Here is a 288,358-nt window from a genome sequence, read left to right on the forward strand (position 1 = left end):
CTGATAATTTGGGGAGGAAATGGCAGTTTCTGAGGGCTTCCAGTGAAGATTATCCCTGCAGCCCCACAGCATTTGGGGGGATGTATGCACGTGGCTGGAAATGTAAGAAAGTCCGTGCTGGGGTAGCTGAGAGATGCTGCCTGCCATCGGCAGAAAGTAGCACTCTAGCAAGGGGTACCCACTCAGCAGTGGCAGCATGGGTTTGTGGGTGAGCTGGGAAGACACAGGGCCTCAGAAACAGTCCAGTCTCAGCCCTAACTAGACTGGAGATATCAGCCTGTACTTTAGTTTTTTTTTTTAAATAGTTTGTTTATTTTGGGCTTTCTGTTAATTTTTGTTTTGTTTGTTTGCTTAGGGAGACAGGGTCTCCTGTAGTTCAGGCTGGCCTTAAACTGACGATGTAGCTAAGGATGGCCTTAAACACTGAGTCCTCCTACTTCCACCTCTCAAGAGCTATGAATGCAGGCTTGCACTGTCATGGCTAGCTTCAACATACATCTTCAAAGACAACTGAATCCAGGGGCATCATTATGGTCCTGAGAGACACAAGAAACCAAACCTGGGATTCTCGTGGTGTGCTGGGCTGCGGTTACTGAACATTCCAGAGTATACTGCTGTAGCTAAATGGAACCTGGAGGCAGGCTCATACAGTGTTGGCAGAGTTCTCAACAGTGCTCCCCAACCCTCCAACACAGCAGCTAGATGGGCCAAGGAAAAAAATCTTCTCTATTCTGGTCCATAAAGGAGACTCACACCTGTTTGTCTACCCATCCTACTACCATCCCACAAGCATGTACATCCTGCTTCTCCCAAGAAGAGCCATGACCAAGCAATTAATCATGCAGGTTCTAAAGTCCAGGTGCCTGGGCTGAATCCCAGTTCTACCAACAGTGTGCCCCAAACAAGAAGCGTAACTCAGACACCTCCCTATGGCCGAGCAACAGAAGCAGGGGATCCATTCATAGAACAGAGGGAGGTACCTGGTAAGGGATGGGTACAGCTCACTTGAGTTAATCAGTTGTCTCTAAGAGGCACAGATTAGGTGATTCCAGATCAAAGACTTGGCCAGCTCCCAGCATCATACCTGGGCATGTGTTATAGTTCTTGGTGTGTTTTGAGGTAGGTACTATTATCATCCACACTTGAGAGGTAAGAGAATATAATAGCATCTTGGAGAAGTGGAGTCCCTGGCCTGCTAGCTCCTTCGGGCCAGCACACAGCAGAGGGGTAGCTGATGGTCGGACCCCACGCCTGTGCTCCAGTGTTGTTTACTAAAATTTTTATGTGGATGTAGATGTATATGTGAATGATGCTGCAGGTTTACACGGCACTGTGGACATCGAGTGACAATCTCAGGTGCCCATCCCAGCCTTCTGCCTTATTTGAGCCATCTTGTTCGATGCCGTGTGTACCAGACTAGCTGGCCTATGATGAGCCTTTGGGCTCCTCCTGTCTGCTTCCTATCTCACAATAGGAATGCTGGTCAGAGAGATGTATTCCTGTGTCCAGATGCATGGGGTTCTGGGGACCTGAACTCAGGTCTTCACGCTTGTCTGGTAACACTGAGCTACCTCCCTCAATGCCCAATTTTACATGGATATTAAGGAGCTAAACTCAAGTGCTCATGCCTTGCAAGGTAAGCTCTTTTTCAATTGAGCCATCTCTATGTGGTGGTTACTATGTGCATGCATGTTCCTATGTGTGAGTATTGTTTTGCACAATTTTACATGGATATTAAGGAGCTAAACTCAACAGCTCGTGCCTTGCAAGATAAGCTGTCTTTCAATTGAGCCATCTCTATGTAGTGGTTACTATGTGCATGCATGTTCCTCTGTGTGTGTGTGTTGTTTTTTTGTTTATTTGTTTGGGACAGAGTCTCACTCTGCACCCACACTGGCTACAACTACTTATCCCAGACTGGCTTTAAACTTGTGGCAATCTTCCTGCCTTATCTTTCCCAGTATTGGGATTACAGGCATGAGTCACCATGCCCATATCATTCTGATTTTCTTTGCTTCCTGACTGCCATGCAGTGAAGAGGCCTCAGTGCCACATGCTCCCAAACAAACAAGACTGTAGATGAAAGTTTCTATCCCGTCCAGTCCCACAGCCATTCAATCCCAAAATAAACACACAGAGGCTTAAATTATTTATAAACTGGTTGGCCTATTGCTCAGGCTTATTATTAACTAGCTCTTACAACTTAAATTAGCCCATAATTCTGTTTATGTGTAGCCACATGACTTGGTACCTTTCTCAGTGCAGCATTCTCATCTTGCTTCCTCTGTGTCTGGCTGGTGACTGAATCTCTGCCTTTCTTCTTCCCAGAATTCTCCTAGTCTGCTCGTCCTGCCTATAATTCCTGCCTGACTACTGGCCAATCAGTGTTTTATTAAACCAATTTGAGTGACAAATCTTTTATTGTTGTTGTTAACTTTTTTAGATTATTTTATTGACTGCTCCCCCCACCTCCCGTCTATCCCCTCACCTTCAACCCTCTCCCATGGTCCCCACACTCCCAATTTATTAAGTGACAAATCTTTACAGTGTACAAGAGCATTCTCCCACAGCACAAGACCAAGCAGGTCACACTGAAACCATGAGCCCTAATGAACCTCTCCCTCTTGTAAGTTTATTTTCTCACAGTCACAGAACACTGTCACACAGCTCATCCAAGCTCCACAGTCAAACCTCCTGGGAGGAGTCACAGTATAGCGTTCACCCTAGTTACCAGAACCAGGTGCACTTTGCTTAAATAGTAAACGGCATGCGGTAGGGGATCATAAATGTTTGCTGGAGGGATAAACGAGGAAACAACTTTTTCCCATGGCCTCCATGGCTTGTGGCCCACACACTGCCATAAAAAAGCTGGTTTTCTCAAAGGTAAATAAAATAATGAAAATCAGTAAGAGGACTGAGGATATAGCTCAGTGGTAGTGTTTGTCTGGAATGCGAAAAGCCCCAGAACCAGAAGGAAGTGAGGTGTTTGTAGCCCCACATGCCGATTCCCTGTGGCCTGGACTCTACCCCTAGCTCTGACCTGTGCTATCTCTCAGAGTAAGCGCGTGCTTCTGACATCTCAAAAAGTCATGTCACCCTGACACCCTCCTCTGCGATCCAGTCTACATTCTGTTCTCCGCACACACCAGCATCCCAGATAAACCTATGGTGAATTTCATAATGGATAAATATTTTTAAATGGCAGTAAGTTCTATCCTGACTGCTTCCTTCCTAGTCTTTCTCCTGATGCAGCTCAGATGGAAACGGGCTCCCTGGGCAGTGCAGACCCTGGGGGGTTCAGGAGGGGCTGTCCCCTCTTTATTAGATCAGTATGACCAACGGGAGGTGTCCATTACAAGCCTTTCCTCACAGAGCTGGGTCTTCAACTAGAAAAGCCCAAGCCTCTGCCAGGCTGCAGCTCATTGGCAGAGTGACTGAGTCCCCTGGTTGTGCACCACAGAGAGAGACAGAGACAGGGAGCAAGGAACAGTAATTGCTTTGTTCTCTTTTCTGTGACAAAAAAAAAAATCTTCAAAAGCAGCTTAAGGAAGAAACACTTTATTTGGGGTCATGGCTTAAGAAGGGGTACAAACCATCACAGTATGGAAGGCATGGGAGCAGGAGTGGGGGTGCACAGGTGGTCACATTGCATTCACAGTCTGGAGGCAGAGAGTAAGCAGGAAGTAGGGCCCCCAGTGACCACCAGCAAGACTTCACCTTCTAAAGGCTCCACAACCTTTCACAACAGCACCACCAGCTGGGGACCCAGTGTGCAAATACGTGAGCCTATGGGAGACATAAGTATTCAAAGCATAACAATAGGTTATGCTCCCAAATGGACACAAGCACGTGTACATGCATGCGCGTGCGCGCGCGCACACACACACACACACACACACACACACGTGGAGAAGGAGGAATGACAGGTTGGCTGGTCCTGGGGCAGGAGCACATTGGGTCCACCGGTTGGGAAAAAGCTTCCCATGACTGACTTCCCCTGCACGGCAGTTCCTTCCTTGAGACAGAATGAGACAAAAAGACATTCTCTTCAGGTCTATCACTCAGCATCCTCCTCAACCAACACTGGAAGGAAATCAAAGAAGCAATGGAGTAAGGACTGCTTCAGGTGCATGCCCAAGGAATCCCGGAACAAAGCAGAAGGCACTGGCTGTATCAGTCTCCTAAGAGCATGAGAGGCCGTGTTGCTATTTCTCCAAGGACTTGAGGCAGAGGTGGGGTTGGGAGTGCTGTCTTGGGACAAGGCTGTCGAGGTAGGTCCTTTGGATCAAGGCAAGTTCCTGCCACAGGGGTTCTCTCTTCCAGACAGATAGGAATGGGGTCTGGAAGCCAAACAGTGGGAACCAGGAGTTGGCTTGGCGCAGACCCTAGGGTCCAGCCTGGAGCTCACTGGCCTTCATTCCTACCAGATGTATAAGTCCCTGCCCAGTGTCACCCTCCCCCACAGCCCTCCTTCCTACCCAGTGACACTGCCATTCCCTCTCAGACTGTGCTGCAGCTCAACACCTGGAGCTCCCCTATCACCCTGTTTATACTCTCCCACAGTCTGCACAGACCCAGTCACAGCCCAGTGTGTTTCCTCAACACCTGTCACGCCTCCTTCAGCAAGGAGCCAACCTTTCTGTTTCCTCCTTTTGTTAAATTTGAACTTATAATAATTACTAAAATCAAAGTTGTCCCTAATAAAAGGGACCAATGATAAAAGATAAAATTTAACATGTAGAAACACTGTGTGTGTGTGTGTGTGTGTGTGTGTGTGTGTGTGTTGTCTTTAATTCTAGCACATAGGAAGTGGAGGCAGGCAGATCTCTCTGTGTTTGAGCCAAGCCTAGTCTATACTGTGAGTCTCTGGCTACCTAAAGCTACATAGTGAGACCCTATTTCAAAAATCAAACCAACAAACAACAACAATGACAAAAACATTTGTAGATGATGAGTTGGGGATATAGGTCAGTGGGTAGAGTGCTTGCATAGCATGCATGAAGCCCTGGGTTCAATTCCCAGCACCGCATAAACCAGGCCTAATGATGCATGCATATAATCCACAACTTGGAAGTTCAGAAGTTCAAAGTCATCCCTAGCTGCACAGTTAAGTTTAAGGCCAGCCTGGGCTACATGAGACCTTATCTCATAGGAAAAGCAAAAAGTAGATGTATTCATCACCCAGCTCTTTGGACCATAATACCTTAGTTGCTATATTTTGGATCTATAGTGTTCTCCTCAGGGGTTTTCCTGTTAAAGGCGCTGTTAGGAGGTGACAGGACCTTTAAGAGTAGAACCAGTGAGAAGTCTCAGGTCAATGGAAGCATACCCTTGATGAGATAGTGGGAATCCAGCGCCTCTCTCTCTCTCTCTCTCTCTCTCTCTCTCTCTTTCTCTCTCTCTCTCTTTCTTCTGACTTATGTGAGTTAAACAGCTTTCTCCACCACATATGACAACCTCAAAGTGCTCCCCAAACCACATGATCAAAATCAACAGGACCAAGTAACCACAGATTAAATCTCCCAAAACTGTGAACCAAATTAAATGTCAGTTACAATAACGAAGTTGACCAATGCATCAGTAGATAGGAATCCATTCACATTATCAATACAGATGTCTGTGAAATGTGGCTATGGAGACAGTGTTAGAAAGTGTTAGAAAACCAAGTCTGGGTTTTGTCGTTAAATCAGCTGAGCTGGAATCTTAAATCCAGTTGTGTGATCTAGTCACATAGAACAGATGTGGCATCTGTGTAATGGCATGGACATCAGTGAAGCATGTAAATCCACCAAGCATGGTAAAATATACATTTTTAAAAATCCACCCCCATTTCAAAGTACAGAACTCAGGAGCATGTCATAAATCCACAAAGTTTTGCAGCCTTATAAACTCTTATCTAGTTCCAGAACATTTTTATCAGCCCAGGAGGATACTCCACCCTGCGGAGCCGACGCTCCCCTGCGCCCTTCCTCCCAGTCACTAGCATCTGGCAGTCTGCTTCGAAGGTCTACAGAAAACCACTACCTTTTATCCCCATCCTTTCTTGTCATCTTTGTGTTTCTTAGTAGCGTTAATCATATTTCTCTCATCAAGCAAACAAAACCAAGCTTTAAAAAACAAACAAACAAAGCAGGAAAATAATAAGAAACTTTAAATTAAACATGCAGAAATTATTTCACATATCCCCTTCTGAGACCACGCTGCTTCTCTCATTCAACTTTTTTGTTTTCTGACAGGTCTCATGTAGCCCAGGGTAACCCTGAAGTTGCTATACAGCCAAGGGTAGCCTTGAGCTCCTGGTACTCCTTCCTCTACTGAATACTCAGATCATAGGGGTGCATCACCACATCTGGCCCGAGCATCTTCCGTATTTCTGCATTCTCCCATCTTACTTACTGGAAATCTGACAGCCTAGCTCTCGCCGGAGTGAGAGCCCCTTCCTAGTAGCTAAATCCCTGTTCTCGTTCTAGCTCCTGTCCCCTTCATTTCTTTGCACTATAGGCAGACAGTACCTGCCACCCTCCACCCTCTCCCTTGTCCACACAGGCTCCTGCCTTTCCTAATCTCCTCCTTCATCTCTACTCCAGGGACCACGCCCAAGGCCCCTGCTTCCTCAGATGTCTGGATGCGGGTAACTTCTAATTCTTGCCTAGTTCTCTGGACTGCACATCGCCCCCACTAATCTTCAAGACACCTAGGTATTTTAAATGTCTTCCCAAACTGGTGTGTGGAAATCGTTTGGAGGTGGAACTGTTGAAGATGACTCAATTATGACTGGGCTGATGTCACTGTCACAGAAGTGAGTTTGTTGCCTCAAGGCTGGGATGTCACATAAGTTCAGCCCCTTCTGCTGGCTCTGACCCTTCCAACCTTCTGCTTCCGGATAAAGGCAAGAAGGTCCTTGCCCAGTGCTGCCTCCTTGATCTGGAAATTCTCAGCCTCCAGAGATTTGAGAATAAATGTCTTATCTTTATTGAGAACCCAGCTTGGGATATCCTGTTATAGCAATACAGATACACTGAGACAAGATTTCAAAGTTGACATATCCAAATCTGATTGCCTGGTACTTGCTTGACTACAAACTCAGATTTTCAGTCATCTGTGTACCCTCTCTTCTAACTTTTTTTTTCTATTAGGATGACCAACCCTATGAACTATAATTCACAAAACACTCCTTCCTGCTTGTAAACCTGGGTTTCCATGGTCTCAGTGCCCCAGAATCTCTTTCTTGAAGTCTCCTGTTCTTTTTATTCTCAATGTCCTTCCTGTAACAAGAATTACATCTTTTTAGTATTTTTATGTGTCCAGATATTTTGCCAGCAGCACAAGTGTGCAGTGCCTGAAGAGGCCAGAAGAGGGCGTGAATCCTCTATCACTGGAGTTACAAACACTTCTGAGCAGCCATGTGGGTGCTGAGAATCGAACCTGGCTTCTCTGCAAGAGCATCCAGTGCTCCTAGCTGCTGTGCCATCTCTCCAGCCCCAAGAATTACATCTTCAGAGCTGCGAAGATGGCTCAGTGGGTGAAGGCTCTTGCCCGCTGATCGGAGTTAGAACCCAGGACCAATATGGTAAAAGGAGAAAACCTGTTCCTAAAAGTTGTGCTCTGACCTCCACACACGTCCTGGGGCAAGCAACTCACCTCCTCATAAACACAACAACAAATAAATAATTGTAATTTAAAATTTTTAAGGAATTCTATCTTAAAATGCAAAAGTGATTGGGTGTGGTGGCACACCTCCTTAATCTCGGCAGTAAGGGGCAAGAGGGTCGTGAGTTCAGGGCCTACCAGTGCTGTAGTAAATTGGAGGCCAGACTGACTTACATGAGACCCTCTCTTTATAAAAAGAAAAGGTAGGGACTGGAGAGATGGCTCAGAAGTTAAGAGCACTGGCTGCTCTTCCAGGGGACCTGGGTTCAATTTCCAGCAACCACATGGCAGCTCAACAGCTGTCTGCAACTCCAGTTCCAGATCTGACACCTTTACACACACGCAGGCAATGCACACTTCTTTTATGTGCAACTCCAGTGCACATGAAATAAAAAGAAAAGAACAAACATAGAGCTGGTGGTGGTTGCATTTGACTGGGTCTACGCCCTGGAAAACAGTCATGGTCCAGGAACAAGCCAGTCAGCCATTTCCCCTCAGCCCAGAAACTGGTACAGACCAAGTCAGAGCCCATGATGTTGTTCTGGACTTCCTTCTGAGTTCCAGGGACTCATACCTCTTTGCACTGCTTAAGAAGGGTGACATCAAGGCAAGCTATGGATTTTTGCAGGCACAGTAAACCAGGGCTGCAGCCACCTAGAAAATGAGGAAGCCTCCCTTCACCCTCACAGGTCCCTTAACAGTCTGTTTTTAATGTATATGGGAGGTTTTCCTCAATATATATGTCTACCATATGCATGCAGTGCCTACATAAGCCAGAAGAGGACGCTGGATTCCCCAGAAGTGTAGTTGCACATAGTTGTGAGCTGCTGTGTGGGTGCTGGGAATTGAACCTGGGTCCTCTGGAAGAGCAGTCAGTGCTATTAACCATTGAGCCATCCCTCCGGAGCCTCTCAAGATCCTTCCATTCAGAGCTGTATACCCCTCCTCTATTATTTAAAAATGATTTGATATATAGCACTCTTTCCCTGATTTCTTTCATACCTAAAATAATCTAAATTGGGCTGTATGATCCCTTTGAGTGGATGAGACAGTGTGTCGCTAAGTAGTCCAGGCTGGCCTCAGACTTGTAGTGATCCTCCTGCCTCAGGCTTCCAGGTGCTAGGATTATAGATATACTTTAACCAGGCTTGGCTGGCTTTGGGCCACTTGCAAACCAAACTTGCTAATTATTATCAGCATTGAAACCCATGTTTCCCCCAATTTTACTGAGCATTTGTGTCACCTGAGGAATTAAAATACCCAAATGTCAATTCGCCCATAACTTCTGGGAATGGGCCAAGCATCAGCATATTAAATAATAATAATTTTTGAGACAGGATCTCATGTGACTCAGGTTAGCTTTGAACTCACTATGTAGTCAAGGGTAACACTGGACTCCAGATTGTCCCTCCGAAGTCCTGGGATTCCAAGAATGGCCACTATAGGAGATTCTAGTGCACAGCAGATTTGGGAAACTCTGCTATAAGCCAAGGAAATTGCTTTCTCTGGGCTTTTCACTCCCCATCCTTTTCGGCCTCCACTACGGCTCCAGTGTCGTGAAAACAGATGCATGGCGGTCCCCACTTTGCCTACGATGGAACCAGAAATAATGTGAGCTGATAAGCAAACATGTAAGAGACGGGGCAGCATCATATTCTTGAACAATTTTCTTTACACAGTACTTTGTCCTGGGTCCCAGGTGTAAGACAAGCAAAAAAAAAAAAATTGTCAAAGAACAAGAGAAGAGCAACCTCTGCGGCCAGACTCCATATCCAGGGCAAATAGTCAACTTCCTGGTACCTCCCTTCCCTCCTCTGTGACATAGAAGTGGCAGTGGGGTTAGCAAGAGCTCATACATCAATCCCTGTCAAATTCATCAAACGCGCGGTGATGTCAACATCTCTGTTCAGTCATTGCTAGAGATGAGGCTGTCGCCCCTGCGCTCCCTGAGTTAGCTGAGAGGTGACCAGGAAGTGAGCCGGGATGGAGCATGATGATTCTGTAGACCCTTCCTTGGCGGAAGGAGACATGGAAGGAAAGAAAGAGAACAAGGGGTGTGGGGGTTTGCTGTCTTAGGTTTTAGGCCATCTTGCACAAGTGTGGTCAGATGGAGAAAGAGCTGGCCCAGGAAGAAGCTGAACTGAGGAGAGCAGGAGAGCCAACAGAGACTGCCCACAGAGGGGAATGAGGGAGAGGAGACAGGAGGAGCCTTGGATCCGGGAGGCTGGATCTCCCTGGGTGATGGAGGAACAGGCAATGAAGAATCAACAGCCATGCGTTCACCTCAGAGCACCCCTGGGGGCCTGTTTGCTTTGGGCCCAGTTTATTAATTGAAGTAAGTTGTGGTTGGTGACTGGCGTTGACTCAGGGAAGCAGAGCAAAGACTTGTTAAGTCCCGGGCTTCTGCAGGCCTTGCCCCTCCCACAATGCCAACAGGGCGGGGCAGGTACTTTGAGCCACCTGAGCAGAGCCTGGCAGCTGGCGCGCAGCCAGCTGCGGGCTTATTGTGCTGTATTATTCATCAGAGAGAACTTGTTTTTATTTTATGTGAGGCCTTTTTGCCCCAGGAGAAAGAAAGCATTTCTTTATAAATAATGCTACCTTTTTTTTTTTTTTTTTTTTTTTTTCCAGACAGGATCTTACTTCGTAGCCCAGGCCAGGAATACAAAGCAATACAAAGCAATCCCTCTGAGTGCTGGGATGGCAGGCATGCAATGCCACCATCTTATGACAGGACTCACCCACTGCAACAGGCCCACACCTGTAAAGTCCTTTCATTAAAAGCACACGTATGCACAGACACTTGTCAGCAGGCTGGGTAGCCAGCCTCGGGGCCCTTTATCTTCCTAGATGGGGAGGCGCTGAGCGAGCACGTAACTGGCGCTGAGGCTGTTCTGGAGAAATCCCTCCTCTCTGGCTCTGTTCTCTGCTGCCTCTTTCCTCCCTCCCGCCTGGCCACTGGCCACCAACATGTATTTACTGAGCTCCTCCAGCAGACAGACAGGGAGGCCTGTGGGTGCTGCGAAGAGATAAACACAGCCTGATTAAAGCAAACCCAACAGAGATGAACCGAGCCTAACCAAGCCTTGCCCCGCTCTCTGTGAATGCAGCTTTGCAGAAAAACACAAACATCCCTCAGTTCCACAGCCAGGAACCCCTGGGGTACCCAGATCTGTGGATGCTCAAATGTCTTATGTACAAAGATGGGGATATGTTTGCCTATTATAACCTATGCACATCCTCTTGCTACATTTATTTTATTTATCGTGGCTTTTTGAGGCAGGGTCTCATGTAAAGCCAGGCTGATCTCAAATGCATTGTGAAACTGAAGATGACATTGAACTCCTTCCTGATTCTCTTTCCTCTACCTCGGAACCCAGCCACATGCGTGCATACGTGCTTGCGTGCATATGTGTTCAAGGCCGGATGTCACCTGTGGGTGTCTTCCTCGGAGGCCCTCCACCTTCTGAAATAGGGGCTCTCCCCTGGCCCAGGTTTCTCAGAGGGGCTGACTAGAGAGCCCCAGGAATTCTCCTATCTTCATCCCCCTTCCAGGGCTGGGATGGCAGGTGTATGGTACCACTTTACTGTGTGGTTTCTGGGGACCTTCACTGCACATACCTAATCAGCTGAACCATCCCCCAAGCTCTCAGCCCACTTTGGCTTTTGTTGTTTGGAGATAATTTGATACAAGCGCTTCCTCTGTCATCTAAGCTGGCTTGGAACTCATGGTAGTCCTCCTGCCTCACCCTCTTGGGTGCTCGATCACACGATGCCTGGCTAGGTTATTTAAATACTGCAAAGCAAACAACCTATAATCACTGCTCTACTGAGATATTTGGGAAATAATGATGGTGGAGGGGGACTATATGTATTCAGAACAAAAAAAAAGTTAACATTTACTTTATTTTAAATCAAGTGTATATGTATATGCACACGTGCACCTGTGTGGGTGCTGGGAACAGAACTTGGGTCCCCTGCAAAAGCAACAAGTACTCTTAACTGCTAAGACATCATGCCAGCTCCCTCAGAACAACAGCCATCCAGAATATAAACTGTGTATGCTATATATGTATATATTCCATACCCAAATGGTTGGATCTGTCATGTGGAAGCCACAGATTCAGACTGACTGTGCACCCCAAAGTGATATCTTGTTAGAGAAGGCCGCTTGTTGGTTCCCGGCTGCCAGGCTAGCTTAGACCCAAAATAATCACACAGAAACTGTATTAATTAAATCACTGCTTGGCCCATTAGCTCTAGCTTCTTATTAGCTAATATCAATTTAATCCATTTCTATTAATCTGTATCTTGCTTTGTGGCTGTGGCTTACCAGGTAAAGTTCCAGCGTTTGTATCTGGCGGGGCTCCGTGGCTTCTCTCTAACTCTGCCTTCCTCCTCCCACGCTATAGGCCAAGCCAGTTTCTTTATTCATTAACCAATAAAAGCAACACAAAGACAGAAGGCCCTCCCACACCCGTATCTTGGCTGCAGGTTGTGTCATTTGTCTTTTTTTTTCTTTTAGGAGCTGAAGACCGAACCCAGGACCTTGCACCTGCTAGGCAAATGCTCTAAACACCCAACCACTGCAGGTTGTGTTCTGATTGCCTCTCACAAATCACCAGGCTTCCTGCCTTCCGGCGTTTGCCAGATGTTCCCTCTGATGCACAGGTCAAGCTGCAAGCTGCCCTCCAGCCCCACAGTATACCACACCCTCCCGCATTCTGGACTTTGACTCCTCACTGCACCCTCTGATCCTTTGCAAACTCCTATGCACCCTTCAAGGCCCAATTCCATGCTTGCCCAGTTCCCACGCACTAGGCAGAAGGAAAGCTTCTGCCTTAGGGCTTTGCAATAAACCTCAGTTTAGCAAGAATCGTAGTGTGGCTATTTTCCTGTTTCTTTCTTTGGGGAAGGACAGACCTTACAGATAGGGACAGACAAATGACTGTGAGGTGGTTGACATCATACATGAGGCAGCCTTTGCCCTCCAGCCCACAACCAGCTTTTCAGGGAAGAGAAGAGGCCAAGGACATGGAGATAGTTTTTCTAATATTTCTAACATAAGGCAATAAGGTGACCACAGCTTGCATGCCGCCATACAGCTTCGCAGCTCTGACCATTTGTGACGTTCACTGCGGATACCTTTCTTCCTTCTAAAGACATAAGCATCCCTGAAACGGTGGCACATGCCTGTTATTCCGGTGTCCAAGAGGTTGAGGCAAGAGCATCAGGAGTTAAGAACAAACCTAGGCTATGTAAAACGCTGTCTCAAAAACCCAAAATTAAATTGAATCAAATCAATAGACACAAAGGTGGCAGTCTGATGTGGGAGGGGCTTCTGTTTTGTGTTGATTTCATTGGCTAATAAAGAAACTGCCTTGGCCATTTGATAGGCCAGTCCTTAGGTGGGTGGAGTAGACAGAACAGAATGCTGGGAGGAAGAGGGAAGTGAGACAATCGCCATGCTTCTCCTCTCTGAGACAGACGCGATGGAGCCAGCCGCCAGGTCAGACATGCTGATTCTTTCCCAGTAAGCCGCCACCTCATGGTGCTACACAGATTATTAGAAATGGGTTAATCAAGATGTGAGAGTTAGTCAAGAAGAGGCTGAAACTAATGGGCCAGGCAGTGTTTAAATGAATACAATTTGTGTGTTGTTATTTCGGGGCATAAGTTAGCCAGGCGGCTGGGAGCTGGGTGGCAGGAACGCAGCCTGTGGCTCCTTCTACAGCAGTCAGTATGTACTCTGAGCCCCAGACACATCCATGCCTTTCCTTGGCCAGCTGGGTATTTGTCATGTTGGTACAGGGTTACTATCTGTCCTCAGAAGTATTCATTCTAAACAGTTTCATTGTGTTCTCCTGGCTTTTAGACTTCATATACTCACGGAGTGCACAGAACTACATCCTGTGTTGCCTCCCACTACACTCCAGATGGCCATGGGCTTACTTTTGAGCTTTGTTCTGACCTACTCTCTAAGATCCATTCGTGTCTAAACCTCTAACATGGTGGGGAGGGGGTCTTGGGAGCAGGTCTTGATGGCTGCCAGGGTAAGCCTCTTCTTGTCCATCAAAATCACTTAAGCTATTCCCTATTCTGGGCCTTCAGCACAGAGACAGGGGAGAGGGTCCCCACTTTACAAGTGAGAACAAAGACTTAGGGCACTGAAGCCACTCATTCTGTCAGGGTCACACAACTTATCTCCCATAGGATTGTGACCTACGATCTGCAGGCCTGTTACTGTGAGATCTAGCCTGTTGCTGCTTGTAATGAAGGAGGGGAAAGGAGGGAGGGAGGGTGAGAGAAGAGAAAGAGGGGCAGGAGAGGCAGTGCTAGGAAGAAAGGGGACAGAGGCCATTGACAGACTAGGACAAGATGGGAGGAACAGAGAATTGGAAGCCCCAGGCCTGTCACAGAAACGGAGACTCCCTTTCTTTCCCAGGGTCTACAGTCTGGCCTTGAGGTCACAAATTCCAGTATTCTTGTCTGCCCAGGATAATTGTATGTCCAGAGGAGGAGGGTGTGAGAAGGAAGGAAGAGGAAGAAGAGGAGGAGGAAGAGAAAGGGGAAGAAGAGGAGGGAGAAAAAGGGGGTAGGAAGAGGAGGAGGAGTAGGAAGATGAGAGGTGGGAAGAAGAGGGGGAAGAGGAAGGGAAAGAGGAGGGGAAAAAGGAGGAGACAACCACAGATACTTTCAGCTTAGGATCCTCCCTAAAGGCAGAGTTCTTTGAAGCCTGGTGGGTGGGTATGGAGGAGAACCCTGAGACCAATGACCTTGAGGGTCTGGGACCTTAATAATGGGAACAGAAAAGACACAACAGCCCCTTGATTCCCTGCAGCCTGGCAGAGGGAGGGAAGGCTCGAGGCAAAGAGTAGGGCTTGGTAAACAAGGATGAATACACAGTCTCTCCCAGGATCCCTTCAGGCGGCACGTGGGGTGATTTGCTCTGCTTATGTGCTCTCTTGCATGCCTGTGCTAGGGTGGACACAATGCCTGCCACCTTGATGAATTTGCAGCGCTGTTCAAAGGTCATGTTTGTTCAGTGGATGGATGAGACAGGAAGGGTAGAGCTGGGTGTGGGGAGGACCCTGCAGGGAGGGTCCCTCATTCCTGAGCTTGGAGGTTCAGGTGAGGCGTTTGCTACAGAACACACATTACTGGGGCGTTATCTCAGTCAGGAAGGAAGCCTCCGGCCCTGTGACTTCACTTCCCTCCCTTCCATCTCAGCTCCCAGATGCCATCCTCTCTGAGGCGTTCCAAGAAGCCAGCTCTCCCCCAGGCTCTGTTATATACCAGCCTAATTAAAATGTACTCATTCGCTCTTCCATAGCAAACAGAGCAGACAGGATGTTGGTGCCAAGCAAGCCAAAACCAAGGCGGTATGGGAGGTAACTGACAGTTTCCTGTCAGGACTCCGCAGCTGAAGGCCAGCCAGCACAGGACTACCAGGCCTCTGGCTCTCAGCAGAGTTAGCACACTGCCTTCAGGACCTGGCAGGTCTCTTGGCAGGAGCTCTGCCAGGAAGAGGCTCTGACATTTGCCAAGCATATTTGTCCCCAGGTGGGCAGGGACATCTTACTTCTGAGAAGACTTCCTGTTTGAAACAGGAAGGGGTTTTGGATTCAGGAACCAGGTCTGGCCTGAATAAGAGCAAATGATAAAGGAACTTAACGAGACCCTCAGGTCCCGGGCAAATGGGATCAAGGACTCCATTCCTTGCAGGGAAAACCATGTGTGGTGGTCTGAGTAAGATTGGCCCCCATAGCCTCATGTATTTGGATGCTCAGTCACCAGAGAGTGACACTCTCTGAAAGAATTAGGATTGGAAGATGTGGCCTTGTTGGAGGAAGTGCATCATTGGGGGTGAATGTTGAGGTTTCAGAAGCCCACACCAACCTCCCCCCATCTCTGTCACTCTCACTGTCTCTCCCCCAAACTGCGGATCAGCATTTGGCTCTCACCCACTGCTCCAGTGCCATGATGATAATGGACTAAGCCTCCGAAACTGTAAGCCAGCCCCCAACTAAATGCCTTCTTTTATAAAGGTTGCCTTCGTCAGGTGTCTCTTCACAGCAATGGAACAGTGACTAAGACACTATGAGAAGCCTGGACGCCAGACTGGGGTTTAGGAAGGCTGGAGGGGAGAATGAAGGTGCTGACCCTAGGGAATCTTTCTGGAACACTGGGCACAACTATTGATCTTCCCACTGTCCTGATGGGGCTACTACCGCTGAGACTGACCTATGTCACTTGTACATGAGCCTGGGAAAAGCTAAACAGAATAGGTAGAAACCTTCTAGCCTGTGTAGATGGGCTTGGCCGGGGCTGGCAGACTGACAACCTCCAGCCTCCTCACTAGACAAGGATCTGGTGCGAATCTTAACAGAACCTGTTGATAGTCTGATTTTTCCCATTACGGTTTTGGTAGAGGGCTTGATTGATAGGATTATATCTGTTTGCTTCTGAAGCCAAAGATCTGCATTTTCTCCCATCCACACCAAAGAGGCCTTAAAAGTCGGGGGGTGAGAGGGTAGGAGCCGTCCAAGCAAAGAGTGGTAAAAGGTCAAGTTCACACTTACCAGGTGGCCAACTCTGGCACTCTGCCCTTGGGAGGCAGTACTCATCATGGTACCTGCAGAACTTTATACCCCAATCAATGGCACCGATGCCATGGCCTATAAGCCTAATCAGAGACTAACCCAAGGTGAGTCTAGACGCTATCACCCTGACAATGGAGCTACACCCCCAACTTGTATTTAAGCATTCATTGTAGCAGACACTATCTCATCGCTGCAAATTATCAGACAGAAGCAAATTAAGGAAGGAGGGGCTCCCAGTTGGAAGGTATACAGTCCATCACGGTGGGGAAAGAGTAGTAGGTGGCCCATGGTAACAAGAGTGTAACTGCTGCCTGGTACAGGGATCAGAGTCCAGGCCAGAGTAGAGAGGCTAACTTATAACCCTCAGGGCTGCCTGCCCAGAGGTCACCTGCCTCCCTCCGGTTCCTACCTCCCAGATCAATACCACCAAGGGGAGGGCCAAGTGTTTGAACATGTGATTCTGTAAGGGACACTTCACATTCAGACTGCAGTTAGGATAAAGTATCAGCAGTGGAGGCTTTACCTGGAACAGGAGTAGACTTCTCCGAAACACAGGCCTCTGAGGGGCCACCACTTATGAACCCTCGTGCTTCTACTGGCTGAGGCTTTCGCAGGTGGCTGGCAGGTAAACGGGGGGTGTCTGGCCTGGGGTGGCCTCTGTGAAGACACCTCTGCTTTGTGTAGTCTCATCCTCGGTGGGCTAACCTAGAACTGGTCTTATGGCAGTAGTAGGAATGTGGGGTTTGGGGGAGGAGGAGGAAGAGGTGGGGAACACGAAGCTTCCAAAGGCCTACTAGGAGTTAATCCCATCACTTCCACTAAACCCTGTTGGAAGGAAATCCCCAGGTCACCGGGTGGTCAATGGAGCCCATCTCTTAACAGAGGTACCCGAGGTCACATGGCAGAGGGTGTGGCTACTGTGGAGAGGGAGAACCCAGGGTAGTCTGCCTTCCATTCATCACGTAGTTCCTGGGGCTGCTGAAACACTGGCAGCAGCTTGAGAGGCATGAATGGTCCTTCTGTGTTGACCAACGTGTCTGGACAATACCATGACGAGAATAATCAATGCCTTTCACTATTTTAGCAACAATTCTTGTGCAGAGGAAGTAAAAGAACCATGAGAAGGAGTTTTGGGTGGCCAGGACTCTAGATCTGTGGTCTTCAAACAGTACCCGTGAAGCCCAGGGGCAGTGTGGGGAATGGGTGCTTTGTAGAAGGTCAAAGAAAAGTAGATCCCCACCCTGTCCAGTGTAGACCTATTTTCTCTCCCTTTCTTGGAGTTTCCTTTGGAGAAGTGCTGTACGGATTTGAAAAAATAAATGGTTTTGAAGTCTAGCAGACCAGACCAACATCTCAAAGAACAAAACAACACCCCCCAAGAAAACCCCAAAGCAACCTCAGATATGTCCACTATAAGGGACCTAGTAGGTGAATGTCCTGGCAAGCATTATAACCCAAAGTTTCACTTTATCCAAGGCCAATTCTGACATTCTCTCTCCTCCATCACTGGATTCAATACAATGGAATCGCAGCAGCCTGGGATATAGGGGAAACTGAGGCAATCATAAAGAATTTTCTTAAAATATCATTGCTTTGACTTTTCACTTCTCCAGGATATTAGCTATCAGAAAGAATGAGGAAGTATTCTTGTGATCAAATGCCTGGCAAGAATGCTGAGCCCCCAATGGGGCTTCTGTCTCAATCGCCCCACTTCCGCACCCATGCCTAAGGCTCAGAGAACATCATAGAAGAGGGGCTGGAGGAGAGGGCGGAGTTCTGTGACATGTTGCCACCTGGACATGGCTATCACCCTTCCAAACTCACAGCAGCTGTGACCCGCACACTAGCAAGCCAGCTAGAATTGGCCAGGCCCCAGCCCTTACTGAAGGGCTACTAGCAGTTGATAGTTGCCAATCAAGGACTGTGGGGGATCCAGAAATGGCTTTGAGAGCTAACTGAAGGTTGCTGTCTGATCTCCACAGTAAGCACTACATACAAAGCAGCTGCCCCGTGAGCCCTCTGCATTTTCCCGTGGCAGTGGTCTACATTCCCTTAAACTGCAAGACAAAATAAACCCCTTTCTCCTTAAACTGTTTCTGTGAGGTGTTTTGTCACAGTGGTATGAATCAGCCTTCCTTGAAGGGGTGACCACTGGTAGGTTTCCCAGGCTCTTGTGGGTGGAGTCACACCTGTGTAATATAACTAAGTAAGTGGGCTCGAACAAAAGACACAAAGTTGAGAGAGGAACCTGTTGAAAAGGATATGGGATGCCAATTGAGATCTGCTTCCTCACAGGCCATGGTCCCTAAAGGCTCCCCAATCTCCCAAAGCAGTGCCACCTGCTGGGTACCAGGTGCTCAAACACATGAGCCTGTGAAGAACATCCTACATACAATCCATAATGTCCCTGAGTAAGACCCTGCACACTCTCTGACTCTCAATCCCTCATGCACATCATCATAGACTCTATGAAGCTGGATTACCAGAACCACAGGCGATCCAGGACATCTTACTGGCAGCAAGCGGTGCTGGGGGGTCAACTCAGAGAGCAGAGCTGAGCACACTTGATGCTGCTGGTCCTCCTAGGGCTGATGGCTGCCTGGGAGGAAAACTCACTTCCCGATGAGGTCTGGATTTGCTCGGAAGCTGTATCTCCTCCTCCTCCAGTGTGTTAATTCCATTTCTACCCAAGTGAGTGTTTTTAGGACGTGAGCTAATTATAGCCTCTTCTAAGTCTTTTGCAGTCTGTTTCCTGTTCAAGTTCTACATTAGTCACCAGAAAGAGTCTCCAGCCATCTCCTGTCCCTGCCTGGTCTTAGCCCACTGAGAATGGGGATGCTGGCCAGACTAGGGGCAGATCCCCGTGGGGAGATAGGAAGAGGAGGTTAGAGGCTAACCGGGGGACACTGAGTGTCTCTTGTCCCCATCCTCTGTGGACTGCAGTTCTTCATCCTGGAGTTTGCTCAGCCTCTGGAGCCACAGAGGCTGCAGAGACACATTCATTCAGCCGCATATTTTTGCCATTACTTGATGACCTATTTGCATCTTTGCCGAGAATTTCCTCTCCAGCCATATACGGTGATTTCACTGCCGCACAAACTGAGGCTGCCAGCTGCAGCCATGCTCAAGGATCCTCCCCATATGACTCCATCCTTGTGTTTACTTTGCTTTGTGCAAAAACACCCTTCATACTCAATCCTTCCCATGCATGGCTGGTCCCAGGCACTAAGCAGTTGCATCTGATGGGAACTCCCCAAGAAGCTAAATTCTTGTGCCCACAGGTACAGGAGCAGCTCCTGCACCCAGGGAGGAAGAGGGAACTCTGGCCAGGGACTGGCAAAGCTCCATCCAAAGCCCTTTTGCTTCCTGTGTCCTTGTTCCTGCTGTCTCTGTCCTGGAACAAATGCCCGGGGCCATGTGTCAAGGTACCCATGGGCACAACTCTCCATCAGACCACGGGGTTGGTTAGTTTTCTTACCGTGACAAAGCCCTGACAAAGACAACTTGAGAGAAGGGCTTATTTATTTTTATTTTGGCTCCCTCCATCATAGGAGGGTGTACCAGCTGGCCCAGCACATGGCCTCTGCAGTAGGGAAGCAGAGAGAGAGAGAGAGGGAGAGAGAGAGAGAGAGAGAGAGAGAGAGAGAGAGAGAGAAAGAGAGAGAGAGATATGAATGCTAGCTTCCCCATTTTTGTACAGTATGGGACCCAGGCCATGGGATGGCGCCATCTGCAATTAGAGTGGCTCTTCTCATCTTCATTAACTTAATCTAGAAAAACAAATCCCTTACACACCCAGGGACTTGTCTCTTCAGACAAGTATCCTGCAGAGCTGACAATCAGTGTTACCCATCACAACCACCACCATCTGGCCACTGTGACTGTTTTATGCACCCTCATTGGTCTCTGGTGGAGGGGTGGAGGGCAGGGCTTCGGACCCTGAGCTCTCCAGGGACAAAGGACGAAAAGGAAGGAGGTTCTCTTTTAAAAGCTCATCTTCAGGTGGTCATCCTCCCAGAGACTAAAATCCTTTTGGCCTTTACCACTCCCTAGTCCTCAAACTAGGGGACTCTGTCCCTCCAATAAAGCTTCTGGGAGCATTGGGGATGACTCATTCCAAGTCGTCTCCTTGGGAACGCTGTCATCGGAAGCCAACCTCGGGCGGGCCAGGTGGTCAGGGAGCACCTGCTCTGGACCAGGTGGCTTTCTCGCTACTGTGGAGATAAATACTGACAAAGAGCCTAGAAGAAGATGGCCGCGCCCACACCACCTTCGCCCAGCTCCCATTCGGAGCCAGCATGCAAATGGGCACCCTGAGGTGGAAGAAATGGGGTACAGCCTTGTTCATCAAGCACTTGCTTGGGCCCTGACGTCCCAGAGCTACTTCTAAGGCGTGATGCATGCCAGCAATCTGGCCCAACTATTTTTATAATCATTTGGTTTCCATCCTAGGAAATTTGTTACAGACTGTCTGCCCACAGAGCATACACGATTACATCCTGGGAAGCACAAGCGCCCAGAAGACGCCAACAGGGATGGCTGAGTCAGGCTTAGCAGGGCTGAAGACCTGGAGACGGAGTCCCTGGGGGAGGAGGCTGGGGATATGGGGGAGTAGAAGTGGGCTTAGCAGGAAAAGGGGTGTGAGCACCTAGCACAAACTCTCTCTCCTTAGGGCTATAATGATGGATTTTGAAACAAAGAGCATCTGAGCCACCCTTAACCAAGCTCTTCCTCCTTCTCCCTCCTCCTCCCCTCCTAAAAGAAAAACACCAAACCCTCTCCCTTAGCCCCCTTCCCACAGGGACCCACCAGGCATCAGGGCTGACAGTTTCTTCTAGAGATTTGTTCTTCAGCAGCAGACATAGAACAAAAGAGGCTGGCAGAGACCTTTCTGCAGGTTGTTCCTCCTGAAAGAGGGGGCCCTGTGAGGTATCCCCAGGCCTGCTAACCCATCCTCTCAGGTGAAGCTCCAGGCAGTCCCCAGCCCCCAACCCCTCTGCAGCTGGGGAAAGGATCACAGAGGCTCCTGGCAGCAGAGGACTGTTCACCAGGGAGACTGCCCCACAGGAAGGCTTTCCTCTTGATTACATAGACTATCTCATTGCTCTGTTTTCCCAACAGTGATTCAGCCCAGAGTCATCAGAGTGGCTGATGGGGACCATGCCTGTGCTCCTGCCCTAGCTTTGATCTGGGTTACATAACTGCATGTGGATCTGCGCTCAGAGGCCGCCTCTCACTCTGCTATTCATCCCTAAATCGCAAAGCAGAAAACTACAGGCCTGAGGGAGCCATCTGATGCCTAGGGAAAGGCATCCTAGCTTTTCTCTTAAACATACAGACTGGGCAAGGTAGTGGCGGAGAAAGCCTGGAGTACCAGCCCTCAGGAGACAGGCTAGAGGGTTGCTGCGAGTTCAAGGCCCCCCTGTTCTAACCTGTGGGTTCCCGGTCAGCCAGGGTCACAGAAAGGACTGTCGTGCTTACCTTTCTGTTGCGTTGCTAAAACACCTGAACAAGGCGTAGAAGGAAGGGTTTATTTGGACTTCTGGTTCCAGAGGGAGAAGAGTCCTCATGGTGAGCAGCTGTGGCAGCAAGCAGCAGACAGAATGGCCAGGAAGTTTATGTCCTCAACCGTAGGCACAAAGGAGTGAGAACAAACTGGAAGCCAAGAAGGGTTTAAACTCTCACAGTGACATGACCTCCAGCAAGGTCATGGCTCCAAAACCTCCCAAATAACATCACCACCTGGAGACCAAAAGGTTCAGACACCCAAGCCTATGGGACATTTCTCATTCAAACTACCACAGAGACCTTGTCTCAAAATAAAAAATAAAATAAAATAAAATAAAATAAAATAAAACAAAATAGAAGGCACTCAGTTTTGCCTACCCACAAACACGCTTCTGATACTGGACCTTGAAGAAAAGTGCAAAGCTCTCCAAGATTCTCATTCAACCCCTCTCCCGAGGCTTGCACATTCGTCCTGCCTTTACCAAGTAGTCACCAGTCCCTGTTCCAGACCATCGGCTTTTCTGTATAAGGTCCTAAAACACGGCCATGCTTCATGAGGCTGGGGAAAGAAAGGGGTGCTCGGACCTGAGGAAGAGCGTGATGAATGGGAATTTCAGAGAACAAATGCAAGAGGCTTCTGATGTCGCAGTCCCGAGTGAGCCTTGGCCAGTGCAAGCCTGGGGTAGAGAGTCGGGGCAAGGCCAGACGAGGCTGCACAGGGAGAGACCTCATTTTCCAACCCTGCAAAAACCACAGAAGGCTTTGCTACGGGAGTGGAATCACTGAGGGGCCCAGCGTAAAATGACAGGTCATCTGGGAGAACTTGGGGCGTGCTCATGAAGAACTGTTGACGGAAAGCCAACTGTGTAGTATGGTATGGTGTGCAGAAGATGGTGGGGCAAGAGGGGCAGAGGGAAGAAGCAGTCGCTGGGAGTTAGGTAAAGGTCACCGAGCCATGACCTGAAATTAGTATACCACGAGGAAGCCAAGTTTTGGCTTTCCCCTCCCTGACCTCAATGGCCAAACCCAGAGATGTAAGAAGGTAAGTCAGAAGCCCCAGAGATGTAAGAAGGTAAGTCAGAAGCCCCAGAGATGTAAGAAGGAAAAGCTAGAATCTAGGCTGCTCTGGCAACACAAACAGGCATCCTACTGAGACTTGTCTGTCTGGCCCCGCCCCCAGTTAACAGACTCCCAAGGGCCCATCTGTCACCTGGGAAATGAGTTTCTAACAAAGCAGGTGTTAGCGGCCACAATCCTACTCCCTGCCCTCTTCCCTGCCTCCCTCAGCCTAGCTGCAGGCTTGTACTGTGAAATTTCCCGCACTAGGCCCGAGAAGAGACCCTCGTGTCTGCTCCGTGGGCTCCAGTTTCTTTCTTCAGAGACCCCACCATGCTATCTGTTTCTGGTGCTCTCCTTAAGTCCCTGCCATGTCGATGCTCCTCTGTCTGTCTGTCGTCTATCTGTCGGTCTGTCTATGGCATTAGTAACTCCTCAGTACCCTCTTGAACCCCCACCTGAAACCTTCAGTGGGGAGGCTTGGAGGCTGGCTATGGTCTGCGTTGCCAGTGGTATAGTAGAGACAAGACAGAACAATGTCCCAGATAAGAGGGCTGTGGTCATATGGATGGTTCAGTGATCCAACCATCTTCTGGGGAGATGAGGAGGAAGAGAAAGAATCTAAAATAGGAAAGAGGGCACTACCTGAGACAGGGGTGGGCGGGATGGCAAATGGTGACACCATCAACCAGGACAATGATGAAAAGAAGGGGCTGCTACTAGGCAAACAGAAATAAATCTTTCCAGGGTAGCGAGGGTTCCAATGGGGGACAGGCAGCTTCTCCCTGTATCTCTGCCCTGGCAGAAATGCCATATGTCTGGGTTTCCTCCTCCTGTCTCTTTTGTACCATTTAACAGCCCCAAATGCTTGCATCCCTGGGAGTGGGTCCTCAGAGCATCAGCCCCATCAGTTAAAAAGACAATTGTTAATGGTTTTTGTGGTTTGTTTTTTGAGACAGGGTCTCACGTGGTTCAAGCTGGGCTCCAATTTATCCCGTAACTAAGGATGACCTTAAACTTCTGATCCCCCTGTCCCCACCTTCTGAGTGCTGGGATTACAGGTGTGTGCAAGCATACTCAGTTTATGCAGTGCTGGGGATCGAACCCAAGGCTAGACAAGCACTCTACCAACTCAGCTACATCCCCAGCAGTCCCTAAAAGTCATAATTAGAAGCGACTGTTGACTTTCTGTGGAGAAAACCGCCAATCTTCAGAAGATCCTATTGTAATAAGAGCGGCAGGCTATGTTCCTGGCACCCGGCCGCCTGCACTGCTAGCTTTACCCAAAATAATTACACGGAAACTGTATTCTTTTAAACACTGCCTGGCCCATTAGTTCCAGCCTCTTATTGGCTAGCTCTTACATATTGATCTAACCCATTTCTAATAATTTTTGTGGCCCACGAGGTGGCTTACCAGGGAAGATCTTAACCTGTGTCTGTGTAGGGTGGGAGAATCATGGCGACTCCTGACTCGGCTTCTTTCTCCCAGCATTCTGTTCTGTTTACTCCACCTACCTAAGGGTTGGCCTATCAAATGGGCCTAGGCAGTTTCTTTATTAATTAACGAATGAAAGCAACAGATTAGAAAGAAATCATTCCCACATCAAGATCTGTACCTTTTAGAGGCACTCTGAACCTCCACTTCATCCTGTTCCCCCATCTCCTCAAGATAACTCAGACAAGGGGGCTGGAGAGATGGCTCAGTGGTTAAGAGCATTGCCTGCTCTTCCAAAGGTCCTGAGTTCAATTCCCGGCAACCACATGGTGGCTCACAACCATCTGTAATGAGGTCTGGTACCCTCTTCTGGCCTGCAGGGATACACACAGATAGAATATTGTATACATAATAAATAAATAAATAAATATTAAAAAAAAAAGATAACTCAGACAAGGAATTCGGTGCCTGTTCTAACTCTGGCCATCCCTCTTTGGCATCAAAACCAAACAATAATAATAATATAAAATGGCAATCCCACTAAGTGTTAAGAGTGGAACTGTTCCCTACCCCAGGAACTTCCATCATTCCACCACAGCTGCCTTAGAAGGCAGTTAGGCCCCCAGGGCATCTGGCAGCATAAGGAAAAAGGTCATGGGAGAAGGGAGGCATTGCTGCTGTCCTGTGGTTGCCCTGGTGATGATGGTTTGTGTGTGCAAGGAGTGGTACTGGGTGATTCCATGTTAAGCTTTCGTATTAGCTGGCTTGGCTTTTTCATGGTGCTGAATTCTCTTACACCATGTCATGGGCCGTCAAAACTTCTCAGAGGAACAGCATTAGCTCCTTGACGGACTGCATGCCTCATCCAAAGAGATAAGTCATAACTGTCCTCAATAATCTGCCGTAAATTGGAGGTAGATGTGCCCAGTATCCTTTGTGAGTTCCACAACTGAAATTGCTCTCCAGCCTCACCACAAAGCTAACACTGTACTCCATATAAACCCAGTGTACCATGTTCATTCACTCACTCATCCATGCACCCACACATCCATCCAGCAGTTCACTCGCCCATCCATCCTCCTACCCATTTATCCATCTATCCATCTACTCATCCATCCATCCATCCATCCTCCTACCCATTTATCCAACTACTCATACATACATACATACATCGTCCTACCCATTTATCCATCTACCCATCCATCCATACATACATACATACATACATACATACATCGTCCTACCCATTCACCCATCCATCCACCTACCCATTCATTCATACATACATACATACATACATACATCGTCCTACCCATTTATCCATCTATCCATCTACTCATCCATTCACCCACACATCCATCCATCCATCCACCTACCCATTCACCCATCCATTTTTCTACACATCCATACATATATTCATTTGTTCATATGTCCATCCATCTATCCATCCATCCATCCACATATTCATTCACCACATACCCATACCTTCACCTACCATCTGTCTCTCCACCTATCTATCTACCCATTTGAAGATTTTAGGGTCCATTGCAGCTTCTCTTTATGTTAAAATCATATGCATACTAAAGAATTATTGGGTTTAGGTTTTTTGTTTTGTTTTAGATTTTGAGATAGAGTCTCTCAAGTTGCCCAGGCTGGACAGCAACTTGTTATGCAGTCAAGAATGAACTCAAGGGGCTGGAGAGATGGCTCAGCGGTTAAGAGCATTGCCTGCTCTTCCAAAGGTCCTGAGTTCAATTCCCAGCAACCACATGGTGGCTCACAACCATCTGTAATGAGGTCTGGTGCCCTCTTCTGGCCTGCAGGCATACACACAGACAGAACATTGTATACATAATAACTAAATAAATAAATATTAAAAAAAAGAATGAACTCAAATATTTGATTCTTAGGTATCCACCTCCCAAGTGCCAGACCACAGGCATATGTGCCACTCCACATAGTTTATGTGATTCTGAGTTTGTGTATACGGGGAACACAGTCCATCAACTGAGCCGTATCCCGGCCCCCAAAGACTTCTTTTTAAATAAATTTCATCATGATTTGTTGTCAGTAAACGTTTGCTTTGCACCTCTGTTTGATAATACTATACACCTGGGGTCATGTAAAAGTTTCTTAGATGTCAGGAGCTGAGAATGGGAAAACTTCAGAAGCAATGAATAGACAACCAAGTGCTTGGTAAGAACAATGGTGAGGCCTCCTGCGGTTGCCAGCAGAGAAGAGAGTCTTGTTCCTGGTACTAGTGTATAGAGCACTGACGAATAGGATGCTGGCTTGGCTCTGATGCTCCAGGCACCTGGTAAGGCAGAGGTGTGAGGTGCCCTAGGCAGAACCCCCTTTCCACCCAATCCATATATACATTCTCATCTGCGTCTAGATGTATACAGGGATTGGGTGGAAAGAGAGTCCTGTCCAGGGCAGCTCACACCTCTGCCTTGCCAGGAACCCCTAAAGGAGGCAGGGTACTCCCATTACAACCTTGGTTTGCACCAAGCATGCAGTGGGACTCTTTAGACATAGTTCATTTAAAACAGTAGCTCCATGTGGCAGCAGGCATTAACCCCGATTCATAAACGGGGAGTTGAGTTTTAGTGGGATGGTCGGCACAGAGAGTGCACAGCCACTGGGCATTCTCAGCAGAGCTGGGATAAGAGCCCAAACTGCCCTGTGCCCAGACACCTGCTGAGAGCCCAGTCTCTGGGCTGCATGAGCTGCTACAGTTAGATGCCTCCTCCTGATTGGACGCTGACTGAAATAGACCAATCACGGAGGTGCTGTGGCCCTCAGGGCCATGGCTACAGCTATAATTGTTACCCAGTGATTCCACTGGCCTTGGCTGTGAACAAGTCTGACATCTCCAGAAGCTGGGAAGCCAGGGTACAGTGCGTGCACACCAGGACAGCAGGGGACAAAGTGCTCTGTTTTCACCGGGCCTCTGGTCCTCAAGTTACACCTGACATATACTTTCTGGAACAGCACCAGGGTCCCCAGGACACCCTGAACCTCTCATTGTTTATACAGCAGCAGCTGCCATAGCCCCTCAAGTTAGTCCTTGTGCAACCATCCTCGGAAAAGTGGAGAAACCAGGGCACCAAGAAGTTGGCACCCAAACTAGGACTTATAACTTGGGGAGAATTGGGAAACCTGTACTTTTGGGTCCCCAGGTGTGTCCATGAAGTGTCTGATGCTTGACTGTAGGATACAATTATTGTTTGTTTGTAAAACAAGTCTTGAAAGGTTTCCCTCAAATGTGAGACCCTCTTGCCTTAGTCTCCAAGTCTTGGCATTATAGGTATGTGTCAACCAGACCCAGCTGGGACTCACTTTACAGCAGGAATAAAGGCCTCCAAATACAAAGTTTGCCGTTGTCTCTGTGAGGAGCCCATGAGCAAAGTGGATGACCATGGCCATACACACACATACACCTCTCCTATAGTCCTGGATCCCAGAAGTGGGAGGCAACGGGAAACACTAGGATGGGTAACCGGAAAACTGCTCAGTACGAGCACAGGGTGGGCTTCTCTCGCTCTTAGCACGGCCAGCACAGGCTGCACGGATACCCAAATAACCAGTCTTTTTAAGGTGGTTTGTTTTGTTTTCTTCTGGTGTGCAGTGTGCAGTTGAAAGTCACCTTTACCTTCCAAGTGTCTCTTGACAGCTACCTGAATCCCAACCACCCAGTCAGGAATGTAAAAGGTTGCTGTTATTATTACTATCATTATTGTCGTATCTCTGTATGTGGACATGCATGTCGTGATGTATTTTGAAGGTCAGAAGACAGCCTGTGGAGTCGGTTTTCTCCATCCACCTTTGTTTGAGGTCTGAATTCAGGTCCCCAGGCTTGCACAGCATGTATGGAAATGGTATGACCTACTTAGAGATGTGGCTGGCTCTCTTTTAAGAAAATTCTTTTCAAGACATGGTCTCATGAAGAACGCACTAGCCTGAAACGTGCTATGTGGCCAAGGATAACCTTAAACTCCTGATCCTCCTGCCTCTGCCTCCAAGTGTTGGGCCAATAGGAACGCTGTGTCCCCAGGCCTCCTATCTCTGATTTTTTTTTTTTACTAAAACATTGCTCCAAATCTCTCCTGCCTCCAAGCTCTCCATCACCAATAATTATTTTTACAAGTATTGATCGGCAAGTCTTAGGCCAGCCTGGGTTATGTATTAAGTCTCAAGCCAACCTGCTACACATAAGAAGAACCTGACTCAAAAACAAATAAATAAATGGGTGGGGAAAGTGTTTCTCCTCAATTAATTTACTGACTTTTCTAGCTAAAAGTTTGTTCATAAAATTGACCTAAACATTTGCCACAGTGGGGGAAGGGCACTATGTCAAAATCCACAAACTGCCAAGGCTCACTGAGGTCTCTGCGACGTCACTTAGTAGGGAACAGTGACTCACTAGCACCCTTCTGAGGACAGTGACAAGGATGGTTATGACACACGAGACAGCTCAAAGACATGGGACACTTGTCCTGGACAGCACATGGCATCGCTTTCAAGTCCTTGGGGAATTCCAGGGACAAGAGGGGTGAGCTTGTACACAGAAAGGCCCCACAGTGAGGAGGAGATCATAGCAGCTGACCCCCCAGCGGAGCCAGCAGCCAGGCCGTCTGGACCTAGTGTGGGCTGGCCCAGATGACTCCTCGCCCTAGCCCAGATGTATGCAAATATGCTCCTCCACGAAGTCAACGTATGAAGTTGAACATCAGTACTCTGAGGCTGCCAGTGAATTTAGGAGACTTGACAAGTACAGAGGTCAAATTGTCAGTTTGCTGAGTAAACAGATGTTTGGATATTTCCAGAAGCAGAGAGTTCAGGACCTTACAGGCTACCCTTCACTCTATCTGGATGCAAAACAGCATGCAGGTACAGTTCCCTTTCTTGGGAAGCTTGTGTTCTGGTAGAGAAGAGGAAGGGAGGGGACAGACAAACAGGCACATATGTGACACACATGTGCACACACACACACACATGGAAAATGAGATAAGTCGCTAAAGGCTTTAAGGAAAATCTATGAAGTATATGGTTGAAAGGATCTACTCCTTGCAGTGTTTGGATGGGGCCAGCACCCCCCAATACAGTGAGCTGGGGGCTCCCCTTCTCTGCACCTGCCTCCTCTCCCCACACATGCTGTACCTCCCAGGCCAGTTGCGTAACCACCTGGCCTGTGTTCAGAGCCCAGCTCAGCACAGTGCTTGTAAAATCTTCCCTCACTCCATGAAATGCCAGTGACTTCACAGCCAGGGAGTCCTGCTCTCATCAGTCCCCACACCAGCAGCCTCGCATCTAAAAGTGGCCTGGAGATTGAGATGTTGATGTCAGACCCGCTCTGGAGCCAAGAACCAAGCAGCCTCCACTTGCACACAATGTCAGCCTTTCTGGAGGGAAGGGCATGGTTGCCTGTCTCCTCTCCAGGCTCTGCTAGCACAGGAATCCCCCACCACCACCATCAGAACTCTCTGAACAGGGACTTGGAGTGGTGACCCCATTCTGGGAGCCAAGAAACTGGACCATATTTGTCTTTCTTTTCTTTTCCCATTAATATGTGGTCTGATGTGTGCTTTCTTATGTATTGTGCATACATGTTTGTATGTATGTAGGCACATGTGTGTGCGTGGTGAGTGTGCATGTGTGCGCTCACACGAATGAAGCCTTGAGGCTGATGTTAGGAATTAATTAGCCTTGATTACTCTTCCACTTTACTGAGTGAGGGGAAAGCCTCTCAGGTGACCCATAGCCGTCTGCTACGGCTAGGCCAGCCAGCCAGTCGGGTCTGGGGATTCCCTAGTCTTACATCCAAGCCCTGGATTACGGGTAGGCTGCCACACCCACTTGACCTTTATGTGAATTCTGGGGATCTGAACTCTAGTTAGTCCTGAAGTTTGTCTTTGCAAGCTCTCTAACTACTGGGCCCTCCCACCATCCCTGGACCACATCTGTGTTCAACACTGTGGGAGGAGACACACTGGTAAGCAATTGACAATCCGTTTGTGAAAATTTCTACTTACGGTGACTCTTACTCTGGCTCCTGATAGAGTGACCTACAGAGGTTCTAGGAGATGGGAGAGACAGTCTGCTGTTCTCACCCATGGGGTCCCGACACAGTAGACTCTAGAATCTAAAAAGGGAACCTTGTGTCCTGCAGAGATTCTACAGGGCAAGATTTACCATTTATTCCATGAGAAGAACTCAAAAGGATGGACAGAGAGAGCTACTCTGGAGCCTCGAGTGGGGAAGTCACTTGAGCCACGTGTTTGAGCCCAGCGTGTACAACACAGTAAGATCTCATGGCAAACATACACTCACAGAGAGAGAGAGAGAGAGAGAGAGAGAGAGAGAGAGAGAGAGAGAGAGGAGAGGCAGAGTGGGAGAATCTTGCAAATCATATAAATGCTAAGTGATTTATCTCTAGAAGGAAGAACGCTCACACAAGTGAAACAAATACCTGGTATTTTAAAACAAGTAAAAGATCTAAATAGATATTTCTCCAAAGAAATGCAAATGACTTTCAACATTACTAGTCCCTGGAAACTGTCAGTTCAAGTCACACAGAGATGTTGACACCAACTTTACTAGGATATCTACTGTCAGAGTTGGGCCTGTTGCTGCAGGCCTGGGATTCAAGTTACTAGACAGGCTGAGACAGAAAGATCGCACATTCAAGACCTGCCCTAGCTATACAGTTAGGTCAAAGCCAACCTAGGCAGCTCAGGGTTGGGAATAGAGATTAGTGATAAAGCACTTGTCTAACATGTGTGAGGACCTAGATTTACACACACATCCTATGCCCACAATCAGTCAAGTAGTCACTGACAGGTGTGGTGGCACATGTCAGACAGTCCCAGCGCTCAAGGGGCTGAGGTGGGACAATCACAAGTTCAAGGCTAGTCTGAGCTATACGGTGAGCCCCTGTAGAAAGATGGTAGATAAATAGATAGGTAGGTAGATAGATAGATAGATAGATAGATAATTTGTTAATATGAAAAAAGCAAACTTCTAGTGACAGAAAGTAGATTTATAGTTACCCAGAGCTAAGGAAGAGGTAAAATTGACTATAAATGATCATAAGAAAACATTTTTGGTTGATAAAAATATTCTTAAACTATAAAAATATTCTAAAACCACATTTTTGAAATGGCTGCATCGCTTTTAAGATATTATTATCATCATCATCATCATTATTTTAAATTGTATGTGTAGTGGGGTGTGTGTGTGCATGCAGTGCTGATGAAGGCCAGAAGGGGGCAATAGAGCCTTGGAGCTGGAGTTACAGGCTGTTGTGAGGCTCTGATGATGTAGGTGCTGGGAACCAAATTCCAGTCCTCTGCAAGAGCTGTGCTTGTTCGTACTGGGCCATCTCTCCAACCCGTGAACAATTTTAACAATCATTGAATTCTGTACTTAAAAAGGGTAGATTTTATGTCATGTAAGTTATGTTTCAATAAACTATGATGAAGTTATATTTCTTACCTTGTGAACCAAGTAATTCATGTTAAGGGCATCATAAAAAATATACACAAAAATCTTAAATCTTTAAATTCATAACAATATTTTTTTTAAGTTAATGAAAAGCTAGAAACACTCTAAATGCTTAGAAGCAATGCATTATTTAGAATGTATAAACCAGGTGGTTGTGGTGTGGTGCCTTTAATCTCAGCTTTCAGAGGGGAGAGGCGGGGATATCCCTGTGATTTCTGTGAGTTTGAGGCCAGCCTGGTCTATACAGTGAGTTCCATAATAGCCAGGGATGTTATACAAAGAAACCCTATCCCAAAAAAAAAATTAGGTAAGCCTTCTGAAAGAGCAGCAAACAGTCACTGAAGTTGGTATTTGCAAGGAATTTCTGAGGACCAGGGTCACTGCTTAGGACAGAACACCAAGATGGCCAAATTTCACCAAGAGCCAATGAATTTATATATAAATGTTTGTGTGTGTGCACACATGTGTGTTCATGTGTTCATGTGTGTGTGCACATACACATTCTATACATGTGGACGAAAGCCAGGGGTCAGCACTGAATTTCTTCCTGAGTTTCTCTCCACACTATTTTTTGAGGCAGAATCTCTCATTGGGGCTCGAGTTCACAGAGTTGACTAGACGGTCTGCCAGGAAGGCCCAGGCTTCTTCCTGTCTCTGCTTCCTGGGCTCCAGCATTGCAGGCATGCACCACCACATCTGACTATTACGTGGACGCTGAGAATCAAACTGAAGTCCTCATGCTTCCTTGACGAGCACTTTGTCTTCTTGACGCTGCAGCCTCATCTTCTGAGAGTTGAGCCCGTACTATGTGTGCACACGTCTGTATATAGTATAACCAGACGCTTGCTTGCTCATGGCTGTTTCCATCCGGGTATCTTTAAATAGCATTCTGCGGCTGCTGCGAGCTTTCCCTTACAGAAGCAGGTGGGGAGAGTCTGTAGACTCTTCTGAGATTTCACCTGTTCCCGCCTACACATAAGTGCAATTCTGTCCCAGTTGCATGTGGCCTAGGAGTTTAGGGAATGCTCAAGTATAGTCTGTATAAAGTGTAGGGTATATCGTTAGTAAAGATTAACACTCCATCTAGGCGGCTACGGGGAAACTGTCAGCTAAGCAGGGGAAGAGCGTCCAGTGTGGCTGCTTTGGGGCCACTCACACTCCTGTCCGGAACACCTCACTTCTGCCCAGTGAACTCTGGTTCCTCAGAGTGAGCTGTGGTGATCCGGTCTTCACTTTATTGTTGGAGTCTCAGGACAAAGGGGAAAGATGTGATTTGCATCTCCCTGGGGGAAGACTTCTCACAACACCCAGGGAAGCTCAGAATTTTCCGTTCCTCCTGCCTCTACCTTCCAAGTGCTGGGATTACAGGCCTACACCGTATATATACATATATTATCTTCATTTGTTGATTCTATCTCAATAAAGCTGGAGAGGCCCAGCCAGTGATTTGAGACTACTTTTATGTTTGAAGCATATTTTGTTTCTGAACTATTAACATCACTATGACGACAAAAGATATTGTCAAGTCTCAAACTGAGCTACACCTACCTTTCAGGTATACAGCTTTAGACTGCTTCTAGGAGCAAGTGCATGAGAGCAGAGAACAACCCAGGGTTCAGCCACTGCGTCACCTAAGCGACTCTGGGTGGCTTCCAGATGTCATCAAGCACAGACCCATAGCCAGCACCACCCCCTAAAAACTCCAAGAATGAAGCCATGTCTGATTTTTAGCACTGGTCTCGTTCTGTAGCCCAGACTGGCTTGGGATTCACTTTGCAGCCTAGGCTGAGAAGTAACTGTGGGAGACAGAGGATATGGGATGGGTAAGGCCAGCCACCCAGGTCTGCTCTCCTTCTCTCCCTCCCTTCCTCCCTCCTCTATATACTGCTTCCCCATAGGGGACTCTGAGGGCGGAGACAGCTTGTCCACAGTGAACAGTCATAGTTGCGCAGGGCTAGGTTCAGCTTCAGGGAAGGGCAGGCTGACCCTGGAAGCATGCTGTCAATCACAGAGAAGGTGGACATAGATGGTGGCTGCCTGGCTCAAACGTATATTCCGTGAGGCATGCTACGGCCAACGGTGCATGCATTCTGTCTGAGCCCCCTCCTCACCCCAGTAGTCCTCTGAGGCAAACAAACAGCATCACAGTCTCAGAGGCTCCAAGGCTCAATGATATTTGGCCCCCTTAGTCTAAGGGTAATGTCTCCCTTCTGCCAGAGCAAAAGCCCTGCTCCTGGTGTCAGCCTCCACCTGACCTCTGACCCCCCCTCATGCATGTAAAACAGGGACATACATGTGCCTCAGTTTGTGCACATCCCTGAGTATCATGGTGAAGTTAGGTCAAGGGGAGCTACGCCAAGCGTGTCACTACACATTAAAACATCCACTGTGTAAACAGTTCTCCCCAGATACAGCATCCTTGAGCAATGTCCCACCTGGGTTCCTGGACATTGGCCTCAAGCATCATCCTTCCAAGTAACACCCGAGGGACCAGGAAACAGGTTAATTACCCCAGCCAAGCCACAAGCCCCACCTACTTATGGGCCCCCTGCTGGGTTAAGCTCTTCTGCACCTCTCTGCCCCGCTCAGGCCTTGCTCAGCTGTCTGCTCCAGGATGGAGCAGAGATCTGTGTGGTGACGTGAACAGGGAGATTGACTGGACTGCTCCGCTCAGGCCTTGCTCAGCTGTCTGCTCCAGGATGGAGCAGAGATCTGTGTGGTGACGTGAACAGGGAGATTGACTGGAGTCAGGCCTTGGCCGGCTCCTGAGATCCCTGGCCTCAGACCTGCCAATTAAAGGCAAGAGAGATGAAAGAGGAAGGCTTCGGTAAGCAGCCCGCAGCCTGGAAAGATGAAAGCCAAGCCCAAGTGGTATTTTACGGCTTCCAAATGGGAGGAATAGAGGTGTTCTTTATTATAGCGATGAGAGCTTGTAATCACAGAGACCTAGGAGACACTGGGACGGCCTGCCAGCTCTGCCCTTCTCTGCTCACAGGCTTGGACAAATCACAGTTCTTCATTGACCCACCCAGGGACCTGGGGACCGGCTAATACTCTAGACCCTGGTCACAGGCCCCACCAGTGCCCTCCTGGTCCTCTCTAGCCCAGGACAGCCAGGGAGCTCTGAATGCTGCCGGCAGCAAGAGCAGGGGTGTGAACCTGGGGTGGATGAGTGGGAGGGAGAGACTGATGGCCTGTCTGACCCTTGCCCCCAGCTGCAATCCTTGTGTCCAGCTTACCCCGCCTTCTAGATCCTCATTGCTTGTCTCTCCATAAAAGGATGGGACGCTCCATGCCGAGAGTTTGTGTTCGTTTCCCTTGGTTGCTATAACTCCCCAAAGTGAGAGGCTTAAAGTCATGTGAATTTCTAGACTCTGGAAGGTCCAGTCCCATCAAGCTGACATGAAGGGCAGCCTGTCCCTCCCCATCTCCTTGCCTTTCTTGATTCCATGGCTTCCACACTCAGACCTTTCTTTGCCTCCTCTGCCATTGGGTCTTCCACCAGCACCGTGACTGGCCTGCAGTTCTAGCCTCCTTATAATGGCTTTGGGATGAGATAGGCAGCCCCTGGTAATCCCAGGCTAGCCACCCTTCCCTCTGCAACCTTAATTCTCAGTCACCTGACCCGGATGCTCACCAAATCCGGGGATCAGACGTGAGCATGGCTGGTCTGAGAACTGTCACGGGCTGAGTGTAAAATGCCCCCAGCAGGCCCACGCTTTTGAACACTTTGCCCCAGGAGTTGGAACTGCTTTAGGAAGTTGTGGTATCTTTGGGACCAGAAGCATGACTGGCAGGGGTGAAGCCCTGTTGGGGGGCAGTTGTGGCTACATGGCCTGGCCCTGCCTCAGATCCCATACATGGCTTCCTGGTCTAACCACCGCATGTGAAACAACTGCCCCACGTCCCTGCAGACACAGAGAGAGCCACCCCTGTTGCCCTGCCTTCTCTACCAGGATGGACGTCACCCTTTGAAACTGTGAACTGAGGCTGCTCCTATCAGGGGACTCGCCAACTTGACTGTCGCACTCCGTGCCCCTGGGCTCTTCTTGCTCCCTGGAGCATTCCCAGTACTCAACATACTGCAAACTCTCCTCAAAGACACTGTGAACAAGGAAGTGGAAGGGTACCATGATGAGACAAGTGAGCATAATATTTAACATGGCAAACAGCTGAGATTACTCCACACAGGCACCAGGAGGGTGGTTTTGTGTGTGAGAGCTCATTTAATCACCTACAGGTTTTAATTTTCTTTTCAGGGATAGGGTCTCATGTAGCACAAGCTGGCCTTGAACTATGTGGCAGAGGGTGACCTTAAACTCCTGCCTCCGCCTCTCTTGAGCTAGTTTCACACACGTGGACCACTGCACCCATGGTGCATATGGTGCTAAGGATGGAGCCCAGGCTATCTCGCACATTAGACAAGTGCTCTACCAGCTGGCCCGTCTCTCTGGCCCTCCCCAGCAGTTCTGTGGGGCACATTGGTTATTATTTGTCGTGTACAGATGAGGACAATGAGGCACAGCCTGCCAAGTGGCACAGCATTGTTGAGCCCTCATTGTGCCCAGCTCCCAGCCAGGTACTGTGCACCTCTGATCTCAGTTCATCCCGCGGGGGGAGGAGGAGTGATGAAGGGATATGGTATCTTCTCTGTGAGAAATACACAGAACAAGGTCTCTGGCTCAACTGGGGGCTGTTCTGGGAGATTTAGTGGTTCAGTGGAGGTTTCTGTGGCTCTCTGGGCCTCCTTTGTAAGTGAGATCAGGACCCTGCGCCCTAGATGACCCCAGATGTTCCCACTATGACATGGGGCTCCCGCTGTTAACTTTGCTTCCCAGTTCCACCCCACCTTTACAGAAGTGCCTAGTCTCCTGCCAGCCTGTGACAGGCCATGACTTCCCCCTGAGGCTGGATATGGCCACCCTGTCTCTTAGAAACCTGTCCCTTGAGAGACAGGAATGAACTCCAGATCTCCTTTAGGGCTCATTGGTCATTTTCCTAAGAACTGGGCTCTTTCCACCTTCAGCACATCCAATGGCTGCTCTTGGTTTGGGGACCTGCCCGGCCCCTCCCCCTTCGCCAGCTTCTTCTCTGCTGCCCACTCCATCATCACTGGTTACCTCTTTTCCTGTTCCTCATGACCATGCACACAGGGGCTATGAGAAGCCCACACTGTCCCTTGGTCCTCAGCTGTTCCCCTCTTTGGGGCAAGAGCGTGCTTCCGGCCGGGAGAAAGCCCCACCCACTCCTTGCCTCTTAACCTTTGCAGCCACCGCCAAGAGCAGAGACACTTGTGCCTGCCAGCACAGTGGGGCATCACATTTTCTGTTTCTGCCAGCACATTTTTCTAGGTCAATGTCAGATCAGGGAAATCCAATACTGCATGTCCCAATGTTTTATTTGAAAACAGAGCCGTTGCTTTCCAAAATAAATAGTGTTTACAGGCAGGATCTGGAGAAGCGGCCACTAGAAATGGACAAGAATTTTCCTGGCTTGACTGCTGCCAGCCCGGGGTCAGCCCCAGCTCTGGGGCCTTGGAGGTGCTGGCCAGAGAGAAAACACACAGAGGAGAGGTCACCTCTGCTGCACAATCCCCCTCCCCAGGGTTCCTCCTTCTGCAACCATCAGAATTGGTCCCCAAGCTTTGTCTTTTCCAGTACCAGTCCCCCACCCCACCCCAACCATCTGCAGAAGCATGGCCTAGGTTCTCATACTCCATCCCCTTAGTTTCTCCCCTCCCCACTGGACCACTCTGCACTGTCTCAGCTCAGGCCTTCCCTCTCAACCTCCGAATCTTTCTCCATCCTTCCATTGCCCAACATCGCACCATGAGGTTGCTTTCCGCCATTATCTCTGTTGGTCCAAACCCCATGCAGGCATGCTCACATGCATCTCCTAAGCATGGTCCTCCTCCTGGGGTCCCGTGCTACAGGACCCCATCCGACCCTAGACGGGATCGCGGAGAATGGTCTTAGGCTGGTCACGTCATGTCTCTTACCTTCCACCTAGATGGCCATCTTCTTCTGGACAAGAATCAAGCCTTGTGCTCCCCATGATCCCCATGATCCAGGCACAAGTCTCCATGGTGACAAGCTAGCACGAGAGTGCTTCGGCTACAGAGCTGAGCTGGGGACTCACCTGTTACTATTTAATAACTGTGGCAGCTGGACAATATTTTCTCCTCTCCGTAGATGAGAACACAGCTGGAGTGAAGCTAAGTGGCTTGGCCGAATCTTCAGTCACAGGAAGCAGCAGCTTCAAGGATTTGGACCGGGACTGCCTGCTCCCACCTGTCAGACCACATCCGTGGAAGGCAATGTGTGGTGATACTTTGTTTCTGTTGTAACAAATAAAGCCTGCCTGAGGATCAGAGTGAGGAGCGAGCCACTAAAGAGCCCTAGAGGCCAGGCAGTGGTGGCACACACCTTTAATCCCAGCACTAGGAAGGTGGAGACAGGAAAGAATACGGCTGGGTGGAGAGAGGAATATAAGTCAGGAGGAGACAGGAGCTCAGGGCATTCTGTCTGAGGATTCATAGAGATAGGATCTTGCCCTCTTGGATCTGAGGATTTGGTAGAGGTAAGAGCTAGTGGCTGGCTGCTCTGCTTCTCTGATCTTTCAGCTTTCACCCCCTAATATCAGACTTGGGGTTTTATTATTAAGACCAATTAGAATTCACGCCACAGTAGTGTGTAGAGGGTCAGGTATACAATGACATGCCCACACAACCCTGTCGCTGGGAAATGAAGTAGGCTTCAGATTCATGTGCCCAATGGAACTTCCAAGGGTTAACATACTCATCTCTATGCTGGCCCAGGGCAGACCACCAGCCACATGTGTCTGAATGCGGCTAACGGAACTAAGACACTGGATTTTCCACTTCAGTACTATTGCTGTTGATGAGGATATTGCTATGCATCCCAGGTTGGCTTCAAACTCATAGTAATCCTCCTGCCTCAGTCTCCTGAATGCTGGGATTACAGGCATGGGCCAACAGACCTGGCAGGAACTGTATTTTAAATTTTGTTTCATCTTAGGTCTGGAGATGTAGCTCCTTTGGTAGAATCCTACTTAGATTGTACTCTGGGATCCATGCCCAGCACCGCCTACATCAGATGTGGCAGCACACACTTGTAATGCAGGCACTTGGGAGGTGGAGGTGGAGGCAGGAGATGAGAAGTTTAAGGTCATTCTCCAATACCTTGCAAGTTCAAGGACAGCCTGAAATAAGTCAACCCCTATACCAAAGGATTTTTAATTTTATTAATTAATTTAGACAGTCATATACACCTAGCACCTACTACCATATTGGGTGCACCTCCCAGCCATGTTTATGTTAATATGGGAATAGCCACGGCAGAATAAGCCTGCTGGTTGCCAGCACCTGTCCAGGGAGTAGCCTCGCCCTGAGCCCACCTGGCGTCCCAGGCACGTCAGTCTTCAATGAGAGCCAGCTTTCCCATCTGCACCAGGGTTAGAACACCAAACTTGTCCCTTCAGAGCCAGAGTAGGGGGTGCAGAGAAGTTTGTCTGCTCTTGTATTGCAGACACCCCAAAACGAGTGCCTGGGCTGAGGGAGACCTAGAGCCCAGTCCTCACTGAGCACTGGACAGTAGTAAATGAGCCAAGCTTTGTTGGCCTTCACTGTGGGTGACCAGAAGGCAGCATTGTCTTTAATACCAGCCTTCACGTACACAGGGGCCACTATCTGAGACGCCCACAGGTTGTTGTGGGCAGCAGTTTGGCGCCACCTACTGGGAATTCTGCGGAGTGCAAGTGGCGGCAAACCCGAACTGGAGGTGCCTACCTCTCCTGCATAGGGCAGAGCTAGCAGAGGAAGTGGAGTAGGGGGTGGGGGGTGGCGGTGGGGTGAGAGAGACACACTGTAGCTCTATCACTGTATGAGTCTAGAATGGAAACATTCCAGAACCCAGGCTGTTGGACTCCTAATTTCTCCCGTTACGTAAACTTCCAGGCTATATTTATATGAAGAAGCCAGACATGTTTCTGAACCTGCAGGGGTTGTGGGAGCAGGTGAAAAGTGTGCTTCTCGTGTGGTCCTGAGAGTTACCAGTGAGACCACTGTGGCACGTGCTGGAGCGTCCTCCTTGAGGATGAACCCTGGGTGTGGGCAGGGAGGAGCAATGCCCTTGCGGTGGCCAGAAAGTGGAGACCATGTGGAGAGGTGTCCGCTAAGTCCCCACCTGTTCAGCCACCCTAAAGGTGATTATTAATAAAGAATAAGTTGTTATCTATTAATGAACAAAATAAATCTGGCTGATTTTATCCAGCCAGCAGGTGCCACAGGCCACAATGCAGGAGGGGGGGAAGCCTAAGAGGAACCAGGAGAATAGATGACAATGATGTATGCTCTTGGTGTGTGCATACGTGTGCCATGGTGTGCGTGTGCAAGGCAGAGGACAACTTTCCCCTCCTGCTGTGAGTTCCGGGGATCGGGTCCTCATGCTTGCACGGCTTCTTATTTTCCCTCTGAGGTATCTTACTCAGATGAGAATCTTTGCTTCATGAACTAGTAACATTCCTTCCCTCAGTAGGCCTCAGTTTCCCGATTAGAAAAGTGTAGTTGCTGTGTGGTGGTGGTGCACACCTTTAATCCTAGCACTTGGGAGGCAGAGGCAGGCAGATCTCTGTGAGTTCGAGGCCAGCCTGGTTTATAGAGCAAGTTTCAGGACAGGAACCAAAAACTACAGAGAAACCCTGTCTCGAAAATCAAAAAACAAAACAAAACAAAAAAACAAAACCGCTGCTTGGCCTATTAGCTCTAACTTCTTATTGGCTAGCTCTTACATTTTAATTTAACCCATCTCCATTAATCTGAGTATTGCCATGTGGCAATGGCTTACCGGCAAAGTTTCGGCATGTCCGACTCTGGTGGCTCCATGGCGGCTCCCTGACTCCGCCCTTCTTTTTCCCAGCATTCAACCTAACTTTCCCTGCCTACCTAAGTTCTGCCTTGCTATAGCTCCAAAGCAGTTTCTTTATTCATTAATGGTAATCACAGCACACAGAGGGGACTCCCACATCAACAACCAAAAGCTACAGAGAAACTCTGCCTCAAAAAATAAAATAAAATAAAATAAATATGAAAAAACAAAAAGTGTAGAATTGTAGTCTCTATCAACTCTGGCTTAATCATTCTGGACCCTAAGGAACTAAAGATGGCTAAAGAAATGGCTCATGGGTAGAAGTGCTTACTGTCAAGCCTGACAACTTGGCTTCTCAACCCAGCACCCATGTGATAAGGAGAGAACCAATGCCTACAAGTTGACCTCTGACCTCCACATATAAGTTGTGGCCTGTTTCCCCCACTCAGAATAAATACATAAAATGAAATTGGAAAAAGACCTGGGAGACTGGGACATGGGCTTGCTTGTGGTTTGGGGAACGTCTGTCACCAGGGGTGTGCAGATGAGAGACTGTCTCCAACACGCACTCGCTAACTGGGCACCTCCACCCAGGTGAGAGACTGCCTCTGACACGCACTCGCTAACTGGACACCTCCACCTGTGGTTCTGAGAGTCTCAGAAGAGACTGGCAGTTATAGGGCCCCAGTGGAGGGTTTTCTGTGGGGCTGAACCCTAGAGGGGGGGGTCACTGGACCGGATGTCAGCCCCGAACATTTTTCGGCAGCACCCGGAGGAGGTGCCCAGAGAGGTGTTTTGTTGTTGATGTTTTTTAATCCTTTAAAGACCCCGGGGGAGAGGCTCAGTCAGTGAACTGCCGGCTTGAGTGCATGAGGGCCTGACTGGAAGCCCCAGAACCCCTGTTTTTAACAAAAATCATTTTTTTTTCAAGATAGGGTTTCTCTGTAGCTTTGGGGCCTGTCCTGGAACTAGTTCAACAAGAATAATTTTGAGAAAGCCAGATGTGGTGGTGTGTGTTTGGAATCCCAACACCACAACAGAGACAAGCAGATCCCCGGGCTCGAGGGCCAGCCGGCTACTCGGTGAGTTCCAGGCCAATAAGAGACCCTCTCTCAATACACAAGGTAGGTGTGGGGCTGAGAGATGGCTCAGTGGTTAAGAGAACTGGCTGCTCTTCCAGAGGATCCAGGTTTAATTCCCAGCACCCACATGACAGCTCACAACTGTCTGTAGCTCCAGTTCCAGGGGATCTGATACCCGCACAGACACACATGCAGTCAAAATACCAATGCACATAACATTAAAAATAAATAATTTTTTTAAAAAAGGTGGGCAATGACTGAGGATAGACATCTGAAGTTGTTCTCTGGCCTCCATATCTGTGTGTACATGGGCACACACATACACACATGCTCGCGCACACACACGTGCACACACACGTGCACACACATACACACACACATACACACATGCTCGCGCACACACACGTGCGCACACACACATACACACACATACACACATGCTTGCGCACACACACACACATACACACACATACATACACACATACACACACACATGCTCGCGCACACACACGTGCACACACACATCACACACACACATACACACACACACATACACACATGCTCGTGCACACACACGTGCACACAAACACACACATGCTCGCGCACGCACACACACACATACACATGTGCTCGCACACACACACGTGCACACACACACATACACACATGCTCGCGCACACACACATGCACACACACACACATACACACATGCTCGCACACACACACGTGCACACACACACACATACACACATGCTCGCGCACACACATGTGCACACACACATCACTAGTAGTGCCACAAAGGGCACAACATTCTTTGGTAGAAGAGATCGACTTGAACTGGCAAAGTCACGGGAGACTTCCTGGAGGTGAGGGCATGCATGCTGGGCCATGGTGGCTGTGTGAGATTTGGAAAAGAAAGTGATGAGGGGAAGTTGGAGGGGAGAGGGACCAGCTGTTCATACACACCCCAGTAGAATGGGAATGGATAAGCTATCTTCCTCAGGCCAAACACTGCTGCCTCAACACACAGCCACCAGGGCCCAGTGTCTTAGTCTTTCTATTGTTGTGGTCAGACACCATGGTCATAGCAACTCTCATAAAGAAAAACACTTCATTGGAGCTGGCTTACAGTTCAGAGGTTCAGTCCATTATCATCATGGCAGGACATGGCAGCATGCAGGCAGACGAGGTGCTGGAGAAGGAGCTGAGAGGTCTGCATCTTGATCCACAGGCAGCAGAAGCAACTGTGTGCCACACTGGGTGTGGCTTGAGCATAGGAGACCTCAGAGCCTGCCCCCATAATGACACACTTCCTCCAGCAAGGCCACCTCCAACAAAGCCACGTCTTCTGAAAGTGCCACTCCTTATAGGGGCCATTGTGTTTCAAACCACCACACCAGCATGAGTTTCCCTCTCCTCCAGGAAGTCTCCCATGACTTTGCCAGTTCAGGTTTGTCTCTTCTACCAAGGAAGGCTGTGCCCTTTGTGGCACTAACTACTAGTGGTGTGTGTGTGTGTGTGTGTGTGTCTACTGAGCATTCACATGTGTCCAAGCTGAAGTGTATTGTGTGTGTAAAATACATGCCTAATCCCACAGTCTTAGAATGGGGTGGGGTGGATTTAAATATTTCATTACTCTATTGTTTACTTTTTAAGATGGTCTCTCTGTTTTAAACCAGGCTACCCTCCAATCACAATCCTCTTGCCTCAGTCTCTCAAGCGCTGCAATTGCAGGTGTGAACCACAATGCTTGGCTCGAAATTCAATTTTAATAACATGTTAAGATGACAAGACATTGGATCTGTTGGATAAAATAAAATTTACTAACCAAATTAACTCTATCTGCTTCTTTTATTTATTTCGATGTAGCTGTTAGGAAAAGTACCCATTACTTAAGTGTCCCCTGCCTTGGCGAATGTCACCTTTGGATCAGACAGAGCTGTGTAGTGTTTGTGGATTCCCACAGAGAAGGAGAGGAAGGGGACAGACCCAAGGGTTTCTGGGGACTTCCAAATTCTAGGAAACTGACATCTTAATTCACCTTCCTGGTACCCTGTGTAGGGAGGTGGGTGGCAGCAATGGGTGAGGCTGAGTGACCGCCCAAGACAGGGCTAAGGTGAGAAGTGGTCACCTACATGACTTCCTGCTGCAGATGGCCTGGTTCCCAGGCTCTTGGTTTGAGCCTGGTCATATCTCTTGTGAAATCATCTAGTCCTCTTCCTTCCAGATCTAAATGGGGTCCCATGGATGCCAGTCACATGCCCTTCTTACCTCTTCCAACAAGCACACAGCTGGCCCCAGTAGTCTTTCTGGTCCTCAAGAGTACGGCAGCTTTCAGAGAAGACGCTCGAGTCAGGCCGCTTGGCCTTCTGGAGATAGGTTCTAGTCTGGATGCTTCCAGGCCCCTTCCTAATCCCGGAATCAGAGTCCAATGTCCAAGATTGCAGCCCCAGCCTGGTGGGAGCTGGCACTGCACCCATCTCACTCTCAAAAGTAATGATAAGACCACTAGGTGGCGCTGTTCCCACGGCTCTGCACCCCTGTCCCCGCCCTCGCCATTACCTGCACCCAACAAAACAGTACAGCTTCCGGAGAAGGCTCTAGGGTTGTTGGTGTTTTTTTTTTCCCCCAGCTTTCAGCTGCCAAAGCTTGTTCAGATTTCAGAATTCTGCTATGAAAAATAGTTTTCTGAGTTCACACTTAGATGTTAAGCAGGTTATAGACCCAGGACCAAACACTGCTCCAAAAAAACCCCAGAGGCCCGCTTAAAGCTCCCGAGAAGAGCACCCACATAGCACAACAGCCTGTGGGTGCTCACGAGTATAACCACGAAGAGTGAGGATGGATGATGGCCCCTGTAGTTTATTCAATGCCGTGTTTTCCTTACTGAAGGGTACTGGTTGTTGGTTAGTTGGTTTGAGATAAGATTTAACACGAAGTCCAGGCTGGCCTTGAACTCACAGTCTCTGCGTCCCAAATGCCTAGATTATAGGCATACACCCCACATGCCACTTAGCTATAGGATTTTTATTTTAAAATATTTTAATCTTACATCAAAGTCAAATACGCAGAAACAGAAGGTGAGATTTAAAGAAAGAAAACAACAAACCTTAACCACGACTTTTGTTTACAGAGGGGGCTAAAAGGACCTCTCCCCACTGCAGCCACTTCAGGGACACGGCTTGAGAATTACAGTCCAGGAGAATTACAGCCTTACAGGACAGTAAGGTGAGACCAGAGTAAGGAGCCGGCTTCTTTACAACTGTTCACTACTCCACAGCGGCTTCCTTTTCAAGTCGAAGTTTGCAAAAGCAAGTATTTCAAATTCAAGTTCTTTACTTTCCTCTGACTGTGTCCAAAGTGTCCTTAGACTATTGTGCCCAGGGCAGAATGGCAGTGACAGCTGATGCTCCTACTGTGCCCTTATGCTCCAGGACCCTGAGAGCATGGCAGGGAAGGGAGAGCCCAGTACAGAGACAGAAGACACTCACTTTAGAGTACACAGTATGTCTATAAAAATAATTTTTAATACAAGTACAGCGGCTGGCACTGATATTCCCAGCACTCAGAAGGTTGAGGCCAGAGGACCGGGAGTTCCAGACCAGGGCTATGCAGTATGACTCTGTCTCAAAAAAAAAAAAAGTTAAATAAAACAGTAGTAATAACAACATGCATTGAGCCGTGGCAATGAATGGCTCAGTTGGTAAAGTGTGGGGGGACCTGCGTTAGGATCCCCAGAGCCTATAGGAAAAGTGGGGCCTTGTGATCTGTAACCCAGCACTGGGAAGAGGAAGCAGAAGCAGGTGGGTTCCAAAGCTTACTCACCAGCCAGTTGCCACTCAGTGAGCTCCATGTTTATCACAAAACCCTGTCTCAAAATGAGGCAGCCAACCTCCCCATGTTTGCACAAGCATAGATAACCCCCACATACCTGCACAGTCAGAGACAACCACAGACATGTATACCATAAGATACACACACACACACACACACACACACACAAACACTAGCATGTGGGACTCCTATAGCAATCCCATGCAATGATGTAGAGTTGTATTTAAGCTATACTTCATGGAACACACTATAAATCATTTAGAAGGCGCTGGGGACACAGCTCGGTGGTGGCACACACCTGTGATCCCAGCACTCAGGACCTGGAGACAGGAGTATTAGAATGTCAAGGTTACATAGTGAATCAGAAGATAGTCTGGGCTACATGAGACCCAGTCTCAAAACAATAAATAAGGTGACAGTTGAAGGTGGCCCTGGGAAAGATGTCACTTTACTCAGTGATATAGCCAGAAAATTTTGCTCCAGCAAATGACCACCGCCCATGCTCATTCAGGAATGCCTGCTTAAACTCAGTGGTAATGCACGCACCAAAAGAAGAGACTTGTAAAAAAGGGGTTCCAGCAGGACAGGGGTGGGGCAGAAAGAGTAATAGGGTGATATAAGTGAGAAGGAATAAAATTAATCATAAACATGCATGACACTGTCAAAGGATAAAAAAAAAAAACAGGGGCCAGCAAAATGGCTCAGCAGGTAAAGGCACCTGCCACCAAGGCTGATGACTCGAGTTTGACCCCTGGAACCCACCTGGTGGAAGGAGAATAGTGACTACTGAAAGTCTTCCTCTCACCTCAACACGTGTGCTAATAGCCAGCACACACACATGTATGGGCATTAAAGAAATGAAGGTTAGAGCAAATAAATTTAAAATATAACAATTAAAAAGTAAAAAATAAATAAGTAGACAATTTCAAATGATGCTGGCACACAATAATAAAAAAGGTATGAAATAAGAGTCTCCCCTCACCGATACCAGGACCTCCACCTTCTTGGTTTTTATGTCTCCAGATCAAAGTATAATGACATCTCTGTTGTGTTCCACAGTCACCTGGTGACTAAACAATGTGACATAGACCCATAAAGACTGTTGGTCCTTGCGATACATAATTAAAATTCTGCCTAAGTCACTGCCATTTCCACGGCCTACACAGACAAGTGCTTTCCCTGAAGCCTGGAGGAGCGGAGTCTTCCATACCCTGGAATCTATGGGTGAAAGCAGGCTCTGAAAAGTGCTGTTTCTGCAGCATGACTACAGCTTAGCTCTTTCGTTCTGTGTCTTCCCACACGCCCAGGGTGACTAAGCCTGAGTCCTGAAAACTACATAGCAGATGGTTCAGATATGGCGTACCATCATGTGGTATTTCAACATCAAAACTTTGTGGTGGTTGAATGAGAAATGTCCCCCACAGGCTCAGGCATATGGAGACTTGGTCTCTGTGGTGATGCTGCTTTGGGAGGTTTAGGAAGTGCAGCCTTGCTGGGGAAAGTATCACTGGGGTGGGCTTTGAGAGTTTGGGGTCTCTTCCCATGTCTAGTTCACTCTGCCTGTGCTGGGCTTGTGGCTGAGATGTGATACCCTACCTTCCCACCCCTGCCTTGTGTCTGCCACCTGAGGCCATGTCTCCCTGTGTAATGGACTCTTAAGTGCCCTGGAAATGTAAGCCACAATAAACTCTTCCATAATTGACCCTGGCCATGGTGTTTTATCACAGCTGCAGAAAATTAACTAATACAGTGAAGATGTTTAGGAGTTAGAGAAACAATGCAGGGGTTGAGAGTGTCTGCTGCTCTTATAGAAGACCCAAGTTCATTTCCCAGCACACTGTGTGGTGGCTGGTAACCACCTGGAACTTAAATTTCAGGGGACTTGACACCCTTTTCTGGTATCCACAGGCACCGGCATACATGTACACAAACACACACATATAACTTAATCAGTCAATTTTAAAAATATGAAAATTGTTAGCTCAGTGCAGGGAGAGAATATGTCTCAAATCTATACACTAAAGGCTAAGCCAAGAAAATTGTGAGTTTGGGGCTACATGGATACTATTTCAACTTAAGTGGGCATGGAGGGGGGGTTCACAATTCAATGTTTTGACTATATATATGCTAGACCCTGTCACATCCCAGAACAAGAGCTGGTGGATGTCACCTGTGGCTTGGGGACAATTCAGGTGTCTTTCTCAACAGTTTTTGTGCTAAAGCCTGAGCCCCAGTGTGGAAACATCCACTGGTGAATGCCTTAAGAGGTAGGGCTGAGGTCATGGGTCGGGGGGACCTTGGAAGGGAATGATTTGAGTTTCGTGGGTGAGGAAAATCTCAGGGGTGTGGCTCTTAATAAACTGGAGTGCTCTAATGTAGCTGGTCCCTTTTGCTGGGATTGTGTCCATTTCTCCCACATGTGACACACAGCCAATGAAGCCTTGCCAACACATCTGTATCATGCTATTTGAACCCTCCTAATCACTCCTAAAGCCAACCAACCAAACCTCTAGTTTATAATGTGTCCAGCTGTAGCTAGAGCAACATAAAATATACCAGAACAGAAGAGAGGCAAGGGTGACTAAGACAAGACAGTCGAGTTGACAGATGTGTGATGAGACTGTCATATGAACAGTTACAGTTCAAGGGAGTTTACAATGAAATAGTACAGGTTGAAGCATTCATTAACAGTTTGGGGTGTTCCCCACATGGTTAGATAATCCAGAGCATTGACTGGAGACATAGCACATCTTCCTTGCCTACACAAACATAACTGTGTCACACATGTTTCCCACAGATCCTCTGAGTTAAAACTGTACAAACAGCTTTGTTCATTCTGAAGACCCTTCATGTCATTCATCCTGGGTCTGTCCCCTGTAGTGAGGAATAAAACATGTCCCTGCTCCCTGCTCCTAGGTATAGTGATATCTTTACAAGAAAAAAGCAGGGGAAAATTTGCCTTCATGGTGCCTACTTATAATAATCCTCCGTCTGCCAAAGTTATCAATGGAAGAGTCTTCCACAGGAAATGTTAAATAGCCCTACCTTGTGCCAATATTTTGTAAGTCACCTATTGGAAATGATACATAAGCAAATTTCTCAGTCTACAATTTACCATTACATGCCTGGCATTTTGCTGTCTGATTCAAATGTAGATACTTTAGAAAGAATGAAGAAGAAAATTTTGCTTTGTTGGGGATTACAAATTGCTCTAAAAAAAAGTACAAAGAGGATATTCTATTAATTATTTAGGTTATAAAATAGGTTTACAAAAAATTAGACCCCAAAAGGTACAAATTAGAAAAGATTGATTGCTCCAAAGATTGCTAGGAGACATTTCCCATCTATAGCTCACTATTGGGATTAAACCTCATGAACTGATTAATTTAAACAAAACCTTAGATGGTGACAAGGAGTTAAATAGTCCCAGAAAATTATCATCTGAAGTTGAGAGAGAATTGGCTTTAATTGAAGAGAAATTATGGAAGGCACATGTGCATGTGTGGATCCAAATCTTAACTACATTCTGGTCATATTACCCTCCAAACATTCCCTTATAGGAATTGTAATGCAGAGAGAAGATATTATCTTAGAATGGATATTTTTATCACATAAACCAAGTAAAATATCTGAAACGTATGTGGAAAAAGTCTTAGTTAACTCTAAAAGGAAAATTGAGACTTCACCAATGAGCTGGAATAGACCCAGCAAACATTGTAGTACCATTCACTAATGATGAAACTGACAAATCACGGGCAGAAAGTGAACCCTGGCAAAGATCTTATAGTAATTCTTTTGGAAAAATTAACAAATATCCCAAAAGTAAGAGAATTCAACTTATAGAGAACTGATTCCTTCCTCACATTATACAGGAAACACCAATATCTGGAGCTCCTACATTCTGTACTGATGCAAATAAATCAGATAAAATGGGTTACAAGTCAGAAAATTCAAGTAAAGTGGATCTAAGCCTTATGATTCTATCCAAAAGTCAGAATTATATGCTATCGTCATGGTACTAAAGGCTTTTAAAGAACCTCCCAACATAGTTATTGATTTGCAAAATGCAGAAAGAGTTGTTCTGCAAATTGCAGAAACTGCTGAATTTATACCAGATGATGATACAGGATTGACTTTATTATTTATTCAGTTACAAAGTATAATCAGGGATAGGAATCATCCCATATACATAACACACATCTAATCCCATACAGGTCTGCCAGGTCCTGTAGCATAAGGTAATGCAGTAATCAATTATTGATTGTAAATATGTTGGAGGCCTCAGAATTTCAAAGAAAACATCACATCAATAACAACGGTTTAAAAAAAGACTTTTCCATCACATGGCAACGAGCCAAGGAAATTATAAGGAAATGTCCTACCTGTTTTTTATACAGCCAAACACCACCGCCTGCAGGAAATAACTCGAAGGAATGAAATCTCGCAGGTGGCTGTGTTCCATTTTGTAGAATTTGAAAAATTGAAGTATGTACACCACACCATTAATGCCTGTTTAGGTTTTCAATGGTCAACAGCTTTGAGTTCAGAAGAGGTAACTTCAGTAGTCACACATTTGCTAGAAGTTATGGCCATCATGGGTATTCTGTACAAATAAAGAGAGACAATACTCCAGCATATGTCACTAAGAAAATGAAACTGTTTTTTGCTTATTATAATATAAAGCACATTACAAGTATACCAAACAATCCTACAGGTCAGGCAGTTATAGAAAGATCAAATTGAACTCTATAGGATTGATGTGGGAGTGTCACGTATCAATCTGTTGATTTCATTGGTTAAGTAATAAAGAAACTGCTTGGCTGGCCCTCATAGGTTAAAACATAGGTGGGAGGAGTAAACAGAACAGAATGCTGGGAGGAAGAGGAAGTGAGCTCAGACTCGACAGCTCTCCTCTCAGGGGCAGACGCCTCAGAGAGACACCATGCTCCCCGCTCCCGGGAAGATGCACGTGATGAAGCTCTGACCCAGGATGGACGTAGGCTAGAATATTACTGGTAAGCGCACCTAGCGGTGCTATGAAGATGATTAGAAATGGGCTAGTCCAGGTGCGAGAGTTAGCCTAGAAGAGGCTAGATAGAAATGGGCCAAGCAGTATTTAAATGAATACAGTTTGTGTTTTGTTATTTCGGGCATAAGCTAGCATGTGGGTGGCCGAGGTGCTGGGGATGCAGCCCCGCTGCTCCCAAATTACTACATAGGATATGTTAAATAAATAGAAAGGGATGAAAAATATCCCCAGATATAGATTTCATAATGATTCATTAACTTTGAATTTTCTAAATGCTAATGAGAAAAGAACAGCAGCTGCTGAGAGACATTGGATAGTAGGAAAAAACTACAGAATTAAATCTGCTGGTATACTTTAAAGATGCAATGACCGCAGAATGGAAACCAGGAAAGGGGTTTTTCTTTCTTTCTTTTTTTTTTTTTGTTTCTACAGAAGAAAAACTATGATTGAAAAATGTTCGATTTGAACAAGAGATACTTCTTAATTAGAAGAGATGATAGTTCGTCATTGCCATTTAATCTAAACATACCTATATAACTAACAAATGCTTTTCATTTGATCAGATATAACTTGCCAAAAGAGAGTCTCCACAAAATTTGGATTGGGGAAGGGTTTTGTTTCTGTCTTTTCAGGAAAAGGCATCCAGCTAAGGAATCTGAAGATTCCCGGACAAATGAAACATCTGAAGAAAAAGAATAACTTATCCAGAAAAAAGTGTCTCAAGAAAAAGAGTAAATTGGCCTATTGGTATATTACATTTCCAATAGGAGCCGGGCGGTAGTGGTGCACGCCTTTAATCCCAGCACTTGGGAGGCAGAGGCAGGCAGATCTCTGTGAGTTCGAGACCAGCTTGGTCCTTTTGTAGTTCCTTTACAGTTTTTTTTTTTTTTTTTGGTTTTTCGAGACAGGGTTTCTCTGTGGTTTTGGAGCCTGTCCTGGAACTAGCTCTTGTAGACCAGGCTGGTCTCGAACTCACAGAGATCCGCCTGCCTCTGCCTCCCGAGTGCTGGGATTAAAGGCGTGCGCCACCACCGCCCGGCCAGTTCCTTTACAGTTAAAGGTTAAAGCTGGAGTTGGAGTGTGGCTCTCTTCTCTAAACCCAAGCTAAAAATCTCAGTCTCATGTCAGAAGAGCCACCTGATATGTGACACAAGAAAGACAAATATTTAAATGTTATTTTAATGTCACTAATATTATAATCCTTTGATTTTATTTTGACTCTTAAGCAGCTTTTCTTAGGTATAACTATTATCTCAAAATTTGTATGATTAATACATACATATTTATTTTAAACTTTTTGTCATGATATTAATTTTCATATAGAGTACCAACTAATTCTAGAAAAGGGTTTCTTCTGCCTTCCTGTACATGATTTCATGTTTCAGTCTCTATCAGTTTTCTGCAGTGAACCATGAGCACGCCTACCAGTGACCTTTGAAGTCTCCAAAAGGAGGATTGGGCCCAAAAACAATGATTCATCCAGGACTACAATAACACCACTAAGCTGAAAAACACCACCTAAAGATCGGCTTTGGACTACAAACTGCTCAGAACAGTTTTTGAGTGGCTAGCTGAGATGATCTAGCCTCACAGACTGCTCTAGCCAGGACTTGAGACAAGCCCTGCACTTGTTCATTTCAGAGACTGGACTAGAAATGATACAGCTACCTCTCCCAGGACTTGACAATTAACCCAAATTTTTCTTTTCAGGATCCCCTAAAGATGCTGTCACCCTCAGACATCAAGAAGCACCCACATTCTCAAGAGGTGGGATAGGTGGTTTTTGGTTGTTCAATGAGTTATGGATATTTGTCATTGTTTAGCAGGGTTGGTTACATGTTGTTATTGGTTACAGTCAGTAGGAAATTTGAACAAAGAAGATTAGATTCAGAGTTCTTGTTCTGAAAAGAAAAAAGGAGGTTACAGATATGATAGGATAAAAGGGGAGATTACTGAATCTACTCTGAAAAGGAAAAGGGGAGGATATATATAAATATATATATATATGTATATTATTGAATCTACTTTTAAAAAGCAACTACCAATTTTAAATATTTATATTGGATTGAATTTTTGTATATTGTATACAAATTTTGTATATTGATACAAATTTGAGATTAATTTTGTTAAAACATACTATACATATGTTTCTAATTTTCCTCAAGCTGTTGTTCCTATACAATTCATTTAACACTGTCATGCAAATTTCTAGATCTTGAAAGCTATTATTACCAGCTGTTTAAGATAATAAGGAAATGCAGGTTTGTAATTAGCCACCTATTACAATCAAACTTGTAGTCATATTGGGTATGTTTTCAATGTCAAACAGAAATATATTTTAGATAGGCAGGTCATCTTCAAACACTTCAGAGATCTACTGAATAAGACATTTAAGATATTTTAATAACATAGGTTCTTTTTATTTATGACAATGCTACATGTCTGCTCCTAGCAGCACCAATCTACTTCAGAGAAGATGATGGGCATTAAAGAAATACCACATAGAGTTTATTCTTTGTTGTAAAAGTAAGCCACTGAGCAAGTAAATGCCCTTGCCTCACCTGCTGGCAGTATGCTGTCCTAACTGGACAAGCAGGACATAGAAGAGAGTGTCTGCCTAATCTTGTCAAGACAAGGTGAGACAGCCCTTCAAAAATCCTGCTTCAGCCGGGCCGTGGTGGCGCACGCCTTTAATCCCAGCACTCGGGAGGCAGAGGCAGGCGGATCTCTGTGAGTTCGAGACCAGCCTGGTCTACAAGAGCTAGTTCCAGGACAGGCTCCAAAACCACAGAGAAATCCTGTCTCGAAAAACAAAAACAAAAACAAAAAAAAAAATCCTGCTTCATAAAAAAGTCTGTCAAATATTCTAGGTCTTTAGGCTGAAGATGGATGCCCCAGCATTACAGGGGAACTTTGGGTGACTGTCTAGACAACCAGCTGTTTCTGTCATTTCCCACAATTTTTGGAAGTTGCTTGTTTGCACTTCCTGCTTACTCAGCTAATATTATTTCCTTCTTGGGTCTCTGAAGGAGTTGAAGACTACATAGTTATAGTTTTCCTTGTTTATGAGACTCAGAAAAGAAACTCACTAAAGAAGTGTAAAGTGAATAAGGTTGAGAGGTATCAAAGGATAGTAATGCAAGTTATGATAGAAAGTAAATTAGGTACAAGACTTTAGACTCACCAAGATAGGAGAGATAATGAAGTATTTTCTCTGAATTTGTCAAATGCAAAAGGATTAGACATTATTATTACACTTATTATGCATATGTATTTTATATAGTTATTATACTTATCGCATATAGTTTTTCCTATATTAGTTACAAGCTTTTTTATTTTAGACAAAAGGAAATATAGTGATATTTTATTTGTGTTTAATAAATAAAGCTTGCCCGAAGATCAGAGCGCAAAGCTAACCACACTAGTCAGCCATACAGGCCTGGCAGAGATGGCACACACCTTTAATCCCAGCACTAAAGAAGAATATAAGACAGGAGGAGACAGGAGTTCAAGGTCTCAGTCTGCAGTCACATTGAGGACTTGATTGCCCAGGCTTAATAGAAGTAAGAACTTTCTAGTAGTTAACTGCTTTGCTTGTCTGATCTTCAGCTTGAACCCCAAAATCTACACTTAAGTGACACAATATCAGTGCACCACAAGAGGTCACTTTCTTCTACCATGCTTCTTGGTTGGAACTCTTTAAATTGGTGGAGATAGTGAAGGTCTTATTTTTAAACAGTTTCTTTTTAAAGATGTATTTATTTATTATGTATATAGTGTTCTGGCCGCACGTATTCCTGCAAGCCATAAAAGAGCATCAGATCACATTATAGACAGTTGTGAACCACCACGTGGTTGCTGGGAATTGAACTCAGGACCTTTGGATGAACAGCCAGAGCTTTTAACCTCTGAGCCATCTCTCCAGCCCAGTGGTGGTCATATTTATTGAGACTCTGCTATAAGCCAATGACAATGAGAATATTTTTTTTCTGATATGCAAGACAGGATTTCTCTGTGTAACAACCCTAGCTGTCCTGGAACCTGCTTTGTAAAATAGGCTAGACTTGAACTCACAGAGGTCTGCCTGCCTCTGCCTCTTGAGTTCCAGGATTAAAACACAAGCATGCCCAGCTAATGAGAAGAATTTTATGTGGATTATTTTATTGGATCTTTGTAAACAGCCCACAGTTTCAGGACCCTTATTATTACTTCAGGTCTATTATTAATAAGGAACTATGGGATAAAGGGTGAATAATCTGCTCAAGGTTATGGTCAAGGTCGTGGTAGAGCCAGGACTCAAACTCAAGTAGTATGGCTTCAGGGCCCTGATACTTCTGCAACAGTAGTAGCATCAAAGCTACAATGACCATTCCTGTCTTTTAAAATTTAGTATGTGCACGCCGGGCAGTGGTGGCTCACACCTTTAATCTCAGCACTCGGGAGGCAGAGGCAGGTGGATCTCTGCGAGTTTGAGGCCAGCTTGGTCTACAAGAGCAAGTTCCAGGACAGTCTCCAAAGCTACAGAGAAACCCTGTCTCAACCCCCCCAAAAAATTAATGTGTGTGTGTTTGTGTGTGTGTGTGTGTGTGCGCGCGCGCACGCGCGTGTGTGTGCAGGCACCTTAGAAAGCCGGAAAATGGCTTTGGATCCCCTGGAACTGGAGTTACAGATTATTGTAAATGCCCAACATGAATTCTGGAAACTAAACTCGAGTCTTCTGCAACAGCAGTGAGAGTAGTTGAAACAGTAAGCTCTGACTTCAGTGAGAGGCCATGTCTCAAAAAATAAGATGAAGAGGGACAAAGGCAAACACCTAAGGTCAACATCTGGCCTCCAACCTGTAGGTGATTTTTTTTTCCTTTGGGCTATCATCTCACAAAAAATGACACTGAAACCTATTATTAATTATGAAAGTTCAACCTTAGCTTAGGCTTTTTCCTAACTAGCTCTTTTTTTTAAAGATGTATTTATTTATTTATTATGTACACAGTGTTCAGCCTCCATGTATGCCTGCAGGCCAGAAGAGGGCACCAGATCTCATTACAGATGGCTGTGAGCCACCATGTGGGTTGCTGGGAATTGAACTCAGGACCTCTGGAAGAGCAGCCAGTGCTCTTAACCTCTGAGCCATCTCTCCAGCCCCCTAACTAGCTCTTATAACTTAAATTAACCCATTTTTACCAATGCTGTCTCATGGCCCATAGCTTTTACCTCTACTCTTGCATGTCCTGCTTCCTGGAATATTTGGCCACACCGATCTGTGTATGCACATTGCACATGAATGGATGTGCAGTATACACACACAGGCATGCATGCATGCACACACACATACAACATAGGAAAAAGTGAGTTTCTGCTGCCTCCACACTTCTAGAGTGAAGCCTGGAGAGCCTAAATGGCCTTGTATTTCTCTTTCTTGAAAACAAAACCAACAAAGCCTGGCCCCCATATTCTTTTCTGGGAATTAGCGTGTCTAATGTTTGTTTCTGACCTAGAAGATGATTAAAAATCCACAGTGCCTAGTTTGCCTACTTTAAGACATGAGCCAGGGAGAGGTTAATGTCATTGTCTTCTCTTACACTTCATCATTCCAACAGTTTGTTGATCAGCTGCTCCAGCATGTGATTCACAGTCCTGTAGACTCTGGAATCCACTGTGCTACACTTTGCTGGACTGCATCTATCTGGACCTTCCTTCAGTGGGGATCGGGAGGGGGGGGCTTCCTCTGCCTAGGCCTTAGTGTGTCCATCAAGAGACAGACAAGGCACGAGCTACCGGGAGACTCCAACCACACCCTGTTCTGTGGTCTTTGAGCGGGGCTTTGGACAAGAGGATAAGAAGGAATCTAGAACCCCAGCAAGTTCAAAGAGACATTGGGGAGTCATGGAGACAGCTCAGTTGGTAAGTGCTGTGGTACACATGTGTGTGACCCTGTGTATGTGAAAACATGGGACTTGCATGTGGATCCCAAGCACCCATTAAGATGCTGAGCAAGAAGGGCTGGTGGTTAAGAGCACTGGCTGCTCTTGCAGAGGACTTTAATTCCACTGCCAAGGTCTACGCAGTGGCTTACAGCTGTCTGTAACTCTAGTTCCCTGGCCTCCTCAGGAACCAGGCACACAAGTGGTAAACATACATACATACAAGTAGGCAAAACGTTCATACACATAAAATTAAAAAGTAAATGTTAAAAAGGGGCGGGGGAACAAGGCAGGGGCAGGGTAAGTCTTTAACTCAGTCTGGAGATGCGGGAGTGTGTGTATGTGTGGTTGTGGGGGGGACTGGAGGGGGTTGTATCCAGAGCTCACCGGCCAGCCAGTCTAGTCAATCAGGGAGCTCCAGATTCAGTGGGAGCAACTCTTTCAAGGAAATAAGGTGGAGGGCTGTCAAAAAAGACACCTGAAGTTGGCCTCTGACCTCTGTCTTACACACACTTTTACCCACAGTGACTCACTTCCTCCAGAAAGGTGCCACCTCCTAAACATTCAACAACCTTTCAAAACAGCGCCACCAGCTGGGGACATAGTGCTCGAGCCTAGGGGGTTGGGGGGGGGCGGGGGGAGGGGTGCTTCACATTCAAACCATAACTCTGGACTGCATAGTGAGCCCTTGTCCCAACCAACCAGCCAATAGACCAGACAAGTTAACAAGAAACGTCCAGGGACAAGGAAGGATTCTGGCCAAAGCCATCTACCACAGTTGCTGCTCAACTTAGATCTTGGGCTCAGACATCACCTGGTTTGGGGAAGGGTGGAGAATATCTCACTTTCACTGCCTCCACCCAAGTCACTCCTTGGCAGAGTGTCTAAGGCTCCCTTGCTCTGTAACTGCAGAGACGAGAACAGTGTGGGCAGGAAGGATTCGTGACTGAGACCGGGTTGTTTTCCTGAGCTCTGACATGCAATGATGGAGCCCAGAACCACATTTATTCATTTATTCCATCGTTCCTGGGCAGTGCTGAGTGCCAGTTCCTGCTAAATGTCAGCACCCAGAAGACTAACCAGACGATGCTCTCGGGATGTCTGCAAACACCCAGACCAAGATAGGGCTAGGAAATAGCTGGGGGACTTAGGTGCTGAGTGAGTGCACCCAGGGCTCCCAAACCAGAATGAGAGGGAGGCCAGCAAGAGCCAAAGAAGGAACCAGGAAAAGAGAAATTAAGCTTCTGGGGAGCTCTGTAATCCTGCCGTGGAAAGATGCAAGCCTCTGTGTCCTGCCCACTCTTCATTTTCAAATTGCTTGCTTCTGTTGTCTTTTGTTTGGTTTCATTTCAGCTTGGTTTGGTTTTTTGTTCGCTTGATTTGAAACAATGTCTCTTTGTGTAGCAAGCCCAGGCTGCCCTCCAATTAGAAATCAATGGAATCCCACCTCCACCACCGGAAGGCATCCCTTTGCCCATCCCAACTCCCAGAGCGCTTGCTTATCATTGTTTAAGAATATGCAGCCTTGACTGACTGCCTAGTGATGGCCCACGCCTCTAATCTGCAGAACTCCAGGAGAGTTCCAGGACAGCCAAGGCTACACCAGAGAAACCCTGTCTGGAAAAAACTAACTAACTAACTCAATAAATGAAGGGAGGGAGGGAGGGAGGGAGGGAGGGAAGGAGGGAGGGAGGGAGGGGGAGAAGGAGAGGGAAAGGGGGAGAGGGAGAGAGAGAGGAAGGAAGGAAGGAAGGAAGGATATGTAAGAGGCTGTTTGCTGGGTGTGGTGGTGCGTGATTAGAGTCCTAGCACTTGTAAAGCAGAGGCAGATGGATCTCTGTGGGTTCAAGACCAGCCTGGTCTACCTAGCTAGTTCCAGGTGGGCTACACAGTGAGACCTTGCCTCAAAAATAAATAAAGAAAGAAAGAATAAAATAAAATAAAAGAGGCCTGGGGGTGGGGGGAGACAAACTCTTGCCTGCCTGTGTTTCTTGCTGGTGAGAGTGTCTATCCTGTTTTGGTTGCTGCTACCGCCACCTTGCCATCAAACTACAGCTTCTCTGGCCTCCCAACATGGACTGAAGACCTATGGTTCCTGAAGAATCTTCCAGGCCTTCAGCACTGGAATGGTCTGCTCTGTCCCTTTAAGAGACAAGCCACACCCACTCCCTCTCCCTGCCATGTGGTCTTGTGGTGTGCCCATCTGTCTGTCTCTCCTCCTGGGACTGGCTGCCCCATCAAGGTCTCTCAGCGCCTTGTCCTCTCACCACGCGGCTCCCTGCCTGAGACTCGTGGTGGACTCGTGGCCCGATGCAGCCACTTGGGGAACTGTGCCGTCCCTGCCTGGGACTGGCTGCTCTCGGGACCCACAGCCCACTGCCTACTGCCACTTCAGGGGACCTGTGGTGTTGTCTCATGGCCCGCTGCCCGCTGCAGCCACTCGGGAACCTGCAGCATTTTACTTTTACCACTATATTGGTGCCGTGACTTGGCCAGGCCCTCCACATTGCCTCCTGCCTGTGGGTCGGCCAGTTGAGGATGTGTGGAACTCTGGGCTCAGGAACCAGGCTTCTTTACAACAGCTCTCTCCATTCCATCTGCCTGAGAGATGTAATGGTTTAAATAAAATGCTGCGGTTCCCCCGAGGGGTCATAAGACCACGCCATAAGTCCCTGAGTGGCGGCAGGCGGAGTGTCCCGAGACCATGGCAGGCCACGAAGGCAGCCAGGTCCCAGGCAGGGAGCCATGTGGCAGGTGAAAGACAGAGACAGATAGGCACGTCATGCAGAGTGAAGTTGGATATGTATTTGTGGGTTATGGAGGGGAAGAGGAAGAGGAGAAGGGGGAAGAGCAGAGAGAGAAGCAGAGAGAGAGAGAAAGACACAGAGAGAGATAAACAGAGAGGGGGGAAGGGGAGAAACAGGGAGAAGGAAGAAACAGAAGCTGCCTCTTGGAGAGAGAGACTGAAGGGAAGGGACTCGGGCTGCAAGCAGAAAGGAAGATCTGCCTGCCTCAGCAGATGGATGGGAGAGGGAGTGGGCAGGGCTTGTCTCTTAAAGGGACAGGACAGACCATTACAGGCACCAACTTGGACTACTGGAGCATCCAGCTGGTGGACTGAGCAACTATCTGGCTGTGTTCTCATCATCTCCAACATGACCATGGCCATTGTTGGATGCTCCAGTCTGTATAAACCAGACTTGTGACTCCCATTTCACAGGTAGCTGTTCTCAACCTGTGGGTCATGACCCCCACAGGGGTTGCATACTAGATACTTACACTATGGTCCATAACAGAAACAAAATTACAGTCATGAGGTAGCAATGAAGTAATTTTATGGTTGGGGGTCACCACAACCTGAGGAGCTACAGAACTAGGAAGGTTGAGAAGCACTGGTCCAGGGCACCCTGCCCATGAGCACGAACATGGATACTTGGCTTTGGACATCTGGCTTATTTCAATCACTGGGATAATCTCTAGCATGGTGCTTTTTCCTGAAAATAGGTGATTTCTTTGTTATTTACGCCTAATTGCTCTCCGTGTTTTATGTACTACATTTTCTTTGCTTTTAAATAGATTGATGGGCAGAAGCTGGGTATCGTGAGTGCTGCTACAATAAACGTGGTATGTGGTTATTTCTAGTTAACTGCTCTTAGTCCTTTGAGTAGATACTCAGGAGTGGCATAGGCAAAGCACACAAAGCTCCCCTTATTCATTTGTTTTCTTTAAGATGAGGTCTCATTATGTAGTTTTAGCTGGCTTTGAACTTGCTAAGTAGACCAGACTGGCCTCAAACTTGCAGCTATCTACCTGCCTCTTCCTGTTGAAATACGGAGCGGCGGGCTGTGTCCCGCCACCCGGCTAGCTTTACCCGAAATAATTACACGGAAACTGTATTCTTTTAAACACTGCCTGACCCATTAGTTTCAGTTTCTTATTGGCTAGCTTTTACATATTGATCTAACCCATTTCTATTAATCTGTGTAGCCCACAAGCTGGCTTACCAGGAATGATCTTAACCTGCGTCTGTCTGGAGTGGGAGAATCATGGCGACTCCCTGACTCAGCTTCTTTCTCCCAGCATTCCGTTTTGTTTACTCCGCCTACCTAAGGGTTGGCCTATCAAATGGGTCTAGGCAGTTTCTTTATTAATAAGAAATCACTCCCACATCATTTCCCCTTTTTCTGTTTAAACAAAAAAGAAAGGCTTTAACTTTAACATAGTAAAATTACATATAGCAAAACAGTTATCAAGTAAGAATTACAGTTACAATATTTATATCTATTTTATCTTTTATCATAACTAAGGAAAACTATAACTATCTATTTATTCTTCAACTCCATCAAAGACTCCAGAAGGATATAATACTACCTAAGTAAACAAGAAATAAGAAAACTCTAGAAATGACAGAGACATCTTGCTGCCTGGACAGTCACCCAAAGTTCTTTTGTACTGTTGGGGCATCCATCTTCAGCCTTCAGGCCCATAGTATCCAGCAGACATTTCCATGAAGCAGGAAATTTCAAAGACAGTTCAGTCACTATCTGCTGTGTCCTGCAGAATGTCTCGTAGACTCTTTCATGAGTCATGAACCCCAAAAGACCGTCTCACCTTTAGGCAAGTTCAGCAGTCCTCTCTCTGCGGGTTCTCTGTGTCCATTTTATGCAACAGTCCAGGCAAGAGCAGTTTCTTGCCCAAATGGCTATCCAACTCCATAAGGATCCTCTTCGATGCCCATCTTCCTCTCGAAGTAGATTGGTGCTGCCAGGAGCAGATATGTCTCATTGTCATGAAAAGTCCTAAGTTATTAAAACATTAAATGCCATATTCTGCAGTCTTTGAAAGATATGAAGAATGTCTATCTAACTGAAATGTATCTCTATATATCTAGAAAATCTAACTAACATAACTACAAGCTTGACTATTATTGATGATTATCCATTAACCTATATTTCTTAATTATACATTACATTTTTAAATGAACTACACAATCACAATACCTTAAGATCAGAAATACATATAAATATAACAAAATTGACTTTAAAATCCACACCAATGCAAATTACTCATACCTATATCATTTCCCCCTTTAAATGTAAAAGAACATTTACAAACAATATTTTGGGAACATGGGCGCAGTTTTTTCTCTCCAAACTGCTTCCTGCTGAATGGGGGCGTTGTTAATTAGGTCTTTCATGGTATAACCTGTGTGCTAGTTTCATCTCAGTTGGCAGTTGAGCGAAGCAATTTTCTGAAGATGTTCACAACAACCTTTCAGGAGGGCGTGGTCTATCATACCAAATTGTAATAGAAGAAATCCATAGGGTCTGGTCCTCTGTGAAAACAAAAGAAGACCCTCTCCAAAGCATCATATCCTTAGACCCAAATTTTGAAATCGTAATACCCTTATATCCATTCTGGTTTAGCTTGGCAGCCCATGTAATGAAATGTCTCTCTGTACTTAGCTCCTTCACAGTCAAAAAATTTAAAGAAAACACAATGTACATAATCCAGACTCTCTGTGAATTTTCCATTTTTACGTGGCTTATTTTTCTTTATTTCTTTTAATCTCTTAACTATCTGTACTCTGTCTCTTTAAAGACTTTACCTTTTTTTTTTAAACCATTAACTTTATTTTCTATATTCTTTTTCTTTTCTCTCTCAAGTCTATGTGCATTCATCCAATAGTGTGGTCTTTTATGTCTGAATCTGTTTTATTGTGAATCTGTAACATTTTTTTTTTACTATCCAGGAACATTTCTTAAAATGTTAAGCAGTTCTTAAAAACGTAAGTTGCGCCATGTACAGGTAATACGGTACCACCTGTGTCCTGCCCAGTTGAAACCTTAAATGCGCTGTTTTTATGGTAATTACGGTAGTTCCTGCCTGAGACCAGCACAGTTCAGCATGGCAGAGCTGAGCCAAGCCGCTCCTGCCTCAGAGCCATTTGGTGCCCCTGAGCCACACACAGTTCCAGGCACACAGCAGTCCACATTGCCATCAAGCAAGCCGTAGAGCTTTACTCCAAATGCTCCATTCAAAAGCTCTGTCTCCCACAGGAGCCAGACAGAGATCGCAATGGCGGCACAGCCCAGAAAGCCAGCATTTTAAAACAAACAGTTTTTTCTGCTGCTGAGTCAGGACAATTTCTTTGCGGCATGCAACCCACAAACAGCAAAAAGCTGTCTTAAATTCTCTTTCTCTCCTTTTTAAGCCCTCTCAGGTTTTACGTGGAGTTCATTAGCATGTTGGGTGCCACTCTGTTGAAATACGGAGCGGCGGGCTGTGTCCCGCCACCCGGCTAGCTTTACCCGAAATAATTACACGGAAACTGTATTCTTTTAAACACTGCCTGACCCATTAGTTTCAGTTTCTTATTGGCTAGCTTTTACATATTGATCTAACCCATTTCTATTAATCTGTGTAGCCCACAAGCTGGCTTACCAGGAATGATCTTAACCTGCGTCTGTCTGGAGTGGGAGAATCATGGCGACTCCCTGACTCAGCTTCTTTCTCCCAGCATTCCGTTTTGTTTACTCCGCCTACCTAAGGGTTGGCCTATCAAATGGGTCTAGGCAGTTTCTTTATTAATAAGAAATCACTCCCATATCATCTTCCTCTGCCTCCTACATACTGGGATTAAAGGCATGTGGCCACTGTGCCCAGGATTAAAAGCATGTGGCCACTCTGCCAGGATCATTTTTAATTTTTTGACTACTTCTAGGAGCCTTCTTGAGATGGCTGGTTGAAGATGTTTTTCCTTCTCACTTCTCTGGGCCTGGATGCAGAAAGACTGCTTGCCACCAAAGTGACTCCTAGGGGATCATGGCTCTGGTTTCTGGGTCAGTGCTGGGCTGAGGGATGCCATCCCAGACTCAGTGTGGCCCCACTTCCCAGGGAGGTACCAGCCCACCAATCTCAGACTGTGGGTTTCCTTACTGAGCTTGCAGCAGCATTAGTCCAGGTATCCAAGGGCACTCTAAGCTCCCGGTGGCACCACAGGCTGGGAAGCCTCAAGCACATCCATGGCTGTTTTGTGCATGTGTGTCTATGTGTGGCATATGCACATGTATGCAAATGGGTGGTGTCAGGTGATCTCCACTATCATGCTCCACTCATTACTATTCCCTTATTCCCTGAGACAGGACCTGGGACTAGGCTGACAGCCAGAAAGCCCCAGTGAGCAGCCTCCTGTCTCCATCCCCAATAGTGCTAGGGTCACAGGCCTGAGACCAAACCGACTTTTTTATGCGTGTGTTAGGATTCGAACTCAGGCCCTATGCTTGTGCAGACAGCAATCTTATCCGCGGATCCATACATGCCCCCCAGAGCAGCATGTGCATTTTAAAGCATCATTTATGATCCAAACCATGGCAGTAGGTGGTCCCACCGAGGTTCCGGGAAGGTGGTACACCCAGAGAGAGCGGAGAAGTTCCACGTACTCATCATGGCTTTGATGCGATACATCCCTTCAAGGACTTGTGCACTGAGCAACTGGTCCCCAGCTGCTGGCACTGCTTTGGGAGGTTCTAGAAACTTTGGGGAAGAAGGCTGACTAGAAGAAATAGAAGATGGGGGGGGGGGGTTGGCTTTGAACGTCGTACCTGGCCTCTCTACTTCTTGTTCACCATGAGGTGAGTGGTCTCTGCCATATGCTGCCACCACTGGAGAGAGGGAGATACAAGATACTCAATGACTATGAACCCAAACCTCTGAAACTGTGGACCAAAAAAACCCTCTTTTCCTGTAAGTTGTATGTGTGGGGTATTTTGTCCCCAGCAGCTACCCCCATGCCTTGCCTTGCCATGACCTACATCTTGCTTTGGGGGCTGAATTTTACCCTACATAATGAACTGATGATAGCAGGAAGTAAGACACTCTTCCGTACTAAATACAACAAACAGGTGATAAGGGAAGTGTCTCTCTGGGAAATGTTCTGGCAAATTCTCAGAATGGGTTGCTAGAACCTCTAATTACAGGTAGTCAGAAGCCCAGGTGACAACCTGAGACTTTCATCTGTCACCCTGCGTAGAGCTGGTCTCAGGGACCGACCTGATTGGGGGTGGGATGTGGGCTGTGTTGCACCAGCCCGGTTACCCCTGAAGTGTAGACCACCTAGGATCTGAAGAGTTAGAGACAGGGCTGTTGTCACGGAAACCTCGCATAGGTTGTGATTAGAACCTGGTTGCTCACCTTTCCCTGAGTCTCGGGTACCTTCACAGACATCATCTTATCAGCGGGCTTGGCAGCCTGGAGAGCAGGCCCAGTTACTAACCACAAATCACAGATACGCTACCAGACGCCAAGAAAAGTGAAGAGACCCAGGTCACTTAGCTAGGCAGGTTGCTAAGGGGAGAACTGGGGTTTTAGCCCAGCTGTGACTCTGCATTCAGTACTGATTTTTGTTATTTGTGTGAGTGGTGGGGGTAGGGTTAGGCAAAAAGCAGCCCTGGATGTCTTTCTTCACGAACGTTGCCATTATTTTGGTCCAGAGTGTCACTGTGTAGTTATATTGGCCTGGAACATGAGGCTAGACCAGGCTAACCTCAAACTCACAGAGATCCCCCTGCCTCTGCCTCCTGAGTGCTGAGAATAAGGCACATGCTACCATGCCCAGCCCCATAAACCTTATTTTTGACACAGGATCTCTCTTTGACCTGAAGCTTACCCATTTGGCTAGACTGTCTGACCAGTGCGCCGTAGGGACCCTCCTGTCTCTGTCTTCTCAAGGATGAAATTAAAACACATGCCACCTTGCCCAGCATTTTAACACTGGTTCTGGGAACGAAACTCGGGTCTTTGTGCCTCCTTCTCTTTCTGTGTTCATCTCCCAGTTGTAGAGATCACATCGTGTACCACAATGCCCAGTGTAACAGGTAAGTTTTAAGAGCTAGTCGGTCCTACAGGATCCCATTAACCTTAGGGTTCACCAAGCCAGCAGCTCATGACGGCAGCCTGCTCTCCCCCACCTCACAGGCCTTTTGCATACTTGGGCCTCAATTGCTCATTCCAAGCTGAACAGAGCCACCTTCTAACCCCCTTCAAATCTCTTCCCTGCTGCTGCCCTCACCATGCCTCGGGTGTGACGCTTGCATTGTTTGTCCAGCTCTGCTTTCTGGTACCAGTTGTGCTCTGGAGACACTAGTCTCTGTCTACCAGTTTCCAGGTTTTCTCCACCCTGGTACTTCCTGGTCCGTTCTGCACCCCTTCCTCTCTTGGTCCTGTCATTTGACCCCAATCCCTTCCCTCCTCTCAACCCGGTGAAGCTTGTAATGATCCCAAGAGTTAAAACAACTTGGGAGGTTGGCGCTGCCTGGTCCAGGGCTGTATTGAAAGCCTGTGCTACCTCTCCAGGTGGTCCTGATGCATACTGAGGTCTGGGAACCACCAGCCTAGAGGATGCCAGATGCTGGCATATTTTCCTGGCAGCACTGGCAAGTTCAAGGCCAATGGCGAAACTCCAAAGCTACCCCACCAAACAGGCAGGGGGCTGCAGTGTTTCAGAGATGGAAGCACACAGGCCCACTGGAACCAGCAGAGCAGGGTCACGACAGAGGACTCAGAATGTGACGGCAGGAGCTGAGCCATATCTAGCCAAATCATCCTAGCCATAGAAGTCTTTTCCTCATTCTCGGTGGGGCTTTGGGCAAATCTCTTCATTTAAATTCTACTCATTTTTTGTCAGAGAGCTGGCTGGGCATCCTGCTGCAAGAAAGGATGCTGAGGTCTTAATATGCTAAGAAAAAAATAGAAGCTTAATTACAAAAAAAAATTGAGACAGTCTCATGAAGTCCACGCCATCCTTGAACATGAAGATCAACTTCGAACTCCTGGTCCTCTTGCGTTCATTTGCTGAGTGCTGACGTCACAGGCTAGAGTCCCCTGGTCAGATTTTATGTTGGAGTTTAAGGCTCAGGAACGTTAGGCGGGCACTCTACTTACAAAGCCACATCCCCGGCCAGATGTGTTGGGTTTTGGAGACAGAAACTCACGGAGCTCAAGATGACCTTGAACTCACAACGTACCGGTGATGGCCTTGAGCTTTTGATCCCTCTCCAACTTCTACGTACTGGGACTCCAGTCCTGTATCACCACGCCTCACTCAAGAACAGCAGCCTTAAACCGTGAGAGCCCCAGCAACAGCACCCAGGACTGGATGGGAGCGTATTCTGGATGCAAAAGTTGTTTATTGCGTGAACTCCTGACCCGGCTATCCTGGCAGCTCTGGGCTGGGAGGCAGATAAAAGGTTTGCCTGCATAAACAGAAAGGGCTGTCAGAGGGACCCTTTGTGATCCTGGCACATTTGCTGTGGACACTCCCAGGCTGGCCTTCCCTAGAGCTTGGCTGGGCCCACACAAAGGGGCTCTGTTCCTGCCCACGTCCATTTGAGATAAAAGGCTTAAAGGCCTGCCAACCAGGCCTGGTAATGATGTTGCTGATGGTTGTACAATCATAGCCAGTGCTCCCCAGGGCTTCCCGAGAGGCAAGCACTTTGCTAGGTGCTTTGAGGAACTACTTCTTACAACAGACCCAGGAGGGAGATTGAGTTCCTGGCCTCCTTTTATAGAGGAGGCCAACAGAGCTCAGAGAAGCGGGAAGAACTGCCAGGTCACCTGGGGAGAAAAGGAAGCCTCCTTACCTTGGGCTATGCTTCTCTAATTTAGTTGCAATGTTAGGGACTGGGGAAATGGCCCAGTGGAGGACCTGAGGGTGATCCCTGGCATCCATGTTTAAAAAAAAAAAAAAAAAGCAAGCATGGTAGCACACACCTGTGAACCAGGACTCTATCCTTGGTCAGTTTGAGTCTAACCATGAAGCTTTTGTTAATCTTCGTATCAGAGGAGAAACCATATTTTTTTAAAGTAAGAACATTTTAGGATTATACTGGCTTATCCATGATTATGATTCTAGAAAGGTTTTCACAATACCACCTGAGGCCTAGCTACCAAGCCCTTTTTTCATAAGGGTTCCTGGGGAGCTGAATGCTGTTTGCCCTTTTATTATCTGTGGCACTGTATGTGTCTGAAAGTCATCCGGGTAAAATAAAAAACCATTTGGTGCGAGCTCTCTCTGTCACACACACACACACACACACACACACACACACACACACACACACACTTTGCCTTAGCTTTGTTTCCTGTCTGTGACAAAATACCCCGACAAAAGCAAATTACAGGATAAAGGGTTTATTTGACTGACAATTCCAGGTTACACACAGTTCACCATCACAGGAGCTCAAAGCGGCTAGAACCTGAATAGCTAGTCACTTTACATCCTTGGTTTAGAGCACAGAGTAATGAATTCACTTGTGCGTGCTAGCGTTCAGGTCGCTCTCTCTGTTTCATTCGGTCCAGGACCCCTGCCTAAGGAAAGGTGCTACCCGCAGTAGGCAGGTGTCCTGGGCTTGATTAATGAGAGATCAAGACCGCCCTGCCCTTTCATGGTCTGAGACCTGCCTCCCAGATAATTCTAGGTTGTGCCAGTTCGACAATTAAAGCTAGCCACCACAAACCCACATCCATAAAACCAATGTCCAATGCCATGACTGTCAGTATGTCGGTTCCAAAGTCACACGCCTACCACCAAGACCGAGGCACAGCACATTCCAGCGTGTTCCAGTTTCATCTTCAAGTCCTCCTCACTCAGCCTCTGAAAATGGGGGTCTGTGTGCAGGCCCAATAATTGGACTTTTCTAGAACATTCAAATGGAACCTGCTTCTTCAAATATAGCTATTTTTCTCTTAGTATAATGTACCTGAGATGTGTCCATGTTGTCATGTGGACAGTGTAAGGGTTCGTTCCTTCTAACTGCTGCCTGTCAAGGATCTTATGGTCACAAACCCCACAGGAGCCATGCCCACTTTTCTGGAAACATCTACCAGGTGAGCAGTGGCTGGTGGGTCCTGCCTCAATAGCTTCGGGAAGGCCCTGCCATCCTGGTGATGGTGGCAGTGCTTGAACAGAAGACAAGATTGATTCTTAGCTGCACAAGCTTTTCCCGGAGGCTTCCCTGGTGATGGGAGTGATACCTGGGAGGGCTAGGAGCCTGGCTGTTGGGTACCTATCTGCCCATCTGCCAGAGATCCCCTGGAAGCATCCAGTCCTTGAAGAATCTGAAGCTAGTACCGTTAGACTCTCAGTTCATCCCTCTTCCCACTTCCCCAGCAGTTTGCAAGCACATCAGGAGGAAGGGTAGCTCTGCTGATGTGGACAAGAAGCTGAATGGAGGGCGGGAGAGCTTGGGGTGAGGCCAGGATAATAGGATGCCTTGCAGGGATGTGTCCCTGTGGTCTGCAGGGCCAGATTGGACCACAACATGGAGGGATCCCATGGGATCTGCAGGGCCAGATTGGACCACAGCATGAAGGGAACCCCATGTCACACCTACTGAATCTGCACATTTACACACAGCAACTGGGAACCTGGATTCTTCTCAAATATCTATATAAGTGATATGATTCCTATTCATTGTTCAAATTAAATGTTTAAGCTTATCCAGCATTTAAACAAACAGACAGACAGACAAACTGTCCTAGAGCAGAAATAAAGACATCATTCAGACCCCAAACAGTGGAGTGGAGGGGACTAGGTAAACACACTATTAACCTATCAGCTTGAGGATAACCTTGAACTCCCCATTCTCTTGCCTCCACCTCCTAAGTGCTGGGATGGTAGGGGCTTCGAATATCCCTCCCTCGGGAGATCTGAACAATGTCTGTCCTCTCCTTGTAAGGCCCTAATGACAAACTAAAGCAGGGTTCCACCAAAATTCACCCTGGGGGACCAGTGTGGTCCCTGGGTGTCTTCACAGAGCAGGGGGAGGGGTTACTTGCAGCCGTGTGGGGATCTCTAAGTAGCCACACCCAGCATGGACAACAGCTTCCCTGTAGTCTGTGAAAAATCTTCTTCCTCCATAGTCTGTGAACTGGCACGTCACCTCTGAGATCCTGAGCAATTAGGGTAGACTTGCGTACTACTGTCTGGGAAGGGCAGGAGGGGGTAGCTGGAATCACAAAGGAGAATCCATTGCCTCTCCCAAACTCCTACTTCTCTAATGGGACTCAATAGGCCGGCTCCTTATGGTCAAAGCAGGCTGCTTGGCTTGAAAACTGTATCTTATAATAGTCCAAGTATTTGCCACCCCACTCCACCACATTTCTTTTTGTGAACTAGTTCTACCAAAAGACTCCTCCTGCCTGTTAGTCAGCCTCCATTTCAGACACACGCAAGAATACACAGAGCACACTGATCCACCTGCTAGCCAAAGGCACAAGGCAAGCAGCCTCCAGGCCCTCCCTGCTGTGCTGTGCTACAAGGGTGGTGGCCAGGAATACGGTCCTCTGGGTCTCCTTTGTACCCGCCCACGGAAATTTGGCAAAAGAAACATATATTTTGGATATTCGGTGGCTGTTGCTCATGGAAACCCTGAGTCCATGTGGACACTCTTTCCAAGGGCAGATGGAGTTTCCATTCAGAAAAATCTTGGCACAAGTTTCTTCTGAACAATTGTATGTTACAGGCAGGTTCTGGGAAGGCTCTGGGAAACTGTGTGGCTGGCATTGCCAAGCAGAGGCTGACTATAAAGGGGAAGCGAATCACTCCTGATGGCTTGTCCCTGTTTGGCTCGAGAAATCTCGAGGGGGGCCCGTCAATGCCTGTGAAGTTAGACTACCTTGAAGAGAATCTTTTCACTAAAATGGAAGAAAGCAAGCCCGGCAGAGTGGCTCACACTTGTAAACCAGGCACTTGGGAGGTGGAGCTAGGAGGATGAAGGACTTCAGGTCCCCTTTTGACACTTAGTGAATTGGAAGCCTTGGTTACATGAGACCAAGTCTCAAGTAAGTAAATAAATGAAAGGGGAGGAAGAAAGGAGAATAAAGTATATGCCAAATTGGAGAGGTTATATGCAAATACAACACTTTTTTTTTAATGGGCTGAGTATCTGTGGGGATCCTGGAACAATCTCCCCAAGGACTTGAAGAATATATAAGAGCAGAATCTTCCCGTACTCCAGGAAGATTCATCAGAAACCAGAGCCAACGGTTAGGGTAGTGTCTCCTTCTCCTCTCTCTCTCTCTCTTCTCCCTCAGGCTTGTGAGCTTCACTTGAGTTCCCCTCTTCCTTACTTGGGTGGTTTCTTCAGCCTCAAGTTCAAGAGAGGAAGAGATGGGTCCAGCTTGGCTGAGCTGTCCTTCATTGGTTTAGTCAAATGAGGTCACCAGGGTCATCACAACCTGATGCCCACCCGTAACGCTGTGAGGTGAAGCAGGATGGTGGTCCTTCAAGTACTTGATGGAGGCTTAGCTTTGACCACTCAGAGGCCAGCATCTCCTTGTCCTCAACCCTTGCTTATCTATTTACCTGTTCTTCATTGCGCTGTGGCTTCCTAGGCTTCTGTGTATTTGGCATGTCCCGGTGGCCACTCTGGGATGGATTGAAGGTGGCTGCAGGGACAGGTGTTACGTGTAATCTCACTTGGCTTTCATTTGAGCTATGAAAACAGCCACCAAATACATTTTCTCTACCTGAACCTCTACCCATTTTGTTCCAACTTATATTTACTTGGAATGGAGAGAGAGCCAAGTGTGGTGGTGCACACCTACAATCCTTTTGTTTGGAGGGCAAAAGCAGGAGAATTGGGAATTAAAGCACCTTTGTCACATAGTGAGACTATATTAGACACATTTTTTTACAAAAAGCAAAAACCCTGTTGTGTGCTTTCCCCGCCTCCCACTCAGAAGCAGGCCGTGCGTGCCTGCATTATACCCATATTTGTTACTATATTCGAGGGTCCATAAATAACATCTGCTATTATTCTGTGTTTTAGAAATCTGCACACCCAGTAGTCTACAAATTTCATTCTGCAAACTACCTCTTCCACTCTGCATAATGTTTTTGAGCCTTAGTAATACTGCTACCTATAAATGTTACTTCTTATTTTTCCTGCCACACAGCATTGTGCTTTGTATAAAAACCCCATTTTAACCACTCTCTTCCTGAAAAGGGCCAGCAAGTGGTCTTTGTCTGCTCACCAGCACAGATAGAGCTGTGGTGAGCTGCATCCTACAGACACCCCCTTGGGCACGTGTTTCCAGTGGGTGGATGGCGAGATACAAAGCCGCAGTGCTGCAGCATCTAACTCTCTAGGAAGTTTCTAGAGAGTGACAACCACGCTGGGGCCACTTCTTCATTCGTGAAATGAGAACGGTTGGTTCTCAGGGAGAAAGTATGAGAACTTAAGAGTGTTATTTAATTATCCCAGGAAGTGCTCCCAACACTCTGAAAGAAGACAGACAAACTAAACAACCACCCCTGTGGTGGTTTGAATGAGAGATGCCCCCCCCCATAGGCTTGGGTATTTGAACACTTGATCCCCAGTTGATGATACTGTGATTTAGATGATGCCGACTTGTTGGAGGAAGTAGGTCACTGGAGACTGGCTTTGAGATGATATATTTATACCCACCTACTTCCAGTTCGCTCTCCCCGCTTCATGCTTGCAATTAAAGCTATGAATTCTCAGCTTCCTATTCCTGCTGCTTCTACTCTGCCATCATGGGCCCCATCCCCCCGTTCCACCCCCTTTCTTAAGCTGCCTTTGGCCGTAGTATTCAGCAGCTGACAAGTAACTAACCCTTACTGCCCCCTGATGTCCTAGTGGATATAGATCTTGTGGAGTTGTAGACAGTTCCTTCCTCCAGACATAACAGGTGTGTGCAGATCTGTCCCCTCTCCGCTCCAGCCCCTAGGCCCCTCATCTCGCAAAAGTCATCTAGATAGGGACTCTTCTACCAGTCTCCAGAGCCACTGGATTTCTTTGCCTTCGTCCAAGCTTTTCATGTCTGGACGGGGTGGTGCCCATCACTACAGCTTGCTTAGTGCCTCTGCTGCCACCCTGGAGCTGTTCCTAGACTGGCTCAGAGCTGGCAGGTTGAGAACTTATAATTAAGTCATGCGTAGTTTCTTTTCTTTTTGTGATAGTTTTGTTAGTAACAAAACTATTTATCTACAAAACAGTTCTATAAAGAATGGTGGTCACAGAAGTGAGATTTCCCCTTATGAGAAAGCAGTGTTTAACAACCAAAAGCAGCAGCACCAACCTCCAAAGGCTGCGGAGTATTCAGTGAGTTAATGCCTGCATTCGGAACGGAATGCTTGCTCAGTGACCACACCGCTGTACCCGTGTGCCAGCAGCTCTTGATATAACCCCTTCATTTTCCAGGGATCAAACGGATAGGCCTGAGGCTCTGCAGATACAAAGGAGCTCCTGGTTCCTGGTGGGTAGAAGGGAGAGGGACTGGCAAAAAGATTCCAGCCAGCCAGTGGCCTGGGAGCACAGGGGGCCAGCCACCCCAGAAGAGAAACGGGGAGTGTTCTCCTTTGGCTTTCTATTGCTGTAATAGAGATCATGACTGAAAGCAACTTTAGGAGGAAAGGGTTTGTACTCCATCATCACAGGAAGCCCGGGTAGGAAGGGCCTGAATCTGGAGTCAGGAACCAAAGCAGAGAGGCTGGAGGAAGGTGGTTTACTGGCTTTTTCTCCTCTGGCTTGCTCAGCTGCTTTGCTTATACAGTCCAGGCCCACCTGCCTAGGGTTGGCATCACCCACAATGGCTGGGACCTCCTACATCAACTAGCAGTTAAAAAATGCCCCATTGATATATCCACAGGCCAATCCAATAGAAAGAGATTTCCTTTTCCTGCGTGGCTCTAGTTTGTGTCAAATTGAAAAAACAAAAACAAAAACTAGCCAGCACAGGGAAGAAAGGGGAAAGGTCAGGAGATGCCTCGAGGGGAGGTGTCAGGGACACCATGGGGCGATAGAATCAGGCCTAGAAAAGCAAAGAAGTGGGAGAAAAGTTTTTGAAAAAACTTTTTTCCCCTAGGCACTGAGAAGATAGCTGCCAATAGTCAAGGCTGAAATCTCATTAAGAGAGTGGCACAGCCTACTTCTGCACCCGGATCCCTCTTCATGCTTCGTGCATATTAAGTAGGACGTGCACATACAACTATAGCCTATACACTGTACTTTAGTTTGCTGGGCCTTGGGCCGGTGGTGTAGGTCCTAGCCACTCTGCTATGTCGCCCTCTAGGGACTTGCTGACATTCTGTTGACCCATTCTCTGGGCCAAAAGTGAAATTTCCCGGCTGGAGATGTCTAGACCAGTCTGTGATGGCTGAGGGGCTGGGATTCCGTCCTTTAGAACCGCATCCAAGGCACAGGTGGGCTTAAAGCCAGCAAGGTGCAACTCAAGGCTGTCAGAGATGGCAGAAGCCTGGGCTTTCGCCAAGGAGAGGCTGAATCCCCGCAGAGCCGGTCTCCCAGGACTTCGAAAGGCAGAGAGCGCAATTGGCTGTGCGACCGCCCCAGGGGCGTGGAGGGTTGTGTGTGTCGGGGGAGGGGGGCGGGGGTGAGTAGGTTGCAGGCTCACTGGGTACCAGCGCTGCTGCATCCGCGCCTTGCGGGGTACTGATTCTTCTCCAGCTGCTCTGTGGCACCCCAGAGGTGTGACCAACCTACGGCTCAGTTTTGTCTATTCGAGGTGGGCGCTCGATGGTCACCGTCGTGGGGATAGCCCAGCTAGGTCTCACCTAAGTAGATAGAGGTGGGGACTTCATGTATTTGGATCGCGTGGAGAGAAGGCTGACTTGGGCGCTGCCGAGCTCTGTTTGGGGCTAGGAGGGGCTGGGAGAGGCTGGGTCGGGGACCAAAGAGTCTCAACAGTAGAGTTGCACTGTGAACTAGGGGCGGGACTCGAACCTGTAGCCCAGCTAGGGTCACCCTGGTCTGGGAAAAGAGGGTCCTTGGTTCGGGAGCTGGATTTCCATCAGCGTGGCAAGTAGAGCTTCCCCTAGGTACTAGAGTTGGGGGTGTAGAAGGCATCCAGGCTGGAGCGGGTTGCGGGGCCCCACAGCCCCTAGGGGCTGTGGCTGAGAGGGGGCTGGGTCTCGCTTCGTATGGGGGCGGGCAGAGCTGCGGGGCGGGGCGGGCCAGAGGGGTGGTCCTGCAGTCTCTGATAGCGTTCCGGGACACACAGGCTGAGGCCAGCGCCGAACAAACATGCAGCGACTCAGGGGCGTTTTGCTGTGTCTGCTGCTGGCTGCGGCTGTCCCCACCGCCCCGGCTCCTGCCCCGACGGCGACGGGGACTCCAGTGGAGCCGGGTCCGGCTCTCAGCTACCCGCAGGAGGAAGCTACGCTCAATGAGATGTTCCGAGAGGTGGAGGAGCTGATGGAAGACACGCAGCACAAACTGCGCAGCGCGGTGGAGGAGGTGGGTGCACCCCGAGGACTCCCGGCTTGTAAAGTAGGAGGATAAGTAGGGAGTGGGCCTGGGGAGGCAATGTTTCCAGCGATGGTCGCAGCACTGGCCAAAGACCTGACTTTGTGTAGAGCTGGAAAGGGCCTGCCAGCAGACGTGCAGCGCTGGGTGATCTTTACTCTCAGCTGGTTCTACCTGCCTGCCCAAAGGTCTGGATCCAACTCTGTTCACCAAGGGAGTCTTAGCTGAATCCTTCCTGGGGAGCTGGAGCCACCGTGTTGCAGATGGCTTTGGATATGCAGCTGGCTTTCTTCCCCAGTTGGAGCTGAGTTGAAGTTGAACCCACTCTGGTGTCCCAGCGCAGTGGCTTTGCAGACGCTGGGGCAGCTGCAGGGAGCTCCAAGTTCTAACATGTCCCTTGGGCGTCGAGCCTGTAATATCGTCCCCAAAATCCAGTCAGGATGCCAGTCGGGAGGGTAAAAAGGGTAAAAGTCTGTTGAGGGGTGGGAAAGGAAGACTCGAGTAAGGCCTAAGTCCACGCCGCAGGAATGGTCAGAAGGTAGGGGACGAGGATGTGAGAGGCAACCCCATTTCACCTACAAGCAGTGTGTTTTGGAGTTCAAGTTTCAGATTCTCTGCTCCTCAACAATAGGTGGATTTGGTCAATCATTTAGCATCCTGAACCTCAGTTCCCGGTGAGAGTTAGATACAATTCCCCTCACCTGGCAGATGAGAGGCAGATTTCGGTTTCTCATCCTCTTCCAGGTGCCAGCACTTTGGATGGCACCTCACTCTGACCCCTAAGATGGCCTCCAACCGTGTTGAAAGCTTCCTAAGCCTTCTTGGTCAGTGTTTGGCTAGCTGTCTTTGGCACCTGAGGGCAGGCTGGAATGGAGTGGAACCAGCGATTTCAGTGAACCAGACAAGTGGGTTGGGCTCTCCACTGTCCTTTTCATAGTAACCCCCTCCGGCAGTCTTAAATGCTGGCCCTTGTCTGCTAAAATAGGTTGCTGTCGTCTCTTGAATCTTGTGTAGTTTGGATATATTTTTCCTCCCATTCCCCTGGCCAACCTGATGGGCTTTGTAGGGAACACTGGGTTGGGAGGCAGTAACATAAGCAGCCATATATGAATATCTACCAGACAGGCCTGGGTCCCAAGATTTGTGGGTTTCCTGAGCTAATGGAACAGTTGGTACAAAAAGTGACTGAAGGCAGAGGGCGGCCAGCTGGAGTCCACTGTCCCCTAACTCTGTAACTGCAGATTGCGGGGAGTCTTTGACCACTCTGCTGTTCTTACCTGGGCTGTAGGACTTTCCCTCCCACACCCTGATTCCCAGGAACACAGACCGGTCACCTCCATGTTCACTCACTGGGAAATGCCCACCATAGTTCAGAGGGTTCGGAACAGGCTTTTTTGGTCTCAGCTCTCGATGAGACCTGCTAAGTTAGCCTCTGTAGTCATCAGTGCGGTTTGTGACCCCATCAGACACGTGGGAAATATCCACAGTAGATTCTTATCATGGCTCCACTCTCCCCCTCCTGACATATCTCTCTGCTTGAGTTGTGCAGATTGGCTGTGAAACCCCAAAGACACTGATCATTGCATCAGCCAGAGTCAGTGATCTTCCTAGAGAGACCTGTGGGCTGTGGAGACAGGATGGGGGGTGGGGGGTGGAGGGGTGGGGGTGCGCACTCTCATGGCAAAATCATAGATTGTGGAGACCAGCTTTCTCTTCTTCAGTTCCCAGCACTGCCATTGATTAGCAATGGGACTCAGGGTCTGAAGTGGAGAAAATGCCCACCTTTAGGTCAGAGAGAAGATTCTAGAAAGCAAATTACCTAGTCAAATATTGGTGTAAGGAAAGCAGATAGATATAAACCAGTATCTTCCTCATGGGGTCATTGTAAGGATTATGGGGGGATTGTTAAGGCTCAGAAAATAATGGCTATCTTTTTTTGGCGTGGTAATACTGGTAATGTGGCCAGGCTTTGTGGTACATACTAGTAGTCAGGTCCTTGGGAGGCTGATGCAGGAGGATCATGGGTTTGAGGCCAGCTTAGGTTATATAGTGAGACCAAAGCCAGCCTGGGCTACTCAGTGAGACCCTCTGCTACAAAACCAAAAAAAAAAAAAAAAAAAAAAAAAAAAGAAAAGAAAAAAAGAACAAGAGAACAAACAGTAGTAGCGTGAATAGCAGCTAACAGCGAAGCTTACCAACACCTGATAGACTCTCAGTGGATCCCATCCTTAAAATGTCATGGCCTGGCGGGAGGCAGAGGCAGAGGCAGGCGGATCTCTGTGAAGTTCGAGACCAGCCTGGTCTACAGAGCTAGTTCCAGGACAGGCTCCAAAGCCACAGAGAAACCCTGTCTCGAAAAACCAAAAAAAATAAAAAAAAAAAAAAATGTCGTGGCCTGGGACTGTAGCTCAGCAGTAGAGTCTCACGTGCTTGAGGCTCTGAATTTGATCCCCAGCACTGGAGTTCGGTGGGAAGAAAGAGAGAAGGGTAAAGTATTCAAATCAGTCTTAAAACAGTGTATTCTTTTAATAGATTGTAACTATTGGCTTTTTAAAAATAACTTTTATTATTATTTATTAATATTTTATATATGCATGATTGTGTGTGTGTGCATGTATGTACAGATACCTATGTGCCACAGTGCATGTGTGGTTGTGTGGGTTCCAGAGATTGAATTTAGGAACTTAGGTTACAAGCACCTTTACCCTCTCTGAGCCATCTCACTAGCCCGGCTTTTTTTTTTTTTTTTTAAAGGAAGTTCCAGAAAGCCCCTTAGATGTCATAAACACAGGGCAGTGGCTGTTCAGCTGCTATTCCGGGGCGGGGTAGCAATGGAGAACCCAGTCACAGGCTGTCGAAGTTTACATAGTTGCAACGTGAATCTGCTTTCAAGTAACTTCCTGGCACTTTATTTTTTCCAGCTGCCTCAAGCTGCTGATGTATCTTAAGGGACAAAGTAGCTGATTTTCTAGGATTATCTTTAGAAAAAGCAAGTCCTCCCGTGGCCTCAATCTAAGATGTTCCTCTTCTTTTTTGATTCCACGTGGTTAAGAAGTGGATGTTAAAAATAAAGTCACTTCATTCCCCTGCCGGAGTTGCCACATCTGTGACTGCTATATTTGAAATGCTTTCTTATATGTATTCATTTGTTGTTGTTGTTGTTGTTGTTTTGGTGTGTGTGTGTGTGTGTGTGTGTGTGTGTGTGTAAATGCCTGTGCCCCGCAGACATGTGGAGGTCAGAGAACAATTTAGGGAACTGGCTTTGTTTTCCCACCATGTGGGTCCTGGGGATTGAACTCTGATCGTCAGGTTCGGTGCCAAGTGCCTTTGCCCATGTGCCAACTCCCCAGCCTGGAACCGGTGTATTTTAGAGGGATCTTATCATCTCACCGAGTCCTAGGAAGAGTCCCAATACCAAGCCTGAATTTATCTGTTCAATTTTCCTACTGTGTTCTTTTAGTAGACGTGCATTTGATGGGCTGTGAATGCCATTTTTAACCGCGTTCACATTCTTCAGCTGTGAAGCAACTATTGCTTCAGGCTTTAGTTTCTCTTGCTGGTGGCAGAAACTGCTGTGGCTGAAGCTTCCATGGTAAACTGTACTTTTCATTTATGGTTTTCATTAAATAGTCCTTAGCTCATTGCATTGATACAGCCACTGGCAGAAAGGGAACAGGGTTTGAGAGAGACTGCTCAGAAAACAGTAGCCTGGCGATTTGGTGACTTGCCAGCTATCTGAAAGCCAAACTGTACAATTCCAATTCCAGTGGCATTTAGAAAACATTAAGACAGTCTTTTTCAGGACACACCCTCTCCAGTACCTTGCTTTTCTTGTTTCCAGCTAAACCTTACTCTTTGCTAAACAAGCCAGGTCCCGTTCTCTAAAAGTATGTTATTTCCTGCCCATCCATCCTGTCTCTAGTCCTGGTTTCTTTTCTTTCTTCTCCACTTTGTTATAAAGGGAGCTTTTCAGATGCTCACTGTTGGCTGCCTGCCCCTCCCACTTCTCTCAAGCTGGCTTTTTCACCAACTGCTTCCTTACAGGATGCTGCTAGGGGAGCAACTTAGGTCGCCATTAACCCCGCAACAGGTGCCATATCTGCATTCAGATGGGGAGTTCCTTAATTCTCATACCTTCTGAACAAGCACGTATCCAATCTGTGGTTTAGAGGGGCCTGGAGTCTTGCCCAACAGTATGTGGTTATTTGGGGGGAGGGGTAAAGCTGGGGCTTGAGCTCACCTTGTCTGCCCCGCCCCCATGCTACCCTGTGATGATGCTGTGGGCAGCTGGTTGTCTAACTCGATGCTCATCTTGGTCCTTCTAGACTTAACAGGAAGCCTTTGGCTTTGCCTTCTTCCAAACTTGATTCCGGTCTCTTCCTACCCTAGTCTCTAAATTATTTCCCAACTGGTATAGAACCTATGTAGCTCCCAGTTGCCTGGTGCAGGAGTTCTTAACTGAGGGCAGGTGAATGAGAAGGGAATCTTCCTAGTTATCCAAAAAACTCACTGATGTGTAGGGTCCTGCCTTTAGAAACGATAATTTGGTACATCTAGGAAGGGATCTAGGTATATATTTATTTAAGCTTTTGAATGACCTCAATGTCTCTGGTTGAAAAGCAGGTCAGCATCTGCGTTAGAGATGCTCTTTAGATGTGTTTTCTCCTGTGCCCAGCAGGGTCCCTCTGCTCCGGCTCACAGCATGGCTTGCTGGCTTATTCAGGATGCTACAGATTTCCTTCTGAACTCTGTCGCATTCTCAACTTCTCTATCCAAATCCTCTCATCCTTTGGGACCCACTCAACCCTGCCTTCTTTTCCTGAAACCTCCTTCCTTTCTTCTTTAGATTCTTGAGTTGCTGGTAGGCACCATCACATGAGAAAGGCCACAGTCGTCTTTAAACTGGTTTGTGTGAGACTCTTCCCATAAACATGTAGTCCCTGGGGAAAGGGACTCTTGGACTGCTTAGGAAAGGCATGCTACTTGAAATCAGAAAGACCTAAATTTTAATCGGAGCATTCCCATCTGCCGATTGATACGATGTCCTCTGCCAGGCTTGTTGGCTTTGCCTCTGACAGGATCATGAACAACTCCTTCCCTATGGGGGTTGCTGTGAATGTGCCAGATGTGTGGCCATACACACCAGTAAGGCTAAAATATTGCAAGGAGGCAGTGACGGTTCCATGATGCAGCAGTGTTCCCCCTTTGGAGTGTCAGCGCGACAATGTGACTTGGCTGGCACCCGAGACTGTTACAGCAGATCTCTTCTAGTTCAGCGTGCTTGGTCCTCAGCAGCTTGGCCTTCTGGCCAGGGGAAGTGGGCAAAGGGTGTTGCAGTATTATAGGGAATGAGAGCAGGGTGCCTTGGCTCATGGAAGCACTCAGCAGGTAGAGACAAGGGTGTTAAAAGCTAGCCTTAGGTGCATGGTAGGTTTGTGGCCAGTCTACATGAGACCTTGTCAAAAAGAGGGGAAAGAGATGGAGGGAGGGAGGAAGGGAAGGAAGGAAGGAAGGAAGGAAGGAAGGAAGGAAGGAAGGAGTGGGGATAGACAAAGTGGTTGTCTTTGTCAGGAAAACACTTGTTGAGGATTTGTTTTCCAGAATCGAAGCAGCCCAAATAGGAGTATTGGGAATCTTTCAACCCCTCAGCCAAGACCCCCACTGGGTCTTGCATCTGAAGTTTCTAGACACATTGTCTGATAGGCTCTGTAGTCCTTGGCCTGGCCTGCCTTTGTGGCTGTGCAGCTGAGGATGGTCACCTGCCCACTCACCAGGGCTGGAGATTGACAAACCTGGAAGGAAAAGCTGGGTGTAAATATGTAAACATGTGCTATTTGTGACACAGGTGTCACTGAGGCTCACAAGACAGAAGATTTGAGGGCGTGACCTCAGAAGCCCGACATCAAAGAAGGACCGATAAATGTTTCCAGAGAATTAGGACGGGTGTAGGTCCAGGAAACCGTCTACTGATCCCATAGAAGGTCCACCGAGGGCTACCAAGAGATGGGATGGGGAAGGGAACTCCTATCTCAAGGATTCAGTTTGTCTGAGTTCCAGTTTCAGCACATACACCAGACCCTGCAACAGGATTGACAGCAAATTAAAAACAAAGAGGGAAGGATAAAAACAGTGAAGGTCCTTGAAAAGGACCCTGCCTTGGCCACTTGGGATTTAATCCTGCTGCAGCCCACAAGCAGACTTGTCTTACAAGACAGAGAGTTGGGGTACTTCTTCCCCAGCCTGTCACTCCCTCAATGGAGACATTAACACTTAAGGCTTCCAAAGGCTGAGCACATTTTTGTAGCCAGAAAGAGACCGAGGTGCTGGCTCACTGTATAGGAATTTAATGCAAGTGACCCCTAGGTTAGGGTACAGGATCTGGCTGGTCAAGGTAATATGCTCAAATTTCAACTCCAGCCTACACTGGCATCTTGGGAATTCTTCTCGACTCTGTGAGACTCAGTTTCCCTATTTGAAAAATGGGGATATTAGCATGCATCTCTTAGGAGGTTGTGATATTAAAAGAAAAAAAGGGTTGACTTGGATGATGCAAAGCCACAAATGTAAATAAGATCAGTAGAATGCAGATTAAAAACCAGAAGGGGAAAGGGCACCACCTGAGGAAAGAGCATGCATGTATGCGTGTGTGTGTGTGTGTGTGTGTGTGTGTGTGTGTGTGCACGCGCACGCGCGCGCCATGGAAAATGTGCAGTGGATCAGAGAACACATTTAAAGAAATCAGTTCTCTCCTTCCACCTTGCTGCTGCTTTGTGGGCTCCAGGCTGATTCTCCTGCCTCTGCCTCCCATACTTTTTTTTTTTTTTTAGATTTTTCGAGACAGGGTTTCTCTGTAGCTTTGGAACCTGACCTGGCACTAGCTCTTGTAGACCAGGCTGGCCTAGAACTCACAGAGATCTGCCTGCCTCTGCCTCCCAAGTGCTGGGATTAAAGGTATGCGCCACCACCGCCTGGCCCATACTCTTGTAGGAGTCCTGGGATTGCAGTTTGGAGTCACCACATCCAACATGGGTTCTAGGGATCAAACTCAGTCTTTAGGCTTGCTCAGCAAGCTCTTTTACCTTCCAAGGTCGTGAGACTTGAAGGCCATGTAAAACGTTTGGAATTCTTGTCTAAAGGCCACTCAGTGGCCTGTCACTGTTACCAATCTCTGAACCTATAGAAGAGAAAAGGAGAAGGTGCCCCTTTATTTCCCCCTCAGTTACAACGGGAAGAAACCATTTTACTTATTCAATTTGTAGATGGAGGCAGAAGAAGCAGCTGCAAGAACATCCTCTGAGGTGAACCTGTCAAGTTTACCTGCCAACTATCACAACGAGACCAACACAGACACCAGGGTCGGCAATAACACCATCCATATGCACCGAGAAATTCACAAGGTGAGGGCGGCAATGCAGCCATGTCTCCTTCCTACGGGGCCATCCCATTGGAGGGAAAGGGGCTTGTCGACAGCTGTGATATAAACACACATGTAATTGAGAGCTGTAGAAGGAGATTAGAACCCAGCAGAAGGGAGGATGCTGCTCAAGGGAGAGGTGCACTTCAGGCTCTGAGCTGCTTCTGCTCTTCCCAGGCAGTGTATGAAGCTGAGGCTTCTTCACGGCTGGGAAGGCAGAACTCACCTCTTAGGTTTCCGTTCATTCATGTGTGCCTCTGTCAGGGGTGAAGAAGAGACCTTATGGTAAATGGGTCTTCACTAATCCAGTGGGAGTCACTCATTAGTGACACACCTAAGGAGGGGACCCTTCTGCTGGGCATGGTGGAGTACCTCTTTAATCCCAGCCCTTGAGAGGTGGAGGCAGTTACAGGATAGCCAAGAACAACAGAGAGAGACCCCATCCTAGAAAAAAAAAAAAAACAAAGCTAGGTCCTCACTATGCAGACCTTGAACTCATAGACATCCACCTGCTTTGCCTTCTCCAAGGGCTGGGATTATAGGCATGTGCCACTGTGATCTGCAGGTACTGACAAAGGGGAAAGTTGCTAGCAGCCCAGGCTCTCAAGGAGTCCTGTGTAGCGCTTCAGGAGGGAGGTGCACAGTGACAGTGAAATACATTCAGAAAATAGTGCATATATCCTAGAGATGAAGAAATGCATGGTGGGATAATAAAAGTCCCAAGAGGACCTGCAACAGAGCTACAGAAGTTTTTTTAATGACACTTGTACAAAAAACTATCAAGAAGAAGAAGACATGAAGACATCATTCCTTTTCACAGGGAGGAAATCTTTAGGTAAAAATTAGCAGGTATACACCAGGCATGGTAACTCATGTCTGTATTCCTAGCAATTGAGAAGTGGAGGTGGATGCGGGTATAAGGCCAGCCTTGGCTATATAGTGACTTTGAGATCTGTCTGGATGACTTGAGGGCCTGGGGGGAGGAAAATAGAGCAAAGTAGAGCAGGATGATGGAGCCCGGCCCCGGCTGCCTGGGAAGTAAGAGCTGATCCGTGTCTGCATCCTGGGCCGCAATCGCTTGGTTCTGGCTGTAGACTTGAGATAGTACAGCTGGCACCAACTTTAAAGACGATGCCAAAATGAGAAGACAGAATCAGGAAGAGAAATGACCAGATGGTTGCTGGCAGCTGAACCAGGACTCCAAGAACACAGTTCTTCTGGTCCTAGGCCAGACCCATCTGTAGTCCCAGCCTTGGAGGAGGCTGGAGAGGCTGTTTCCTTGCTGGGTGCGGTTTGAGGAACCTGCCCTCAGGACAGAATCAGGGCAGCCCAGAAACTGGCAAAGGGAGCCGGTTTCTTCTGTGCTTCAGGCCATCTCATGGCTGCATAGTCGGACAGAAGGAGCTGGGGGCGTGGCCAGGACTTTCACCTTCTCGCCTCTTATGGAGACATTTATTTGGCTAGATGCACGGACTGGATTTTATGTTTTTGTCTTGAGACAGTCTCATGCCACCCAGTCTGGTTCCCAACTTACCACCTAGCTAAGGCTGACCTTGAATTCCCGACCCTTCTGTCTCCACAGCCCAAGTGCTTTGATCAGAGGCCTCTGCCATCACGCTGGTCAGACTGGGAAATTCTTGACACTGAGTGCCAAGTGATGAGCCCCAAGAGTGATAAAAATAGCAGGTGTTGAGTACTTGCTAGGTGGCAGGCACCCCCACCCCCACCCCGCTTGTGCTGTCCGTGATCACTTTATTCCCTCTGCACAGGATTGTGGGTACCTCCAGGAGCTCTGCCCACTGGCGGTACAGTGATTAGAACTCAGAATGGGGAGTGGGCTTCCTGTTGACTCCCACCCCAGAAAGTGAACGCAAACAAGGCTTTATGTTGTTCCCAGAATTCCTTGTTTCACTTTTCCTGCACCTGTGCTTGTCTGTAGGTAACCAACAACCAGACCGGACAGATGGACTTTTCTGAGACAGTCATTACATCGGTGGGGGATGAAGAAGGCAAGAGGAGCCATGTAAGTTGCTGTCTCTCTCTTATATGCCCCCAGAGTGATACATATCTGCAACTGCAGGCCCTGGGGGATGGGAGCAGACTCCCCCACTCCTCTTCAGCCTTGACACTGCTGGGCCCCATTCCTTCATCTCTGCCAAGGCCATGCAGTCTGAGAAAATGCTACACCTTCAGATAGCTGGGTCAGAAACAAGGGCCATTGAATCCAGTTATAATTTGTGCCTCGAATTTAAAAGGGGAACAAGCGTGAGGTATATATAAGATCCTTTGGTGACGGACCTTGTGTCCCAGCTGGTGAAATGCCCAGAGCCCATGGAATGGCCCAGGCCTTAATGACTCCAGCTCCAGCCACACCTGGAGCCAGTAGACTAAAGGCTAAGAAGGCTGCCTGTCGTCCCTAGTGTCAGTCTCTGGTCCCTGTAACTGTTGTCGCAGTTTGCTGTGGTTTAGCCCAAAGGTGTACTGAATTTTGTAGGATTATGAAGTCCTAAAGTTGGCAGGGACATGATGTGCACTCAAGTCAGGGAAACCCCAACAGGAACCACTGATCAGACCTCGGGGCCAGAGAATTCCTTGCGTGTGGATGTGGTCACTGGGGACAATGCACTTCCTTGAGGGGACAGCAGGTCCATCTCTTCGCCCAGATGCCTCCCACACCCCTGGCAAAGGCATCCAGGATTTGTGCTCACTCTTGACCTCACCGTTGAACTGGTGCACTAGCAGGAAGGTGGTGGTGTTTTGGTTGGCAGTCAGAACTTTCTTTTTGTTTCTTTTCCGCTTGTTTTGGCATGGTGCTCAAATGTGGGGAGTTGGTAGACATTTACCATAGGCTGGCGGGGTGGAAGGCTGGTTGGCTGTGTGACAGTGGCTACCACCTTCCAAGGGAGACTGGTGGAATATGGAATGGGTTCTGCCGTGAGCTGGAGGGGGCCTGGCTATGGAGCCAAAAGCATGGCTTATCGCCACTCTATGAACCAGGGCAACTCAGCTTCCTACCTATCAGCCCATGCTTCGTACCTTCTCTTGGTTCTGGAAGGATGGGGAGATGGACCTGTGAGACAAAGGTGGGGCTAACAAAGCCCGGAAGGGAGGGAGGCCAGCTCTTCTTTCTTTATAATACATACTTGTGGAAGCCAGAGGACACCTACTGTGAGCCAGGGTCTCCCACTGGTCTAGAGCTCACTTGTTAGGCTAGCGAGGCTGGTAGGCAAGCCTCCCATTCCTACATGGCTTCCTGGTGCTGGGATTCTAAGTGTGGCCATCACACCAGTCACCTAGAGCTCAGGTCCTCATGCCTATGGGACAAGTGGTTTGCTGCCTGCGTCATGTCCTGGGCCCAGGACCAGCTTTAAAGCAGAAAGGGAGGGAGGGAGAGAGGGAGGAAGGAAGGGAGGGCAGGAAGGACAGAGAGAGAGAGAGAGAAAGAGAGAGAGAGAGAGCACACTCAAACCAGGCAGCCATGGCACACCACGGGCAGCCTTTCTAAGAGGAAAACAGAGAATTCCTGAGTGAAGGCTGTACTTGAGGCTTGTAGGGGACAGAGACTGGGTGGAAGCCATCCGAGTAGAAAGGGCATGGCAGGCAGCAGAATTCACAGTGCTGTCAATCAGAAAGGCCTTATGCCTTAGTTCTCACTGATCTTGACTCCAGGACTGTAGTAGTATGGGGCAGCAGGGCTGCGTCCCCCACACCCGGCCGCCCACATGGCTAGCTTATGCTCCGAAATAACAACACACAAACTGTATTCTTTTAATCACTGCTTGGCCCATTCTCTTCTAGGCTAATTCTCACATATTAATTTAGCCCATTCCTAATCATCTATGTGTAGCACCCCAAGGTGCGCTTACCGGGGAGATTCTAGCCTAGTCCATCCTGGGTCCGAGCTTCATCCCGGGAGCAGGGCATGGCGTCTCTCAGGCGTCTGCTCCCGAGAGAGCTGTCGAGTCTCTGACCTCACTTCCTCTTCCTCCCAGTGTTCTGTCCTGTTTTCTCCTCCCACCTATCCTCTAACCAATAAAATGGGCCAGGGCAGTTCCTTTATTAGCCAATGACCTTCCTCCATCACAGGACGCCCTCAGGATGATGCTCGGACTATAGAGGCCCATGTGCACATGTTACACGGGGCATCCCTAATCAAAATACAGCCGTGCACACCACTGATCTCCTCCAGTCTGGAATAAGGACCCGATAGCAGACTTGAGTACTGATGAGGGGAATAGTGATGCTAAGAGCCGTGGGTGGGTAAGAACACAAGACCTTGGAGATGCCGAGTGTCCCTGGGACAGAGGACAGCTGCCGTATACCTGAGCTGGGTGCTTGTGACTTGCGCCAGCCTTCTTTGGTGTGCCTGGTCGTGTGCATCTGTGTGGCCCGGTTTGGGTCCTCAGTTGAAAACCCCACCTGGCATTTGTTCATTGGGTGACAGGGGACATAAACAAGGCACTTGCATGGCTCATAATCTGAGCCCCTTTGTGTGGTAGATAGCCTCCAGGAGGCGGAGCACTCGAGGGGAGCCACATAGACAAGCCAGAGGGTGGCGGCTCATCACACTTCCCCCTTGGTTTTTGCTTAGGACCCGGAAGGCAAGGGAACTGGGTTTCTCTGTGAGAATAAATGTCGCTTTGATTGGCAGAAGGGAGATCTGAGGTTGGGGTGCTCCACTAGCCAGAGCCTGGCTTCTCTTTCTCCCTCTGTTAGAACACAGACTGGAGACTTCACAAGCTCCCTTGAAGGGACAGCATGTGACAGAGGCAGTGTGTCTGCTTCACTGTACTGCAGGACCTGGCTAGTGTCACGGTGGTACATCAAGTGTCAAGGAAGTGGCATCTAGTTTCCACTGCCCACAGGACTTTTCATTCAACTACCCATCCAACCTTGGCTCACCAGGGTAAACATTCAGCCAGGTTCTGGTGGCGTTCTTACATTTGTTTATTCATTTAGTGTGTGTGTGCACATGTGTAAATGTGTGTACCCTGTGCATGGAGGTCACAGAACAGCGTGTGCAAATCAGTTCTCTCTTTCCATTATGCAAGTTGTACGATTGAACTCCGGTCATTAGGCATTGGTGGCAAGCACCTTTACCTGCTGAGACCTGCTGTGGGTTTTCTCTCTCTCTGTCTCTCTCTGTCTCTGTCTCTCCTTTCCTCCCTCCCCCTCCTTCTTTCCTTCCTTCCCTTCCTTCCTTCTTTCTTCTTTCTTTCTTCCTTTCTTCCTTTTCTTTCAGATAAGGTTTCACTATGTAGCCCTGGCTGACACTGAACTCAAAGTGATCCTTCTGCCTCTGCCTCCCAAGTGCTTGGATAAAAGGTGTGCTCATACCTGGCTCTCAACCAGTATCTTTTAATTCAATTTAGTTTTGCCTGCATGTGTGTAAATACACCACACGTATGAGTGTCACCCACTGGGAGAGAGCGTCAAATCCCTTGGAACTGGAATTACAGTTATGAGCCACCATGTAGATAATTGGAAACCAACCCCAGTCCTCTGCAAGAACAAAGTGTGTTCTTAACCACTGAGCCATCTCTCCAGCCCTCAAGGGCTGTCTTGACAGCAATGTGCAGCTTCTTTTTCTGAGCAGGGGCTGTGAGTGTCAGGTTGCCTCTGAAGGGATGGTGCAGTTGTGCAGTGTCCCCCTGTCCCATTCCATAGTTCTGCAACTTAATGCTTTTTACAGGTGGCTCTAACGTAACACCTCACACTACAGAAACTGTCCTTCAAAGAGATTCCCCATCCCAAAGAACAAAAATCACAACCGTTCAAACCTTCATATGCCGTAAGTTGGGCTCAATTTTTTGAATTTAAAATTCCCAGATGAATTCAATTAAAAGCAATCACCAGGCACAACATGTTTTCCTTTCTTTAAATGTGGTGTTCATATTAATATGTATGGTAACTCGAGGAGGTTCATGGAAAGTTCCAGACAGTAACACTATATGCCTGTCTAGAAATTTCACAGTCCATGTAATGGACTGGTCTGTTTTTACACTCCAATGTGAGAGGGGAGCACCCTGAAGCATGTGTTTTCACCTGAGTGCCCCCGCTGATGCAGATCCGGCCTGACATCTTTGTAAGGGGCTTTTGTGTTAAGCCTTTGGCCTGGCCCCTTCCCGGGCCAGTGGGCAGGCTGACCATTGTGCTAGGGTTGGAGAAGGGATTAGTGACAGTTGGGAGCCAGAAAGGACAAGCTTTTCTTCTGAGAGGAATCTGGCCTACTTAACCAAGCCACCATTTTGAAAGGCTGTGTCCTCTGATTAAAACACATTCTGCAGCTGCATGATCTAGCATGCCTGCCATTGGCTCCATTCCAGGCTTTGCCTTCCTAGGTGATGGAACACTGAGTCTGTTTTTCCACACAAACACACCTACTCTGAAGCCATCTTGTAAACTAAAGATACTAGTCAATACTCTGAGGCCATGGGCAGATGGATTTCATCATTTCACCAAAGCCAAACGGGCAGTAGACATTTGAAAGCCTCAGTAATTTCTTTATTCAAGACAGTGTCCAGTGTTGATGTCGTCCTTCTGACTGGAGACAATGGATGATGTGGCTGTGAACCAATGGCTTCCCCAGTATGAAGTCACCTTACCTATTGCTCCTGTTGGATCCTGGGGAAGGTGGGATGTTACACCCAGACAGAGCTTTGGCAAATGTTTCATTTTTCCCACAGGACAACAAGGGTACTATCCCTGGGAGAGAAATCAGATCTGAGTGGTAGGGAAAAGTGTCCAGTGACCAGCATCCTGCTCTCCTACCCCTAGCCTGGCCACAGGTCACAGAGGAAAGGCTTGCATGGGGGTGGCTTTGTTCCCTCTATAGCCTAATTTCCGCTGCTGCCTGTCTGTCGAGTTAATGGACATACCAGAGATGCCAAGATTCTGGGATGTGTGTGTGCGTGCAGGTATGTGTGGCGCCCAGAAGTCAGCCTTGTGTGTTGTCCTTCAGATATTGTCCACTGTGTTTTTTGAGACAGGGTCTCTCACTGACCTGGAATTTACCAAGTAGGCTAGGCTGGCTGGCTAGCAAGCCTAGGGGATCCATCTCTTTCTGCCTTCCCAGTGCTGGGATTATAAAATGTATACCATTATGCCTGGCTCTTTTTTTTCCCCCACTTAAAGACAGGTTCTGGGGATGAACTCAAGTCCTCATGCCCCCATGACTGAGTGTGTACCCCTGAGGAGAGCACAAGCTTCCTGAGAAGTCTGAGGCAGTTTCTAGAGACTCTGCCCCCCGGGAAGTCCTGCTAGGCTAGGCCAGCTTGGAGGACTGAGCCCCCAGAAATGTAGCTCTTTCCTTCCGTTGGCCCTGGGTCAGAATGGAGCGGTCCACACAAGGCTGGTGGAGGCAGGCATTCCAGCACTGCCCACATGCTGACAGCCTGTGCCTTCTGAGGACCCGGGCAGAGAACTGACAGAAACTCCCTGGCACGGCTCATTAAGCCAAAGCAACTAAAGCTGGGCTGTAATCACGACTGTCCTGGTTCCCAGCGTCCTGCTGGGCAAAAGAGCAGCACTAAATAGCAAGCTGAGGCTGTCTGGGAGGCCTCCGTGGCCTCTGTCTGAGAAGCTAGCTGGAGGACAGTTTCTTCTACAGTCTCTGAGGGATCTGCTGGAGGTCCTAGCCTCATTCTGTCACTGCTCTGTGAGTGTTCCATATGACTGATGCTCACAGAAGTGGTTCGTCATGAGCAGCAGACTAGGAGAGGAACTGACAGACGGGTGCGGCCAGGCTAGGTGCAGGTCCTGGCAGCAGGTGTATGCTGCTTCTGGGGGAGAAAGCAGACCTGGTGTTCTATGGGCGGTGTCTTGGGCTGCTGTGGATGTCCCCTGCCATAGCCAACCCCTACCCATGTCGTGTGTGATCACCAGGCTAAGCATGAGGTCCTTATGCCTTAATACCATAAAGAAAAGATTACATGGAAGATTGGAGAGCTCTCCTACTCAGTGACATGGCTAATTGTCCCCAGATACAGTTGGTGTGGAGGAGAAGCGCTCACGGGGTTGGTACCTCCTCAACCAAGATGTCCTTCCAAAAGGAACCTGTCATCTGGAAATGATTCTGCATCTTGAATCACAACACTGTGGTCTTAATGAATGAGTTTCAGGCCAGAAATGTAGCTCAGTTGGCGGAGTACTTGACAAGGGTGCGTGAAGGCCTGGGTCCCACGCCCAGCACTGCATAAATGTGGCATGGTGGAGCTCACCCGAAACCCCAGCACTCAGAAGATGGAGGTGGGAAATCAGACATGCAAGGTCATTCTCAACTGCATAGGGAGCTCAAGGCCAGTTTGAGCTACATGAGACTCTGTCTTAAAGAAAAAAAAAAGCAAGTAAATAAGTTTCATTTAGGTTTGATATAAATTGATATAAAAAGATAAAAGGATATCTTCAACAGATTGTTAAGAAAATCAGTTTCAAAGCAATACAGATGTAAGTTACATAAGATGAAGACATCTCATTTTTAGGAAAACAGGTATATAAAAAGCTTGATAAACACTAAATCGTCAACGGTAGAAAACTCTGGAGGAATCTCAGTTTATTTAGACTGTTCTTTATAGAGTGCTGTTTTGAAGTGCTGTTTTTAATGGGTCAGAGGGATGGTTCAGTATAAGAGTGTTTGCTGCCCTTGCTAGAGGACCCCAGTCAGTTCCTAGCTCTCACAACAGAGGGTTCACAACTGTCTACAACTCCAGCTCCAGGGGCTCTGTCTCAGGGTTTCCAGTGCTGCAACAAAACACCATGACCAAAAGACAAATTGGGGAGGGAAGGGTTTATTTGGCTCACAGTTCAGCATTGCTGTTCATCACTGAAGGAAGTCAGGACAGAAACTCAAACAGGGCAGGAACCTGGAGGCAGGAACTGATCAGAGACCATGGAGGGGAACTGCTTACTGGCTTGCTCCCCTTGGCTTACTCAGCTCACCTTCTTATAGAACCCAGGACCAGCAGCCCAGGGATGGCACCACCCACCATGGGCTGGGCCCTCCCTCATTGATCACTAAATGAAAAAATGCCTTACAGTTGGATCTCATGGAGGTATTTCCTCAACTGAGGCTCCTTCCTCTTTGATGACCCTAGTTTGTGTCAAGTTGACACAAAACCAGTCAGTGCAGGATCCAACACCCTCTTCTAGCCTCTATGGGTATCTACTTACATGTGTCATATACATAACATAAACATAATCTTTAAGGGCTGGAGGGATGGCTCAGTGGTTGAGAGCATTGCCTGCTCTTCCAGGGGTTCTGAGTTCAATTCCCAGCAACCACATGGTGGCTCACAACCATCAGTGGTGAGGTCTGGTGCCCTCTTCTGGCCTGCAGACATACACACAGACAGAATATTGTATACATAATAAATAAATAAATATTTAAAAAAATAATCTTTAAAACCAGTTTTAAAGACCTTGTAGATTACTCATAATTTCAGCATAGGCAAGCATTTTTATTGCGTGAGGCTGGAGGGCAGCCCGCTTAGGGAAAGTCGCGAGAGATCCTGCAGAACTTCCCACCTGAGAGTTGTGCTCAAAATTTCAGCAATTTCTGAGACTTGTTTCTGGACAGCCTTGACTGTGCTGCCTCTGTGGGTGGTCCTCAGGGAGGCTCAGGGAGAAGGGAGAGCTTGTCTGTGTGTGTTTAGGGAATAAGGTCAAAGGGGTGGCCGTTGGGACTGTAAAATGAAGTCCTTCTCAAGCCCCTAGTTCTCTCAGGGTCAGAGAAAGGTCAGCTTTGCCTTGCAGGCTGTTCCCAAGACCAAACATCATCTACTCCCCTCCCACTCCCAACATGAGGCAGATAAGGGGATGGGAAGTCCCAGCAGGACCCAGCTGCATGCTAAGTCTGTGTGAGCTCATGGACTGAGTCACATGAGGAGGAGATGATGGCCACTTAGGGGCTACTCCCTCTACCTCTGGAAAGAGCAAGCCTTCCTTCCTTCTACTGTCTGCCCCTGTTCTGCAGAAGCTCTTTAGCGAGTTAATTAAGGACTGGTCACAGCCAGGTCCGTTCAAATGATACCCCTGATACTTACTAGCTGTGTGACTTTGATTAGTGTCTTAACCTTTTCATGCCTTAATTTCCCCATAGGTAAGAGTGAGTTCATCAAATTTCCTTCCAGTCAGGAACAGTAATACTAGCATTTAGAAGCTGAAGGTAGGAGGATCATGAGTTCAGGATTATTCTTAGCTATACAGCAAGTTTAAGTAAGAGTAGCCTGAGCTGCATGAGACCCTTTTTCTTTTCCAATGCGCACACACACACACAGACACACACACACGCAGACACACATACACACAGAGAACAGACAAAACGAATTTATCCCACATGTTGTATTCATGAAGTTAAAATAGTTCAGCTTAAAACAAGTGGCTAGTGCCTGGATCATCGGCCAGTAACTGCTATCATGTTTCGACTGCCTCCAGCCCATATCTATCATAATCCTCTGTGTTATTCACCCAACCCATTCATTATTCATTCACTAGCATGCTCTTTTGACTACCTACTATGTTCCTGGCAGGTTAGCACAAAGGAGTTTTTAACATCAAAGGGAACTCAGGCTCAACCAATCAATGAAATAAATAATTACAGTGAGTGCATAATTTATTTCTTTTTAAATATTTTTAAAATTATTTTTTTTTTATTGAGAAAAGGAAAAAAAGTATCCGCCTCCTCCCAACCTCCCATTTCCCTCCCCCTCCTCCCACCCTTCTTCCCCTCCCCCAAACTCCTCTCCCCCTCCCTCTCCAGTCCAAAGAGCAGTCAGGGTTTCCTGCCTGTGGAAAGTCCTAGGTCCGCCCCCCTCCATCCATGTCTAGGAAGGTGAACATCCAAACTGGCTAGGCTCCCACAAAGCCAGTACATGAAGTAGGATCAAAACCCCGTGCCATTGTTCCTGGCTTCTCATCAGTCCTCATTGTTTGCCATGTTCAGAGAGTCCGGTTTTATCCCATGCTTTTTCAGTCACAGTCCAGCTGGCCTTGGTGAGCTCCCGTTAGATCAGCCCCATTGTCTCAGTGGGTGGGTGCACCCCTCGTGGTCCAGACTTCCTTGCTCATCTTCTCCCTCCTTCCGCTCCTCATTGGGACCTTGGGAGCTCAGTCCAGTGCTCCAGTGTGGGTCTCTGTCTCTATCTCCATCCATCACCAGATGAAGGTTCTATGGTGATATGCAAGATATTCATCAGTATTGCTATAGGATAGGGTCATTTCAGGTTCCCTATCCTCAGCTGCCCAAGGGGACATCACCCTGGGCTCCTGGGAGCCACTCTACGGTCAAGTCTCTTGCCAACCCTAAGGTGGATCCCTTAACTAAGAATTGTGTTTCCGTGCTCCCCTGTCCAACCTTCCTTTATCCCAGTCCTCCTGTTTCCCCAAGTTCCCCCCCTCCTTCCCTTTTCACTTTTCTCTCCCCATCTCCCCTTACCCTCATCCCACCCCACCCCCAAGATCCCAATTTTCTCCCCGGCTATTTTGTCTACTTCCCATAGCCAAGAGGATAACTATATGTTTTTCCTTGGGTTCACCTTCTTATTTAGCTTCTTTAGGTTCACCAATTGTAGTCTCCGTGACCCTTATTTATGGCTAGAAACCAATTATGAGTGAGTACATCCCATGTTCATCTTTTTGGGTCTGGGATACCTCACTCAGGATAGTGTTTTCTATTTCCATCCATTTGCATGCAAAATTTGAGAAGTCATTGTTTTTTACTGCAGCGTAGTACTCTAATGTGTATATATTCCATACTTTCTTCATCCATTCCTCCATTGAAGGGCATCTAGGTTGTTTCCAGGTTCTGGCTATTACGAATAATACTGCTATGAACATAGATGAACAAATGCTTTTGTCATATGATCGGGCATCTCTTGGGTATAAGTATGTATATGTTTATGTGCATGTGTGTGCGGTACCCAAGAAGGCCAGAAGAGGGTGTCAGATCCCTTGGACCTGGAGTCACAGGCAGCTGTGTGCTGTCTGGCATGGGTGCTGGGGATGGAACTCGGAAGTGCTGGAAGAGACCTTAATCACTGGGTCATCTCTCCAGCCCAATTCATTTCTTTGTGAGACTGGGTCTTGCTATGCTGTAGCCAAATCTGGTCTTAAACTCCTGTCTCAGTTTGAAGGCCCAAATATGTGAGCCTTTTGACCTTGTCTGATAGCCAGAGAGTTTGGGGGTTGCTCAAACTGGTTGAGAAGTGTAGCTATACTTCCGGACTCCTGACGTGACTACTTATTTGTTTGTTTGTTTTTTTTCACACAAGTAGATACATTCCATCCTGACAGATGGTCAGGATATGAAAATGTACTTCTGCTTCTTCTTTTGTAATATGAGGTCACCTGGGGAGTGGCTGCCTTCAGGATACTTGCTTGGTCTAGAGCAGCTTCACTGTCTAAACAACAGAATGCTAATGACTTGATATCTCAAAGTGTTGAAGCAATAAACTGTTGGAGCTCTCCTTTGTATCTTGTTAAAGAAGTCTTTCAGGCCAGGCAACCAGGTGGTAGTGGCACACGCCTTTAATCCCAGCACTCGAGAGACAGAGGCAGGCAGATCTCTGTGAGTTCGAGGCCAGCCTGGTCTACAAGAGCTAGTTCCAGGATAGGCTCCAAAGATACAGAGAAACCCTGTCTTGGAAAACCTTTTGTATTGGGTATAAAAGCGTGTGGAAAATTAACCACAGGTGATTTCAGTATTCACTGGAATGCCCTTCCGGTACTGTTCTATGATTTCTGTTTTATTATTTTCACATGCATCTTCATATTCTTTACTAATATTTCAAACTCCCCACGCCCCTACCCTGGCAAGAAGTGTGCCTGACATCTCAGCCTCTCTGGTGCTGTGGGTTATGAGATACCGCAGATATGCAACTTCCAAAGCAGAAGTTGAACCAGGCGAGGTAACCTGAGAGGTAGACTTTTTTGGATGGGAGGGTGGGATTCTGCATAGTCTGTCATGCTTCTGCTTACTCTGTGAACTGAGACACTAACTGCCCAGTTGTTCTAGACTGTCTCTTTAAGGGTATTGTGCGACCTTGAGAGACAAGGACTGCTCTCCCTCCATGACAGAAGGGGATGCACTCCAACGTGAAAAGGTTTGTTCTCTAGGCTTCCAATTCCTCAGGTGTGACACAAGCTTATGCAAGACGTGATGTTACCCTGATGTGTGCATGCAGCTGAGGGAGCCAGAGGACTGTCGCAGACATCAAGGTCACACGGCTCCTGTGCAGTTGTCCTCAAACCCCTTGTCTTCCAGCCCTTGTGTAAAACAGGAGGGAAAGCTGGGTGACTCAGGCCATTTGCATTCTTGATGGCCTTCCTGGAAGAGGTGGTGGTTACACTGTGTTTGCAGTGGTGTCTGGGAATTAGTTGCGGGGAGTCAAGGCAATTCTTGCTGAAGCATTCCTTGTTCAAAGTCAGGAAGACACGCAGATTCAAGAGCTATGAAACACTCGTTTAGAATACCAGAGCATGGTGGGGACAGCAGCTGAAGCTGGGAAGGGGAGGGGATTAGGTCAGGAGACTTGGAGAATGCAGCCAAGGAGTCAGGAGTCATGCTGAGTTAGGCATGTTCTGTTTCTGCAAGCTTTTATCACCCCCGATCCACCCCTACCACCACCCCCACACACCCCCGTATTGCATGCCTGAGCGACCACAGGACCCCCAAAGCAGGGAGCTGGGAGGAGAAGGTTTGCATGGCAGAGGCATCTCCGAGGATGAAGTTTTACTGACACTCAAGTCCCAAGTCTCTTTGTACTACAGACAATCTGTGTCCTGAAAGAGCCTGGCCTTGGGCCTAGAAGTCTGAAACGTTTTACTTGAAAGTGGAGCACAGGCCAGATAAGTCACACTGATTGCACCTGGTTAATCTGGTTAGCCTAATGCCATCAACTGTAGAAGAAGCTGAGTTCTGAGCTCTGGGGACATGTAGGGGGCAAACAGTGTCTTGAGCAGGCGCATGGCTGTCTTCTGCCTTGGGAACTTGGGGATTCTTGCAGGCACTGGCCCAGGCCCTTTGCATCCTGTTTGTTGGATAAGTGGAGCCTTGCCCTTCTTTGTCCTTGGTGTTTGTTGTTCTGAAAACCTCACAAAGCTCGTGAACCCATCTTGTTTTGTTTTTTTAAAATAATATCACAAATATAATAATAGCAAGGTCTGTGTGCTCCCCATGTCCCTCATTTAGACACTCAGAAGGCCATCAGCTTAAGCAGCCCCTCCCCAGATCCAGCCATCTGCAGGCCAGGGTAAATACTGGTAACTATGAGTAAGGCTTCCATAATAACTGGTGATTATAATGGCAATGAGAGCTCTACATCATGAAAGCAAACATTGCCTGCTCCATGTCAGGAGCTTTGTAAGGGGTCTCTAGCACCCCTCCTACTACCTGCGGACAGCCATTCAAGGAGGACACTCACTGACCGCAGATGGAGTGACCGAGAGAAACAATCCAAGCTCATAGGTGGCCAAGTCAGTGCTAACAAGAGGGATAAACATTGAGGTCTTATTGACTCAGAACATGTATTTTTCTTTAGTGGAATTTTTGCTTGCTTCTTCTTCTTCTTCTTCTTCTTCTTCTTCTTCTTCTTCTTCTTCTCCTTCTCCTTCTCCTTCTCCTCCTCCTCCTCCTCCTCCTCCTCCTCCTCCTCCTCCTCCTCCTCTTCCTCCTCCTCCTTCTTCCTCCCAAGTTATACTCAAATTTGCTGTATACCTGAGGATGACATGAAGCTTTTGGTCCTCCAGGGTAGAGACAAGCAGATCTCAGGGTCTCACTGACCAGCCAGTCTAGCTAACACAAACTGCAGGGTCACCGAGAGACACTGCTCAAAGATAAAGTGAGGAACGATGAAGAAAGAGATCTGATGTCAGTCTCTGGCCTCACATGCACTCACGCCAGTGAACATATATGCACACATGTAGCACACACACTTTTTAAAAAGACACAGCTTTCCATTTTTGTGGGGATATACTCAGCAGTGGAATTCCCAGTTTATAGTGTTTTTTTAAATGTGTATGGATGTTTTGCCTACATGTATGTTTATGTACTGTTGGGTCTGGGGGGGTCACACAAAGATGGGAACAGACCACCAAAGTCTAATAAACCAGAAGCAAACTTTTTTCCAGAAACCAGAATCTAGGAAAAAAAATTAAAAAATAAAATAAAATAAAAAATCTCCATGGGGCACAAAAAGCTTATCAGCTAGCTAAGACCACAGCCAGAGATGGATTTTGTAAGGCTGTGGCCAAGGCTGGTTTCTGAACCCACCTTTTTATAGTAGGGGCACCAAGCATTAGGTCTGAACCAAGGAATTCTTACAGTCTCAAGGTAAAACTCAGATACAGATTGCCTTACTTTACAATCTCCATTAGCAGAGTTTTTTAGTTAAACTAGTGTTTGTACTTAATCTGTTGTCTTCCTTGGTACTTCCCGGTGGTGTTTACTGAAGCCCTGTGCTCTCCCCTTTGATGCTGCCAGTTTCACATAGCAGGGATAACGCATAACCCAGAGGTCATATATCTATCTCCTAAAAGTTGACTCAGCTCATATCCATAAACTAGCTCTCAGTTTGCAGAGAGATGCTTCGGCCTTGTGAATAGAGCTATGGGTTGTAAAGCAGAGCAACCCACTGTTAATAGTTAATCCTTAAGCTACCGAGAAAGCTGCTGACAGCCTGTTCTTATTCTCCTAGGCTTCCAACTTTATATTTCTTTATTTCTACATTCCTATTTCTGGAATCTACATTTTATATTCTTATTCTTGGACCCTTCAGTACCACTCTCCTGCTTGGTGCCCAAGAAGAGGGCATTGAATCCCCTGGAGCTGGGGTTACAGAAGGTTATCGGCCGCCATACTGGGAATCTCATCTAGGCCCACTGAAAGGAGCAGCCAGTATCTAACCACTGAACCATCTCTTTGGCCCCCCACAGGGCTTTTGGTTTGGGGCTTGTACCGCTTCCATATTGCCCCTCACAGTGACTTTGTGGTTTCACGTTCTGTCCATCATGAGCCAATCTTTCCCCTCTCAAATCTCATGATTTAGGCACCGGGAGACGTGGAATGAAATGGATGAATGGAATGTGTGCCCTGGCCATGCTGAAGCACGCATGGGCAGCCCGAATATAGTGGTTCTGTTGAACGTTTTCATGTTGGGTTTCATGGCCTAAGAGGATGACTGTAATGGGGGGAGGGAGAGATGTGTACTGGGACCTAATTTGAAAGATTATCTGGATGCATATGGTATTACCTCCACACTTGGGAGGCTGTCAGAAGGGGTGCAAGTTTGAGATAATCTTGGGTACATAATGAACTCTGTCTCAAAAACAGCAATAACAGCAAAACAAAAACACATAAAAGCCAAACTCCAGATAACTCCTGGTCCCTTTTGCCCTCGATGGGGCAGCACTTTCCTGAGTCCTGCCTCCAGAAGTGGCCTCTGCAGTACAGCAGCCGCAGTGGAGGTAGAGCCAGTCCTGCTGGCCCTGCATTCTCAGCCCACACTGGGGCCTCTAGTCAATGTTCTCAAGACTGCCCATGGTCTCATACACAGGCCTGCAGCATGAGCTCTGGAATCACAAGGTCAGTTTTGGGGGCTTCCCAGGAATCTATATCCCCTGCCTCTACCCGGACTCTTCATAAGAGACCCCACACCCACTCTCCAGCATCCGGAAAGAACTGCCCCTTATTTCTCTGTCAGGGATGCTAGGCCCCAGGGGCTTTGGGTCCCCAGGTAGGTTTTATAATATCAGTGATGTTTTGACTCCCAGCAACAGATACTGGAAGACAGGCCTAAACAGAGCCAACAGAGGGCTCAGTATGTCCGTTCTTCCTTCAGGGTGGGATACAGGGTCAGTGGAAGGGAATGGCTGGGATGGGGTGGATAGGGCAGAGGTTGTACTTATTGCTCTTGAGTAATGACAGTGGTGGCCATAGTTGGACCAGCCTGGCTGTTGTCCCACATCAGGCAGAGAGCTGCTTCTCCTGTCACCTCCTCCAGCAAAGGAAAGGAAGAGATGGATGGAGACCAAGTCACATCTCACTAGACCTACTGCCACTGTCATTGTAGCCTCTGCACCACGGAGGAAAAGGAGCAAGGCCGTTAGGCGCATTTCAGAATAGCAAGTACTGTGGAATTTGGAGCATGAACTATGTGGGCCAGAGGCCTATTGTGTGGCCATGGCCCCTCACCTCTGAGTGCCAGGCCCTGCTCTGTGGGAAAGAGCATGCGCTGACTGCCTGAGGGGGTGGTGAACAGGGAAACAGTGAGCTGGCCCAGATGCACACACCTGTAAGCCTAGTACTGGGGAGCCTAAGGCATGAGGATCAGGAGTTAGGGAGCTTGCAGCAGAAGGATCAGGAGTTAGAGGACAGCCTGGGCTACATAGCAGACACCCCCACCCCCAAAAGAAAATAGGATGTGGGGTAAATATAAATTTTCCCTTTTGACCTAATTCCTCAGCCCTTCGCGGTAGGCAGGCGGTAAGTTACAGAGGAGGTGTGATAAATCAGGAATGGTGTTTATCCTGCTGTAAGGTCATGTTTGCTCTGGTGCGGTGCCCATGAGTTTCTAAGAGGTGACAGTGGCCAAGGCGCCAGACCAAACAGATGAAAACCTATATGTGTGCAGACAGGTCCTGTGCCAAAGAAAATGGAGCATTTCATGGGGTCTGGCAGGTATAAATTGTAGCACGCACAGGGCCTGTTGGGCTCAGCTTACTTCGAGTTCTTTAAGGAATGGAGGGCTGCGAATGTGACTGTTTCCCAGCAAGCACAAAGCCCTGGGTTCAATCCTCAGCACTGTAAGGACAGGGTGAGGGTGTGCAGGCCTGTAATCCTGGAACAGCACTCCTGAGGTGTGTGTGTCGGGGGGAGGGAGGTTAGAAATTCAAGGCTGTCCTTGGCTGCACACTGAATCTGAAACCAGCCTGTGTGTGCTATTTGTGATCCTGCCCCCAAAACAAAGCAAACAAAAGAAGATGTAATGAAAGCACAGGGCACAGACCCCTGTCAAAACCCCACCCTATGGTAGACATTACTAATATATTGCAGAGTAATTTCCTTATGAGCCCAGATAGCTCAGTACCTGAGCTAAGATAACACTACAAGAAGCTGCTGTGCAGGGAGCTGAGCTCTGTTTGTAACACACTTCTTATCCCATTTAAAGATGAGGTACAGAGCTGGGCGTGGGGTGGGTGAGTTTTCTTAGAAACCAGAGTGATCAGACCAGGAACTTCATTCAGGCTAATGCGTGTTTTGCTAAGCCTGGAGCTTCCTGTTACAGAAGGCAGGTCTAGGGGTGCAACAGCACCAAGGATTAGTGACAAGGCAGGTGGGGAGACTGAGAATGAGGGAGAGATTGAAGACTGAGTGGGGAGACTTTGGGGGAGTTCTGGCTGGTGAGTACAGAAGTTCGTAAAGTACAGACAAGACAAGAGCATTTTCTGGAAGTGTTTGAGTCCCTGGAAGTCAGGGGTCTCCATTTGTCATGTGTCACCTCTGTCTGTGCTTGGAATGGAGTGGGCACCCAGCAATGAATCAACGCCTGTAGTAGATGAATTAGGAAATTATGAAATAGGAACAGATTGCACAGAAGAATTCCTCAAGACAAGAACCAGAGCAGAGTGTATGAAGAAATGTGTGTGTGTGTGTGACAGAGAGAGAGAGAGAGAGAGAGAGAGAGAGAGAGAGAGACAGACAGAGAGACAGAGAGAGAAAGAGAGAGAGGAGGAAGGGGTATATGTTCCTGTGTCGTGTGTACATGGAGGCCAGAGATTGGCATCGGGTGTCTTTTCTCTATTGTTTCCCACCTTACTTTTTGAGACAGGGTCTCTCGCTGAGCCTGGAATTTACCTGTTCAGCTGAACAGCTGGACTGGCTGGCCGGAGAGCATCTGCCCAGCTCTGGGATTACAGATGCATGCGACAACTCCTGGGTCTTATGTGGGTGCTGGGGAGTCCAACTCAGTTCCCCATGCTTGCCACCAAGCATCTTGCCAGCTTTGAGCATGGGTTTTATTTGTTAGAAAACTGAGTGATTATTTTTCTGGCCTGTACTCATTCCTCTGTGTTCCTGAGCATCCACTGGTTGCCGAGTGGTATCACGGCAGGCTGTACATATTTTATTTCCCAGCCCTTGTAATGTTGTGACATTGATATTGTTTTGGGGAGAAGACACTGGAGTTTAGCAAAGTTAAATATTGAAAGATACCATAGAGGATTAAATGGTAGAACTAGAATAAATAACTAAATTTTGGCCATTTCAATTAAAAATAAATATTTCTGATACAAAAAGTCACAGGCACTTGCAGCAGTAGTTTTGAGAGAGTTTCTCAACCCTTCTGCCACCTGCTTGCAATGCGTGTCATTTGGACCAAGCTTCATTTGGACTAACTCCCTCCTTTGCTGGAAATAGACAAATTTACAAAGGACAACCAGAGACAACATGCACAGTGACTGAGCCCTCCCCAGGGTCAGCAAAGCCCTAAAGATCATAGAAAACAAACTCTGGTCTCTTACCTATCTCTGTTGTTCTCTCTGTGTGTGTATTCCTGTGTGTGTACACACATGCACACATGTGTGTACATGCATGTCAAGGCCAGAGGTCATACAGTGTTTTTCTCAGTCACTCTCTGTTTTATTTTATTTTATTTATTTATTTTTTTTTTTTTTGAGACAGGGTTGTCACTGAACCAGAAGCTCACAGATTGGCCTGTAAACCCCAGGAATCTTTCTGTCTCTGCCCCAATAGCTCAAGGATCCAAACTCAGGTCTGCATACCTGTAGAGCAAGTACTTCCCTGACTGAGCTGCTGTTTGTCCTTCTTTTCCTCTTGCTGCAGAGGGACATTCTCAGCCACTGAGGCAGGGCGCTTTCAGAGTGTGGTATAGCGTCAGGAGACACTGGCCACTGGCCACACGGCAGCAGTGGGATGCAGAAGGCACTGCTGTAGGAGGTCAGCCTGGGTTTTCTAGTTTCCTCGGTTAGGATCTCTAAGAAGAGGAGCCCAGCCTAGGAGGCAGAGAGAGTACTGCTCAGAATAGAGGGACATTCAAGTTCGAAGACAGAGGCAACCTTGTACCCCACCCCATGGATCCCTGGGGCTAAGATGGGTAGAGACCCTGTCCTTCTCCAGCCTGGGAGCCAAAGGATGTAGGCTCAGTCCCCTCCCAGCAGCCTTTACTTCTTCCGTTGTTTCCAGGGTCCCTGTCTATGGAGACCTCCTTTCCCAGGGAGGACATGAATCTAGTCATAGAAGGGCCAAGTTCAAGGTCACAGTCAGTCCAGTGCCACTTTGTGTAGAGCCGTCTTTCTGCCTCCTGCAGCATGCTGAGATTATTAAAAGGTGAGAGCAAAGAGAACTCATTTTCCTGGGCTTCTACTATGTACCAGGCTGTTCGCCCTCGCTCCAGCCAACCGCCTAAGTGGTGAAGTAAACCAGGTATCTGGGGCTCCGGCAGGCCCCTGGCATGCCCTGGGCCACCTCCATGAGGCTTTTCCCCTTGTAGTAAAGTCCATGTTCTCTGCCAGCCCCTGAGGGGGAAGCAGAGACTCAGCTACTTCTGAGCAAAATGAAGTCAAGCATGTTTTTTCCCCCACAGAAGCATATTAAAGCTTTTTCCAGGCTCATTAACATGCATAACTAAAGTAGAAACGTCTAGAAATTCCTGAAGTCCCCTTTGTGCCCTGCTGTGGAAGAATTCTGCAGGAAGAGGAAGAGAGAGGAAAAATAATCGTGGAAAGGAAAGCGGAACGGGCCTTGAAGCTTAAGAGGCCTGAGGTGATGCTTTCTTCTGTACAGAGCTAAGCAACTTTGGTTTTGTTCTGAGTGGCTTTGAATTTTATTCATTTTTTTCCTGCTTTTCTTTTCAAGGGAGCTGAGGAAATTCTTTGTGATGTATTTTTTAAATATTTCTTTCTTTCTATGTGCATGTGTATATGTGGTGGTGTGTGCCTGTGTGTGTGTGTGTGTTGTGTGTGTGTGTGGTGTGTGTGTGTGTGTGTGTGTGTGTGTGTGTGTGTAGCCAGAGGACAATTGACAGATGTTTGTTTTCTCTGTCTCTCCTGTGGGTCCTGAAAATTAAACTCAGGTCAGCAGGCACAGCAGTAAGCACCTTTAACCTTTGAGTTGCTAAAGGATGGTGACATAGTAGAGGTTCTTAACCGTGGAGACCCGCCAGCATCGCCCTCCCAGCCTACACAGAAAAAGAGCCTGTCTCTGTTTTCACACACTTTGTCTGTTGTTCATTGTGTTTGATACAGGGTTTCTCACTGAATGTGAAGCTTACCAGTTCCGCTTGGCTGGTTGGGATCCTGGGACCTGTCTGACTCAGCTTCTCGGGTGTTGACATTACAGGCATTCCTCACCATGCCCAGTTCTCTATGTGGATGCTGGAGGTCAAACTCAGGTTCTCACTTAGGCAAATGCTTTACCCACTGAGTCATCGCCCAACCTCTCTAACTTTGTGCTGTTTTAGTGCTGTCATGTGACCTTTTTTATAGACTGGCCTAGTACTAACTATGAATCCAAGGATAATCTTCTAAAGTCCCAGTCCTCTGACCTCCCCCTCGCCAGGGCTGTTGCCACTTTCAGACAACAGTCATGCTCAACCCTACTTCAAAAGGAAGAGCTACTTCTAGACATTGCTATCCAGGATAAAAATAAGCCATCGGACCCCGCAACTCTGTTAATCCCAGTTAGGTGGCGTCATTTCTTGCTTGTGATCTCACCTGCTCCCTTATCAACCCACACGCATTGTTCTGAGAGGGGTCCCCAGGCTCCAGCCAGCTGCCGAAGAACCCACATCACAAAAAAGGTCAAGACTTCTGTTTTTGTTTTGGGTTTTTGGAGACAGGGTTTTGCTATGTAGCCCAGGATGGACTCAAAATTGTGGCATCCTCCCGTCTTGGCCCCCAAAGAGCTGGTATCACAGGCATTAGAAAATATACTGGGTGGAGACTCCTTTTGTATTGTTTTGTTTGAGCTTCATTCTGCCTCATTTGGCATGGAACTCTCAGTGATCCTCCTGCCTCAGTGACTATTGGGATTAGAGACACCTGTCACCACAGCTGGTTCTTTGTGTTAGTCCTTGAGGGTAACTACAGACCAGGTAGGTGAAGGATTCTAGATGTGTGAGCTGAAATCTAGGTCCCGCGGATGTCAGAACATGAGGTAGGACAGCAGGTTAGGCACTGACCCTGTGCCGTACGTCAAGAGCAGAGTTTGGATTCCAGGTCATGGTTGGTGGGGAAGGTAGCTGGTGTCCTCAGAATGGAGGTTTTCAGAGGCTCTGCTTTGATGAACTTTAGGGCTCAGGTCTCCTGAGCTGGGTAGACCTCAGAGCCTGGATATCCCCAGGCCTTTTGCTAAGTGACCTCAGACCTTATGTGCAACCAGAAAACCAGGTCCTTAATGTGCAAAGGCAAGGAGCACCTTTTCTGAGTGGCAGGAATATGAGGGTTTCATCCATGTCACCCCCTTACTGGTCTTAGTCATAAGGATGCAAGGCTGTCCCTCTGCAGGTTGCTGGGTGAGTGAGGATCGAAGCCACAGGAGGTCAAATGGTTGACCCACACTTTGTGGGTTCCAGGACTTGGAACTGTGAAGGTAGACAGCTCATCAGCTCTAGAACCACAGCTCCCCACCCCACCCCCTCCTGGTCACTGGAGGTGAACCACAGCCCCTCCCCCACTTCCTGACCACTGGGGGAAGTGCTGTTTTTTCCATTCGAGTCTCCCTTGTCACATCAATTTCTTACACAGCATTGCAGATGCAGGCTGTTTCGGAGACCGGGAAGGCGGCTGTCTCCTCCAATTATGCGCTGATTGAATTAGCCCAGTGCTAAGCCTTCTCAAGGGCCCTCAGCCCTCGACTTTCAGAACAACTATGATCAGGGATAATTAGGTTTGCGTTCTTAGAGGAGGACTTGGGCTACAGGAGGGAGCTGTGGGTAAGCGCGGGGGTGGGGGGGACACGACACTGATGACTGGAGGACAGCATCTTTGTTGCTGACCTGAGGGAATGAGGCGAGAGAGGACCCTCTCTGGGTGTGGTAAACCTCACCACAGAGCTGAAGCTGTAGGTCAGTTGAGTAGAGTTGCTAGTGTTCCCTCTGGGTTCCATCCCCAGCACCGTATAAACCAGGCATGGTGACATTGTGAGTTATCCACCAGAGAAGATCACTTGGACACAGGTTCAAGACAGTCGAAAGTCTTTACCAGCTGACCTTGGGTGGTCAGGTGTCTGGTGACAACGCTGGGTGTTCCAGACCAGAGCTCGGTCCTAAGTGTTTCTCACACCCTGGGCTGACATGCCTCAATTAGCAAGAACAGTCAGCCAGAAGCAGAACTACAGAGGCCAGTGTTAGGAATATTTCCTAACATGAGCTCCCTGCCCACGCAAAACTCCCAATCAAGCCAAATCAAAACAAACCAAATTAAGAAATACCCAGGTTTAATGGGAGTTCTGCGCTCTCGAATGGCCCCAAAGGGGAACCGGGAAGGAAGGAAAAGGGACCACGTGTTCCTCTTTTGGGAGCTCATTTAAATACCCTGGGGAGTGTTCCAGTGAAGTCAGGACCTGGTCTGCTGGGATTTGGAGTCCAGAGTGCTAACTCTCAGGGTCAGGGGGCTAGAATAGATGCAAGGGGCTGGGGCCTAAGCTCCCAACTTGACAGCCAGAAAGCAAGGTTAGTGCATGTAGAGACTTCCTCGAAACTGTGGGCTTGGGCGGGTTAGGTCTTTGTTCTCGTTTCAGTGATTATTGCTGCCTATGAGCTGGGGTCTGAGGCCTGGAAGATGAATCCATCCTGGTGCCAGGAGTCAGGTCTGGAGGCCTGCAGCAGGGAAGCAGCTCTTTAACTCCAGCAGTCAGGAGGATCAGACGTTCAAGGTCATTCTTGGCTCACTAGTGAGTCTGAGGCCAGTTTAGGACACCTGAGGCCCTCCTCAGAACATCCCTCTGCTACATGTATGGAAATCCCCTTTTATGCCTGAATCTGAGAACTCCAATCAGAGCCCCTCCCCTTAGCCCCATTTCTGGAAGGAACTGGCCCCAAAAGAGCGCCTTTGGGAGGGTCAGGTGAGCAGAAGCCTGTCCTTCCCTGTTTCTCTCTGGTACTCAACACTTTCTATAGGAACCCGGGACTGAACTTAGTTACTGGGAACCCAGCAAGAACTTGACCCTCTGCCATTTCTGGACCTACCTGATCCCATGGCTTTGCCGGGTGTTGCAGGCTGGAATCTGTAGCACAGAACCCCAGATAGGGCGCTGAGCAGAGGCAACAGCAGGGGAGGCCTGAGAAGGCCTGACTCAGCTCACCTTTGCTCTGCTGATGTAAGGGAGGATGAGTGGGGCTTGCTGTGGGTTGGGGAGCATGGCGGAGGTGGGGGGGGGGGTGCAGACATGAGAGGGCCAGGGCAGTGAGGAATTCTCTTTAGCATCATTTGCCCCTTTGTCCCAGGGTGTCAGTTGGTCATCACCATAAAAAAGCAATTCTAAAGGAAGAAGTGTGTTTTGACTCATGGTTTCAGTCTGTGGTGAGTTGTTTTGGGGACTGTGAAGGAGCAGAACATCATAGCAAGGAACACATGATAGTGCTGAGCTGTTCACATCATGGCCAGAGGAAAGTAGGAAAAGAGGTGAGGGGAGAGAGGGAGGAGGGAGAAAGGGAGAGGGGCCAGCAGTCCTTTGACTAGATTGAAGACCAAGAAGAAGCTTCATTTAGAGCGATCTTGGCCCAATTCTCTGGAGGAAATGCTGAACAGGAGGACTCAGGCTCAAAGAATGTACCAGGAAGCCCTGGGGGCGTGGGGTGTGGGACTTCACGGCCAGGCAGTGGGACTGGGTCCTGATGCTTGTTGCTAGCTGTTCTGAAGGCCTTGCCTTCCCCACCTGAGGATCTGTGTGGATGAAAAGGAGGCTGTGGGAGGAGTCCAGGTATAGGCTGAGGGTTGGGCCAGGGTGCACTCCTTACCTCAGGGTGCCGAGACCCAAGTCCAGGGTGGTGGGTGGTTCCAGTGAGATGGGGATAGGCTGTCACCCTCCTCTTCCTGGGTTGTAACATGTGGGGGAGGGAGAACTGGCACCCAGACTTTTGCAGATGCTAGCAATTCAGGATAGTAAGGGCTGGCATCGGCCTCTGACTCCTGCCCAGATTTTTCCACAGGGCTGTCTCTATAGCAGAGGCTGGACCAGAGCCCTGGGCAAGGTGGCTCCAAAGTCCTGAGCTGGCTGACAGTTTACAGCCCCACCTTTGGGAAAGGCTGCAGGCACCCCACTGTGCTAGAGACAGATACACAGGTTTTTGTTACAGGCTTCTACATCTGGCTTCATTCTGAGGCCAAAAGGACTCTTTAGCAGTGGGGGAAGACTGACCTGGAGGCCTCTGCATTCCCACCCAGCATGCACACTTGCGTGCGTGTGTGCGCCTGCACACACACACACACACACACACACACACACACACACACACTCGCACCCCTTAGAATTTGCTGATAGGGAAATCAACTGAAGGATGGAGGCCACCACTATTCTCCTGGGCACCTCGGACCAAGGCCATCCCAGAAGGGCTGCCCTCTTGCATCCAGCAGGGAGGGTATCCCTCCTCAAGAGCTCCTCCTGCCCCCTTCTGCCCCCCGCCCCAGTGTCTGCCCTAGTCTCCATAAGCCTAGTACAGCCCTGCAACCTTGGCAAGAGACTGCCTCAGTTTCCTTGTCTGTAAAGTAGGGCTTCTCTGCTCAGAGTGGGAAAGGAAGTGGTGTAAGGGTGGCAGGTGGGAGGGGACTGATAGCTGGCATGAGGGTGTTGAGTGGGAGGTGCCAGGTGGGCACAGACTTTGCTGCCCTCTGTTGCCCTTGTCGTCTTTGGTCAGTTGACTAGTCTTGGACCCTTTCTGCATCTCTCTGTCCTTGTTTCCTCACAGAGGGCTCTGGGCTGAACCAGAAATTAAGTTGTGTTGGTAGGCAGATCCCTGGGGTGAGCCCCACATTGTCAGTCATTCGATAGGAAAGGGACCCATTTCCCAGAATGAGATCCACCAGCCCACACTGAGGTGAAGCAGGTTGTGGAGTCTCCATAACACTTCAGTGGTGTTCCTGTCCTTGTGGGCTCTGGAGATGAGAGCAGAGGGGAGAGGTGGAGTCGGAGATTATTTAGCTCTAGGTATGCAACATCCCAACCCCCACAACCTGGAAGTTCTAAGTAGTCAGCTTTGCAGCATCTTTAACCCAGGTGAAGCTTTTCCTAGGGAGTCCAGTTCACGGCCTTATTTGAATTCGTTGAGCTGCAAGGACCTTATCTCTAGGACATGTTCTGAAGGATCTTGTAGCACAATTAATAAAAACCCAAAGACAGATACTGGGCTTCAACCTGAAGGTCAGAAAAGCAAAGCAGCCAGTCACGGGCTCTTCTTTCTACCTCAGTTCGAAATGGCGATCCTGCCTCCAGGAATCTCAGAACGAGACTGGCTGAGAGCAGTCTCCTCCCGTTTTATATCCCTCTCTGGGATTAAAGGCATGCACTACTACCGCCTGGTTTCTATGGCAAACTAATGTGGCTACTGGGATTAAAGGGGTGTGTCATTACTGTCTGTAAGGCTGACCAGGGCAACTGTTTTACTCTCTGATTTTCAGGCAAGCTTTATTTATTAAAATACAAATGAAATATCACTCCAGTATATTTTAGTGGCTAGGACATCAACATGAAATTTTGATCTGGGGGAGCAAATCTGAAATGGAGCATTAGCATTTAATTTATAGGTTATTATTGTGGGGCAGAGTGTGGGTGGTTGTGGCATGAGTGTGGCGGTCAGAGGACAACTTTGTGGAATTTGTTCTCTTGGCACAGATCCTAGGGGTAGAACTTCAGGTCCTCAGCCTTGTGCGGTGAGCACTTGTATGGGCTGAACCATCTAGCAGACCCCAAATGGGGCATTTGTAAGAACAGCAGACAGAGTGATCCCCTGAGGGATCTAAGGGACTTGCGTTGAAATCTTCACCTCCCACCATGGCCTGAGGCTCTGAGGCTCACTTTTCCTCTCGGCAAAATGAAGCCCAAACTGGAGTCTGCCACCGGCTCCAGCGGGTGCCTTGGAAGTTGTGCGAACCCATTGCTGTCCTCCTACCCCCAGGCTTTTGACCTTTGCTTCCTAGGACCTCTTTGCTGATGAACTGTGAGCTTAACAGAGATGCCAAGAGCTTCCTGTGTCATTTTCCATTCTTTAGGGTCTCATCAAGGCCCTGGGGCGGTTTCCAGGCAGCCCTGGAGTGGTTTCCAGGCAGCCCTGGCCCAGTCCGTGTTGTTTTCGGTTTCACTTCCAGGCCTCCCGCCTGGTTTCCTAAATATAGCTCCTGACAACAAAAAAGGCCTCCTTGGAATGGCTGCAGCTCCTGTCCAGCTTCTGGGATGTCTGTCAGGCCGAGGGAGGAGCAGGACAGACAGACAGAGTATGGCTACAGTGTACAGAATCCCATGCTGCCCCTGTCAACCCAGGCCGGCAGAGCCTCTGGTGTTGGTTTTCTCTCTCAGCCCTGGTGCAGGCAGATGCTGCCAGGCTGTGCCTCAGGTAGAGGAAAGGGACTGGTACTGAAGAGGGGGTCCACGCTGAGATGTTTACAGAGAGGAAGAGACACTTGTGGCAAGCTGGGTGACCCTGGGCAGATTTTTCAAGACCTTAAAACTGAGATGGGAATGTTGATATCAAAAAAGGAAATCAAGCAAACAACAACAACAACAAACAGCTATCACCTAAAAGGGAATAAAAGTTTATTTGGGAGCTAAATATGAGCAACCACTCCCCAGGGACATGGATTCAGATTAGCATAAATTCCATGTTCTAATGTAGTAATGGTTTCATGAAGGCTATTATTTTTTTTCTCATAACAGAAACAAAAACCTGCCACAAATCAAGACTTTAAAAATCCATTGGTAGGTACAGCAGATAGGTGAGGGGAACTATCTGCTATAGACCTCGGCTGTTATTAGATGACAGCAAACTGGGGAACTGTCTGCTATAGGCCTTGGCTGTTGTTAGATGGCAGTCTGTCTGTTGGTTAACAGAGGCTAACAGTCAGTTAGAACATTACAAAAAGGTTTGCCTAAAAGCTACAGAGATGGGCCAAATATATTAGTGGGAATGAACAGATAGTGATGGGGCCCAAAATAGCCCAGGACAATTTGGCTCTGTACCGGCAACGTTCTGACTCCCCACAATCACTAGTCAAGGAATCTACCCCATCGAACCTTCATCGCCGTGTGGCTGTTTTGTTTTTCTGAGAACTTCAGCGCATAGGAATCTTAACCATGTTGAGGGTATTAGAGGCAGCCAGGGCTTTTCTGTGACCTTGCTCTGTTAGAGACCTGTGTAGTGAAGTCTGGAGACCGACCCACCCCATCCTCCTCTGCAGGACAGGCCACATGATGTGGCCCAGGCTCCTCGCTCTCTGTTGGACTTCAGTCTCTGTTCTGAGTGTCAGTCTGCCTTCAGGTCTGGAGTCTAAGAGTTGGAGGGTTTGGGAGGTCCCCAGCCCTCAGAAATCAAAGCACAGCACCAAGAGTCCATGGCCAGAAAACAGCAGGGCCTCCCGATGCTCCTAGCTCCCCAGCCTCTTCCCTTGTTCAGCCCTTTTGGTGACTTGGGCACAGTTGGCTACTTAGGACCCTGTAGAGTGGGCTCAGCTGTGACACAGGAAAGAGAAGCTGAATTTCTTAGCTGTGCCAACCTTCCCTTTTCTTCCACTAAGGTTAGAGGACCAGGTCTCGTCCTCACGTGAGACATGTGCCTGCTACCGAGGGAGTTGGCGGCGGCGGCTTCTTCTTCTTCTTCTTCTTCTTCTTCTTCTTCTTCTTCTTCTTCTCTTCTTCCTCTTCCTCTTCCTCCTCCTCCTCCTCCTCCTCCTCCTCCTCCTCCTCCCCCTTCTTGTTCCCTTCCATGCTTGAATTTTGAATTTATTAAAGGCAGAGACCTCTTCACGTCATTTCTGTCCCTGGTGCCTGCTGGTTCTTCCTCCTTCCCAAATGTCACCCCCTCCCACTCTGTTCTCTTGCTGTTAGGTTTTGGGAGAAATGCCAGGAGCCTGTGGCCTGTGTATGGGAGGGTGTGGTAGGTGTCAGGAAGGACACCTTGTGTCTTACAGTCAGTCTCAGCGCCGCAGGATTAACACCCACAGCCAACCTGTTTGGAATAGCATTTGTGGCAGACGTCATTGTTCCCTAGACAGTACAATATAACCATGATTTCCACAGCATACACATTGAATTGGGTATTAAATCCAGAGATGATAAAGCTTTTAGTAGGATATATGTGGGTTGGATGCAAATTCTATGTATTTTTATATGAGGGCCTCGTGCATCTGTGGAGTCTACACTTGTGCGGCTGTGTGGGAGGACTGGGAACATGATGGATACAGGGTGACTCATATCCTCGTGGACCTTCTCTTGCCACTCTGGGGTCCTGGATCCAGCAGACGTAGGCTCAGCCCCTTGGCTTGAGATAGTCTGTTTTCTTCCTGGTATAAGCCAGAACGGTGGCCCTCCTGACATTTCTGGTCTGCTGGGCTGAGCAAGTCGTGGGAGACAGGAGGGGAAAAGGTACCCATGTGCTGCAGCTCTCGGTGACACCTGGGCTGCACTGTCAGCTCCCTGCAGAGCCCAGCACAGCGGGGTTGAGAGGAAGGGACCGGCAGCTTCTGAGCTAGGTGAACAGGACTCCTGCACCATGTGCGGGACAGTGAGGTTAGGTCGCTTTTGGGGTGTCAGGAGATGGGATCTCCTTTGGCGTTTTGTTGAGAAATTGCAGTACACGTCTTCTGTTGTGAGCCCCTAGTGAGCCCAGACCTTGCTTGGCGTGTGAGACACATGTCTGTGTCAAACATAGGCATCCTGACTCAGGCCTCTCCTCTGTTACCCTTCTGAAATGGCTGGGGGATGATGTTGTAGATGTCTCTGTCTTCCTGGCTTGGTGAGCAGAACGCAGTCCAGGCTCCCCCTGGTGGGGCCTTAGCTTAGTGCTAGGCCTGCAACTGTCCTGAACCAAACACCCATCTCTTCAGACCTGTAGCGTTGGCCAGGGAACAGTCAGACTTGGGTCAAGGACACCAGCGACTACTCAATTTTCTTAGTAATAACACTTAAGAATAGTTGCCCAGCAATGGTGGTGAACGCCTTTTATCCCAGCACTTGGGAGGCAGAGGCAGGCGGATCCTTGTGAGTCTGAGGCCAGCCTGGTCTACAAAGTGAGTTCCAGGACAGGCTTCATAGCTACTGGGAAACCCTGTCGCAAAAATAAATAAATAAATAAATAAATAAATAAATAAATCCAAACCAAACAACAACAACATTAAAAAGAATAGTAGGAGAACCAGGGCCTGTCTGCTGAGACCCAGCTCGCACATGTTTAGGGCCACAGATCCCCAAGATACCTCCATATCCACTGGTACAGGTTCCTCAACTCACAGAGTGAAGCTGAGAACCATCCCAGGCGCTGAGGTCCTCCCTGACCTACCGTGCTTTGGCATGTAGGGCTCCACACTGGGTCTCAGGATGGAGGATGCCCCGAGATGGGAATGAGGCAGACTCCACACTTCATAGAGATCTTTCTAGACTGCTTGCCAGAGCTCAGGAGCCCTCCTCATCTCTGCTTACTGTATTTAGGTCCTGGGCCCCTCTACTCAAAGACAGTGGTGGAAAATAACCCCTTTGCCTGCGTTAGCTGCCTCTCCTGTAGGGTGCCATGACCCTCTGTGCCACCATTCCCCAACATGGAAGAAGTCACCTCCTGCTCCCACTTGCTAGGAAGGTTCTGTCCTAGGGAAGGGTGATGGATGATGTCCTTGACTGTTTCCACTCCTGGCCCATGTTTCCGGTGGCTGAGATTAACCGTGGGTCTGACTCTCAGACAGATGTTTCTCGCTAAGCAGAGCTGGCAGCCATAAGAAGGCCCTTGGGCTGGGAGGGTGGGGTTCCAGCCATCCGACTCCCACTTTAAAGTTTGCCTTGCCTCTTGACTGCTTCTTAGAAGCCAGGAGCCTGTGGAGGGCTCTCTGCGGGCAGGCCTGTGGCCTCCAAGGCCAGGGCCAAGGGAGATGGTCTCTGGTATCTTCTTAGGCAGCAGGGACTGTGTTGAGCCTGGCTTCCAGCCCTTTCTGCGCAGTCGCACAGGGCCTGGAACTCATTAGCACCTTTTCTTAAAACCATCTGTTCTACGTATGAGCAACTTTGCGTCCCCATGCTCGCAGCCCTGGATGTGGGGGACACTGAACACAGATGTCAGTTGTGTGATGGACGTGGGCGGCTCAAGGATCTTGGGGTCTTGAGAAGATAGACTTTGTGTGGACTGCAGGTGAAGGATAGGGGACAAGCACCAACCAGCCTGAGCAGGCCCCGGTGTGGCTGGAGCCAGCAGACACTTCTGGGCCGTGCTTCCCCCAAGACGGGGATGAACCCAGATTCTGCCCTTCCAGGGCATTCAGATCTTCTACACCTCTGCATTTTCCTGACAAACTGTTCTTCCTACCCTCCCAGGAATGCATCATCGATGAGGACTGCGGGCCCACCAGGTACTGCCAGTTCTCCAGCTTCAAGTACACCTGCCAGCCGTGCCGGGACCAGCAGATGGTAAAGACACCAGTAGTCTCTGTTGCTGTGCTAGGGGGAGAAGATTAGCAGTCCCAGGGTTTCTCAGCTCACCTGCTTGCAAGAGCCTTTGAGTGATGGGGAGGAGTCCCAGATTTTGGTACCTAGAGTAATAAGGGTGTCATTCTAGCAGACCAGCAGCCACCCCATAATCTCTGGTCATATTGTGTGACTCATGGGTAGCAAAGAGAGGGAGGGAGGAGAGGATGCGAGGCTCTCTCCCTTCCTCTGGGACAGTGAACAGCAGCAGACATAGTAGTGCATACATGCAGTCCCCAGACAAGGGACTTTTTCCTCTTGGACTGCTCCCCAGGTCCCCGAGCTTCCAGTTTGCTTAATAAATACGTAGAGGGAGGAGCCAGGAGGAGGCTGAAGGACTCCCCAGCAAAGTGGGTTGTGAGAGAAACATGACCCCAGGCAAAGGAAACACTCTGCTTCACCCAGCAGACCTTTGGGACAAAGCTGTGTGTTCACGAACTTGAAATCTTGATATTTTCCCTTATTTTGACAGTAAAATAAAGCGCAGTAAATTTGGAAAATAAAGGGTTCCTGTGACCTGGTTCAGCTCCATCTTGGTGAGGCAGTTGCTGGTGTCCTTCCAGGCCACCCCCATCACAGGGCATGGTCCTTGGGACCTCTTGTTGCTCTTTGTTCTTCCCTGTGGGTCTCTGGGTCCCTGCTCCCCGCACGCTGCCCCCAGACTGGGTCTTCCTGGCTCTGACTTGACTTAGCGGTTTGTGAGACTGCTGCTGCCTCCCCCTGGGTCCTGAGCCACCTTTCTTTCCGCAGGCCTCGTAGAACGGGTGAAAGATAAACTGGGGTGCTGCCCATCTTTACCCCAGCACTTGGGAGGCAGAGACAGGCGGATCTCTGAGTTTGAGGCCAGCCTGGTCTACATAGTGAGTTCCAAGACAGTCAGGTCTACCCAGAGAAACCCTGTCTCAAACAACAACAACAAATAAACGAAAAGGGTGAAGGATAGAGCCATGGGCTGGAGGCGCCAGAGATACGCAGGTTCTCTTTGTAAAGTCTTTGACCTGGGTAGGAAAGACTTAGACATTCATCTTCTCAGGTACTATTTTCCCTGTGTTTTGACCCTTCTTGTGCCAACAGCCACACTTCTCAGCTACCTCCTTCAGTTTCCACTAATGTGAGCCCTCTTTGATTGGGCCAAGCAGGCTGAAGTACCAGCTACCCAGGTTTCCAGACTAGTGATGCCCTGGGCCTTGTGTTTTCCTCAATTCTCTGCAGCTGTGCACCCGAGACAGCGAGTGCTGTGGAGACCAGCTGTGTGTCTGGGGTCACTGTACCAAAAAGGCCACCAAGGGTAGCAACGGGACCATCTGTGACAACCAGAGGGATTGCCAACCTGGCCTGTGCTGTGCCTTCCAAAGAGGTATGTGTGTTCCCCAGGAGGTGCTGGGGAAATCGGTCCTCACCGCTCAGGAGGCTCTGCTGGGCCCCAGAATGCTACCCACATCTTTTCAGGGTCCTGCCTCCCTGCAACAGCATCTCAGATGCTTCCACTGTGTGTCCCAGCCCCACAGTCTCTTTCTAGAGTAGGGAGAGAACTTCCTGCTTTGTTTTTCCCCAGTTGTTGACTATGCAAGTTAAGTTCCTTTAGGATGCCTGAGTCCAGGGCAGGAGAAGCATCCCCAGATGGGTAGGTCCCAGAAGCCTCTCCCCACCCACATCCCACAAAGGCACCATTGGCCTGGTGCTTTGTGTAGATTCTCTTTTTCAGTTCTGAGGCCCTCTCCTTTGCCAGGAGTGTGTCTGAAAGCTCTCAGCTCCTCCCCAGCTCCCTTTCCCCAACCCTACTGTCCCTCCCTGTGCCTGCCATCTCATGATTTGCATGGAGGACAGCATTCCAGAGCTTGCTCCACCCCCTCTTCCAAGGCCTTGCCCACCCAGCTCCTCTGTCCTCTTTTGTTTCTGTTCCTTGACTCATCCCTCTGCCCTGACCCAGGCCCTTATTAGCTCTCTGCTGTTGTCAGATTGATTCCCGGCTGCTCAGCCCCGAAATAATCACACAGAAACTGTATCAATTAAATCACTGCTTGGCCCCTTAGCTCTAGCTTCCTATTGACTAACTCTTACATATTAATTTAACCCATTTCTATCTATCTGTGTATCGCCATGTGGCTGTGACTTTCCTGCTAAAGTTCCATCTGGCTCCGATGGGGCTATATGGCTTCTCTCTGACTCTATACCTCCTTTCTCCAAGCGTTCTGTTTAGAGTTTCCCCACCTAGCTCTGTTCCCCTGCAGCTCTGCTATAGGCCCAAAGCAGTTCCCTTGTTAGCCAATGATATTCACAGCATACAGAGGGGAATCCCACATCACTCTGCCCCTGCTAGAGGGTCTTGGTTTCACTCTTCCTTTCCCCTGGTGGTTTGGCCTCCAACCCCCAGCTCCGCTCTTCAGGCAAGACCCCCGTCACCGATCCAGTCCTCAGGGGTTAGTTCATCCCAACTGTACACTATCCTTCTCAGTCTGTCCACTCCTTCGATTCTTTCCTCACGTGGGGTTGAGGGAGGAGAGCAAGCCTGTGTCTGTTTCTGTGTCTGTCTTCACGGTGACGCTTGACTGCTCCAGGCCTGCTGTTCCCCGTGTGCACATTCCTGCCTGTGGAGGGGGAGCTCTGCCATGACCCTGCCAGCCAGCTGCTGGACCTCATCACCTGGGAACTGGAGCCCGAAGGCGCTTTGGACCGATGCCCCTGTGCCACTGGACTCCTCTGCCAGCCTCAGAGGTGAGGTCCCATCTGTGGCTGTACCGGGGCCTGAGAGCAGGAAAAATGTCATCCAGGGGGACTTAGAAGCAGGTTTGGCTAGGAAGAGATGTTGATTCAGTGTGGGGTAGATCACCAGGGGGAGGGTGTGGAGGGAAGGAGCCCAGACCACACCATCATGGTGTGAGAGGAAGCTGGCATGGAAGAGGGGTGGACCACCAATGTGGAGGGCACTGTAGGTTAGAGGCTCATGAAACTGAAGATTCAGAGTTGGCAGAGCTGTTCTCTACATCTCTGTCCTACCCACACCCTCTTCTCAGCCTTCTGTTCTACCAGAATCTAGAGGCACAGGGAAGAAAGCCAGAATTCCCCTCTCCTCTCCCTCAGAGGCCCAGGGTCACCATGTGTGCAGCAGATGTGGGGTTACGTTGGGCCTCCTTCTTGAAACCCAAATGGGCAGAGGGCTGAGGGGACTCCATGTGATAGTGAATTTCCAAATCTCCAACATCAGGGCAGACAAGCCAATAGTTAGTCACAGAAGAGGAGGCCTGTGACGGCCCCTTGAGGACTTTCTCCCTGCTGATTCTTCAGTAAGATGGTGGTGACAGGATGCACCCTGACAGGAAGTAGTTAGTGAGGTCTGAAGGCCTACATAGAATACAGCCCAAGGCTTCACATGGACCTGACATGCTCCAAGCCTGGCTTTGCTCTCCAGGATAACAGAGAGAACCTTGACCAAATCTCAACTTTCTTCCCCAGCCACAGTCTGGTGTATGTGTGCAAGGCAGCCTTCATCAGTAGCCACAACCAAAATGAGGAGAGTCTGCTGCCCAGGGAGACCCCTGATGAGTATGAAGATGGCGGCTTCATTGGGGAGGTGCGCCAGGAGCTGGAGAACCTGGAGCAGAGCCTGGCCCAGGAAATGGCGTTTGGGGAGCTTGCCCCTGCGGAGTCCCTGGGTGGGGAGGAGATTTAGACTCAGACCCAGCTGAGCTGCTGGTAGATGTGCAATAGACATGGCTAATTTATTTCCCCGGGAGTGTCCCCTAGGTGTGGGGCTAGCCAGGCATTCTCCACAGCTCCTTCCCGGTAGCTTTTTCCCTGGCTTGACAAGGTGCAGCGCAAGTACATTTGTTCCAGCTGCCCCGCTGCTCTGGGGCTGGGAGAGACTGATGGGGTGGGGGAGGGCAATGGCGAGCCACCCTACACCATGGCCAGACGTTCTGTTTTGTTCAGATTTGATTGAAAGGAGAAGACAGAAAGGGGTAAAGTCTGCCCATGGTCGGCCCCAGGAAGATATGGAGGAGGGTGCCTGCTCTGTAAACAAGGACCTGGTAAAATGTAGCCATTGCGTTTGTACTGTGTCCCTTCTGTGGGCCGAGGCTGCTCTTGTGGCCTCCCACACCTTCATCCCTCCACCCTCTCTTTTTGCTCCTCCTACCTCACTGTCAGCATGCCCTTCACATCCGCTCAGTCCACTCCACGCAGCTTGGGAGCAAACCAGAGTGGGTTTCTCGCCAAGCCCCTGTTCTCTCACTCCCCCCCTCCACCAGCCCCCAACTACTTCCAAAAGGAGGGGAGTGAAATCCTTTTCTTCTTTTCTTTCTTTCTTTTTTTTTTTGTGCATTTAAGGCATGCCTGGAACTAAAGCCAGGCCAGTTTGCATATCCCTCTAAGGTTAGAAGTAACAGCGTGAAGGCCAGTGGTATGGACACTGCCCTCTGCCATTTGCTTCAATAACTCCGAAAGTCAGTAATTGGAGGGCCGTTTGTGTAAATGAATTCACAGGAAGGACATTTGGGTAATTGTAGGGCCAGGGTTATAAATGAAATTTGCAGTCGTTTAGCCACAAGGGAAGGCTGTGTGAAGGACGGCTGTGATGTCCAGACAGAAGCTGGGCTGGGCGTCGGGTCTCAGAGGACTGTGTCAGGTGCCAGGAACTGTTTCCATCCTGTCCTCATCCAGAGTGATTCAGCTTTAGAGCCGCGCCCAGTTGTCGAAGCATGCTTTCGTCTGAGTTTTAAATTATGTATAAGCACACGCGTTGCTCTCAAAGATCATGCATAAATTACTTTAGCTACTGTTTGATAATTCTTGGGCTTCTTTTTTTCCCCCTTTGGCTTTCAATAAATATAACCCCCCTTCATCCAGAACAATAAAATAAAACAATCTGTGGTATAAAGAGACGAAAAGTCTTTCCATAGAGGCAGATTTTCCAGGCATCTGTGGTTCGCTTCTAGACTCTGTTGGAACATTTATCCTTGTCTGGATGGGAATGAGTTTTAGGAGAGCAAACTCCTTGCCATCTCCTGAAGTAAGTCGTCTCTTGGAGGCACCTTGTCATCAAAGGCAATTCTGGGCTTGGGCAGGACGGGCACTCTAATGAAATACCTGAGGCAATTTATGTATTTAAAAAAGCTTATTTTTGTTCCCTGTTTTGGGTGTCAGTTGTGATCCTGTTGCCTGGAAACTGTGGTGGGGCAGCACAGCATGGCGGGGGGCTTGTGGTAGAGTCAGGCTGCTCCCAGGGAGAGAGAGAGAGAGAGGAACACACAGTCCTCCCCCAGGACCGGGGCCCTCTCACGAGGCCCCACGGGCGCCCCAGGCTCTGCCGCATTGGTCTTAGCTACTCTCCTGATGCTGACAAGAGCTGCCTGAAGGGTGAGGGTTCATTTTGTAGCAGGCGAGGCACAGGGGTGGAGTGTGGGGCTCCTTCCCACAGTTCTGAGGACCAGGGGGCAGAGAAAGGGTAATGCCAGGACTCAGATTCTCCTCTTTCCCCTTTCATTTATTCTGGGACCCCAGCCCATGGAATGGTGCCATCCCACCCAAAAGGGTGAGTTTCCTTCCTCAGCTGGAACTCTTTGGGAACTCCTTGCCTCATAGACAGGTACAGAGGGTGTCTCCTAAATGATTCAAAAACCCATTTGGTTCCAAGACACAGAAGGGCTATGTAATAACTTTTCCACATAACACCTTTGCATCTAAACGACTTTAAATCTCTAATCTGAAGATATCACAGTAAAGAAATATAGACATTTAGAAAAACGGTAAATATAAGTACTTGCTAGTCACCTGTGTCCACAGTATGGGTCCATTTGTCACTAAAACCTGTGCTGGTTAAAATTTGCTGTGTTTTATCTGGTATGCTGAAATCCTATGGTTTTAGCTACAAATGAGAAGATTCAGAATAAATGAACAACATATTAAAAAAAAAACTACGCAGGCTGATAAAGAAGATTGTTGTAGCCTCCCAGTAGTGCCATGGGGAACAAGCCTTTAACCAATAGGTCTTCAGGCAGGGAGATAGTTTACCTAGTCCATAACAGAGCTGGGACACACCAAGCTCTTTAAGGACTAGATTATATTTAGGTCAACAGGTGTAGTAATGGGGGCAGCGGGGCTGCGTTCCCAGCACCCCGGCCGCCTGCTCTGCTAGCTTATGCCCCAAAATAATTACACAGACACTGTATTCTTTTAAGCACTGCTTGGCCCTTTAGCCCTAGCCCTTACAGGCTAATTCTCACATCCCGATCAACCCATCTCTAATAATCTGTGAGCACCGGTCTTACCGGGAAGATTCTAGCCTAGTCCATCCTGGGTCGGAGCTTCATCCCGGGAGCGGGGCATGGCGTCTCTCTCTCAGGCGTCTGCTCCCGAGAGAGCTGTGGAGTCTCTCAGCTCACTTCCTCTTCCTCCCAGCGTTCTGTTCTGTTTACTCCTCCCACCTATCCTCTAACCAATAAAATGGGCCAGGGCAGTTCCTTTATTAGCCAATGGCCTTCCTCCATCATTTCCCCTTTTTCGGTTTAAACAAAAAAAAAAAAAAAAGCTTTAACTTTAACATAGCAAAATTACATATAACAAAACAGTTATCAAGTCAAAGTTACAATAATCTTTATCATAACTAAGGAAAACTATAACTATAACTAACTATTCTTAACTCCATCAAAGACTCCAGAAAGATATAATATTACCTAAGTAAACAAGAACTAAGAAACTTCAAACTCTAGAAATGACAAAGACATCTCGCTGCCTGGACAGTCACCCAAAGTTCTTTTGTACCGTTGGGGCATCCATCTTCAGCCTTCAGGCCCATGGTATCCAGCAGACATTTCCATAAAGCAGGAAAATTCAAAGTCAGTTCAGTCACTATCTGTTGTGTCCTGCAGAATGTCTCGCAGACTCTTTCATGAATCAGGAACCCCGAAAGATCATCTCACCTTAGGCAAGTTCAGTAGTCCTCTCTCTGCGGGTTCTCTGTGTCCAGTTTATGCAGTAGTCCAGGCAAGAGCAGTTTCTTGCCCAAATGCTATCAAACTCCATCAGGTGCCTCTTCGATGCCCATCTTCCTCTTGAAGTACATTGGTACTGCCAGGAGCAGAGTGTCTCATTGTCATTTGAAAAATCCTCAGTTATTAAAACATTTAAAATGCCATATTCTATAATCTTTGAAAGACATGAAGAATGTCTATCTAAAATATATTTCTATATATCTAGAAAATCTAACTAACATGACTACAAGCTTTACTATTATCGATGATTATCCATTAACAACCTATATTTCTTAATTATACAGTACATATTTAAATGAACTACACAATCACAATACCTTAATCAAAATCAGAAACACTTATACATATAACAAAATTGACTTTAAATCTCTATCAATAAAGCAAAATCTATACTAATGTAAATTATTCATATCTATATCATATCCCCCTTAAAATGTAAAAGAACATTTATATACCATATTTGGGAACATGGGCGCAGGTTTTTCTCTCCAAACTGCTTCCTGCTGAATAGGGGCGTCGTTAATTAGGTCTTTCACGGTATAACCTGTGTGCTAGTTTCATCTCAGTTGGCAGTTGAGCGAAGCAATTTTCTGAAGATGTTCACACCAACCCTTCAGGAGGGCGTGGTCCATCATACCAAATCGGAATAGAAGAAATGAACAGCGTCTCATCCTCTGTGAAAACAAAATAAGAAACTCCTTTCCAAAGTATCATATCCTTAGATCCAAATTCAAAATATCTATGTTGGATTAGTTCAGCAGCATTTATAAACAAATATCTTTTAGCAGCTGTTGCTCCTTCCTCAGCATTCAAACAATTCAAAGAGAGCATAATAGCATACAGTATCAAGATTCTCTGTGTATTTTCCATCTTTGTGCAGCTTTGTTTTAACCTCTATTTTGTTTATTTTTACTTTTAACTCTTTGCTTTTTGAGACAGGTTCTCTGTATCTTTGACCTGAAGTAACTCTGTAAACCAGGCTGTCTTTGAACTCTCAGAGATCCGCCTGTCTCTGCCTCCCAGGCATTCGGGATTAAAGGTGTACACTACTACACCTTGAACTCACAGAGATCTGTTTGTCTCTGCCTTCTAGGCACTGGGATTAAAGGTGTGTGCAACCACACACAACTCTCTTCCTTTTTTTGTTTTTTACTTTAAGAACTTCAACTTTTAGTCTGCATATATTTTTAACACACTGTAAACCATTTAAAAATTTTCTTTGTCTTTGAATCTCTCTTTACTGTATATCTCTCTTTTTCTGACCACACGAGTCTTTAATTTACCAAGCAATATCAGTAGGATTAAAGGCGTGGCTTTGCCAGCTGGATCCAGCCCATTCCTTAGCTTTCCAGCCTCATGGCTGAGGTACTGGCTGTAGCCAGCAAGGGAGCTTCAGCAGCCTGTGCTTGCAAACCGCACAAACCGCCTGCGTAAAAGAGTCAGAGTTTGTCCTGGCAGGACAGCCCAGAAAGTTGGCATTTTTAAACGGCACAGCTTTTTTCCTGCTGCGGCTGAAAACCGAAAAGCATGTGTTCAGCTTTTTGTCAACACCGTTTAAGTGTTTCGTGGCAGGACCTCTTAATGAGCTGCAGGCTTTGCAGCTAAAGCTGAGTCAGGAAGCCTCTCTTAGATGAGGCGCTTGCTTGCCTCTAGCAAGCAGAGTAGAACCGAGAAATTGCTGCTACCAAGAAACCAGGCACAATGCTTTCATTTTGTTCTAGAATTACTTCCCAAGCTGTCTAAGGCTTTATGTGGAAGCAGTTGTCCACGTGGGCGCCATATGAAGTAATAAGGGTGGCAGGGCTGCGTCCCCAACACCCCAGCCGCCTGCCCGGCTAGCTTATGCCCCAAAATAATTACACAGACACTGTATTCTTTTAAGCACTGCTTGGCCCTTTAGCCCTAGCCCTTACAGGCTAATTCTCACATCCTGATCAACCCATCTCTAATAATCTGTGAGCACCGGTCTTACCGGGAAGATTCTAGCCTAGTCCATCCTGGGTCGGAGCTTCATCCCGGGAGCGGGGCATGGCGTCTCTCTCTCAGGCGTCTGCTCCCGAGAGAGCTGTGGAGTCTCTCAGCTCACTTCCTCTTCCTCCCAGCATTCTGTTCTGTTTACTCCTCCCACCTATCCTCTAACCAATAAAATGGGCCAGGGCAGTTCCTTTATTAGCCAATGGCCTTCCTCCATCAAACAGGGCAACAGGCGCGGACTCTCTGAATTCCGTATAGCAGATGACAGAATGGGGCTTCGGAGAGGTGGAGGACAGAGAAGGTAGGTGAAATGGCTTCAAGGGGGCACTGATTATTTTACTGTCAAACATGGAGGTGTTCTTTATCCGATGGCAACTTACCAGGGCCCCTTAACTCCTGGGTCACCCGGCAGCTACGTGTGAAGGGCTTGCTCAGAGCAAGGTTTGGATGTTCCCAGATGAGACTCTCTGCTCTGAATCATGTCAATAAAAGATGGAACACAAACAGCTGAGCGCTAGAGGAGCCCCAGCGGAGGGCTTAGCTTAGAGGGCTGCCATGAGAGGGAAGGACAAGGTTACAGGGTGACTTAGAGGGGAAATGGATGAGATTCTTGATGGATGGGATGACTGGAAGCTAAGGCAAGCGTGAGGAAATGCGTAGAGATGAGTCTGAAAATGGTTTCATGGTTTCATTGAAAACAAACAAAAAAGCCTGTTTGGTACCCACCATGTATCAAGTCCCCTTCCTAGAGCTAACCACCCTGTGAAAGGCCCGAATGCTCAGCCAAGAAGACCGCACATCACCATTGTTACTGGACCATGGGAAGAGCTGAGCTGAGTATCGCTCTCACTGGCTGCCTGATCTTTTCTTGGATTCGGTTCCTGCCAGGGAAATGGCAGCAGGAGCTACGGTTCAGCTCCTTAGCAGTGAGCCCAGCAAAGGACCAGGACAGGTGCTTAGGATGTGGCATTGGCTTCAAGGCCCTCTGAGGAAGCTGGGAGCTGTCAGGCTGCCTTTCTCCCCCCACCCCTCCCCAGCCTTCAGCTAGTACTCACTTCTTAACTTCTGTTAGTTTAACAGTCCTTGACCCATGGCCCCTGTATGACTTTTATTATTTCTGTGGCTATAAATATCTGACAAGAACAACTTAAGGGAGGAGTTTAGAGTTCAAAGGAATTGTCCACGACGGTGGCAGGAGTGGAGATGACTGTTCGTGTGACTTCCCTACCAGGAAGCAGAGTGCATGGGAAGTGGGGAGATCTCAAGGCCCACCTCCAGTGGCCCACTTCTGCCAGCAAGGCTCCACTTCCCTGATGGCCCACAACCTTCAGAGACTGCTGCACACTGAGCACCAGCTGTTCAAAGACAAGTGGGTGCAGATGGTGGTTGTTTAATGAGAAATGTCCCCTTTAGTCTTAGACACTTGAACACTTGGTCCCCAGTTTGTGATGCTGTTTTGGGGAGGGCTGGGCAATGCAGCCGTGGCGGAGGAGGTGTGTCACTGGGGGCAGGCTTTGTCTGCCTTGATTCTCTGCTTCCCATGTGGGTTCAACATGTGCCTCAGCTTCCTGGTTCAGCGCCATGCCACTCTACTGTCATGGACGCCAACTGGAAGTCAAAATAAACTCAAGTTGCCTTTGGCTCTGGTGTCTTATTACAGCAACAGAAAAGCAACAAATACGGAGGCCATTTCTACAAGAGCTCCCTTCTTCAAAACCAGCAGTAACTGGCCCCTCTGGTTTTATTCAGTGAAAAGTTCTCCACTCTCAAGGGCTTGTGTGACTACATGGAGCTCACATGAACAGCATAATCTTTACCCTGAGAAGGTCCTTGGCCATTAATTATCACATCCCCAACCTCTGTGCTGCATGAAGTTCCTGGGATTCTGTTTTGGGCCCTGGATATCTCTGGGAGAGTTAGACTGTCTAGCAGGAGTTTGAGGCCAAATTAAGAACAGAAGTGATCCTGGGCACAACTATCTCTGGGTTTTGTGTGTGTGTGTGTGTGTGTGTGCATGTGCGCACTTAGGCAGATATTCATATGGATGTATCCATGTATGTGTACACATGTGAAGTCAAAAGATGAGGTCAAACAAAATACAACATCCCTTCATGATAACGGTCTTGGAGACAGCAGGAATATAAGGAATATACCTTAACATAATAAAGGCAATATACAGCAAGCCAACAGACAACATCAAACTACATGGAAAGAAACTTCCAGCAATCCCACTGAAATCAGGAACAAGACAAGGTTGTCCACTCTCTCCTTACCTATTCAATATAGTTCTTAAGTTTCTAGCTAGAGCAATAAGACAACAAAAGAAGATCAATGGGATACAAACCAGAAAATAAGAAGTCAAACTCCCACTGTTTGTTGATGATATGATAGTTTACATAAGCAACCCCAAAAATTCTATCAAGGAGCTTCTACAACTCATAATCACCTTCAGTAATGAAGCAGGATACAAAATTAACAACAACAAAAAAAAATCAGTAGCCCTCTTTTTATGCAGATGATAAATGGGCTGAGAAAGAAATCAGAGAAACATCACCCTTCACAATAGCCACAAATAACATAAAATATTTTCGAGTAACTCTAACCAAACAAGTGAAGGACCTGTAAACAAGAACTTTAAGTTTCTGAAGAAAGAAATTGAAAAAGACACCAGAAAGTGGAAAGATCTCCTATGCTCTTGGGTAGGTAGAATTAACAGAGTAAAAATGGCAATCTTACCAAAAGCAATCTACAGATTCAATGCAATGCCCATCAAAATCCCAGCAAAATTCTTCACGAACCTCAAAAGAACAATACTCAACTTCATATGGAAAAGTAAAAAACCCAGGATAGCCAAAACAATCCTGTACAATAAAGGAACTTCTGGAGGCATCACAATTTCTGACTTCAAACTCTACTATAGAGCTACAGTACTGAAAACTGAAAACAGTCTGGTATTGGCATAAGAACAGATAGGAAGACCAATGGAATAGAATTGAAGACCCGGATATCAATCGATATACCTACAAACACCTGATTTTTGACAGAGAAGCAAAAAAAAAAAAAAAAAAAAAAAAAATCAAATGGAAAAAAGAAAGCATATTTAACAAATGGTGCTGGTATACCTGGATATCAACATGTAAAAGAATGAAAACAGATCCATATCTATTGCCATGTACAAAACTCAAGTCCAAATAGATCAAAGACCTCAACATAAAACCAACCACACTGAACCTCATAGAAGAGAAAGTGGGAAGTACACTTGAATGCATTGGCACAGGAGACCACTTCCTAAATATAACCCCAGCATCACAGACACTGAGAGAAACAATTAATAAATGGGATCTCCTCGAACTGAAAAGCTTCTTTAAAGCAAAGGACATGGTCAACAAGAAAAAAAAAAAAGGCAGACTACAGAATGGGAAAAGATCTTCACCGACTCCACATCAGAAAGAGGGCTGATCTCCAAAATATTCAAAGAACTCAAAAAATTGGTCATCAAAATAACAAATAATCCAATAAAAAATGGGATACAGACATAAAGAACTCTCAAAGAGGAATCTAAAATGGCTGAAAGACACTTAAAGAAATGCTCAACATCCTTAGCTTTCAGAGAAATGCAAATCAAACATCTCCGAGATTCTATCTTATAGCTGTAAGAATGGCCACAATCAAAAACACTGATGACGGGGGCTGGAGAGATGGCTCAGAGGTTAAGAGCATTGCCTGCTCTTCCAAAGGTCCTGAGTTCAATTCCCAGCAACCACATGGTGGCTCACAACCATCTGTAATGGGGTCTGGTGCCCTCTGCTGGCCTGCAGGCATACACATAGACAGAATATTGTATACATAATAAATAAAAAAAAACACTAATGACAACTTATGCTGGAGAGGATGTGGGGTAACGGGAACACTCCTCCATTGCTGGTGGGATTGCAAACTGGTACAGCCAGTTTGGAAATCAGTGGTGATTTCTCAGAAAATTAGGAAACAACCTACCTCAAGACCCAGCAATACCACTTTGGGTATATATCCAAAGGATGCTCAATCATACCACAAGGACATGTGCTCACCTAAGTTCATAGCAGCATTGTTTGCCATAGCCTGAACCTGGAAACAACCTAAATGCCCCTCGACCAAAGGACGAATAAAGGAGATGTAGTACATTTACACAATGGAGTAATTCACAGCAGGGGAAAAAATGACATCTTGAAATTTGCGGGCAAATGGATGGATCTAGAAAACATCTTATTAAGTGAGGTAACCCAGACCCAGAAAAACAAATATAATAATGTACTCACTCATAAGTGACTTTTAGACACAAAGCAAAGAAAAACCAGCCTACAAAAATTCACAATCCCAGAGAACCTAGACAATAAAGAGGACCCAAAGAGAGACATACATGTATCCAATCTACATGGGAAGTAGAGAAAGACAAGATTTGAGTAAAATGGGAGCATGAGAGAGGGCAGAAGGGGAAGGAGGAGGAAGAGTGGGGAGTGGAGAAAAATAAATAGCTCAATAAAAACAGTAAAAAGAAAAAAATTAGTTCATGGTTATAATACCCCCCCTAAAAAAATGGGTCAAGTTTGTTGAATAGCTGAGTGGTGCTAGGACCTACTTTTTCTGCATCCAGCCTTGTAACTAACGAACCACAGTGTGCGCTGAGGGAGCACACTATTTTGAGTGACATAAATTCAAGATCAGATTGTTGTAATACGCAAAGGAATGCAAGTTGCAGACTGCACTGAGAACAGGTTTCCCAGTGGGGATATCCAACAGGGCACAGTCTAGTTACAAACAAACAAAAAAACCCTTTCTTGTATTTCCCAAAACTGGCTCTAAGCATGCTACCCGAGCAGCACGAGCTTGAAATCAGTGTGCTCACTGTATAGGGAAGTTGGGGGTATGCAAAGGCAGAAAAGGGTGCTATCTTCCAGTAATTTGTGAGGGGGGTCCAGGTAATTTCCAGTTCCAATCACAAGCAACTTCTCTGGGATGATTAGCGGCAGTAGGCAGCAGGGGTAACATACCTCTCTCAATGCGCCAGTTGCCTTCCTACCTTGACCCTACCGAGAGCTGCACTTTCTAAATGATCACCGATGTCGACGAATTCTTGAGGTAATCCAACGTTTTTGTGGCTTCTAAAAGTCAACTTACAAAAACCAACACAGGTCTAGGAATGATGGCTCCCCCATGTTGGCTGCCCTGAAGGAGCATCGTCAAATTCCACGTTCACTCAGCTGAGGTGTCTAATAGCCTCTTTTGAGTCATGAACTCTTGCAAACTGGACACAGGCCACCTTCTAGCCCCCAGAAAACTTCACGCATACCATTTTGCATTTGATTCCAGGATTCACAAAATTTTTATAAGACGATTAGTGAAACTAAAGTATAGTTTTTCAAAAATTGTGCAGAACTATTTGGGTGAAATAATCCACACTACTGGACACTACTCTGTAACTTGCAAATCATAGGTTAGAGAACTGCAAGGTCTTTGATGCTGACCAGAGATGAGTCCAGAGAGATTGACAGATCAATGGCAAAGAAAATCCTAGAACCCAGCAGAGGATGTTCCTGCATTCCAGAGTCACAGGTCAGGTACAGATTTACATTACGGGCTCCCAAACAGCTCAGACCATCAGGCTGCTTCCAACTATGGGTGTGCCACCATATCCTCACAATATAGCCAGGGCCTGGAATCATCCATCTTTCTAACTGTAGCATACTTTCTATGACAAGACATTAACCTTCTAGAGCAGGCTCCTCCACTTTGTCACCATTACTGTCCCTGTAGGCCTTCTGATTGGGCCATAGCCATGAAACCAAAGCTATGAATTTCTTGACTAGATTGCTCTTTACCTTAGCCAGGGCCTTAGAAGTACAGCTACGTGGTTCTGACAGTCTGTACTTGGCTGACACAATTCATCTGCCCTAATAAAAGCCCTTCAAAACCTCTGTGGTCCCTAGAGAATGGTCACAATTCAGTGCATTTGCTCTGCTTCAGGATCTGCCAACTCCCTGAAGCCCCGAGAAGCTGCCTCTCACTTCTGTGACTTCACTGAGAAAGCTCCTGTTCCTGGCTCACCCCCATGCACTGGGAAGCTGGCCTTTAAGTTTTCTTTTCTACAAAGCATTTCCTCTATTCTTGGTATGTGCAACATGCCTGCAAAGACTTGCACAGCAGCAATAAACCCAGAGCAGAAGGCAAACACCAAGGGACAGACACATGGGAAGAATTGTGCCAGCCATTGAGGACACTATGCCAAACCAGAAGAAAGGCAAGTAAGCCCACTCTACCAACTTCCGCTGCTTGCCAGAAAGTCAGTCCTGGGGAGCAGATTAATGTCTAGGTCCCAAGCCTGAACCAGACCCAAGAGACTTTTAAGATATTATAGAATACCTTAATTACATTCAAATGACAGTCAACATCTGCTATGTTCTCATTAAGTATTTCTTATTTATTTTATGTATATGGTGCTGTATTTGCATATATGCCTATAGGCCAGAACAGGCATCATATCCCAATATAGATGGCTGTGAGCCACCATGTGGTTGCTGGGAATTGAATTCAGATCCTCTGGAAGAGCAGCCAGTGCTCTTAACCACAGAGCCAGCTCTCCAGCCCTCATTAAGTATTTCTTAAAAGGAAAAGGAAAGGGTAAAAACCTGATTCTGAAGTACTGTCAGGACCCTTTGAAGAACTTTACTATAAATACACTTCATCAGAGAGTGTGATACTTATTCCATACAGGTAACAAAGTGCCATACTTAAAGACAACAAACTCATTCTGTACCCAGATTCATGTCCCCAGAGGTTTAATGACAAAAAAATAACACAGCAACATGAACAAATTTTTATTGGCATATTCATTGTTGTAAACAGCATCTTGCATGAAAAAGTTTTACCAAAACCTTTTTATTGACTTTTATAAATTAGATAGTATTTCAAAGTTTATGTAGAACTGGGTTCTTAGAAGTTGTATTTAGCAGAGCAGAAGCCTGCTGATGCTAGCACACGCTGCAATGAATCATGTGGCACCAAGTCTACACCAAGGCCCCCGAGAAACTTTATTCCATGTGATAGCAGATGGTTCCCCAAAGTTACACTACAGAACTACAAATCGACTCTTAAAAAATCAAAATGGGACTTTACAAGCACTCTAGAAGACTCAAACTTGAAGCAATTTGTTGAAAATAAATGTACAGAGAAAAGACTGAAGCTACTGAACAGAGATCCCTCAATGAGCAACCATGCGGCTGCTGAGCTTCGGTGCACACAAACGGACATGACGAATGAGGCAAAGAACCATGGCAAACAGCAGAGCTGCAGTCGGGAGAACTCAGCAGGACCCCTTTATTTACATGCTGAGTGAAGGAGTGAGACATTCTCTACATCCATAGCTCAAGTACAGTTGGTTCTAATCACAAACCTGCAGCAGCCGTAGTGCACCTACTGGCAGTGGCCAAAGGGAAAAAGATACTGGGCTGTTTCACTAAGGTTCTTAATACTTTGTAAAAAGTGAAATAAAATAAAGACACACCTTCCTAATTCTTCTATGGGTGATGCTGGTTCTAAGAACTCCTTCAGCTCCTCTTTGCTGCTAAGAGTCAACACAGTTGCATTTGCTTCAAACTGTCAATGAGGTAATGTGTGTATCAATGAAATAAACAGAAGATTCATTCATTCATGGCCTTTGCACAGCTTTATTATTAAGCTATGAGCATCCTGTTTGAGGCTAGTTTTACTAGCGGCTATGTGCACATTTGTCCGCAATCAATGAATCTACTCGTCCCCCTCCCCTTTCATAGTAGCAGGCTTTGCTTGTTTCTCTTTGCACATCCTTGGCTTTACAGTACATCTGACCATAGTGCACAACATGATTCCAAGTCAAGACAGTGGCCCACTGGGCACTGAGCTTTTGATTGGTGAAGGGCGGTCCAATCAGTGCTGGTGTCATGGGATTACCCCAACCACGTCCGGCCAAAATGGCACTACCCAGCAGTAGTGAACCATTACTTAAACCAACCGTCAGGGAGAAGGCTACACTGGCAGTCAGTCTTGAGTCACGTCTTTATTTGGCGCCCCATCCAGATAGATCTTGAGCGCTTTCTCTTTGCGAGGGGAGTACGTCACACGATGTCCAGTCTTCTGTAGTCGGCTGCTTTCCTTTTTCATCAGTTCATTTCTTTGTTCTTCTGTCAACTCCATTACTTCTTCTGTTTTATCCCTTTATGTGAAATACAAATCATTAGACCAGCTGGCCACTGACCCTGTTCACTGACATCTGACGTTACTGTGTTCCTCTTCTTGCTCTCACACACCAGGATGTACTAGGTTACTAATGTGAATCATGTCATTTCTTAAAATTGTACAGAATCATCTCACGTGAGTATTAAAAGTAATACAATCTGCATTACTGAACATTTACTTATAACAGATGATAACTCTATGAAAGAGCCTGGATTCTCAGGAAAAACAGCACTGTCACCATTTTACAGGTAAGAGCTAGGGAAACAAGTTAGATTTGACCTCCAGGTTCCAAAGATCATTTTCCTTTGTATGTGTGCTGTCCAACACAGTAGTCAGAGAGCACCTGTAGTATATCTTGCCGTGCTGGGAGTGTGATACATAGCATCTCTTAAGACATCTATAAATCAAAGAATGTAAGCTACCCCCAAATGTCAATGACATGCTGTATTAACATTGTATGTACTGGATTAACAGATTTTTTTGCAATTATAATTAATCTCATTGGTTTCTGTTTCGTATTGGTTTGCTTTGCACTACTGGGAATGGGCATATGTGCCACAGCACATAGGGAACTCGCTTTTGTAGACCAGGCTGACCTCAAACTCAGAGATCCACCTGCCTCTGCTTCTGAGTGCTAGGATTAAAGGAATGCGCCACCACTGCCTGGCTCCTCCTTTACTTATTGTTATTATTTTTAGGAGAAAGTTTTAAGATGGGGTCTCACAGCTGGGCAGTGGTGGCACAAGACTTTAATCCCAGCACTTGGGAGACAGAGGCAGGTGGATCTCAGTGATTTTAAGACCAACCTGGTCTAAAAATTGAGTTCCAAGCCAGGACTACATAGAGAAATCCTATTTTAAAAAGCTTAAAAAAAAAAAACCAAAAAACAAAAACAACCTCACATAGCTGAGGCTAGGGCTGGTCTCAAACCCATTATATAGCAGAAACTGGCTCTGATTCCTGATCCTCCTGCATCTACTTCTCTGTTGCTGGGGTCACAGGTGTGGGCAGTACAGTGTTCTGATTTTAACTAAGGTAAACATCAAGCTGTGGTGTGCAGCCCTCACTGTATTTCCACGGCTCAGTGTAAAGGTACAACACCACAAATACATCAGCAACAAAACCATTGCACTTTACCTATAAAATATGACGGCACCATCATCACAGATATAAAGAGGCCAGACATTCAGGGTAGAGACTTTAGGATTCCAGTCCAAATCTTGATGAATATCAAGGACAGAAATATCACAGGGGAAGGTTCCCCTACCCTGAGGAGAGAAAAAAATGGCTGGATGAGTCAAAGCACGGGTCACATTTGTGGCACCCAGCACCAGGATGCAAATGTTCTCAGGCTTTACCTTGGCAAATTCAATGTCTTCCAAAGGAATGCCACTGATTTCACTCAGCTAGAAAAGAAAAGTCATATGCAAGTTTATTTAAAAATTATTCTTGAGAAGTTATTTTCCTTTTCTAGAAACCAAAATTAGCTGGATTTAAAAACTAATATATTTGATTTTAAAAAACTAGAAGCAGACAGTGAAATCTGCCTCTTTGCTCAGGATGCAAATCCCACATCCCTGGAACATGCTAGCACACTCGACACATTTCTAAAAACATAAACTTCTACTAGGAGCTATCTCTACACTCATACCCCACACCACTGTAGAAACATAGACCCCTGACCACACTGCCGGATATGGAGCTCTGCTCAGCTGAAGTGCTGATGGAACCTTGATAATGCCTGCCACTCTGGAAACCTATCAGAGGGACAGGATCTTGCCCATCAGCCCCAAAGCTAGACACGTCTAGATATTATTTTGATTTTCTAAATCTTCACTGAGAAGAGCTCAAAAAGGATGTTATTCTTTGCCAGATTAAGCTGCTTATGTTCTCTTTGTTTTTTTTTTTTAAAGATTTATTTATTTATTATGTATATAACATTCCTTCCATGCATGCTTGCATGCCAGAAGAGGGCACCAGATCTCATTACAGATGGCTGTGAGCCACCATGTGGTTGCTGGGAATTGAACTCAGGACCTCTGGAAGAGCAGCCAGTGCTCTTAACCTCTGAGCCATCTCTCCAGCCCCTTATGTTCTCTTTGTTAAGACAGTGGTCACACTTACACTAGGGGCATCAGTGAATGTGGTGCGTGCCTGTGATCTTAGTGCTAGGAGTTCAAGGCCAGCAAGGTCTACAGAATGAGACTTTTGACTTAAATAAAAAACAAACAACCAACCAATCCCCCACCTCAGGGGGATGGTGTCCCATGCTGGTTTCAAATAGTTTCCTCCTGTCTTTGTCTTCTAGCTTTGTTTGTAAGCTGTTTTTCTAAATTACCATTTGGAGTCATACAGAACAGTTAAGTTTTTGTGCAGTATGCCTTTCTTTTTCTGGCTTTTAGCACTAGATCAGAAGTATTTTTATCCCAATATTTAAGAAGCATATCTGTCCTTTTCCTTTACTTATGTAAATATAATATACTTACAATTATTTGGAGATTAAACCCAGGACCTTGCACATGCCAGGCAACTGCAACTGAGTTACGTCTCAAGTGTGGGGACTGCTGGCATGCACTGTGGACATTAAAGGTTTTACAAATTGCCCACTGAAGCAGAACCACTGATGGAGAGGGCAATTCTCCCTTCCCCGAGACACTTGAATTACTGTAAGATGCAAAGCCTATCTTCACTCTATTTTCCTTTTCAAGTACCAACCACACCCAAGTATGACCAGATGCAAACAGGTATGTTCAGAATCGTTATGGCCTAGGACCTCCATTCAATTCTCTATCCTTTATTCATTTAGCCATACAACAGTTTAATAACTTCTAATTAATTTCAAAAACAGTACACAGTTGGCTAAGTAATGAAAAGTGAAAGTCCTCCTTTAAACAAAGTAATTTCAAAACATGAGGAGATCTAAGGGACCCTAATGGACAGAGACCAAGAAAGACTCCTGACAACAGTCGCTGGTACTCACTTCCTACACAATGCAGGAAAACATACATGTATTAGAGCTAATTTTGTTCAAAAGAACCTACCTTCTCCCGCAGTTCATCAACACTATTGCTCTCCAATACAAGCTCCTGGAAGGGATCCAACTTCATCTCTGAAGGCCTCCACCGTTTTGATAAAATGGCAAGCTGTGACATGGACTTCATCTTCTCTACACCTAAGGACATGCAGGATTACACCAGGGCTTACTTATAATTTTACTTTTCCTGTAGTTCCTAACTAAACATAAAGATCTATTCTTTTTGTTTTTTGTTTTTAAAGCGTGTGAATGCAGGGGCTCATGAAGGCCAGAAGGTGTCAGATCCCTTGATGCTGAAATTGCAGAAGGTAGTGAGCTGCCTGATGTGGGTGTTGGGAATCAAACACAAATCCTCTGAAATAGCTGCAAGATCTTTTAACCAATGAGCCCCTTTAGTGTATAGGTGTTTTCCCTATATGTGTATCTTTGTCTACATGTATATCTGCCTATAGGCATGTCTGCTGCCCTTGGAGGTCAGAAGAGAACATCAGAGCCCCTGGAACTGCAGTCATGGATGGTTGAAAGGTACCATGTAGATGATGGAAATAGAACTTGAGTCCTCTGAAAGAGCAGTCAGCGCACTTAGTTGCTGAGCCATGCCTCCAGCTCCTGTTCTTTCTTTAAAAGGAGTTGCATACATAACTCTCTACTCTCACAAGACAACCCTCAGCTACCATATGCCCATCAGTGTCCTAGGCTACACTGCTTCCTCCCAACTCCTGTCTGACATTGCTCTTCCTATCACTTTCCCTCAGTCTCTTCCAGCGCCAGTAGCTCTTGACTCCAATCTTACCATCAAGCCACCTTCATTTGCTTCTTTATTCGCCCAGATAATCATCAATCCCTCTTTCTTTGAAGCCAAAACTCAGTGGCTCATCAAAATTCAGCTCACCTGTCACCTTGCTGGTAGACATACACGCAATTTCTAATTGTGGCTAGCTAGTCTCAGCAACTAGCAACTTAAGATACACCTGCTGCTCCATTCCACCCAGACTGTGCATGTGGTGGGCAATTCCTAGCTTATTCCTGTTTATAGCTCCAGAGACTAGCCACATGTGGCTAATTATGGCTAAATATTGCTGAGATTTAATCACATGACTCATTTCTTATCCATCTATTTCAATGTTAAAATGTATACTGACATGATACAATGAAGACACATACCACCTAGTACCACTACCACTTTCTGTGGCACTAGCCTATTTATGTGACCTTCATGACCCTGGGTCAGTTTGCTCAGAAAAAGCTATTATTCTCTCAGGCTGCACACATTAGAGAAGGACACCTGCATGCAGCATGTACCTGGTTCTCTGGTAGTTCTTTGCCTCCCAGTGAAGTTGTCAAATAATTGGAAGTTTACCTGCTTAAATTAAGCTGATTTAGGTTGGAAACAGCTAGTAAGAAGGGCTACTGAACTCTCTAAGAACTATGATCTTATTGTCTAGACTGTGGACATAAGTGGCATCAAAACATGTAAGACAAAACTCAATGTGACCTCCCTGAAGCCAACTCCCCCCACAACTCCTCTGGGCAGAGAACTGAGTCAGTCCCAGAACAAAAGAGAGAGTGGACATTCTGGTGGGCACAAGTGCTGCTCCAGGTCCCTAGCTGCCTGCTCTAACAGACATGGAATCCAAGTCCAAAATAATAACCTTATTATAGTTAGAGAATCAAATTAAAATAAGCGGGTGGACCTCAATTCAAGATGGCTAGAGTATTCTGAAAATGGGGAAGTCTGGGTACAGACAAGCCTACACAGAGAATGCCATGTGAAGATGAAAGGAAAGATGGGGCACAGTACCTGGCTACAAGCCAAAAGCAGGCCACCAAGCTCTGGAAGCTACAGGAGTGACATGGAAGATACAGCTCCCCAGTAAGATCAAGAAAGATAGAAGCAAGATTCACTAATACCTTGACCTCTGACCTCAGTAAAGACTGAGCTTCTGCCATTTAGCTGTCCTGTGGGTAGCATTCTGAAGTGGCAGTAGCCTAGGTCACTAACACAGCCGTTTGCAACATCTTTGACACATTTTCAGTAGGATATTCTCAACATAAAATATGGGACAATGATAAAGAAGATAATAAGCATGCCTAAGAAAATACCAACAGAATTTTCTGTATAATGAACCCCAAAAAATCAAACTTTTAAATTATAATTTTTATATATGAGAAAATAAAAGGAATAAATATTAAAAGGTGTAAGACAAGGGATATCTCTAAAAATAATACAAGCAGTTATGTTAGAGATAAGGAAAGAAAAAAGAATCTCAGTGATGGAGCAAGAATCATATCTGTAGTGATATTTTGTTTGTGTTTTAATAAATAAAGCTTGCCTGAAGATCAGAGTGCAGAGCTAAGTCACTAGAGGCCAGGCAGTGGTGACACACACCTTTAATCCCAGGACTTGGGAGACAGAGGCAGATGGATCCCTGTAAATTCAAGGTCACACTGGGCTACACTAGACTGATCCAATCTCAAAGAGAAACAGAGCTCACAAAGGTGATCCCAGCACTTGGGATCCCATGCCTTTAATCCCAGCGCTAGGGCGGTGTAGATAGGAGTGATATGGCTGTGGTTGGGCAGAGAGAGGAATATAAGGCAGAAGGAGACAGAAGCACAGTGTAGTCTGAGGTTCGGTGGAGACAGCTGCAGTCAGTGGATGAGGTCTGAGGGGATAGTCTGAGGAGAGGTCGCCATTTCGGTCTGAGCACTGGTAGAGAGGAAAGAACTCTCTAGTGGCTGGCCTCTCTGCTTGTTATCTTCAGCAATAACTCCTGTATCTGACTCTGGGTTGAAGGCCAACTAGAATTTGTGCTACACATATCAGTGCACAAAACCACAGCCTGATGCTGACAAGGCTGACAATACTGCACCATACAGCACACTTCTCACAGATCATCTGGGCTCAGGTGCTAAGGGGTTAGGGTTCCATTAGCTCTACTGTCTTTCTAATTGATATTTATTACTCAAAACAAAACAAAACAAAACAAAGCAAAAAAAAAAAAACAACAACCCAATAATACCATCAAGAACTTCCAGGAAAACTTCCCAGTTGCTGGAAATATTAATATCTTCTTCATAAATATGATAATCCAAAAAGACAGTGCCAGGGTTTTTCCATGTTTTCTTCCTTAGACGAAACCTAAAAATAAAAAATGCTATGATTTGAAATATTTAATTCAAAAATTTACATTCATCAGACACCAAAAATGAACTGTGTTCAAAGTACAAAATAAATGGTTTCTCATGAAAATTCAGGGGTGATGCAGAAGCAATGCCTCTAGTACATCACATTCTGTCCTCTCCAGGGAAACTCAAGGAGGCGAGCACTTCTGCTTACTACTCAGCACTACATCCTGGAGGAAAGGTACAGCAGCGTGAAAGCAGCCAGTGCTGGGATCTTACTTACCTGTCAATGCTGAGGTCTAAGCCACACTGCTCCCTGAGTTGAGGAATCAGCTCCTCTTTTGATTGCCGCACGGTCATGCCTTTAGCAAATACAGCGTCTAGCAGAAACTTGCATGGCTAGGAATATAAACACACAATTAGAGCCTGTGTGTTGCAGTGAAGCAAGGGTTAAGAAGATATTTATTTGTGCTGCGCAGCACAAGGAAGAGCCAAATGGAATTTAAGAATCTATCTTCTTGTTCTCAGTGTTAGCTCCATAACTTATAGGATTAGCAGTTGTGAACAGCCTTGCTTAACAGCCTATGCCTCAGCCTTCTCATTTGTAAATTGGGACAACAGCTTCCTTTAGCGTTATCATGATGATTAACTAGGATAATGCATTCATATTTCTCTATCTGTTATAAAACTACGACAATTTTGAAAGTACAAGGCACAGTTTCATGGATTTCAATGAAGGAATGTACACTCAATCTCTAACAGAAAACAAAAGACTCAGAAGAAGCATATGAATGAAAACTGGATGATAGATGATTGATAAAACATTGTTTTAATTAATGAAGGCATTGTAAATAATAAGCTTACAGTGTTCATGTTTGTCTAGATCTCTATACGTTATGCATGAACATTTTAGAAATATTCTGATTATTTCCTAAACCAGCCTGCTGGGAGCCTTTATACAGATTTCAAACTGTGACCTTGAGTACATTACCTAACTTCTCTGTGCCAGGTTCTTCATTTACAAATTGGGAATATTAAACAGGACTTATACCACAGAGCTAACTGATGGGGCTTACATGAGTCTTTGAAGAAACTGTTATCATACAACATACTACAGGGAAGCCTCTAAAACCATGACGACCCTGGACACAGAAGGTACTTACACAGGCCAGCTGCCATCCTCTCGTAGCACAGTACCATCCTTCCCAGAAGGCAACCATAAACACATCTAGCTCCTTTTCAATGCAGGAAAAGCCTGCTTATGCCCGTAGTGTGACAATACACCATTCCTGTTTTATAGGTTTCTTGTGTACTATCACAGCGGAACTGAGGACTGCAGAAGAGATGACTAGAAGCCATCTCGTCCTGAAGGTGTTAGTACTCTCCTGTAGTCTCAAGTGTCACTCACCTCTTGCTCATTGACTAAGAGCTGGCACACTTTAACTCTGTACTCCCCCTTCTTCAGTGCTCTCCCCAGTCGAATTGTGATCTAAGAATCAAGAACATTCTTTTAGATGAACTGCCTCAGCAGGGCAACCCAAGCACACGCTGTTGTTATCTTGTGGTTTCCCCATCCCCTACTTCATGGGCTCCTGGGGGAACAGGTACACCTTGACCTCTGAATCTCCATCACTAGCACTGTAACTGACATAGTTCACCTGTTAGTGGACAAGCAAAGAACAATCTAAACACTCAGTAGCCGCCAGTGACCCTAATCTTGGGGCTACCTACTCCACCTTAACTGGAAGGGCTACAAACAGCTCTCAAACCTGATATGGGATTCCCCTCTGTATGTTGTGAATATATTTTATTGCTATTGGTTAATAAAGAAACTGCTTTGGCCTACGGCAGGACGGAATATTTCAAGGTGGGAAATCCAAGCAGATAGAGGAGGAGAGAAGGCAGAGTCAGGGAGACGCCATGTAGCTGCCGAAAGAAAAAGATGCCAGAATCTTACTGGTGAGCCACAACCTCGTGGTGATACACAGATTAATAGAAATGGGTTAAGATATAAGAGCTACCTAAGAATATGTCTGAGCCACTAGCCAAACAGTGTTGTAATTAATATAGTTTTTTGGGATTATTTGGGTGTGAAAGCTGGAAAACGAAAGAACAGTCTCTTTTAGACAAACCTATTACTTAAAATGGACTAATTCTATAAGAATTATTATAATCAACCTTAGTGTCATCTGAAAATGACGAAAGGGTCTCATTCAGTCGGACGCTCTCAAACTCTTGGTTGCTGGTGTACACTCGGAAAACCTTGAAGTGAGAGGACAGGACTCCAACAAACGGCTCTAAATGCTGTTTGAAAGCTGCCAGGGTGATTCTCTTATCAACATGCACCATCAACCCTAAGTATAAAAACCAAACAAAACAGGAACAAAATGTGAAAGCAGCCTTTGAGTGTTGTAAAACAGACTATTTTTTTGGTTAATTGCTTTCTTTTGTTTTTTTTTAAATATTTATTTATATATTATGTATATAATATTCTGTCTTATGTGTATGCCTGCAGACCAGAAAAGAGCATCAGATCTCATTTCAGATGGTTGTGAGCCACCATGTGGTTGCTGGGAATTGAACTCAGGACCTTTGGAAGAGCAGGCAATGCTCTTAACCTCTGAGCCATCTCTCCAGCCCTTTCTTTTGTTTTTGTATATCTCTTATTATAATGTCAATAGGAAAAAGTATCTCTTCTTTTGACTAGATTTTTAGGTAATACCACTTAATAAAAAAAAAAGCCAGATAAAATATAAACCCAGGCAGGCACTGAGGACCCGATAGATGTAATCTACAAAACCTCTAGGCCAGTGATTCTCAACCTTCCTAATGCTGCAACCCTTTAATAAGTTCTTTGCGCTGTGGTGACCCCCAACCATAAAAATCATTGCTACTTCATAACTGTAAGTTTGCTATTATTATGAATCATAATTTTAAGTATCTTGGTTTTCCAATATCCCTCCACCACTCAAAGGGTCACATGAGAACTGCTGCTCTGGGGAGTCTCTTAAAACACAAACATCTCTAGCTTCATATAGTACTAGTTCTGGTCATCTGGCTGGGTCATCGTCTCCTCTGCTTATTTAGCCATGAGACACAGGGTACCACACCATGCCCCTGCTTTTTTTTTTTTTATAGGGAAATAGAGATGAAAGCAGTGTCACAGTGCTATGTGTGAATTCAATGAGCTCACACATTTATGAAGCTTTAATCACAGTGCCAGATCTATAGCAGGCAGTCTCAAAATCTGGTAGCAATGTCATCTGGGATAATAATTCTGGGATTTCTACTAGGAAAAAAAAATTGGATTAACATATTGAGATGTATGTTTAACATGTGGTTGAGCTACAACAGGACTGTATGTAAATGATCCATTGTTCTCACTTCCCCCAGGCTTAAACTGAAACTCCCTTGGCATCATGACAAGACTACCTCTCATAAACTATTTTTCTCTTTTCTTCTCTCTCTCTCTCTCTCTCTCTCTCTCTCTCTCTCTCTCTCTCCTTTTTAAGACAGGTCTCACTATGTAGCCCTGGTTGGCTTGGAATTCAGAGATCTGTCTGCCTCTTCCATGCTGGGATTAAAGGTGTGTGCCACCATACCTGGTCAATAAGCTATTTTTCTATATTCCTTCCTAATACCTACACAATTCAGCCTTACACTTGTAAAGCATCTAGCTATCCTGGTCTTCACATTCTAGCAAATGTGGTTGCAGGCCTAATTCTTTTCCTTTTGTAATAAGGCAGGCACCAAACCCAAGAGCAGCCATGCTTCTAGGCTGTCCCTCAACAGCCCCAAGGCTGTCAGTAGCCCCTACCTTTCTTTTCAACTCTACAAAAGGACATAAACGCTTCTGGTTTACATTCTCAGGCCAGTTCAGCTCCTGGGTGGATGAATTAATCCTCACTGACTACTTGCCTGGTTATGAAACAGGCACCAGTGGATGTAAGGAGTGTAGGAGAAAATACAGATAGCGATGAGCTTGAGCTTGGTTGGCTTACTAACCAACGTCTGAGGCTTTTTTTTTTAATTACTTAGAATCCTAACTTTTTTTTGAGACAGGGTTTCTCTGTAGCTTTGGTACCTGTCCTGGAACTAGAATTCTTGTAGACCAGGTTGGCTTTGAACTCACAGAGATCAGCCTGCCTCTGCCTCCCAAGTGCTAGGATTAAAGGCGTGCGCCACCACCGGGGCTAGAATCCTAACTTCTAAGCTTTAAGGAATGCCCCCAAATGTTAATCATATGGCAAACAAGTTTACATTTGCACTATTCGACCAGACACTGGAAATTCTGAAGGTGTTATAGACAGGGATCCAAACTGAGCCTTGGTTCTCCCATAGGATCTACGAGCCCAACACAATAACAAAATACAAGGCCATTTGATTCCTCTCCTAGCTTCTGGTAATGCTGTGTCATGGGAGACATAAATGCTGGATGACTGATCCAGTCTAATTTGGAGCTAAGTACCAAACAGACTTACTTTCACTAAAATCCTGGAAACTTTATGTAGCCTGTGATTAGACTTTTCCACACTAACAGCCTCAGCAAATACATACTTCCCACAGCCCCTGTAACTGTGTTAGAGATGATCATCATATCTCTTTTCCTTTCTGCCTCTAAACCCCACAGGATTCAGTCTCCTCATAATGCAACTTCAAGTGTTTTTAGGATACCAAAATTATATGAAGACATTTCAAAGCACATGTACTATATCCATTACTTGGCTTCCTTGTTCATCCCTTGGTGCTATAGACTGCAACTAGGTCACACCAGGACATGTTTTCAGAGAGGTAATTATTCCCTTAAGGAATTCCTGTGCACACCAGGTAGCTTAAGGATCAGCATCTTAGACACAGTTCAGTTACTACCTAAGTCAGTCGCCAATGCTATGATGCTATGCATGATAGGTCGGTCACTCTTGGGATTTGAAATTATGTGCTAGACCTGATCACTCCAGCCTGTGAGTAGGCCATCACTCATAGCCCACTGTGTTCTTAGCACTCACTTTCAAGTCACTGAGGACTGCAGTTACTCAGTCTAGCAGAGACAGAGAAACCTGGCTGCTGGACAGCATCCCTCCCTCCATCTCCAAGCTTTTTTTAAACATGAAGCAATGTAGAACTTTTCTTTGCTGACAGGCCTTCTGTATAGCCTCTAGTAGCCTGTCTATTATTTCAGTGAGCAGTATGACTAGCCTACTACACATTTCCAGAAAGATTAAACTGGCCAGTAAGAGTTTATTAAATCTCTGAACAGATAATGAGACTTTGGACTTTAACTTCAAGTGTTCTTGCTGGATCTGGACTGAGGTAGAGACTACTAGCCAACTGATTTTAATTACTGTTCTCTGTCAACCAGAAACTTGCAAATTCTTCCTCCAGAGACTAGCTCTCCTCCTCAGCACCTTTACTGGCTGACTGTAGCCAGGAAGCAGTTGCTATTTGGTGGTTTCCTTGTCAGGAAAAGTGACAGTGGAAACCTGGTGGTGGCTTACAATCAGAATACCAGAGTGGAATCCTAGCAGCATAACTTATAGGAATATGATCCCAGACAATTGAACCTGTTTGAACTGGGTATTTCACCAGGGAAAACAGGCTTCACAAAGCTGCTGAGAGGGCTACCTATATAAAATCATGCATATTAATGAGTCTTTTGAGGTAGCCCCTGGATGGAAGCACCAGTATGATTCTGTTTCTTCGTCACCATGGTAGCCAGCAATCTACATTTTTACACTTGAGTTTCTACAGGACTATACAGATGCCAAAGGATTCTGGTGTTAGTTAGATCTCATCAGGTACTATGCACTCAGTACTGATTTCTTTTCTTTCATTTGAAAGATAGACCTTCCAGTCTATAAGTCATTTCATTCCCTTCTTTCTGGAAAGCACTTTCACATTTATTAACTTGTATCTGCTTATTTCTGCCTTCCCGGAGCTGGTCAAGTGTTTGTTTTTACAGGGGTTCTGGGTACTGAACTTAGGTCTTCATGTTTACAAACAGGGCTGTCTTTTGTTTCTACTTCTAATAGCTATATGGGGTTGATACCTGAGGTTCTCTTCCAAAGATAAACGCATATTCACTTACAAGTTTTACAGGCACTGGGAAGCTGGCTCAGCAGTTAAGAGCCCCTGATGTTCTCGCAGAGGACCAGAGTTCGGTATTTTTTTTTTATTCCTTTGAGATTTGTAACATTCAGAACTCTAGTTTATCTCTTGCCTACTATCAAATTAACAAAATTAAATTAACAAATTAAAAGGGTTGGTAAGTGGCTCAGTGGTAAACACCAAGTTCTATCCTCAGAAACACATAAGATAAACTAAAAAGACCCAGGTAATGAATGAGCCCTCACTCCCACACCCCACTTCTTTTGTCACCAAATATAGATGTTTAGAGGGTGTAGGGTAGAAGCTGTTTTCGGACACAGAAAAGAGGTGTAAAACTTTACCTGCAAACTGAATTAACCGTTTTTTTGAAGCCATGCAAACAATGCAGCCCACTGTCACTGCTCTTGGTTACCCTCTATGACTTGATAGGAAGACCCTACTGCTGAAGACACCACACATTTGATAGGAAGACCCTACTGCTGAAGACACCACACATTTGATAGGAAGACCCTACTGCTGAATACACCACACATTTGAGTCATAGGACACGGAGAAATCAAGCTGGTACTGACCTGGAAGTTTCATCTCCGTTGGCTAACTTTCAAAATGCTGGAAGGTTCTATGCATGCTACTGGGTTTGAAAAGCAATCAGTTGTCTTACCCAGCTGTGAATCTGGAGAACTACAGTTAGGACAGTCCTGGCAAGATTTGACCACTGCTGCAATAGTAGCATATATGTTAACGGAATAACTAATCAGTTTCTGGTTGGACTTAAAGGCCTGCTCCACAAGACAGGATTTATGTTTGGTACCAGTATCTGGGTCAAAACCCAGTGGGTGGCTAGGTCATAGGCCTAAGGGAAAACTTGGTATTATCATTCTGCTAAATGGACATAAACTGCCCCTTAAGCACTTATAACATTATACTTACAGAGTAGTACATCTCTCAACCCTCCTTCATCCCCTCATCAGAGTTTTGTTTTGCAGTTTATGGCAATTAAATTAATATAGAGACCCAACTGCTCACTGTATGAGAATAAAGGACTATGGAGTACTCAGCCTCCAATGGGACAGCTATATTACAGACACTCCCTCCATGGCTCAGGAACATTGAGGAAAATTTTAAGAGCCAGAGGCAATAGACATAGACAAAACAGTATTTGCCAGATGTGACAAGGCTGTTGCACACAAGAACTCAAAGTGGTTATGACTGCATGCATAAGAGCTGCACGAAATCAAAACAGCCAAACTCCCAACGCAGAGGGGCAGGGTTCACAGCACCAACTTAGTTGAGAAGCCTCTGGCAACTGACGTCTGCTAGAGAAAGAAGAATCGAGTTTTTCTCAGGGATGTGGCCCCTGGGAGGCTACTTACACTCCAGTGGATGGCCCTATACCCACGCAAATACAGACAGCATTAAGTGGATTCAATGGGCTTACACACAGCACATGAAGCTGGGAGGGAAAAGTGGTGGTAGAGGAGAATAGGGAATGAATTGGAGGAGAGGGAATAGGGGGTGGATTTGATCAAAGCACATTAATATGCATATATATACTTCTCAAACAAAAATAAAATCTTTACAGCATTTGGCTTTTTGAGTGATGAGGGTGTATGTTACCTTTAAAGTATTCTTCGGCATGCTTATCACAGACTTTCCTAATATTGATTACTCTTCTACTTAACTTGACACAATTACTGTCTAAATATTGCACTGCAAATGGAAGAAAATAATCTCACAGCCCATGAAGTTACTGTAAGGTGGTCTTAACACTAAGCAATGGAATCCTAACTAAAATTTAAGTGAGAAACATACTGGTACCATTTCAAAGAGCCTTCCTCTCAAGTACATACATTTGTGTCCTTCCCCAGAGCCTTCGTCTGCGGCGTAGGGGTCAGCTTTGAAGTACATGTACTGCATGTCCCCCCTGCTCTTGCCGCTCTCATCATATTCACTGTCAGTCCCAGAGTCTTCTTCAGCTGTGTCCCACGTCTCCTTTTTCCCTTCATTTGCCTTAGTTCTTCTACTACTTGTGATACTGTGAGAATCCAGCCCATTGGCCAGAGGAATCTGAGTGCTGTCTGCATTGCACAAAGTGTCACTGCTGTGACTGGAGCTAAGAATGTCACTGTCTACTGAACTTGTACTCCGGTCATTATTAACATCTGAGTCTGAGCGTTCTTCAGACTGAAAGTTTTCTGGGTCTGAAGTCTGAATGTTCTGTTCAAGCTCTCGATTATCCACAGAGGTGGAAGAGCCTCTCTCATTGACAGGAGATTCAATATTCTCAAAGTCACTTGTCTCAGTGCTTTTGCTGCTGTCTCCATTGTCTCCATCCTGCTGCTGCTGCTGCAGCGACAAGCTTTTGAGTTTTTCAGTGCTTTCTTCTAAAATAGCATCCACAGACTTTAAGTTCCCTGCAGGTCCTTTGACTCTTTCACAATCATCATCCACATTACTAGAATCGCCTCCGGCTTTCTGGTATGCTATCCTTTTAGAATATGAACCTGGTGATTGTTCAGGCAGCAAAACAAATAATCGGATTGTATTTGCATGCCGATCCAGAAGTTTCCACAAATGGGAGTCCGTGAAGGCTGCCTGGTGATCCAGAGTGTCAGAGCTTTCAACAAACACCTAAACAGTGAGTGAGAGAGTTACACTCCATACAATGTTAATGGCATTTTTACATTTCATAAGAACATCATATCAGTATAAATCAGTACACAGTATGTTGTAGAATTTGTGACATTATATACAAGTTTGACCAGGCATGATAGCATAGGCCCAATCTTAGTACTTGTAGGACAGAGGCAGGATGACTGTCATAGGCTAGCCTGGTCTATGTAGTGAGTTCAACACCAGCTAAGGCAAATATAAGACCCTGTCTCCAAACAAAACAAAAATTAACCATGGATTGGCAATAATTAATAGTATGTTGGGTCTTGTATAAAAAGATAAACCTATTACTATTTAATAAATATTATATATTAAGACTATTAGTTAACCGTGTAAGGGAAAAAATGGGGAAGAAAGGTTTGCTCCGACACTCTTTCCCCTAAACTAGCATTTTTATAGTTTAAACATTAAAAATATTAAAATATATTTAAAAATTTGTTGTGCACACATATATATGAGTGTGCAGCATATGTGCAGAGTTTGGAGAAAAACCTGAGGTAGTCATTCTCTTTCTCTCTACCATGTGTCCATGGGATCAAATTTAAGCTGTCAGGCTTGGCATCTTGTCCCTGATGAATGCTCTTGCTGGCCCACAGATTACATTTTAATATCCACACATACGTATTGGAAGAAAATATGTAATAAAATGATATTTTAAAAGGTTACGTGTGGTAAGTCTAAAAGTACTAAGATGAAAGACTAGCAAATATGAAGAGCAGAACGAGGGAAAGTCTGGATGGCCAGGACCCAGGGCAAGCCACTCTAACAATGGCGCACTGAAGGCGGAAGTCCTAAAATAAGCTCGACAGCTTGTCTTCTCCTCAACAGAGATGTGGGAGTCTCACGAGGCACACCCCTAACTTGGTATGAAGGACTGAACTGTCTTACCAGGGAACTCAAGGATGGAAATCAGAAAGACAGTCAGAGAGGAGGGAGATTCAATCACAAAAGCTCAGAAGGACAGGACAAATCCAGAGCTTGAAAACTAAGGAGGGCAGGGAAACAGGAAAAAGTGCTCCCAGGCAAAGGGCACAGAGTAGAAGTAAAAGGAACAGCAGTAAGGCTGAATCAGGAAGCCTGACTGGATGACAAAGGAAGAGAATGTGAAGAGGCTGTGTACACTGTAAGGTACTCTTGCACAGACAGATGGGTACAGTGCTGGTTTTACTCCATTTGTTACCAGCAAAGACACAATAAAAAGGCAAAGGCATACCTTGTTACTTCTAAAGAAGCCCTCGGCCTTCAGGGTCTTGCTGGGCACGCTGAGAAGGCGCAGGTCATTGTAGCAGCGTTCTAGCACTATCCGCATGGATTCTGCAGGTAAGTGTGAGGCCTGCAACGAGAGTGTCACCACAGAGTGTGCTACCCAAAGGAATTCTAGCTGGCTTTAGACACAAAGAGAAAACTGCGAAGTTCCTCAAAGCTGATGAGAGCAGGGACCTAGGTGCCAATCCTAGCACCAACCCTCAGACATCAAAAGAAGTATCTAGGAAAGATACTTTTAAGTAGAGACTTAACAATTTTTGGTGACTCAGGAAAACTGTTTAGTCACCTCCCTTTCACTTATGTTGTAAACTGAAACAAAGTAACACTTTCTAACTTCCAATGCTGTATTACAAAACTTTGTGATTACACTTGTTCTTTAAACATTTCCCCAATGACCTTATTAGCTTCATCAGAGTAGGCTAACAAACGGTATTGTCTTTTTTTTTTCAAGCCCAACCTCAGGGCTTATATTTTACATTGGACTGAAAATCTTTGCAGGTGGCACTCACTTTAAATGTATAGAGCCATATGATCACCTGGCATGCATGTGTGAGCAAGTTAGCCATCAGGCAGAACAATACAGTATGATTTGTCTTCTGACGTAACTGCCATCAGTGACTAAAGTCTCTTAGCTTTTACTGCTTAAATACAGTGATAGTCACCAAACCTGACAAAATCCCTCATAACCACAACACTGATGGTTAGTAAATCCCAGACACTGAGCTATAAGGCAAGACAGATGGCTAAAAACTGTATTTCTCTGAGCCACTATTTAATCCATGGCTATCAAGTCTGCTTCCTCACTTTACTGCTGCTATTAATGTCACCACTTTCATTTAGCAGTGAGATGGCTCAGTGGGGAAAGTTGCTTGTCACATAGCCCGAGTACACACACACATACACACACCACAAAATAAATAACTGCAATAAAAAAAAAAAACATTAAGGATTGGTTTCAGCACCCAGGAGATGGAGGCAGGAAGATGTAATTTATGTGTTCAAGACTAGCCTGGTTTACATAGTGAGTTCCTGTCCTGTGTTACACAGTGACACCCTGCCTGGAAAATAATAAACAACTCACTGTGCTTCTGTCTTTCTTTGAAACATAGCAACCACAACTCTGGCAGTGTCCACTTATATCGCCACTCTTAAACTCTACTGTCCCTCAGCCCTGACCATATGCCTTTACTGGAATGATCTGAATAGCTTCCTCAGTGTCAGCCCAAACTCAGCCTTCATGTTCCTTGAACCTCAGTTTAGTGTCACTGGACTTCCACTCTGTGGCACAGATCTGATGCACCACTACAACATCTAAATAGCAAACAGGATCTACTTACTGCTGCACCAAAGAGAGCCCAGTTAGTTTTCAAAGCCTTCTGTGAAACTGGTGGTTTTGAAAGAAAATGGCCCCCAAAGGGAATGGCATTATTAGGAGAGGTGGCCTTGTTTTAGTAGGTGTGGTCTTGTTGGAGAAAGTGTGTCACTGTAGAGGTAGGCTTTGAGGTCTCATATATGCTCAAGGCATGCCCAATGAGACAGACCACTTCCTATTGCTTGTGTAAGATGCAGAACTCTCAGCTCCTTCTCCAGGCCCATGACTGCCTGCATGCCACCATGTCCCATCTTGATGATAATGGATCAAAACTCTGAACTTGTAAGCCCCCCAATTAACTGCTTTCCCTATAAGAGTTTCCATGGTCATGGTGTCTCTTCACAGCAATAAAAGCCATAACCAAGACATAAACTGAATTCATACCCCTACCATGTGTTTCACCCAGCTCAAACTATAGTCTGGATCAGTGGTACTGCGCCATGCCAAATGTTGCTCAGCTTGCTTCTTCTACCTGAAGTGTGTTTCTACTTTCAATTGTGTTCTGCCTATAAATATTGCCCCTTTACAGTAGAACCTACAACTTGAAACAATCAGTGAGCCATACACAGCAAGAATTCAAAAATATTGAAGGTCTAATTTTATAACTTACCTTGGAGATCAGCTGTTTGAACTCTGTAACTGTCTGATTTAAATAAGCACGGACTGTTATAGGAGCAGCGACAGTCTCCGCCTTCAGATCAACAACATGCACTTTCACCATTACTTCTATTACATTAGAAAACATAAAAACATAGCTGAAGGTTATTTTTTTAAACTGTACTTTACATGAGCAGCGCATTCTAAATATGTTTCTAACAGATGGCAAAGAGACTATGCTCTCATATATTCAATATAGCAGATTTATATTACATTCATCTAATGTTCATTAAAAAGCATTATTTTTGACTGATGCATTGTGTTAAACACAAAAAATCCAAATATAATTTTAAAAATGTTTTATTTCCTTTTAAAATATAACAACACCTTCAAATTTATTAAGCATATTTAAAATACAATCTGGTTGATTCGTGGTCTTCTACCTATCATCAAATGTAAAATACAAATGCAAAAAATTCCAAATGGGAAGAAAACCACAGCACTGAAAGCATATATGGACGCAGAGACTGCAGAATAAACACTAATGGGGCAGATATAACCCTGACAACTTACAAACAAGTTCCATCAAATCCCATGGAAAATTCTATGCACAAACTGGTCGGGCATGTCTGCTTCTCTTTTGTTTTTAGATCATATTGACAACTAAGTTTTAATCACTTGAAAAAGAAGTAGCCATCAAGAACTACACTTAGCAGTTATTTTGTTTTACTGTCAATTTTTCCCTTATGACAAATACATGTTGGACAGCAGAGCCATAAAAGCAAGGCAGTAGTGGCACACGCCTTTAATCCCAGTACTTGTGAGGTAGAGGCAGATGGATCTCTGCAAGTCTGAGGCCAGCCAAGTTCCAAGACAGTTAGGGATGTAAACAGAGAAACCCTGTCTTGAAATACCACAAATAAATAAATAAATAAATCACCAACCAACCAACCAACCAACCAAAAAAAAGCAAGGAAGCATATTGTAGTGATATTTCATTTCCTTTATATTTTAATAAATAAAGCTCGCCTGAGGATCAGAGTAAAACAGTCCCACTGGTCAGCCTTACAGACCAGGCAATGGTGACACACCTTTAATCCTAGTAGCCACACTAGTTTGTCATAGAGACAAGACAGTAGTGGTGCCTTTAATCCAGCCCTGGAGAGGAATACAAGACAGGAGAGATAGCTCTCACACACAGTCTCATTCTGAGATTCCTGGAGGCAGGATCTCCATTTCGGACTGAGGTAGAGGGAAGAGCCAATGGCTGGCTGTTTTGCTTTTCTGACCTTCAGATTGAATCCCAATTTCTGTCTCTGGATTTTTGTTATTGTGCTACAGTGCATGGCTTCCATAACAAATAGGAGAGGAAAGTGGGGAAAAGAGTAGAAGAGGGAAAGATGTCAACAGAGATACCCTTAGGAGTTGAGCTGATAACTACAGGCATTCCGTATCATCCAGCAGACACTACACCATTTAGCACTCCACATTAAAGAAGAAACCCTACTGAAGACTAAGAAGTGAGTGTTTTCTTGTTGCTGTTGTTCACTATTTAAATTCTGTGCACAGGCAAGGTCTAGCAAATGTGCCCACCTGAACTTGCGATTTACCCATCTCGGCCTCCCCACTGTTGGAGTCCCAGCATGTCCCAGCAAGCCCAGCATAAGCTAAAACTTAGCTTCAAACTCATTGCTGATTGTAAAGTTTTTACACCCAACAAACCTCTTTGCCAATGCAATAATCCAGATCTGATCAGACAAAATCAAACCAAATTAGAAAAAACCTGAGTTTAATGGATGCTAGTGTTCTGGGAAAATATGGGGGTGGGGGTGGGGGGCAGGCTGGAAAGACCATGTGATTGTTCTCTGGAAGGGCAGTTTAAATAGCCTGTGGGAGTGGTCTTGACCCTTCCTAGGGAGGGGGTCACCCTTTGGTGGGCTTTTTTGGGAGGTGGAGTCTGGGCTGTGGCAACTCCCAGGGTGGGGAGGCCTGGAATGGAAAGTTCCATTCAAACATTTTAGAATGGATGCCAGGGGTGGGGTGGAGCCTCCAACCAAACATCCCAGACTCCTTGGATATAGGAGTGCCAGGGGGCTGCAGTGACACCTGGACCCAAACATTCCAGACTTTTTGGATATAAGGATGCCAGGGGGCTGGGCCAAATATCCCAGACTCCTTGGATATAGGGGGGTAGCGGCTGGGTGCTGCTTCCAACCAAACACATTACTTCTCAACTTGTCAAAATTATGTATACTTTAGGAACACATAAAAAAATTTAAATCATTTACTTCTATAAACAAAACATTTGATCACAGTAATTTAAAGCCCATTTTAACTCTAGAGTATAAAATTGCTTACCTCCAGGTTTGTAAGACTGGAAAACTTGATCAGGCTTTCTAGTCTCCAACAGCAGATCAAACATGTATGTGGACTTGACTCCTCCTAGGAGCAGGCCCATCGGTGTATCTTCTTCTCCCTCATATGATCGCTCTAGGTAATCATGAAACTCATCATATTTTACCAGGCGACAGCAGTCCAGCGGAATCACCTCTTCTAAATCCATCATCTAACAAAACACAGTCCCCACAAGTAAAAACAGAGTGCTTTATTCTCATGTGCCGTAATCCTACCAAGAGATCCTTACTGACAATAATATCTACTTATGATTTTTATCAGAGTAACAGATATGTTTGAGAAAGAGCCACCCAGGCTGACCCTGAATCCACTATGTGAAAGAGGATGACTTTGAACACTTAATCTTGTTGCCTTCACCTCACAAATACTGAGATTAAAAGGTGTGAGCATCCATGCCTAGCTTTAATATGTTTAATGGTCACCTTTCATATAGTTTGTGAAATAATACAAACTATATAATGACAGAGCTGTGTCCTTATGGTTACTATTTCAGGATAAATTGTTTCAATATACTACTGATTTACTTTGTGACATCTAAACAAAATAATTGCCAATCATCAAAAAAAAATTTTTCTGACTGAACTATAAATTCCATGAGGCCAAGACCATGTCTTCCCCCTGATATCTTAGTGGTTCATACAGAAGGCACTCAATAGATATCTGCTAAATAAACAGAAAGCAAAACAAAAAAATGTGTTTCTAATTCTAATTCTGGAATTCAGAAAGGTTAACTGGTATTCAGATGAAGATGCTGGTAGATGGCGCGGGGGTGGGGGTAGGGTAGAATGAGGACTGAGAAGCCGTCAAATACATTCAAAGTACTTCGATCATCTATCTCAACTATTGGGTGTTATCAAAATTAAAATCCAACTGTGCATTAGACATACCTTATAAGCCATTTCTACTGCTTCCTTTAATGTCTTATCTTTATGAACCTCCAACTTATTTTCCATCATTATTTGTTTCACAGGATGTAAACAGAACAATTTTATCTACAAAACAGAAAATACCATCATCAACTCACTAGGTCAATCATCACAGCTGAACTCTTTGGCAGACAGCATTTGTTTGTTTTTGTTTTTTGAGATAGGGTTCCAAAAGCCCTGGCTGTCCTGGAACTTGTGCTGTAGATTAGGGTGGCCTCGAACTCAGAGATCCACCTGCCTTTGCTTCTGCCTCCTGAGCGCTCATCAAAGGTGTGTTCCATCATGTCAGACAGCAGATAGCACTTTTCTTCATTGTCAAAACAATGTAATTAAAAAACAAAAAACATAATTGGGACTCTCTCTCTCTTTCTTTTTTAAGACAAGGTTTCTCTGTGTAGCCCTGGCTGTACTGGAACTCACTCTGTAGAAGAGGCTGGCTTCTGCCTTCCAAGTGTGGGGATTAAAGGAGTGGGCCACCACCTCCTGTCTGTTTAAGGATTTTAAAGGTAAAACAGAGAGGGCCATGGGAGAGTAACTGAAGGATGACCTTCATTCTGTGCATTTCCCAGTCCTTCCTTCTTCAGAACGTAACAGAGAGGGCCATGGGAGAGTAACTGAAGGATGACCTTCATTCTGTGCATTTCCCAGTCCTTCCTTCTTCAGAACGTGGGAATGCTCGCCTCACACGGTCACATGAGCACTGAGCTCCATGCTGCACATCACCACGCTTCAGTACCAGATTATGCTCATCCTTGTGCCCATCTGACCACAAGGGCAAAACTGCCTTCAGAACCGACTCTGGGTTACCATAACAATGACAACAGTCAGAAGAGCAAACCACAACAGCACTTGTCAGTCACAATCATGGAATCTAACCTTGCATGTATTGCGTTCAATTTCTCGTTGCCTCTTTTCCTGTTCTTCCAATTCTCTCTCCTTCTGCACCAGGTTCTTAATGTGTTCTGGGTATTCATCCACTTCTAGAAATTCTAGGAACATAAAATAGTGTCACTCAGAGCAGCTTCTTCATGTATCCTTTCAGTGTGAAATAGAAGCTTCTTCCAGGCAACAGTGAAGAGGTATTGATTGTGAAATCATATTCAGACCTAGTAAATGGTTCAAATACTAGGAGAATTCAATGAGATTTCAAAATTTAAAAAAGCCTTGGAAATTTAAAATCATTTTTTTTTTTTTTTAAATTTCCAATTGTGCTATCACAATGGAACCCTCTGGCAGTGGGCAACTTTACTTCTCCAGACTGTGACTTCTTTAGCTTACTAAAAGCACCTGGCCCAAAAGTTATTGCCTAGAATAGAATGCAAATGAGCAAAAGGACCGCTGCTCCATGTGTGACTGTAACTACACAATGATAGCATTGCTACCTTCGCTCCCCCAAACAGCCCTAAAGCCAATGAATGTCAATAGGACCTATAAAAATGCAATGTTTCCAGAAATTAGCTTTAGCCTAAACAAAACAAAACAAATCTTCCCTCGATGGCTATACAGGATACCTTCCTGCAATCAACTAACTAAAAAGCATTCCCAACTAGATGATACAGTGCCCCTGCCCCTGCCACCAGCATTTACCATAGAACTAGAGTGGTGAGTTAACCAAAGGCTGGAACACTGCACTGTCTACAGCAAGGCATACAGGATACATGGATTACAATCCTGGTTTTGCCTCCAGTGAATCTATTGGTCTTGAAATTAACATTTGCTGAAATGATGACTACACTCTAAACTTTGCATTGAATGAGTCCACAAACTAACTTTTGTTCACAAAAATGTGAACAAAAAATATAATAGTTGAAAAGATACATTAAGAGCGTATCAGCTCCTAAAACTCAATACTGAGATCAAAGCGAGTGATTACTTTTTTTTTTGAGTGATTACTTTTTAAATTATGAAAATATGAGTAAATTCATCATTTGTGTGTGCATCTCTAGTCAAACATACACACACCCTAACATGCTTCCAACCCTATGAATTAGCAAGAAAAAAAGAAACCTTAAGAACGAAAGCTTTTAAAGTAAAAAAAATCAAAAATATAAGTAAAAAGGACAAATACACTTTATACTCAAGATTACTCTTGGAAGGTCAGAGGGCAGCTTTGAAGGTTTTGGCACTGAAATCAGGCCATCAGGCTCGACAGCAAGTGTCTTTTACCAGTTGAGCCATCTTGTTGGTCTCCTGGGATTCTTAATAAAATTAAAGGATTTGTACTAGACTCACAAAAATTTATTTGATCTTTAATCAAATAAACAGAGGTACTTAATTCTCTATATTAAAAGATTTCTGAAGTATTTCAGGCTATCCAGAGTCCTCTGTCATACAATGCAAATAGTAACGAACTCAAAAAGCTTGAAATCGAAAGAAACAGTAGCTAATCTGAGCTTTCACTAGCTATGCTACAAGACTCTAAAGTGCTGTTTCATTCATGTGTAACAACTCTGTAAGGTGTCATCATTTCCAGTCTACACATCTGCGAAGACTCAGAAAAGTCAAGTGATTTGCTCTAGGACATGCAGTTGGTGACCTGTGAGGATCACACAGAACACAATCTTACTTAAAGTACACATCTAATTCACTTAACAAACAGAAAGTGTATTATAAAGTATTCCAGCTTGTGTGTGGGTGTGCTTGTGTGAGTGCATGCCTGCTTGTGTGCGTGCCTTTGTATAGTGCTGCTTATCAGACTTGTATATTCTCATCAGGAATCTACCACTGAACTGTGGTCTCAGCTCCTTTAAAACTACTACTATGAGCTGTGGGACAATGGTTTTTTATCCTGTCACTTGTACTATTTTGATAAAATGCTGGTTGGCCAGTAGCCAGGCAGGAAGTAGAGGTGGGACAATGAGAACAGGAGAATTCTGGCAGAGGAAAGAGTCAGTCTGCAGCTATCACCCAGACACAGAGGAAGCAAGATGTGACTGCCTCGCCAAAAAAGGTATCAAGCCATGTGGTTAACACAGATAAGAATTATGGGCTAATATAAGTTATAAGAGTTAATAAGAAGCCTGCGCTAATAGGCTAATCAGTTTATAATTAATGTAGACCTCTGTGTGTTTCTTTGGGACTGAATGACTGCAGGACCAGGTGGGATAGAAACCTCAGCCAACAAGTTCCTGTTAAATTGTCAGTAGACCCAGACTTGTAATCCTCCTGCCTCACTCAGCCTACCAAGTGACTGGAGTCCAAGCACACATCACTGTGATCAGCTCTACATATTCTTGTCAAATGTTTTTATCACTTAAAATTATTTTGTAACAGTGTTAATAATTCCCCTCTCCCAGGTATAAAAAGTCCTAGCTGTTAATTGCTCTATCACTTAAAAGTAGTTACATAGGTTTGCAAGATATGCTAAGTAAATGACTTTATGAGGGGCTAACATACTTGCATTTCTTGTTGGATCCTTCAGTCTGTATATCAGCATATACGCATTTGTTGAGCTAGGAGAAATATAAAAAAGATTAACAGGTTCTCCAGATAGATGGTAGATTCCATTTGTAAGTATCAAATCTTTATTTGAAATGTTAGTGTTTTATTCTTTCAAATAATCACAGACACATTAAAATGAAAACATTCTAGAAAGAAAGAAAAATTCCTCATTGCTGTTAATGGTGCACTTATGAAAAGGTTAAAACATCACCTTTTAGTAACACAGTGAAGTTATCAAGAAGGCTGTGCACCACAGTGCCTACTACAGCTAAGTCTAACAAACTGCTTTGCTAGAAAGAGCCAAGGGAAAAAACTTAGTCTTTATAGACCACAACTCAGCTGTTATAGTGGGAAGCACCAGCCAGCACTTATGAACAGATGCCCATGGCTTGTAGTCTGCTGACCCTTGGGTAAGGCTGAAGATCCACAGAGAAGCTACAACTCACTCCAGTGCATCAAAATGCAATTGCTTACCTTGCAAAAGCACTTGAGTAGTAGCCTCTGCTTCCGGAAGACCCACCATGTGTCTTCTTAATATCTTCTTGTGTTATCTAAAAAAGTTGTAACATTACTCTTTTGTAAAAACCAATGACACCATTACATTAATGTCAACATGTAAATATGTAACCCAATATGCTAGGTCTTTTTTTTTTTTTCCCCCCTTCTTGAGACAGGTCCTTAATCTGTAGCCTGGCCTGGGCTTGAACTCTGGGCAATCCTGTCTCAGCCTCCTCAATGCTAGAAACTACTGGTGAACCATCAAGCCCAATTCTAATCCAACCTTTTAATTTCTGAATTAGATATGTCATGATATTTTCAAGAAGCACCACACAATAATTCAGTTTACCAGTGGTTGCTCTGGTGAGCCAGGCTCAAGGGATCCTACTCCTACATCATTCACAAGACATACATAAGAAGGGTGAGGGCTAGAGGAAAGGTGTAATATACATTGGAAACATCTAACAAGTTCTAAAAAAGCAGAACAAGGACACTGTCAACAATGAAAGACTGGTTTGATGGGGACCTGAGAAATACCATCATAGGCATCTCTGCTCTGAGTAAAGACCCTGCCACCGAGTAACTTCTCCACTCCAGGAGTCTTACCCTGCTCACATGCTGGTCATTGAAACTGTACCACTGCTCATCACTGAATGACTTTATGCAAGCATAATAGTGACCTCCAGCAGCACTCCCCGAATGCACCATCACTGAGAAAAGCTCATACATCAGGGAGTTCTAAGGAGAGAAGAAAAAGAATTTGGAAGAGAAGACTACAAAACCTTTATTTGAAACCCCTTATTTCCTAGGGGTGCAGAATTAAGTAACGTGACAACTATCCTACGGTAAGCTAACTTGTCCCTTAGATAACGTTAAAACAGCAAGTCACCAAGAAACTTAGTATGTAACAGGTTTCATTCAGTATATTTCTTTACATTGTTATTATGCTGTCTTATAATCTTTGGAACTATATATGTCTGTAACACATGCTTGATTATTTATGAAAAAATAAGAGTGAAATTTTGTGAAGTAACTACTAAATAGAAGGGTTACTAATTTGCATAGTCAAGATTAAGAAGTTATCAACACATTGCTTTTTTGTCTTTAAATAAAATTCTATTTCTGACAGTAACTTGAAGTACCTTCTAATGTACTCATGCAGTATTTTTAATAAATAACATGTTAATTTGGTATTTATTATTTATAATATTGAATCCAAGCCAGGAATGGTTGGCTTATATTTTAAATTACTGCACCTGGGAGGCAGAGGCAGACAGAACTCAGAGTTTAAGGCCAGTCTGGTCACATAGTAAGTTTTAGGACAACCACGGTTCCATAGAAGAGACATTGTCTCAAAACACACACACACACACACACACACACACACACACACACACACACACAGAACTGTGCTATTTTTGTAATAACTCAGTTTATGGCCTTTCAACTCTTAAACATGTCTGATGTCTATAATAAACTAAGAACCTTTGTCTTATCTTTTTCTTTGGTCTTTTGTTAGTAGTGGAGAGTGAACTCATAGATGCTAGGCAAGTGCTCCAGTAACTGGCTATATGCCTGCTTTTCTTTGTTATTTTTCATTTTGAGATTGCCCAGGTGGTTCTGAACCTATTACGTTGCCTAGGGTAGGCCTCAAACTTATGACTCTCTTAGACTAGCATTCCAAGTGTGCCAGGACACTAGCATGAATTACTTTTTCTTTTAGGAGCCGTAGCACTTCACACCCCTAAAACAATGAGCACTACTAGAGATCCTGGGTACCAGTATTTTCTTCTCCAAAAACAACAAGGATCAGCCAGACACAGTAGTTGAAGCTTATAACCTTAGCACTTGAGAGGCTAAAGGACAAAAGCTGTGAACATAAGGCCACTCTGGGCTACATAGTGAGTTTGGGGCCAGTCTAGACTATAAAGTAAGACTATTTCAAAAACCCCAAATAAGTCTCTGTGTTCAAGGTCAACCTGGTTTACAAAGTGAGTTACAAGACAGCCAGGACTGTTACACAAAGAAACTCTCAAAAAACCAAACCAAATCAACCAAACAAACAAATAAAAGAACCAAAAAACCCAAATATGATACAGAGGAAGATATAACAGCACAGAAGACTTATATGAAATTCACAAGGGAGTCAGAGAGACAATTCAGAGGTTAAAGAGCATTTGCTGCTCTTGTAGAGGATCTAGGTTTGGTTTTCTGCACCTGCATTATAGCTCACAACCACTCTTTTCTGGCCTCCACAGGTACCAAGTATGCACATGGTACACATACATGCATATATTTAAAGATATATCTGCATATTCTTTATAAAGATTAAAGATATAAAGATATATCTTTAAATATATGCATAGTCTTAAGAACTCCATAAACACCTAAAAACACAAGGATTTTATCAAACTCAGAGGCTCAGGTTATATAAGCAGTAGTAACAAGGTGCTTCAAAGGGAGACTCTTAGAAGTAGTTACCCATGCTTGGAGTGGGCTTTTTGGTGATAGAGCTGCCTAAGAGTCATCATGCTCCATTAAAGAAGTCCAATAAACTCACTGGTTCACCAAGCTGGACTTGGAAGAAACCCTTTCTCTGGTCTGTCATCGCCATCTCTACCTGGAGTGAATGACAATAGAGTTCCGAAGGCTGGAGAGATGGCTCAGTGGTTAAGAGCACTGGCTGCTCTTCCAGAGGACCCAGGTCAATTCCTAGCATTCACAATCATCTGCAACTCTAGACACCCTCTTCTAGCCTCTGAGGGTACCAGGTACACAAATGGTGTACAGACATTCAGGCAAAACACCCATACACATAAAATAAAAATAATTTTAAAAAGAAAAATAGAGTCTCCAGGAAAGGTTATGATAAAAAAAAAAAAAAAGACTGTTTATCCTTAAGCAGATTCTTCAAATGGGTAAAGCAAGTTTTTTATTAAAGTATTGTTTTGAGAGAGGGTCTTAATTTGCAACCCTTTCTGGACTGGAACAAGCTATGTTAGACCCTGCTAGACTCAAACCTGCAGCCAATTCTCTGCCTTTTATCCTCTATGGGGATCACAGGTGTACACTATTGGACAGGCCTGTTAGAGCTCATTCACTTTTCTGGAGAGCTCTCCTCTTTCTTCCATTTCGCAGCACTAGGGAACAAATCAGGGCCTCGGAAATGCAGAGTGAGCAGACTTTCATTGTCCTCTCCTCTTTATTCTTTGTTTAAAAAGTGCCCAGACCTTCCAAAATCAAGTTTCAGCACATTGAAGTGTGTCTTAACAGTAAACTGACTAGAATTATTACATAGTGAAACTTCTAGAACAAATTCTAAAAACTTGTGTAGTTCAAATTTTATTGCCCAAACTAAAATTAATCAGGATAAGTAACAGGTAGGTTTCAAAATTTACCTGCAATCTAGAATTTGTTCTGAGAAAATTGTTTTTTTTTAAAACAGGGTTCACTCTGTAGCCCCTGCTGCTTAAGTGCTGCTGAGATTCCAGGTACTCTAGTGGTTAGTAGTAACATTTTAAAGTTTGATTATAATTAGCAACCCCTCCCCATTATATTTCTGGAAAATTCTGAGAATGCAAGTTCTAGGTAACTATGGTTATTAACTGTTTCAGAAATGCATTATTGTCAGAATTCTTAAAATGTAATAAATGAAGTCCAACATTCTCATTTTTTCTATGAGCAAACTCAGTAACTAGAAAGATTTGGAGAGCTGATAAATGCCAAGGGCATAGGCAGTACCCACTCTAACACAACATAACTTTCAACACAGTACAGTTTCCTAGGAATCAGCATCCCAAGTATAAATACAATTATAATCACACCCACCACAAAAACATTTTTAAAAAGTGTTCATTTTAAAAAATGAAGAACAAAATAATACAGAAGTTCAGAAATCACTAAATTCTCTAATTAAAACATGCAGGGAACTGGGGCATAGTTCTCTGGTGGACTACTTGCCTAGCATGCTTAGCATCTAATATCAATAAACTTCATAAAAGGTACCTTTTCCAGGCCAGGTTTTGAAATTTTCTCTGTCCCACTACTGCTCTCCAGGCATATCCCTTCATCAACAGCATCATCAGTGGAGAAATCATTGCTCATTTGGTCGCTGTGGCAACTGCCTTCATTTTCTGCTCCACTATCAGTACAACTTTCAGTTTGAGGAGATTTCTAATAAGACACAATTATCTTAGAATCTATGCCAAATAAAGGAAAAGATATTCAAACTTTTACCTATATCTTCTACCATGTTCAAATAGTTTGATATTGTTCTGATTAAGAGAAGTATTTATTTTAAGACTATCAGTTTTCTCTTAAACTCAGACCTTAGGTACAAAATTTACCATTTTCTGCAATAGCATTTGTGACAGCAACTATCCTAAGCTCCAAATTACATCTTCGGCTCCCAGTCCCAACAAAATGCTGTCTTTAATTACTGTGTAAGGTGTCAAAATAGAAAGAGAAGTAAGCCATCTAACTGTTCATGAGAACTTTCTAGTCTGGTGTACTCAGGGCAGGGACATCATGCTTCCATGCTTGGCTACTTTCAATTCAGTCATCCAGACTTAAACTGAAGAAGTCTACTTGTTAGAAACTCAAGCAACATCCTCCTCTCCTTCCTTTTAACATTTCATACACATACCTACAATGCTTTTATTGACATAGGTTAAGATTTCTTCAGGATGAATGCCCTCGATGTGCATAAGGCACTGCATTTAAGTTCTTGAAACCAAGTAATATGCAGCAAGAATAATTTTTGTTGTTGTTAGTAACTTTTTAAAAGTATCTAGTGTGCAGTAGTTTTCTTCAAGAAAATTTAATTCAAGATAAAATAAAGGTGAACATCACCCTATACAACTGCAAGCTGAGCATGACGGTGTACACCTCTATTCCCAATACAGATGAATGCAGAAAAGTTTGTTTTCTTGCTGAATGAACTCACTGTTTTCAACACACTCACACAAATATTATACTGGGTAGTTTTATGTCAACTTGACACATACTACAGTCATCTGAAAGGAGGGAACCTCAATTGAAAAAAATGCTTCTGTAAGAAAAGCTACATATAAACTTGTAGGGCATTCTTTTTCTTTTCTAGTAATTTATTTTTATTTTATTTGCAATTCTTTTTTTTTATTTGCAGGCATATATGTCTGTGTGCGGGTGTATCAGACTTGGAGTTACAGAAAGTTGTTAGCTGGGAATTGAATCCGGGTACTCTGGAAGAGCAGTGAATGCTCTCACCACTGAGCCATCTCTCCAGCCCCCAGTTGGGCATTTTCTTAATTAGTGATGTAGAAGGGCAAAACCATTATGGGTGGGACCACTTGTAGACTGGTAGTTCTGGGTTCTTAACAAAGAAGGCTGAAAGCCATGGGAAGTAAGCCAGTAAGCAGCACTCCTTCATGGTCTCTGCATCAGCTCTTGCCTCCAGGTTCCTGTCCTGACTTCAGTGATGAACCGTGATGATGAAGCATAAGCCAAATAAGCCCTTTCCATCCAAACTTGCTTTTGGTGTTTCATCACATAACAGTAATCCTAACTAAGACAAATATTAAATGAAACTCAACAACTATTTATAATTAATTTTGAGCTCCTAGAAGAAGACAGATTTTATATCTGGTAATCAGAAAAACAAACAAGCACACAAAACTCTCTCTCTCTCTCTCTTTTTTTTTTTTTTTATAGTGTGAACAGCTTTATTCTAGGGCTAACACCCCATTTCTGGGTGCTCTAACAATGGGGCATCTGGAATGCATGGCAGTAGAAAAAGAGTTTATCATCCTGTAACAACTACCCTTCCTGCCTATAATGCTTCATAAAATGTGATCAGGAGAACATCCAAAAGAATCAAGCAGGATAGCACACAATTTTTTTTTTAATTAAACAAAGTTAGAAAACCCTGGGAGGTAATGAGTAGAAAGAAATTAATGAGTCTGTCCTGTTTCCATCAAAATTCCATGTTCAAACTATTTAAAGTTTCAAGTTAAACAAAATACAAATTTAAAAAGGGATCTAGACAAAACCTTCTGTATGTTTGTCATTCTAACTTAGTTAATGTAAGAGCTAGCAAACCTTCCTTTAGAGTAACCAAGTCCCTTAATTCCTGTGAAGGGGATTAGCGCAAATACAAGACACTGAGGTCATGGACTACTTTGTCATTCACTCACATGTATGTGCTGCATGTGTAGTAAACATGAGAAATCCAGCTACAGCAGTTTCAGTAATGAAGAAATTATGAAACAAGATTAATACTCAAATTCAAGAGACAATCTTGAATTCCAAAGGTGAAACCCTTTTGTCTCTTGAATAGCTTACACGATTCCAACCAAATAAGAATACTTGAAATGTAACGCACACTGTCAGGAAAAGCTTTTTATCCTCAGCACTAGTCTTCTCATGTAACGCACCATGAAGAACATGAGGGAAGAGAGAGTTGTTAAGAGGACACTTCAAATTCATCAGTTTTAACTTATAAAGTGGGGCTAGATAGATAGCTCAGTGGTATGATTACTGGCTGCTTTCCCAGATGACACCAGTTTGATTTTCAGCCTCCACACAGTGGCTCCCAACTGTCTCTAACTCTAGTATCAAAGGTTACAATACAATCTTCTGGCTCATGAGGGTACTAGACACATATGTGACACACAAACATACCTCCAGGCAAAACACTCATATACATAAAGCAATTTAAAACAATTAAAATGAAGAGAATAATGAAAAGTACAACAAGAAAATGTAGTATTTACCTCATCTTCAATATCAATAAATGTGCTCATATCCAGCTCCTCCGGAAATGACATTCGATCATTCAGTTTAATTCTATGCATGGTTGTATAATCAAAATCAAATCTTTTCAATTGTAAGGTCAACAGATAGGGAAAATGCAAAAACCGAAGGCCCTAAAAAGAAGCATGTGTGGTTAGGGGTACAAATGGATTGAATACCATATCTCAGATAATTACATAATAATATGCATATGCTTCTTACCTTGCGAGCATCACACTTCTTCTTACAACGTTCACAAAAATATTGATTTGGGCCATCCAAGATCTCCGGCTGAATAAATGCATGCAGAGCTTCTTCCTGGTTAGAAAGAAAGGAATTGTCTTATAATTACTTAAAATACTATTTAATAGCAAAGTCTTAAATAAAAAACACCGAAATCACCAAAACTCTTATGAATGGAATGGTTAAAAAACTAATCCCAAAATTAACAGCAAAATATTATAATTAAAAGTTATTTTTAAATTATTTTACTTCATTCTTCATAAAAATTTCTTTGGGCCAGGCGGTGGTGGCACACGCCTTTAATCCCAGCACTCGGGAGGCAGAGGCAAGCGGATCTCTGTGAGTTCGAGGCCAGCCTGGTCTACAAGAGCTAGTTCCAGGGCAGGAACCAAAAGCTACGGAGAAACCCTGTCTCGAAAAATCAAAAAAAAAAAAAAAATTTCTTTGGTCAGTACTGTATACCTAATTTCTTACTTTTACATTGTCATGTTTAACTAAACGATACTGAAAGTAAAGTCCTGAAGTCCTGATCTTTAGGAAGTACTAGCATGCATCTTAGAGACGTCTGTTTTATCAGTTCAACTTTCTTTACAGGCACTTACAACTGTCCTCACATGATCCATCTTTAAAACACAGTCACCCTTAATCACTACAGTAAGCAGCCTGCACTACTTACAAAGAAAACCCTGACTTCCATGTGGTATTGCTCTTGCTGTCAAAGGCATGCAGGCTCCTGGACTTTCACACAGGAGAGCCATATGCTTTTCTTCTTAATAGTCTTAAGACAGCAGCAAGAAACTTAACAGAGACAAAAGCCAGTGGATATAAAAACTTTAATCACTAGAACTTCAAATTAAAACAATACTCAATACAACGAACTAAGACGTATGGTCTCAAATTTCATTTGATGGTATCTTTTTTACACAAGAAAAGTAGTTCTGCTCTAAGCATGCCAAGGAAAGGATACAGAATCACTAAGGCAAAGCAGCTTCAGTTGTTTTTCTTTTTTTTTGTGTGTACACATTGGTTTTATTGTAACAAAGCAACTTGTACACTTCAACATTTAAAATGAGCATCTTTTCCTTCCAGTGAAAACCAAAAAACTAAAAATAAAAAAAAAAAATTAAAAATAAAGTTACAACAGAGAATGTGAACTCCAAATAAACCCCTACAGGTTCTGCTGATTCTCCCATTGAGTGGTAGGGCTCGAGTCATCGTTAGGAGAGAATTTTATTTTAAAAGTGTCATTCTGTTCAAACAGAACACATTGTTCCCCAAAAGATAATAATGCTCAAGCTTGCTAAATGAACTTAACTGTAGAATGGGGAGGCTCACAGCTCCATTTACCGTTTGACAACGTTTACTCTGGGACAAAATAAGACTGACAAGATAATCAAGTGTTTGTCAACTCATCCTATCTCCTACTTTTTTCATCTCACAAGGAAGCACCAAGAAGGGAGAAACCGTAGCAAGATTTTTTTTTTTTAATGCGCAACCAAGTGTTTCACTGGCAATCACAGGCAAGAATACACTTAGAAAATATTACTTTTTTTCTCTGAAGCATATTCTAAGAATGAAAAATTCCTTTAAAAAAATAAATAAACTTAAAAAAATTACAGCTGCTGCGGGTGGTGTATGCCTTTAATCCCAGTGCTTAGGAGGCAGAGGCAGGTGGATCTCTGTGAGTTCAAGTACAGCCTGGACTACACAGTAAGTTCCAGGAGAGCCAGGAATTCAGAGAAACCAAGTCTGGAAAAACAAAAAAAATAAGCAAAATACAGCTATGGCTTAACACTGACTGAAGCCAAGTTTAGAAGGCTTCCAAATAGAGTGTGAACTGATAAAACTGTATCAACAATAAGACAGAGTGTTCTGGGAGTGGTGGCACACGCCTTTAATCCCAGCATTGGGAAGGAAGAGGCAGGGATCTCTCTCTGAGTTCAACGTCAGCCAGGGCTACAGAGACCCTGTCTCAAAAAATAAAATGAGAGTCAACACAGACCCTCTCTGCTGTGGTGGGATTACGGGCCCAGACATAGTCCTAGGCAGCAGCCTGGGCCTAGATACTACCATGACCCCAGGAAGCAGCACAGGCCACTCAGCCACTGTAGCAGAAGAGCTGGTCACACTCTTCACCATGGCATAGAAGAGCTGGCTCTGCCCCTCGCTTGAGGGAAGTGGTCCCAGTGGCCCGGAATGACCACATGAGCTACCACCCAGGCCCACATCCAGGGCTTTGAGTTGGCATACCCCAACATCTACCCCATCTATGACCTGCAGGAGTGCATGAAGGGACTCGTCCTATGGAACCACAACTGCAGGATCTTTATAACTTGGGGCAACAGCAGGATACCTGAGAGGAGGCTCGGTGAGGGTCAAGCATTTATGGTGTACTAGAAGTCAGGGGCCCCAAACCTGACCGTCAATACATTACACAATGAACATTTCCAAGTAAAGCTGAGTGGACAAAAGGGTGTACTGCTTGACACACCACAGCTCCCACTGCCACGAAAACGAATGAGGTGTTGGAGAAGTGGGAAAGATGGAGGAGCAAAGTGGTCATTTTGTTTGCTTTGTTTTGAACTAATATTCTTTAAATTTTCTTTTGGGTGAAGGCGCTATGTGGGTAAGAGATAGTAGATATAGAGGGACTGGGAAATGAGTAGGATTTGGGAACATGATGTGAAATTCCCAAAGAATCAATAAAAAAAATTTGTTTAAAAAATAAAATAAGGGGCCTGGTGGTGTAGTGGTGGTGCACATCTTTAATCCCGGCACTCAGGAGACAGAGGTAGGCGGATCTCTGTGAGTTTGAGGTCAGCCTGGTCTACAGAGCTAGTTTCAGGACAGCCAAGGCTACATAAATAAACCCTGCCTCAAAAAATAAAAATAAACAAACAAAAAGCAAATAAAATAAGAGGGAGCAACACTCAACAAACTTGAAAAATTAATTTTATTAAACTGTACCTTGATCTCTGTCTGACAGTTCATAGCAGAGTTTTATTTATTTATTTTTTTTTTAAAAAAACAGAATCTATTTATTATGTAGCTCTGGCTGTTTGGGAACTAACATAGCTGGGGCTGGCCTCTGATGCCCACATGCTGGGATTAAAGGCATGCTCTAACACATCTGTTTCAACAGATGTTTTTCTAAAATAAATTTAAGCTCAATTTTTTTAAACTTATCTCTAGTATTATGCACTTTTACCAAACCATAAGTTTAAGTTCACATAGTATATTTTACATCTTAATACTTGAGTGGGGATTTTGTACATAAAAAATACAGCTACCAAACGTAGGGAAATTTAATACTGATAAAGTACTTTGGGTAGTTCATATTCACAGGATATACTAGGCTGTGTGTTAAGATCTCTTTAACCCACAGAGTATTCTCTCAGACACTAGCTATCTAATGGCACTTTCTGCAGCCTGGCCTGTTTGGTGTTCTCTATACTCAGAATCACTCTCCACATCACTTGCTAGATTACTAAGTAATGGTGAGACCTTCTAAGGGCATCCTGGTCACAACAGACTTTGTGCAGTTCTTAACTGCTTAGTTAAGATGTCCGTTTGTCCACTACAGACTTTGTATCTTTCCCTTGAAGCTCACAAGCAATCTGTAGGAAGATTCATACAGAACATGCTAAAATCTCAGGCCTTATCAACCTATGAACTCTGGTTTGAGCATTCATTAGCAGTGTCTTGACTATCTTACAAGTCTTCAACAGGTAACACATGCCTATCTGAATCCATGTTTGGCATGACTGACATGCTCAGCTTTAAATTGATCACTACTATACAGATGCTGTGTGTGTTTATTACTTGCTTTAGCTGTTATTCCCTATCACAACAGCCTGTGATTTAGCTGTTATTCCCTATCACAACAACTCTGGCCCTCTCTTTCCTTAGTCATGAAGTGGGTATTCTCTGTACTTTAACACAAGTAACACATCATGCCCCTGTTCACCCCTCACCCCCACTTTGTTTTATGCTGTCTTGTGGTTAGATTAGACTCTGTTCATGAACAGGGTATCCAATGAACCTGACTGTTCAACCTTGTCTTTTCACTGCTGTCATAACTGAAGAGAATCTTGGCTTGGCTATAAAACATTGGCTTGCACCATTGTTTAAGTTTCTTGAGATTGTTAGTCTGCTACCACCATCTATTTTTTTGGAGGACTGAGAACAGCACAACTTATCCTTCTGAAGTTTCAGGATTCACTGATTTACATGAAATACTTCAAAGGGAGACTCGTCCTTGTTCTCATTCTCTGAACGTTTTCCTGGCTTGTAATTTAGTTGTCAGTTTGGAGCATGTTTTTCTTCACATTCTGATGCTGGAATACCTTCCCACAGTTCTAATTGCTTCACCAAAAATCTTTTTCACATCTTTATCTCTCATTTTTGATTGCCCAAAGAATTTCATCTTTTCTTGACCATTTCAATCTAGTCTTCATTTCTGATACTTTACTTTTTAAATTTAATGAATTCAGTTTTCCTGACAGTGGAAGTCCCAGGCTCTCTGTTGATGGTTTAAGAACTGTTATGGTTTGCTCCTACTGGCATTTCTTTCCTCAGCTTGTGGGTAGTGTGTGGAAGAATTCTCAACAGATAGCATCAGGCAGCCTGAGCTGATCAGCATTACACAAGAGGGGAGGGAAGGGAACAGATACTATAACATACTGATGTCTTTATGGCAAGAGAATCCAAAATCTGATCCTCTTGATCCTTCCTTATCAGTTTAGTAAAGATTGGTTTCTTGGATACATACAAGGGAAGTATGGTCTCCTTTCATTTTTGTAGGCAGCTTCTTCCTTTTTTTTTCTGTATACTTCTCCCTGTTGATCCTGAAGCACCAGTCTTTTTTATTCACTTCCAAGGCTGCTATTCCTAATCTTGAGCACTATAAAACTCCTTCCCTACAGCTAGCACCATAGGCTCCAGTCTATGCTCACTCACTGGGCATGGGTACTTCTGAGTGTGCTTCTCCTCTTTATATTTTGTTTTTTTACATAACCCACATATATGCTTCAGACACATAGGCTAGCAGAAACAATGTGAAGTCTGTTTAAACTTCATGTCCTCTTTGCTACTTATAAACAGTATATTACTCTCCATCTCCTAGCAATGCAGAAGCTGTGTTACATGGATTTTATTTCCATTACATCCAATGTTTGGGCTTTAGGGAAGGGTATGTGGAGATATTCCAGAAACTAGATAAAGATGAATTAATGTATCATGAGTTTTGTAATGGTGTGTCAACAAGGTAATTATAAAATTAAATAAGCTAGTTAGAAAGATTAATGTCAATTCATCTACCCATTTGATAAGTCATGTACATGACAGGCTAACATGGTTAGAGCAATGCACGTAATCTAGGCACAATTACAACCAGAAGAAACACAGTAGTACCCTAATCCTCTGACAGCCTAACTGTGTTCTCCACAGATCCAATTTTTCCTTTACTACTTTAACATTTGCTTTGTTTAGAATAGGGGAACCACTATTGAAATGACTATTTTCTAGACTGGACAAATAACGAAAACTGGAACGAAGCACTGAGCACTAACTCTTTCATGATTGATGCAGGAAGCAATTTTTGCTGGTGACACACAGCAGCAAAGCAACATGTTTCTTTATAGATGGTTATATTCAACCATCTCCCTGAGAGACTTTCCTCTGAGTTAGGGAAAGAACTTTAGATACCTTAATAAGCCCTTCATTCATTCATCTTTTTAAAATTTCATTTCTAAAATTATAAAATTGCACATAGTTGCAAGAATGAATATTACACAAAGACATTCTGTATAAGTTGCCCTGTGTCCTAAAAGTGATGTTTTTTAAACTACACAACACCATAACAGAGAAAAGGACACTAATATGATCTGCATTCCCCACTCGGTCCCAGTTTCACTGTTTGTCCCAGTATGTATATTAACTTCTATGCATATATATCATCTGTGGTGCAGTTCTAAAATGTAGTCATAAAAACATTTACATGACCAAGTTTATGTAAATGAAATCAGACACTACGTCAACTTTTTCAACTGGCTTTCTTCCATAGAGCATCATTTCCTGCACATTCATTCAAATTAGTGATTGTATTAACCATCTGATTGTTTCACTGCTTAATCACTGCTTATACACACTGCAATTTGTTCATTTACTTGTTAAAGCAAATCTCAGCTTATTTCAGTTTTGAATATTAAAAATACAATCAATATCAATGTACATGAACATGAATTCATTTCTTCTGGATAAATAGTACAGAATACAACTACTGGGACTTGTGTCAATTACACATTTTCATAAAGATAACCTGTAATGTTAAATTTATACCAGCAACATAACCCAGTTTCTCTGCATTGTCAGCAGCTTTAAATGCCATAATTATTTGTGTGTATGTGTCACCGTGTGCATGTGTATAAGTATATGTCTGCATGCTGAAGTCAGAGGTCAATGTTACATGCCTTCCTCAATTGTTTTCACCTATTTTTAGACAGGGTCTCTTACCAAACATGATTAAGACTGGTCAGCCAGCAAACCTCAGGTATCGTCCTAGCAAACTTTGGATATCTTCTTAGTAAACCTCAGGTATCTTCCTAGCAAATCTCAGGGTTCTTTCTAGAAAATCTTGAGTACCTTTCTAGCAAACCTTGGTATTTACCTAGCATGATGTGGGAAGTCCATCTGTATATGTGTTGCTTTTTTTGGTTAACGAATAAAGAAGCTGCTTTCGGCCAATGGCTTGGCAGAGTGGAGCTAGGCAGGGAAAACTAAACTGAATGCTGAGAGAAATAAGGTGGAGTCAGGAGCTGCCCATAGGGGAAAGATGGGAGCTGCCTGCTGGAACCTTGCCGGTAAGCCACAAGCCTTGTGGTAAAATATAAACTAATGGGTTAATTATAGTTGTAAGAGCTAGCTAGCAATACACTTTAGTGATAGGCAAAGCAGTGATTTAATTAATATAGCTTCATGTGATTATTTCGGGAGTCTGGGCAACCGGGAAACAAACAAGCAGGCTCCTACAAACACTAGCAAATCTCGGGTATCTTCCTTTCTACATCTCTCCAGCAATCATGTGTGTCAAAATGCTCAACTTATATGTGAACTCTGGGGATCAAAAATCAGGCCCTAGGAAGGGTCATCTGTGTGAGATGGATGTTAATGGTAGTCAGTTGACACAATTACTTGAATATTTCATCCTACCTTTCCTGAATTATTTCCCTTAGGCAAATGTGTATGGATTTATTTCTGGGTTTTCTGTTCAATTATGCCTTTGCCAATATTACAGTACCCCAATAATTACAGGAATATGAAAAGGCTTTTTATTGCTAAGTAGCATTCATTTCAATTTAGGTAGACCTTTTCTTTCCACTTTACTCTTTTTAAAAGAAATTATGTTGGTTATTATAGTTCCTATTAATATATGCTATTAAAAGTCTTGGTGGCTTTCATAAGAACTGTATTACAACCATGTAATTTTAGAAGAACTGATATCTTTACTGTGCTGAATCTTCAATCAATGAAGATTTCTCCATTTAAATACCTTTTCCAGAGATTCTCTGGTTTTCAGTAAAGGAGTTCAATATATGTAGGGTTTTTTTTGTTAGTTTTTCATTTACATTTGAACTTTATTTTTTTCAGGATTGAAAACAATACTATTATTTTTCACCTCATTTTCAAATATTCATTGCTAGTACCCTAAATTACAATGACTTTTGAATGTTTATCTTATAGCCTTGTAAACTCATTTCAGTTTGTTATCTGCCTGTTTTAAATCCACTTTAGGATTTTCTATACAACTGTGTATATTAAAAACACAAGGTCAGCTTAGTCCTTGCTCCTCCCACTTATCTGAGTTAGCCACACTGAACAAAGTGCTGAGAACAAGCATCCTTGCTTAGACAATCTAGATACAGAAAGAATCTTTCTTCTTCCTTTTTTTTTTTAAAGAGAACATGTTGAATTCATATTTTGTTCTTAAAATTTTTAGTACAGGTGCCACTGAAACAATTCAAACTTGAAAATCTCTTTTTTCAAAGTTTGTCAATTATGAAGTTAAGCAGCTCAGTAGTCACAGGACTACTGAATCATCTAATTTGTACTTGGTTGCAGTTGTGCTTAAGTAACCTGTGAGTGACATCTTTTTCATCCCAATGTTCACAGTTTTTGTCATTTCTTTTTCTGTTAGTCTTGCTGTAGTGGTTTGAAAACCTACTGTTTTGAAAGAAGAAAATGCTTTACTGATTACCTCTAGTCCCTCACTTTCTTCACTGATCTCTACTCTTTTTAGAAAGTATTATGATTACATAACTGCTTTTACTGAGTTTCTTTTGCTTTCCTTTGTCCAGGATAGGTAAATCCTTAAGATTACTGACTTGACACTTTTACCTTTAAATGAACCATCCAATGTTGCAAGCTTTCCTTTCAAAATTGTGTCACCTGGGTCTCAAATTTGATGTTATAATTTCATTTTCATTCAACTACAAAAGTTCTTAAAATTCCTATTGAGATTTTCTACTTGACCATCTATTACTGAGATGCTTATTGATTTTGCTGTTGTTTGTTCTTTCCTGAATGTCTACTCTGACGAAATATTGGTAATATCTTTTGCTAATTTTCTAAGTGGATTGTGAAACTTAAAAAAAAACCAAACTGCTGATTACAAATTCTTCATTTGTTCTAGATATTCCTTTGGTCAGGTACATGATATGCAAATATTCTTTTAGTTTTTACTCTCTGTTCATCTCTTTCACATGGAATTTCAAGTATTTGGTTATTTGCTGTTTTCTTTATGCTAGTGGTATTTATGCTAACTTCACTGTGGTTGGAAATCATATAATGTGACTTAATTTTTTTTTTTTTTTTTGAGACAGGGTTTCTCTGTGGTTTTGGAGCCTGTCCTGGAACTAGCTCTTGTAGACCAGGCTGGTCTCGAACTCATGGAGATCTGCCTGCCTCTGCCTCCCAAGTGCTATAGCCCAAGTTTTCACCTATTAGGACTATATTTTATGAGTATTTAAGCGTGTACTCTGCAGGTGGATAGGGAATTTATTTGATAAATGTCAGATTTCTATCAAATGATGGTACTATTTGATTATTCTATTATTTTTGCCATTTCTATATAGTTGTTTTACCTATCAACTGGCAAAAGATAAGTCTTTGGAGAAGAGGTTTTGCTTTTGTTTCCATAGAAAATGAGAGTCTGTGGACTCATTCTGGGTTAAAAAAAATAAGGTTTGATCAAAGAAGACTCCTAAAAAATCTCCAATGGGAACAGATGGCCCAGATCATCCAACATTTTAGAGCACCTCTGTTGCAGTTTCCTCTGAGTTCTACATCCAAAACAGCCTCAAGACTGCTGGCTGAGATGATCCAGGCTTACAGAATACTCCAGTCAGTGCTTGACCATAATTCTAAATTTTCTTTAGGTCCCCATAAGATTATCAGCACGCCCAATCAGCAGGAAGTAGCCTAGAAAACTACACCCATATTCCTAAAAAATGGATTATGAATGCTTGTTTTTGTTTAGTTTACAAGTTGTTATTGAAAATGGTCAGGAAAAAAAAAAGCTAAACAAAGGTGATCATTCAAATTTCTTGTTTTGAAAAGAAAAAAGGGGAGGTGCTACGGGACAATGGTCTTGTGCCCTGTAAAGATTTGTTACTTGTATTGGTTTAGCAAAACGGTGACTGGCCAGAAGCCAGGCAAGAAGAACAGATGGGGCGGCCAGACTAGGAGACTTCTGGGAAGAGAAAAGGCTCAGTCTATAGTTGCCACCCAGACACAGAGGAAGCAAACTGCACTGAGAAAAGGCAGGACAGAGACTTCTGTCTACAAATAGCACAAAATCCAACCTTCCCTTTGTTTTGTGCCTGATGTGGGAGGGTCTTCTGTTTTGTGTTGATTTCATTGGTTAATAAAGAAACTGCTTTGGCCCTTTAATAGGACAGAAAATTAGGTAGGCGGAGTAGACAGAACAGAATGCTGGGAGAAAGAAAGCCGAGTCAGTGAGTCGCCATAGCTCTTCTCTTCAAGATGGATGCAGGTTAAGATCCTTCCCGGTAAGACACCACCTCGTGGTGCTACACAGATTATTAGAAATGGGTTAATTGAGATGTGAGAATTAGCCAATAAGAGGCTATAGATAACGCGCCAGGCAGTATTTAAAAGAATACAGTTTCCGTGTAATTATTTCGGGTAAAGCTAGCCGTGCGGGAGCTGGGCAGGAACACAGCCCGCCGCTCCTATTTCTACATGTGCCCTCTTCCATTTACAGTAAAACTGTCTTAACTATCTCTTCTACCTACACTAAAACTACATCAGACAGCAGGGTGATTCTGACTGAAACATCAAATATAATTTAGAAGACTCACTATCCACATTTGTCCCAGACCTTAATTTGGTACTGATCTTCTGCTCCTCAGAATCAGCATGTACCTTTAAATATTAACAATTGTGCCACAGAGGAAGAAATAGAATTAAACACTCACAACTAATTTCTCTACTACAGAAATTTCTACAGCATTTAAAATACGTCTTCTAGCTTTCAAAAACAATTATTACAGGTGCACAGCTCCTGAAAAATTTTTTAAATCCAATCTGTCTTCCAAAAGGATCTATTGAGTCTTGTCGGGAATGAGTGCTAAACTCAGCCTGCAAGTTATAGAGCAGAAGAGTACTTCAACACTGGCTGCTATGAATACAGTGAAGATGTAGTAGCAGCTGTAATAATTAAAAGATAATTTCATAATGTCTGATAAAAGACCTTTCTTTAATTGGAAGAGATCTTAACATTCATTACTAAGTCTGCAAGCATGCTAAAAATCCTAAGAGGTGATTAAAAAGATGACTGCAGATGTTAAAATTGGGTAACTGCTTATTCATGTTTTAACCTTAAATATTATTCTCAGTTTATTTAAATATGCAAATATTTAATTACTCATATGACATGTATTTTAGATTAAAGGAAAATACTTAAATTTTTATTAGAACTCCAGAGACTTGTCAAAAAAAACTCTAGGTTTACCTGACTAACATATCTTTAATTTTGTGGCTTGGAGAACAGAACCACAATAAACAGAACATGTAATTATCAATGTTGCATGTGCCCATATATTTTTAATATGTACATTGGTGTATGTTATCTGTAAATATCCACTAAGACAAAAATACCAGCTCACTAAAAATGGCACAAAACAAATTTTAAGAGTTCAATTAAAATTAAGTCCAAATTTTAAGTACAGCGGCATATATTTAGATGTTACACGATGCCTGTGGCCTATGAAATGTAGCTTCTAGGTTCTGTAATTGGAAAATAATAAAAAGTCACTAACTTCCAGCTCAAGTTTTCTGAAGAGAGTATACTCAAAAGAAGTCCTATCTTGGGTCATTTAACCTGCTGTACTTTTCCACAGCACATTCCAGCAAAGTCTACAACGTTTTGAGTCCCTCGGTAAGCCCATTAGTGAATGTATGCTAAAAGTTGCTCTCATCCTGTGTCATAGCTGAACTTCCTCTTCCTACCAAAACACCACTCCCCTATTTCAGTGCGGGCACTACCTCCTACCTTTGGAGAACTGTACTTAGAAATGCGACACCAGTCACTTCTCCAAAAGTATTCTCCAAGTAACTCTGTCTCTAATACACTCATACAAATGGCAGTAAATCAGCAGGTGAATAAACAATGGGAGGAGATTTAGCTAAGCAGTCCTTTCTGCTGAACACACAAATCAGCTCCCTCAACATCCAAGTTATATCAAAAACACCTTTCACAAAAAACAAAAACACTTCAAGCAGATAAAAAAGAAAAAAATTGTTAGCTTTACCTGAGACTTCTATTTCTTCAGTATATTTACCAGAGCAATGTCAGTATTTAAAAATTAGGTAAAAATTAGTCACTAAAAGGCAAAAATCTGTTAATTTTTCAATTTTTTTCAGTATGTCACGTCTACCTTGAATTGTCAAAATAGACTAACACTGGAAAAATAAGAATGAAACACAAGTCAAGGACAACTCAATACACCTAGAATGGCAGTTAGCACTGATACAACTAAAATTGAACAAGTATTTTCAATATCACCAGGAAGCAGACTATTAACACAGTGTAGTAAAGGAGACTGATCTTACACTATCCAGAAAAGGGTCTTTAACTTGGATAGTTGTTTTGATTCCCACTGATTGACTTCAAAACTTCTTATTCATTATCTCCTAGTGCAATATAAAAGCTAAAGGACTTGGGGCTGAAGAGATGGCACAGATGTAAAGAGCACTTATTGCTGTTGCAGAGGACCCAAGTTCAGTTCTCAGCACCCATGATGGGCAGGCCACAGTCTTCAACTGCAGCTTCGGGGCATCCAATTATTCTAGCTTCCCTTGGGCACCTGCAAACATGGCTGGAGACACATAAATACTAATAAGATAAATCTTAGAAAAATAACTGAAAAGACTCCATTAACCTATAAGGATCCAAGACAAAACCCTATTATTAGTGGTGCTATTTGAGAAGATAAACATGAGACAGTTTTAAAAACACCAGCTTTTGCTAATAGCCTTGAGCAATAAAATTACAAAATTCTGTGTTTTAAAGCTGTTTTGGGGTGGAGTGACAGCTTTGTCAGCACAGTGCTTGCTGGGTAAGCAGGAGAGCCTGATCTGGGTCTCCAGTAGCCAGGTAAGTGCTGTCTGTAGTAGCACATACTTGTATCCCATCTCTAAAGGAGAGACAGGATGACTCTGGGCTAAGACTATTGCTTAGCCAAATCAATAAGATTCAGGTTTACCAAAAGACTACTTCAAAAATTAAAATCTGGGTCATCTCTGGTTATACAGTGAGTTCAAAGCCAGCCTGGTCTACATGAGACCTAGTCACAAAATCTAACTTACTAATAACTAAAGATGTTCTAGTTATCTCTACAGGCTCCCTTAGCATATAAACATGTTGAATAAATGTTTTTGATCACTAATTTTGAGCAGCAACAACTCTTTCCCTGAGTTTCTTTTGTCTAAGCAAATAAACACACATATCTATCTCAATAAAAACGAGTAAGACAATACAGTGATTAAAATATGGATGCCAAGAAGAGACAGATGGGAAAACTTTAGACAAGCTCCCAATTAGACACTTAGTATATGAAAATAGGACATTATCTTTCTGACTTTCAAGTTATACAATGCTTGTGCTATTTCAAGGGACATAGAGGGTCATGGACAGTTTTCCATGTGTCCAGGCTGACTAGTCATACATAAACACTTATGATCATCTTGCCTCAGTCTGGTGAGTGCTGAGATTATAGTCTCATATCAATGTACTTTGCAATTAAGTACTCAGAATAGGCTTGATTCTTAAAAAAACGAAAAGTAAACTAGCCTTTATCCTAAGTCCTAGAGGTTATTTTCCAAATTTAGAAAAATGTATAGAGCAAATGACTTTTCTATGCCCCACCCCAAAGAGGCTAAAATATCATTTATAAAACAGAGGTTAAAAAAAAGTAAGGGTGAAAAATAATAAAGGCAAAATAATTCAATCACATATAGAGAAGACACCTACATTTCTTCTGTTCATACTTCCTCTTCTACGTGTAGCATCAGGATTCACTGAAGGGTCAAAACTCTTCTAGATTTTGCTATGCAAAGTACAGGAATGACTAACAACCCATGAGGGTATATCTTAGGATGCTATCACCAGATAAGAGGTCACACTGCTTTCCTATTGTGTACTCTGTAAAAATACCACACAATCAGCGGAAGGTACATACCACACTAGCAAACGCTTGGCTGGACCCATAAGGTCGGATGACCAGTGGAATATCAAGATATGTGTCAATTCTCCAGCCCTCATAACCGCATTCCAGACACCTCACGTAGTCTTTCAGCTTGCCTTGATACAGCTCATTTATAAGATCAGCCTAAAAAATAACATTCACATTTTAAAAAATATAAGCCACTTTAAGTTAATACCTAATGTAATCAATGCTTTTTTGAAAAGACACAAGATGATATTGATTTTTAGTATTAAAGTTTTAGAAAGCCAATTAAGATATATCTAAAATTTTAAGGGACAAAAGTGACACTTGAAAAAAAACTCACCTGATAAGAAATAAAATTAGATTAACATTAATTTAAAACAGAATGTATACAATTAACTACTTCAATAACCCAAACCAATAGAACTCTCAAGTAGTAAAACAGATGGTGACGACATCAATTAACAACACACTCTATGTTCTTTTCCTTAGACAGAATGTGTCCTAAGCCACATTTCAGGTGTGTGGTTACAAAGCTAAAGAGCTGTTATGCCTTGACTATTTTACACAAATATCACCAGTCTCACAGTATATTCTTATTTATAAAATTCCACTAATTTGGGCAAATAAAAAATTAAATATTAATAATAAACAAAACAATGCAAAAATTTAAGATATGAATTTGAATAATATCTTAAAATTAATTCCTCAAAATATCATCATCTAAAAGAATGCTTCTCTCTCACCTATTTCCCAAATATCCAACTGGGACTCTTCTGACTCAGAGTATGCAGATAATTCCCTAAGTAATGACCCTTTATATGAATGTCTTGCCTCAAGATTCTTGTACTAACTTTTAGGAAGTCAGTAAGAATGTCCCAGCTGATCTTAATGAAGTCCTGACTCACAGAGAGAGAGATCTGAACAAGGAGGAAGGGTAACTTCTGACCTATGAAGAAGAAACAGCCACTCATACCACCTATATATAAAATCACTCAATTCCCATAGAATTATGCAGAAGTCACAGGAGTTTAAATGATTTTCATCATCTCTCAAATAAAAACAAGTTTAAGAAAAAACATACTAACAGTTTTCTTCCTCATAAATTCACATCTGCTAAAATGTGCAAGGTGGATATACACACCTTCAGACTGGATCCACTAATGCCTACTCTAGTACAATTGACTTGATGGACTCATCTTCATTTTCCTGCCCCATTCAGGCAGATGTTCTTTTATTTGCACCTGTAAGACTTTTCAAAATAGTTCAAAACCAGTGTCCTAAAAAATTGGTATTTCCCCATACAAAGAAATAATTTATGTAACTAAACATAGTTACAAAACAGTTGTTATTCCTATTTATAAATTCTCTTATATTCTTCTATTCACCTTTTGAAAGCTGAGGTACAGACCCCTTAAACCTGATTTCATAATGTACAAAAGGATTCCCACCCCGTTTAAAAGATTCTCTTCCAAGCAACCGCATCATTCCAATCAGAGGTCAGGTCCTTAGGAGCTCTTACTCTTTCATCCCTGGGATACTCTCTTATACCCAGTCTATATACTCTCATCCACACTGAATCCTACAGAGCCAAATCACTCGGTGAGTTAAGTCATACAAATAAGGACCCTAAATGTCAAAGTACATGATTACACTTGACTGGGCAAATGAAGACAAAGCTTGATGAAAACACTTTATATGTGGTATTTATTTTAAAAAAATGAAAACAATACTCAAAATTAGCCCCCTAAACAGGAGATGTGTTGAGTGGAAAAAGACTTTCTTGCGCACACAGACCAATTCTGTTGAATGTGCTGGCTAGTTTTATGTCAACTTGACACAAGTGAGTAACCAGAGAGGAGAGTGATGCAATTGAGCAAATGCCTCCATAAGAAGTAGGGCATTTTCTTAATTAATGATTGACGTGGGAGGACCTAATCATTGTGGGTGGTACCACCCTTGGTCTGGTGGTCCTGGGTTCTATAATAAAGCAGGCTGAGCAAGCCAGTAAGTAGCACCCCTCCATGGCCTCTGTATCAGCTCTTGCCTCCAGGTTCCTACCCTGTTTCAGTTCTTGTCCTGACTTCCTTCAGTGATGGACTATGATGTGGAAATTTAAGGCAAAACAATGCTTTCGGTCATGGTGTTTCACCTTAGCAATAGAAACCCTATTAGGACAATGAGAAAGCTGAGGTTTGGGGTAGTTTAAAGAAGATGCTTAGGACTCAATCAACAGCAGATGGGAGTCTAGTAATTTCAATTCCATTTGTAGTAGACTGATGCCCAGGTCTTAAAAAATTCCAACAGAATAAAAGTCATTTTAAGATATCAACTGACTTCTTAACATACTCCCCTCAGCTTGAGAGAGAGAAGTTACCTGTTCTGTTTGCTTCCATTTCTGTTCCAAAGCATCAAACATAACGCGGCATAGTTCTTGTACATCATGCTGTTGCCAAGCTATTTTAATACAAAATTTAATTAAAAATAGTATCAAACAACATAATGAAACATTGCACTACTATTTCAACATAAAAAGGAACATATACAGGTCTACTTTAAACAACTGAAAGCTTCTTAAGAATATAGGAAGACATATTACAGCCATGACAAGACAGAGACAAATAATCAAACCAGTGTTGTGTAAGTAGCTTTACTTGTTAGTTTTCATTGTAAAGAAATATGCTAGACACCCCACATTAAGGACACTTCTCTCTGTATCAGACAGAAAACCACAACCAATCAAAATGCAGAACTAAGGAGTCCAGTCCTAATGGATATAACTACAACACGTTTGTAACATCAATTAATGAGAAAAGAGGTCAAAAATTCTTAAAGAGAGCAAGGAGAGGTACAAGAGAGGGCTGAGAGGGAGAAAAGAGAAGAGAGAAATGATGAAATTATATTGTAACATCAAAAAATAAAAGAAATATTTTTAAAGTAACAAAGTAAAAAAACCTGCCCCCTTTTAATATTTTTTGCAGTATCTTTATCATGTTGAAAAAAAAATGTCAGAAAAAAAAAACTAAGGAAAAAAACCCTGTACCATTTTTTATTTTAAGCTCATTAAAAATAGAAAATACAGCCAAGTGGTGGTGGCGCACACCTTTAATGCCAGCACTCAGGAGGCAAAGGCAGGCGGATCTCTGTAAGCTCAAGGCTATCCTGGTCTACAGAGTGAGTTCCAGGATAGGCTCCAAAGCTACAGCAAAATCCTATCTCAGAAGAAAAGAAAAAAAGAAAAAGAAAATACCAAACCAGGAGATGGCACACACCATTAATCTCAGCACCTGGGAGGCAAAGGCAGGCAGACCTCGGTGACTTCAAGGCTAGCCTGGTCTACAAAGAGAATTCAAGGACAGCCAGGGTTGTTGCACAGAGTAACCTTGTCTCAAAACCAACCAAACAAACAAACAAAAAATTAGAACATACTAAACTTAACTGTACAAGAACCTTAATTGGTTAAAATTTATCTTTCAGAGCTTAATAACTAAAAATAAATTACTTTAACATTCAAGCAAAAACCAGTATGTTTCAAGTAAAGATCATTAAATTGTTGATGTGTTGTAGATATGTGATGCTCTGGTCCAGAAGTCTCTGAACACTAGAAGTTGTTATCATTAAGAGAATTATTACCCTCACTGCTATCCCATCCAAAGCTCCTTGTAACATCTGTGGTCTCAATCGCTCTCTTTTTGCTGGTTTGTAACAAAACAAAAAGCCTTTGTAATTGGTACGGGATGCTTGTTACAGGATCTTCTTCAGATTCTTCAAATTCCCACCTAGGAGAATGAGATCATGTTAACTATATAAAATGATTCCATGCTTTAAAACAAAATTATTACCAAAATCATCACATAAGATCTTAATTCTAGGTAATACACAAAGTTTGGATATTAACTTAAATAAATCAGTTTTTCTCTAATTTACAAACAAAACAAAACAAAAAGCAGGTGGCTCTAGTCTGGAGAATGAAAGGCAAAGCTTACTTACGTGTAAGGGTCAAATCTGAATCTGACCAAACTTTGTCCTAACGGAGGAAGGTCATTGGTTAAACAAAAAGAAACTGCTTGGCCCTCATTGGCTAGAAGATAGGTGGGAGGAGTAAACAGAACAGAACGCTGGGAGGAAGAGGAAGTGAGCTCAGACTCCACAGCTCTCCTCTTGGGAGCAGACGCCTCAGAGAGACGCCATGCTCCCAGCTCCCAGGCAGACGCACGCGATGAAGCTCCGACCCATAATGGACATAGGCTAGAATCTTCCCGGTAAGCGCACCTAGGGGCGCTACACAGATGATTAGAAATGGGCTAAATTAATATGTGAGAATTAGCCTAGAAGAGGCTAGATAGAAATGGGCCAAGCAGTGATTAAATGAATACAGTTTGTGTGTTGTTATTTCAGTCATAAGCTAGCCAGGCAGCCGGGGTGCTGGGGACGCAGCCCTGCCGCCCTTATTACTACAGTAATTCACAAAAAATGCAGAGTATTCAACCCAAACTGGAAAAAACTTAAGACAAATAACACCAGCTTTCAATATATACATATGTGTTCAGGGAATTACAAAGGAGAACAGATGGATCTAAAGCAGATTACATCAATTGAGAAACATATTGATCATTAAGATCAACTATGAGTCTTGATTGGATCTGATTAAACAAATGGTTTAAAAAGTTATGTGTTTGCCAGGCAGTGGTGGTACACGCCTTTAATCCCAGCACTTAGGAGGCAGAGGCAGGTGGATCTCTGTGAGTTTGAGGCCAGCTTGGTCTACAGAGTGAGTTCCAGGACAGGCTTCAAAGCTACAGAGAAACCCTGTCTCGAGAAACAAAAACAAAAACAAATAAACAAAGGTTATGTGAGCATCACAGGAACTCTAACACTAAGCCATTATATCACAAATGAAATGGAGCCATGCCTACCAAGTCACTGGGATGGAAGTTTACACACAGACCACCAGTTCTCAACCTTCCTAATGCAGCAACCCTTTAATATACAGTTATTCTTCATGTGTGGTGACCCCCAATCATAAAATTACTTTTGTTCCTATTACATAAATGTAATTTTGCTACTGTTATGAATCATAAATATGGGATATGCAGGATTTCAGATATTTAACCCCTATGAAAAGGGTCATTTGGCACCCAAAGGGGTCACAACCCACAGGTTGAAACTGCTGATATAGAAAGCCTAGGTTATCAATTAGTGCCATTCACAGATGAGTAATGAGAGCAGATGACTCATGATACTATTTCCTCATTTCTAAATGTTTCAAATATTCAGCCATAAAACATTTTTAAAAGCTATTGAGTAAATAAAATAATCCCAGCAGATTTTTATTCTCACATATTTATAAGTGATCATCTAGTCTTAGCTATAGAAACTGCCTCAGCAAGTGAATTCCCCATATGAAAAACTTAGGATCACATGGCAGAGAAAAGACTGGGTAACCAGAGTTAGCTAACACACTCACAAGCTCTTAAGGGATGCTGTATGTAATAGAACAAAATGCCAAGCTCCAAACGTTCAGAACACTATTGATGGTGTCCTGTGTCTTGAACTATCAATGTGAAGATTACTTCATTGCTCTCAATGAGTTTCAAAAGCAGGCTTGACTATTACTTTTCCTATGCTGCAGTTTACAAATGGTTTTGATTATACCCTTCTTTTAAGTGTTCAATACTTTTTTGTATTTTAGGACTGAGGGGTTGTACTTCTGTGGCCCTGCCCCTTTTACCCACAGGCAAGTCCTCCAGCCTCTAATCTACTTTCTTTTACACCCACCCAATCTTTGAGATCAAATATGTTTTTAACCCTCTCCCTCCTCTATACTCAGTCACCAGCTTTCCTGTTAGTTATCTTCATGAAAGGTTCTTAGGTCTGTCATTACAGGATCTCAAATTCTATTACAAACTTAAGAAGCTGTAAATCTCTTGAGATTTGCAATTTTGCAATTTAGTTAGACGCTTTGTTGACACATTCAATTCGTCCCTCTCTTTTATTACTATAAAAAAGTTGCCAGTATGTCATCATAGCTTTCATTCAGAAGTACCACTGCTACCCAGGATCACCATTCTGACCTCATGCATCCAGGCTTGGTTTAATGACAGGACCTCCCAAGGATCTCTTTCACATCACTTTCAAATGTACTACATAAGCTTAGCTAAGAAGTCATATAATGTATCACAAGCCTCCAAGTTAACACTTAGGTCTATGTAGGCTACTACACAAGAGATAAATATGCAACTTCATCCTTCACTGTGCTGCTCCATGCAGCAGTGCAGGCCTCCTAGGTCTGCCTGTACTCAGACATCAGTGCTGCCAGGCTTTGTTTAGCCCACCTGCTCTGAACTTCCACCTATAGTTTCAATCTCAAAGAATCCAGTCCTCCTCTTTGAACCTGTGCCTTAGCCTTCATCCCTATTCATAGTGGATTTCATTGGCTTCCAAAGGTTTCTGCATTTACAGCTCTTGGGCTACCATGAAAGCTGCTCTTGTGGCTGTTTCCCTTTCCTCATTGTCTAAAACTGTAACCCAGCTCAACCCTTTCTTCTGAAGTTTCTCTCTCTACTTTGCTTTATTTCTTTCCTGACATGCTGGGCTTGTAAAATGAATTTATTTATACAGGCTCTCGACGGAAGCTCTGAAGGAGGAACTTGTCCTATTAACACTGTGAACTCTGTGTCTAATAGAACTCATGGTATGCAGTCACTGTCCAAGGAATGTTTGCTACCTCAACAGTCCTGAGGTACTCTTTTTTTCTACAGAGCTGTAAATTTGCAGGCCACCTTCAGAGTATCAGAATCTATAGTTAAACAAGGACCTGGGATACATACCCACACGCAAAATATGCTGTAATAGGCAATCGTCTTGGACTACTTAAACCTTCTCAGCAGGCTCTAGCCCACCATTAACCTCGCCTTCCAGTGTGCTGACAGCTATGCTCATCTAGGGGTCTCTGCATCAGAGACTGGGTCCTGACATTTTAGTGTGGCCTCAGCAGTATTTGTGTCTTTATGAGCTGCTTTTACAAAATGGGGTAACAAAAGCAGATAATTCACAGCCATTGTGAGAACTGGGTGGGTATATAAAAGTGCTCCCAAGAGTCCTGACACAATTAGGGAGCACTAACTATTCACTATGACTTCTAAAAAGTTTCCTTGTATACAATGTCCTTTTTCTTGTCAACCTGGCCAAAACATAACTGCTTCATGACCTATTTCAAGCCCTATCCATTTCACTAAACCATTCATTTCTCCATGTTTCATTAATATCTCTCTGCTCTCAGTTCTTGTGTCATTTAGCTGACCCTAAATATTACTTAAATTATATAACAGATGGTTACTATAGACAGATCTGCAAATTACTTAAAAAAATACCTTAGTTTTACTCCTTCTCTGTCTGTCCAAGAGCCTAAAATATAATTATTACTAGGCAACAAATAATAAAAATGAAAACATTTCTGATTCCACAAGCAAATTTGGAGAACAAGATTACAAATGAGTGTGGGGAGAGACCATGAGTTAGCAATACAACCAATAATATTACAACTTTATAAAGAATTTAAATACCTACTTATATTACTTCAAAGGTGCCACTCAAAAGCAACAGGAGAAAGAAAAACAATCAGTTTACTCATACTTTAAGAATCTAAATTGTTGGGCAGGTTGGCACACACCTTTAATTCCAGCACTTGGGAGGCAGACTCAGGTGGATTCTGTGAGTTCGAAGCCATCCTGGTCTACATAGTGAGTTCCAGCACAGCCAGAGCAACATACTAAGATCCTGTTTCAAAAAAACCACTAAAAAACTAACACATACTTTAAGTAGACTAAGCAAAAGCACATGAACTATATTATAAAAATTAATATAAAATATACATAAAAAGTAATGGCTGAGTTTGGAGTTTACTAGACATGGTAAATGCTTCCATAAAGCATTTTAAAGTATCTGATGTAGTCTCAGAAACATGTATACATATTTATTAAACAAACAAGCTATGCTGTATTTTAGCTAGAGAACAGTTTAAAAAATAACACTGACTTCTTAATTGAAGGGGGTGGGGGAAGGAAATGAATGTACAGGTTACATGTGGATTCTCTCAAAATCAGACATGCCTTTCCCTATAAAAGCAGTAAAACTATGAATGGGGACATTCATTAATTTGATTCTTTCCTATCCAGTCATTTCTGATTCTCCTTCTCCATGGCTCCCATGTCAGTCTTTCAAAAGTTTTTTGTTTATATATACTATTCAAGAAGTCAGCTTATAAAGTAAGAAATACCCCAAATGTTACAAGTAAGTCTAAGAAGGAAAATTTAATTTCATTATTTAAAAACTATACTTTTATTATTAGAACATTTTTCAAAATACTCACTTATATAATGCATTCCTAAATTCAGGAGTCATAAAAAGTGTTTGCAAAAGGCTATTTAGATAGCATGTCATCGCCTGGTTTACTAATCCCACATAACCTTTAAAGAGAAAACACAAATACAGACAAATCAGCACTTAAGCAAAAACACTACCAAAAGAAAAAAAAAAAGAGAAAGAAAAAGAAAACAATGCATAGCAGAGGGCAACAGTGCTTAGTTGGAAATTACTGTTTTTTGTTTTTTGAGTGAATTAAAACATTTTTAAAAATCAATATTATTCTTTCATGTATTATATCACAACCAGTTTCTCCTCCCTCCTCTGCTCCTAGTCCCTCCCTTCTTCTCTTCCCCAGATCTACTCCTCTCCAGTTTCCCTCTTCAGAAAAGAGAAGGCCTCCCAGGGATCAAGCAAACATGGCATAACAAATCACACGACGTTAAACACGTCATACTAGTACTGGGCAAGCAACCCAGTAGGAGGAAAAGGGTCCCACAAGCAGGCAAAAGAGCAAGAGGTACCCCTGGTCTCACTGTTAGGACTCCCACAAGAATAACAAGCTACACAACCATTACATATATGTAGAAGACACAGATCAGACCTATACAGGTTCCTTGATTGTTGCTCCAGTTTCTGTAAGCCCCTATGAGTCTTAGTTAATCCTGTGGTGTCCTTGACTGCTCTGGCCCCTACAATCCTTCTTCCTCTCTTCTGCAGAATTCCCAAAACTGTGCCTAATGTTTGGCTGTGGGTCTCAGCAACTATTACTATTATTTGCTGAATGAAGCCTCTCTGCTAACAACTGTGCTAGGCTCGGGTAAAGGAGTATAGTAGAATATCATTAGGAGTCATTTCATTGACTTTTCTCCTAGTCATGTTTGGTTCTATCCTAGGTCTCTGGCCTATCAAGCTCTGGGTCCTGGTTCCCCAGGCAGTGTCAGGTGCGGGTATCAGTTGAACAGTTGGTTGACAGAGTTTGGAGTTTGCCCATCTATTTTTCAGCCTTGCTTTGGTCTAGTATTTCTTCACTATCCTCCCTTTCCTCCATTTTGGAACAGTAATGTACATACGGTGTCATTAATATGTTGGAAATGTATGATTTTTTAAATTTTGATTTTATAAGGGATTACAGTTAAGAGAGTATGTGAACCTCAGAAGAGACTTTGAACTTTGGATTTTAAACCTTGTTAAGATTGTGATAGAAGCTGGACTAAATACATTTTGTATTATGCTATGGCTACAATCCTATGGGCCAGAAAGTGGAATATGGTACTCTGAATAGGTAGGAACCCCACAAACTCGTGTGTTTGAATGCTTGGCCCATAGGAAATGGCACTATTAGGAAGTGTGGCCTTGGTGGAGGAAGTGTGTCACTGTGAGGGGTGAGTTTTGAGGTCTCCTATGCTCAAACTACTCCCAGTGTGGGATAGCATCTTCTGCTGCTTGTGGATCAAGATGTAAAACTCTTACTCCTTCTCCAGCATCATGTCTGCCTGCCTGCCACCTTAGCTCTTGCCATGATGATAAAGGACTACACCTTTGAACCAGCTTTCATTCTTCAGTTGAGTGACATCTAGGTTGTTTCAGTTTCTGGCTAAAGCTGCCATGAACATAACTGAGCAAGTATTCTCACGGTAGAGTGGAGTGTCCTTGGGTATACGCCAAGGAGTGGTATAGCTGCGTCCTGAGGTATATCAATCAATTCCTAATTTTCTGAGAAACTGTCATACTGATTTCCAAAGTGGTTGTACAAGTTGCACTCCCACCAGCAATGGAGGAGTGTTCCCCATGCTCTATATCCTCTCTAGTATGAGCTATCACTTGTGTGTTTGATCTAAGCAATTCTGACAGGTATAAGATGGAATCTCAAGAGTCATTTTGATTTGCATTTCCCTAATAGCTAAAGATGTTGAACATTTCTTGAAGTGTTTCTTGGCCATTTGATAGTTCTCTGTTTAGATCTATATCCCAATTTTTAAAAATTAGATTACTTGGTTTGTTATGTCTACTTTCTTGAGTTCTTCATATATTTTGGTTATTAGCCCTCAGTCAGATGTGGAGTTGGTGAAAATCATTTTCCCATTCTGTAGGCTGTTATTTTGTCCTATTGATGGTGTCCTTTGCCTTACAGAAGTTTTTCAGTTTCATGACGTTCTAGTAATTCTAGCTGATTTTAGTGCCTGTGCTATCGGTGTTCTGTTTAATTCAGGAAGTTGTCTCTTGTTCCAATGAGTTCACAGGTTAGTCCCTGTTTTCTTTTCTAGAGGGTTCAGTGTATCTGGTTTTATGTTCAAATCTTTGATCTACTTGAACTTGAGTGTTTATGCAGGGTGACATATATAGATCTCTTTGCGTTCTTCTACATGCCAACATCCACTTAGACCAGCGCCGTTTGTTGAAGTTGTTTTCTTTTTTCCATTGTATATTTCTGGCTTCTTTATCAAAAATCAGGTGTGAAGTATGAAGGAGCAACTGCCGGGGGAAGGGGGGGAGCAGGCTTGAGCCAGAGACCCCTGTGGATTAGACCCAAGCGAGGACTCTCCTGAGGAGCAGGCCCAAGCCAAGGACATCTGCAGGCCAAAGCCAGGGACATCTGCAAAAACAGGAACAAGCCAGCAACCTCCAGTGGCCCTAGCCAGCAGCCTCCTTGGGACCAGGCCTGAGCCAGTGACCTTAGTGGGACCAGGCCCAAGAAAGCAACCTCTTTGTGAGCAGGCTCAAAGGACAACTGGGATTACAGAGCAACCCGTCAAGTGACCTATCACTCCCGGGTGACTAGAACCATGCCCTGACTACACCACAAGGAGCAACCATCTGAGTCTTGGCTCCACTGGCACCTGTGAGATTAATCACCAGAGACACAGCCCCAACTACACCAATCACAGGAAAAGGTGGGTAGAAAAGGTAAGAACACACTCAACATCAAAAAGAGCAAAAGATACCAACAAAAACTAGTGGCTGTACAACAGCAAGACTTAAATGCCCCAATACAGTTGAAGCAGAAGAAAATGACCTAAAAAATAACTTTAGGAGAATGTTTGAGGCCTCTAAAGAGGAAATGAAAAACTCCCTTAAAGAAATGGAGGAAAAGACAAATAAAAAACTGGAAAAAAAATTCGACAAATCACTTAAAGAAAACCGAGAAAATGCTATCAAACAGATGAAAGAAATGATTCAGGACTTGAAAACCAACATAGAAATAATAAAGAAAACATAAACCGAGAGACTTCTGGAAACAGAAAATAAAGAAAAATGATCACAAACCACAAATGCAAGCATAAATAGTAGAACACAAGAGATGGAAGAGAGAAATTCATGTGCTGAAGATAGAATATACGAAATAAATTAATTGGTAAAAAACCCCATTAAATCTAACAAAAGCTTAACACAAAATATTTAGAAATACGGGACACCATGAAGAGACCAAACCTAAGATTAATAGGGATAGGAGAAATTGTTCAATTCAAAAGCACAGAAAATATATTCAACAAAATCATAGAAGAAAACTTTCCCAACCAAAAGAAAGATATGCAGATGAAGATACAAGAATCTTACAGAATACCAAATAGACTGGACAAAAAAAATCTTCTCACCATATAATAATTAAAACACTAAACATACAGAATAAAGAATATTAAGAGCTGCAAAGGAAAAAGGCTAAGTAACATATAAAGGCAGACCTATCAGTTACACCTGACCTCTCAATGGAAATAATGAAGGCAAGAAGGTCCTAGTCAAGTGGACATTAAAAGACCATGGATGCCAGCCCAGACTATTGCACCCAGCAAAACTTTCAATCACAGATGGAAAAAAAACCAAGATAGTCCATGACAGAACCAGATTTAAACAATACCTAGCCACAAACCCAGCCCTACACAAAGTACTAGAAGGAAAACTCCAAACCAAGGAAGTTGGCTACATCTACAAAAACACAGACAATAGATGATCTCACAGCAGCAAATCCCAAAGAAGGGAAAAAACGTACACAATAACACCACCACCAACAAAAACTGAAATAACAGGAACTAGCAATCACTACTCATTTATATCCCTTAGTATAAATGGACTCAACTCACCTATAAAAAGATACAAGATAACAGACTGGATAAGAAAACAGAATCCATCCTTCTGCTGCATACAAGAAAAGCTTCTCAACCTTAAAACAGATATCGCCTCAGAGTAAAGGGTTGGGAAGAATTTTTCCAATCAAATAGACCTAAGAAACAAGCTTGTGTAGCTATCCTAATATCTAACAAAATAGACTTCAAACTAAAATCAATCAAAAGAGACAAAGAAAAACATTTCAAATTAGTCACAGAAAAAAAATCCATCAAGAGGAAACTTATGCTGGAGAGGATGTGGAATAAAGGGAACACTCCTCCACTGCTGGTTGGAGTGCAAACTTGTGCCGCTTTGGAAATCAGTATGGCAATTTCTCAGAAAATTAGGAAACAACCTACCTCAAGACCCAGCAATACTACTTTTGGGTATATACCCAAAGGATGCGCAATCATACCAAAAGAACATATGCTCAACTAAGTTCATAGCAGCACTGTTTGTCATAGCCAGAACCTGGAAACAACCTAAATGCCCCTCGACCAAAGAATGGATACAGAAGATGTGGTACTTTTACACAATGGAGTACTACACAGCAGCAAAATATAATGACAGTTTGAAATTTGTGGACAACTGGATGGATCTAGAAAACATCATATTGAGTGAGATAACCCAGACCCAGAAAGACAAATATAATATGTACTCACTCATAAGTGGCTTTTAGACATAAAGCAAAGAAAAACACAATGCCACAGAACACAATGCCAGAGAACCTAGACAACAAAGAAAACTCTAAGAGAGACATACATGGATCTAACCTACATGGAAAGTAGAAAAAGACAAAGTCTCCTGAGTAAACTGGGAACTTGGGGATCATAAGAGAGGGTAGAAGGGTAGAGGGTAGGAAGGGATGGGAGTAGAGAAAAATATATAGCTCAATAAAAACAATTTTAAAAACACAAAAATCAAGTTTACATAGGTGTGTGGATTTATATCTGGGTCTTTGATTCAATTCCATTACTAAGCCTGTCTGTCTTTATATTAATATGGTTTTTATTACTATAGCTTTGTATTAGAGCTTGAAATCAGGGATAGTGATATTCCTGAAAGTTCTCTCCCTCCTTCTGTCAATCCCATCAGGGTTTCTGGGTGTAACATCCCTAGCTGTCCTGGAACTAGCTCTGTACACCAGGCCGGCCTCAAACTTAGAGATCCTTGGAAGTTCTTTTATTGTACTTAGCCTTCTTGGGTTTTTTGTTTTTTCCATTTGAAGTTGAGTATTATTCCTTTAAGGTGTGTAAATAACTGTGTTGAAATTCTGATGTGGATTGCACTGAATCTGTTGATTGCTTTGGGTAAGATTAACATTTATACTATGGGGGTTGGGGATTTAGCTCAGTGGTAGAGTGCTTGCCTAGCAAGCACAAGGCCCTGGGTTCGGTCCTCAGCTTCAGAAAAAAAAAAAATTTATACTATGTTAATCCTCCTGATCCATGAGCATGATAGATCTTCCCAACTTCTGATAGTTTTATCAAATTTCTTTAAAGACTTGAAGTTATTGTCATACATGTCTTTCACTGGCTTGGTTAGTGTTACCCCATGATAGCTTATATTATTTGTGGCTACTGTGAGGTGTTGTTTCCTCCTTGGTTTCTTCCTTAGACCATTTGTCATTTACATATAGGAGGGCTACTGATTTTTTTTTTTTTTGAGTTAATCTTGTATCCAGTCACTTCACTGAAGGTTTTATCAACTGTTAGGAGTTCCCTGGTAGAATTTTTGGGATCACTCAATTATACTATCATATTATTTGTGATTAGCAACAGTTTGACAATATCCAGTATCTTTTAGTTTGTGGAAAAATAAAAGTAGTAGCAATGCAGTAAATACAGTAAGGGGATAGGGGAAGAAACAGCACGCAGCCTGGCAGTACTGACTATGCAGCTGCTGGCCTGTCATCTTGCTCTAGCTTCACACTGATGAAATGAACAAATTCTACTAGGCCTGAACTTGCTGAGATTATGATTTTATGGAACACAACAATAAATAAGTCTTACCAGTTTCTGACTTGTTCAGAATTGATGAATAGGAGTAGCTCTGGCTGACATAATCACTGGTAGAGGCCACAGAACCTTCTCTTGGAAGTGGACCTATAAACCTGTCATGCATGCTGTCATCCACGTTACTGGAGTCCTCCTGAAACACAGCATAACCAGTATTTACTAACTAGCATCAGTGAGAAAAAGTTAAATTATGCTGTGATTGATCCTACCAGACACCCAAGGAGTGTGTGCCTGGGGTTTCCTGCAGACGGCTCTGAAAGATGTCTCACTCAGAGTACCGAGCAATGTTCCTGACCCCTTTTCAAATAATTTTGTAAATTTTTCAAAAGTTTCTTTTGAAATTCCCTTTCAAATGTTTTATTTACATGAGGAAATGAGATGTCACCACTACAAAGTCCTGAGTGAGCACCTAAATATTCATTCATTTTTATGTCGTAAGTAAAGTCCAGCAGGTGAGGAACATTCAAGAATTGCTCGCTTAGATGGAGAGCTCCTTACAGTCTCTACTGAGAAACTTCCTGTCAATGTGTAAAATGTTGAAAAGGATTAAAGGGCACAAAACCAGCATAAGCAATTAAGACTGAGCAAGAACAGTGACTTAAGCAATTGAAACCACAACTCTAAAACTGTGAGTCCAGAGATCTACAATACAGCTAATTATTATTTCAGAGTCACCCAAGGCCAATCAAAACCCTGTGATGCCACAAAATTAACAATGAACTTCAGGGTGCTTAAGTGGCACATTCATGTGCTGTCTCGGCACAGACACACCGTTTATTACGATCTCCTGCTCTAAGGGACCTCTTTATTCACAACAGATTTCTATCAGAAGGCCAACATATTTGATGTTCTGAGCAAATTTTAGTGAAAAGAAGGCTCTGAAAAAGTTCATATTCTCTGAGCATTAGTCTATTCAGTCTGTAAAACAGCTAGGTAAATCAGACCAGGTTCTTTAATTTTTTAAACCTACAACCTCTGAAATTTGTAAACATCAAACAAGATTAACTAACCATAGTGTTGGGTTTTTTTTAATGATTTTATTTTTTACTTTTATGTGTATGAATAGACCTGCATATATGTCTGGGCACCACATGTATGCAGTGCCTGAAAAGACCAGAAAAGGGTAGAGATCCCATGGGACTGGAGTCATGGTTGTGAGCTGCCATGTGGATGCTAAGTAGGAATCGAACCTGGGTCCTTTTGAAGAGCAGGCAGTGATCTTAACCTCTGAGCCATCTCTTCAGGCTCCATCATGATTTTTTTTGTTAAATGTACAGTGTCTGTAACATATATATATACCTCTTCAAAAGTCAAAACTCTGGGAAGAAGTTCTTCTAACTGGGAGTCAGTGAGCTAATCTTTAAGGCTACTAGATTGAATAGGAATGCCTGTTCAAATAAGTCTGAACTGAGGTGAATACTAAATCAATGGAAGCATCTAACTGATATATTAATCAACCCAAAAAAGATGGGGCTGGAGGTGTGTTAGGGAGTGGGAATGGAAATGGTCTTCCACTAAATAACAAAAGAGCTGATGAGTTTTATACTGAAGCAAAGCAATACAGGCCTTTATGGTGTTCTAACCCGGGCCTCTCCTAGCCTTGTACAGTAGTAGCTCCAGAGTGGCAACAGACTAAACATAATAGTGCTTTGGATCCCTGATGCACCCTCACATATAACTAGAGCAAATCAACACAAAAGGAAAAGGAATCATGTATCACACAATTGTACACCTCTTCTTCCTCTGGAAAACTACATTCCCAGTGCACAAAATTATCAACATTTAAGTCTTTCTAAATAGCTTACCAACAACATCTGGGGCTGTTCACCGTCTTTATCTGTCAAATGCAGAAAGTTCTTCTTTCCCGGTTCAAAATTAGCATCAAGAAGAGACTTGTCACTGGTGTGATCCAGTGGTGCCTATGGGCACAAAAATGTTAGAATATAAGAAAAATTATTTGATAATAAAACACCAAATATACAAACATTTTCATGAAAATAGTATTTTTCAGTAATAACTTGTCTGAATTTCTTTTCAGTCAGGTTTTTAATGAACTCATCTATCACAACCTGAATTGCTAAACCCAATTAAGAGTACATATGTTGTGGACATCCCAGAGGCTCACATTCTCCCATACCTAAAACCCCAAACAAAGAAAAGGCTAAGAGACTGATGTTATGTATAATGCTCATCAAATTCAATACACTGGCTTTTCTAAAATGTATGTAGTGTAATATTTTCATAAAAAACTTTTTTAAAAGTTTATATAACTAAAACTACAAAACGTTTGATATATGAATATAAGAATTCCAAGATAAGCAATGTACTGAATATCCAAACCAAAGTAGGCATGGGAGCTCACACCCGCAATCCCATCACTTGGGAGGCTGAAACAGAAGGCTCATAGTCAAGTTCAAATCCTACTGGGGCTACAGAGTGACACCCTGTCTCAAACTCTTGTCCTAAATGACAAAATAATTGTACAACGTAAGTGTGTGTGTGTGTGTGTGTGTGTGTGTGTGTGTGTACTAACATAACCCTTTAAGAAGAATATTGAACTAGGAAATGCTATCTATTTCCACTTTACTGTCAGGACTCAAGAAGTTATGGGGTTGAAAGGCAGAAATTAACACTTCTTCAATAATCTGCATGTAACTCATTTATTACTGCAATAAAAATAAATATAGGATTGGATCAGATGGTGACCAAATCATGTGTCTACTAAATAATCCTCCAAACTCCATGAAATGCCAACAAAAATTTTTAAAGAAAAACCTGGCAACAACAAAGAAAAAAAGAGTATCATGAACATAGCAGAAATTCAGCGAAATTAAAAAATAGAAAATGGTTATGATTTATGGAAAAACAAACTTAGAAGAAACTCAGAGCTTAAAGTGCAGAATTCAAAGTGCCTACAGGAGACGACTGTAGAAGGAAACACGTAAGGGTGGTAGGAACACTAAGCAAAGATCAAGAGCTGAGGCCAGGGAACGAGGTGAACAAATGGCACAGGGCATTCTTTCAGACTGGCCTCTCCTTTCCCTCTTCAGACTAAGCAGTGGGCAATGGAACTCTCCCTATCAAAGCAAAGTATGGCACTATGGTCATCAAAGCAGATCAGAGCCATGCAGGGTTATGCTGTCACCTCTCAACCCCACAGTCAGATGGGGCTGACATCAGGAGGTTCCATCCCTTCCATAAGAAAATGGAAATTGAATACTGCAAATTTAATCAGCCTCTGTAGAGCTTCTTGAATATAAAGATGAGCAAAACAAGAATTGCTCAGTCTTTGAAGAGATGCTACAATATAAAAGAAATGAGGCAATGCAACAAACAAAGAAGTAGAAACATCACAAAGGAAGTGAGCAGTTAACAGGACAGAGTCTGAGACATAAAAAAAGTTCACATTAGAAACACTTTTAAGCTTGAGAGTTAAAATCAAGAGTTTTACATTGTAACATACTACATGTGTACATAGAAAAAGATGCCCAGAGATACATATAGGTACACAAAATAAAAAGTACTCTTATTAATAAATTTACTATTAAAATGAGTATCTCAGTAAACACATAAAAATTTCTTTTGTTGATATGCATGATAGTCAACTTTTTATGAATACAAAACTGATGACCTGATGATATTATGCAAACTTCAGGACAACTGTTGACTCCACAAGAGAGAAGGGACCAGTCACTGTGTCGTACTCAAGGACTACATTTTTGATAACTCTATAAATGGCATTGTAATGTTCAGGCTTTCATTTATTAACATTAACAACCACAGTAATCATAACTATGACATTATTCTGTGCAGCTTCAGCAGATGCATTAGGTCTGAGGGTTTACCGTATCAGTAGTACTGACTCCATTTCCCCACGCCAAATCAAAGGTTCCATTTATGTAGCCTACTTTGTTGGCCACATCTTCAAAGAGTTTTCTGACTGGGGTAGATGCTGGTAAATTTAAAGTGATCCGTTCATTCACTGTCTTTGAATTAGTAGTATCTTGTATTATACATAAGACTCTTGGTTCTTCAGCAGCATTTTCTATCTGAAATTTTTTAAAAATGTTATTTTCAATTATTATTCTTAAAGGAAAACACAGCTATAATTAACAATAATATTTTATGATCACTATAAAGAACCCATACAACAGTATATCCTCTGAACTGTTTTACTCTGTAAAAAACATACCCTAATTGATCATGCCAAATATAAGCATCATGTTTACTTTGTAAAAGTAGTTATTCTTGTGGATATTTGGTTTTACCCTTTAAGGTTATAAAGTAACAGAACCAAGAAGCCATGAAAACTTTAAGTTAAAAGTTACAAATGTAGAGCTTGCTGCTCTTCTACAAGACAGAGTTTGTTAAACAGTTCACAGACACTTGTAACTCAGCTCCTGGAGACACCAGTGCTCTCTTCTGCCCTTCCTGGGTACATAGGTGGTGCATAGACATATACGCAGGCAAAACATACATATAATTTTTTTATTACCGAGTTTGATCTTAAAAAAATGAGTTATTACCAAATCTTTTCAACTATCAATCTGGAAATCGGACTGTAACTTAGCCTTCCTTCTATTATAAATTCTCCTTCCATCAGTAATTGCAAAGACAAAATATTTTTGAATATCTTTTTCAAAACCAAACCAAACCAAAAATATGTCCTACACCCCTCTCCCAAACTCTTGAAAATACTGATTTGTTTCCTTCCATTTCATCAACTGCATCTGAACACACTGGATGCTTGAGTGGAATAAATTCCTTTCTCTTCTTCATCTAATGCCACCCCAACAAGAGCCACCTACACTTACCAAGCTTCTGAAACAAAAGCCAAGCTAAGAGTCTTCCAGTTTCAGCTCCCTCTTTATCTGCCACTTGCACCAAACTGTATCTAGTCTACTTTTAGGTACCCCTTGTTGCTCTGTTCCTCTCCTATGACCAGAGTATCTTGTATCAAAATTATGGCAACAGTTTCCTCAGAAGTTTGTGTCTTTCAATTTTCCTTCAATCCAAAACAGTATTTCTAATACTAGCTCTGGTTATGACTCACTTGCTTTCCCTGGTAGACCTCTGGTCATCCCCAAGAAAGGATATTCAGAAACACAATCTTCACACATAGTGCTCTACCCAAATATCTTGTCTCCTCCTCTCCCCTTCTTGTCTCCTCTCCCTACTTTGAGGTAGTGGGAACTGAATTTAGAGTCTCTTGAATGCTAGCCAATACTCTACCATTTAGTTTTAGTCCCATTTCCAAGAAAACCTTCTTTGTCTTTAACAGGATCAATTGTAATCTTTTGTTATGCCCACATTATCCACTTTAAATAAGAATAAATATCATCAACTAATACAACGGGACAGTCACAAGGTTCCTGTCAGATGAGGTAAAGTAAAATCACTAAAATCTGTTTCTGCAATATCAATTTGGACTTGTAAGGGATCGTGTAAATTAAGGTTAATCCTATTAGTTTGAAATAGAAATACATTGCTATGAAAGTGTAACATTTAAAACAGATGGGTTAGCACTACATTTCAGAAAAATAAAACGTATAATTACTAACAATAACATCTTAAAAATGAAAATGAGAAATACCTTCTCCATAAAACTGTAAAGAGGGCATTATTAATATACCCATGAAAAGGAGGAAAAGCCTTCAACTGTGTTTTTAAGGGAGATATTAACACATAGAATGGATTATATTAAACACTTGAAATCCAAATTAAGAAACATAAACCATATCTTAAAAAAAAATTGGTGCCTGCACTGACAGCTCTTCCAAAGGACCCAGATTCAATTTCCAGCACCCACGTGGCAGCTCACAACTGTTTTTAACAGCTAGGAGATCCGACACCCTCACACAGACATACATGAAGACAGAACATTAATGCACATAAAAATAAAAATAAGGATTTAAAAAATCTGGTCTATAGTAAATGGGTGAACTCAAAATAATTTCAACTACTAAACATTTTTGCTTGAATTTTTTTATTTGTTTGTTTTGAGACAAGACAGAGTCTGGAAACAAATCCTAGACTAGGCTGTCCTTGAACTTTTCTCAGTCTTCCACGTGGTGGTATTAAAGGCATGCTCCCCACCACAACCAGCAAATATCTGCTTTGTAATTCCAATACACCTTAGACAAACTAGATACGGAAAATGCTGCAGAGTAATATACTAGCAATGGTGCTATAGCAATATCACATCTCTATATAACCCCAGCTGCCAACTTCCTCAAAATGTGTGAGAGTAAACAACTAGATTCTTCTTCTCCCACCTGAACACACAGGAAAGTTACACTAGAACCTACATAAAGAGCACTGTTCTATAGTAAACACAAAATTTAATCTTACATGTTCTTTTACTTCCTTTAGTGGCAATAATTTTTTTATACATAATTATGCTGCCCATTAAAAAACAGTAAGAAGCTGGGCATAGTGGTGTCTACTTTGAATCCCAGAAATCGACAGGAAGAGGCAGGCAGATCACTTTTTGAATTTAGGGCCAGCCTGGTCTACATAGTGAGTTTCATATCAGACAGAACTGAACTCTATCTCTAAAAATAAATAAATAAATGTATGGGTTTAAAGAAAGACACAGAAATGAACTATAATTTTGTATCTCAAGAGACACCCAATAACATTTTACTGAGCATCTTTCCAATATTATTTCTATGTACACATTCAGGCTTCTCAGACATAGTCACTGAATCAGAGTTAGACATGCTATTTTATACTTCTTGATTTATATCACACAATTCTTTTTTCTGTCAGGCTATAATTTATCTTTTTCTATTGAAAAGTATTATTTAATGCATGGATGAAGTTTACTTTAAAAGTAAAATTTATCTATTTTACTGATTCCTAGGCCAGATCTGACTATGCCTTTTTTAGGGGTGGGGAAGAGGATGAGTCATGGAACCAATGATATTCTTTTTAAAAAAAAAGATATGGTGGGGCACTGGTTCCATAAGGGGCGGTGGTCCCATGAGGAGCAGGTGGAGGACCACCTGGAGCCCCAGCAGGTCCCCCAGGCCTCAGCCAGTCCCCTGAGGCCATGGCGGGTCACCTTGGGGTGAGAGACAAGACTGATATGCCATGCAGATAGTGTCTGGGTATAGAGTTTATTTAGTAGCTAATGGAAGGGAAGGGGAAAGGGGAGAGGGGAGAGGGAGAGACAAGGAGAAGAGAGAGAGGAAAATAGAGAGGGGCAAAAGAGGGATGGAGAGAAAGAGTGCAGGCTGGAGGAGGAAGAAAAGTCATTTGCCTCTTGGCCACGGAAATGGGGAGTAGGCAGGGCTTGTCTCTTAATGGGACAGGGTACCCAGTTGACAGGACAGATCCTAACAGTCAGTACTGTGGATTGAGTCAGAGCATTGGGCATGGTAAGCAAGTTATAGACTACTGAGCTACAACCCCAGCCCACAAAACTTTAAAAACAACTATGTGATAAAGCTTTGTACCCATTCTGTTTTCTAAAATTTCCAGGCCCATCATATTCCTGAAGTCAATTACAGTATAATTTGAGCAAATACAATGTTCTTTAAAGGTCTAGATTAGCCCTTTGTAAACCATTACTTTATTTATAACCAATTATCTCATTTGTTCTTTATTTCACCTATAATTAAATCTAACACATGGCTACCCACCATACTTTTCACCTAACTTTGAAATCCCCGTAAAAATTTTTTCCTTTGCTCACCTTAAATTTGGGAATTGTTAAAATTTTTCATCCAGCGAAAGGTATTATAAATAAGATATTGTAATTTTATACTAAACAGCTTTTCAAGAGCAAAATCCCTCTGCAACATAAATTTAAGTGTTTTCTAAAACATTTAAATGTAAAAATTTATTTAATAGATTTGAGACAACTGGAACAGCTGCCTATTCTTTAAGGCTATACCTTAGAATGGTGGTACTTATAGCAAAAGAAAAAATCAGTATTATCTTCAGGAGAATTACAAAATGCTAACTCTTGGCTATTATTTCTCCGTTTCCACCTTCTCATGAATTTGAGTTGGCTTTGTAACTATGTTTAGGACCATCAGAAAGTGTGCCACTGTGCCACTGAATGCTGGGCCGTAAGAAATCAGCAGCCTCCACTAGGCAAAAATGGCCACTGAGTGGAAGCACTGAGGTAGGTGTGTGATACACGAAAATAGCATTCTTGGACATTCCATCCAAAGCCAACCACCAGAAGAATGGAGCCAAGTCATGAGGCCTCAAGGAACAGAGCTCAATAGCTGAGTCCTTGCTGAAACTTCATCGCACAGAAAACTGAGCAGTAGATAGCAAAAACATGGCAAGATACAGTCAGGCACATGCAAACTATTATAGAAAGCTCTGTCGATGGTGAGTGGAGTGGGGTGGGAGTGTGGAGGCCCGAAAATATGAACCTGTTTTCATGTTGACCTAAAGTGAAAGAGTTAAAACTCGCCTCCAATTCCTTCCAGGTTATTATGCTTCTACCTCAAAACCACCTAGATGTTGGTCAGAGAGTTCTAGGTCATTGTCAACAGGTGTGGCTAATAGCAAGACTTTTACGCCAGGAAAAATAGATCTGTTCCTACCTCAAACAAAACTGTAAGGATCCAACTAAGTTCCAGTTCCAGGGAGTGGTTTGCCTATAGAATGTTTTGGTCTAGGGTGTAAGTGTGACTTATTTTGTTCTAGCAACAGAATGTTTAACTATAAATATAGCCCACGGCTTTCAAGTGGTATATTCATTTCCTTGTATCATGTTAATGCAGTCTTTTGTCTCACTCCTACCTTTTTGGACCAGGGGGTATTTTAAACACTCACTGGAATTCCCTCCTTACTGTTTCTCTGTTTTATTATTTTCATCTGAGTCTTTATATTCTTTACTATATTTCTAAATCCCCACATCCTTACCCTTGCAAGAGGTATTTTGTTAAGGCTGGCCCTGGGCATGGGAGTGAGAATATACTGGAGACAGATTATGTTTTGCGAAAGGGAGCAAATATGGTCAGTGTAATGATATGTTCTGTCTCTTTAAGAGATAAGCCACACCCCCACTCCCCCTCTTTTCTGTTTTTAGAGAGAGAAGGGAGACAAGAGAGAGGGAGGGAGGAAGAGAGAGAGAGAGAGAGAGAGAGAGAGGAGGGAAGACAGAAGAAGCTGCCTCTTCAAGAGGGAGATGAAAAAGGAAGACTCAGGCTGCAAGTAGGAAGAATTACCTGCCTCAGGGGATGGGGGAGGGAGTGGGCGTGGCTTGTCTCTTAAAGAGACAGGACAGACCATTACAGTCAGTCCAAAGAGTTCTAAAAATGCAAGGTGAGAAGAAGCTACAAAGTTCTAAAAGCCTATAGAAGCTTCCATTTAGGAAGTAAATACACTTAGGATGAAGTTTTGAAAGGGAAAAGTTTCCTAAATGAAAAGCCAAGCCAAGAACAAGGAAAGTACAGTCAAAATCAAATTTATTTATTTTACATACACACTTGGCAGTAACCCTAAGAACTGCATTAGAAGCCTGTTGCTTATTTCTAAATTTATTGCACAAACAGTTGATTTCCCAGCACAGCTAGAAAGAAACACACAAAATGTAAAAATGAGGCTAGAAACTTGGTGTAAAAAGTAAGTACTTAGGATAATTGCAGAGGAAACAGTATTTTCTGTTCCTAGGAGAATACAGAAGTAGCTGACATGCGCAATCCTAAGTACACACTGAATGTATAATTCTCTCAAATCACCTTGTTTCTTTTTCTTTTCATTCTTAACAATCTAACGTTGAGGCTACTGGCATCAACATTGTGCTTTTTTGTCTTTAAAAGCAAAAACAACAACTAGTTGCTAAGCTAGACCAGGATCTACTGTTCTGTAATACTAGCAACTCAAGAAGCTGAGGTGGGAAGATTCCAAGTTCAAGACCTTTTGGGCAACTTAGTGAGACTGGCCCGGAATAAAAAAATTTAAAAAGGGGATAGGGACATAGCTTAGAGGCAGACTTGCCTAGTTGGTATGAGGTTAAGGTCCAAGATTCAATCCCCTGTACCTCAAAAAACACAAAAGCCAATCAACAAAACAGTTCTTAGATATTTCGTACTTAAAAACACAAAGTACTTAGTTGATGGCATGTGTTCGGCCATTAGATGTAGAAAATAGCAAACTTTAAAGTTATCAACATTTTATTTTTCTGAGAGAAAATAGTTAAAGAATTAAAACACTGTGAAGTGTCTTCTTTACTTCCATTTCAAGAGTCAACTAATTTTCTCTTGAGGCTGGCATGCACAGTCCATTTCTCTACTTCTGGGTGCAGAAGTTGCTATTGAAATGGTCTGTCCTATCCCTTTAAGAGACAAGCCCCGCCCACTCCCTTCCCTGTCTACTGCAGAGGCAGGCGATCTTCCTTAGGCTTCTAGTTGGAGCTCCTTCCCTTTCTGTCTCTGTCGCTCTCGAAAAGAAGCATCTTCTGCCTCTCTCCCTTCTCCCCACTCCCCCCCCTCCCGTGTCTGTCTGTCTCTGTCTCTGTCTGTCTCCTCTTCTCCCTTTCCCCTCTATAATTGATTAAATAAATACCTACTTACTCTGCATGGCAGGCCTATCCATATCTCTTCTAGTGGGACTGGCTGCCACGACAAAGTCTCTGACCTGCCATGCAGCTCCCTGCCTGGGATCCGCTGGCCCTCGTGGCCCGTGGGCCATAAGGGGGCTCCCTGCCTGCAACTGGCTACCTTCATAGTCCACTGTGGTCTCGGGAACCCCTGCTGCCACTCAGGGAACAGCACCGTTTTTACTTAAACCATAACATTGGTGCCTGAGACTAGGGAGGCTCTTCTGCCCCTTTCCTGGGGTCGGGATCTGGAACTAGGTGTTTTGTTTTGTTTTTTCCACAACAACCACGTGTTCTATCTGCCTGAATGCCGACCTCTACGCACACCAGCAGCTCGGTGGTGAGTTTTCCCCTTCCAGCCCCCAACCACAGCCTTCACGGCTTGTCACTGCTTTCCATGGCTAAGAATGTGACTGGACAACCTGGGGTTGGTCCTCCCACACTAGTATTGAACATGTAATACAGTGCATTCAATTTGGGGTCCCTCAGATTTTTCCTTCTCCTTTCTTTTTCTTTTCTTTTGGACCACTCATAATTGGTCCCTACCATGAGAGACCGCTCAGAGCAGCATCTAACTCTCTCTGGCTTCTGAGTCACCTAGACTGGAGCCAGTCAGGCTTTAACACCCCATTTGTAGAGGGAGGATGCAGTATTACCTGCTGTTTCACAGCCTGCCTATAGAGAGAGGACGCTCTTCTATAGGACCTGTGATGTTTTTCCCGGGTTTAAGTTTTCAGCTATGGTATAAACACTCAAAAAATGCTCTGCTGGTGTCCCGCCAGCTCCACTTTTCCTCAAACTGTCTCTGCCACTGCTACCTACAAGATTGGTTGAATCCACGAGGCAGCTGTTTTCAATTCCAGCCTTTGTTCCCCGTTGTGGCTTGTGGCATGGTGGCTTGGGAACAAGGTGGATCACACCTCTAGGTCTCCAAAAAAACATGTGACCACTACCATTTTGATTGAGCTCAGTTATCACCACCTTAACTGAGAACCAGGTCAGGTGACCAAGTTCCGCCATCTTTACTGAGGTATTCCCTGCCTGGTTCCCTGGTGTTGAATCTGTGTGTTTTGCACAGTGGCATGCCTTTGGTAGGGCCCACCAAGAGCATCCACTTCACCCAATTCCTGCTCATTCTGTGTGTTTGTGCACATGTAATTTAAATGCACCTATGTTTACTGTTAAATGCTATAATTGTCTGTTCATTGTATCTCATTCCAGACCACAAAGCAATCTCATGTTTTAAGTTGGTATGTACTTTTATGTTTCTTATAAAAATATGGTATATTTAATCCAACCCTGATTTAAAATATATTAAGCTGTTCTCTACTGTTGTCAGTTCTGCCATTAACCTTCTATTGCAAGCAGTTTATTCTTCTTTCTGTCTTTTTGCGAGTGTAAATCTTACTTGTTAAGTTGAAAGCCAGTACAGTCAAGCTCAGACCCAGCTCTCCAAGTAGATTCCTTACTGTGGTTATACCTGATAAACAGCCCTCAACTGCTCAGAGATCTGGGGAATATAGCATTTAAATATTTAATTATTAATAAACTTTTCATAACAAAAAGAGACAGGTTGGCTCCTAGCAGCAGCACTCTATTTCCGCCAAAAAAGAGAAAAGACAAATGGGCATAGAACAACGTCCATTGGCAATTTGTTTCAACTAACAAGTGCTGACAACTGGGCAAAACTGCCTTTCAACTAAACTGAAGATCTCCAGACATGGACAGAATTGCAGGAATTGACAGCCTAGCTACTCAGGTCAAGGTAGGCTTGTCTTCCTACAGAATTCTTAGCCCACAGGACCTTCTGGGGCCTGGCAGCCCCTGTGCTAAACAGCAAAAATCAAATACATCCTTCAGTGAGCATGGAGGACCCTGAGGAGTAGCTCTAGGTACTAACCAAGTAAATTCTCTCTCACTTTTAATCAACTCAAGTAAAATTTTATCCTTCTCAAAGATCTCTGATGCAGTTTGACAGCTGAGGTTTCATTGCTTAAAAGGACAGCCTTGCCAAACAAATTTCAACAAGTATAAGTTTTCAAATCTCTCTCATGCACCTTTCACTATGCAAAATGTCTGTCACAGTCATTCTGATATAAGTATGCTACTGTCTAAAACTTATGTTTTCACAAATCCAAAGAACTCTTATGAGTTTCAGGGAGTCGAATTGAAGGATCCACCTTAAACAGGTCTTTGTCCTCTGTTCTGCCAATACTTTAAGCAGGTGTAAGAGACACCAGACATTTCCATACCACAAACACCAGACAGGATCAAAGACACTAGCTACCCCAGAAGGTGACTAGCATCCAGCCTTCTCAGGTTCCCCCTACCAAGACAGTGCCCACAAATAAGCAGGAAGCAATCTTGAGAATCTGCCGCCCCAATTTCTTTAACCTGTTGTTCCTAACTATAAAAAAGAGATGGGAATGTAATGGTCTGCTCTGTCCCTTTAAGAGACAAGCCCTACCTACTCCCCCCTCCCCTGTGCGGATCTTCCTTCCTTTTCCGTCCCTCTCTTGAAGAGGCAGCTTCTGCCTCACTCCCTTCTCCCCACTTCTCCACCCCCGCCCGGGTTCTGAGTCTCCTTTTCTCTGCTCTTTTCCCCTTCTCTCCTTCTCCCTTTTCCCTTTCCCCTCCATAAACCACTAAATAAATATCCAACCTGACTCTGCATTGCGTGTCTATCTTCTGTCTCTCACCCGCAGCGGCTGCAACTTCTTGTGGGACTTGCTGTCCTGCATGGCCTGTGAGCTACTCAGGGGCTCCCTGCCTGGGACTAGCTACCTATGTACTCTCCATGGTCTTATGGCCTGCTGCCCACTGCCGCCACTCAGGGACCTGTAGTGTTTCTGCTGCTGTGCCCCACGGAGATCCACAGTATTTTATTTTTATCGTAACAGCCATGAGGTAAGAAATGCAGTCTTGGGTTTTTGCAGTGTACATATTTATTTTCCATTATTTATTAATAGTGCAGAAGATAAATATATCTGTAACAATAAGCAAAAACTACATCCAAATGTGTAACAAAGGGCTCTGCTGATGACTTCTTTTAGTCCTTCCTCCTTATTCACTTGATACAAAGGACAAACTAGAAGTAAAATTCATTTAAGATGACTTCTGTGCTGCTAAAATTGAACAGGAATAAAATAGCCAAACAAGCAGAAAACATGCTTCGTTATTAAACCAAAACACATGCATGCTGTTATTGCTCTGATGACTACCATACTAAAGCAGTGACATCAGCAGGCTACCTGTAAAAATTTCTTCTTCATTTCATCAAAGATATTTTGTCTGCATCTCCAAAATACATCCTATGGCATATAAGAACAAAATTAATTATTTAAAAAAAAATAAGGCATAAGAGAAATAAAAGCAAAAGACATTCTGTGATAAAATATATATAATTACAATATTATACACCATCTGGGATTCATTCATAATTTATATTGAAATTGTAATGTTGTGTATCAGTTTTCTATGCATAATGAAAACCTATGGTACAGTGATAGTAAGGCTCACATGGAAACTGGCACATTTTAACAAGATTCACCTTTAAGATAAGCCTCTTACTATAGGTCCTTTTTTTTTACAACTAAGAAAATAAACGCACACTTGTATGCAAAAGGAAATGAAAGTTACTAATAATCAAGAAGCATTTTCTTTAAACCCTGAGTCTACAACATCCATGCTTCTTCTATACACGTCTTGCCAGCTCCTTTGCTTAATAAGGAGAACATACTAAATTAAAGGCCATTTTGTCTTTACAACAGAAATATAATTCTAATAGCAGTAATCAGTTTTCAAACAGTGACTCTAGGGTTGGGGATGTAGCAGGAGGATCAGGAGGATCATGGTTTCCTCAGCTATATAATGTGTTCAACGGCAGCCTAGGCTACAGGAGACAAAGTTAAAAAACAATTCTAAGATAGCAATCATTAGCAATTCAATATATGCCACACCAAAACCTTTTCCATTTTACAGTGACTCAGTTTCTATCCAAAAGGATCATTCTGTTTCATACACTTTAATACTCACTTTTCTGTGACAGAACGATTAGTTTTCAAAGTTGGTACAGAATGTTGACTGTATCTTTCACAAAATAATACCTGACCTGCAATCAGTTGTTAACACTGCTTTAGTTGCCTAGAATGTAACAGTGAACAAAGCTCTTATCCCCTGGAGGATTCATTATATAGTAAGAAGCAGGCCATTAACAACCCTGAGCAGTCAGGTACCCGTCACTCTCAGAGTCTTAGCATTTCTGACCATGATACCCAGACTGTTTTTCCCTTGATAGGCGTACCTCTTTTTTTTTTTTTCACTGTGGCAGTTTCAAAACATGTGCACCCAATTATCTGACATGACTCTTAGTAAAATCAGAAATCTAATGTCACGTCTTTTGAGGTGGGTCTCAGTGACTCCCATGCTCTACAACATGACTTCCAAGGTTGGGTTAGAAAGGACTTTAGACTCCTGGCTTCCTCTCAGATTCATGCTCTTACAACACATCTTTTAGGCTGGAAGGAAGAAGCTAAGCAGTCAAAAGGAAAGGCCATATATAGATGTACTACTCCCAGTGAGATCCTAGCTGACAACTAGCATCAACAGCACACAGTCCGAGAACTCCTTCAGATGCTTCCAGCCGTACCCTTGCCTGGTTGATGCCATACAGCAGAAAACTAAGTTAGTGCCACCTGTCTTGCCTAGGCTGCTACTCTATGAGGAAGTAGTAGTTTAGGAACAGTACTTATGTAAAGGAGACTGCTTCTTCGTTTCCCAGCTGCCCAGACCCGAATTACAACACTGTTTGGCCAATAGCTCAGGCTTCTTATTAACTAACTTACATTTAAAATTAATCCATTTCTATTAATTTATATTTTACCACGATGCTCATGGTTTGTTACCTCTTGCTTCTTGAGCTGCTACAAGGTGTCTCTCTGACTCTGCTGACTCGTTCTATATATCTTTTCTGGCCTGGCTATATTCTGCCCTGCCATAGGCCAAAGCAGCTTTACCCATTAACCAATAAAAGCAACACATATACAGAAGGACATCCCACATCACAGCTGAAGATAATCAGAACAGCTCACCTCTTGCCATTTTACTGTTATAATCTTGCTATCCCTCATCTTTTTCTCCCTCAAACATCTCCAGTTCCTGTAGCCACCTGATCAGCAGTGAATACCTCCCCTATTGCCTTCATTTCTAAAAACAATCTACTTTGAGTCAAGATATAAAGGACAGGACATTTCCCCCAACCCCCACTTAACCAAAAAAGAAAAAAGAAACCAAACCTTACATTCATTAAAATTGTTAGTTACTGATTAACTTTGGCCAGAAAGCTCTTTATAAGGAATGAAATAAAAAATCATATAACTATAAAAATTAAGTGATGCACATGGCAGCAAGTCCAAAGCCAGCCTAATTTACAGAATGAGTTCCAGGCCAGCTTGGACTATATAAAACCACCCTGTCTCAAACAAACAAACAAACAAAAACACTTTTTTTTAAATTTTAAATTAATTCAACAGATAAAAGACTTAAATATAAGAGCTAAAATATAGACTCTCTAGAACCAAATATACCTAGGAATTTGGTTGGGTAAAAGATAAAACTTTTTAATCAGGTGTGGTGGTGCCTTTAATCCCAGCACCAGAGGAAGTGGAGGTAGGTGGATCTAGGTCAGTCTGGTCTACATAGAGTTTCAGGCCAAGTAGGGCCTTTTAGTAAAAGGCTCCAGTATAAATACCCATTCATTGAGGGGGAAAATACATCAAAATTTAAAGAATATCTTATGTCCTACATGAAAACAAACCCATTTCAGGTACATTAAAGACCTAAATGACAACACAAAAGTTATAAATACTTTAGAAATTTTACAAAATATCTTTAAAATTTTAAGCTTGGAAGAATTGTATATGTTAAAAAGTTCAAAAATAACATTAAGTTAGTTAAAATTGAAGGTGTGTAGAATTAACAAAACAGAAAGGGCAAAAAGTTAAGATTTGGGAAACCATGTACACAAAACATACAACTAAAAAGCCTAGTTCCTGAGCCATAACCCGCAAGTACCCTGCAGAGGGCAGGAATAGCTCCTTGGAAAAGGACCGTTGACAAAGAAATGCTGAAATGTGTAAAAATATTAACAAAAAGACACTCAAATAATCACATTTCAAGACTTCTCATTCTTAGTGTGAATGTAAATTGATACCACCTTCAGGAAATTCTGACATTACATTACCTATAAAACAAAAAAAAATGCTTATCATACAACCTACCACTCTCACCATTAAAAAATACTCATCTGCCTTCCTGCTTTCCTGCCTATGGACTCATCCATCCATCCATCCATCCACCCACCTATCTATTGATTATCTCCTAGAGAAGTTCCTGTTTGAGTTACAGTAGATATACGTAGGAATGTGCAATTACCACTGCTTAAAATAGCACAAAACTGCAAACATCCCAAATGTGATTTGATGTGAACTAACTAAGAGTAGGTACCATCAAAATACAAACCAACCTATATATTTTTAGGATTGTATATGTACTTATTTATATAATTTAAATCTTAAAAGAGAAAAATTTGGCAAATTTAACTAGCATATATAAAGTAAAAAAATTGAAGTACTATCCTCTCATTCTTCCTCCCAGTCATGAGATAAAAAGATAATCAAGGGAATAAAAGCAACTTGCTAAGCATCAGAACCCATGAAAATCATCTATGAAAATGTGTAGATGTATTTTTATTTTTAGTATATTTATGTATTTATTTTATATTTAGTATATTTATGTATTTTTAGTATAACAAACAAAAAGAACAATCTGTCTACAGGAAATACATGCAAGAGGCAGAAAAAGAAAACAAAAAAAAGCTAACACAAGCAAGATCATGTAATATTTACATACATCAACACACATACCACAAGCAATTTGAAAGTGGTATATAAGAAAATGCAGGAAGGACAAGGATACCCTAATGGATAAGATTTATGATAAACCCCAGCTTCTAAGACCCCCTAGATATACTTCAGTCTATCAAAGAAAATGCTCAGAAGGAAGAGAAGCCTCTTAAAGTTAAAACAAAACGCCAGCATTTATTTAGTGACTAAAGAGCATTGTAACAGCATTCAAGCTACATACAATACTCCAATCTTCAAAATATTTAATACTTTCAAATCAAACAAGTAAAAATTTTACAAAAAAAAACCAGGAAAGAGAGAAGGAAAGAAGGAAGAAAAGAGGGAAGGAGGAGGGGAGAAAGGCAGAGAAGCAGAGGGGTGGTACAATAGTAGAACAATCCTTAGGACTGGCTCAGTCATCTGGCGTGAGTACAGACTAACACTCAGGAAAGACGTAGAAAGAAGCAGTTTCACTAAATAGGAAACCTAACGACCACACTATCACAGCCAATCATCCAACAACAAAACTGACCCTGCCCCACCCCCACCAACTGCCAAGAGGGACACTCCCTTGGCTATAATAAGAAGTCCCCAGCCCCTAATCAGGGAGGTGTTCAAAAAGACAGTGTGGGCAGACTGGAGCACCCTCTTTACTTCTGAAGCCACGTGGAAGGAACCAAGTATGCCTGTCTTTCCCTTCTAGGCAGGTGTCAGCCAGGTAAGGGCTGAACTTAATCATCACCCAGCAGTAAAAAGGCACTTGATCAACAGTTGAAGTTTACATAAGTTTTCCAAAAATGTAACATCCTATAGTTGATGAAACTGCCTATAGACTCTGTGGGCTTAGCTGCTTTGGGATAATGCTCTGGTACACTGTAAAGACTTGTCACTCATACTGGTTTAATAAAACGTTGATTGGCCAGTAGCAGGTAGGAAGTATAGGCAGGGAAAACAGACTAGGAGAATTCTGGAAAAAGGAAAGTCAGAGACTCAGTCACCAGCCAGATGTAGAGGAAACAAGACGAGAATGCCTTACTGAGAAAAGGTTCCAAGTCACATGGCTAAACACAGATAAGAATTATGGGTGAATTTAAGGCATTAGAGCTAGTTAGTAATAAGCCTGAGCAACAGGTCAAACAGTTTATAATTATTATCTCTGAATGTTTACTTAGAACTGAATGGCTGTGGGAATAAGGACAGAAACTTCTGTCTAGACTTAGCCTAGGTCATGGTGACGTGGTTGAATGCACTAAGAACATTAGGATCATCAATAAATCCAGGGCTTACTGTGGTGCCATCCTTAGGAAAATAGTAAGAAAACTGCAATATGCCAACACTCAAGAACAATTGCTTCTTTTATGACAAGACCAAGGTGAAGATATGGACCTGGTATCTGGTACTATGGTCCCCACATGAGAACAATGCCTGGCCGGGCCTGGATCTGAACCACTTGTGCTGTCATAGACAAGTCTGCGGAAATAAAAGGCCATAGACATGCCTCTCCTACAGTAAATATGTTAGCTTACATAATAACAAATATACAACGAAATAATAAACCTGTTTATAAAGCTGGAAATTCTAATTCTAGGTACAGCAACAACAAAAACTGAAGAGAGCTAACCAGTAGATATTTGTTCATAACTGTATATTAATAACAACCCAAAAGTGGAAGAAGCCTAAGTGCCCTTCAGTGAGATGGCTTAGTGGGTAAAGGTGCTTGTTGCCAAGACTTGATCCCTGAAATACACATGGTATAAGGAAAATACAAATTGTCCTGATTTCCATGTGAGTACAATGGTATGTGTAGGCCCCCACACATACATATAAATAAACAAATCTTTCAAAAGATGTTAAAAAATATAGCCATCTGTTTATTATGAAATCTTGGTGATATAAAAGACACATTCCACTCTTACAAATGCTCACATGCATATATTTATTTAGCTGTGCCCACTGAGAACTTAGAAGCAATGGCATATTTCTAGCAGCAGGTACATCAGTGTCTTTGATTTTAGTTTATAGGATCCAGAAGTCTTGGTAGAAAAGTCTGAGAAAGTACAAAAAACTAAGTACTCAAATAAGTATTCAAGATATATCAAGAGAACATAAGAACCCCTTGTTGTTCTTATGGACAAATCTGGATAATTCAAACATTAGCAAATGATTCACTTAATTTAAAAGTTAACATTAAAAAGATCACATATGATACAGAATGGCAAACAAACAAGTAGGAAAATATCTGTTAATACATTCTGAAAATTTAAGCAAACGTGCCATATCGAAATTATATTAAAATACTGATGATCAGCAATAAGAATTATAGAGCAGTTATTATTGGCCTAGTATTCCTTAAGAACCCTTTAGAAAAATTTATTTTCAACAGCCAGATATGGTGGCACATGTACTTAACCCCAGTACTTGGGAGGCAGAGACAGGCAGAACTCTTGAGTTCAAAGACAGCCTGATCTACATAGAGTTTCAGGACAGTCAGGGCCACTCAGAAAAACCCTGTCTCAAAAGAGTGGAAGTTTTTAAAACCAATTTTGAAAAAAATAGTGCAGTAAAGACTTTTACTATTTTGGTAAAGTTTAATGGTACCCATTCCCCTGCTTTAATTTGCTTTCTAAATACAAACCCTCATATATAGAATTTTCTTAAAAACAAATAAAACCCACTCTGTAACTATTCTAAAGTTTATAAAGTGTAAAGAAATTGTGGGTAAAGTCTGTGATAAATAAATTTTCTTTAGTTTTTTTGTTCAACGCACCATGATAGATTTTCTGATTTTAAACTAATAAACATGTTATAAATTATGTCAATATATGGCATATATTTCCAAATTACATACCATAAAAACACTCAAGTAATAAAATACAGGCTGACTTGGATAAAGTATGCTTATAAATACTTTTATACCTGTTCTTTGTACTAGTGTTTTTATCCCTCAAGCAACTACATTCCATTGTCTTTGAAAATATTTGACATAAACTTCAAGAACTCATGTTAATCATGTAGCTTATTTTCAGTTACTGCAAAGAATTATTCAACTTATAGGAAAGTTTCAGAACTTTAAAGACTAGTGATTAGTGTTGCTATTGCTGCAATTAAACAGCATGACCAAAGCAACTTAAGTAGGAAAAGGTGCATTTGATTCCGTATCATTGCTCATCATTGAAGGAAGTCAGGACAGACTATGGTGGTTTGAAAGAAATGGTCCCCAAAGAAAGTAACACTATTAGGTATGGCCTTGTTGGAGAAAGTGTGTCACTGTGGGGGCAGGCTTTGCAGTCTCTTTTCTCAAGCTTCACTCGGTTTGACAGTCAGTTGACTTTCTGTTGCCTCAGAGTCAAGATGTAGGACTCTCAGCTCCAGCACCATGTCTGTCTTCATGGCACCAATCTCCTTGCCAAGATGGACTGAATCTCTGAAACTGTAAGCAAGCCATCTCAATTAAATGTTTTCTTTAATAAGAGTTGCCATGGTCATGGTCTCTCCTTTCAGCAATAAAAACCCAAACTGAGACAAACTCAAGTTGAGTAGGAACTTGGGAGGCAGGAGCTGAACCAGAGGTCATGAAGGAGTGCTGCTTACTGATTTGCTCCTCATGGCTTGCTGAGTCTATTTTCTGATAGAACCCAGAACCACCAGCCCAGGGATGGCACCACGTAAAATGGACCATCAATCGCTAATTAAGAAAATGCTCCACAGGTTTACTTATAGCCCACTTAAGGAGAAATTTTCTCAGCTGAGACTCCCTCCTCGCTGGTGACTATACCTTGTGTTAAAGTTGACATAAAACTAGCCAGCACAACTAGTATGAAAACTATTGAACTATGATGGTATATTTGACAACTAAATTCCAACCTACCAACACACACAACATAAATAATATTCAAAGGTGGTTGATGTTTGTCACCAGACCAAGTATGTTATTTTACAATAATAAAGGAGCAAGAGGCCCTCAGATAACTCCTAAGGTCAACCTGTCTGCTGCATGAAAACTACAACAAACATCATTTCTCCTCTGCTCATGGTCTTCCCATTGCTGCCTGCTAAATAGTTGGTCATCGTTATTTATAACGATGCTATAACCTAGCCACATTAAAAACAAACGCACAAGTAACAAACTTAGCAACTAACATTATTTTCAAGAGGTAAAATACTAAGTCCTTTAGCATTCCTGTCATCTGTGCTTCTGACTTCAGCTTAGGTATCTCTATGAGTTGGCTGTTGCTGACAAGAGTGACTCAGCTTGTGATACAACTGACTTGTCCATGGGTTCTCAATGTTCTGTGTTCTAAAGGCTGCTTACTTACCTACTGTCTATTATACCATACTTACTATTTTGTGGTGGTGGGGATTGAACTCAGAGGCAAACACTGTAAGGTACACCCCAGCCCACCATGCATTTTAATTTAAAAAAGCATGGATGATAACTTTACTACAAGAGTCTTAGAATGCTCTGATTATGAAGGTATTCCATTTCAGAAATGTTAAGATTTTTAAAATTAAAAGCTGTCCATCCCTATGACTGGCCTTTGGCACAAGAGCACCTTGCTGAAGTCAGAGCACCTGGCTGGAGTCCTCAGGGCGATTATTGCTTTTGTTTGGGTAATCCCTACACAATTCTACCCAGCTCTGGCTCAGGGTCTTCAAGGACAAGGTATCAGAAATGAATTTCTTGATAGCCGTCTAAATTCTAATAATGTTGCACAATATTCCTTTACACTGTGTGAAGATGTGTCACTGTGACTGGTTTAATAAAGAGCTAAATGACTAATAGCTAGACAGGAAGCATAGGAACGACTTTGGACAGAGAGAGCTCTGGGAGGAAGAAAGGCAGAGTCACCAGCCAGACAGAAAGCAGAAGAGTAGAGTAACCTAGCCACATTAAAAACAAACAAGCACCTTGGGGAGGATTGAGGGGGGGAGAGGCAGGGAGGGGAGCAGAGAAAAATGTAGAGCTCAATAAATATCAATAAAAAAATAAACTACTACCTGCTTAAAAACAAACAAGCAAAACAAAAGCACCCAAACAACAACAAAAACACTGTAGATTAAAAAAAAATGGGTTAAAATTTAATCTCTAAGAATTACTTAGGAACAAGCCTAAAGTAAGGCCAAGCTTTCATAAATAATAATGTCTCTGTGTCATTTTTTGTGAGATGACAGAATAGTGCATCATTATGCATGAGAGCCAGATATATCATTATGGAACTACCTCCTCAGAACAGGTTTAAGAAATACCTAATCCTTGAATATAATACCACCTATACTATCTCAAAATGCAAAGGATTATTCATAAAGAGAAAGTAGGAATTTTATCACACTGAAAAAATGTGAAAAGGTCTTTTGTTTTCATTTGCACAAACTCTCACAAGGGCTAAAAAAATCAATCTGATAAGCAAAATTTGTATAGACATGTAATTGAATTAGAAACAACCTTTCTAGCTTATGTGATAATACTCCCTCATGAGACAGTTGAAAAAGACCCAGTGGGGTGTGGTGAGGCATACTTTTAATCTTAGCACTTGGGAGGCAGAGATAGGAGGATTTCCGTGAGTTCCAGGTCTATAGAGAGAGTACCAAGACAACCAAAGCTATGTAGAGAGACTCTATCTCTACAAAACAAAACAAGCAGAAAAGCACTCAGCTGAAGTTAAACTACTGACCTTTTTTTCTGATTCTCTAGCCATCATCCTTTTGATCAAACAGGTACTGTGCAAACTCCTTTCTCAAAGAGCCCAGGAAATTATACTGGTGTCATCAAACTGTCACACTGACTCTTTAGAATAGGCCCCCCTTTTTCTTGTTTGTTTGTTTTTTTGTTTTTCGAGACAGGGTTTCTCTGTGGCTTTGGAGCCTGTCCTGGAACTAGCTCTTGTAGACCAGGCTGGTCTCAAACTCACAGAGATCCGCCTGCCTCTGCCTCCCGAGTGCTGGGATTAAAGGCGTGCGCCACCATCGCCCGGCTAGTCTCTTGTTCCCCTCTCTCTTGATTTTATCAAGCTCATTGCCTGCACAAAGTATGCAGAATCAGGTTTACTAAGTAACCAAATCAAGCTCAGGCAAAATTACACTTGTCATTCTTCATTAGAGAGATAAAAATCAAAATCACACTACTTCATACTAAGAGCTAAAATATGGACTTAACAAAACAAACAACGAACAACAAGGCCCTGATGCTGCCAGGGAGCAAAGGTATGCCGAGTTCCTGAGGTTCTTGCACTTCCTTGACTAGGAACATGGTACATGCATTTCAGATGGGTTTGGCAGTTTCTTACAAAGTTAAATAGAAACTTTCCATACAAAAAGCATATCCTCGTCAACCTCATTCTCCTATCCCCTAGACCACAATGTGGAAATTTTATTCAGAATCATTAAAATTGTAGTAACATCTGGCTGGCATGGTGATGCATGCCTGTAATCCCAGCATTCAGGGAGGCAAGGTAGGCTGACCTCTGTAAGTTTAAGGCCACCATGGTCTACATAGTAAGTTCAAAGTCAGCAAAGGCTATAAAGTGAGACCCTGTCTCAAAATACAAAACAACTGCAACAACAGAGAAATAACCCCAATGTCTATTAGCTGGTAAATATATAAACAAATTGTAACATTCAGGAACAAAAACAAAACCCCACCAGACAAGTAACAACGTATCAATCTCTAAAGTGTCACACACTGTGCCAGGTGGTGGTGGCCCTTCACGTCTTTAATCCTAGCATTTGGGAGGCAGAGGCAGGCGGATTTCTGTGAGTTCGAGGCCAGCCTGGTCTACAAAAGCTAGTTCCAGGACAAGCTCCAAAACTACAGACAAACCCTGTCTTAAAAAAACAAAAATAAAATAAAATAAAAAATAAAAAAAGTGTCACACACTATGTGATTCCACTTAAAAGAAATATGAGGAACACAGCAAAACCTAAGGAAAGCAATCCGATTGGAGACAGCTAGCTAGGATCTGGCTGAGGCAGAAGGCTGAATAGGAGAAAACTTCTCTAAGTTCTAAGGTTTTCTGCGATATCCTTAGAATATTATCCCCAATTAAAAACATTCCTGAGGGGTGCCACAGGAATCACTCTGATGTTGCTATACGAAGGTCACCCTCTAGTCCAGAAAAAGTGGAAAACAGAATTAATAGGGACTAGTACTCTATGTTAGGGTGTTTGATCTCTTGAAGCTGGAGGTACAGGAGGTTGAAGGCCTGCATGGGTGCTGGGAAGAAAACTCAAGTCCTCTGAAAGAACAGTATCTGCTCCCAATTCTGAGCCAACTCTCCAGACCTGAATTCCCAATCTTATATATTAGGGCTCTTATCAAGCCCAAGGCTCACAAAGAGATTCAAGGAAAACACTCAGGAAATAGCAGTTGCAGAAACATTCGCCAGCACACTCCAATGCAGAAGGTTAAGAAAGAAGCACACCATCCTGGTCTGTGTGTGGCTTGCAGTGAAAATCAGAAGTTATTCTTAGCACACTAACTTCTCACTTGTAAAACTTCCTTACAGCAGTAGGTGAGAAACTGCTGAGGATTTCGCAAACAGATCTGGACATGACCCCACCACCAGACTGCAGCTGGTTTCATTTTCTGGAGGCAAGAGAGACCTACCTAGGAAGCCTACTCAAGATGCTATGCATGTGTGTTCTAAAGTCATCAAATAATAATGTCCAAGGTCATTCTAGCAAATAACTCTCTTGTAGAAATACACTAAAATGCAAAACATTTCATTAATAAACAAAAAGTATCTAATTACCTTATTTCAAATGAAAAAGAAACTGGTGAGACATTAAAAATTGTTTTCATAGCCGGGCGGTGGTGGCGCACGCCTTTAATCCCAGCACTCGGGAGGCGGAGGCAGGCGGATCTCTGTGAGTTCGAGGCCAGCCTGGTCTACAAGAGCTAGTTCCAGGACAGGAACCAAAAGCTACGGAGAAACCCTGTCTCGAAAAATCCAAAAAAAAAAAAAATTGTTTTCATAAGCAAGTTTCAGTAACTAAACTGTATAAAAATTAAGGTATTCTGTGAACTTCTAGAAAACAAACAAAAAAATTCTTGCCCCCTTATGTCTGTAAAATAAAAATCTAAAACCTTACTAGATAAAACAAAGCCTCTGGAACTTTTAGACACAGCCCGCCGGAACTATGTACCTATTCTCAGCCCAAGCATTGACCACAGTGCAACTGTCTGTCATTTCCTAAAATGCACTACAACTTTTTATGTTTTCAATGTTGTTCCCTGCAACTGACAGCTCTTCTCAGTCTCTATACACTCATCCTCTACGGTCCAGCTCAAACGTTATATTCTCTTAGAATCCCCCAAGTAAAGCCAGCTGTTCCTTTTACGGCCCCACAGTATCCCTGAAGTGCACATTTGTCTTGATCACGTCAGTCTCTCTTTTAGGCTAGATTGGCATCTAGAATGAGGCCATTTCTTATATTTGCAACTCTGGTTCTTGACAGGTGTTAGCTCCAGGTTTGAACTGGATGAAATCCTTAAAAGTAAGAGTAACAAAGATCTTCATTAAGAAAATATAGAGTATGTATGTATATATATATATATATATATATATATATATATATATTTAAATAAGTATCACCCAAGACAAAGGAATTTATAAGTAAAACTACAATTTTTTGGTTATACTAAAAATTTCTCTTAAATCATAAACATGATTGTTACATTCTGGATCTGAACCCTGAGGTTCTTGGGTTAAAGGCAGCCCTGGTAAGATGACTGGAGCCTGGGGACTCTCCACCATCAACTGGTTCATCTATGGATAGATTTTTAGTACTGCCAATTAGCAGAAACCAGGAGGTGAGACTTCTTGGAACATGGGAGGCATTTTTGTGTGTTTTCAAACATTGCCTCTTGTGGTGATTTTTGTTTGTATTTTAATAAATAAAGCTTGCTTGAAGATCAGAGTACAGAGTTAAGTCACTAGAGTCCAGGTAGTGGAGGCACACACCTTTAATCTCAGGACTCTGAGTTCAAGGCCACCCTGGGAAACACTTGGCTGATCCAGTCTCAAAGAGAAACAGAGCTCATACAAAGGTGATCTCAGCACTTGGGGGTCACATGCCTTTAATCCCAAGGAAGTGGAAACAGGAGTGATATGGTTGGACAGAGAGGAATATAAGGTACTGCATTCAGTCTGTGAAGGCAGACTGAGCGGCAGTCTGTCTGAGGTTGCAGTCTGAACAAGCAGTCTAGGCAGTCAGAAGACAGGATCGCCTCTTTGATCTGAGCAATGGTGTAAAGGTAAGAACTCTAGTGGCTGGCCACTGCTTCTCTGATCCTTCAGCTTTCACCCCATAGTTGACTACGAGCTCTTATTATTAAGAACAATTAGAATTCATGCTACAGGCTCTCATAAAACCCAGGGTGTCTGCAAACTCTACATAGCTAAGGATGACCATGAACTTGTTATCCTCCCACTACTACCTCCCAAGTTCTGTAATTATAGGTGTATTCCAGCATGCCATCTTGGAGGCACACTCCCGAACAGTGGTTCTCAACCTTCCCAATGCTACAACCCTTTAATACAGTTCTTTCTCGTGTGATGACCCCAGCCATAAAATTATTTTCATTGCTACTTCATAATCATAATTTTGCTACTGTTATGAATTGTAAACATCTGTGTTTTGTGATGGCCTTAGGCAACCCCTGTGAAAGGGTCATTTGACACCCAAAGGGGTTGCAACCCCCAGGTTGAGAACTGCTGCTCTAGAAGAATATATCTTCATCTAGTCCCTTGGTTACTTGCTCAATCTCTACTCATCGGTGGTCATGAAGTTAATGGTTCTTCTCCTCACTTCCTCTCCACAGGCCTACAGCAATGGGGATTGACAACCATGGACTGAAACTGTAAGCCAAAAAGTCCTCCTTTTGTTTATGCCAGGTATATTGTTTCAGCAATGGAAGCTGGGGGACTCATGGTTTCCCTAAAGGTAAACCTATCATCTTACCAAGGTATCAGATTCATTGTCTTTAAAAGATTTCTCTTAAAAATCTTTTCTTAATTATATCACTTAGCCTTTTTTTTTAAAGTTACACCACCTAATGGCCCTTATTTAATTTTCTCAATAATAAGCACTACATGTAATAGTGAAGGCACAGTTCCCTGAAAGGCTATAGGTCTAAATCTAAAACATAACACAACTGATAAGAGACAGTGTTTTCTATCCATGTCAATAATTCTATCCCAGAGTTAAAGAAGATGAGCATCACCATGAAGTTCTCAACATGGACTGTGATTAGCAATGACAGTCCACCAAATCCTTACAAGAGCAAGTAACCTATGTGTGGTCTAAATGAGAATGCCCCCCATAGACTCATGTGCCTGAATACCTGGTCTCCAGTTGTTAGAACTGTTTGAGAAAGATTAGGAGGTGTGGCTTTGTTGGAGGTATGCCACTGGGGGTGGGCTTTGAGGTTTCAAAAACCCATAGTTAAGCCGGGCGGTGGTGGCGCACGCCTTTAATCCCAGCACTTGGGAGGCAGAGGCAGGCGGATCTCTGTGAGTTCGAGACCAGCCTGGTCTACAAGAGCTAGTGCCAGGACAGGCTCCAAAGCCACAGAGAAACCCTGTCTCGAAACCCCCCCCCAAAAAAAAACAAACCCATAGTTAGTTCTCTCTGCTTCTTGCTTGTGGATCAGATATAAGCTCTTAGCTACTGCTCCAGCTACCAAGCTTCCCACCATGATAGATATAGACTCTTACCCTCTTGAACCCTGAGCCCCAAATTAAATGTCTTCTTTTATAAATTGGTTTTGACATAGTGTTTTGTCATGGCAATAAAGAAGTTACTAAGGCACCGCTAATCAAGTAAATTATTTTAACAACTACTTAAATATATCGGACCATATTATATCAGGATTTCATAGCTTAATAAACCTTTTCTTTAATTTTAGTACCTGTACTCTTGTTACACATTCCAGCTCTCAAATGAAGCAACAAAAATAGATCTTAAGTGATCACAGAAGAGAATCTGTCAAATCTAAAAATTATGTAAAATTAGCAGTATGGATATAAAGATATTTAAGCTTGATGAGTCGTAATCAGAACTCTACTTTTAAATCTAATCACCAAACATTTATTGCACAATGCACAGCACAGGATGCTGGTATGCGGGAGTAAGGACGGAGGTGATAACGGAGGTAATAACTGCATGATACTCTATTGAGCAACCCTCTCCCACATCAGTAGGTCATTACTCTTGTCCTTAGAGGAGTTTAAGTAATTTGCCCAAGGTATTTGGCCCTTGGTAATTTGAACTAGAATTCTGTCCTGTCTGAGGACAAAGGATGAACACCAGTAACAACTTACAATACTTTATTTCACAATTTCAATTTCTAAAAGATATGATGCTGGGACTTCAGAGTTGGAAAACACAATCGGGTTGAGACAGAAGAATTACTTTCCACCCCTTCTACATTATACCAATAGAAAATCAGGAGTCAGGTAGGGCAGCGAGTATCTTTAAGAATCTTGGTGAAGGGGTGTGGTGCAAAGGAGTAACACTAAAAAAAAAAAAAAAAAAAACCAAACTGATGTGGCCAGGTGGTGCTACTGAGAAACCCTGTCTCTAAAAATCAAAAAGAAAAGAATAAGAAACTGATGTGTTCCTAGATGCTATGGTCTAAAGGTTTCTCCACCAACACCCTCACATACCACGAATACATACACTGAGCCCTAATCTTCAATATGATTATGTTTGGAGGTGAGGCCTTTGGGAGTTTTTTAACTCACATGGGCACAGAGAAAATGTCTCTATAAAAGATGTCCCAGAGACCTGCCTCACTCTCTTCCACTATGAGACACAGGAAGAGGTGCTGGTTTTGAATAAGGAAAACCTTTATTATGGACTTCCTTGCCCCCAGAACTCTGAGAAGCAAATTTCTGTTATTTAAAAACTACTTAGCTTATTATACTTTGCTACAGCAGTCCAAACAGACTAAGCTATTGGGACTTTGTTAGGAAATTGTCCAGACATGTCACCATACAGGGAAAACACAAACACTAGCTGGCAGTATTTCTATCCTGCCTTAAGGACCCTTCTTAAGTTAACATAGACCCCCAAAGATCTTTGAAGAAAAGCACTTATATGAAAGACAAAATGCAACACAAGCAAACAGAAATAAATTCAGAGGAAAATAAATATGTAGAAAAGAACCAGCATTTCCAAAGAGAGATAACCAGAAAAAAACTTTTTTTTTTAAATTTTGAAGGCATTCCTCTACTCTTGTGATGTTGTTGAACACAAGAGCTTCTTCTACTTTGAAGCATCCCACCTCGCTCTTGTCCCTCTCCCCAATACCTGGAGGGTCCTTGGAATTCCAAACAGTCTACATTACACTCCCTAGTGTATGTCTATTTTATCTGCAGTGCTAAGTTCTGGCCAGTCCTGCGTACTTTGTAATTTATCTCACTGTTCCAGAAACTTTGCTTAAGTAACTTTAATTTCTGTGATTTCCTTCATTTTTTTTCTGTTCTCTCTTGAGTTCTAACTATGTAGGCTTAGGCCTATTAATTTGCTTTGGCTGTGGGCTGTTCTCATTTGTTTTCTATTTTTTCTTTTCTCTTTTCATAGAAAAACTTTCTTCTACTAAAGTTTAGGGTTTTTGTTTGTTTTTGAAAAAGGGTCTCAACTTGGTCAAAACCAACCTTGAATTTGCTGTGTAAGTAAATCAAGGTAGCCTCCAGCTCAGAGAAGCTGCAGCATAATCAGGTTCAGCTGGAGCAGGTAAGAAGGCCATAGCAGTTTCTTACAATGGCAAAACAAAAATATGGTAGGTTTGAACATAAGAGCAAACATTTACACTAGAGAGGTTTTACAATATAGGGCTTCTCAACAGTGGTCCTATTGACACAGCTACAGGTCAGTCTGTCTGTCTTTCTTTCTCTTTCTCCTTTCTTGCCTTCCTTTTTAAAATTTATTTTTATTTTATGTACATATTTGTCTACGTGAGAGTGTCAGATCCCCCGGAAGTAGAGTTACAGACAGTTGCAAGCTGCCACGTGGGTGTTGGGAGTTGAACTTGGGTCCTCTGGAAGAGCAGTTAGTGCTCTTAACCACTGAGCCATCTCTCCAGTCCCCCCTTCCTTTCTTTCTTATGACAGGATCTCTCCATGTAGCCCTGGCTGTCCTAGAACCCTTTACATAGACCAAGCTGACCTCAAATTCACAAAAATCCACCTGACTCTGCCTCCCAGAGTGCTGGGATTAAAGGAGTGTGCTACCATGTCAGACTTAAAGTTCTTTTTTAAGGAGGCTGCCCTGGCCCTAGAGAGACCTCTGGCAGCATACCTGGTTTCTATCTACTAGAAGCTAGTAGCACATCACCTGCTCATATCTGTACATCCCAATACTGTTAAACACATCCCCTACCACCTATTAAGGACCACTTGGCTAAACTAGTAATAGAGAAAAATAAGAAAAATTTGAAAATTATGAACTCAACCTGGTTGCCTTTTAAAGTCAACACTTGGGAAGCAAAGGAGGGCTCTACAACTAAGAAGTCTCTAAGAACACTACTAAAATCCTAGTTTAAAATACGGAGGTAAGTATTTGCCATCAGAGGTACTAAGTAAGTATTTAAAGCACCTAAGGCAAACTCTCATCTGTTTAACAAAGTAACCCTAGTAAGGTATACTGAAGATGAGCTAGCCATCCTGGAAGCAGAGCAACTACCCAGAAGGACATTTGAGAGATAAAATAATTGCAGTTGCAGAGCTGCAAAATGGTAAAGGAACAAGAGACACTTTAGAATGTCAAAGTGAAGAATTATATCCGAGACAAAGGAAAGGGGGAAATAAAACCATGTTCTAGCTAAAGCAAATAAATAGAGACTCTAGATGAGCTGCCTTCACCATCAAAAGCTGAAGTCATACAAGTGACTGTGCTCACTCAAGACAATACTCAAATACAGCAGGAAGGCAGAAGAAAAAAACCCACAGTGATATATAAGTAATAATGATCAGTATGACATCAATATCTACTCAAAAATGACAAGCATGCAAAACTACAGTCAGACAAAGCAAGCATTTAGACAGAAAAATGCCAACCACCAACGCCGAAGTATAGCCTCCCGCTATGGCACTGCATAGAACCTAGATGTCCACTGTTTTCTCACCAGAATTGGACTCACACATAGTCTGCATTCCATCTCCTTTCACTTCATTAAATGATAATATCAGGAAGTGCCAGACCTCTCTCTATCAATACTTCCATTTAAGACACTGGTGGGTATTATCTGAAAAGCCTCTCACAGGCAAAAATCAATGTTTTGTAAGAATGAACAAAATAACTGGGTGGTGGTGCATCTCTTTAACCCCAGCAATCATTTAGAAGGCAGAGGCAGGAAGGTCTCTGTGAGTTTGACGCCAACCTGGTCTATAGAGTGAGTTCCAGGACAGTCAGGGATACCAGAAACCCTGCTTAAAATAAATAAAAAATGAATACAGCACCACAACAATTCCAAGTAGTTTTATCTTTTTTTTAAAATATTTATTTATTATGTATACAACATTCTGCCTCCATGTATGCTGACACACCAGAAGAGGGCGCCAGATCTCATTACAGATGGTTGTGACCCACCATGTGGTTGCTGGGAATTGAACTCACAACCTGTGGAAGAACAGCCAGTCCTCTTAACCACTGAGCCATCTCTCCAGCCCAATTCCAAGTAGTTTAAACAAGAGAGATTAAAATTAAAAGATTACTCATTTAATAAGGTCTTTAGTAGATAGTGATGAAAAGATTTAATCTACAAGAAAGACAACAGGGAAATCAATAGTCATTAGAGATCTCTCCTATACAGCTGTGAAGCTGCTGTCCTCAAATGAGTTAATAAACAAAAAGCACCTGTGACAGTATCTGGTATCTCAATAAATGCTGGTTATTACCATCATCGTTAGGTGCCGAAAACAGTTCCAAATGTAAGAAGTAGTGACAGCACAAAACACACACACACACACACACAAACACTTGACATTTACACATAAAAAAAGCATGCAATTTACATTTACACATATTTTTTACTTCTTTCCTATATTTATAGGCTCTGTGCTAAAAGTATCCATTTTAAAACTTTAGTAGTGTCAGGTGTACTGTGCACACCTTTAGTCCCAGCATTCAGAGGCAGGAGGAGGTCTGTGAGTTCAAGGCCCGCCTGGTCTTCATAGTAAGCTCCAGGCAACCCAGGACTACATAGAGAGACCCTGTCTCAAAAAACAAAAACCATTAAAACATTAATAAATACGTACCTTACCTTACTGTTTCTAATCTATGATACGCGGTGTCTATTCTAACTTTCTCCTACATGGCAGAGTACTCATACATGCTATGTCCCAAACCTTTTGAAGGAAACAGCATGAAACCACCCCCAAGCAATAACTAAAACTGGACATACTAAAGCAAGCAATCTCAATACCACAATCAATAGTCCACAATTAAAAAACATAAGTAGAGTAAAAGAGGGATGATCTCCTCAGTGAACACCACCCTCTCCGTTTGCTCTTTTTGGGGTACTATTTAGGAGTACCCCATTTGGATCCTGTCCAAATGAACAGGCAAGAAGCATGGGAAGAACTGAGGAACATAGATAGACTCCAGATAGAAACAGTGAGCTCTGCTGTCCCCCTCCTTCATCTTCAGCCATGGAAACGCTGACCAGTGCTCACTATCAAAAGATGACACTAAAGATCTAGATTTCTCTCAATACAAAAACTTAAAATAGGGGCTAGAGAGATGGCTCAGTGGTTAAGAGCATTGCCTGCTCTTCCAGAGGTCCTGAGTTCAATTCCCAGCAACCACATGGTGGCTCACAACCATCTGTAATGAGGTCTGGTGCCCTCTTCTGGCCTGCAGGCATACATGTAAACAGAATATTGTATACATAATAAATAAATAAATATTTAAAAAAAACTTAAAATAATAGAGCTCTCCTAATAAGAAAGAAAAAAGATTTATGGGGATAAGTCATGGATTTGGAATCAGCTTGCCAATTATGCCGTGGAATACCTCCAAGTGGTGGATAGCCCGTTAGAATTTGAAGTCTCCTTACATCCTTATAGGCATACAAATGAATATTTACTAGTCAATACTCCAGCAGAGACCCTCCCCTAGACTTGTAATATATAAAAACAAAAGGGAGAAACATGCCACTTCTGCTGTCAAGGAATGCCACTGAACAACATAAAATGCAGGGCCACAATAGACATCCAAAGCACTGTTTATGAACTGTTAAGTGATCTCCACTCATACGCAGAAGCCTACTAAGGAGAAATTCCTACGATAAAAATGCTCGAGACTTTTCAAACTAAAGGAGACGGCTTATGGAGTGACTACAGAGGTTTTGAACAGGTGAAGTCAGTAGAAGAGAGGGACAGCACAAACAGAAGTATGAAACAAACTGGAGAAAAGCCTGTTTGTCTATATTAAAAACTTGTTCCATGGGAAGAAAGATGATAAGCTTGGAAAAGGCAGGCTGTGGCCAGAAGCAAGTGTACTGAGCCTTGAATATCAAGCTGCACACAATCTATATATTCAGCAACCACTCAACACCGCTGCCGTCCCTGGAGACTGTGTCCTAATAATGAAATCCCCATGTCAACCATGTCCATGTATCACAGAAAACTATTCTTTTGATTTTTTTTAATTCAACAATTCAAAAATCACTGATTAACAAAAGCAGGATGGAGCTGAGCTACAGTTTGTTAATCTCTGTACACTAAGATGCTGTCTCCAGTAGTTCTATAAGGGACATTTGTCCCTGAGTTTCAGGAACCAAAATAATCTTAATTCACTTAACAACTGTATGAATTCATACACAAAATCAAAAGCCATATCTATAAGGGTCAGAGCCTCTCTGAAGCAAAATAAATTTTTCTAGGATTGTTAATATAGCCCACTGGAATAGATGCAGAAAGGCCTTCAATTCTGCAATTCATCTCACCAAATACAAGTACCTGAAGAATTAGAAACTACTCTTACTGCCACAAGGTAACCAGGAGTAAACTTAAGAGGACAAGCAAGAAATGACAGGACACCCAAGCTCTAGTCTTCTACCTGCCACTGAGGCCTTGCTTGAAGTCACTTTCAACCTGATAGCCCTATGAAAAATGAAGTTTAAATTACTAGCTGATTACCACGATTTTCTCTCAGATTTACCACTGTATGATTTAACTATTTGAGTAACAAAGAAAATAAAACTGACTGTTAAAAGCATGAATAGGAGAAACAGGCTTTGGGTAATAGCAGGCAGACAGGATGTTTGTTTTGTTTAAAGTATCTAACATTACAAAAAACTCAAGAAAGAGGAAGGGAGAAAGTCCATGTATTTGGTTAAGAGAACACTGGCTCCCTTTTGGAACACAGTCCTGGTAATTCAGAAGCAAATATGGAAGTAGAAATAACCTCTTGGAAGGAAAATGAGTAGGGCCATCAAATAAGAAAACACTATCTTACAAGCTAAAAACAAAAGTTTACACTGACTAAAAGCAACAAGTTTGCATCTCAAGAGCAGTACTGTGCATGATCTCAGGAAGCAGGAACCATGGGTAAACTAGTGAAAACCAAGGAACAGGAAATAGAACATAAAATCCAGAAGAAAAAAAAAGTTAGGCTCATCAGATAAGGGAGACGTCAGACTTCCAAGAGAGAAAGCAAGCATTGCAAGAGAAGTTTTTAAGACAACAGATAAGTTCCTGCAAATCAGGGTATGTGTATATCTCTATCAAGACTTACACAAATCCAATTACTACTGTAATCTTATGCAGGGTTCCACCTATGCTCTTTTTTCTAGAAGCTAGAAACTAAGAATTAATTTTATCTCTTAGAATGGAAACCAGCATCAAACAAAATGAAGGTTACCTTTCTCTTAAAACCTACTACTTCCTTCCTTGATATAGTACAAAGTACAAAACCACTGACTGGACTCCAGTTTCCCCACCTCCCACCCCTTAGGTGTTGAAACTGTTCCAGAAGCAAGACCTCTAATTCATGTTTATCTGTTCTAAAGAGAATTAGTGATGCCTCACAGATAAATACTGACACCTAACTCAGCCTTGAACAACAAACATACGGGTAGCAGGGGTACATATTTTTAATCCTTGCACTAGGGAGGCAGAGGCAGGCGAATATCTGAGTTCCAGGCTAGCCTTGCCTGTACAGTGAGTTCCAATTCACCAACGCTTACACGGCAAAGAGCAAAACAAAACCCTAGGAATCAACTTATTGTCCATCTGATGAAAGCGGGGGATTTAACTGGATAGGTACAAACCCTAATAAAGTCACTTCTGCGTTGTGCCAGAGGCTGTCGGTGTAGCAATGAGTTGCTACAATATAAAAAAAGCTCTAAACATTTAGGAATCTGAAATGATCATGCATGGATATAAAGAGCCTACCGTGCTAATTCAGCTTAACACTTGGCATCTATTTAAGGTATATGAGACATAAAAATCCAAAGCATTAAGCCTGACGACCAGCAGTTAAAAATACATGTTTCAAAGTGCTGGGGATATTTATAAAGTCAACCAGACTATTAATATGTCGAAATCCACTGGCCAGTGCAGGATTCCATCTTTAATCTTCTACTACTTACTGTTCAGGGGAAGCCAAGAAGTCCGGGTAGTCTCATGTCACTCGCTTTTAAGAATTTAAGTCACCCAAACTGGCAACACCAGCGAACAACCAAAAACTCAAATAAAACAAATTTTCACCTCTCCAGATGGTAAAATTAACTCGGCTATCTACTGCCTTCCCATTTAAGTCTCACTTCCCTACTTTTTGAACAATCCTGGGTAGGCCCCATTTAGGCAGGCCAATAGTACAACGAAGTAACAGGAGTTGGAAAAAAACAAAACAAAACAAAACAAAACTCTGTAACAGTTAAGTCGGCCGTCCCCCAGATCTCAACTTGGGTGTAGATTTCACAGGCCCTGTAAGCTATACACTGTCAAACCCCAGAAACAGCACGGTCACCCTGTCCTGCCCACGGGCAACTGTTCCAGAATGTTTTCTTTGAAATGATCCCTAACTCTCTCGGCTCGACGTGTGAAGTGTGGACTTCAAAGAAGGCCACTCTCTCTCCCCAACCCCCGCCCGGAGCGGGACGGGACTCCTCCGGTCCAGTCTTCGATGCCTTCGTCCCTCGCAGCCTGGGGTCTCCCCCAGTTACATGGCCCCCGGGAGCCCGCGGTCTCCAACTGCCCGCCGCGCCCACCGTCCAGCCGGCCGCACGGCGCTCGTCCCTGCCAGCCTCCCGCCCCGGGCCTGCGCGCCTCCGAGCGGTCCGCAGGCTTCGGGCCTAGCCCGGCTCGCCGGCCCCTCACCTCCTTCGGGACCAGTTGGTTCTCCTCGCCGGGCACCATCGCTCAGACTCCGACCGCTCGTCTCCGCCCTGCCTGCGGGGGACGGGTGGAGGTGGCGGCGGCGGCTCGGTGTCTCAGGAGAGAAGGGCAGCGGCAGCCATCCTCCCAACTGCCTGAGCTCCCGCAACCGCGGAGGCCTCGGCTCAGGCCTTAGACGCCAGCGCGCAGACACCGACCCAGGGCGCCGCCGCCGCCGCCGCCGCCCCTCCCCCGGCCCGCGGCAATCAATGGAAAAATGGCGGCTGCCGTTCTCGCGAGAATTCGGCGCGGTGGGCGCGAGGCCGGGCGCCTGGCGCCTGCAGTACGCGGGTGCCCGTCGCAAACTCGGAATCTTCTGACCTCCTTCTCGACCCTAGGGTACGCAACGCTGGTTGAGGGCCGGTGCAAACGCTTTGTCACAACCGGGAGTCCGGTTCTTCCATCCTCCGACTCCCTCTGTTGGCGGATGGAGGGACCAGGCCCCAGAGTCATGGACGCGTACCAGTTCACAGTCCCCTTTCCGACCCTACAGTGTGACTCTTCTCTTTCCAAGCGCGGGTGCGCAGCCCCACTTCAGGTACCTTTGGCCTCTTCCTGATAGACTACGCGCCTCGGAGAGAAGTCACCTTTCTGGCCTCAGTCCTCAGGACTGTTTTCTTGGCCCCCAGTCACTCAGCTCCTCCAGCTCTATTCTCCTTAGGGACCTCGGTGCCCATCCGCTAGCACTCCCCCCCCCCCCCCCAGTCCCTTAAAGACAAATCATTACACCTAAAGGTGCTCCCCCTCTGCACACTTTTGGGTAACTAGCTATTAACATGCTACAGGGTCAAGTCTTTGGGAGCCTCTGGGAGCAGAGGTGAAATGGGTTTCAACCTGTACTGTTCTTTTGAACATGGTTGGGTTTTTTTTTTGTTTGTTTGTTTGGTTAGTTTTTTTTGTTTTTTTGTTTTTTTTTTTTTGGAGAATTTTAATCTCTTCTGACGGTAAATACCGGCTGTTACACTAAACAAATCTCGCAATTAGTCGTTTTTTTTCTTAATCCCACTCGTTCCATTATGAAGACCCAGCGAGGCGTCCTTCATGGAGACTTCAGCAAACTCGTGATTTTACAGCCTGCTGGGCTAATTCCATCCTGCCATGTTCCCGACACCCACAGTGCCAGCTCTCTTACCTGTGTTCGTGGCTCTCCAAACTGTTTCTATTGTACCCCTCCGGAAAGCTCTCCATATATTATATAAGCGTTATTAGAATTCTGCTATTTATGGAATTGTAAGACATCTATAAAATGTAAAAAATATAGCAAAAAGAAACATTTAAAATAAATGAGATTTTAAATAGTAATGGTATAAAAATCCATTAACCCCAGTGAAAATATTTAGTGAACTCACTGTGACTGACTAGATTTCATTAGTTTTAAAAGCTTTAATTCTTTATGAAACACTTATTAAAATATCTGATTCAGTGTTCAGGTTATTTCTGTAGTTGGCTTTAATAGCTGTCATAAGCTGAAAAGGGTAACTCACAAAGATTTTGATTCTAATGGAAGAAATGCATTTTCAACTACTCTTGCTAATACAATACTCATTTTTATCTGCTCCATTCTCCAGTGATACAAAGGGTTTTCTTGAAATCCAGCTACTAATTTTCCATCTTTCCTAATGTCAACCAGAATTTTTTTATATTAACAGGTTTGGGCTGTGGTCATAGCTCAGTGGTAGAGAAATTTCCTAGCATTGTGGGGTTCTGGATTCAATCTCTAGTACCTTCTTCCAAAACAGTCAAGTGCTGCCTCCCAAGCAAACAACAAAATAAAAACAAAAATCCAGATAGGCTAAAAAATCTTTAAATATACTGCTCAGATTTCTAAAAATGTTGAAAAATTTTGTCTTCATGCTTAAGTGTACATACGATGAGTTTTGAAAGAGTGTTATGAACAGTTGAGAGTCACCCGGGTCCTCTGCAAGAGCAGCAAGTGCTCCCAACCACTGAGCCATCTCTTCTGCCCTGAGACTTAAACTTTCGAAACTTCATTCATCATGGTCTACACAGAGAGAGAGAGTTCCAGGGCAGAGAGGGCTATACAGAGAAACTCTGTCTTCAAAAACAAAAACCAAAGAAACAGGCAAAAAGATTCTCTTGACTACTGAAATGTTGATGCCTCTATAAATTTGTACTAAAGGTGAAGAACTCAACTTGCCTCCCCATAGTCTCCCTGGCTAGCGCAGACATCATTTTGGATCAAATGACAAACTACAAGTGTTTCCAAATTTATTTCAAGCATGCCACTCCTATAACTTTAATGAGCTGACTTCCGGAGAAGACATGCTAGAAGTGAGGTGCCAGCTTGGTCACCCTCTTTTTCACTCACGATTACGTTGTTATCTCCAACTTGTGACTTCTTTCTTGAAATTCTTTCTGTCTTCCTTCAGGGACAGAGTGGACTCTAGGAAGAAGGGCAGAACCACCAGCAGACTAAGAGGAAATAGTAGGTGCAAGATGAAAGAAAGGTAAGAAACCATGAGACAAGACATAGATTAATATAAATGGGTTAATTTAAGTTATAAGAGCTAATGGGGGCCAGGCAGTGGTGGTGCATGCCTTTAATCCCCACACTTGGGAGGCAGAGGCAGGAAGATCTCTGGGAGTTCGAGGCCAGCCTGGTCTACAAGAGCTAGTTCCGGGACAGACACCAAAGCTACAGAGAAACCCTGTCTCAAAAAAACCAAAAAAAAAAAAAAAAAAAAAAGCTAATGGGACAAGCCTAAGCTAAGGTGTAGTTACTTCATAATTAATAAGTCTCTGTGTCGTTATTTGGGACTGGTAGCAGAAGAGAAAAAAAAAACCCTTATACAAAACAACATCACCAAAAGCAGCTTGGGAAGGAAAAGGCTGTTTTTATTTGACTTATACTTCCACATGTATATCATAGTCCTTCAGTGAAGGAAGCCTGTGCAAAAACTCAAACAGGGTAGGAACCTGAAGCGGTGGCTGATGCAGAGCCCCCGGAGGGGTGCTGCTTACTGGCTTGCTTTAATGGCTTCCTCAGCCTGCTTTCTGATAAAACCAGGACCACCAGCCCAGGGATGGCACGACCCACAATGGGCTGGGCCCTCTCCCATCAATCATTAATTAAGGAAATGTCTTATAGTCTGATCTTATGGAGGCATTTTTTTCAATTAAGTTTCTTCATTTCAGATTTCTCTAGCTTATGTCAAGTTGATATAAAACTAGCTAGCATAATGTGTAAATCTATATAGCTCATATACACTGGAATAAATCCCAGTATACCAAAAAGCAATAAAGTGAAGAACCTCCTGAATTATTATCCACATTATAGATTACATACTTTTTAACTCAAGAATGGTGAGATGCTAATGTTGATTTATGGATAAATATTGATAAGGCTTAATTTTTTTTCTGGTTTTATGTAAGTATAGTTTTTTGAGATGGATGTCTCATGTTGCCCAGCTGGCTCTGAACTAATTTGTGGCTGAAGATGACCTTGAAGGAGGAGGCTGTTCTTATAATTTCTTTGGTATTTTTTTCAATTTTTAAACAAATTTAAAATTCACATAAACTCAGATTAGGGAGACATTTTTCTATTGATTTCTACTACTTGTTATTCCTGAAGTCTATTAAAGACAAGGTTATGAAAAAAAATGAAAAAGTGAGGAACTGGAGACCTGTTCGTGCCTGTACCAACCCACCTGTTCGAGGTCAGCTGTGAGTTCAAGGTCAGTCATAGCTACCGGAAACCCTGCCTAAAACACAAAGCAAAACAAACAAACAAAAAATCAGGTGCAAGGGCACATGCCTTTAATCCCAGCACTCAGGAAGCAAAGGCAGGAGGATCTCTGTGAGTTTAAGGCCAGCCTGATTTCCATAGCAAGGCCCAGAAGACCAGCCAGGACTAGACAGAGAAATCCTCTCTATAATTTTTTTTCCTTGGATGAATTTTGTGGAGAAGGGTTCCTTGGGTGAAAAGAAAAAATGCTGATCACATCAGACAACAATACATTTGACAACTAGATGTACTACAGTATTGTAGCTTGGATCCTGCAACAGAAAGGGAACATTCATTAAAAAAAAAAAACAAAAAAAAAACAAAAACAAAAAAAAAAACAACCTAGTGAATTTGAGTCCTACTTTCCCTATTAGGGTTTCTATTGCTGTGAAAAAATGCTATGACCTTGGCAACTCTCATAAAAGAAAACATTTAATTAGGTAGCTTGTAGTTACAGAGGTTTAATCAATTATCATCGTGGTGGAACATGGTGGCATGCAAGCAGACATGGTGCTGGAGAAGGAGCTGAGAGTGGAGAAGGAGCTACATCTTGATCTGAATGCAACAGCAAATGAACTGAACTTAAGCATAGGTAATCTCAAAGCCCACCCTCACGGTGAGACAACTTTCTCCAACAAGGCCACACCTAATAATGCCACTCCCTATGAGCTTATGGGAACTAGTTACATTTAAACTATCACAAAAACATTGCTTGGATACATTTATTTTTTTCTCCTTGGATGATCATTTAAATCCACTAAGCATTTTATCTGTAATGTGGGAAAAGTAATAACACTATTTACAAAGCTATAGTAAATGTTAGGAATAATCTTAGGACGAGCCTCTCCACAGATGCAAATAATTCCAATCAGACCAAATTAGACCAAATAAAAAATGTCCACGCTTAATAAATGCAAAACCCAAAGACCACTTGTTCCTTTTCTGGGCGGCAGCCTAAATAGCCTGTGGGAGTGATCCTGACCCTCCCTGGGGAGTGGTCAGTTCCGGAAGTGGAGTCCAGACTAAGGCAACTCCCAGGCCAGGGGCTGAGGTGACACTTCAGTCATCTCAGACTCCTTGGATATAGGGGTGTCAGAGGGTTGGGATCTCACTTTTGACCAAACATCCGAGAGTCCTTGGATATAGGGGTGTCAGGGGCCTAGGGTTTCACTTTTGACCAAACAGTAAACAGTAGAATAATAATCCCAGAGCTACTATAGTTAAGATAATATGAGAAATATCCAGTAGTCTTCATTCTAGGAGTTTCACATATATTATTTTTCACTTATTCCTTCAATAATTATATTCATGAATATACTGTTATCCCATACTAAAAGTGAGAAAATTGATATAAAATGTAGGCAGAGTTTGATATCCATAGAAAGCAATCAGCATGTGCTAGCCACAGTTATTACTGCACTGATGCTCCATTAGGGAATGCCCAGCTTTGACACTGTGTTATGAGTAGATGTTGTTAGAGCAGTGCTTCTCAACCTTCCTAATGCGCTGACTCTTTAATACAGTTCCTCATGTTGTCATTGCTACTTCATAACTATAAGTTTACTACTGTTATGAATTGTAATGTAAATATCTGATATGCAGGACATCTGATATACATTTTATATTACCCCAAAGGGGTTGAAACCCACAGATTGAGACTACTGACTTGAGTGTTTGTTGAATTAATTAATGAAATAGTCAATTAGCCAGAAAACAAATCTTTGCAGTTCCTCAACAGCTCTACTTTCTTTGTGTCATGTTGGCTATTCTGCACTTAAATGCTGTCTCCATGAAAACCATTAAAGTTTTCTATGTGGGACAAGCTAGGGCTTTGCAAGCACTCAGATTTCAAGGTGCAAGAGTAAGGAGGAGGAGGCATCTAACAAAGTTGGTGATACAGTGCTAATCTTTCTGAAATGATTTCCCAAGATCTTGATGATAGAATAATAGTTATAAGTTTGGCATTTGAAGAGATCTCAGTATTACTGAGGAAGTTGAAGGAGAAGGTATAATAATTACTTTATAGCATCCTGAGGATAGGTAATCCTCAACATAAGAAGAATATTTTGTGATAATAGTCTGGAACAAAAAATGAAACAAGAATTACAAAGAATGGTTTATTTAAAATTTTAAATTAAATTATTTATTATAACATATATTATATAATATTCTATAATATGTGCTATTATTGTAATATTTATTACACTATAATTAAATCATTAACTTAAAAATTTTAACTTGTGTGTAGAAATATGTTAATATAAATTAAAAACAAAGTGCCAGTTAAAATTTGTAACAATAACAAATGGTAAATTTTTAATATTTTTTATATGCAAGTTTTATAAATCAACAAGGAAATTATGAATACCTCAATGAAATTATTTAAAATGTTTTATTAAAGATGAACTAACTAAAAATCATCAATAAATATCTGATAAGATGCTCAGCTTTACTTATAATTCAGTGAAATGCAAATGAAAACAAAGCAGCATTTTTAATTTTAGATTTAAAATGCTTGTGGAAAAACAGGCTCTCTTGCTCGCTCGCTCCCCTCCCCCCCTTCTTCCTTCCTACTCCCATCCTACCTCCACACTTAGTCACATTTAGTGCTTAGCAGGTTGGGAGACTGTTAGTCTCTGAACCTTCTTTTTAAGATATCAGCTAATAGGATTTGATGCTTTACATTTTAAAACTTCAAACAGTTTTCAGATGTTTGAGTTTCACCAGATAAAATAATCCATTTCTCCTCAGTTTTTATAACTAGTGGTATTCCTAGAAAATTTTCTCTCCCTAAAAGTGAAAGTTTTTCTTAAAAACAAAGCAAAACAAAATAATCATTAGTTACTATTCTCTTTCTCTTTTCCCCCTTTCTTCATTTTATGAAATGGGTGGGGGTTTGGAATTTTTTGCATAATATCATCTAAGGTTGTCAACATCTTTTACAAAATATGTATTTCACAGAATAATCCAAGTGAGTAAATAAATATAAATTTATATAAATTTTCTTGATAAAATTAATATTTATATGCTAGCCATTGATAGAATTTTATATATGCATAGAAAATTAGATCATTCCAGAAACTTTATCACCTCAATTTCTAAACTGCCGATAGAGTGCCTCTGCACCTCACTGGTCATCATCATTTTGAAACCCTGCACATTTATGGAGGGCCTCCTGTTTCTATTGTACTGCCGTTTACTAGGGATCATAAATCCCATGATGTCTCATTTGATTCAATTACAGACACTTTAAAGTTTATTGTGCATTTGAACACTACAAACATAAGGCTCCTTGGAAGATTAAAAATATAGTAAGTAAATCTTGGAGGGTAGGGGTTTTCTGCCAGTTTTTTAAATTTACTTATTATTTTTCTAGTGATTAAAGCTTTATTGTAAAGAACTTGCAAATAAAAAAAAATCACACAACAGGATTACACAGAACCAAAGTCTCAACATCTCAAAGGACTTTGGGAAAGTTAGAACAGCTGTTCTGAAGCTGGGGCTTCACAGTGGCTTCTGCACTTTCACTATAAATTATATTTTTATGCACTTATCCAACACACACACACACACACACACACACACACACTCCACAACAAACTTATAACTAGAAAAATAATTAGCTTTATACCCTCTTTCATGACTTGTGTGTCCTTTCTTATCACCTAATACTTACCTTTCCTTGTTATCCTTTCTACATGTTATACTATACTCACATGTACATTTGTTTATATAGATTATATATGATAGGTTTGGAGCCTCCTGTGAGGGAGGACATTGGTATCTTTATTTCTGAGATTGTGTGACCTCATCGAATATTATACATTCTAAATCTAACCATTTTCTTGAAAGCTTTGTGACTTCATTTTTATTTAGAGATGAATTGTGTTGCATTTTATATGTGTGCCAGATTTTTATTATCAACAGTCATCTGTTGATGGACAACCAGGTTGGTTCTATTTACTTGCTATAGTGAATTAAGCAATAATAAATGCAGAGTATAAATATCTCTATTGTAGCTTTCTTAGTTACTTTTCTATTGCTGTGATAAAACAACATAATCAAGTCAGCTTATAAAAGGAAGAGTTTAATATGGCCTATGGTTTTTGGAGGTTTACAGTCTAGGATGGCAGAGTGAGAGAATGCCTGAGATCCTGATTCACAGCCATGAGACAGAAAGAGATTCCTGGGAATTGTATGAGCCTTTTGAAACCTCAGATCTTAGCCCCACTCATTCACCTCCTCCAACAAGGCCACACCTCCTAAATCTTCCCAAACATTTCCATCAACTGGGAATCAAGCCTTCAGAAACATTCTCTTCCTAATTATCATATTCTACTCCCTGGTCCTATAGGCTCTTAGCTATATCGTAATACAAAATGTATGTAGTCCAATTTCAAAAGTTCGCATAGTCATTCACAGTCTAAACACAATGTAAAAGTCCAAAGCCTCTTCTGAGATTCAAGGCAATCTCCTTAACTGTAAGCCCCTGTAAAATCATAAAGCATGTGCTATGCATGCCGTCCCAACTGCAGTAGTTCATATGTGCAGCTTCAGTGCTGTGTCCAGAAGCCCTGTTTCCTTGTACTTTCCTGCTGCCTCTGGCTCTTGCCCTCTTTCACTCTCCACCCTGTGATGATCTCTGAGCCTTGGAAGGGGTAAGATGTCGATGGCCTATTTAGGGTTGAGCATTCTGCAGTCTCTGAAAGAGGGTTGATTTTAAGGTAGATTAGAAAATGTGGAGTGTCTTGAGTGCTGTCTTGGCAGAATGCCTACCAAGCATGCATGATGAAGCCCCAGCACTGCAGCACACACCTGTAATCTCACCCCTTAGGAGATATAAGAGAATCAAAGTTCAGGGCCATAGGGCCATGCACAGTTACATAATGAAGTTGAGGTCAGTGTGGCTTACAGGAGACACTTTGTGTGTGTGTGTGTGTGTGAGAGAGAGAGAGAGAGAGAGAGAGAGAGAGAGAGAGAGAGAAGAGAAGAGAGAGAGGAGGAAAGGGTGAAGGAGAGAGAAAGAAAAAGGAACAAAATTTATTTATGATGGTCAGTCCCTACTTAAGAATCTCTAAGACTTTGGTCATTCTGATATAGGCTTAAGTGTAAAGAGAGAACTGACAGATTTTCTGCATCATTGAATAAAGAAGACAGAAAATAATGAAGGATGTCAGAACTGTGTGTCTGAAATTCAATCCAAGAGCAATTTGTTGAGAGTTTTCTGATGAGGCATGCCACCAGAGTCTGTGGGAGATGACTAAGAGAGTCCTCCACTCTCAGGCTGCCCACAGCAGCTTAGCAGTAGACAGTGTGTAAATCTGGAAGACAGCATCAGGATGGAGAGCCTGCTGAGCAGAGCCTGCTCCCAGTGTGGTCATCTACTCGCTCACAGCCAAACCTCCACATATATAGCATAACTGACGTGGTCACGTAATAGCCCTACCTGTGACTACAACAAATCACCATCATGCAAAGGTATAATTGTGGAATCCTGAGTAGAGGAAACAGGATCTGTCAGGTCATGGCCCCAGATGATTGGTAGAGCTTTCTAGTGAGAAAGCGGAGTCCCTTTACTCGTGATTGACTCAGCCTGGGTCACTGTGTGATGCAGTGGCCAAGATTAAACTGAATGCTGACAGCTCCAATAGATACACAATGAGGAGGAGCTCCTGGGGGTGGAAGCTGCTTGGGAGAGCCTAACAAGATCATAAACGTTACCCAAAGTCTTCGCTGCTGTCCTGAGGTCTTAGGCGCTTTGGGGTCATTATGTTATTTGAGTAATTAAAAAAAAAAAATCTACAGAGTGAGTTCCAGGACAGCCAAGACTGTTACACAGAGAAACTCTGTTTCAAAGAACAAAACAAAACAAATAAAAAGTTTCATAGTAGTAGTTTAATTCTAACATTATCTATAAAGTAAGACATGGCAATTTTATCATAAAACTGTTGACCACACAGACTCTCATTTCCCAGGAAGAAATGGCAACCAAAACTTTAGAGCTTAAGATTGCCAAACCCTCACAGAAAGTCAGCTAATTATCTGTTCGTGTCTTGGCAGCAGTCTTCAAATCTATTTGACCTATTGAGTATTTGGGAAAGTGTCCACATACGTTTGTTTGTTTGTAAACGCAGTGCGTCTTTTAAGCTTTGGCTTCCTAGCTTCCTAAGATGTCTGAGGGACATAGTGAACCAAGAAAGAGAAGCATTTGCTTATTATCTTTTGGTTTCTTTTTGTTCACAGGCAGCAGAGTGTTGTGGTGACAGGCACTGAGTGAGGACAGACCGTCCCAGTGTGTCCTCTGCTCTGCCACTGACTTAAATTGCCGTTCATTTTTCTCATGGCTCAGCGGGAGTGAAAGTGTGGTGTTCACGATGGTAAGCTGGGGGGACAGAGACAGGCACTTAGGCAGTGCCTAGTATCCAGTAAGCACCACACAGGTCCTTGACACTGGTGGAATTGTGTCCATATTGGTTCTCCAGGTAAGAATCTTTAGAAGTTGCTTTTTTATTTGTGAGGGCAAACTAGTTAAAACCAGCTAATGTAATCTGTAAATCTACCTCATTGAACTCTCAGTGACTCTTTTGCTGAAGAGTCATTCTCTACTTCCCTCAAGGAACCTAAGTACAGTACATGCCATGAGGCCACAAGTGTGCCAACTGAGTGTGCTGATGTGAATCCATGTCAGCAAATCTTAATGTTTCTTCTTTTTTATAAAAAGTAAACATGTGTGTGCAGATATATGCACATGTATACGTGCTCATATAAGTATATGAGCATATTATATGTGTGTTTGTACATATAAATATGCATGCATATGTAGGTACATACATATGAACATGTACATGCATTTATAGGCACACAAGCATATATTCTTGCATATACACCCATTTGTCTAAGTGTATGTACAAACATAGATTTTAATGAATCTAGATGTGTATAGGCATATATATATATATGTAGCAGCATTTTATTTATATTTTAATAAATAAAGCTTGCCTGAAGATCAGAGAGTAAAACAGCCCTTCTGGTCAGCCTTACAGACCAGGCAATAGTAACACACACCTTTAATCTCAGTAGCCACACTAGTTGCCATAGAAACCACGTGCCTTTAATCCCAGTGGTGCATGCCTTTAATCCTAGCACTAAAGATGAATATAAAATGGGAGGAGACAGCTCTCAGGCTCAGTCTCATTCTCATTCTGAGACCTGGAGGTAGGATTGCTATTTTGGACTGAGGTCGAGGGAAAAGCCAGTGGCTGGCTGCTTTGCTTTTTGGATCTTCAGGTTGAACCCCAATTTTTCTATCTGAATTTTTATTGATCATGCTTCATATATCTGTGCATATATACACATGTATTTATTTGTACACATGTATATACCTGAATATCTATGTATTTTGTATATGCACAAACTTGCGTGTGTGTGTGTGTGTGTGTGTGTGTGTGTGTGTGTATTAGAATCTGAGTACACTAATATCTTCTTACCCTTCATTGGATTTTCTGTATTTCTTATGATGTGCTTGATCACTTTTGGTTTCATTTTGTGACACAGTTTCACCATGTAGTCTTTCTTGGCTGACCTATTGCAGATATCCACCTGTCTCCGACTTCTAGTGCGGAAGTTAAAGATGTGTGCCACAACACTTAGGTGATGAACGTGCTTGATCACTTGAAGGCCCCTTGTGCTCAGAAATCTGGTGAAATTTCCAGTCTGCATGAGCCTTGGGCAAGAGAGAAGCATAGGGACAGGAAAGGACAGGCAGAGCAAAGGTAACCTGGCTAGAGCCCAAGAGTCAGATAGCTGCAGGCAGAATCTTTCTGTGAAGGCTCTTCCTACAAAAGTCAGTGAGGGCCTGAGCTTCAGATTCAGTATGTTCCAGAAGTAGAGATCCACTCGACAAGGATGTATTTCCTGACCGCCACTCTACCCAGCACTGTGCTTTAGGATGGTCATTTGTTTGAGGAGTTTATGTTCTGATAGAAATGACTAATACCAACAAATTCATTCAATCAGAATTATTTTTATATGTGTAAACATATAAATATACATACAATTCATAAATAAGTAGCATTACTCCAAATATAGAAATCTTCCGAGGAAAGGCTTCCTGGATGAAGGAGGCAATACTTGAGAGGAGATTAAAAAGAAAAATTGTTTGTTTAGTGGAAGGTTAAATAAGCAGAAGCCTTCCTTGAAGTCTTGTTAAGATGTTATGAATGTAAATGGAAGCACTGCAGAAAGCTCCATGAGGATTTTGTGGGTTCTTATTTACTGCATGGGCCTGATGACTACAATAATAGTTGATACATAGTGAGTTCTCATTTCTTAACGCAGAGTGATTAGCGACTGCATGTGTAATGTAGGTGGGAGTCTTCCTATTTTCCTTCTGAGTCAGAGTGAGCATTATGGTGACACTGAGCTTAATCTAGTGCCAGTTCCAGGGCTGAACAAACAAGACACCAAGTAGCCAACTGGAAGCAGTCAGGAATCCAGGCTAGAAGTGCAGCGGGACTCCTGTTTCCTGACTCCGAGCCCAGTGCTGGCGTCATGATCCGATGGCATCTCCTCAAAAATACCAGATGGCCACAGTCCATCCTCGATATTCAGACCTTCCCGAGAGCCAAAAATGAATCCGACTCCAGAAGGCTGCAGGAAGCGAAGACAGCTAGTGATTCTTCAGTCCAGTTGCTCTCTGTGCTGTGTTTGGCTTCACTGGAAACCAGTGGTTCCAGTTGCTCTGAGTCCCCCTTTTCTTTGGAGTGAGGAAGAACAAAGCAGCATTATATCCTCAGGGGCCACGTAACTTACTTAATATAAACACAAGCTCTAACCCTTCACTTCACAAGCAAACCAGCCAGCCTGAGAATAGCCCAGTCTCAGACACAGCATTTAACAAAAATGTGACCTGAACATTTCAGAGTTTGCCGTAGTCTTTCTTTCTCTCCCTCTCCCTCTTCCCCTCTCCCCAGCTCGTGTGCTGCTGCCTTGTACACTCTACTGCTGAGTTACAGCTCCATCTCTGTTATTTATTTTTACTTTGAGGCAGGATCTCTCAAAGATTGCCCAAACTGACCTTGAATTTGCTCTATAGCCCGCGCGAGCCTCTAACTCTTGCCTCAACCTCCTAAGGAGGTGGAATTAGATAGAAGCGGCTGCTACCACTTCCAGGTGCCGTAGTTCTGAAGGTCGAGCTTTGAGTAATCACAATAAATACATGTTGGGCATGTTTTCAAATTCAGTGTAAATATTCATGAAGTGAATTTATATTCTCTCAATTTTATGGAAAGCTGTGTGAGGCTCCAAGAACTTAGAATTCTATAGTTACATTTTAGTATAAACCAGGCATTTCCCTAATCCTATCTAGTCTCTGCATAAATATCATTGTCTTGAGACAAAATTACTCTTGTCACCAATTTAAAATAGAGAATTTCTTGAGTTTACCCAGTTATTTCCACTTTTTAGACTTAAATCTATATTTAACACTGAATTTTGAAGTCTTAGTTTGGCAATCTGACCTACTAAACTTACCTTAGAAGAGCCCATGTTTTCAATTTTATCAGCACAGCTAGGTCAGCCAACTACCATCTCTCATTAAGACTAGGAAGTAGGCTGGGCGGTGATGGTGCACACCTTCAAACCCAGCACTCGGGAGGAAGAGGGAGGCAGATCTCTGTGATTTCGAAGCCAACCTGGTCCACAGAGCGAGTTCCAGGACAGGCTCCAAAGCTACACAGAAAAGCCCTAGGAAGTAGTAGTTTCCTGTCCTCTAATAACTATTCACATAACAGTTTAGAATGCCTTTTTTTTTTAAGAAAAATGTTTTGGACTGGACATATGGCTCAAGCACTAAGAGTGTGTACTATTCTTGCAGAGAACCCGGATTTTGGAGTCCAGCACCCACACTGGGTGGTTTACTATCACTTGTAACTCCAGCCCCTGGGGGGTACCCAACACCTCTGGTCTCTTCAGGCACTTGCACACTCACAGGCAATATTCTAATAAAGACACATGCACATAATTTTTAAATAAAAGAGTGAAGCAAATAAAAAGAAAAATTATATATTAGTTACCTTTCTCAATTCTGTGGTAAATACTTAAAGGGAAGGACTTCTTTGGGCTTATAGTTTAAAGGAATATAATCTGTCATGGTAGGGAAGCCATGGCCGCAGACAGTGAGGCAGCTGGTCACATCTACAGTCAGGAAGTAGCTAGAGCACAGGAAGCAGGGCTGACCTATACAACCCCAGGGCTTGCCCCTAACAACCAGCTTCTCTCAGTCTCTCTCATAAAGGTTGTACAACCTCCCAAAACAGTGTCCACACTTGGGGACCAAATGTGGGAACACTTGAGCCAGAGGGGGCCTTTTACATTTCAACCAGTCATATCATATGACCATCTTTCAAAACGTTCTATGCCTCTTCCGGTAAAGACCAAAGCCTCTAGCATGGCCAGCAAGTCTCTGCATGACCGGTTCCCTCCCTGCTTTTCAGCTTCCTCAAGGGCACCCACCTCCTTCGTATTTACATTTTGGCTACAATCTTCAGTTCTCCAGACAAGCTAGCTTTTGCCTTCACCAGGGCTTCTGCACATGTTTCTGTTTCTGCGATGTTTCTTCTGTGGCACTTGTTCCTACTCCACCCAGCTCCTTTCCATGGTTTTCTTTATTTTGAAATAGTATACATGAACTATATTACAATAATTATAAAATAATGGTTCCATTAAGACATTTTCAAAAATGCCTAGGTTGTAGTTTGATTGTATTCACCACCACTTCTACACCCCCCTCGCCCATTATCATCTTCGCACCTGTTGGCCTCATCTTCTTCCCAGCAAATTTCTTATCAGCTCTGTCTGCATGTCCTCAAGGAGGCCTTTCTCCCACTTTAGACTGCCTTGTTGCATATTCTCTTATGAACCTGTTTTTCTCCTTCTAAGCACACAACACAACTGTAATCTAATATCTGTGTTATTTGTTGCTCAGTGTTTGCCCCAACAGAATGAAATTTCTATGAGAAAGGCCTTATTCATCTCTGTTCCTGCATTAACAGGAAAAAAATACTTGTTGAATCATTGAATAAAAGAATACTTTTTTTAAAAATTGAAAACAAAGTTTGTTTATTTATTTAGTGTGTGTGTGTGTGTGTGTGTGTGTGTGTGTTTCTGCACTCGTGTACACATGTGGAGGGCAGACTGGGACAGTTTGGGAGAACTGCTTTTCTGCTTCTACTACATAGGCTTCAGGAAATCTAACTTAGGTCACCTGACTTGCACCAAGCTTCCTTACCCAGTGAGCAATCTCATCAGGTTCCAAAGATTAATTTTTAGGGGCTGAAGAGATGGCTTCATGGTTCAGGCCCTAAGATCCATTTTGGATGGCTCACAATGGTCTGTTACTCCAGGAGATCTGATGCCTTCTTCTGGTCTCCAAGAGCACTGCACTCACATCTACATAACCACAGAGATAGATACAAACATCTATACAGTAACTTCTAAGGAACATATTTAAAAAGAATAATTTTAAAATAAAAATTATGTTACAAAAAAGTATTAATTCATGAAAAGGAATAGTTGAACATACAAAGGAACATAATATATACTGTGAAACAGGAGTAGACGTTGCTCCCAGATGAAGCCCATGCACACAGTTTAGTTAGGACTTCTCACAGAAAGGCGAAGACATGTGCAGCTGCGACGACAGAAAGAAAGGAAGCAGAGATGATTTAGAAAAGATAACTGGGGCACTTGAGGGGCCTGGCAATCAGCTGAAGAAGACACAGCCTCAACCCAGTCAGGAACACTGGCTTCTTGCTTGTTGCCTGTCAGGGAGAGAGGAGTAAGAGACTATGTGCATGCATGGGGCGGGGATAGATGAAGGAAAGATGAGCTTCTGGAGGCAAGGTTGGCAGCACTGTGCCATGGAGGAGGGGTCCATGGACTGCAGAGGAGAACAGCGCATAGGATGCTGTGGTGTTTGGTGTCTGGGGATAGATCAAGGCAGGGAATGAGCCATGCTTCTTGAATTCTGTGTAGTTCACCAAGTAGTTGATTGGATGGGAAAGGCCTAGGGTCAAATTCTTCTCATACCCTTAGATTCCTGGTATTGACAGTGCTACACCCGGGGCGGGGTAGGGCTTGTAAAGCTTATTCTGATTCTATGGGAAGTACAAATGATTCTATGGAAGGTTAATCTGTTAACTTAGTGCTATGCTGTAAGCTTTTATTATATATTGAGATTGATTGCCTAGAGGATATTAGTGATCACATAGTACAAAAGCATATGGACAACCGTTACAAATCCATATTTGAGAAAAACCAACCCTCGGTCCAATTGGGGGCAGCAGACCTGGGAGCCACCTAATGGTCTGACAGTGAGTACTCATCCTGCTGCTGCTGCTGCTGCACAGTCTGAACACTCACATACAAGAAAAGATGGACGACAGAAAAGATGCTTGACCAAAGAAAAGGGTTCAAAGTGTTAGCATAGGTGGCTTGAAAACTTACTGTATGAGTTAAAAGGCCATCCAGAGATGTCCCTCTCAGTTGATTAACCCTGAGTGTCCTTTATTCTCCTCTCCTGACCATTTTATAGATTCTGTGCCGAGAGTCAGCAAGGTGCAAAGCTGCTAGGAGCAGGGAACTGGTAAGGCCTCCCTAAGTGCTCAGTACAGGAAGGTGGAAAGAGATGGAAGTGGATAGGGTAAGAAGTCAAAAGGAGATGCCCTCTTGGGGCGTGTGTTGCAAAATTGTAAAGATTTTGGTGAGACAGCTAGTATACAAAAAGAAGGAGAAGGCTGGATGAAGAAATATAACCTTCTGAGCTATGTAAGTTTTGTTTTCTTTTTTCTATTGAATAATTTATTTTTTATTTGTTTGTACGTATCACATGTGTCATTTTGAGTGTAGAACCGTTGGAGCCCTTGGAGGTGGAGCCCAGACAGTTGTGAGCCACCCATCATGAGTGCTGAAATTGGCACATAGATCCTCTGAAAGGGCAGACAATGCTCTTAAACACTGAATCATCTCTCCAGCCATGTTTTTATTCTTTATTTTCCATTTTAAACTGAAATAACCCCATAGAGATAAACTAGCTAAATTCTATTTCTCACTAACCAAGGGAAAGCTTACATGATCTCTATGCATTCATCAAGATGATGTTTCTGTCTAGAATGTTTAGGAATGTATTTAAAAATAATAGCTCCAACTGATTGAACTGAACATTGCATGTTATGCTGTTTCTCACTGAGCTAATCCCAGGTGGATGTTTTTAAGTTCAGTGTGTTACAGCAGATGATAACCTAAGGCTTAGGAGAGCTTAAGTCTCTAGTCATAGCAAATAAGTGGTAGATCCGAGAGCCAAACCAGTAACCGTCACCACCCCCCAGCAGATTCCATGCTCCCATGCTGCCATCTCTTTACATTACTAAGTGGAAAGAATGAGCGCCATTTCCCAAAGTTAGAGTAATATATCCTGATGAATTATCACATACATAATCATGTTCTATGCTAATACGTGGACTTGTATACAAATTTTGTATATTGATACAAATTTGAGATTAATTTTGTTAGAACATACTGTACATACATTTCTACTTTTTTTTTTTTTTTTTTTTTTTTTTTAAATATTTATTTATTTATTTATTATGCATACAATATTCTGTTTCTGTGTATGTCTGCTGGCCAGAAGAGGGCACCAGACCTCATTACAGATGGTTGTGAGCCACCATGTGGTTGCCGGGAATTGAACTCAGGACCTCTGGAAGAGCAGGCAATGCTCTTAACCACTGAGCCATCTCTCCAGCCCCACATTTCTACTTTTGTTGAAGTTTTCTTACCTAAACAACTCATTTAACAATGTAATACAAATTTCTAGTCCTTGAAAATTATTGTTAATATTTATGATAATAAGGAAATGCAGGTTAGTAGTTGATCACCTATTATAATTGAGCTTATAGTCACATTAGGTATGTTTTCAAAGACAAACAAAGATATATTTTAGATTAGACAGGTCATCTTCAAACACTTCAGCAATCTGCAGAATATGGTATTTAAGACATTTTAATAATATAGATTCTATTTTCTCTTTTTATAACAGTGAAACATGTCTGCCACTGGCAGCACCAATCTACTCCAGAGAAGATGATAGGCATTGAAGAAACTCCACATGGAGTTTGCTTTCTTTGTGGTAAAAGTAAGCGACTGGGCAAGAAAATGCTCTTGCCTCAACTGCAGGCAATATGCTGTCCTAAAGGAACAAGCAGGACGCAAAACAGAGCCACTGCCAAACCTTGTCCAGACAAGGTGGGACAGCTCTTCAAAAACCCTGCTTCACAGAAAAGTCTGCCAGATATTCTAGGCCTGTAGGCCAAAGATGGATGCCCCAATGTTACAGAGGAACTTAGGGTTACTGTCCAGGCAGCCGCTGTTTCTGTCAATCCTTACAATTTTCAGAAGTCGCTTGTTTGAACTTCCTGCTTACTTAGTTAATATTATTTCCTTCTTAGGACTCTGAGGGAGTTGAAGAGTAGATAGTTATAGTTTTCCTTGTTTACTTGATGCAGTAAGCAAATTATGATAGAAAGTAAATTATGTACAAGACTTTGGACTCACAATGATAGGATAGATATGGAATATTTTCTCTGAATTTGTCAAATGCAAATGGATTAGACATTGTTGATGTATTTATTACCTGTATATATCGTATATAGTTATTGTACTTATTTTATATAGTTTTTTTGTATTAATTATAGCTATCTTTTTTATTTTAAACAAAAAAGGGGAAATAAAGTGATATTTGTATTTTAATAAATAAAGCTTGCCTGGAGATCAGATAGAAAGCAGCCACACTGGTCAGCCATACAGACCAGGCAGTGGTGGCACACGCCTTTAATCCTAGTAGCCGCACTAGTTAGCCATAGAGGTCTGTTTTACCTGCCCACACTTTAACCATCTGGACCTCGTGGTACTTAGTAACCAGGAAACTGTCCTAAAATGTTACCTTCCTATAAAGGACGGATTGTATTCTCCAAATAAGAAAGAGTACCTTGTGAGTGTACATTTTTCTTTCCTAACATTTAAATAATTTTAAAGACTTTTAAAAAATATTCATTGACTAAGAGATTGAAGCAAAAATAATTAATTTGCCAAAAGATAATGTTGAACCAAGTTAAATTATGAGGTCCTGAAACTACTAGATTATAATGAAAATTTCTCCTAAACATGACTGAGTGGTTAAATTTTAATGCAACATTGATGGTGAGGTGTCCTGCTTGTACCAGCTGGTTTTGTGTGTCAACTTGACACTGGCTAGAGTCATCAGCTAGGAAGGAGCTTCAGTAAAGGAAATGCTACCATGAGATCCAGCTGTAAGGCATTTTCTCAATTAGTAATCAGTGGAGGAGGGCCCAATCTGGTGGGTGGTGCCATCACTAGACTGGTGGTCCTAGGTTCTATAAGAAGGTTGGCCAAGCAAGCCAGGGGAAAGCAAGCCAATAAGCAGCACCCTCCATGGCCTCTGCATCAACTCCTGCCTCCAGGATCCTGTCCTGACTTGAATATGAACAGCGATATGAAAGTGTAAGCCAAATAAACTTGCTTTAAGGTCATGGTATTTTGTCACAGCAATAGAAACCCTAAGACACCACAGCTAACAGTTCTGCAATTGCTTCTGAAAGCTCAGCAAAATCTTAGCCTACCAACAGAATCTGTATTCGTAGACCACACAGCTCAGTTTTTAAATATCCCCAGCACATAAAAAGACCCTTTGCTCTGTTTTATGATGTTTGTGTATTTATTGGTCTATATTCATAACCATGACCTCAAAAGGTTGGATGTTTGCTGGGAGCTAATGATGTGTCTGTTAGATACTCAAAGCTCACACAGCAACTATGAATCAGCCTACTAGCCCTTAACTTGAGGTCAGCATTCTCTCCCACCAATCACCGTGATTCAGGTCTACCAGGCCAGAGCATGAAATCTAGAATGTGTGCATGGTACATCAGCTTCCCCAAATATCACAGCATACTTTATCATCTGAGTGCAAACTAACTCTGGAAACTTTACCCTGCAAAGGCGACTGTCCTATGACTGTCCCCTTCTAAAGCCTCAAGCCATTGTCTCAAAGGATCCAGGTATGGAACAGAATATCATGAACTTTTCTGTGAGCTATTACTATTACGAGTATTTTAAAGTATTTTCATTTAAAAAAATGCTATTGAATGAGTTTTGGAAATTATTTGAAAGCTACAAATTATAAAATCACAAATGAGCAAACTATTCCTTTTTTGGGTTCATCTTATTAATAACTACTGTTGTGGTCTTAATGTGATATGTCTTCCATAGGTTCTTGTATTTGAATGCTTGACTCCCAGCTAATGTCACTGTTTGAGGTTATGGAACCTTTAGGAGGTGGAAAACCCATCTTTGGCCTACAGGTCTAGAGTATCAGACAGACTTTTCTGTAAAGTAGGAATTTTTGAAGGACCATCTTATCTTGTCTTGGCAAAGTATGGCAATCATCTTTTTTTTTTTAGTCCTATTTGTCTAATTTGTACAGCATACTGTCAGCAGTTGAGACAAAGGCAGTTTCTTGTCCAGTGGCTAAATTTGTCACAAGGAAAGCAAACTCCATATAGAGGTTCTTCGATACCCATCATCTTCTCTTAAGTAGATTGGCGTTGCCAGAAGCAGATGTGTCTCACTGTCATGAAAAGCCTTATGTTATTAAAACATCTTAAGTGTTATATTCTGTAGGTCTCTGAAGTATTTGGAGAACATCTATCTATCTAAAATATATCTCTGTATAACCTTGAAAACCTACCTAACATAATTATAAGTTTGATTATTACAGATGACTAACTACTAACCTGCATTCCTTTATTTTCCTAAATAGCCTTTAAAGACTAGACTTTTACATTGTATTTTTAAGTGAACTAAATAGGTACAGTACCTTAAACAAGAGTAGAAACACAACACATACATAGGTATTATGTTCTAACAAAATAATTTTAAATTTGTATCAGTATACAAAAATCCATACCAATTTCAAATTTGAGGCTAGTAGTTGCTTTTTAGTTTCAGAGTAGATTTAATAATCTAACCTTTTTTATCATCCCTTCATTTCTCCCTTTTTTCTTTAGATCCCTGAATCTAATTTCCTTTCCTTAGTTTCCTCTCTGATCATGACCAATAACAACTTGCAGCAACCCCCCAAATGATTATAAATATTCATAATCCACCGGCTAACCAAAACCAATCTACCCCACCTCATGAGAATATGAGTGTTATGTTCTTAAAATTTCTTCCTGCAGTGTGTAGCACAGTGTGTAGCACTTAATGTGTAGCACAACTAATAAAAACCCAAAGACAGATATTGGGGTTCAACCCAAATGTCAGAAAAGCAAAGTAGCCAGTCACTGGCTTTTACCTCTACCTCAGTCTGAAATGGTGATCCTCTCTCCAGGAATCTCAGAATGAGATTCTCTGTGTGAGAGTGGTCTCCTCCCATCTTATATTCCTCTCTAGGGCTGGGATTAAAGGTGTGCACCATTACTGCCCAGTTTCTATGGCAAACTAGTGTAGTTACTGGGATTAAAGGTGTGTGTCACTCCTGCCTGGGCTATAAGGCTAACCAGGGGGTTGTTTTACTCTCTGATCTTCAGGCAAGCTTTATTTATTAAAATAAAAAATGAAATATCACTACATTTATTATTTTAAAACTATTTATTTATATATTAATTCATTTATTTTTGTGACTCTTTATACTCACCTAAGCACACTTTTAAGAATAATGTATTTGTATAGAGGTCTTTTTGGTTTGGACCTAGCTTTACTAAGTGTTTGCAGTGTTCTCTGACTGTGTGAGTCAAGACTTAAATAGCTTACTACATAGTACTGGCTGGTAGTGCACTGGCTGCTCAAGGCCTCTACTGTGCAATCAGCTTTTCTCTTTAATGCCATGAACAGGATACCTGCCCAGGAGACTGCGGTCTCCAGGAAGCCGTGTCCGACTCTGTGTTCAGAACCTTTTTTTCAGCTTTCTCAAACCCTATGTGGATTTATGTGCCCACATTGGGTGCCAAATATAGTAGGATTTTTCATAAGACTTTCTTTGGAGCACCAGTCCATAAATAGTAATTTGGAAACTTATTATTAATTATGAAAGCTTGGCCTTTAGCTTAGGCTTGTTCTTAACTAGTTCTTATAATTTGAATTATCCTGTTTCTATTACTCTACATTCTGCTATATGGCTTTTCCCTCTCCTATTCTGTACCTCCAATTGCTCCACATCTTGCTGGTGTCTCCTGCATGTGTAGCTTCTTCCTTAAGTTTCTCTCTTCCCTTGGAAGTTTCACCTATTCCTTCCTGCCTAGCTATTGGCATTCAGATCTTTTTAAAACAATCACAATGACACATCTTCACAAACTGTGAACAAATATCCCACAATAGTAGGTAATTAGAGGTATATCCTTGAGGGCTATATCCTGCCCCAACCCTTTCTTGTGTCTCTTTTCTCAGCTTCTATAGGACATGGAGGAAAATTTCTCTGGTCATCATGATGTTCTATTTAATCAAAACAGGGCTAGGATACCATTGACCAAACCCTCTGAAACTTTGAGATAAAATGAATCCTTCCTTCCTTAAGTGGTTTCTGTCATGTGTTTTGTCACAGTGATGAGAAAATTAACAAATACAACCATGCACAGATAGTTTGGGATTAAAGACACTGAACCAGCACTCCATATGGCCCACCATTTGGTACCACATTTTTTTACAACCTCAGGGTCAGTCTGCTTCCTGAAGTCCCTCACTCAGTCACCTAAAAAGCAGTGATTTCTGGAACTTGGATTCTGAGACTGAATAAAAAAGGCTTACTGGTGGAGATGAACAGCCTCTGTTTGAGTATCCCCTTATTTTTGTGATAGGGATTGAACACAGGGCCTTATGTATGCTAAGCAGGTATTTTGAGCTACACCCTCAACCTTGGTGTGTAGATCCTCAATCACAGGTTGGTGGCTCCAGACCTGCTGGTCATCTAGAAGAAAAGAGTTATGGAGGCAATGCAAATGAATGTACAGCATTGGAGATTATCTGGTAGACCAGATTGTCTCTATGCCTAGGACCTGTCAGGGAGCTGGAAAAAGGAAATCAAAAGAAGGAATTCTGGGTACATAAAAGTGGATGCCTGGGCACAAAAGGAGTTATGTAGTTCTGAGAAATGGGAAGAACTTTAAGACTAGGCAGATGGGGTGAGGATTTGGAAACCATGGAGAGACGTTTGGGGGTCACTGGACAAGGAAGTGCTGGAGTATGAAATATTCCCGTGGCCCCAGGGAATAGACTTGCTGAACTGTTTGGGACTAGGATAGGCTCACTTTCTAAAGTAGTTTGAATGAGCAATGTTGCCACAGGCTCAGGTATTTGAACACTTGGTCCCCAGGCAGCATCATCATCTGGGGACACCTGTAGAACTTTTAGGAGATGTAGCCTTGTTGGAGGAAGTGCTCACTTGTAGGCTGGGCTTTAAGGCTCTCCCCACTTCCAGTTTGCTCTCTGCTTCCTGTGTGAGGTTAAGATGTGATCTCTCAGCTGCCTGCGCTGGCTACTTGCTGCCATGCCTTCTGTACCATCATAGATTTTCCCTCTGGAATTGTAAGTCAAAATGAACTATTTTTAAGTCACTTTTGTGCATAGTGTTTTATTATAATAAAAAGTAACTAATACAGAAGTTGGTATAAGTGAGGTGAATTTTGTTGCTGTATAGAAATAAAATTATATATAATTTTTTAGGAGTGTGGAAAACTTTTGAAGTTTGGACTAGAAAAGCACTTGAATGCTATAAACAGAGTTAAACGTGCCATTCTGATAGAAACTCAGAAAACAGTAGTGTTGAAAGTAATGCCAGTTGTGGTTGACCCATTTCAAGTGGTTTCAGAAAAGAACAATATTAGGGACTGGGCTTGAGGTCATTTGTATGGTATTTTGACAAAGAATCAGACTGCCTTCTGGCCCTGTCCTAAGAATTTGCCTGAGGCTAAATTGAAAGGTAAAAGACTAATTTTTTTTTTTGATGGATGAAATTTCATGGCAGCATTATGTCAAGTCTGTGGCGTGCTTGTTACTGGTGACAGTAGAGTAGCTCTACGGTGAAAAAAGGCGATTGAAATGGAATTGTAAAGAGTAAAAGCATCAGGAAGCTTAATGTCACAGCTAAATTATGGCTGAAAGAGGCTGTAATTATTAAGGGGATTAGTACTGTTAAGGAGAGGCCTTCCACTTTACACTAGAACAATGGGAAGGGTGCCCTTAGGGCAGGACCTCACCCTACTAAGCTAATCTGTGACTGAAGAAAGTCCAAGGGGTACCTGCTTCTAGAAAGCAGTTGCTGCTAGTAGTGTGATCAGAGGGCAAAGGTCCACCCCAAGTTGGCAGCCTAACTTGGCAGTATTGACCATGTGGTACTCGTTTTGGAAACATGAAAGATACAAAGGCTAAGAGATTGTGGGTTCTTCCTCCATGGTTTCAGAGAGCCACTGGAGCCAGGCAGTGTATGGCACTAGAGTCCTTGTAAGGAGGCCTGAGAGGCCATTGTATGAAGTTGTGGAAGTGAAGCCTGGGTGTCGTGGAGAAACTGGAGGTGAGAGTTGTGAGGCCCCTGCCAAGGAGAGCGACTTTCAGGGAGTAGTGTCAGATGAAGAGAGACATATGTGTTGCAGACAACAAAGCTGGAGGGGCAAAGACATCTAAGGTATTTAAAAATGAAACCCCAGCCCCTGGACATGGAGCCACAGGATTTAGAATTTCCCTGCTGAGTTTTAGACTTGCTTTGGTCTAGTAAAGCGGTTCTCAACCTTCCTAAACAGTTCCTCATATTGTTGTGTTCCCCAACCTTAAAATTATTTTCACTGCTTCTTCATAACTAATTTTGCTATTGTTATGTGTTCTTATGTAAATATCTGATATGTGACCCCCGTGAAAGGCTCATTTGACTCCCAAAGGGGATTTGACCCACAGGTTGAGAACAGCCAGTCTAGTATTTCCTCACTGTGTCCCCATTCCTCCATTCTGGAATGGGAAAGCATATTCTCTGTCATTGTATGTTGGAAGTATGCATTCTGTCTTTTGACTTTTCAGGGGGACAGAATTAACAGATTGCCTTAGGCAGATGGTGATTTAGCCTTTAATCCCAGCACTCAGGAGGCAGAGGCAGGAAGATCTTGGAGTTCTGGTCAACAGAGCAAGTTCCAGGACAGCCAGGGCTACACAGAAAAACCCTGTCTTGAAAAACCAAAATAGTGTCTTAATTTGGGTTTCTATTGCTGTGAAGAGACACCATGACCATGGCAACTCTTATAATGGAAAACATCTAATTGGGGCTGGCTTACCGTTTCAGACGTTTAGTTCATTATAATCATGACAAGAAACATGGCACTATGCAGGCAGACATGGTGCTAGAGAAAGAGGTGAGAGTTTTACATTCTTATCTGCAAGCAGAAGGAGACTGTTTCATGCTGGGTGTAGCTTGAGTATATAAGACCTCAAAGCCTACCTTCACAGTGACATACTTCCTTTAAGAGGCCGCACCTCTTAAAAGTGACACTCCCTATGGGCCAAGCATTCAAACCCATGAGTCTATGGGGGCCATTTCTATTCAAACCACTGAGAGAGAGAGAGAGAGAGAGAGAGAGACTTTGATCTTAGGGCTTTTTTTTTTTTGAGGTAGCATTTTTCTTTTTTCTTTTCTTTTTCTTTTTTGATTTTTAGAGACAGGGTTTCTAAAAATTGTTTCTAGAGACAGTAGTTTTGGAGCCTCTCCTGGAACTAGCTCTTGTAGACCAGGTTGACTTCAAACAGGTCATCTACCTGCCTCTGCCTCCCAAGTGCTGGGATTAAAGGCCTGCACCACCACTGCCTGGCTCGAGATAGCATTTTTCTATGTAGCCTTGGCTGTTCTGGAACTCACTCTGTAGGCCAGGTTGGCCTCAAATTCAGAGATTCACCTACATCTGCTTTCCAAGTGCTGGGATTAAAGGTGTGTGCCACCACTACCCAGCTTGGATTTGGGACTTTGTGAACACTGTTGAGACTGTTAATATGGAGACTAGAAGGTTGACTAAATGCATTTTGCATCATAAGATGGCCATGGGCAGTGAATGGGTGGATCCAGGGAGTAGAATGTGGGAGTTTAAATAAGAAATGTCCCACATAGGTTCAGATATTTGAACTCTTGGTCCCCTGTTGGCAGTGCTGTTTGGGGAGGCTATGGAACCTTTAGGAGGCATGATCTTACCAGAGTAAGTATATCAGTGAGAGTGAATTTTGAGGGTTTAGAGCCTTGCTCAACTTCTAGTTCACTCCCTGCCATATGTATGGTTGAGATGTGCCCTCTCAGCTTCCTGTTCTGGACATCAGCAGCCATGCCTCTTCCACCATTATGGACTCTCCCTCCAGAACCATAGGTCAAAATAAATTGTTTTCTCCATAAGGCAATTTTGTTTCGTGTTTTATCGTAGCAACAAAAGTAGCTAATACCCTTACCCAAGAATAGGCTATGCCCAGTGGGGTCCTTTAAAATGAATGGCTGGTATCAGACTATTATGCCAAAAAAAAAAAAACCCTGTGCAATTTCAAGTTACAGAAAGAGGGGTAAAACAAAAAGTTAAAAAATAGCACGTGAGCTTAGTTACTGTCTCCCCCAGCCTGGATCCTAAGCATGAGACACTATACTCAACTTTTGCATGGTTTCTGAGCATAGAATTCAGGTCCTCATGCTGAGGCAAGTCCTTTATGACTTAAGTTATCTCCCTGGCCTGTGTGTAGACTTTTTCAGACACATGTCTTATAAGTTTGTCTTTTAAAAATTTCCTTGTCAGAGAGCCCTGCACTTAGCCACCCCCACCATGCTGTATGTCTGTGGGGTGTGCGTGTGTGTATGTGTGCATATACGTTCGCAAGTGTGTTTGAAATTTAATCCAGAATAACAGGATGAAAGCGTGAGCAGCCTCTCTCCTCTCTCCCTCTTCAGGGAAAGCATCACTCTGATAACAAGGCTGTCTATCTTGTGGTTGGGGCTCTCTGTGCCTTGGCTCTTTCTGCAGTAGACAGGGGCTCTGTTCCGAGTTTCGGCCTCTCCTGCCGCATTTCAGCCCATTTGTCTAGATGACACTTCTGAAGAGGGACTGCAATGTGATCAAGAGGGGCTGGCCGAGGAGCCTATAAATCATGTCATCTGAGCAGTTGGGCATATTTAGTGAAGGGACAGAGGACTCTGTAGGGAGGTGACAGCTGGCTTCAAACAAAGTGAAAGGCTGCCAGGAGAAAGGCTTGTTTGATATTTCGCACACGAGGAGAAGCTACAGGGGGCTAATTTTGGCTAGCGCGACAGAACATTTTAATGATTAGAGCAATCCAGACGTGGAGGAAGCTGCCCCGGGGGCCTTGATTTATAATTGGCAGAGGAGTTGAGTCGGAGTTCATATCTCCTGCAGATACATATGGGGGGGGGGGGGGCATTATAGGATAATTGATGCAGAACGTGGAAAATTATGGGGGGAGGTTCTAAGGTCACTTCCAGACATCTAATTCTGTGCATTAAATTCTGGTTAAGAACATCTGCCCTTGCCGGGCAGTGGTGGCACACACCTTTAATCCCAGCACTTGAGAGGCAGAGACAGGTGGATCTCTGTGAGTTCGAGGCCAGCCTGGTCTACAGAGCTAGTTCCAGGACAGCCAGGGCTATTACACAGAGAAACCCTGTAAAAAAAAAAAAAGAAAGAAAGAAAGAAAGAAAGGAAGGAAGAAAGGAAGGAAGGAAGGAAGGAAGGAACATCTGACCTCAACAGAGTCACACTGAAGTTCTGCATTTAAAGCTAAGGAGTGAGGGCTGGGGAGTGTGAGTGGACTAGGGGGACTGGAGTGTGATTAGGGTGTTGTGTCTCTGTAACGGGTTCATTTGTTTGCATGTCTGATCGTTGGCTGGCCATTTAAAGAGGTCGTGAGAATTTGAAGAAGTTAGACCTACCTAGAGGAGGGCTTGTAAATTTTATGTCCTGTTCCCTTTGCCCACAGGTTCCTGTCTCTTTCTCTGCTTCCTGTCTGCTCCAACATGCCCTTCCCAGCATGATGAATTGACAGCTCTGTAGCTAGGATCCAAAAGAAAGCCTTCCTCCTTTAGGCTGGGCCTCATCTCCCAGCAGCAGAAACAATCACCTAAAGCAGGAAGTTGCAGGCAGTAAGGAGGAACCTCAGAAAGCAGGCTGGCTTTGCTCCTTCACTTCCCAGATCTCTTGGTCCACAGTCGGTTTGTTTTTCTGGGCTCGTTCTGTTTACCTTTGCAAGGAGAGGCCCTAGCTGTCTCAGTGGTTATGCTGGTAAGGCTTGTCTCTCTCTTCTTTCTACTAGGTCCTTTCTGCCTGTCTTGCTCCGTGTATCCGTGTATTTAGTGCCAGCTGTGATGCGTTTGAATGCAGATTTGAAGAGAAAATGAAAAGCAGTTGAAATTAGCCAGTGGAATCCAGACTGGAGTTCTATTTTTACTTCGTCCCCGTTGAGGTGGTGGTGGTGGGGGGGGGGGGGAGGTTGAAAAGTTTGATTCAAATGCCTGATGTGTTTCCCCTGCCTTGCCTTTAATTGCTTTTGTTGGCTTCATTTGATTTTGTTTTGATTGGAGTCCTGCTGCATAGTCTGGGCTTTCTCTTCACAGACTGCAATGTGCCAAAGATAGAGTGGTCCTGACTACATCCCCTGCCTAGTGGGCCAGACGTTCCCTCCCTCGCCTCAATTTACATTAGAGTCACATCTGGCAGACTATATAACATCCCATTTTGCTTATTGCAGTGGGAGGGGGGTGTAAAAGCATTTTGAAAGCAGAAACAAAACTATCCAAATGTAAATGGTTACTATGGGTAATTCACAGTTCTTAGGGAAAGTTTATGTAGCTGTTTGCCGAGAAGTTACCAGCAGATCTGGGCTTGTAGGTTGTTATGGTAGGAATTAGACGGCCATAGCTGCCATTGTAAAGTGGCACCTCTAGTTTTTGGTGGTTTGTTGCAGTTGTAGTTTTGATACAGTTCTTCCTTAGTACATGGTCCCATCTTCGACTTTTGTTTTCCTAGTGAAAACATGACAGGCCACCTTAATCAACTCTATGGAACAGAAATAATCTTTTTTTTTTTTTGACATGTTGCTAAGTTGACAGGTTGGAAAAAGACTATTTTGTTTCTGTTAAAGGCAAAACCTTAGTCTGTGCTTTGAAAAGCATGCGCTCAAGAGAGTAGCCATTCCTAAAGCACATCAGGCCATTGACATTACTGCTGAACTCTCACATGCAGGATTGTGGGGAACATTCTTCTTGCACTGCAACTAAATTATTGTCCTGTGTGTGTAATCTTACCGAAAAGAATATTTGCACCAGCAAGATGGTTCAGTGGGTAAAAGCTTTATTTTTTTTCAAGGATCTATATAACTATTTTTTTCCATTGAATTCCTTAAGATCTGACCATAGGTAACAACTAATCGGGTAATGATCCCTTATTTATCATATGAATGAATGGAGATAACTTTTGTCTGTCTTATTTTAAGTATTATGACTAATAATCAGATGAGCACTATGAGAACCTTGATGACCACAAAAGAAAACCATGAGGAAACCATCATCAAAGGGAAGGCTAAAGCCAGAAAATCACATGGATAAATAAATATCTTGTAGTTATATAGAAAAACACAAGGACATGATATACTTAGAAAACCCCACATTTCTATACATATCTCAAGGTTTTTTCTACCTCTTGTCTTATTGAAGCAATAAAATTTCTAAAATCAAACATACTAAGCACCACAGAAAGGATGTAGAAAAAAATCAAAACCACCAAAGATTTTATTTAGCTGGGTCCATTCTTTTTTTTAATCTTTGTTCTTATCCATTACAAGAAGGATGGAAAGAAGAGAGAAGCACACCGAGTCTTCATCAAGATTCATTGTCAGATAAAATTATAAAAGACTTGGCACTGGAGATGGAGTTCATTGGTTAGAGCCCTTGCCTGGCATGCAGGAGACCCTGACTTTGGTCCTCAGTGACTACCTACTCCCACCCCTGACACACACAAAGTTTCACAGGAATCCTGTTTCCCATTTCCTTCAAGAAAAGTAAAAACCAAATAAAGCCAAAGGATCTCTGTGAGTGTTTCTAGATGCTTATTTGTATGGATGAAGACCCCAGGTAGTCAGTCTCCAGAGATAATTGCAACAGAGATCTGGAAACTGCAGCTTACAGCGCTGGTGGTGGGATCCCAGAGGCTTGCAGAATCAGGAAAGAACACACAAGGAGGCCATTGTCGGCCTTGTATGAGGAGTTTCCATCCTGGGAACAAACAGCTGTCCACATAGATAGAGCCGCCTTTGTCTTCCTATCCATCTGTGCTCCGATGGAAAGCATGTAACTCACAAGATGAGTTTTGGGTGTTGAGCCTCAAAGAAGGGAAGTCTTCTTAAGCAGACACAGTGAGTGCCTGGAAAAGTAGGCAGTATGTTGAGTATAATCAAGAGATTTTCTAATTCAGGTGACTTAAGGAAAAAAAATCAGGGCTTGCCATCATTCATCTTAGAAGTCACTACAATTTTCTGTCGCTAGCTACTTCCAGACACATCAGGGTTGAAAGTGAAGGAGAAGTCCTATTTCTGCGAATTTGCAGAAACTGAAAAGAGATCCTCAAATGGTTCAAGAATAAAGCTATCCCCTTCAGAGCTACTTTAGATACTCCAACAAAGTCTGAAAGCATGCAGGCATCCAGGCACCCAAGAAGCTAGACAAGATTTCTCTGGTTCTCCAGCTGCCGCTGCTACCTCTTTACCTCCTACACACACACACGCACACACACACGCACACACACACACACACACACACACACACACACACACACACCTGTCAGACAAGAGACAGAGAGCATGCACAGAGCCTGTGAAAGCCTGGATGAGTATCAGCCTGTGGGTATGTTTGCCTGGAAAAACTAGGTCATGGCTAAAAGGGACTGAGCATGTATTTGGAAACACGCTGGACGCTGCTGATGGAACTCATGTCACTCCTGGAAGTATTTTGGAGACTGTGAGTCTTACAGAGGACAATAATGGAGACTCTACATGATGCTTCCCATTCTTTCGTAATACCGGTTAGAGGGGAAAATGTGTATTAATCATACAAGGTTAATCCTACACTTAAAAAGAGAGACAATATCCCTAAAGGGTCTTTAAAAACAAAAACTGTCACAAATTGAAGTGCTTACACATAGACATGACTCAGGAATAACAGTAAATCAAAATTTCAAAGCAGAATTGGTCATTTTTTGTTAAAATACCGTTGTATATTAAGAAAGGAAGAAGCCTTAGCATGATGTGTGTGTGTATGTATACAACAAATAATTTTGAATTGTAGAGTATATTTTTGAGGTAGAAATTGGAGGGAATTGGGTGGGGAAATACCAGTTTCTTTCTTTCAAGTCACTGTATTAAAGAATGATTGACATGAAATACTCTACATGTTTAATATATGCAACTTAATGAGTTGGAGCTAAGTGCTCACCCTGAGCCAACAGCACCATTAAGGTCATAGACACGTCCATCACTTTCCAAGCTTGTTCTCCTCCTTGTATTATGGCCATATTTTATTCTTATGGTGATGTAAATATGTTTAACATAAGCACTTGGGGGTCTATGTTGCAGTGTGCTACTGTTAGCAACAAGCACATTCTGAATAGAATAGAACTTATCCATCCTCAGAGTTGAAACTTTGTGGTTTCATGGTGTGGGGGGAGGTATCCGGTTGCCTTACAGGAAAAGTCAGGTTTATCCACTGCTGAGATACTACAGAAGGGAGGAATGCCATGATTTCACAAGATTTCTACAGAGTTGACAGTGGCTTTTCTGAAGGACAGGTGTGTCCGTAGCTCTGCCAATATGGGTTAGTCCGAGTGGATGTGTATGCCCGCACTTCCCGTGGGTTAGTCCAACAGAGTTGTCAGCTGCACGTTTACTGTATAACACTTGTAGGCTTACCAAACCCAGCCTATCCTTAGACATCAGGCTCAAATAATTCTGCCTCAGTCTCCCAGATAGCTCAGGATTGCAGGTCCATGTCCACTGTATCTGGTTCAAGTTTGATTATTTCAGATTCTGCACGTAAGTGAAGTCACACAGTATTTATCTTCCCGTCTGACTTATTTTGCATTGTTGCAATTGGCAAGTTTTCCTCAATTTTAAGATCGAATAGTATCCCAATGTGTACAAAAAACCACATTTCCCCCTTCCATTCAGATAAATGAATATTTAGATTTTTGTATGTTACAGCCATTTCTGGAGATGCTAGCATTGGATTACCAGAGCACATGGATAAGATGCAGTTATTGGCACTCTATTTTGAGTCTATTTTGAAGCTAGGCCTAATGGCACGAGCCTGAAGTTCTAGGCATTCTGGGGGCTGAGGTAGCGGGAGGACTGCAAGTTCAAGACCATCTTGATCTACCCAGTGAGGTCAAAACCAACCTGACCTCAGAAAATAAAAACTAAAAGGAAGGCTGGTAATGGGGCTCAGTGGTAAAGAAGTCGCCTTGACCTTGATGCTCTAGGTTCAGCCTTCAACACTGAAACAACAGTGACAAAATTACTTTTAATTTCAAATTAACAAGACCTGTGGGGAAATAGGATGTTTCTCTCCTACTCTCTCTAATAAATAAAAAATAAATGAATAAAATAAAGCAGATACGCTAGCTGCCCACCTTTTCTGAAAAAAAAAAGTCTTTTAAGAATGAAACAACCTCAGTATGTGTGTATTTCTGGGAGGAGACAGCTGGGTGCTTATTGATGTCACAGAAATATTTGGGGCAGATAGAACAGTGACCATATTTTACTTTTTTTCTTTTTCTTTTCTTCTCTTTCTTTTCTTTCCTTCTTTCTTATTTTTTTTTTAGTTTTTTTTTTTTTTGAGACAGGGTTTTTTTTGTGTAGACCTGGTTGTCCTGGAACTCGCTCTGTAGACCAAGATGGCCTTGAACTCAGAAATCTGCCTATCTCTGCCTTCCAAGTGCTAGAATTAAAGGCACATGCCACCACCACCCAATGTTTTTTTTAAAAATTATTTTACTTTATGTGTATGTACCTGAGTCTATGTGCATCCCATGTATGCAAGACCTGCAGAGTTCAGGAAGGGGATTGGAGCTACTGAGTTGGGTGTTGGGGCCTGAGCCCAGGTCCTGTTGGAGGAACAAAAAGTGCTCTTAGAACAATCTCTGCAGCCCCTTTCACAAACCGTGATGTCTCTTCTTCCTTCTCTTTTGTGCTTTTTTCCCCTTAGGTGTATTCTTTGACTTATTTATCTGAATACAAACTCTATACTGAGTACTTATTGCTATGCTGGCCGTCTTTCCATTACTGTAACAAAATATCTGAGAAGCTTAATTTAAAAAGAGAAAAGGCTAATTTTGGCTTATGTTTGGGGGATTTCAGTTCATAGTCAGTTGGCTAGTTACTTTTGAGACTGGACAGCCCAGTATTTCATTGGGGGAACTTGCATATAACTACTGGTTTGTGAAAAAGAGGAAGGGCAAAAGGGTCTGTGCCTAGAGGTTGGGAGTTACAGCTCCGGGCTAGAGTGCCTATCTAGCGTGTGTGAATCCCTGGGTTTGGTTCTCCTAGCAATCCCCAATGACCAGGAAACCTCTCGGATCGTGGGTGTGTGGGTGTGGGTGTGTGTGCTCATGTGCATACTCTCATGTATGTATGTATGTGAATGTGTTTGTATGCACATGTGTGTATAGGCCTGAGGTCAACTTTGATTGAGTGTTCCTTGTGCTATACATACATTTTTTTGAGACAGGTTCTCTTCCTGGCCTGATCTCAGGAAAGTAGACTACACTATCTCTGTCTCTCCGGTATTAGGATTCCAAGAGTGCAACACAACCTCAGCCTTTTTACACAGGATTTAGGGTCAAACTCAGGGCCTAATGCTTGTCAGACACACACCTTACCAACTGCTTGACTCCTATATCCTACCACCTCCCTGCAAGTGACTGAGCAGTTCACATAAGGGTCTTCAGGGCACATGCAAACCATGAACTCACTGCACCAAGGAGAGTCCAAGGACACAGCCCACCTCATCTATATTTCTTCACTAGTGTGGAAAAGGAGATGGTGCTTCCTTCCATTTAGGGACCAGTTGTGTCCATACAGACCTGTATATGGTTTGTTCATTTATATTAAGGAATTGGAAATGCTGCTTTTCTGAACTGGGAGGATTTGGGTAAAAATCCCAACTACATCCGTAGGAGGAAAGAGGGTTTCTGAGCTCAGATTTTTCTTGTATTATTTTTCAACCCAAGTTTGAATGTCTGGGGAACACTGGAAACACAAGGTGACTTTGCTTTGAAAGAGTGTCACAAGATGGTTTTCTGAGGACTGATCACTTCTGCCTCGGGAGGCAGATTCTTACCTTGAACACACAGTAAGGCTGTTACAAAGCTAGCATAAGACCCAGTAAGCTCAGCTCACTTTCCAAAACTAGTCTGTCTCTGTCTTTCTCTCTTTATCCCTTTCCATCTCCCTCTCCCTTGTCTCTGCATGTGTGCATGTACGTGTGTGTGTGTGTGTGTGTGTGTGTGTGTGTGTGTACACAAGTATGAGAGAGTAGAGGCCAGAGGTCTGTCAGGTGTCTTCTTCTATCACTCTTTACCTTATTTTTTGAGAAAAGGTCTCATTGTTTCAGCTAGATTCACTGGTTAGTGAGCTCAGAACTTGCCTGTCTTATTACTCCCAGTTCTGCATTTATAGACACAATGTTGCTACCAATACGTATTTTATGTGTGTGCTAAGAATCCAATGCTACATAGCAAACAATGTATCCATCACACACGGAAGCATCTTCCCAGGCTTCTGATGACAGTTTCCACGTGCAGTACCCGGGACACCTTCTTCTGATGACTAGTCTCACCATCTACATGCCTTCGACAAGGATGGAACATGACTAGTGTGGTTATAGGACTGTTTCCAGTCAGCTTAGGATCTTTAGCTTTCCTTTTTGACCTTCTTCTCTTCTTCTTCTTCTTCTTCTTCTTCTTCTTCTTCTTCTTCTTCTTCTTCTTCTTCTTCTTCTTCCTCCTCCTCCTCCTTCTCCTCTGTAGCTTTGGAGCCTGTCTTGGAACCAGCTCTTGTAGACCAGGCTGACCTTGAACTCACAGAGATCCACCTGCCTCTGCCTTCTGAGTACTGGGATTAAAGGTATGCGCCACCACTCCCTGGCTCTGACCAGCTTCTTATTGCCTTCCCATGACCTTATTGCTCCTCTGCCTGTCCTTCCACACCGTCTTTTTGTCCCAGTCCTCACACACTGGCACAGCAGTTCTTCCTTAGGATCTGCATGGTTTGGTTTCATTGCCTGAATAACATTCTTCTCAGAACTTAGACTATACATTTCTTTTCTCTAGACTCAGAACCACCCTCCAGCACTAACTGTGGCTTCTGCCCTCTGTGCCCCAATTCTGAGGTGTCAATGCAGCTGGACCAAGTCACAAAAACCCGAGCCACTGCTCTGGTGACTTGGCTTGGCTGGGGAAGTGCATGTGTCTTCTCCCCTTGCTTGGCTCTTCTTTCAAGAGCTTGTCACCTACTCCAAGTATCGTTCTGCTCCTCAGGCCCTGTGCACTCTCCCTTCTCAGGCGCTGTGCACTCCCCCACTGCTTATCTTTGGCACGTGAACTTTCTTCCTATGGACATTGAACCCTTACTATAGTTGAATCTGGAGTGTCCCCAGAAGTCCCTCTGTTAAAAGTTTTCTCATAGTCCCTTGGTGCTGTTGGGGACTGGTGGAGGCATAAGTAGGTGGGGCCTAGTAGAGGGAAGGTGGGCCATTTGGAGGGCATGTCCTTGAAGAGTATAAAGGGACTTTCCTTGCTCTGTTTCCCTGGTGATAGGAGCTTGTGAGCAGCTTTCTCCTGCTGTGTGCTTTCCCCCATGGTATTCTGCTTTACTACAGGCTCAGGAGCAGCAGGACCAAGTGACCATGGACAGAAAGCTTTGAAACATCGAGCAAAATATTTTCTCCCTTTCAGCTGTTTAAGTTGTATTTTGTCAGCAATAGAAGCTGAATACTGGCCATATCCTTATCTTACTTCTCTCTTCAACTTACTGTAACCGAACTTTGTCCCCTCAGTTGCCCTGAGATCAAATGTGTCAATGCCCTTCATGTTGTGAAACCCAGTGGCCAATTATCTATACTCTGACGATGTTAGTTGTCAGATATATCTGTCACAATTGCTCTATGAACCTTCCCTGCTATTTTCTTTACCGCACAGGCTTACATCTTCAGCCAAATGACAGCTCTGAGTCAAAGTCCTTTTTCCTGCTCTGGCTTCTCCTGTTTTTTCTGTTTTTTTTTTTTTTTTTGGTTTTTGTTTTTCTTCTTCCTGACTATCCAATGTGTGTCTCACAACTCTGTCCTTAGCTCTGGCACATTCACAGAGAGTCTCATCTGGTCCTTTGGCTGTGAATCCCACCTATAGGCTGGACATTGTGAAATGCTCATCTCTATCCTTAGTGCACTTCCGACTCCCACTGTTTGGTTGGTAGAGTCCCTCATACAGGTGTGGGGAACATTCCAGAGTGATCTTGTTCTTGCAGGGGTCTGCAGATTGGGAGAGTAAGCGCTGATGTGGGAGGAGGCTCCTGTCCATTGAAGACAGGTAGATGAGCGGAGTGTACCCATCAGCATGCAGTTAGCACAGCCCTGAGCACGGAGACCCGTGTGTCTCTGTTCTGCATCAGTATTAACCGCTGCTGCAGGCGGTTCTCGGAGTTTTCCTTCAATTCTTAGCCATTGAGGTTTTATCTCAAAAGATACCTTGATATTTTTGAGCTGTTGGGTTTGTACAATGATTAGTGCAATGGGCAGGGTACCAGAGAGGACTGGAGTGAGTGGAGTGCATGTGGACGTGGGTTCTGCAGGGCATCCTAGGCTAGACTATGATGTGTATTGAAGATAGCAAGCAAATCCCTGGTGGGACTGTAAATTGAGCTGCCACTGTTGCAAGACCAGGTAGTGCTGGCTCAGAGAGGGTGTAGACAAGAAAGTAGCTTCTCACTTGTGAACCAACAGATCACATCAAGAGCTGAAGTCAGAAATGGGTGCCAGGTTGTTACGGGCTGACAAGGATGTCCAGGTAGAACTCTATATAGTAGATGAGCACCTGAAGGATAAGGCTGGCTACTACACCAGGCTTCAGGGACACAGAGCACCTAGTGTGAGGATCTGCACTATGTCTTCTAGTGGGAAGTGGGATTCTCCAGGTGTGGGACCCTGTGTGGGAGTTGGAGGGATTCTGAGATTGAGGTAAGGGGTGAGGAAGAAGTCACTGGACTCGGTCCATTGTGGTGTGAAAGCTAAGGCTCCCGGGGGTAGATCAGAACAATATGGCAGCACCAGACATACTTCAGGGTACCTTCCTCTTTGCAGATTGTGCGGATATAGGACTCAAGTTCTGGCAGAAGCAGAGAGCGTGCCTACCTAGCAACGTAGACTGTGGAATGCAGGGCCAATGGCAATCCGTTATAGTGGGGTAGAGCAAGCAAAGATATCATAATTTGTCATACACTATGGTAGCAGTTGTACTTGGCCACTGCAGACAAAAGTGAGTTGTCATTGTTAGTGTGGTTGATTACCTGGTCCAGTTCTGGAGATATTCTCATAATCTGGGGAGTGTGAACATCACGGAGGAGTTGCTGACATATTTGAGGGAGCTTGGTATGAAACATGCTTGTTCATTCAGTCTTTTCCTAGCCCTGATAGTGACTTTGGGGTGGGTGTGAGAGACACAGTCTTGTGTACAGCTCCTCTAGAGCTCCCCCAGCATGGAGCGCTGGCTTCTACAGTGTCCCCTGCAAGGGGACAATACAAAGGACAGGTCAAATGGTAACAGAACTGGGGGAGACAGAAAGAATGAACAAGACAAAGACGAATTCAATTCAATAAAAAGTGGTCAGCTAAAAGGCCGCCAAAAGCAGATGTGGACTGGTTGGTAAAGACAGGAGTAGATACCTCCAAAATCAACCAGCCAAATTCTTTACGGATGCAACTTTGGACACCACACACCAAGGAAAGGAAAAGAGGGAATAAGGCTGCTATTAGAAGTCTGAAACAGACACATGGTCTGGTTGAGTAAAGAAACCTAGGCCCAGCATCTAGACAGATGCCACAGAAAAGATGCTTCCTGTGAGCCACCCATTCAGACAGTCATAGACAGTCTGATAGATACATGGCTTTGGGGAAACAAGGAACAGGGAAGTGATCAATATTTGGGGGTTAAGGCCACATTGCTGGACCAGAGGCCTCATGTTCAGATGGCTATATGTTGGTTCTCCATAGCGTCTACCTGGTTGCTGTGCTGGTAGACACTGAGGCTGAGGATACAGAATAAATGGGAGCCCAGATATATTAGGGCCTTTAAATAGTAACAGGTGGCCATGGTGGACAAATCATCCAGATGAGAGGGTTAGTGCTCAGTTTTTGGACTGTGACACCTTCCCCCAAAAGTCTACCTTGGGTATGCCTATGCCTCCAATATATCATAAGGCTAGATGATGTGGGATTCCCCTCTGTATGCTGTCAATATGTCAGTAAAGATCCTTTGGCCTTATGCAGGGCAGAACAGAGCTGGGGGGGAACTAAACTGAATGCAGGGAGAAAGAAGGTGGAGCCAGGCGAACGCCATGTAGCTGCTGAAGGAGAAAGATGCCAGAACCTTACTGGTAGGCCACAACCTTGTGGTGATGCATAGAATAATAGAAATGGATTAATAAGATGTAAGAGCTATCTAGAAATATGTCTAAGCCATCGGCCAAAGAGTTGTGTAATTATTATAGTTTTTGTGTGATTATTCGGGTCTGGGTGGCTGCAAGCAAAAATAGAGTCTACTTTTACAGCTAGACACCTTTGTGGGGGAAGCGCCTGGAAATGACTGTGGAAGCCTTCAGTTAAGACACAAGGGAACCAAGCACGTTACAGCCAGGAAACATATCTTGAGAGGTCATGCCAAATACCCTTAAGAGGCACTATTACCCCCAAGGGAAATGTGTGGCCACAGCCCATCTTAAGGCAAAGGCACCCAGAAATCACTGAAGCAGTCCATGAGCTAAGCAAAGTAAACTTCGTCAGCTGGTGTAGAGTCCCCTTAACTCACTTTTTGGCCTTCCCACCAACCCGATGGGACCTGATGCATGATGGCAGATTATAGGGAAATAAATGAGGTGAGTCCTTTATGAAAAATCTGTGTATAACATAGCTGTGGTGTTGGGAGGCTGAGGATCATGGCTGGGCTGTTACCTTTGTGTGCTGGATTTGGCTCATGCTTTATTCAGCATTGATTTAACAGCTAAAAAACAAAACAAAATAAAAAACACCAACAACAAACCATGCACCTGGGGAAGGCCCCAGGAGACTGTTACTGTCTTAACTCAGGGGTATTTAAACAGCCCCACTATATTGTTATCTGATCTATTACAATGGACGAAATCCACAATCGTTCAGATAGTCAATTACATTGATGATATTCTGATTTCTCTTCCAGATATAGTCTAGCTCAGAAAGATTGCTATTTACCTGAAGGAGAAGGGATTGGCCATAAATCCAAACAAGTTCCAAGGCTCTGTATTGTGGATAACATTCTTGGGTTCTCTGGCAAGGTGGTGTTGACTAGTTTCATGCCAACTTGACACAAGTTAGAATCATCAGAAAGGAGGGAACCTCAATTGAGAAAATACCTCTATAAGATCTAGCTGTAGGTAAACCTTTAGGACATTTTCTTAGTGATTGATGTGGGAGGGCCCAACCCATTGTGGTAGTAGGTTCTGTAAGAAAGCAGGGTGATAGCTGATTGGTGGTAGCGTACGCCTTTAATCCCTGCACAAGGGAGGCAGAGGCAGGTGGATCTCTGCGAGTTCAAGCTCTGCCTGGTCTACAAGAGCTAGTTAGAAATGCTGCCGCAACTCCCCCTCCCCCCAAAAAAGCAGGCAAGACAGTAAGCAGCACTCCACCATGGTCTCTGCATCATCTCCTGCATCCAGATTCCTGCTTTTGATGATGAACTATTGCATGAAACTCTGAGTAAAATAAACTGTTTCCTCCCCAAGTTGCTTTTGATCATGGTATTTCATCATAGCAACAGTAACCCTAACTTTAAATAACAAAAATACTGCTATAGGTGGTAATAACAAGGCGCAAGATCCTCCACTTCTCTACATAGTAAAGGAAAATACAGGATTTTATGGGGTTACTGTGATGTGGGAGTGTCATATATCAATCTGTTGATTTCATTGGCTAAGTAATAAACAAACTGCTTGGGCTCATAGCTTAGAACATAGGTGGGTGGAGTAAACAGAACAGATGCTGGGAGGAAGAGGAAGTGAGCTCAGACTCCACAGCTCTCCTCTCGGGAGCATATGCCTCAGAGAGACGCCATGCCCCACTCCCGGGCAGACACATGCCATGAAGCTCCGACCCAGGATGGACTAGGCTAGAATCTTCCCAGTAAGACCGGTTCTCACAGATTATTAGAGATGGGTTGATCGGGATATCAGAATTAGCCAGTAAGGACTAGAGCTAAAGGGCCAAGCAGTGTTTAAATGAATACAGTTTGTGTGTTGTTATTTCGGGGCATAAGCTAGCCAGGCGGCTGGGGTGCCAGGGACGCAGCCCTGCCGCCCCCTACAACTACTGGTAAAATGCTGAATCTCCATCAACAATTTGGGTAGGGAGGGAGCAGCATGGGCAGAAGCTTGCATCCAACGAAACTGATACAGACATGTGGCCATTTGATAGGATTGATCCTGTAGAATGAACTGCGTGTTGATCAAGAAAGATTTAGCTGGAGGCTCTGGCAAAGGACACATGGTCCCACATAACCCACAGGCTTCTAATCTTGACCGTGGAAGGTGTTTGGGTGGAAGTTCCATCCCAAGCCCCCTCACCTGGGAGTTGCCTCAGTCCAGACCCTACCTCTGAGAAAGCCTGCCAAATGATGACCCTCCCCAGAGATGCTCAAGACCACTCCCACAGGGTATTTATATGGTACCCCAGAGACCAAACATGTGGTTTTCTGGTCTTCCTTCCCCATCTCCTCTCTGGGGGCTTGGAAAGCCACCCAAGAACATTGGTATCCATTAAACCTGGGATTTTTAATTTGGTTTGATTTGGCCTTATTTGGATTATTGTGTTGGTGGAGAGGCTTATCGGGGCACAAAAACTTTTCATCTGGAGGTCCCACTAAAGGGCTGTTTTTCTCACCTGCCCAGGGCCACAAGGTGGGTAAATACCCTCCCTTGTACCTGCTCTCTGCCAGGTTAAGATGGGCTTCATCTGAGTTAATTCCAAGTTCCAAGTCATTGCCTTAGATGCTATTTTCAGATTGTCAGGAGATGTCTTGTTCAAGGAATTTCTCACATCCCTCTGTTTTTTTTTTTTTTTTTTAACCCAAAGTCTACCATAGTGGATGCATTGCTCTAGGCTTTGAGTCTCGGCATGGACTTGTCGAGGCCTGGCAACTTGAGGCCTGGTCTCCAAACGCCCTTGGGCTGCCTTTTACAAAAATCTTTTTAAAATTGGGGCTGACACCATACGTCCTTAACACCTAAAATTTTTGCCGGCATGAGAACAAGTAAACACTCCCCTCAATTGTCCATGATTTTTGGATGCTGTGCTCCCAATCCCCCTCCAACCCTCTCCTATTCACTCCCACTTCCTTTCACTGTTTGCTTGCTGTCTGCATTCCTGGCATGTGATCTGGTCATACTGGGATTCTCCCTACAATGGATCCATTAGCCCTGTTCTTCCCTCTAAAACTGTGTATGTGTTCCGTCCTTATGTTTCTATTCTTCCTTACAGCATCTGCTAATCTGGCTCTCAGTGGGACCCCCTGTGTGCTTGCCTGGATCCAGCAGCCTATTCTAGGATTTTAAGTTGGTCAACTGACAAGGTTTCCTAAAGTTTTGTTTGTCTGTCTGTTAATATATATGTATAAACAATGTGGCCATAGTATACTTGTGTCTGTAGTGTATGTATGCTTGTTTTAAGATCTGTAAAACTTGTAACAGATTACAACAGCTCTGGAAAAATATAAACATGTGAATAACCACCACATTTTACCTCAACGCTGTCTTTGGTAAGAGTACCCTCTTGTGCTGGCCCTACCAAGGAGACATTCTGTCTCCAATATACTTTGGTTTACTAAAATAGTCCTTCTAATCTTCTTGCCTCTATTGACATTGGTAAACTGTAATTTATTGGTTAAATTATACATCCAAATTTAACTTATGTCCGATATATATATATGTGTGTGTGTGTGTGTGTGTGTGTGTGTGTATATATATATATATATATATATATATATATATATATAAAACAGGTAATGCTACCCTGATTCTCAAGTGCCTTTACAGATCTGAGGGTATGACATTTAACAAAAGAGCTTCTTGTGTTAAATATAGCTCCTGCAGCATCCTATAGTTCCTCCAAGAAGATGCATGGTTGTAGAAGACCTTCCATCTAGAGGCTTGCCTTTGGATATGACAAAGCCACCCAAACAACAAAAAGCTGCCTTGCACCTCATCAACTTCCTGGACATTACACTGGGAGATCAATCGTCTCATCCTACCAAGACAGGTAGACCAAGCCCCACCACCACAGGAAAATCCATCAGGCCGCCTCTGCTTGTCAGCTAAAGACAAGTACTGCTTCTGAGACTGGTGTTTGCCAAAGACTACAGAGAGCCTTGGGATTGCCTGGGTAACTGAAAAAAGCTGTATCACTTCTGCTCATGTACTTATTCCTCTTGTATTTGTCTGATGGCATTTAATTACTTAAGGTGCTGGTAGCTCATTACTTCATTTGTTAAGTTTCCTGCTAAAAATACAGGCAGGTGTGCCTCTTTCACAGGCTTCATAGTCCAGAATTAACAGGTTTCAGATATATCTTCAGAGGTTCAGAGTTTTCAGTTTCCTCATTGTCTTCTAAAATGTCCATGCCTTTTAACCTAAAGCCATAGCCTATTGCTATGACACCAAGCTGTAAATCTGTTTCCGCCATCTTACAGATACCTGCAGGTTCCTGGGAGAAGTTCTGCTGCTTTATCAAGAAATCTGATCTGGTGAAAACCAACAGTCTTCAGAACCTATTTTACCCCACCCATTTTCAAGTATATTTTACAGGGTACTCCTATCTGGGCCAAGACCAACTTAGAGGGACCTCCAGATTAAATCAGTACCTGCACCAGCTCCTAGGACTTCACCATTGGTACCACCTCTCCTGGCTCAAATGGTCAGCTACCCAGCAACTAAAATCTGGTTTTAAAGAACATATCTGTTCTCATCTCATTCATTGCCTCTCCTGTACAACCAGGGCACTTCTCTGTCCCATTCTTTCTGGCAGTTAATCCCCCTTCCCATGGCTAACCCCATTCATAGGGCCAATAATAACAATCTACCTTTTCTCCTGGCAACTTGTCTTTTCAACTCCCTCAAGGAACAGATGCCTAAGATGGCAGTACATCAGTTGCCTCTTCAGCCATGCCTCCTGCTGAGCAGGAGCCTACCAACTCCCAACTCTCTGTTTCCCCACCTCGCTCCATGCCTGCAGGAAGAAGCCAGACTTCAGCCCATGTCCCTATACCCAAAAAGTCTGGCATGTTTGGGTGGAAATGTCATCCCAGACTCTGGCATTCATATACCCAAAGAGTCTGGAATGTTTGGCCAGAAGTTCCATCAAGTCCCTTCCCCTGGGAGTTGCCTCAGTCCAGACCCCTACCTCTGAGAAAGCCCACCAAATGATGACCCCTCCCCAGAGACGCTTAAGGTCACTCCCACAGGGTATTTAAATTGTATCCCAGAGACCAAACACATGGTTTTTTGGTCTTCCTTCTCCATCTCCTCTCTGGGGTCATGGAAGGCCATCCAAGAACGTTGGTAGCCATTAAACCCGTGCTTTTTCTAATTTGGTTTGATTTGGATTATTGCATCGGCTGAGAGGTTTATCAGAGCGCAAAGACTTTTCAGAAGGTTCTAGGGTCACTATAGGTGAGAAACTGTTATTAAGGTGTTGACTACTTACTCTGTTGGAGTTGAGACAAGTCAGAAGCAAACTCACCCACTATGGGGTAGATCTTAAGGATGGACTCTCCCACTCTCTGAAAGTGAACCACACATCTTCTTTTTTTTTTTTTTGGTTTTTCGAGACAGGGTTTCTCTGTGGCTTTGGAGCCTGTCCTGGCACTAGCTCTTGTAGACCAGGCTGGTCTCGAACTCACAGAGATCCGCCTGCCTCTGCCTCCCGAGTGCTGGGATTAAAGGCGTGCGCCACCACCGCCCGGCAAATGTGTAGCCCAGGCTGGCCTCGAACTCGTGATCCTCCTGCCTCTGCCTCCTTCAGCAAATCCTACCGGCGTGCGCCACCACAACCGGCCCACACATCTTCTTAAAGTGAGGACTTTCAGTGTAAAACCCGAAAACAACCAATCTATGGCAGGGGCCATGGTGATCGAAACTGGCTCCAGCATTAGGGCTGCCTAAGTGGATGGGGTACTCGAGCCAGCATGGGGACATGACAATAATTTATGGCTACCAGAATCAACTGACATCCCACCAGCCCTCTAGCTATTGTGATCCAATATGAGGGTGGGGGAGGGAAGACAATGCTAAATGTAACTGTTATTCTTCTACCATGTTGAGAAAAATGTATAACAATACTAAAGTAAGACTGTTACTTAGCAAGGATTATTTCCAAAGAGATGTTTGTAAAAACCCATCGTAATTTTATCTTGCTGCAGTATTTTGATTCTTTCTTTCCTGGAGTCCCTGCCTGATGAGGGGGCTGGTGTTCCCGCCTCAGAAAGCACTTCTTCCACAATGATGAACCCTGGTATGTGTCTTACCACACAGTACAGCCCCCCCCCCCATATTGGCACCCACTAATATCTGTGTTGTTTTTCCTCTGTGGGCAGATGCTCTTCAATTTGACTAACGTCCCACTATGATGGTGTTAGTGATTGCCAGACTCTGAATTTTACAATGGGGTTGTAAGGGCTTCCATAGTGACTTATCCAGGCAATGTGATGAAATGACATTCTTCCTCAGAAATTGCCTGCCTGGTCTTTTATTTATTTATTTTTAAGATAAGGTCTCACTATATGTCCCTGGCTGGCCTAGAACTCACTATATAGGCCAAATTGGCTTCAGCTTCATTGAAATCCGGTTGCTTCAGCTCTCTATATTCTGGGATTAAAGGCATGTGCCTCTGGCTCCACCTTGTGTGTCTTTTTAAATTTATTTTTATTTTTAAATAGGTCTCTTAGTGGGACTGAGGGGCCTCTGGTTCAGGCAGGCTAGCTGGCTGGTGATTCCTACGAATCCTGTGTTTGCTACCCCTGGAATTACAAGTGTGTGCCACCATACCCGGTGTTTTATGTGGATACTGAGTATCACATTCAAAGTGGTACGCACTCTACTGACTGAGTGATCTCCTCAGCCCCTTCTGCTAACCTCTTAGCCTTGCTTTATTTATGCTGTGGGTCACATAGTCCCTGTAATATATGGGCACAATATGCATTTGGTGTCTCATTTCAAGGGATATGTACCAGAAACTGGAGCAAGGGAACTATTCCAGTGCCTGGGATGGCCATAGCAACCTTGTCTGTGCAGGAATCTGCAGGTGGGAAGAGGAAATACTGGTGTGGGATGGGTTTGCTCCTCTGAAGAAATGAGACAAAGATGATAAGGTCTGGCAGACAAGTGACATATGCCCATTAGAAGTCAGCTAGCAGTCCCGAGCACTGGGCCTGTTTCTCTTTGTTCTGCATATGTGCAGAAAAATCCCTAGCTTTCATGCGTGTTCTGCCTGTATTTCCCATGAAGCAGCCTAGTGGCTGTTTAGCAACTTCAATTGATGAAGTCACTTCCTTCTTCTACCAGCTTCGCTTAAAAATCTAGATTCCTAATCTTTACAAATTACAAACGATCTGCCCACTGCTTCTCTCTAACCTACTTTTCTCCCTTGCTCGTTTGTTCTGGCTACCCCGGCCAGCTTTGGATTCTCGTAATTCAACAAGCTACTTCTGTCTCTGTTTTTCACGTGGCTCCAGCAGCTCAAATGGCATCTCCATAGAGAGCTTCCTTGATCACTCCGTTATACAAGATCCCAGACTCTGGTTACATCACCTTCTCAATTGTCAGCAACACTTATCTTTCCATTTTCTTATTTATTTGATACCATTTTTCCAAACGAGAAGGGCTTTGTTTATTCTTGTATTTTCTGCACAATTTGATATAACACCCATGAATCAGCAACATGACTGTTGCGTATGGGAGCCTGAGGAATGGGGGAAGAGACTGGAGATGTGGTCAGCAAAGGCCTTGTGCAGTATAGGACCTGAAGATTTATTTAATCTGCTCAGTATTTCCTGAGTATCTCTGTATTCCAAGGCGCTCTGTCTTTCATCAGAGAGATGGAGATGGCACAGATTTGTCATCATCACTCCCATGATAACTTCTATGGTTTCCGACTGTCTCTTTACCTTTGGTCTTATGCCCTCTAGATCATAATCCCATTTCTAAAACACAAGTGTGCTGTGACACCCCCTGATTAAAACATTAATAAAAGTTCCCAGTCATTTATGAGAAAGTCAGTTATCTCATATGACTCCCAGCTCAGCTTGCTTCTCCACCGGTGTCTTGTCTCATTACCCAGGATGCACAGCTGCCCATGGGCCTCTATGAATACCTCACTTCCTTTGAAACTGGGCATTCTCTTACTTTCCCTGTTGTCTTAGAATGACTAGCATTTAGAAGTGGTGTGACCTTGGGATATTACTATTTCTTCTGAACCTTTGTTTCCTAATAATCATAATTCATCACTGGGCAGCATGATATACATACAGACAGGTATATACCTGTCCCTAACAAATTCTACCTACTTTATTGGCAGTCTCAATGCCTATGACACTATCGTTGGGTAGAAGATGGTGGAGATAGCTTTTACACTAGTTTCTAGCCTCGCCTTCTTTTATGGGAAGTAAGCAGATCTGGTTAAAAAGTCCAGCTTTTGATTGTTTGACCTTCTGTTTTTGTTTATTCATCATGCTATCTGGAAGCCTTGAGAATGGTACTGTCCCTACCCCGGGACTTTCAAATCTACAGGGATAACATAGTAACCTGTTCTCAGACACCCTCTGGGCTCTGGATGAAGGATCAGTGGGGACTGACCAACATTCTTATAAGACATTGGCATTTCTACCAAGTCTCTTACATGACACTGTACTTTTCCTGAATCAAGATTTCAGGAACACACTGGAGCCTCCTGATGGTGGCCTCTGGGCACCGGAGTAGTCTGGCCAACAGAGGCAAATGTGATCTGACAAGTTTAGAGTAATTTGGCACCAGTTATCTTTTTATCATGCTAGAGAAGTTCAGGCCCCCACCTAGCATCGTGTAGCCTGGACTATGAAGAAGGATAATGGCATGTCCTTACCTTCCAGGGTGTGGTGGGAAAGATGAGAAATGGGCTTTGGTGCCAGTGGGACGGCTTAGCCTTGAGTGTGCCCCGCAGGGTTACAGCGGATAATGACAGTCTTTGCTAGCCCATCAAGGGACCTTGGTGAGCCAGGTCACCTCTGAGGTTTGGTTATTTGAATCTACTTTGAAGGTTTAGTTGCTCTGACCTCTGTGAATTTTGAGTAGTCTGTCAGTGAGATTGGCTAATACATTAAATAGAGTCTTTAGAAGTTAAGCTAAGAAGTAGCTGGCCCTCACTAGATCCTGGGTTAAGTGCTTTGGTAGATGCCAAGGTGAATCATGGTCCAGCAGGAGCTCTCCTACTAACGGGGATTTGTACAGACAAACAGCTGAGTCAGTGCAGGGAACCACAATGGCTCACATGACCGCCATGTGTAGTAAGTTCAGAGGGGGGAAGACCCACACCTTACTTGATACCTGAGGTCAAGTTTTAGGGAGAAACGTGAACAAAACTTGGAAAGATTAGAGATGCAGGAGGTATGGCCTGGGAACTGTTAGTGCAAAAGCCTTAGTGTGTGCAGAACTTCTGGAAATTTTGTTTGGTATATGGACAGGCAGATCTTTGCCTGTGTAAGGAGTTTGTACTGGATTCTTTGTGTCTGTGGTAGGTGTCTATGCACATGTGTGTGGCGGGGACTGGAGAAGAACCTCACGTGTCGTTTCTCAAGTGCCATCCACTTTGGAGACTGAGCCAGGATCTCTCACTGATCTGGAGCTTACCAAATAGGCTAAGGTAGTTGGCCAGCGAGCCCTAGGAATTTGCCTGTCTCTTTCTCTCCAACATTAGGTTTACAAGCACGTGGCATCCACCTTGCTTTTTCACATGGGCTCTGGAGCTTAGGTGTTCATGACAGCTCTCTCCCTCGGCCTTAGACCAGAGCTCAACAACCTGAGCAGATGGGTGTTTTAGGGAGAGCTAGTTGGAGGATGGATGAGAGGGAGGACAGGATGCTCTGTGTCTCTTAGTACCATTTAGTCAGGAAGACTGGTGAGAAGAAAATAAAGAAATGTATTGGAGTAGAATTAATACAGTTGGTTGTAGAAAGAGACAAGGGGCAGAAATGAATGGGTAGAGAGACTGAGGAATCACTTGGGAGCACAGAGGCAAAGCGTGTTTGGAAGGAGAAGTTCCAGTTTGGACAGATGCGAGAGCTGTTCACTTTGTGTTTGGATAGAAGCTCAGAGTTGGGCTATGGGATGAAATGGTTGTGAGGCAGAGTCCACAGGATCACTTGAAACCGAGGAGAAAAAGTAAGAGAATTTGGTAAGACTTCGTAGGGGGATGGGAGTGTGCTGTCTGTGGAGAGACAGTAAGAGGCACTGCAAAAGGGAGCTGGTGCTTGGAACCTGATCGACCAGTTTGACTCCTGGTTTTGCCATTTACCTCTTACGTGTGACTTTTTTTTTCACAGGTTGTTTAACCCTGCCAAGCCTCAGTTTTCTCACCTGTAAGATGGGGTAGAAAACAACATTTTGTTCCAGGGGATTGTGAATGCTGAATCAGATGCTATTTAAGGCATGCTAGGCCTATAAAGGCCTCGTAAAAACTTGTTATTCAGAATGTTACCACTAGTAATGGAAAACTTTGGACATAAACTTGGAGGCACTGACCTTTTCAGGAAGTGAGGAAGAGGAGTGAGGGACTGCCAGAGGAAGCAGTGGAGGAGATTACAGGAACGCGGTGTTACAGCAGTGGGGACCAGGTAGCGCAGTCGTCTTCTGCCCTAAGAAGCCGATGTGGCCAAGGTCAGAGGAGATACCTTTAACTTGGTTTTTCTTTTCTTTTTTTTAAAATTGTTTTTAATGATCTACATGTTTTTCTCCTCTCTCTCTTCTTCCCTCCTCCCTTCTACTCTCTCCCATGATCACCATGCTCCCAATTTACTCAGGAGATCTTGTTTTTATTTTTTTCTACTTCCCATGTAGATTAGATCCATGTATGTCTCTCTCTCTCTTTTTTTTTCTTGGCAATGGAACCTGGACAACATTCATCAAACACAGCAGGGGAAGTTCTCACCCTGCACTACAAAAAGGACAGCCAGATATATCAACTGCCACAGAAATTAAGTAAGACGGAATATTTCAAACTGTTCAAACCATCCTCTCAAAGAGACCTCCTCCACTGCCAGAGATCCTGAACAGCCGCCTGGCCAGTCATCCGGAAGCAACTCTTCACATAATTAATGAACTTGGCTTCCACTTTGGGAAGAGAGCCACCTTCCTCTATACTTGCCTGCATTCCTGCCCCAATGTCCTCCACAGAACTAGGTCCCCTTGGTGTTCCAGGGCTTTTTTTTTTCCCTGTTTTTTGAAGGACTCTTGACCCTTCGACCCTGGCATCGATGGTTTTAAGTCTTCTCCACCCTGGTTTAATTTCCGTGTACCTCTGGCTGGGGTATCTCGCACAGATTTCCTAACTGGAACCTTTTCTTCAGCTTCCTCATCATCAAAATTACCATCATCTTCATCATCCTCATCATCCTCATCATCTTCATCATTATCCTCATCAAGTTCCACCTTTCTCTGTGGAACCTTGTTGCCACCCCCAGGAGCAGATCGCCTTCCAGACACTCTTTTAGGGTCCTCTTTGTTGTCTTGATTTTCTGGGATTGTGAATTGTAGGCTGGTTTTTCTTTGCTTTATGTCTAAAAGTCTCTCATGAGTGAATACATATTATATTTGTCTTTCTTGATCTGGGTTACCTTACTCAGTATGATGTTTTCTAGATCCATTCATTTGCTTGCAAATTTCAAGATGTCATTTTTTTCCTGCTGTGTAGTACTCCATTGTGTAAATGTACCACATTTTCTTTGTTCATTTTTTGGTTGAGGGACATTTAGGTTGTTTCCAGGTTCAGGCTATGACAAATAATTCTGCTATGAACATAGTTGAGTACATGTCCTTGTGGTATAATTGAGCATCCTTTGGGTATACACCCCAAAGTGAGATATCTTTAACTTTGTAATGGGAGTATATCATCTGGCTGGGCTGATAGCAGCGTACCACAAGCTGGATGACTTTAATGGAAATTGACTATCCTGAAGTTCTGGGAGCTAGAAGTTCAGGTTTAAGATGACCCTAACTTTGAAGGGGACAGCACCTGTCCCATGCCATTCTCTTCTTGTGAGGGTCTGCTGCTCGTCTCCGGCAACCTTTGGCTTCTAGCGGCATCATGTTGGTATGTGACGCCAGCCATTTGGCGTTTCCCCCATGCACATGTTGGCATTAATTCTCCATTTTACAAGATCACCAGTCCTATTCCACTATGACTTTATCTTCAGTAATTGTAATAGAAACTGGTCTATTTCTAAATGAGGTCACATGCCAAGGGACACAGGTCAACACTGAGTATCTTCCTCAATTGCTTTCCACCTTCTGCTTTTGCGACAGAGTTTCTCATTAATCCTGGCACTCATCCGCTGAGTTAGGCTTCCTTGCCAGTGTGATCCTCCTGTCTCTGTCCTCTCCCTCACCCCTGTTACTCCAGCGCTGGGGTCACAGACACATGTTGCCCACATGTTTTTATGTGGGTGCTGGCTGTCCTCACGCCTGCATAGCCAGTGCTTTACCAGATGGGCCATCTTCTCAGAACCTCCTTTTTTTTTTTTTGAAAAACATTTTGCCTGAATTTTTTGTAAATTGGTATATTTGCCCAATTCACTTGTGAAAAAGCATCATTAAAGAATTGTCACCAAGAAAAGGGAATCTATACAAGCTGCCATGGTTATATCATAGCATAGAGATATAATAAGAAGCGGAGGAAATCTTCCTTAGGATGTAATCAGAACCTATGTACTTGTACAGTCTCAAAATTTCTTTTCAAATATTTTTTTCCAGAGAAGATGCGTAGTTTAAAATGAAGAATATTTCCTTTGAGAAAACGCTTTAAAGATAGTAATAATCTTAATTAAACAGTCTTTCACTTTCAGAAGGGACCAAAATTATAAGTGCACATGCAGCTTTCAAGCATATGTTCTTTTTAATGGTATTAATACATCTCTAGAGATAGAAGGAACGCTTCTTCCTAATTGGCTAGTATTTTATTAAACTCAGCGAAATCTCATGCTAGTTTGAATACCATTTTCAAGAATTAAATAACACCCAGAGTCTCAAGTAAAGAGGATTTTCTTCCTCTCTCTCAGAAGTTATTGGTGCTGGTCAAAAACCAGATTTAGAATGAGAGGAGCCATGAATCTGTTAAATGAAGACAGCCCAAATTCCCTCAAGATTTGCTTAGCATGAATATATTATTGCCGATCCTACTTATGCCAAGACAGCTATTTTAAAATAAAAGTTAGAATAGTTTTAATTACATAAAGTTAATTCTCCCCAGTTGATCCATCTTTGAAATCAAGTCAAATCCACAAGCTAGATAATTGACAAATTTAGCTTTAATCACTCAGGGTCATGGTGTGGGAGCAGCATGAGAGCTGGGCTGGGAACTGGAAAGACTGAAGTTCAGATTCTGCTGCTGCCATTAAAGGGTAAAGGAGAATAGATAGAGGCTAAAGCAATTTTAAGGACCATCCCAAACACCTCTGTGGGAAAACATGGGGAAACAGTTGGTTTCCTAGCAAACTGTAACCCTCTCAGCAGGATGAGCAGAAGTGGAAGCTGTGAATGGACCAGTTGCACCGTGGGGTGTTAAAATGTGGTCACAAAGCTGTGATTAAAGAGACAACAGGGCCAGGCAGATTTGTGTTTACGAATGGCAATTCCAGTGTTCATAAGATATCGGCCTAATAATTAACATTGCCTTGAAGACTCTGGACACCGAGACTGGCCTCAGAAGTAGTAGGCTTTTTTTTCTTTTTAATTGCAAACATATTTCTTTTACTGACTCCGGTAAAATTAAGCATCAAGTAAACAAAAGTAGAAAAGAACCTACACTTTTAACTTGTCTCACTAGTGCCTAAATGTAGTTTAAAGGCTGCTTAAATTTTGTATGTAGTTGGATTTTTTGGAGGCTGAAGGTATCCATCTGCAGACATTGAGGCCCAAGTTGAATTTGGATTGAAATGGATTCTGAATACTTCTGCCTGTGTTGAAGGGAGAAACTTTATAAGGAGTAAGCAAGTTGAATAGAGAAAATAGTGATCAATAATAGGCATTTTAGTGGTCTTTTTAATGTTTTCTGCTGAGGAACATTTCAAGATTTATTGAAGCCCCCAACCCATTTTCCCTGTTACACTCACACACGCACGCTCACACTTTTTATTTGCCATAATGAACCGTCCAGCCCCTGTGGAGATCTCTTACAAGAACATGCATTTTCTGATAACTCACAACCCCACCAACGCTACTCTCAACAAGTTCACAGAGGAACTTAAGAAGTATGGAGTGACAACTTTGGTTCGAGTTTGTGATGCTACATATGACAAAGCTCCAGTTGAAAAAGAAGGAATCCACGTTCTAGATTGGCCATTTGATGATGTAGCTCCACCCTCTAATCAAATAGTAGATGATTGGCTAAATCTGTTAAAAACCAAATTTCGTGAAGAGCCAGGTTGCTGTGTTGCAGTGCATTGTGTGGCAGGATTGGGAAGGGCTCCTGTGCTAGTGGCACTTGCATTGACTGAATGTGGAATGAAGTATGAAGATGCTGTTCAGTTTATGAGACAAAAAAGAAGGGGAGCATTCAATTCCAAACAGCTGCTTTACTTGGAGAAATATCGACCTAAGATGCGATTACGCTTCAGAGATACCAATGGGCATTGCTGTGTTCAGTAGAAGTAGAGGAAGGCTTACTGGATCGTGGCATTAGAGGGAACTCTTGGTACCTGGAAATGTGAATCTGGAATCTTACCTGTGTCATCAAAGTAGTGATGAATTCAGTACTCCTCGACTCCTAATGATTGAGAAGAAAGCAAACGATAAATCCCTCTATAACACGAATAAAATGTTTAAGAAAAGAAAAAAAAAAAGATATCGGCCTAGTTGTAGGCAGTAGACGTGAACATGGTGCAAACTCTCCAAACACAGTGCTAACATGATTCTAGCAGTGTATTGTGGGAGGAGGCTAACAAGGGCAGTCCTTCTGTGGATGTTCATATAGGCTAATCGGAGGGAATCTATCATTAATCTACACACGGAAGGAGAAAGCATGTCAATCAAAAAGACTTTCATTAAACTTAGCAACTATTCCTAATGAAACAAGACACAGTGAACAGCGCATGTCATTTCAAATGGTAATGAAGTGAACCTGTTTCAGCTTAAACCAAGACTAGACAGGAATGCTGACTCTTGCCGTTGCTATTTATATTGTCTTGCAGCTAAAAGAAATAAACTGATTGAAAATTCTGAAAAAGAGAAGAAAAATAATCATTTCTAACCATTTAGTCACACACACACACACACACACACACACACACACACACACACACACGGTACAGAGACAACCCAGGAAGCTATGGTCAACACCTCCTAGCTGGGTATGGTGGTGGATACCTGTAATCAGTCCCCACAATGGGAAGATTGTCAGGATAATCATAAATTCAAGGTTGGAGGGAGGGAGGAAACAAAGGAGTGAGGGAGAGAGTGTCTGAAACTTGAAAACTGTAAGAGAATTTAGTTAGGTGTCTAGATGAAGGATAAATGGTTGAAAATTAGCAATTTAAAAATCTATTAGAAAAGCAAATGGCTGCAAATGGAGATATTAATGAGTATTCATTTAGTAGCGGCAAACAAAGTGAGAAGAATTGTGACAATAGAGGCAAAGACTTACACAAAGTCAATAATTACAAATAATGCATTGAAAGTTCATGTACTTTTCAAAACAAAGTCATTCTTCTGAAAACTATTTTATTTTATGTGCATGAGTGTTTTGCTTACATGCATGTCTCTGCATGCTTGGAGTCCCAGGAAAACTGCAGTATTCATGTTGTGAGCTGCCACGTGGGTTCTGGGAATCTGATCCGGCTTCTTTGCAAGCACACTCAGGCACTGAGCACTTAAGCACCAAGCCGTCTCTCCAGCCCTACATGTCTTTTAAAAGGACATAAAAACAATACATGAACAAATTGCAATGCAGTATCTTGGGGTTATTTTATAACTTGGATGTGAGATATTTCTTTACCCATGTGTTTGAGAATTTGGTCCCCACTGGTGCTGCTTTGGGAGGTTATGGAACCTTTAGGGAGTGGGGCCTACTGGAGGAAGTAGGTCTCAGGTTTCAGGACAGTGGGCATCATAGGCTATAGCTAGCCTCATTCCAACCCAACTTTCTGTCTTCTGGTCCACACCGTGGAACAAGTCCCAGCTACATACACGGCTACCATGAACTCTGCCATGGCTTCCCTTTCACCGAGGGACTGGACCCTCTAACACCATGTCTCAAATTCCACCTTTTTTTTCCTTAGGTTGACTCTGTTAGGGATTTGGTTACAGCAACGGAAAAGTAGTTTATACGGATAGGAGTTCAATATCAAAAATGACAGTTATTTGAAATTAATATATAAATTTCATACAGCTCTTACTAGAGTCTCACTGGCTTTGGGATTTGATAAAATGAACTTAATAGTCACCCAAATGATAGTCTGGAAAAATATATAGAAATGTTACAAAATATCAGAATTTCTCTAGCTAAGTATCAGATTGGAGATTAGAAAATTGGTAGTTTAGTTCAGTGGGAAAAGGACACATTCAAAAACAAATTAAACATAGATACAAAACTACATATAAACTCCAAAATAATCTGGGAGCCCATGTCCCCAGATTTTACAGGTGCGTGATGACATGGAAAGATTATTTTAACCCAGCAATCCCCTCTCGTGGACTTTCTGGTATGCAAATGAACCATTCTTGTTCAGAGATTCTAAAAGATGTTCCGTGCAAAAGACAAGGTGCCCCTCTGGAACTGTACACGATTCAGTTGGTTTCCTGTGTGTGTTTGTGTATATTTGGTGGTGTATGCATGTGTGTTTGGAGGTCAGAGGACAACTTTAGATGTCATCCTTCAGGTGCCGTCCACCTTTGGTGTGAGACAGCTCCCCTCATCGGCATGGAACGTTAGCTAAGTAGCCAGCTGGCCAGTGAGCTTTCAGAGCTCTGTCTGTCTGTCTGTCTCATCTGTCTCCTGTCTTGCCACTGCTGGGGTTCCAGGTGCCTGCCACTGTGCCTGACTTTTTATGAAGGTTCTCGGGGATTGAACTTAGGTCCTCATGAGTGTGAGACAAGCCCTCTGTGGACCAGCCTCCCCCTCCCCCAGTGAGACATTTACAAGACAAACAATGCAAAACCTTCCTCAGTGTGCATATGAGTGCGTGAGATAGGATGCTAAGTGTGCAGAAACATCTCCTACGACACATGTCAGCGGGGGACGTAGAGTTCTGTGATACTGGGAGGAAAGGGCTGATTAGTAAACCCGATATAACTTCTTGAACACATTCTATACAATGTGTTTAAATGATTTTATTATTTTCCAGTTAAAAATTTTATATTACTAGCCGGGCGGTGGTGGCGCACTCCTGTAATCCCAGCACTTGGGAGGCAGAGACAGGCGGATCTCTGTGAGTTCGAGGCCAGCCTGGTCTACCAAGGGAGTTCCAGGACAGGCTCCAAAGCTACAGAGAAACCCTGTCTCGAAAAACAAAACAAAAAAAAATTTATATTACTAAAGTGTATTTTTGCCAGATATTTTTTTCTGTGAATATTTTCGACAGATTCTATGAGTAGTAACTTTTGAATTTTTTGCCTGACCTTTGCTACTGGGAGTTTCACTTTGACTGTTATTTTCAGCCCTGGACTCTCCAGGGTCAGATCATTAGACCAGGGTTTTGTGAAGAAGATTCTAGTCTTTAGCACTGAAATTTTAAAGTTCCAATTTTGCTATTTTCAATATTGCCTAAAAGACAGGATTTTACAGGTCATTTTTGGGCAATTAGCTCTTCAAGTAACAATACCAATAATGAGTAATTACCTAGCACTTAGCTTGTACCAGGCACAAAGAAAAGTGTTTTGACCATAAATTTTGACCTCAAATATATTTTTGTTCCCTTTGCGTGCAGTCCTGACATTTTCAGTTTAATAATTTGCTTTGTCCTTTGTGTCCCCAAGATATAATGACTAACAGATCCAACTCATAGTGAATATTAGCTACAGACATCACACTGTAAAATAAAGGTGGATGCTTTACGGGCATTTAAGACCCCCGAATGTGTGCAACTGCTCCTTGGTTCATGCGGTTTACTGTGTTTGGCTGTCCTCCTGTGTACACAGACTCTGTACTCATATGGATTCTCTACGGTATTTGGAGGAGGAGGCTGACCGCACCCCCCCCCCCGGCATAGTTTCCTGAACAGATTTTTCTTTACAGACATTTATTTATTTATTAAGGATTTCTGCCTCCTCCCCGCCACCGCCTCCCATTTCCCTCCCCCTCCCCCAACCAAGTTCCCCTCCCTCGTCAGCCCAAAGAGCAATCAGGGTTCCCTGCCCTGTGGGAAGTCCAAGTACCACCAACCTCCATCCAGGTTTAGTAAGGTGAGCATCCAAACTGCCTAGGCTCCCCCAAGCCAGTACGTGCAGTAGGATCAAAAACCCATTGCCATTGTTCTTGAGATCTCAGTAGTCCTCATTGTCTGCTATGTTCAGCAAGTCCGGTTTTATCCCATGCTTTTTCAGACCCAGGCCAGCTGGCCTTGGTGAGTTCCCGATAGAACATCCCCATTGTCTCAGTGTATGGGTGTACCCCTCATGGTCCTGAGTTCCTTGCTCGTGCTCCCCGCAACTGACAAAGGTCTGATCTCCAAAATATATAAAGAACTCATGAAACTAGACCGTAAAAGGCTAATCAACCCAATTATAAAATGGGGCACTGAGCTGAACAGAGAATTCTCAACAGAAGAAGTTCAAATGGCCAAAAGACACTTAAGGTCATGCTCAACTTCCTTAGCGATCAGGGAAATGCAAATCAAGACAACTTTAAGATACCATCTTACACCTGTCAGAATGGCTAAAATCAAAAACACCAATGATAGCCTTTGCTGGAGAGGTTGTGGAGAAAGGGGTACATTCATCCATTGCTGGTGGGAATGCAAACTTGTGCAACCACTCTGGAAAGCAGTGTGGCGGTTTCTCAGGAAATTCGGGATCAACCTACCCCTGGACCCAGCAATACCACTCTTGGGAATATACCCAAGAGAGGCCCTATCATACAACAAAAGTATATGCTCAACTATGTTCATAGCAGCATTGTTTGTAATAGTCAGAACCTGGAAACAACCTAGATGCCCTTCAATGGAAGAATGGATGAAGAAAGTATAGAATATATACATATTAGAGTATTACTCAGCAGTAAGAAACAAGGACTTCTTGAATTTTGCATGCAAATGGATGGAAATAGAAAACACTATCCTGAGTGAGTTAAGCCAGACCCAAAAAGAGGAACATGGGATGTACTCACTCATATTTGGTTTCTAGCCATAAATAAAGGACATTGAGCTTATAATTCACGTTCCTAGAGAAGCTAAATAAGAAGGTGAATCCAAAGACAAACATATAGGCATCCTCCTGAATATTAACCTTCATCAGGCGATGAAATGAGACAGAGACAGAGACCCACATTGGAGCACCGGACAGAAATCTCAAGGTCCAAATCAGGAGCAGAAGGAGAGGGAGCACTGAACAGATTTTTCTGTAGTGCTTTTGAGTGGAAAACTGGCCGCTCTCGTATTAAAGAGCACCGGCCACTCGGCCTGGACAGTTGTCACAAAGGAATGTGGGCCATGTGTTGACATGTTTGCAGAGTTTTTCAATGTATTTTTTTTATATATGAAATGAGATGTTTAACACCGGTGAACAATTAGAATTTGATTCAATACGGCAGAAACCACTGTAGGATGCATTTAGCTCTTAGGCTCTAGCTGCTGCACAGACCATGTCTACTGTCATATACCCAGTGCTAGACGTAGGACTGGGCGGGGAGTGCCTTGGATTCGTTTCTGAAAGGTACAGGTAGGAAGGAATTTTGGGAGGATGGACAGGGAAGTGAAGTGCCCAGGTTATTTCAGTGCAGACGCCCTTACAGGAGCTATCCAGCAGGTGGCAGCACGAGAACAGAGATGGCCCTACTGGGACGCTAACACCCACAGATTTCCTCATGTTTGCGGGAACAAGGAAAAATAGATTACAACATTTTAGCTTTGGAGGGAGGAAAAGTATTTTCCATACATCTTTGTTTAAAAGTAAAGATACCCCCTATTATTTATTAGCTATTAAACTGTGTACTCTCTCAACCACACTTCTCTTTAATCCTTTTACTTGTAATGCAGAAAACCTTTCATTAAATTAATTAATGCTCTAGCACGCACCACACTATTCCCTTGAGGCAGGGTCTCTCACTGAACCTGGAGCTCAGCCAGCAGCCACCAAGCTCCAGTCTCCACCCTGCCCCACCCCCCAGCGTTGACATTGCAAGCATGCACCGCTACCCCTGGCTTTGGAGGTGGTTTGCTGGAGTTCAGTCTTAGAGTCTCATGCTTGAACAGCCATCTCCTTACCCACAATACCATTTTAAAGACGAAGAAATTGTGTTTAAAAGGCTAAAAAAATTTACACAGGTGCTTGTACCGTATAGTTTTCTCATTGCTGTGACCAAATAGCTGGCAGAAGTGACTTAAGGAAGGCATAAAAGGGTTGTCTTGGGTCCTGGCTTAATCAGGGTAGCAAGGCAGAGCTGTGAGCAGGGTGGTCACATTGCACCCACTGTCAGGAATCGAGGCAAGGCACTGATGCTTGGCTCACACCCCGCTTTTCTTCATTGTGAGCTATGTACTCAGGGAATGGCATTGTCCATGTTCACGGTGGCCTGTCCTCCTCAGTTAAACCTTCCGGGAAGCACCTTCACAGACACATGCAGACTGTGTCTCCCAGGTAATTCTGAATCTAGTCCAGTCATCAATGAAGACAACTGTCACGTACGGTTCCTAAGAGGCAGGGCCAAGTCTACTAGGTTTCTGGGCCTTTCCACGGAGTCACACTTGTTGCTTCCAGTCTCATCCGCTGCTTCAGTTCTGTTAACACTTTGTTTGATGATGCTCTTCAAGCCTGTGCTGTGCGTGTTCCGGGACACAGAAAGCAGCATGACAGGGGACATTTGTCCCCGAGCTTACAAGGTTGTAAGCTGGTGATTGAGAGAGGATAGATGCTATTACAGAGGAGCACTGTATTGGCCATCTGGAGGTGCACGTGGAAATGGAACGTGCCTTTCCTTATTAATAAGACAGTTTCTGTGACAAGAACAGATTAGCTCTCCCTAGCTCCCACTCTTCACAATGTTAGCTTAGAAATAGGTGACCTAAGAAGCTGTTTCTGTGATCAACGTGGGGGTCCAGCTATCACCCCAGTACTCCAAGCTCAGGACCTGTCAGTTGGCCACACACTTGCCC

At 43.7% G+C, this 288,358-nt stretch overlaps 3 protein-coding genes and 1 pseudogene across 7 annotated transcripts; 2 read left to right on the forward strand and 2 right to left on the reverse strand.

The window, feature by feature from the left end:
• Window positions 1-73,902: 73,902 nt before the first annotated feature.
• On the forward strand, window positions 73,903-119,655 carry Dkk3 (dickkopf WNT signaling pathway inhibitor 3). Of its 3 annotated transcripts, XM_041667022.1 has the most exons (9): window positions 73,903-74,058; window positions 74,554-74,789; window positions 82,058-82,195; window positions 84,152-84,235; window positions 113,726-113,818; window positions 115,088-115,232; window positions 116,434-116,590; window positions 117,329-117,446; window positions 117,806-119,655. In XM_041667022.1, the coding sequence occupies exons 2-9, from the start codon at window positions 74,577-74,579 to the stop codon at window positions 117,809-117,811; spliced, it is 954 nt and encodes a 317-aa protein (XP_041522956.1). In that variant the 5' UTR covers window positions 73,903-74,058; window positions 74,554-74,576; the 3' UTR covers window positions 117,812-119,655. The 3 variants fall into 3 exon arrangements, with proteins under 3 accessions (XP_041522956.1, XP_041522954.1, XP_041522955.1); XM_041667020.1 differs by having other exon boundaries at window positions 117,329-119,652; XM_041667021.1 differs by lacking the exon at window positions 73,903-74,058 and adding an exon at window positions 74,174-74,371 and having other exon boundaries at window positions 117,329-119,652.
• A 10,024-nt stretch (window positions 119,656-129,679) lies between these two features.
• Usp47 (ubiquitin specific peptidase 47) lies at window positions 129,680-228,778 on the reverse strand. Of its 3 annotated transcripts, XM_041665984.1 has the most exons (29): window positions 228,587-228,778; window positions 205,608-205,667; window positions 195,635-195,838; window positions 193,595-193,708; window positions 191,784-191,922; window positions 185,675-185,771; window positions 180,937-181,082; window positions 179,681-179,760; window positions 177,316-177,465; window positions 163,535-163,630; window positions 163,294-163,446; window positions 160,547-160,714; window positions 157,148-157,279; window positions 156,518-156,594; window positions 155,999-156,054; window positions 153,479-153,591; window positions 152,564-152,668; window positions 151,620-151,827; window positions 149,275-149,390; window positions 147,240-147,359; window positions 145,204-145,984; window positions 139,427-139,602; window positions 138,657-138,737; window positions 137,532-137,647; window positions 137,146-137,264; window positions 134,130-134,260; window positions 132,447-132,494; window positions 132,226-132,356; window positions 129,680-131,065 (listed from the first exon to the last, which is right to left on the reverse strand). In XM_041665984.1, the coding sequence occupies exons 1-29, from the start codon at window positions 228,623-228,625 to the stop codon at window positions 130,891-130,893; spliced, it is 4,131 nt and encodes a 1,376-aa protein (XP_041521918.1). In that variant the 5' UTR covers window positions 228,626-228,778; the 3' UTR covers window positions 129,680-130,890. The 3 variants fall into 3 exon arrangements, with proteins under 3 accessions (XP_041521918.1, XP_041521919.1, XP_041521920.1); XM_041665985.1 differs by lacking the exon at window positions 205,608-205,667 and having other exon boundaries at window positions 228,587-228,775; XM_041665986.1 differs by lacking the exons at window positions 195,635-195,838; window positions 205,608-205,667 and having other exon boundaries at window positions 228,587-228,775.
• A 49,298-nt stretch (window positions 228,779-278,076) lies between these two features.
• LOC121457351 lies at window positions 278,077-279,143 on the reverse strand (annotated as a pseudogene).
• Window positions 279,144-281,126: 1,983 nt separating this feature from the next.
• Window positions 281,127-281,896, forward strand: LOC121457857 (protein tyrosine phosphatase type IVA 2-like). The gene has a single exon (XM_041666901.1). The coding sequence runs from the start codon at window positions 281,199-281,201 to the stop codon at window positions 281,700-281,702; it is 504 nt and encodes a 167-aa protein (XP_041522835.1). The 5' UTR covers window positions 281,127-281,198; the 3' UTR covers window positions 281,703-281,896.
• The last annotated feature ends 6,462 nt before the right edge of the window (window positions 281,897-288,358 follow it).

The sequence above is a fragment of the Microtus oregoni genome, unplaced genomic scaffold, assembly GCF_018167655.1.
Source record: "Microtus oregoni isolate MIOR12 unplaced genomic scaffold, Mior012 000016F_ref0000370, whole genome shotgun sequence".
Classification (NCBI taxonomy): domain Eukaryota; kingdom Metazoa; phylum Chordata; class Mammalia; order Rodentia; family Cricetidae; genus Microtus; species Microtus oregoni.

What these genes read in the sequence shown, in the direction of transcription:
- Dkk3 (XM_041667020.1), top strand. Translation starts at nt 74,577, where the DNA reads ATGCAGCGACTCAGGGGCGTTTTGCTGTGTCTGCTGCTGGCTGCGGCT. An exon ending in CGTGCCGGGACCAGCAGATG is followed by an intron (nt 113,819 to 115,087) that starts GTAAAGACACCA and finishes AATTCTCTGCAG; the next exon opens with CTGTGCACCCGAGACAGCGA. An exon ending in CTCCTCTGCCAGCCTCAGAG is followed by an intron (nt 116,591 to 117,328) that starts GTGAGGTCCCAT and finishes TTTCTTCCCCAG; the next exon opens with CCACAGTCTGGTGTATGTGT.
- Usp47 (XM_041665984.1), bottom strand. Translation starts at nt 228,625, where the DNA reads ATGGTGCCCGGCGAGGAGAACCAACTGGTCCCGAAGGAG. An exon ending in TGAAGAAGAAATTTTTACAG is followed by an intron (nt 195,839 to 205,607) that starts GTAGCCTGCTGA and finishes AAAAAATTTCAG; the next exon opens with ATAGAAAATGCTGCTGAAGA. An exon ending in GGTGCCGTCATATTTTATAG is followed by an intron (nt 131,066 to 132,225) that starts GTAAAGTGCAAT and finishes TTTCACATAAAG; the next exon opens with GGATAAAACAGAAGAAGTAA.
- LOC121457857 (XM_041666901.1), top strand. Translation starts at nt 281,199, where the DNA reads ATGAACCGTCCAGCCCCTGTGGAGATCTCTTACAAGAACATGCATTTT.